At 35.5% G+C, this 253,768-nt stretch overlaps 1 protein-coding gene across 7 annotated transcripts; it reads left to right on the forward strand.

Annotated features, from left to right (window-relative positions):
* Positions 1–4,644: 4,644 nt before the first annotated feature.
* On the forward strand, positions 4,645–234,542 carry UBR3 (ubiquitin protein ligase E3 component n-recognin 3). 7 transcript variants are annotated; one of them, XR_011502861.1, is made up of 41 exons: positions 4,645–5,283; positions 43,727–43,866; positions 46,605–46,763; positions 48,983–49,126; positions 49,695–49,744; positions 61,569–61,635; positions 65,664–65,794; positions 66,988–67,216; positions 73,227–73,406; positions 74,256–74,389; positions 84,909–84,995; positions 88,374–88,439; positions 88,536–88,625; positions 89,765–89,893; positions 90,542–90,594; positions 90,696–90,829; positions 91,199–91,284; positions 92,844–92,985; positions 95,602–95,698; positions 107,876–108,017; positions 111,636–111,740; positions 112,793–112,966; positions 113,142–113,174; positions 114,786–115,246; positions 123,811–123,899; positions 137,245–137,394; positions 144,703–144,836; positions 156,296–156,406; positions 166,610–166,822; positions 168,035–168,171; positions 173,173–173,304; positions 174,613–174,698; positions 186,994–187,099; positions 197,585–197,688; positions 206,510–206,634; positions 212,787–212,894; positions 213,023–213,148; positions 225,971–226,150; positions 230,901–231,110; positions 231,686–231,825; positions 232,133–234,542. XR_011502861.1 is itself a non-coding variant. In XM_070508074.1 (40 exons), exons 1-40 carry the CDS (start codon positions 4,736–4,738, stop codon positions 232,248–232,250), a joined length of 5,718 nt encoding a protein of 1,905 aa, XP_070364175.1. In that variant the 5' UTR covers positions 4,645–4,735; the 3' UTR covers positions 232,251–234,542. The 7 variants fall into 7 exon arrangements, 6 of the variants coding, with proteins under 6 accessions (XP_070364175.1, XP_070364177.1, XP_070364179.1 ...); XM_070508074.1 differs by lacking the exon at positions 173,173–173,304; XM_070508076.1 differs by lacking the exon at positions 173,173–173,304 and having other exon boundaries at positions 166,610–166,810.
* Positions 234,543–253,768: the final 19,226 nt, after the last annotated feature.

Consider the following 253,768-nt stretch of genomic DNA (forward strand, 5'->3'; position numbering starts at 1 on the left):
CAATGTTTTCAGTAGAGTAACAGTAGTATGCTTAAATGTAATTTTATGAGGTATGAGCATTTAAGTGACTGCAGAGTTTTCAGCTGGATTTCAATCTGGCATTCCCTCATGGAAATATGATTGTTGTAGGCATTCCTCATGACACAGCACAGTGATTTGAGAGGTAATTTAGGAGAGTTTTTATATTACACTAAAGAGTTGAAAGAGAAAAATGTCAGACTTCCTGGATCCAAATGATAGAAGACCCGGACATCCTAGGAGAAGCAAAGATTTGAGAGCCTGTCATATTGATTTTGTAAGCTAAAGCAGTAAAATAGTTTCTACCTGGACAGAACTTAATTATTAATTTTAATAATATTTATATTATTAATTATAATAATATTTACAGAATAAATATGTAGAATAATACTTATAGAATAATTATAGAATTATTTCATTCAACTCAATAAGTAATATTACTGATCATTATTATTAACTGTTTTATTCAGATATGCTTTCATACCATAAATTCACCTGTTTTTAGAGTAGAATTCAATGATTTTTAGTCAATTTACATAGTTGTGCAACCATCACCACAGTCCAACTTTAGCACATTTCTATCATCCTAAAAAGACCCCTTGTGCCCGTTCACAGTCACTCCCTGTCCCTACTCTAGCTCCAGATAACCACTAATCTATGTGCTTCTATAAATTTGCCTTTTCTGGAAAGTTGATGTAAATGGAATCATACAATATGCGTTTTTTTGTGTCTGACTTCTTTCACTGACAACGTTTTTGAAGTTCACCCATGTTATAACATGTATCAGTACTTCATTTCTTTTTATTGTTAAATAGTATACCATTATATGAATGTGACAGATTTCCTTCTCCATTTACAAATTGATAGACCTTTGGACCATTTCTGGGTTTTTTAGGTTATTATGAATAATACTGCTCTGAATACTCACCTACAAGTTTTTGTGTGGAAATATGTTTTAAATTCTCTTGGGTAGCTTCCGAGGAGTGGAATTGCATGACTTTATGGTAAATTTGTGTTTAACTTTTTAAGTAACTGCCAAACTGTTTTCCCAAGAGGCTGTAACATTTTACATTCCCATCAGTGAAGTATGAGTTTCCTCATACTTTGTTACCGTCTCCACTTGTTATTGTCTGTCTTTTTGATTATTGCCCTTCTACTGGGTGTGTATAGTGGTATCTCAATTTTAATCTAATTTCCTTAATAACTAATGAAGCTGAGCACCTTTTTTGTGTCTATTGGCCATTTATGTATCTTCTCTGGTAAGACGTCTATTGACATTTTTTTGCCCATTTTTAAATTGGGTTGTTTGTACTCTTGTTATTACTGGTTATTATTAATGGTTCTCTGATTGGGACAGGTCTGATATGATCATGAGCAGAATAAGTTTCCTACCTATTCTGGAAATCTAACAAATGTCCAGATTTCTGTACATGTACTGCAATGTCTATGCAACTGAAATAGCGTGTGGCATTTTTTTTTTTTAAGATTTCATTTTTTACTTCTTCTTCCCAAAGCCCCCACGTACGTAGTTGTATATTTTTAGTTGTGGGTTCTTCTAGTTGTGGCATGTGGGATGCTGCCTCAGCATGGCTTGATGAGTGCTGCTATGTCTGCACCCAGGATCCGAACCAGTGAAACCCTCGGCTGCCAAAGTGGAGCTCATGAACTTTACCACTTGGCCACAGGGCCGCCCGCATGTGGCATTTAAACTTTTCTTTGTTGTTATTACAGAATAAAAGAGGCACTGGTGACAAGTGGTGGAATTTTGTAGAAATTTATATAAATTTAGGCGTGTATGGAGACCACTGAAGAATGCTGAACAAGGCAGCGTTTGCCAGCATGCATCATCATGGTCAAGCAGGGCAGCCGCCATTGTTATTCTCCACAGGAAAGCACTCCTGGAGAGACACCAGCACACTTTCCCAGCTGCCTTAACCCGTAAACACTGATTAGTGAATACTCACTAGTTCTACCTTAGTTTGAGATATTCCTGAATTTTATTTCGCTTATCATTTGGTGATTCATAAAAAGGATTATTGAGCAACTTTTGAATTACTTATAACTATTAAATGATGATTGTTAAATGCTTTATTAATGTAAAGGATCTGGAATGTGAAATAGTGTGTTTTGGTTATGTTCAATTCACACTGGGTTATAGATTGGAAAGACTCTTATTTTACTTCCTTGAATCGCTCCTTCTATAGTTTTTTCATTCTTGGTTGTCCTCTATCATGTGTCACTAAGTGTTTGTATACACATCCAGCTCTCAAAGGTGATCTATGGGGGCAGCCCTGTGGCGGAGTAGTTAAGTCCATGGGCTCTGCTTTGGTAGCCCAGGGTTTCACTGGTTCGGATCCTGGGCGTGGACATGGCACTGCTCATCAGGCCATGCTGAGGCGGCGTCCCATATGTCACAGCTAGAAGGACCCACAAGTGCAATATACAACTATGTACCAGGGGGCTTTGGGGAGAAAAAGCAATTAAAAAAAAAAAGAAAAAAGATTGGCAATAGTTGTTAGCTCAGGTGCCAATCTTTAAAAAAAAAAGGGAGCTACAGAAACTTAATAAATTATAAACTTTTAGTTTTGGAAGGATCATTAATCATTCAAGATTCAGATGTACTAGACAGGGAAGTATAACGTGTGGAGATTTTGATTCCTTAGGTCTGAGATGGGGCCTGGGGTCTGTTTGTATGAACAGAGTTTGAAGTGAGTCTTAGTATCAGACAAGTGTCGGAACCAGTGGTGTGGTAGACACAGCAGGTCTTTAGGTATCAGTTGGACCTGGGTTCTAGTCACATCTCATTTAATTGCTAGTTGTGTGTTTTTGGGCATATAAACCACCTTCTTAAGTCTTAGTTTTCTCTAATAAGAGTGCTTACTTCATAGAATTGAGAGGATTAAAAGAAATTACATACATAAAGAGTGGGCCCCGGGGGCCAGCCCTGTGGCATAGTGGTTGGGTTTGTGTGCTCTGCTTCAGTGGCCTGGGGTCTGCCGGTTTGGATCCTGGGCACAGACCTACACACCACTCGTCAAGCCAGGCTGTGGCGGCATCCCACATAGAAGAACTAGAAGGACTCACAACTAGGATATATAACTACATACTGGAGCTTTGGGGAGAAAAATATAAAGAGTGGCCCCATAATAAATATGCAACAAACGTTATCTATTGTAATTATGTTCCATTTAACAACAATAAGCAGACAAATATTTGAAGACTTATGGGCAATGATAAAGAAGACTTGTTCTTTGCCCTTAAGAAATTTACTGATTAGTAATGGGGTAGGGATGAGATTTTTAAAGTGAAGGCACTAAGTTATATCATCAAATAAATTAAGAGCCATTTTTTTGAAGAAAGGCAATGACATGAGCAGACATTGCTAGAATTGGGGTGTTAAGTGAATGTATGGGGTGGAGTAGGGTGTGAACCAGGAAGAATAAAAACCTAGAGGTAAGAAATGATAAAGCATCTTCAGCAAACAGTGAACAGTCTCATTGGTCTCTTTCATATGGCAAACTTGGAGTAGTATCAGGAGATAAGGAAAGAAAAATAGGTTGGGTTTTGAGAAAAGATTTAAGGAGTTTTGCTTTTGTTTCTGTTACAGCCCAAGGTGGGGGCATGGGTGGTTGTCTGCCTGCTGCAAGACATGCCAATAGTCAAGAGGCAAGGTGGTAGGAGAGAAAGGACTTTATTACAGATTGCTAGCAAGAGGGAAGATGGCTGACTACTGTCTGAAAGAACCATCTTACACAACAAAGACTACAGGCCAGACATATAGGGAGCTGGTCTCTGAGTGGGGGAGGCACCTGGTCTCCTGGTTCCGGCATTCGTCTGATTTCCGGGTACTGTCAGACATCTGCTCTTAGTTCCTGATAGTCTTTTGTTTTACTAGATGTGCATCAGAGACTGGAGTAAGGCCCTTACACCCTGCTCTTTCAGTTGTCATTGACGATGGCTATCAGTATAGACTCTGCCCAGAGTCATCACATTCCTAAGGAACTCAAAAGAACAAAGGTAGCAATTTATAGCATCTGGGAGGGGCCATAACATGTACAGAACACGTCTGCGTTACTTAATCAGAAGTCATTCAAAGCTGCAATATAATTTCTCTTCTACAACGACTTCCCTTCTGTCAACCTTGTGTTGAGCTGGTATCATTTCCACTAAAGCTTTTGAACAGGAGAATGTTAGTGAGAATATACTTCAATCTTCTAAAAAATGTACTTTATAAGATTAACCTGGTAATAGTGTGAGGGTAAGAACTGATTCAGGGGGAAAATTAGTGCCTCAATAATAACAGTATTTTAATAATAATTAAGGGTCGATAACACTGGCAATCTACATCTCAAAACGAAATGCAGATGCTTAAAGTGCATCTGAAAGAAGCCGTGTACAATTCCTACATTCCGGGTAAATGAAGAAAAAATTGTCCATATTAAAAATTTTCTAAGGCGAGTCTGTTAAATCCGTAGCTCTCAACTTTGAGGGCCAAAAGGTGGGGGTAGGGAACAGAGGAGCGCCCCAGGCAAGACAGACAAGGAACGGGCACCGCAGCCAGAGGGGGCGTGTGCAGGGGAGGGGACACGGATGGAGGTGCGCGGCAGCTCCGGGGTATCGCGAGAGTTGGGCGGGCCGAGCAATCGCAGCAGTCAATTCCCCCACCCTCCCGGGAGGAGCCGCCGGCCCTGGACTCTCCAAATTCTGAGCTCTCATCATGGCGGCGGCGGCGGCCGCCGCGGCCGTCGGGGGGTCGCAGTCGCCCCAAGCCGAGCTGCCCGCGCCCGGGCTGGCCCTGGACAAGGCGGCCACCGCCGCGCACCTGAAGGCGGCCCTCAGCCGGCCGGACAACCGGGCAGGTGCTGAGGAGCTGCAGGCGCTGCTGGAGCGGGTGCTGAGCGCCGAGCGGCCGCTGGCTGCGGCTGCGGACGGCGAGGAGGCAGCGGCGGCCGGCGGCGGGGGCGGTGCGGGGGCGGCCGAAGAGGAGGCCCTGGAGTGGTGTAAGTGCCTTCTGGCGGGCGGCGGCGGCTACGACGAGTTCTGCGCGGCGGTGCGGGCCTACGACCCCGCGGCGCTCTGCGGCCTGGTCTGGACAGCCAACTTCGTGGCCTACCGCTGCCGGACGTGCGGCATCTCCCCCTGCATGTCGCTGTGCGCCGAGTGCTTCCACCAGGGCGACCACACCGGGCACGACTTCAACATGTTCCGCAGCCAGGCCGGGGGCGCCTGTGACTGCGGGGACAGCAACGTGATGCGGGAGAGTGGGTGAGTGAAGCCCTCCCCCGGGGCGCGGTGCACCGCGGGCAGCGCAAGCCGGGGTCTGGGGAGGCTGGGGGTGGGACTGGGAGCCGACCCTGAGCTGTCAAGGGAAAGGAGTGGGGGAGGGTGCAGCCACATGGGGATGGAGGTGACTGAGCTGTCAGCGGTGGAAACGGGGTGGGGAGGAGGGGAGATCGAAGAGCATGTTTAGAGAACGGGGCTGTGAATTGCAGGGAAGCCAGGGCGAGTGAGTGATAGCGAGAGGAGTGCCAGTGCGTGGGGTAGGAGGGCAGGGGGGAGAAAAGGATACTTGAGGAATCTGGTGTCGAGCTGTCAATTGGGTACTTGTTGGGAAAGGCTGTAAAGCTGCCTGATTCTTGGGAAGAAGCTGATGATGTGATTTGGATTGTCTGGGGAGAGGATGGTACTGGGCACCGAATTGGGTCGCGGGATGGTGAGAGTCGAGGAGGTGGTCTTGCGACTGCAGGGAGGACAGCTTGGGGAAAAGGACTTCTGAGCTGTCAGTGTGTGTCAGTATGAGGGAAGGAGCTCTTGAGCTGAAAGGAGTTGAGGGAGGAGGGAAGGGGAGGGGCCTGCATGAAAAGTGACTGTTGAGCTGTCAGTGGAGTATTTGGTGTGCTGGAACGACATCTAGAATTGGGCTACTGAGCAGTCAGTTATAGAATACCCTCCATACCAGAAGAACAAACAAAACACTGAGCGAATTAGGAATCAAGTGTTAGGTCTCCAGTTAAAAGGGCACTTTATTCACGGACTTACTATGTGAACATCAGTCTAAAGGAGACACTCAACAAATGCTTTTTTGATAGGAGCGATGTACCACGGTATTGGGATTCAGGACAAAAGACATTTCAGTGGTTGGAATGAGTTATAGAGTTGGTACGTGTAGTGTCTTGGCTTCGGACATGATGTCAGTGTCTGGGGAAGTCCTGGGAAAAGAAAAATCTTACTGAAAGAGAGGAGATTTTGGCTGGGCAGTAGTTGAAAGAATGTTAGCAAATCCAGTTATTCAAGTTTTTCAACTTTAAAGTCTTATAATTAATAATAGAATATAACCCCTTTAAAAATGGTCACTATCTTCTTCTTTGGAGTACTTGCAGCTTACTCTTACTCTGGAATGTTTGTATCTACTAGGTGCAAGCAAGGCACCAAGTTCCTAGGATATTAAAAATGAACAAGACATTGACCTACCCCTTAAGCCACTTACACTAGAGTAGAAAATGATAGATTCCTTAAGTAGTCTGGAAGTTAGAGAATGCATCTGCACTGGGAGTAAGAAAAAGGCTTCAGAAAGGAGATATTTTGGGCTTGTTAATAACAACAACAACAACAACAGTAGTAATTGCAGCTAACATTTGAGATCTTAAAGTGAATGCCTGGCACTTAAAAGTACGTTTTAAAAATTAGTGTTTGAATAGGTAAAATACTGATATAGCTAAAGCAAAAAAATAAAAGATTGTTTGAAGTTTCCCTCCCATCTGCCCAGTTCCTTCCTGCCATGATTAGTTTCTCTTAGTGCAGAAAAGCAAGGATGAATATGTATTTTGACTCTTTTAGTCTCTTTTTGTGCAAAAGGTAACATATCATATGCACTGTTCTACGCATCTTGCATTTTTCACTTATCTAGGAGGTCTTTCCATGTCAGTGAATCAGTGTATTCCTTCTATTTTTTTTAAACTGCTGCATAGTGTTCCATGTCATGAATTTGCCATTCTTCATTTAATCATCACTTTTGATGGACATTTGGGTTTCTAGTATGAAATAAAAAACCTGGTATAACTGTCTTTTCACACCTGTGCAAGAATATCAGTGGGATAAATTCTCACAAGTGGTATTTCCAAATTGCCCTCCATAAGGCTTAGCACTAAGCAGAATATGAGACTGCTTGTTTTCCAACAGCCTTATCAACAGAGCATTATTAAAACTTTAGACTTCAAATATTAACTGCTTTACATGTTTTGACTTATGTAATCTTCAGTAACTCTGAGATTGTTACTGTTATTATTCCCATTGCACAGAAGAGGAGAGTAGGGCACAGAGTTTTGAAAAACTTGCTCAGGATTACACAGGTTGTAAGCTAAACATGCTGGCTCCAGAGCCTGGCTGCTCAACACTTTTCTCTCCTGAGTCTACAAATAGCATTCTTATTGGTACTTCCGTTCAGTACTGTTTTTTCTTTTTTCTTTTTCTTTTAATATGCCATTCTTACTTGGACCTTTTTTTCTTTTTACAAACTTCTTTTAAATTTAGCAGGGATTTTAGAACATAGAGGAGGTGAAACAATCCTTTACTGATACGTAGACATTTTTGTTTCTTAGCCTTTAGGAGATCCTCAAAGAACATGAAAGTAGGAAATAATATTGATTCTCTTCTGAATTTTGGAACACAGTGGTAGTTATCGGTTGATCTAGATAAGATGTAAATCTAATCTCTAACTGTGATGCTTCAGTGCAGAAGCGGATATATGTCAGTGAGTTTCTCTGAAGTTACTTGTATAGGCTTAGGGCGTCCGGGCTGTAGAAAGCCCACATCCTAATCTCCTAGCATTTGCCTTTACTGACTTCTTCTAGATACTTATTTCCACCCTCAGTCTGACAACCCTCTATGAGTTGATACATAGTACTTAAAGATTTATTATTGTCTTTTTGAAAGGTAGAGCTCTTGCCTGTGTGTGCCAGCAGTTTCCATGTCCAATTTCATAAAGGGTAAGAATGAACAATAACAATATTGTGGCCATGTGATTATTCTGAAGGTTTTACAGCTCTTTGGGTTGAATAGAATAATTCTTCTGGGCTGCACACCTAATCTACTGCCTCCAGAGACATGAGTGATGTTAGTCAGCAGTGCAGGTTAAAAGGCTGCCTCTGGAACCTTTTTAAACGAAATCATCAACAACTTAGAGCAACGTTCCTGGTGCGCAAAGCTGGACTACGCTGGCATATATATTTAACTTAAATATATTTAACTTTTCTCAGTTTTTGATATTTCTTAAAATCTTTTTAGGTTGCTAAAGATTGAAGACGTGTTGATTTTGGGGTTGTTATTCTAACTGCCTTAGAAGTTTGTAAGTCCTGTTGTTCAGTCAGTTTTAAAGGAAGGATTCCATTTTTCTCTGTATCTGTATTCTTAGTAAAAGAAGAAATCCTAATGTGCCTTAATTTTTTTCCAAGTGTCTGCCTATTGTGGGTAGGATGTTGTATGATTGGAGATGGAGAGGAATCTTGGATCCATCATGACCTGTATTACTATTTAATTTTCAAATTTGTAATCATAGAAATATGGGGAGAAGATTCAGTGATTTTTGATTAGTAGTATCAGATATAATAAATGTGGCAATATTAGCAGGTATACAAACCAAAGGAAGAAAACTGAATTCATTTGTGGGATGAAATCACAAAGGCTATGGAAACTATATATTAATAACTGTATGTATAACAGCATAGTTTTGCTACTAATGAATAAGTACAGTCGTCACAAATGGTTGATGGATGGATGAACTTAAAAAAAAAGGTAATGTGGGGCTGGCCCCGTGGCCGAGTGGTTAAGTTCGCGCGCTCCGCTGCAGGCGGCCCAGTGTTTCGTTAGTTCGAATCCTGGGCGCGGACATGGCACTGCTCATCAGACCACGCTGAGGCAGCATCCCACATGCCACAACTAGAAGAACCCACAACGAAGAATACACAACTATGTACCGGGGGGGGGGCTTTGGGGAGAAAAAGGAAAAAATAAAATCTTAAAAAAAAAAAAAAAAAAAAGGTAATGAACAATCTAAAATAATGTCTGTGTGGTTTTGGGTTCTGATGGTACTAACCAGGAATTGGAATTTTAAACATTTGGTTCTCAAATTTTCTTGGAGAGGATGACTGTTTTCATGTTCTATCCTGTATTATAGATATTTTTGCCTCCTTGCTTATTCTTTTTCATGGATTCTAAGCTCTTTAAAAAGCAGGACCTTCATCTTGCTATTTAATAAGAGGCCAGCACAGTCGCTTGTACTTAGTAGGTGCTTAGTAAATGTTGAATTAAATTGGGTAATATAATGGCTGTTATACATGAAAATTTCCCCTAAGACTATATTGCTCTAGTTATTCAGGAGGCAGCATTAATTATTAAATCCATAGCAGCTTTTTTCAGAGAGCTTCAGGGATGATTTCTTTCTTTTTCAATTTCAGAAGTAATACATTTTGGTTATAATATAAAATTAAGTAGATAAAGTAAAAAGTAAAGGTTCTTCTTCCTCTGTCCCCCTACTCAGTGAGAGATTTCCCTTACTTTTTTTTTTTTTTTTTTTGCTGAGGAAGATTGTCCCTGAGGTAATGTGTGTGCCAGTCCTCCTCTACTTTCACGTGGGGTACTGCCACAGCATGGCTTGATGAACGATGTGCAGGGCCACGCCTGGGATCTGAACCCATGAACCCTGGGCCTCTGAAGCGGAGTGCGTGGACTTGACCACAACACGGCTCCTCCTTTAACTTTCTTTTGAGCTTAGTTATACATTTAAAAGATGTTAGTTACAAATTTACCCAGACTTTCTAGATGTTTTGTTGTGGAAAGTGTTTATGTTATTTGGTCTGTGGCAATGCCAGAAATGGAAGCAGTGACTGACTGGTTGAATATTGTCATACTCTTCTGTACCTTGCTTTATTCCCCTTAACATATTTATTGAACACAGTCTCTTATTAACATAGAACTGTTTTGTTTTCTTTTTAAAAGTTAAATAATATTCCATTGCATTTTCATATTTTTGTATTTTACTGTTTTTTTATGCAGTCAGTTCCCTACTGGTAGGCATTTAAATTTTGTCTAGTCTGGGGCTATTATAAACATTGTTGCAGTCAGTATGCTTGGATACTCTTCTTTGTGTATGTGTGTGAGCATAATTGTGAGGATAAATTGCCTGAAGTTATATCTTGGTTAAAGGAAATGTACATTTTAAACTTTAATAGAGCCCTCCAAAGAAATTAATTTACACTCCTACCAACAATGTACAAAAAAGTATGTTTCCCCTCATTTTGGCTAATAGTTGTGGTGTTACCAGTATTTCTGATCTTTGTTAATTTGTTAAGTGAAAAGTGTTACTGGGGCCAGCTCCGTGGCCGAGTGGTTAAGTTCGCGCCCTCCGCTGCAGCGGCCCGGGGTTCGGATCCTGGGGGCGGACATGGCACCGCTTGTCAGGCCACTTTGAGGCGGCGTCCCACGTCCCACGTCCCACAACTAGAAGGACCTGCAACTAAGATATACAACTATGTATCGGGGGAGGGGGGGTGGGGGGTTTAGGAAATAAAGCAGAAAAAAAAAAGATTGGCAACAGTTGTTAGCTCAGGTGCCAATCTTTAAAAAAAAAAAAAAGAGGAAGATTGACACCAGTTGTCAGCCTAGGTGCCAATCTTTAAAAAAAAAAAAGTTATTTTGTTTCATCTATTACCCTCTCTCCCCAGTGCCCTTTCCTTCCAAACTGGAGTATTTTGAAGCAAATTTTAGGTATCTTATAATTTAATTTATAAATATTTGAGTACATATCTCAGTAAAGAGATGTGAACTCTTAAAAATAAAACATAACCCAATGTCCATTGACCAATGAATGGATAAAGAAAATATGGTATATACATAAGATGGAATATTATTCAGCCTTTAAAAGGAATGAAATTCAAGCACATGCTACCATATGGATGAACCTTGAAGACGTTATGCTAAGTGAAATAAGCCAGACACAAAAGGACAGATACTGTATGATATTTATATGAGGAACCTACAAAAGTCTAATTCATAGAGACAGAAAGTACAATAGTGATTGCCAGGGGCTGGGGTGGGGGTGGGGGAATGGAAGATTATTGTTTAATGAGTACAGAGTTTCAGTTTGGGAAAATAAAATTCTTGACATGGATGGTAGTGCTGGTTGCACAAGAATGTGAATATACTTAAAGCCATTGAACTGTGCACTTAATAGTGGTTAAAATGATCAGTTTTGTGTTATGTATGTTTTACTACAATTAAAAGAACAACCACAGTACCATTACCACACCTAAAATAGTCACAATGATTTCTTAATGTCTTCAAACATCCAGTGAGAGTTCAGACTTTTCTAGTTGTTTCATAAATGATTTCTGAGAGTTGATTTAGAATTAGGATCCAGGGGCCAGCCCCGTGGCCAGGTTCACGTGCTCCGCTTTGGGTGGCCCAGGGTTTCACCGGTTTGGATCTTGGGTGCGGACCTAGCACTGCTCATCAGGCCATGCTGAGGCAGCATCCCATATAGTACAACCAGCAGGACCTGCAACTACAATATACAACTATGTACTGGGGGGCTTTGGGGGAGAAGAAAAAGAAAAAAAGATGATTGGCAACTGATGTTAGCTCAGGTGTCAATCTTTAAAAAAAAACCCAAAAAACCCTTAGAATTAGGATCCAAACAAGGTTGTCATATTGTGATATTGTGTTTGGTCGTTATAGCTTTTAGGTCTCTTTTAATTTATAGTCCCCCTCCCCGTTCTTTTCTTCTCTGCAATTTATTAGTTGAAGAAATCCACATTCTGGGTTTTACTGATTGCATCTCTGTGATGTTTAACTTGTTCCTCTGCCCATTATTTCCTGTAAACCAGTACTTGGATCTAGAGTCTTGATCAAATTTTAGGTTGTGTTTTCTTTTTTTTCTTTTTTTTTGGCAAGAAAACTTTATAATGGTATTTTATACTTCCTGTTGCATCATATCAGGAGCCACAGAATGTCTCCTTGTCTCTTCTTTAGTTAATGTTAGGATTGATCAGTGAGTTCAGGTTTGTCACCCCGATCTATTTATTATAAAGATCCCTATCATGTTAAAGATTTGAGTGGCTCTTCATTTTCATTGTCCAGATCCATTATTTTATTAGGGGTTGCAAAATGGTGATCTTCTAATTGTATTATCCTTTCATATTTTAGTGAGAGTTCTCTCTAAAGTGCTCTACTCGTAAAGTTTCAAGGATCTGCCATACCCACATCTGTATCTCTAGACACGTTTTGCAGAGATCTTCTACTGAAGGGGTGCACTGTGGTCAAGTAAGCTTGAGTAAGGAAGGAAGGAAGTACTACACACTCTATCTTCTTGGCTATCTGCAATGCATAACATTTTAAAGAAATCCTATAATAAAGAAATCTGTAACTTTGAAAAATCTGAGGTTCATTGGTTAAATCCAGGAAACTGTTATTTTTGAGTCATACCAATCTGGGAAATTTTGTCCACTTGAACATCCTGCTGTTACCTTAATGTCACACGTCTAAAATTGAATCAATTATATATCTCCCCAAACTAGTCCAGGTAGATTTGATTTTCCTCTTCCTTATTTATTTACTCATTTTATTAGTATCTTTTTTTCCCCCCAGAATCAGAAATCCCAGCTATTACTGGCTTAAACCTTGAAAACATTTACTGTTTTGCAGCTCAGGATTCGTTCAGCAGCTTATTAATGTCATTGGGGATAGGCTTTTTATGACTTTTTGTTCCATCACTTGGTTTGTGTACTTTTGGTCTTTGTTGTCTCATGGTTGGTGGAAAAACAGAGGAATGAATTTGGGTTACATATCTAACAGTGTCTCCTCATGTTGTTTTTGATTCTTCCCTTTCTCTCTGCTTGCGTGTTTGGTACCAAGACCTGTTCTTTTGTTTTGTCTCAGATTTGTCATTTTCATTCTGTTATCACCTTAGCCCAAGCCTTCATCACATCGTAACCTATTCCATGATGATAATTTACTGTTTTCCTGCCTGTAATAATTTCACAGTCCAGTCTAACCTTCACTCATATAAAATTCTGCTTTACATGTGTCACTCCTTTGCTTAAAATGGCTTCCCATTGTTTATATAGGCTAAAGTCTAGAGCCCTTAGCCTGATGTCGAAGTTTATCACAACATGGCCTCTACCTACATTGCCACCCTTATCATCTCCATTGCAGTGGAATTCTCTCCATTATTTTTTAGCTCATTGTCTCATTATATATTACTGTCCTTGAAGTCTTATGTTGTACCTTGTCCTCCAAAGTCCAGTGGCAAGTATTAATTTCACTATCAAGCTCTTCTGTAAGAGTAGCACTCCTATAGCATAAGTACAGTGTGAAACCTTTGTACAGGATTGATATTCTGCATTAAGACAATATTCTTCATTTCTAGTTTATATCTGTAGAAATGACAAACTTTCAATAAAGATTTGATGACAAAGACCTGTGCCATGTCTGATTCTTTTATATATATCCTTTTCACATGTATTCAGATATTTAGTGAATTGGTTAATTGTATCATACTTTGTGTTTATTGGTTTTGTAGGGAGGGTGTTAGAGCTAATCTCTTAAAATTATGTATGTATGTAAGTATTTACATGGATTACTTGTGAAATTTACTCCCCTATGAATCTAAGACTATCTAATTCTCAAGTTACAAGTTCACATAAAGGAATACAACACTCATGATCTAAGAACTTGGAGGAAAAAGAAAAGTTGAAGAAATTTTTTGTTCCCTTTTCTGTGTTCAGTGTACTTTGTGTTATTGCTAATTTGTTAGAAATAGTGTGGACGTTCTACTTAGTGTAGAAGATTCTACTTCAGCTGGAAGTGTAATTTCTAGTCATCTTCATTGTAACAAAGTTTAACTAGAATAGAGCAATTTGGAAGTCTTGTTATGGTAATTATTTTTTCTAATCATTTTTGTGTTATAAACTCTTTAAAACTATTTTCAGGTATGAAATGTTTCAATATACAGCAAAATACAAGAATGATATAACAGATACCTTTGTACTCACCACTGAGATTAATAGATGTTAACCTTTTGCCATATTTACTTTACAGCTTTTTTGAATCACAAAACCAGAGGCCTTGCTCTTCTCCTTTCCTTTCTCTTTCCCTCCTCAGAGGTTACCATTATCCTGAAATTCCTCTGTCATATCCTGTGTCATATATGACTGCATAACTTTATATATAACTATAAATATACAATTTTTCTACTGTTAAATTTTTATGTAAATGATTTTATATTGTATGACTCCTTTTGCAGCTTAGCTTTTTCACTGGTGTTGCCAATATAGACTAATTCATTCATTTCTAACTACTGTTAAGCCTTCTATAGTATGGTTAAACCACAGTTTGCTTATCTAGTTCTTTGCTGATGGACAATTAGATGCTTTACATTTTTTCCTGTTTCCAAAAGGGCTGCAGTGAACATTTTTGCGTGTATCTCTTTGTATAGCTATACTAGAATTTCTTTAGGATAGACTGCTAGGAGAGGAATTGCTGGGTTTTAGACGGTGCTGTTCTTTAGCATTGCTAGATAGGTAAGAATCGCCTTCTGATGGTTTATCCCGGTTTACTTCCAATTATACTTCAACCAGAAATTTGAGTTCCTCTTTTTCTACTTATTAAAACTTGGTGAGATATATAGGTATAAATTTTTGCCAATCTGTTGGATATAAACATATTTTTAAAATTTGCATTTTCCTGACTACTAGTAAAGTTGAACATCTTTTCATATGTTTTTAGGTCATTTGTTTTCTTCCTTTGTGAACTGCTGGGTTATATTCTTTGCCGTTTTGTATTTGGGATTTATTTAGTCCATTTGGAATTTATTTTTACATATAATGTGAGCTTGAGATCTAATTTTATTTTTTTCGGTATGAGGATCCAGTTGTTCTAGCACTATTTATTGAAGAGTCCTCTTTTTTCTCCATTGATCGTAGTGCCACCTCTGTCACATACCAACTTCTACTTGTGTCCTAAGTTCTCTGTTGTATTGATGTCTCTTGAAACAGTATCATACTACTTAATTATTATAGCACTAGAATAAATCTTAATATGGCAGGGTTTCCCTTATTATTGCTCTTTAAAAGAATCTTGGCTATTCTTGGTCCCTGACTCTTTCATTTGAAAGAGGGTCAGCTTGTCAGGTTCTGTGGAAAATTCCTGTTAGATACTGATTGAAATCATGTTAAATTTGAGCACATTGTAGAAGGAGACATGTACAAGATATTCATTGTAATACTGTTTGAAATAGGCAAAAATTAGAAAAAAGTGAGATTAGTAAATTGTGGTTTAATCATTCAGTGGCATACTTTACAATAGAACACATATACTGTCATCTTTATAGATTAAATCTGCCTATCCATGCGAGTAGTGTAAGTTGTTTTCTCTTTCAATAAAGTAATTTACTCTGTAAATTCCATATCTTTTGTTAGATTTGTTCCTGGGTACCTTATCATTTTTGTTTCTACTATAAATGGTATCATTTTAAAAGTAACTTTTTCTAATTCCTTGTTTATTGATTTTTTCCAGTATTTTATATTATAAAAAATTTCAAATGCTATTGATTTTATGTTGATGGAGCAACCTTCTGAAGTCTCTTTTAGTAGTCTGTAGATTTTCTAATTAGTGAGTGCTTATTATATGTCAGGATTTATATATATCTCACTTAACATTCTCAAAAAGCCCTGGGAATTGATATTGTCATCTCTGTAAGTAAAATGTAGTCTCAGGGAAGCAACATGACCAAAGTTACACAGTTGTTATTCTCACCCGTTTCTGTCCACATCCAAAGCCTGTGTTCTTGACCCCTGTTGCCTCTGTTGATACTGCATACTAGTAAAGTTAAGGAAATCTTTACAAAGAATTTGTGTTGGATCTGGAAGGAGATTGGGAGTTGAAGGTAGATGTAATGGATAGAGGGAGCAGAAAACACACAGCTTCACAGGCTTGAAGGAACATGATGTAATCAAGCAAGAGTAGTTTTCACCCTCACTCTTGAATAATATTTTAACTGGGTAGAGAATTTGAATTGACATTTATTTTGCCTTGCACTTTGAAAACGCTATTCTCTTGTCTTCCAGACTCTGTTGTTGAGAAGTTGTTTGCAATTTAATTGTTGCTTTATAACTAATCTGCTTTTTATTCATTGGTTGTTCTTAAGATTTACTTTTTGGTTATCTGCAGTTCACTATGATGTGTCTAGGTGTGGCTCTTTTTGTTGGGCTGGTTCTAGATGAGGATTTGTGTCTCTCATCACTTCTGGAAACTGTCAGCCATTGTTCCTTTGAATTTTAAGTCTCTCCCATTCTTTATTTTCTGTTTTAGAACTACTATAACATAATTGTTGGATCTTTTCATTCGATCTTCTCAATAGAGCTCACTCACTTTCTATCCATTTATCTTTTCTTTTCCCTCCTGAATTGGGGATGATTTCCTCAGATCTGTCTTCTAGATAATTCCTTCTTCAGCTCTATCTAATCTGTGGTCCAGTTTGTCTATTGAGTTTTTAATTTGAGCGAATGTGTTTTTCATTTCTAGAGATATCTTTTAAAAGTGTCCTGCCGCTTAAACAAAAAAGTCTTGTTCTTTTGTTAGGATTTCAATTCCTTTTATACCTTTAGTAATTTTAAAAATAGTTTTTTTGTCTTTTCAGAATTTTTTTGTTCTATTTTTTGAAGTTTTTTGGAAATGAGCCTGTTATTGTGCCTGCTAACACTCTTGATGGATTATTTCTTTGTGTATTTTGAAATTTTGGAATGTAAGCTCTTTAGTGTTTGTATCTGAGTCCAGGGGCAGAGTGGAGTAGGAATGTTTTCTCTGTGAGAATGCCTAGTGGTTTGGGTTTGAAGTGGCCTCTTCAGAGTGATTTTTTGCCAGCAGTCACAGACATCATTGACCCAGTGCCAATTTTAAAAATTAATTTCTGTCTTGAGGAGTTCCAGTACAAGATGAGTAATGTAAATTTAAACCTTGAAGTTACATGAAACCTAGATTTGGGTTTTGACTTCGCATGGGAATTTTAACCCTTATCCATTGCTCGGGTATAGATGCCCTGCCTGTAGGTGATTTTATTGGGAGGGGTGGGGACAGTTTAATGGAACATATTCTTGAAAGTATCTCTGGAAATCTAACCTATAATAATGGGAAGAATGTTCTAGAATATGGGTTTATAAGAATATATTAGTATAGTTTTGATTTGTTAATTATGATATTTTCATCATCACAAAACTGTTAGCTTATGTCATCAATAGAAAACACCCATTTTTTTTTATTGAGTTCATAATAGTTTACAACATTGTGAAATTTCAGTTGTGCATTATTACATGTCCGTCACCATATAAGCGCTCCTTTTCACCCTGTGCCCACCTCCCAGCCCCCTTCCCCTGGTAACCACTGAACTGTTCTCTTTGTCCTTGTGTTTGTTTATATTCCACACATGAATGAAATCGTATGGTGTTTGTCGTTCTCTGTCTGGCTTATTTTGCTTAACATAATACCCTCCAGGTCCATCCATGTTGCTGCGAATAGGACGATTTTGACTTTTTTTTATGGCTGAGTAGTATTCCATTGTATGTACATATACCACATCTTCTTTATCCAGTGATCAGTCTGTGGGCACTTGGGGTTGCTTCTATGTTTTGGCTATTGTGAATAATGCTGCAATGAACATAGGGTTGCATAAGTCACTTTGAATTGTTGATTTCAAGTATTTTTGGATAGATACCCAGTAGTAGGATAGCTGGGTCATATGGTATTTCTATTTTTATTTTTTTGAGAAATCTCCATACTGTTTTCCACAGTGGCTGCACCAGTTTGCATTCCCACCGGCAGTGTATGAGGATTTTCTTTTTTCCACAACCTCTCCAACACTTTGTTATTTTTTATTTATTTTATTTTATTATTATTTTTTTATTAATGTTATGATAGATTACAATCTTGTGAGATTTCAGTTGTACATTTTTGTTAGTCATGTTGTGGGTACACCACTTCCCCCTTTGTGCCCTCCCCCCACCCCCCCCTTTTCCCTGGTAACCACCGATCAGATCTCCTTATCAATATACTAACTTCCACCTATGAGTGGAGTCATATAGAGTTTGTCTTTCTCTGACTGGCTTATTTCGCTTAACATAATACCCTCGAGGTCCATCCACGTTGCTGTGAATGGGCCAATTTTGTCTTTTTTTATGGCTGAGTAGTATTCCATTGTGTATATATACCACATCTTCTTTATCCAATCATCAGTTTCTGGGCATGTAGGTTGGTTCCACGTCTTGGCTATTGTAAATAATGCTGCGATGAACATAGGGGTGCAATGGACTCTTGAGATTTCTGATTTCAGGTTCTTAGGATAGATACCCAGTAATGGGATGGCTGGGTCATATGGTATTTCTATTTTTAACTTTTTGAGAAATCTCCATACTGTTTTCCACAGTGGCTGCACCAGTTTGCATTCCCACCGGCAGTGTATGAGGATTTTCTTTTCTCCACAACCTCTCCAACACTTTGTTATTTTTTATTTTAGTGATTATAGCCTTTTTAACAGGTGTAAGGTGCTATCTTAGTGTAGTTTTGATTTGCATTTCCCTGATGATTAGTGGTGTTGAACATCTTTTCATGCGCCTATTGGCCATCTGTATATCTTCTTTGAAGAATGTCTGTTCATATCCTCTGCCCATTTTTTGATTGGGTTGTTTCTTTTTTTGTTGTTCAGTTGTGTGAGTTCTTTGCATATTTTGGAGATTAATCCCTTGTCGGATATATGATTTGCAAATATTTTCTCCCAGTTGATGGGTTGTCTTTTTGTTTTGATCCTGGTTTCCTTTGTCTTGCAGAAGCTCTTTAGTGCAGAAGTCCCACTTGTTTATTTTTTCTTTTGTTTTCCTTGTCCGAGAAGACATGGTATTTGAAAAGATCCTTTTAAGACTGATGTCAGAGAATGTACTACCTATATTTTCTTCTAGAATTTTTATGGTTTCAGGTCTCGCTTTCGAGTCTTTGATCCATTTTGAGTTTATTTTTGTGTGTGGCCCAAGATAGTGGTCTACGTTCATTCTTTTGCATGTGGCTGTCCAGTAGAAAACACCCATTTTTCCCAAGGGACTTTTGAAATTGGTTTTGGTAATTTTCCGTTTAGACTTTGTGAGACTATATCTTCCTATAAGGCCGTGTTTTGGTGACACTTCAAACATTTGTTATCTATTTCTCCTTGGGTAAATCACTTAATTTTCCTTGGCTTTAGTTTTTCTCACATGTAAAATGGGAATGGTATTTGACTTGCCTGCTCCAATTTTTTTTAAATAAAATGAGACACCACATACAAATATAGAATCGTATTATTCCCACTTACGCGATTGATTGCCCAGGACTATGAAACACATTGGAACATCATATTAATATTCCATTATACTGATGGTCTTGTCTTATTAGAGCATTGGTTTGGAATGCTTGACTAAGGCGATTGTGTATGATTTTGAAGGCAGTTTTTGGAACCACTTTATTGAGGCATAATTGATTTAAAGTAAGTTGCACACATTTAAAGTGCAGTGTTTAATAAGTTTTTGCTTATGTTTACACCTGTAAAACTATCACCACAATCAAGGTAGTAAACATAGCAACCATCCCCCCAAAGTGTCCTTGCACTTTTTTGTAATCTCAACCTCCTTCCTTTTCCTGTGCCCCTTCCCCCAGCAACCATGGGTCTACATTCCTTTGCTATAGATTAATTTGCATTTCTACAGTTTTATATAAATGGAATTATCAAATATTTTTTAAAAATCTAGTGGCTTTCACTCAATGTAATTATTTTTGAGATTCATTCACGTTGTTGTGTGTATTAGTAGTTCATTCTTTTATTATTAAGTAGTATTCCACTGTATAGATATACCACAATTTGTTTATCCCTTCATCTGTTAACGAACATTTGAGTTGTTTCCGGTTTTTGGCTTTTACAAATACAGCTGCTATGAACATTCATATACAGGTCTTCATGTGGATATTAACAAGTTTTTGTATGGATACTTTCATTTCTGTTGGATGAGTACCTAGGTGTGTAATGAGTGAATCATATGATAGATGTATGTTTAACTTTTAAAAATTAAAATTATTTTTATTGTGTTTATGTTATAAACTTTGACATTTTAATCATTTTTAACTGTACAATTCAGTTCCGTTAATTACATAATGTTTAACTTTTTAAGAAACTTTCAAAATGTTTTCCCATGTGGGTGTTCCATTCTACATTCTTACCAGCAGCGTGTGAGAGTTTCAGTTCCTCTGCATCCTTGTCTGCATTTGCTGTGCTCAACCTTTTAATTTTAGCAGTTCTAATAGGTGTTTAGTGGTATCTCATTGTAGTATTAATGTGTATTTCCTTAATGACTAATGATGTTGAGTATCTTTTCATGTGCTTATTTGCCATCTATATTTCTTCTTTGATGAAGTATTGGTTCAAATCTTTTGCCTATTTTTTTATTGGTTTGTTTATTTCCTTTGTTTCTAATTATTAAGTTTTGATAGTTCCTTATCTATTGTGAATACGAGTTTTTCCTCAGATGTATGATTTGCAAATATTTTCTCCTGGTCTGTGGCTTATCTATTAACAATATCTTTTGGAAACCAGAGGTTGTTAATTTTGGTGGAGTCCAGTATATCAATGTATTCTCTTTTGGATGCTGCTTTTAGTGTTAGAGTTAAGATGTATTCCACATCAAGATTTTTTTCCAGAAGTTTTGTAAGTTAGGTCTTACATTTAGGTCTATGATCTATTTTTTTTTTAAAGATTTTATTTTTTCCTTTTTCTCCCCAAAGCCCCCCAGTGCATAGTTGTACATTTTTCGTTGTGGGTCCCTCCAGTTGTGGCCTGTGGGACACCGCCTCAGCGTGGTTTGATGAGCAGTGCCATGTCCGCGCCCAGGATTCGAACCAACGAAACACTGGGCCGCCTGCAGTGGAGCGCGCGAACCTAACCACTCAGCCACGGGGCCAGCCCCTCTATGATCTGTTTTGAATTAATTTTTATATATGATAGGTATGGATCGAAGTTAATTTTTTTGTATATGGGTTGTTGAAAAGACTATCCTTTCTTCATTGAGTAGCTTTGGCACCTTCATCAAAAATTAGTTGTCCATTTCTGGACTTTCTGTCTTTATACCAATGCCAAACTGTCTTGATTACTGTAGCTTTATAGTATGTTTTGAAATCAGATAGTGTTAGCCTTCCAACTGTTACTTTTATTTCAAAGTTATTGTGGATATTCTAGGTCCTTTGCATTTATATTTGAATTTTAGAATAAGCTTATCAATTTCTACAAGAAAGCCTACTGGTATTTTGACTGAGACTGAGTTGAATCTGTAGATCAATTTGGGGATAATTGACATCTTAACATTCCTGAGTCTTCCAACCTATAAACATGGTAAATCTATTAATTTATTTAAGTCTTCTTTAATTTCTCTTGGTAGTGTTTTGTAGTTTTCAATGAAGGTCTTGAACATTTTTTTAATGCCCAAGTATTTCATAGGCTATGCTATTATAAATGGTAGTTTAAAATATTTCAATTTCTGGTTGTTTGTTGCTGGTATTTAGAAGTACAATTGAGTTTTGTGTATTGATCTTGCAACCTTGCTAAACTTATTCATTCTAGTAGCTTTTTGTAGATTCCATTAGGTTTTCTATGTGTATGAGCATGTAGATTGTGAATAAAGATAGTTTTACTTCTTCCTTTCAAATTTTCTTACTGCCTTTTCTTTCTTTCTTTTCCTTTTGTGCCCGATTGCATGAGGCAGAACCTCCAGTACAGTGCTGAGTGGAAGTGGTGAATGAGGATCTCCTTGCTTGTTCTTGATGTTAAGGGAAAATAAGTCTTTTATCATTAAGTATATTAGCTATGGGTTTTTTGTAGATGCCCTTTATCAGGTTGAGGAATTTCTCTTCTATTCCTAGTTTGCTGAGAGTTTTTTTTTAGTTTAAATCAGGGATGGGTTGTTGGATTTTGTCAGATGTTTTTCTGCATCTATTAAGATAATAGTGTAATTTTTCTATTTTAATCTGTAGATATGGTGAATTACATGGAATAATTTTGAATATTGAACCAATCTTGCATTCCTGAGATAAACTCTATTTGGCTATCTTTTTTTTTTTTTTTGAGGAAGATTAGCCTTGACTAACATCCACCACCAATCCTCTTTTTTTGCTGAGGAATATTGGCCCTGATCTAATATCTGTGCCCATATTCCTCTACTTTATATGGGGGACGCCTGCCACACTTTATATGTGGGACAAGCACTGCATAGGTCCACACCCAGGATCCTAACCAGCAAACTCTGGACCTCCAAAGCAGAGCACGCGAACTTAACCACTGTGTCACCAAGCCGCCCCCAGGCCATCTTTTTCATGTGTTGCTGGATTCAAGTTGCTAGTATTTTGATATGAGAATTTTGATACCTATATTTAAGAGGGATATTGGATTGTAGTTTTCTTCTTTTGTAGTATCTTCTGATGTTGCTATCAGGGTGAAGCTACCTTCATAATTTAGGAAGGAGTCCTTCCTCTTCTGTATTCTTTAAGAGTTTATAGAATATAATTTTTTTTCCTTAAATGTTTGGTAGAGTTTGGCAGTGAAACAATCTAGGTTTGGAGTATTTATTGTTGGAAAGTTTTTAAGTACAAATTCGGTTTCTTTAATGATGTAGTGCTTATTCAGGTTAGCTTTTTTTCTTGTGTGAGCTGTGGCAGTTTTAATCTTTCAAGGAATTTGTCCATTTTATCTAAGTTGGTGAATTTATGGGCAAAACATTGTTTGGAATATTTATTGTTCTTTCATTGTCTGTACAGTATGCAGTGATATATTCATTTTCATTCCTTTATCACTGTTGTTGCTCTTTTCAAGGAACCAGCTTTTGGTTTTATTGATTTTTCTGTTATTTTTTCTCTTCCTGCTCTTAATTTCGTTGTTATATGCTTTTTGTTATTTTCTTCCTTCTTCTTGCTTTGGGTTTAATTTTGTCATCTCTTTCTGGTTTCTTAAGGCAGCATTTTAGATAATTGATTTGTGACCTTTTTCTAATGTTAAGTGTTTAATGCTATACGTTTCCCTCTAAGCACAGTTTTAGAGGCATCCCACAAATTTTGATCTATTTTCACTTTTATTCAATTCAAAATATTTTCTGTTTTCTGTGATTGCCTCTTTGGCCCATGGTTTGTTTACAAGTTTTGAGGCTTTTCCAGATTATGTATTAGTAATCTCTGGTTTAATTTTGCTATGATCGAGAATGTACTTAGATGACATCAATTCATTTAAAGTTGTTAAGGTTTCTTTTTTTCTTTTTTAAGGTTTCTTTCATAGTCCAAATATGCTCTGTCTTGGTGAATGTTCCGTGTGCACTTGAAAAAAGTATGTATTTTTCTGTTGTTGGCTGTAGTGTTCTATAAATGTCAATTTGGTCAAATTGGTTGATAGTGTTGTCAAGGTTCTCTACATTATTACTGATTTTCTGTCTACTTTGTTCTGTTCATTACTGAGAGAGGAGTGTTGAAGTCTCCAAGTATAATTGTGGATTTGTCTCTTTTTCCTTGCACTTGACAGTTTTTGGTTCTTATATTTTGAATTTCTGTTGTTAGCTGTACACTTAGGATTGTTATGTCTTCTTAGTGAATTGACTGCTTTATCATAATATACTGTCCTCTCTATCCTTGGTCATATTCCTTGTTCTGAAGTCTACTTTGTTGTTACACATATTTTTTTTGGTTAGTATCAGCATGGTATATATTTTTTAAAATCTTTTTTCTTTTAAACTGTTTATGTCTTTTTATTTAAAGCCCATTTCCTGTAGCCAGTTGATCTTGTTGGGCCTTGCTTTTTTATCCAGTCTGATAATTTCTGACAGTGGTATGTAGACCACTTACATTTGATATCGTTATTGTTATGGTTGGATTAAATTCTGTCAACTTGCTGTTTTTTTTCTGTTTATCCCATCTATCCTTTGTTTGCTTTTTTCCCTCTTTTCTGCCTTCTTTTGGTCTGAGTATTTTTCATGTTTCCATTTTATCTCCTTTGTTGTTGTTGTTTTCTGCTGAAGAAGATTGCCCTGAGCTAACATCCGTTGCCATTCCTCCTGTTATTTTGCTTGAGGAAGATTGGTCCTGAGCTAACATCTGTCCAATCTTCCTCTATTTTTTTTGTATGTGGGACACCTCCACAGCGTGGCTAGTACGTGGAGTAGGTCCACACCTGGGATCTGAACCTGCGAACCCAGGCCACGGAATCAGAGCACACAGAACTTTAACCACTTGGCCACCGGACAGGGCTCTCCTTTGTTGTTTGATTATCTTGTTATTTTACTGATTGATTTATGGTTTATGGTATGCCTTTAACTTATCACAATCTACCTTCAGTTATGTTGTACTACTTCATGTATAGTGTAAGAACCTTGTAATTGTTTATTCTCTTCCAGCTTTTATCCTGTTGTCATACATTGTATTTTTACATATTTCATAAACCCCTGAATACATTGTTGTTATTTCTATTTACACAATCAGTAATTCTAAAAGAGATTTAAAAGATTAAAAAAAAATTCTTACCCTTCTAGTTACCATTTCCAGTGTTCTTTATTCTTTTGTGTAGGTGCATGTTTTCATCTGGTATAATTTTCTTTCTGCCTGAGTGACTTCCTTTAACGCATATTGTAGTGTGGGTTTGCTAGTGATAGATTCTTTCATTTTTTTCTGTGTCTAAAAATATCTTTATTTTGCTTCTTTTTTTGCCTTTGGTTTTGAAAGATAACTTCTTGGTATAGGATTCTAGTACTTTAAAGATGTTGTTCCAGTGTCGTCTTGTCTGCATTATTTCCAAGGAGAAATCTGTCATCATTCTTTTCTTTGCCTCTCTGTACCTAACCTGTCTTTCTCTGTGGCTGCTTTTCAGATGGTCTCTTTAACCCTGTTTTTGATCAGTTTGGTTATGATGTCCATTAGTGTCATCTTTTCCTGTTTTTCGTACTTGGGTTAGTTGAGCTTCTTGGACCTATGGGTGTATAATTTTAACCAAATTTGGAAAAAATTTGAACATTGTTTCTTCAAATATTTTTCTACCTTCCTTACTTTTGGGGACTCTAATTACTTTCATATTAGGCTCCTTGAGGCATAGCTCACTGATGCTGTTTTCATTTTTTAGAGTCTTTTATTTTTGTTGTTTTATTTTTTTTTAAAGATTGGCACCTGCACTAGCATCTGTTGCCAATCTTTTTTTTTTCTTCTTCTCCCCAAAGCCCCCTGGTACATAGTTGCATATTATAGTTGTGAGTGCCTCTGATTGTGCTACATGGGACGCCACCTCAACACGGCCTGATGTGCGGTGCCATGTCTGCGCCCAGGATCCGAACTGGCGAAACCCTGGGCTGCTGAAGCAGAGCCCACGAGCTTAACCACTCGGCTACAGGGCTGGCCCCCATTTTTGTTATTTCTATTTCTATATCTTCAGGCTCACTAATTTTTTCTTCTGCATTGTCTAATCAGTTAATTCAATCCATTGTATTTTTTATGTCAGATGTTGTAGTTTAATTCCTAGAAGTTCAACTTTTTTATGTCTTCCATAGCTCTACTTAACTTTGGAACATGTGGAATACTGTTATTTATAACTTTTAATGTTCTTTTCTGCTAATTCTAACATCTGTGTTAATTCTGGATCACTTTTGATTATTATTCTCCTCAATACAGATTTTTTTTCCCTGCTTCTTTGTATTCACATATTGGATGCCTGACACTGTGACTTTTACCTTGTTGTGTGCTTGATATTTTTTCTGTTTATGAATACTTTTGAGCTTTGTTTTGGTATACAGTTAATTTTCTTGGAAACAGTTTGATTTTTTCAGGTCTTGCTTTTATGATTTATTAAGTGGATCTGGAGAAGTGTTCACTCTAGGGCTAATTATTTCCAATTACCAAAGAAAGACTCTTCTGAGTCACATGAGTAGTGTCTCATGAATTATGAGTTTTTCCAGTCTGGCTGATGGGAACAGATACCATTCTTGATCCTCTATGTGTGCATGTACTAATCCTTTCAGATGTTTTTTGCCTGGCTTTGGGTAGTTTCTTCATACTTATGTGCTGTTCTTCACTCTGGTGAATACTCTGGGGCACCCTGTGTAGATTTCTGGGATTATTTCTCTGTGCAATTCTTTTCTCTTTGGAACTCTGTCCTACCAGCTTTAGTTGCGTAGATTTTCCTGGACTCTGTGTTCTGTCTTCTCAACTCAGGAAGTTTGCCTGCCTCCATTTGATTCCCCTTCATTGTGTTTTGGCCTTGAAACTCTCTCAAGTCATTAAGCTGTGACACTTATAGGGCTCACATCACTTGCTTCCCATCTATCAGAGATCATTATCAACTTCATTGACTGATGTCCAGCATCTTGAAAACTATTGATTCAGGGCCAGCCCCAGTGGCCTAGTGGTTAAGTTTGGCACGTTCCTCTTCAGCTTCCCGGGTTTGCTTCCCTGGCGTGACCTACACTACTCGCTTGTCAATAGGCATGCTGTGGTGGCAGCTCACATAGAAAAAGAGGAAGATTGGCAGTGGATGTTAGCTCAGGGTGAATCTTCCTCAGGAAAAAAAAAAAAAAAAAAAAAGAGGGGCCAGTCCCATGGCACAGTGGTTAAGTTCGCGTGTTCTGCTTCAGCAGCCCAGGGTTTGCCGTTTCAGATCCTGGGTGCGGACCTGTGTACCGCTTGTCAAGTCATGCTGTGGCTGATGTCCCACATAAAATAGAGGAAGGTGGGCACAGATGTTAGCTCAGGGCCAGTCTTCCTCAGCAGAAAGAGGAGGATAGGTGGCAGATGTTAGCTCAGGGCTAATCTTTCTCAGAGAGAAAAAAGAAAAAAACCCTCAAAACCATTGATTCATATATTTTATCTGGTTTTTGGTTGTTTTGGATAAGGGGGTAAATCCAGTGCCTGTTACCCTATGTTGGGCTGAAGTGCAAAAGCACTCAAGTGCAAGGTTTTTTTTTAAAAGCTTTTATTTTGATACAGGTTTTAGTTAATTCACTTTTAATTAATATAGTTTTGGAGTAAAGAATAGTATCATAATAGTGTTTTTTTTCCTTCTTTAGTGTTAAGTAGTACTTTGATTATAACAGATTGAGGAGAAAGTGGTATTACACATCCTCCCTTTTTGAGAGCAAATATATTTTTCAATGAGACGCTTAACTCAGTTACTTATGCACCTATTTATAGGACAGTATTATATGCTATATTCTCATAGCTCTATTTGCCTTGGTCAGTCACCCAAATGGACTTTCTTCTGTATATGTGCTCCCCCCAAATCTGTTGCTTTTAGCTCTAATTTTGGGAGATTGCTATTTCCTTTTAGAGAAGGAGGACCACACCTGTCAGAACTCTGCTGTCATCTGCTTTCATGGGTAGTTTTTCCTGAAAATGTGTAATGTCAAGATTCTTAGTTTTCAGTTAGGCACTTTTAGTTTGTTATTTATAAGGTTGTTCAGACATTCATAAGTTAGATAGAATATGTATGGTATGTCTCTTTCCATTCTTTTACTTTTAACTTAAATATATCTTTATATCTAAAGTGCATTTTCTTAGCTAGAATTATTGTGGAGATCATTTTGTAATATATACAAATATCTATTATGTTGTATACCTGAAACTAACATAATGCTGTATGTCATTTATGTATCAATTAAAAAAATAGTGTATTTCTCATAGAGAGGATATATTTGGATTTTGCTGTTTTCCAATCCAGTCTGACAATCTGTCTTTTAATTGACATGCTTAGACTATTCACATTTATTGTCCTTCTTGGTAGGGTTTTATTAACATCCCTCATCTTGCTAGTTTCCTATTTTGCATTATGTTTTTTACCCCTCTCCCCCACACAATTTCTGAGGTAGACAGTATTTTCCTCATTTTGTGGAGGAGGAAGTTAAGGGTATGAGTGAGTCTTACTCAGTGAGTAGCAGCTGGCATAGCTGGGATCCAAGTCTTCTGAGTTGGAGTCTGTTGAATAAATATTGGTTTGAAATGTGAACCGCTCTTTTGCTGGGTGGTTAACCATCTACACCAAGACACCTTTTCACAGGTGCTTGTATTGCCTGTAATTTGCCCTATGTAGTTATTTTTTCCTGGAAATTATTTATGTAGATGACAGTGTAGTTTAATGTCTTCAGGATTTAGGCTGCCTATTTGTAAATGCGCATGTAGAATTTTAATGCTAGAATGTACCTTGGAAATTATATACTCCCAACTCTTCATTTTGTAGTTGAGATATACCTTAGATCTTTGAAGCAGTGATTCTGATTTCCGTATTTTAAGTACTTTCCTCACAATCTAAGAGCAGTGACCTCATTTGATTAATAGGTCAATGGATTAATGGATTGATTTGATTAGTAGATTAGGTAGACTTTTGTGTTTTCTATTCTATGGCTGTACATCCTTTGGATCCTTCTAGAATGTGGAGTTAGCAAACTATGCCCAGGAATTGGCTGCTTGTTTTTGTAAATAAAATTTTATTGGAACACAACATATTTATTTACATACTGTTTATGACTACTTTCACTCTACAAAGGTAGAGTTGAGTAGCACCACAGAGACCGTATGGCTCTCAAAGCCTAAAATATTTACTGTCTGGCTCATTAAGAAAAATTTTTGGCTCCTATAATAGAACTATGGATTTTTTTGGATTTAGAAATGCCCTTTCTTTCCCAACTAATTAAAATTATGAGCAAACCTGTGAATAATTATTAAATAATTTGAGATCTCATCTGAACCAAAATACCATGAAAGAATGCAAACTGTTGCTAGATGTGTTTTGGGCTTTAATATTGTCTTTTTTCTGAACATATACTGGTGTATGCATAACTAGCAATCACTTAACCATTTGAAGTCTAGTTCAAAAGGTGAGAGGGAGGAGTTACGAATGAATGCCTGAGAAAATGGTGCCACCATTAGCTGAAATTAGGAACCCAGGAGGGGGAACAGATTAGGTGAACAGAGATCATACAGAACTTGAGCAGGGTCAGAGGCAGACAATTTTTGAGCACTTTCCATTTTATTTAGCAATGACTCATTTATCTGTTGCTGATTAGGGTTTATTATAAACTATGAGCAGGATATTTTTGTGAGGTAATTACAAAGATGCGCTGGTTCTTAAAATGAAACAACTTTTTTTCCCTATAAAGGGACTTAATTTCTTTGAAATCTGCATAAATTTATGTGTTGTTTCTGTGTATATGTATATATGTGTAGACGGGAGTGATGAAAAGAAAAAATAAAAAGAGAAACCTGTTAAATAATTCTAGTCAAAACGTCCTCTGAATATATAATTTTTTTTAACAATAATATGAAAAAATCTCTAAAGTAAGTGTTCTTCATCTCTGAAATTATTGATTTAATGTGTTATAGTTTTGCTAATTATATTTCTCATCATCTACTCAATTATCCATCTTGTAATGAGATGCTCTAAAAGAAAAGAGGTTTAAGTTTTTATAAACCTGAACTTTAGCACTGGTAGTTAGGGTTAACCCTTCTCTTTGAGAAGGTGGGAAGTGAGGCCTTGCCTTAGATTTATTTGGAGTAATATTGAGTAGGGGTTTTAACTGAGGTTATGAGTTTCTGTATTAGTAAATCCTAAGTGTTTTTATGTTATCAAACTTACATACACAGGAAAGAGTATATAAAGTGTATATGTACAGTTTAAAGAATTTTAGTAAAATGGACATTCATGTACCACTACTCACTTTAGTAGATCATTAAATAGTGATAAATATTGATAGATATTTTATATTATCTTAATCCTTATATAAAATGAATTCAAGCTAATGTAAAATCTTAAGGTGATGAAGGTTTTTTTTTTTTTTAAAAGACTAAAGAAAGCTTTGGAGAATATTAAGAGATTATGTATTGACATTAGAGAGGTTTAGCTATAATGTTGGTATTAAAAATACTATGTATAATAGATTCTTAAACCCAGATAATTTTTCATTGTCATTTAGTTAGAAGGACTATGCAGCTTGGTTCCCCCCCCCCCAGCCTTTATTGAGGTCTAAGTGACAAATAAAATTGTATAACTGTAAGGTGTACAACATGATGATTTGATATATTTATATGTTATGAAATGATTACCACAAGAACGTTAGTTAACACATCCATCACCTCAGATAGTTACCTTTTTTCCCCTTGTGATAAGAACTTTTAACATCTACTTTCTTAGCAAATTTCAAGTATATAATATAATATTGTTAACTGTAGTCACCATGCTGTACATTAGATTCTAAGAATGTATTCATCTTTTAATTGAAAGTTTGTACCCTATGACTTACAACTCCCCATTTCTTCCCCCCGACTCCCCTGCCACCCCCAGCCTCTGACAACCACCATTCTACTCTATTTCTGTGAGTTTGACTTTTTAGATTCCACATATAAGTGAGGTCATATGGTATTTGTCTTTCTTTGTCTGATTTATTTCACTTGGCGTAATGCCCTCCACTCTCATCCATGTCACAAATGGCAGGATCTCCTTCCTTTTCTATGGCTGAATAATATTCCATTGCATATATATTCCACATTTTCTTTATGCATTTGTCTGTCAGCTAACACTTAGTTTCCATGTCGTGGCTATTGTGTTAATGCTGCAGTTAATATGGGGGTGGAGATATCTCTTTGAGATAGTGATTTAATTTCCTTCAGATGTATACCCAGAAGTGGGATTGCTGGATCATGTGCTAGTTCTATTTTTAATTTTTTTTTTTTTTTTTGTGGAAGATTAGCCCTGAGCTAACATCTGCTGCCAATCCTCCTCTTTTTGCTGAGGAAGACTGGCCCTGAGCTCACATCCATGCCCATCTTCCTCTACTTTATATGTGGGATGCCTGCCACAGCATGACTTGACAAGCAGTGTGTAGGTCCACACCTGGGATCTGAACCAGTGAACCCCGGGCTGCCCAAGCAGAACATGCTAACTTCACAGCTGCGCCACCAGGCTGGCCCCCTCTACTTTTAATTTTTTGAAGGCTCTCTATATTGTTTTCCATAATGCTGTACCAATTTACATTTTCACCTACAGTGAACAATAGTTCTCTTTATTCCATATCCTTGTCAACACTTACCTCTTCTCTTTTTCATAAAAGCCATTCTAACAGATATGAGGTGATACCTCATTGTGGTTTTGATTTACCTTTCTCTGATGATCAGTGGTGTTGAGCACCTTTTCAGGTGCCTGTTGGCCATTTATGTGTCATCTTTGGAAACATTTCTCTTCAGGTTTCTGCCCATTTTTTAACCAGATTATTCTTATTTTTTTGCTATTAAGTTGTGTGAGTTCTTTATATATTTTGGATATTAACCCCTTATCAGGTAAGTGGTTTGCAGATATTTTCTGCTGTGTCTTCGGTTGCCTTTTCATTTTGTTGATGGTTTCCTTTGCTGTGCAGAAACTTTTTAGTTTGATGTTGTCCCTCTTGTTTATTTTGCCTTTGTTTTGGATATGGTGTCATATCCAGAAACCACTGCCAAGACCAAGGTCAAGGAACTTTTTCCCTGTGTTTTCTTCTGGGAGTTTTATGGTTTCAGGTCTTAGATGTAAGTCTTTAATCTATTTTGAGCTAATTTTTGTGCATGGTATAAGATAGAGATCCACTTTCCTTCTTTTGACGTGAATATCCAGTTTTCTCAACACCATTTATTGAAGAAATTATCCTTTCCTTATTGTGTATTCTTGATACTCTTGTCAAATATTAATTGACCATATATGTTTGAATTTATTTCTGGGCTCTCTATTTTGTTCCATTGATCTGTGTGTTTTCATGCCAGTATCATTCTGTTTTGATTACTATGGCTTGTCGTAGTTGGAAATCAGAAGTGTGATGCCTCCAGCTTTGCTCTTCTTTCTCTAAGATTGCTTTGGCTATTCAGGGTCTTTTGTGGTTCCACATGAGTTTTAGGATTGTTTTTTCTATTTCTGTGAAAAATGCCATTGGAATTTTGTTATGGATTGCATTGAATCTGTAGATTGCTTTGGGTAGTATGGACATTTTAACAATATTATTTCTTCTTATCTGTGAACATGGGATATCTTTTCATTTATTTGTGTCTTCAGTTTCTTTTGTCAGTGTCTTATAGTTTTTAGTGCACAGACCTTTCACCTCCTTGGTTAAATTTATTCCTGCATATTTTGTTGTTTTTGATGCTATTGTAAATGAGATTGCTTTCTTAATTTCTTTTTCAGGTACTTTATTGTTAATATATAAAAATGCAACTGATTGTATGTTGATTTTATATTCTGCAACTAGTAATATTAGTTCTAACAGTTTTTTGGGGGAGTCTTTAGGGTTTTCTGTATATAAGATCATGTCATCTGTGAGCAGAGATAATTTTACTTCTTTCTTTTTGATCAGGATGCCTTTTTTTTTTTTTTTTTCCTTTTTCTTGCCTGTTTGCTCCGGCTAGAACTTCCAGTGCTGTGTTGGATAGAAGTAGTGAGAGTGGACACCCTTCTCTTGTTCCTGATCTTGGAGGAAAAGCTTTCAGCTTTTTACTGTTGAGTATGATGTTAGCAGTGGGCTTGTCATATAGTGTTTATTATGTTGAGGTACGCTCTCTCTATACCCAGTTTGTTGAAAGTTTTTATCACGAATCGATGTTGAATTTTGTCAAATACTTTTTATGCATCTGTGGAGATTATCATATGATTTTAATGCTTCATTATGTTAATATGGTGTGTCACATTGGTTGATTTGCATGTGTTGAACCATCCTTGCATCCCAGAGGTAAATCCCACTTGATCGTGGTGTATGATCTTTTAATGTGCTCTTTAATTTGGTTTGCCAGTATTTTGTTGAGAATTTTTGCATCAGTATGCATCAGGCCTATTGGTTTGTAGTTTTCTTTTCTTCTAGTATCCTTACCTCACTTTGGTATCAGGGTAATGCTGGCCTTGTAAAATGGGTTTGGGAGCATTCCCTCCTCTTCAGTATTTTGGAAGAGCTGGAGAAGGGTTGGTGTTAATTCTTCTTTAAATGTTTGGTAGAATTTACCAGTGAAGCTCCCTAGTCCTTGGCTTTTCTTGGTTGGGATGTTTTTGATTACTTATTCAATTTCCTTGCTTGCTTTTAGTCTGTTCAGATTTTCTGTTTCTTCATTGATTCAGTCTTTGTAGATTGTGTCTTTCAAGGAATTTATCCATTTCTTCTAGGTTGTCCAATTTGTTGGCATATAATTTTTCCTGGTAGTCTCTTCTGATTCTTTGTATTTCTGTGGTATCAATTCTTATTTCTACTCTTTCATTTATAATTCCATTAATTTGAATCCTCATTCTTTTTCTTTTGGTTAGTTTAGCTAAAAATTTGTTAATTTTGTTTATCTTTTGAAAAAACCAACTCAGTTTTCTTGCTGTTTTCTATTGTTTTCCCATTCTCTATATATTTCTGCTCTGTTCTTTATTTCCTTTTTTCTGGCTGAGTAGTATTCCATTGTGTATATATGCCACATCTTTGTCCATTCATCCATTAATGGGCACTTAGGTTGTATCCAAGTCTTGACTATTGTGACTTAAAATATTTTGTAGTTGTAACAACCTTTTTTAAGGTGTTAACAGCCTAAAACTCTGTAGTTTTACTCCCCCCTCACTTTTTAGGTTATTTTTCATCTTTTTTATATTCTGTATATGTTAACAAATTATTGTAGTTATAGTTACTATTAATGTGTTTGTTTTTTAACTTTTATATGAGAAGTGAAAGTGATTTACATACCATCTTTACAATATTAGAGAATCTGACTTTGACTATATGTTTACCTTTACTGGTGAGTTTTATAAATTCCTGTTTTTATGTTGTTAATTAGTGTCCTTTCGTTTCAGCTTGAAGAATTCCTTGTAGCATTAATTATAAGTCACGTCTAGGGGCTGGCCTGGTGGCACAGCAGTTAAGTGAACATGTTCTGCTTTGGTGGCCTGGGGTCTGCTGGTTCAGATCCCAGGTGCAGACATGGCACCGCTTGGCACGCCTTGCTGTGGTAGGCGTCCCACATATAAAGTAGAGGAAGATGGGCACAGATGTTAGCTCCGGGCCAGTCTTCCTCAGCAAAAAAGAGGAGGATTGGCAGATGTTAGCTCAGGGCTGATCTTCCTCGAAAAAAAAAAGAAAGTCATGTCTAGGGGTCATGAACTTCCTCAGCTTTTTTTGTTTGGGAAAATCTTTATCTCTCCTTCATTTCTGAAGGGCAGCTTTGCCAGGTATAGTATTCTTGGTTGACAGATTTTTCTTTCAATGTTTTGAATATGTCATTCCACTCTCCCCTGCTTGCATGATTTCTGCTGAGAAATCTGCTTAAAGGCTTATGGAGGGTCCCCTGTGTAATGATTTGATTTTCTCTTGCTGCTTTCAAATTTCTCTCTGTCTTTGTTAATTTAATCTTAATGTGTCTCAGTGTATCCCTTTTTGAGTTCATCCTATTTAGGGACTTTAGGATTCATGTATCTGGATGCCAATTACTTTCCCCAAATTTGGGGAAATTTCCCTGGGCCACTGAAGTGGAGCACACAAACTTAACCACTATGTCACTGGGCCAGCCCCCAGCCATTATTTCTTTAAATAGACTTTCTGTCCCCTTCTCTTGCTTCTCCTTTTGTAATTCCCATAATGCATATATGTTTCTTTGAATGGTGTCCCATAAATCCTGTAGGCTTTCTTCACTATTTCTCATTCTTTTTTCTTTTTCCTCTTCTGACTAGATAATTTCAAATGACTTGGCTTCGAGTTCACTCTTTCTTTTTTCTGCATAGTGAAGTCTGATGTTGAAGTTTTCTATTGAATTTTTTGGTGCAGTCATTGTATTCTTCAGCTCTAGGATTTCTGTTTTTTTTTTTTTTTTAATGGTTTCTTTCTTTATTGAACTGATTTTGTTCATGTATTTTTTTGTATTTTTGCTTATTGAGTGAGATGATATCTATGTTTTCTCATAGTTCACAGAGCTTCTTTAAGATGATTATTCTGAATTCTTTGTCAGTCAGTTCATAGATCTCTGTTTCTTCAGTGTCAGATACTGGAGCTTTGTTAGTTTCCTTTGATGATGTCATATTTACCTGATTCTTCGTGATCCTTCTATCCTTGGGTTAGTATATGTGTATTTGAGAAAGTGGTCTCCTCTTCCAGTCTTTGCAGGTTCATTTTGACAGAGAAAGACCTTCTTTAGACAGCCCAGCCTGCGATTCTGGATGGTCCAGCTGGTAGCATCCTCTGACAGACAGCACTTGCTGTCAGGGTATCTAGTTGGGCAAAGACTGCTTGTGCTCTGAGGTCAATATGGACCTCCTGGTTGAGTTCCATGGTTGAGTAAGTCTGCTGGCTGGGCTTTACATTCAGGTGGGGCTGGTGGCTGGGCTCCAGGGTCAGGCAGGGCCACTGACTGGGCTCTGTAGTCACCTCTGGTTGGGTGGGGTCAGAGGCTGTGCTCCCTGGCTGCGTGGTGCAGCTCGTTGGACTTTGTGATTGAGTGGGGCCACAGACTAGGTCCTTAATCATGCCCAGTCAGGTGGGTCTCTAGGCTGTCCTCCCTGGCCGGGTGCCAGGCTGTGCTTCCCACTGGGTGGGATTATTTGAATTAGCCCTGACTTTAGTATTCCTTTTGATTGTTTCTTGTACCATTGAAAACTATAGAAATTACAATATTTTATTAATTTGGCTAGGCTACATCTTCTACCTTCTCTCTTTCACCTGGACACAATATGCAGCTTCTTTCTTTGGTTTGAGAAATTGCCTTCATAGGTATAGTGGAAAAAGAGTTCTAGATTAGAAATTAGGCAATCATGATTCTAATCTCCCTTGAATTATTGGGTCAAATGGATGTGCATTTATATTTTTGATAGATTTTTGCCAAATTGTCCTCATATATGTTATGTTAGTTTACACTATCTCCATCAGTACAGTAAGACTATGAGACAGTGAGCAATGGCTTTACTACCTGGCCAGGCCAGGACAGTATATCATCAAACTTTTGGTCTTGGAAAATATGGTAGGTACAAAAAAGTCTCAATGTAGTTTTATGTCTTCTTTGGTCTGTGCATTGTTTATACATGTTTTATTTAATTTCCAAATTTGGGGAAATTTTTTATATCTGATTATTGATTTCCAATTTAATTCCTTTTGGTCTGAGAACATACTTTGTATAATGTCAATTTAAAAAAATTTTTTGAGATATATTTTGTGAACAATGGAATGAGTATCCAGCTGTTGTAGGGTGTAATGTTCTGTTATTATAAAGTAAGTCTAGTTGGTTGGTAGTGTTTTTTAGTTATTTATTGCTGTGTAACAAATCGCTCCCAAATGTAGCAGCTTAAAGCAACAAACATTTATAATCTCATAGTTTCCATGGATCAGGGATTTGGAAATGTGTAGGAGGGGGTCCTGGCATCGCATCTCCTATAAAGTTGTCGTCAAGATCTTGGCTGGGGTTACAGTCTTCTGAAGGCTTGCTGGGATTGGATGATCCAGTTTCAAAATGGTCACTTACATGACTGTTGATGGGAGGGTCAGTTTCTTGCCATGTGTACTTGTCATAGGGCTGCTTGAAAAATTTACTGTAATATTTCTTACAGTGCAGGTATGATGGCAATGAATTCTACCAGATTTTGTTTGAAAAGTTTTTATTTATCCTCAGTTTTGATGGCTGTTTTCTCTGTGATAAGAATTCTAGATTCACAGGTTGCTTATTTTCTTCTATCACTTGGCTGGTTACTCAATTATCTCAATACCTTTTCTCTGAATGAGCCACATTTTCCTCATAGGTTTGAATTCTGCCTTTGTCATAAGTTAAATTCCACACTTATTTGATTCTCTTTCTGGACTCACAATAATTAATTTGTCAATTGATCTGTCTTTTCATGTACTATTACCACATTATTTTCTTTATGCCTTTAAACATTCAATTTATAATTTATTTATTTTAATAATTTAATACATGTGTATCTCTGTTTTTACTTTCAAACCTTTTGATTTTATAGGCACTCTGTAATTGAATTTAGAACTTTTAGTTTTCATAAGTATTTAACTTTTGCTCTGCTAGTACTTTAGATACCATCAAATAATCTTAAACCTGTGTAGATGGAATTTGAAGTTTTCCTTTTATTTCTTAACTATTCATGTAATGTAACAATTTTAAACTTGAGATGAATCTACACCTTAATGCAGCCATTTATATTAGAGATGTAGAAATGTATATCTAGAGAAATGGCACCAGAACACATATTGGTGAATTTGGAACTGACTTCCCCTTTCTTTGCTCTATAGTTTATTTAATTGTATTTATCATTATTGTCTATCTCTGCCTTCTAGAATGTAAGCTCCCTAAAGGCTGGATACAACACTGTTTTGATTATTTCAACTTCAAAATTAATTTTATTTTGAGAAGGTTTTATACCTGATAAAGCAACTCCACTTTCATTATTCTTTCTTTTCAGAATTTTCATAGCTATTCTTCTTCTGTGTACACTTTGGAATCAGCTTCTTTATTCCTTATTGATATTTTTAATAAGGTCATATTAAATACGTAGGTTAGTTTAGGTAGATACCATATATCTTTATGATCTCCTTTTGTGATCTCCAGGAGTTTTTTAACAATTTTATTAGTTAGGTATGTCATTTAGTGTTTCTGAGATTTCCCTATCTGTAAAATGAAGGAAATAGATTATTTCAGAGGCTTTTAATCTGGGGTCCATGACTCTCCAGGGATCTCCAGGGATAAAATTGTAGGCAGGATGGTTAAGTGTGTAATTTGTGATAAGCTGGAAATAGGATGTACATACCAAGGGGTAATTTGTAGGGAAGCTTCTCTCACATGCTTTTCTAACTTTGGAAATATGTCGTTGAGTTATTTGAGTCGGCCTCTCCTTGTCCTCCTACCCCCCAGCAAGTCCCAGTAGTTTGCAAGTGGGACCACCAGATTCCCTGTCTGTTTTTCTTTCCTCCTCTCCTCCCCTCCTGTTTCTTCCCCGCCCTTCCCTTCTCCTTCAGAGTTCAGGAATTCTGCTTTTAGTCTTTTAAGTTCAGTATCACTAGAGTCACAAGGAGGGTTTCCTGGATACTGGTAGTGTTTTGTTTCTTAATCTGGTTGGTGGTTGCATGGGTGTGTGTACTTTATGATACTTCATTGAGCTGCACACTTATCTTTTGGGTGGTTTTCTGTCAGTTGTATTCAAAATTTTAAAAAATTGAGGTGAATAAAATTTGGAGTGGTCGTTTTATCAGCTGTTTCTATAGTTCTATTTGACCGTTCTATTATTGTCATAACATCCTGCTCTACTAAGGAATATTTAAACTCCTTAATTATTCAAAACCATTGGGTTCCTTGAAGAAAGTGTCTGTGACCTGTGAACTGCTAATGCGAATTCATTACTTCCTGCTTCATTTTTCCTTTGGAACCATACTAGTTGTCTAGTTCACTTGGTGAAAGATCTTTAGTACCTGTTTATGTGCAGTTCCATTTGTCAGGCCTCTTGACAGTGTGGTCTACCTACAGAGCTTTGCATGCCTAGCCTAGCTCCTTCATGTCATTGGGCCTGTAGCCTAAATATCACCTCTTTAGAAAGGCCTTGCCTGACAAACCGATTTAAAGGAGCCTAATGGACACTTTCTATAAATCATGTTGTCAAGTTATTTTAATAGAGCTTATTATTCATATTTATTTGTTTCTCTCTCTCTCCTTTATCTGCCCGCCCCCCGTGCCCCCCACCGCCACCCCCTTGGAAAGTTAGCTCCATGAGAGCAAGGCCCCTGTATTCCTAGGGCCTAAGTGCCAGGCATATAGTAGTTCTCCAAAAAAATATTTGAAAAGCTGGGATTATTAAGTGGGTTCCTGGTTATTCTTTAATTGGATGCCCTTGAAATAATTTTTGGTGTTCTACTATTAGATTAATTAAGTCTTTATTTCATCAAGCCTTTATTAAACACTTCTATATAAGGTGTGTTAGTTCTTATGGTATGTTTCATCTGTATTGGACAGTCCTACATTATTTAAATTGGTTCACAGAGCTTGTTCTTTCATCTTTTGGCTACGACGTTTTTCAGTCTATAGCCATCTGATACACTCCTGTAGCCCCAGTCCCTCGGTTGCTTAGACCATTCTTGCTCTTCCTTGGGTTTAATTCCAGGGTGAAATTTCACTCCTTGAAGCCACTTGAAACTCTGTTCAAATTGTTCTTCACTCTTTGCCCACTTGCTCTTTTGAATTGGTTTCTTTCCTTGACAGAAAGTAAGAGAATTTACTGTGCCCTCCTTTATCTAATCCTTTATCTCTTCTTGCTTTTCAGCTGTCACTCCTTTCATTGCATCCTTTAGTCTTTGTGCCTCAGTATGTTTTCCCATTCTTCTCTTTTGACTTTCCTTTCATCTGTTTTCTCTCCTTCACATTTATGCTTGTAGGTACTTTAATTAAATCATCTTAGATCACTGGTTCTCTAACCTGTCACACAGGCCAGACTCTGTTATCTCCAAAGGCTTTTAAAGTGGTAGCATTTTAAAAGTTGGTTTGATTTTACTTAGATTTTGTGTACCCCACCTGAAAGAAGTCCTTAAATTTGTATTTCCCTTTAAATCAAGGTTTGGACCTTAAGGTGTAATATTTCCTAACCTTTTTCATAATACAGCAGATGTGGAAAGTGACATTTGGATGGGCCACAGAGGCAACTGGGGAGGCTGCTCAGACTCTGCCCATCTGTCTGCCTTGAGGACTGAGGAAATCCAAAGCTCTATGCCGTAATCTACTGACCTAAAATTGAAACTCTGCCTTAAGGGTGGATAGACTTCAGCAGGGTGTGAACAACACTCTGTATATTTATTTTGTGTGTATGTATATATTTTTCTTAAGAAAGAGTTGTAACTTCCATTAGATCCTCAAGGGAGTCCATGGAGCAAAAAAGGTCAAGAATTAATGCTTTAAATAGTGGAAGTAAAACCAAATGAATGGCATAGCTTTCTGTTATTTGTTTGTTTTTAGTTTAAATTTTTTCCTTTTGATTACAAAGTTATACATGTTTATTATGTAAAATTCAAACATTACAGGTAGAATTAATGTAGAAAAATAAAGTATGCTGTATCTCACTCCCAGCTAATTTCCACCAGATTTGATATACATTTCTTTGAATATTTTTCTTTCTCCAAAATTTTATTTATAAAAGAGATTATAATATGTATACTACTATGGAATCTTTTCTCTCTTAATCTGTCTTAAATATGATTCTACTTCAGAACTTGTTGATCCATCTCATTCTTTTTAACAAATGCAAAATATTTTATGGAACTACCACAATTTGGTTAACTTTTATTCTGTTACTGAACACGAGTCGTTTCTAACTTTTTTTGTAGTGCCAGCTGTGGTACAGTGAACATCTTTGTAGATAATATTCTTGCAAACTTAAGAGTATTTCTATATAATACATTTCTAGAAATGGAAATGCTGAACTGTGATTATTAACATTTATAATTTTAATGGATATTGTCAAAATGTTACCAAAAACTAGACCTATTTACACTTCTGTGTGTATGGTCACAAAAATTTCTGAATGTGCTTTCCAACAATGAATTAGTAAAGTGAATCTTCCCTAATCTGCAAGATGAAAAAAATTTTTGTACTATCAAAATTTTCAAACATACACAAAAGTAAAGGCAAAGAACGTTGAACCTCCAGGTACCCATCACTAGACTCAACATTTATCAAGATTTTTACCATATTTGCTTCCTTTGCTCTTTTTTCTCATTTGCTGAAGTATTTTGAAGCAAATCCCAAACATCGTGTCACCTCACCCTGATATACTTTAGTATTCATCTTTAAAAAATATGAATATTTTTTCTTTTAAAAAATTTTTAGCTTTTCAAGTACAGAGAATTTAAAACATATAGAAAAGCAATGAGCATAATGAACCCAACTACTGTGATCTTTTATTAGGAAAAAACTCACTCAGTGACTTTTTTTATTTAAAGACTAGTTAAAAGTACATTCTTTTCACTTGGTACCTTAAAAATCTGAAAGGAGTAGTTTACTGGCTTTGATGTTGGCCCACATTCTGTTTAATGAGGAAAACATAATGAAATCTCATGTATCTATCTCCCAGTTTCAACAACTAACAACTCATAGCTGGTCTTGGTATACTGCCTTTTATCCCACCAGATGATTTTGAAGCAAGTGCCGTACATTATAGCATTTTATCTGTAAATATTTGTAAAGATATAAAAGGCAAGACTTCTCTTTTCAGTGATACCCACAATGCTACTATTGTCACACTCACACAAAATAATTCCTTAATATCATCAAATATCTATGAATATTTTCTTACATAACCAGAATGCCATTATCACACCTAATTAAATTATCTAATGAACCACTACTACCAGTTCATAATCAGACTTCCCTGATTGTCAAAAAAATGCGTTTTTATAGTTGGTTTATTAGAATCAGTGCACACCTTGCATGTCGTCATTGGGTCTCTCAAGCCTCTTTTAACCCAGAGTGGTCCTTCTACCTCCTTTTTTCCCTGCTACTGAAAGGTTGCAGAAACTGAGTTCAGTTATCCCATATAATGTTCATATTCATGCTTTGTCTATTTGTTTTTTTTGTGTGGTGTCCCTTAATTTGTTCCTTTATCCTCCTATACTTCTTGTAAATGGAAGTAAGCTCTAGAGACTTGGTGTCATTCAAGTGCAATTTGTTTGATAAGAACACTTCATAAATGGTGCTGTGTGCTTCACATGCACAGTGTCAAATTTTTTTTCACTTCTGGTGATAGTAAGATTGATAAGGATGTAACAGTCTGATCTCTAAGTGGAAAATTTCCCTTCAAGCCTTCCTCTAATGGCTCATGGCATGGGTCACTTATTTCAGTAGGTATCATAAATGGGCATTTTCTAGTTACTCATTTTTTATTTTAAGAAAATTCATTGCTTTGATTATTAGAGAACTTGAGCATCTTTCATACGTTTATTGGCTATTCACCAGCACTTTTGTGAATTGTTCATGACCTTGGCTGATTTTTCTATTGAATTGTTTTCTTTTTCTTATCCATTTTTGAGAGTTTATAGATGATAGATATTAATCTTTTATCTGTTTTACCTATTGTAAATGCTTTTTTCCAGATTGTAATTGTCTTCTGCGTAGAAGCTTCTGATTTATGTAGCCAATTTTTATCTTACTTTTTATGGCTTTTGGTTTCAAGTCCTACATAGGTTTTCTGTACCCTAAGATAATATAGAGGAAGAGTTAATTTTTTTCCTGGTAGCTGTTTTCACTTTTGATTTTTGATCTGTATGGAATATATTTTGTATGTGGTGTAAGAAAAGAATCAGATTTACTTCCTTCATTTAAATAATCAATTGTCCTAAAGCAATTTATTGAAAGTCTTTCCCCCACCACATTGAATTGAAATACCACATTATTATATTAAATTCACAAATTTATGTAGTCTGTTTCTAGACTCCATTGTGATCCATTGATATTATCACATTACCATAAATTTTTAATTATAATAGCTTTGTACTATGTTTTAGCACCTAGTTCACTAAAATTAATCATTTTTTTCAAGTTTTACTGATTTTTTTTTTTTTTTACACGTATGCTCTTCCATTTGAACTTGAGAATTGGTTTATGATGAATCCCATTGGGATTTAAATTTAATGGCATTAAGTTTGGCAGTACTAACTTTACAAAATAAAATAAAATTGGTTTTTACATTTGGGAATGTAGTTTTTCTTTATTCAGATTTTTTTTTTTTTTAAGATTTCATTTTTCGTTTTTCTCTCCAAAGCCCCCAGGTACATAGTTGTGTATTTTTAGTTGTGGGTTCTTCTAGTTGTGGCATGTGGGACGCCACCTCAGCATGGCTTGATGAGCGGTGCCGTGCCCACGCCCAGGATCCGAACTGGCAAAACCCTGGACCACTGAAGCAGAGCACGCGAACCTAACCACTCGGCTATGGGGCCGGCCCCTCTATTCAGAGTTTTTATGTTTTTCAGCTAAAATAGTTTCTGCACCCTTCCCAATAAGTTTATTTCTAGGCATTTTGTATGTTTAATATGGTTATTTTGTGTTTGGTCACAAAATATCTTATTTGTCATTGTTTGGATTGTGAATATAGAATAGTTGACTTCATTTTTGCTCAGTATGATTGATACCAATCATACTTTAAAATAAGTATAGACAAAATTAGAAGGAATGTATATACTTAAGTGTATACACTTTTCAAATAAACTTCAATTATTTATATCACTTATCCATTAATGCAATAAGTTAGAAATAGTTGAGTTAAGGAATGGAAAATGCAAATTCTGGGGAAATGATCAATTTGTACTTAATGATTTACAGAGGGTGGAAGTAATAAACTAGTACTTGAAAGCAATAAATTGTAGGTAAAAAATATAAATCCTGTAATGAAATTTTCTTTTTGTGTTCTAGTTGGAACCTAACTAGAATTGTCTTTGGTTAGGAAGAAATCTCCCTCAGCACCATTTTTGATTTAAAGACTGATTAAAGCTATATTCTTTTAACATGGTGCCTTAAAAATCATAAAAGAGTAATACACTGGCTTTGATATTGGCCTGCATTCTGTTTATGGATATTGTAAATAAAAGTAATATATTCTTGGCAGATTAGACATCACTGTTAATTTTTTTTCTTTTTCATGTTACAGGTTTTGCAAAAGGCATCAAATTAAATCAAGTTCAAATATTCCCTGTGTCCCCAAAGACTTACTGATGATGTCTGAATTTGTTCTTCCAAGATTTATTTTTTGTCTTATTCAGTACTTAAGAGAAGGCTATAATGAACCAGGTATGTTTAATCCACTCTTTGTTAGTAATCTTTTTAAGTTCCCAGTTAACAAAGTTTAGCATTAATAATGAGGTGTATTTTTTCAGATACCATTTTTTTGCTTAACATTTTTTATGCGATGACTATAAAATACAGAGAGTAAATAAAAACACACTAAGTATCACTTATATAATCTCATAGATACCTTGCAGTAGGCACAGTTTGGCACGCTCTTCCCCTCGACTCAGATGTTTTTGATCAAACTTACTTGGCCTTTTGCAGATGAGGAAATAATCATTTGATAAAGTGAAAGTGATTTTATTTGCAATTATATTATGATAGAGCAGAATTAAGAAGTCCTGGAAGTATTTACATTTAACTTAGATTTTTAGAAGATAAACTACTATTTCACCCATCTTTCTCTCCTTTTTTTTGGGTAGAGGTCTCTGTATATTTTCATTCCCTTCCATATACAATAATTTATTAGAAGGTCAGATTGCTTACTCTCATGTTACTGGTAGAATGTATGGGTGTAAGCATTTTGTTGGTATTGAAAAGAGAAAAGAAACATGCAAATTACAGATATTATTCTTACCTTTTAAGATTTAGTCACAATGTTGATTAATATAATTTTGTTTAATATTTGGATTTAGATATCTATTAAAGTTCTCAGTCTGACATTGTGAATTATAAATATCAATTAGTGGTATGAAACAAATTTATTAACTTTTTATGATGTCTTTTACTTTTCTAAGAATACTTCCATTTTTATCATATAAGGGACTGCATTTAGTATTACTTTTGGAGGTTTTAAATTATTTAATACTATAAATAATCCTAAATCCAATTTGAAACTATGACACGTTTTTATCTTTTATCTCTCATCCTTAAAGTGTGAGGAAATATTATACAGCATCTTCTTCATTTTTAAAACTTTCATATTATCTTCATTGTGAGCAATGGCGCTATACTTCCTTATTTCTACATTTCAAGCAAAATATACAATCCTTTATTAAGTACTTCTACTCTTTTCAGAGTATATGTCTTAAAATACAAAAGGAAATATTATTTTGATTTAGTCCCAAAATACTCATCACAAAATACGAAGGAAGCAGAGACCAGCTGGGTTATTGAATGTGCCTTTGGTATTATTTCTCATATAGTAGTTAACAGACTTTTTGGGAATTTACATTTTGTATTACAAGTGTCCTGTGTTAGAAAAGTGATAGGTAGAAATCATTTATTATGAGAATCTTGAAACTGACCATTAGTTTAATCAAAGAGTAATTTGCACAAAAGAGTATTTTATCCATTTTTTCCTTTGGTGACATTTAGTAACAGTTATAAAAGGTAGACGACATAGGTACATATCTTTGATAATTATCTGTTACCATTATCTGAAAACATAAAGGAATGAATGGAAACACTTTTTGTCTTAAGATAAACTTCATGAACTTTAAGTTCATGAATTTTTCCTCTCTATATTACCACTTGTGCTCAGCATTAATTTCTTCTGTCTGTGCAAAAAAAAAAAAAAAATTGCTGCATTTGTCTAGCGATCACTGTTTAAAATTAAAGAAAGAACTTGAAACCATCTAATCGGAGGTAATGGAAGCTCAGTTTGCCTTGAGTGGTTTGACAGTTGCCTTGATTTCCATTTCTCATTTCACCCTACAATCCTCAGACCCGGGTCAGAGCACTTGGAAACCAAGAACAAATATTAATTAAATACTTACTATGTTACTACGTAAGTCATTGGGGAGAATATAGAGATGAATAATATACACTGTTAGCTTTCTACTGAGAAAGTATAGTTTTTTGGTATTGGTCCCAGGACTCAGAGTTATATGGAATTTCATTCACAGATTATCTTTGAACTAGGTTGTGAGTTCCTTGTGGGTAGGAACTATGTCTGTCTTAGCTTTGTGTCTCAGTGCCAATCATGTAGTAGATGCTGAATAAATGTTGAGTGAAATTGAAGTCCTCTTTCCTGGACACACAGGCTCACTGTTAACTCCCTTATATGCATTCTTCTTTTAACCAGTATGGTTAAGCTGTAAATCTCTCTATTCACTTCTTACCTTTAGACTTCAGTTTCTCTAAAACATCTCTTTTTCTTTTCCTCTTAAATATTCTCTTTCAGTTGCTGTCCAAATTTCTTCTCTTTCCCTCCAGCTCTACTAGGCATATCTTGCCTGCTATTTTTAAATTGTTTTAGTAAAAACATTTTTGTTTATGCAAACAGTTATTTTTCATTTTAGTTGCTTTGATCTTCAGCTAACATGAGTCTGTATTTTTGGAATATAATAGAGGATGGGCTATTTGCTACACAGGGTTAAATTTAGAGCTGACTTATATTCTCACAATACTCTCAATATATTTGAGTTCTGTCTTGTTTTATTTTAGAGAATGATCTTAACTTTTTCTTAAACACTAATTTTGAAATGCTCTTATGATTATGTTTCTATATCTGGAAGGATAGGACCCTCAAACTGAATTCTCCTTACACAAATTAAATGATTCATACCTTATGAAGTCATCTCTTTGCCCCATCAGCCTTTTCTCAGCGGACTGAGTTCCTGAGCAGGTCTGCCCTAGGCTGCATGCTGGGGAGATACCTTTACTTTCTAAACAGAGTTCTTATGTTAACTTTTCTGATTATGAAATACTGTTATCTAAGTCATTATAATTTTAAAATAATAAAATATTGTTATTCTTAGCAAAATGTTTTAAAGAAAGTTAATTATATGTTTTTTTAGCAGCTGATGTACCATCAGAAAAAGACCTTAACAAAGTCCTTCAGCTTTTGGAACCTCAAATTTCCTTTTTAGAAGATCTAACTAAAATGGGAGGAGCAATGAGGTCTGTTCTTACTCAGGTTTTGACAAACCAACAAAACTACAAAGATCTGACTTCTGGTAAGTAAAATGTTAGAAAAGAAGAAAGTTAAAATTTACTTATATTACTATAATCATAAGTTGTGTATTTTAGAACTTAAAAGTCAAATGTAGATTTTTTCATAGGATGCTAAAGCTGGAAGTTATTAAGAGTACTTCTTATTTTATGGATGAGGAAACTGAGCCCAGAAAAATTAAGTGACCTGTTCAAGACCTCACTACTAACTTATTTTTGAATTGGGCCTAGAACTCACATCTCCTAACTGTTGGTGTGACTTATTCATAATTATACTTCACCTTCCCTTCTCCAAACAATAACAGCCAGCACGTCTATGTCTTCATTTTTGGTGTTCTGTATGTTTGGGCTTGTATGGCCTAGGATTTATAATAATATAAAGTTTAAGTTATAAAACTTGGAATTGTTGAGGGTTTGTTCATGATATACTGTTACATAAAATTTTAGCTTTTACACCTTTAGTTTAGCTCAAATTTATAGTATAATAAATGATTTGTGGTAATTGTCTTCTTTTATTTCTACAATTCTTTTTAATTCTTAGTTCTTGAAATTAAAAAACAAAGCAACAGGGGCCGGCCCCATGGTCGAGTGGTGAAGTTCGCGCACTCTGCTTCGGCGGCCCAGGCTTTTGCTGGTTCGAATCCTGGGCGTGGACATGGCGCTGCTCATCAAGCCATACTGAGGTGGCATGCCACATGCCACAACTAGAAGGACCCACAACTAAAAATATACAACTATGTACCAAGGGGCTTTGGAGAGAAAAAGGAAAAATAAAATCTTAAAAAAAAAAAAACAAAAAAACAAAGCAACAGAAATCCTTACCTAACTTTTAGTGATGGAAGTCACAGTAGGTTTTGATTCAAAGTTTAAAATTTGCAGTTTGTCTTCACTTCTAGTCGCTGCATGCTTACTCACTGGTTAGCTGTATTATGTTTGCAAGCTTCAGTTTCTTCAGTTATAAAAATGGTGATTATACATTCTGTTTTCTTAGGCTTGTTGTGAGGGGTTGATGAAATACATTTTGTTAATTAAAAAGTATTACAAAAATTTCATTTATTGTTATTGAGATAAATACATGGCTTTTATTATTCAGGAGACATTTAGTCATTTCTAATATAGGACCTTAGAGGTTCTTTATTTATAGACTAATTGTGGTTGTTTTTAATATTGGACTTGAATTGAAGGATGGATATATTCATATCTGTTTAATTTGTGTTGGTGTTTTTTTTTTTTATACCAGTCCAGACAGAGTTTTGACAGAGATTTAAAAAACAGAACAAAACTGTTCTATTGCAGTTATTGAGGCTAGCAAAGGGAAGAAATACAGAAAAGCTCAGCAAATACTAAAGAAACTCATTTATATATTTATAATGAGGAGATTGAGACCTTAATTAAAGGTATATAATCTGCCTAAGAGGTGGCAAATGCTGTGATAATTTGGCTTTCAGACAGAAAATAATTTTTTCTTTTAAAGGACCTCTCAGGTATCAATGTTTTTCTATTACTGTTATTCCATCCTCCATAATATATTAAAAAACAAAAACAAAAAAATTGGCAATAATTAAGCTGAATTCTAAAGTGAAAGTTCTAGGATTGTTTAATTCTGGGAATGTTTTTTGGAATAAATTAGTTTTCATTGCTACTTCTGTAGAATTAAAAGCGTAATTCCTTAATTGTGATTAAAACAAGTTTGGTAAAATAGGAATTGAGTAATCTCAGTTATAATATTTGAAAATTACACTCAGGCATTGTCTTCTCCAGGAAGTCTTTCCTAAGTATTCTGCTTTAGGTAAGTCTGGCTACACGGTGTTAACGAGAGCACAGATTGTCAAACCAAATGGTGAAGTCTGCTATGTAATTGTCATTTGCCATATTATCTGCCTTTCTCTACCACTAATTTTCAAGTTCCTTTCAGGCAGGAATCATGACTTATTAATGTTTCCACCTCCAGTGCCTTGCCTATAATCTCTGGCACATTTAAGGTGCTCAATTATTTAGTAGATTTCATTATTCGTTATAAACATGCTGTGTATTCTGGGATTGTTAATGCCAAACCTGAGCACAAAAATGTTTTCTGAAGCTATTATATATTATTCTTTTTAGGGTTCCCCCTCCATTAGAATATTCACCTATTTTATATATGTACATTTTAGTTACTGAGATGGCTGTACTTTATTTTGAATGGAATATTTTTTTCTGATTTTAAGTTTGTTTTAAACATTAGGTCTTGGAGAAAATGCTTGTGCAAAGAAAAGTCACGAAAAGTATCTGATAGCTTTGAAGAGCTCTGGACTTACATATCCTGAGGATAAACTCGTGTATGGTATACAGGAGCCATCTGCTGGCACTAGCACTCTGGCAGTTCAAGGTTTGTCTAAATATTTACTTTGAACAATGGTAACTTTTCTGACTTAAAAAAAAACCCCTCAAACCTTACACATTATTGAAGAAATGTAAATAGTGTGTCCTTATTTGTAAGGAAAGTAGTAAAAGTAGTAAAAATTGGAAGCAAGAAAGAATAGATTGGCCAAAGAAGAGAATGCATTTTTCTTAAACGGAATTTGGTTATTTTATTGAACGTTCTGGTACTCACTCAGCTCACTCAGAATAATGTCGCAGTTACTGTTTAAGAGGAGGCCAAAACTTGAGTAGCTCAGTATTTTAGTTAACCATGGTTTAAAACTAAAAAGAAAGAGATCCTTCTGAAACACCATTTGTGATTATTAAATATGATTTTCACTGGAGATTTCCTATTGAAGAATAAACTTATTAGCCCCAAATTTATTAAAGATAAATGTTGAACTCTGGCAAGATAATTGTTAGAATGAAGTGTCTTAACAAAACTTAGCTTTTTGGTATTGTTATGCCTCAAAATAATTTTTAAGTGAAGCAATATGTAACAACTGTCAAGGGCAACTTTTTTTTCCTTCCCAAAGGTTTTGCAGGTGCAACAGGAACATTGGGACAACTAGATTCTTCAGATGAGGTGAGATTTAAAATTTAAAACTTTTTTAAAAATAGAATTTTAAAAGTTTTAGAACTATACAGATTTGTGGATATTATCTAGTTTAAATTCTTTGTTTTGTAGACAAGGACACTGAAGCCCAGAATGGAATAACTTAGTTAAGATCATGCAGTTACTTAGTGACAGAACAAGGACTACAACTAGATTTTTCCTTCTTGTTTATAATTCATTTCTCCTTTCACAGTTTAGAAATGGGAGATAGAGAGAGATTTCTTCTAGGAAGATATTCCCAAATTTATCGAAATTATTGTACAAATATGTATAATGAAATTGTTTTTTAAAAATTAGCTAAGTTTAGAATAATTTATTAAAAGAATATGAAATGTAATTGCTTTTCTAATCTCATAATAAAGTTACATCTTATATGTTAAGGATTATTAAAAACAATGTACTGGTAAATAGGCTGTCAATTTGAAATGTCAATTTTTATAGTGTTTATTAATAATAAATATTTCTAATAAATCTTTTATAACATGCCTGTATTTTATTAGTATACAGTTTATAAGAAACAATTGCTTTTTTACATATATTCATTTATAATCTTGATAGTCTTATAACATTTAAATTTCATATTTTATCAAATTATGCATTTAATGATTGAAATTTTAAAAACTAAGTTGTGTTACATTTAAACATACACATTTTTTTCTTTGAAAACCCATTTTGATTTGATAATATCATATGAACTAAGCCAAATATTTTCCTTTTGAAAGCATGATTTCTGGTTATGGGAGTCTTATAAATGACTTACGCCTTATAATTTAAACTTTGTAGTACTGTTGTCTGTCCTAAACAGGCTCCCACAAAATGCAGCATTTTGTAGAGTCTCATTTTGGACAAACAGTTTTAAAAAGTTTCAACAAATTAGAGAGGCAGTTTAGTATGCTGCGTAGGAGTTTGACTCTGGAATTAGAATGTCTGCCTTTGAATCTGACTCCTGTACCAATTAGTAGTGTGACGTTGCGCAAGTGTCTTTAACTTCTCCATGCCTACATTCCCTCACCTGTAAAATGGAAGTAATAATAGTATTTATTGCCTGGGGTTATTATGAGTATTCAATGAGTTAGTATATGTAAGCACTTAGAGCAGTAGTGTCTGCTGTAGTCTGAACACTATATGTGTATTTGTTAAATAAATTAAAATAAAATCATGTAAAAAATTGGTATAAATGGTTAGCTATAATTTTTTCTTTTTTTCTTTTTAGCTTTAAAGTGTTACTAATAAGAACAATGTTGCTATAATGACAAATGGGGAAAACTTGCTGATATTTAAAATACACTTTCAAAAATATAAAAACATTATTTCAACTAAAACAGTAATAATTTCATTTTGAAGCTAGGGGAGGGGAGTGATGGGGGTGAGAATGCTAGTTCTTCATATGTTAAAGAAGGAAGTGATTAGGTAGTAGACATGTGGTTTTAAGCTGCTTATTCTGCTTTGTTTAAGGGCATTTTGTGGAGAGGTGAATGGCCTCTCAAAGGATGAGATCTGGGAATCCTGGGAGTTGAATATGAATGGATTCATGGGCACTTTCTTGGCTAAAGCCAGCCAGGCAGGAAAGGAGCCTGTGTCTATTGTCAGTAGAAGCTTTTGAAAACTATTACATACTGAAATGGTTTAGTGATGTTACAGAACACTTTATTAAAAATAACCTAAACATCCTGATGTGATCTAGAACCATAAAAGTCTATAGGTTTATGTTTGTTTGTATTTATATGGCAGATTAAAACCTTCATATTATTTTGGTGTACCTGGCGTTATACAACCAAAAGCCTTGCCAACAGTTCTACTTTATTTTGATGAATTGAATTTGATTTCTGGGCATGTAGAAAGCTGATCTTCAACATAGATACTTTCTCCTCTGTCTAGGAAAGAAGTCACAGTCATTTTTGTCTTGGCCTGAGTTCTCCAGATTAGCTTTTAAATTGTTAGTGGAAACTTTAATTATACATAACTGCATTGCAATAATGCTGTATTTTATGGTAGGCTGCTAAGAAGGAGACTCTTTTGTCTGTATGAGTGGTGAAGGGTGCTTTGAATTTGCTCTAGGAGTAATTTCTTGGGGGATAACAGAGGATTTGAAATATGGCCTTTCTTTGTTTATTACCGTTGGTTCTAGTCTGCCCTTCTTAGGTCCTCTTTGCTCTTCTTTCTGTTCATTCCTTTTGGATTCTTTGTTTTGGCAGCTTCTGTATGTAATATGTTTTGTATAATCATTTGTTCCTTAATTATGGTTATGTCCCAGTGTGAAAATCATAGTAAATACTTTTTGATGGTGACTTTAAAATACTTCGTTTCAGCCCCTATCCTCATAATACACTATTTTTGTGATAGTAGCTGAGAAGAGTTACCTCTGGAGCATGTGATGTATAATTATCTTATATGTTTAAAAGTAGCTTAATCTTAAATCATATTTTATAATTAAACTTTTAGTCTATTTAAAAGTACTTTTTATAATTTATTATTTGTCATATTGTTGAATTGGGATAAAGATGGGATCATTTGGGCATTTGAAGGCTTAAGAATTTGAGGTAGAGTTGTTTAGCTGGAAGTGAATTGACGGAATATCTACTTTAGTTTTTCTGTAAGAGAAATTTGAGCTTTAGATAGGCAGACCTAAGTTTGAATCTTGCCTCATAACATCACTATGGTTTTTCCCTGGTTAAGTTCTGAACATCAATTTCTTCATGAGAAAAGGGAGATAATTCTAATGTTAGGATTAAATGGGATAACACATAAAGTACCTATCATGGACCAGACACAAATTAGGCTCTTGATAAATGTTTTCTGTCCTAGTGCTTTATGTGTAGAAGAGATTCAACTATTTGAAATTTTGAGCTGTTGTGGGTCATATTATAGACATTTCTGCTCATCTTTCCAGAGGAAATGGTTTACTAACGTGTGCTTTAAAAGTAATGAAGTTCATCTTTAGAAATTTAATTAGAAGATTACCTAAGTAACACTTGAGTACTTTGTAGTTGTTTTGCCAGATAATTCGGATAAAATCAGTCCCCTCTCTGCCCTCCCTGATACTAGCCCCTCCTCTGGGTAACTGCAGTTAGTAGTTTGGATGTTCTTGACAGACCTTTTTCTATGTAATCTGTGTGTGTGTATGAGTAAATAAAAAATGTTATACTATTTTTTGTCCTTTTATTTACTTTGTATTGTAAATACAAATCCATCTTTCTCAGTACTCTTTTGTTATACTATTTTTTGTCCTTTTATTTACTTTGTATTGTAAATACAAATCCATCCTTCTCAGTACTCTTTTCCAAACTACAGTTTATCCAATAATTTCCTTATTTTCCAGTTTTTTATTGCAAGATGCAGTGCTTACATTTCTTCTTGTGCAGATATGCAAATAATTTTCTAAGATGTGGAATTTCTAGGTCACAGGGTATGCATATCTCAAATTTTAATGGATTATATTTCTTTCTGATTATAAGTGTGGAAAAGCACAAAGATAAGACTATTTCCCAGGGCCAGTCATAGAAGGGTTTTAGTGATAAAGTCAGGAAATTTTCTAAGTTTGTCATCATAATTTTTTATACAGAAATGTATTTATTTACATTTTATTGATTTATATATTACCAAGTCAAATCTTGAGTTAGGAAAGTCATGTAATGTAACAAAAATAAAAATAAGAATTAGGAAGAATCAATTTGAAGATTATGAAAGTTAAAAATGCTAGAGTTAAAAGAGACTTTGAAGTTCATCTTGCCTAACTTTCTTAATAAATGAGGAAGCTGAATTCCAGACTTAAGTGATTCACTCAGGCTAGTGAATTTCATCTAGTTAATGGTGGAGTTGGAAATGGATACTAGGTCTCCTCTTGGTCTAGAGTTCTTTCTGTAAAGTGGAAGCCACTGTTCTTATTACTATTGCTGTGCAGCAGATTTGTCGTAAACATTGTAGCTTCAAATTACCATTTTTTAAACTTACAATTTTATGACTCAGGAATTTGGGAAGGACAACTGGGCAGTTCTCACTGGAGTTATCTCATGCAATTCCAGTTAGTTGTTGGCTGCAACTGCAGTCATCTGAAGTCTTGGCTGAGATGGAGATATAAGATGGCTCACTGACAGGGCTGGCAGTTGATGCTGACTGTCCACAGGGAGCTCAGCTGGCTGTTGACCAGAGTGCCTACATGCGGCTTCTCCAGGGTGGTGGTCTCAAGTTGTTGGACTTCTTACATAGTTACTGGCTGTTCCCAGGATGAGCAGCCCAAGAGCAGAAGCTTTAGAGCCTTTTCTGAGTTAGCCTTGGAAGTTACATAGTGTCGCTTCCACTGTAGCCTATTGTAAGTGAATTGCTAAGATGGGCCCGGATTCAATAGGAGGGGACATAGATTCTACCTCTCAATGGGAGGAATGTCAAAGAATTTGTAAACAGGTTTTAAAACTTCCACAACCAGGATGTGACATTAGTTGTTCTTTTCCCTGGGTTCTCTTAATATCCAATAATGACTAGTACTTATTGCTAAATAAAATACCAACAATTGATGATATATTTTTCCATCTATTTCAATGGTACTTGTCTGTTGGGGAAAGCTATAACATGATAATGAGATACCACTGTAGCCAGAAATGTCTATTGTAGGGTTTTAATTAAAACTAAAATTTTCCTTAAGTATAATAGTTATTGTAAACAAAAGAATGAAAGCTTATATTTAAGATTATAAGATATTTTTTAAAAAGCTGATCTTTACCTTTGTAAAGCAAAAGAAAATACATTAAAATTTTACTAGCATTCATTGCTGCTTAAGGAACAAAATATACTTTTTTAATTTAATTAATAATGAAATTATAAAATTATTGTAACTTCTGCTAGTCTCTTCTTGGAGTTTTCTATTTTATTCTGCTTTTATTTCTTAATGGGAAATATTATTTTATTAGGACCAATGACCTACATGGAAAAAAAATTCTGTTTGGGGCTATGCATTGTAAATAAGAAGCAAGTTAACTGAGTTTTAGTGTGATTTATTTAGAGAGACAATATAAGAATTTCTACCCACTTAAAACTAACGACATTAATATTTTAAATTTGTATTGTATTTTTATTCTTATCAAAGCATTTTTTACTTATATTACTTAAAATGATTAAAAGTGCAAGAAATGGGGGCTGGCCCCATGGCAGAGTGGTTAAGTTTGTGTGCTCCGCTTCGGCGGCCCAGGGTTCCGCCAGTTCGAATCCTGGGTGCGGACGTGGCACCACTTGTCAGGCCTTGCTGAGGCGGCATCTCACCTGCTACAACTGGAAGGAGCCACCACTAAAAATACACAACTATGTACCCGGGGGCTTTGGGGAGAAAAAGGTGTAGGGGAGGAAGACTTTTCCTCTACCTAATGGGGGTTCGTCTGGCCGGAGAATGAATTAAATTCACATGAGACACAATAGCAAGAGAAAATTAAACAAAGCTTTGTGAGGACCATGGCCCGGGGCCATGGAAGTGGGGTGCACAGAGTGGTTATATACCCCCAAACAGGATATTTCACATATGATTGAAATGTCCCTCCCACAATAGTCACAAGATTGCCCTGTCGGCACAGTGCTTGATGGACACAGCAGGTAGTGGTCTGCTGTCTCGGTGGGCGCAGCAGGAGGCAAGTCTATTGTCTTGAGCTGGGCGGTCACAGGTGAGCGCAGCAATCAGTTCCTAGCCTAAGGAAAGATGCTTAATCCTTAAATGCCAACGTTGGGAGGGGGAGGGAAGTCAGTTACAGGAGGTTACCAGACAAGCACAATAAAATGCAGATTTAAGTCCTTGCCTTTGGCATTGATTAAGAGTTTCTAGAGAGAAGGTCATCTCCTTTCTTCTTCCTGGTACAGAGAGGGAGGCACCTTTTACAGATAGAGATTTACCTTACAAATGTAAATGTCTCCTAACAAAGAGCAAGCAAGTTCCACTCCTCAGAGCCTCCTTCCCTGTCCCAGTTTATCAAAAGCAATCAATCTCAAACAATCCTCATTCCAAAGAGACATATCTTGGGGTGGCCAATTCCAGTCCCCACAAAGGAAAAATAAAATATCTTTAAGAATGTGAGCAATAATTTAATAAAGGGTGCAATAGATAAAGGAGAAAGTAGATGAAGGAATAAGATAGATGGAAAGAGTATGATAGAAGAAGAGAACCCAGATACAGATGTTCTTAAGCAAATACTTATTTTATGCCATTTCAAATTTCATTAAGGCTTTTAAAGCCATATTGCATTTTTATTTTTTGCAACTGTAGTACAAATGACATATTAACTCTTAGGATTTATGTTTGAAATTTAATGGAGAGCTGTATATGGCTTAAGAATTGGAATTTCTACACCCGTACCCTACAGGCCCATAGGATTATTGAGCAAACCCTTTTTGTGATTTCATTCTTGTAATTTAACAAATCATATAAAAAGGAAGACAGGATGAGAAGAGGGCAGTGACATCTCAATTACTACTATGGAGAGGGAATTATACCAATTGAAAAAATGTTGTAAGTTAGAATTTATAATTGCAAGAGACCCTAGAGGTAATCTAATCCTACTATTTCATTTTAAAAACAAAGAAACAGATTTGAAACTATAATAGCAGCAAGGTTTCTTTCTATTTCTACGGAGTTTTGTTTGAATGAGCATACGTGTTACAGTGTAATTTTTTTCATGCAAGTGTCAGCTATTTGTCCCCACTGTCCCTAGACTAACAGAACATTAGGTACTCACCAGTGCTATTTATACACATGACATTCTTCATACTACTACTTCTTATTTTTTTTGTGTATAGCTCATATGAAATAAGAGTAGAAAATGTTGCTTGTGTTGTATGGAACCAAAAGGAGAATAGAATATGAGCACAGTTTAATTTTATGAAATATTTTTAAACTTAAATTTATATTTATTTAAAATTTTTTGTTTAAGTTTATTTATAATCATCAGATAATTCAGTTGAAAAGAAAATTATCTCTAGTCTTATATGTACACGGGTCTAATTAGAGAGTTTCTCAGAGAAAACAAGATCTTTTAGAACAAGATAACTTTTCAAGGAAAGATTGTATTCACTGTGGCCATTACTGTAAGCAGTGTCCATTTATGTGGATGCAATGACCAGATCACTAATGTCTGTGACTTTGAAGTACTTAGCTGTTAATACAAATGAAATCATTTAAAACACTTTTCCCCCTGTGAAACTATAAAAATATGAATCTCCATTATGGAAGAATTGAGACACAGAAGAAAGTGTAAAAAGGAAGACATTTACCTTCAGCTGATAACCATTATTTATTAATTTTGCTTGTTTACTTTGTCTTTTTTCCTGCATACTCTTACATACTTGAGAAGTAATCACTTAACAAAATAAGTTACTATGTAGAAATGCTCTCAGTATTCTTACCTTTATTTAAGGCAGAATCCAAATGAACGGTTAAAACTAATTTTTCAAAATTTGTAGCAAAAGCAGGGTTATTGAAATTGAAAGTCAGAATTGCTTTTCATAAATGAATAGGTAAAAGGAAAAAGTAATTTTATTTTGGAGGTATAAGGTTTACTTTTAATTTATCATAAATTACATTAGTGGTTAAGATGAGGAATTACAGAAACTTTTGGTGGGAGGGCCTTAGAAATATCTAATGTATTTCTTTCCCAGTGCAGGAATTGATTTTACAACATTGTTGACAATTGGTAAGCCTCTCCATAAACACTTTCAGTGGTAGGGAGCTTACCTAGTTTATGAGGTAACTTGTTCCTTTGCTTGATAGCTCTAATTATTAGGAAGTTCTTCTCAATACTGTGATAATATTGTAATTTTCACACATTTCTTATTTTCCCTTATAGAAAGATTTTTATTTTTACTTCCATAAGACACCCTTTTAAATATTTAGCTTTAGTTATTTAATGTTCTCTGCTGTGTGTACCTCTTTCACCTGTTCAGTCTTAAAATCTGTGCTCTGATTCAGTGCAGAGCGATGAGACATATTTTGATAAAGCGTATTGTGCCTTCGTTAAGGTCCAAGGTTTTTTGTTAGCCTTTTAGCAGCTATGCTAGACTTTTGGCAGGAGCCCCAGTGGTCAAGTGAAACGCCTAGATTCCCCCCACCCGCCCTCAGATTTACAGCTGACAAGTTAGAGCTCCGTCTCTGCTTTGTGCTTGTAGAGTTGATTTAAAGCAAACAATCTCAGATTACAGTGGCTTATATAAATCTTTGTTTCATCTTATTGTTCTAGTCTCTCAAGATTTCTTTCGGATTTTATATAACCTACTATGTTAAATATTCCTTTTGACCTCGTGTATTCTGTATTAACATTCTTTGAGTATTGTTTTAACCAGCTGTGAATTTACTTGACTTCTTTTTATGGAGCTCACATTCTTTTCATCTGTCTAGTAAGTCTATCAAAGAAAGAAAGAAAGGTTAATTCGAGTTGAGAAACCATCTGTAAATTTTACAGGCTGGGAGTTTGAATCTGTTTTTCTTGAGTCTTCGTGTCTCATTTTGGACCTGTATACATATTTTTGTGCCTGAAACACATGTAGCAGTGTTATCTCCTTCTTAGTTTCTGAGGGCTGCGCAAATGCTCTCTGGGTTGAGATTGTACTTGCTTGTCCTTTGGACCATTGGGCCATCATTTTCTCCTAGGGTTCCATACGGCTTCCTCATGGATAAATGGGGAAGAACTACAATGCCCCATTATGAGTTTGGGGTGGGGTGAGGTCTTGTGGTCATGATAACTGTATTGTTTTCATCTTCCTTAATGCCTGAAATTCTCATCACTGAAAGTTATTCCTGTTCATTAAAAGTACTATTCTTTCTCAAAATAAGTTATGGAACTTACAATAGGTAACACAGGTTACCCGCGTAATAGGTAACACAGATCTGTTATCTTGAGCAGATTGTTGAAGTTAGGATTGGAAATCAGAAGTAGTATTTAAAACATTTATTAACTTAAAGCTACAATCTATATTCATTGAATAAATAGAAAATAAATATTAACAAAAATAATAAAATTACTACTCTGTCCGTTGGAGGTGAATTACTGTAAATATCTGTATTCTAACAGATTTTATATATAGTATATTTTAATGGTTTCATGCTATATGTGCTATTCTGTAACCTGTTTTTTTCACTAATGGTTATTCTGAACATCTATAACAAGGAGTATATTTTAACAGATTTTATTTGTGTATATTATCAGTGCTTAAAATGGTTTCATACTCCATATGCTACTCTACATAGCATGCTTTTCTCACTTATAGTAGTAGTTTTTGAACATCTGTCTGGTCACAATGAATGGAGAGCTCTAGCATTGTTTTTCTGCATAGAGTACAGGTGAACTATAATTTACCTACTTAATCTTCTGCTGTGGAAGCCAAAGATTTTTTTTCTATTTTAAGTAACATTTATATTATTGATGTGATGAACAGTTATGCATATAGTCCCTTTTCACTTGTCTGATTATTTCTTTAGAATAGATTCCTAGAACTAGAATTTCTGTTTCAATGATAAATATGCTTTCAAGACTTTTGACATGTGTATTGCCAAATTACCATTCAGGAAAGTTGTACTACTATATACTCTTACCAGCGATGTCCAAGAGTACCCATTTTCCCCACAGTTTAGATGGAGATAATCTCCCATCCTAGCTGTGTTTGATATCTATCAAGAAGTCAAGCCCAACTCACTGGTCTGTGTTTCTAGACTTTGTCATTGTGCCTTTGCTCATGCTGTCTTCTCTTCTTTGCTTAGCTAATTTTACTGTCCTTTAGAATATAATCTTGGGAAATTTATAGAACTGTGTATTGCCATCACCATTGTTTGATCAAGGATACTCTTTTCATAGGAAGTTCATATTTGAAATTATGAAGTAATCCTAACATGAGATACAACATATTTTTTCCAAATTTGTCTTTCTCTCAGGGCTGAGAGAACAGTTTCATAAATGGCTATTAGTTAAAATCTCAAACTTTAGAACCGTCTGGGTCCTGTGGCATGATTTTACCTTCTTGTGTCTGTTTTTTGTCTTCTAAGCCTCTAAATTTCATTCTGGTTGAGTTTCTCCAAGGGCAAGGTGAAGGTGGCAGAGGAGGAGGAGAATGTAGGTTGACTGTCAATACTGCTGCTAGGTAGATGGCCATAGAGGCCTGGCAAAAGTGGGGATTAATGTGGAGGGCGTGTTGAAGTGCTCAGTAAATGCTGAATGACTGAGCTAAGTGGTATCTCTAGAAAATGCCAGACTGGCCTTGAGGACTGAAGCTGGACTTGGCAGAAACCTGAAGTTAAGGCTGTGGTATGTAGTCCAAGGAAGCTACATCAGTAGATGGAGCAGCTGCTTTTCTGCTTTGGGGATTTGATTGCCTCCAATTGATAGAGTATCTGGGAATTTGTACCGTGGTTCTAACCTGCCACCAATACTGTTGTTAGCATAACAGGCTGTATGTCAAAATACTACCACACGTCTTTTTTTTTTGGTGAGGAAGATTGTCACTGAGCTAACATCTGTGCCAGTCTTCCTCTATTTTGTATGTGGGACAATGCTACAGCATGGCTTGATGAGTGGTATGTAGATCCACACCAGCAAAGCATGTGAACTTAACCACTGTGCCACCCAGCTGTGCCCCCACCCCCACCCCCCACCCCCCCCCGGCACATGTCTTTTTAATACCAGTTGGCTCATATGTTTGGAAAATAGGAAATAGATAGCAGTATAACATGAAGTTTGGGATTCCTATGGAATCTTTCCTAGTTTAGGAGAGCTGGGATAATGGAGTAGAAACATATCCTTTAGCTGGAGGGGAAGAAAACCCCCTGAACTCTGCTGTGAAGGCAGCAGGAACCTTTTCAGCATCATTTAAAGAAAATTAGAACTGTGCACCTGCACCCAGGGATCCCTCCTTAAGAGCTAGACCCCTAACCTCACATTGGTTTCACTAGTGGCAGGCTGCTTCCTCTGCTCCTCTTCCCTCTGTGTTGTCTCAGCTGGCTAGCTTCCCACTCTGTTGTCTTGGTGCACTGTTAACATCTCCTGAGACAGCCTCACAGCACTCCAATATATTTGCCTGGGCATCCAGATGATCTCCCCAGGTACCGATTACTGTTTTTGTTACTTCTTTGCAAACTTGGGTAGGTTGTGAATGGTCTGACCCTCACCCTCTTTTCCCCATAAGTCTTATTATTTTTAATGTGAGGTTTTTTTTCAGGGATGAATATATCACATGTGAGCAGAAATGCCTGTATTTCCTTCTTGGATTTTTTTCCTAAGCATGTTTTAATTTGTTTTTATTATTATTTAACTGTTAATTCCAGCTTCTAAAATGCTGCACTTATTTTTCAAAACTTGGTTTCTTGAACTTGTTTCGTTTGTCTCAGACTCTTCAAAGCCTTTCCTCTATTCGTTGTTTTAGCTCTCTTGCCCTTCTCTCCTTTCTTCCTTTGCTAATTTTCTCTCCCCCTCCCCTTTAGCTTCTTTGTGCATTTGATATTCTGTTTATGAGGTTAGGAAAATTTTTAATTTTGCATTGGAGGCGGTTTAAGAGTGTTCCATTAGAAGCACAGATTAAGTTTAAGAGCTCTTATATTTTAATACTAAGGATTTTCATTACGTATTTTAATTATAATATTAATTTTAAATTAAAAATTTTAAATTAGAGCCTTTAAAATACGTTATAGCAATACATCGAAGTAAAATGTATTGATGAATAATGTGTAAGCATGCCTATATTATATATTTAACATAATTTATAAGCATATTTATATTTATGTAAAATATATAAATTCATATATAGAACTATATATAATGCTAATTTTGTTTTCCTCCAGGAGGATCAGGATGGGAGTCAAGGTCTGGGCAAGAGAAAGAGGGTCAAACTAAGCAGTAACACCAAAGGTATTTATATTTTTATTTCCTCATAGAAAAAGCTCCTAAAAAGGTTTAAGCACTAGGAACACTTGATCGGGTAGCCATATTGACATCAAGGCTCTTGGGAGTTATGTTATTAGATTTGTCTGATGATGGAGAGAGTGTTGTTAGGGGGTGATTGTGGGAGACTTCAAAAGCAAGTAAAACCCTTACTATTGGGATCTGGTTTATTGTTTTCTTCATAAAATGTGCGTTATTATCTTTGAGCCAGAAAAAAAGTCAGTCTTTTCATTGATTCTTTGATTTGGATCCATTGTTTGTGGTATAAAGTTTTAATTTGGTTTACATCTTTTTATAATGTAGGGCCTACGGTTTCTAGAGTGAAAAAGGACAAGCCAAGGAGAGAGAGTGTGTGAGAGGGAGAGATACAGAGCGAGGGAATGAGATGAATGGCGCTTAACATGTGTTAAGGTGACAACAAGGATTCAACACATGTTTTCTCAAAGGAAGCAGTAGATATGCCTATGAGAGAATAGATTAGTCATAATAACAAATAATATTTATTGAACGTTTTGTATGTGCTAGACATTGTGCTAAGTGCTTCATGTGCGTTGTTTCATTTAATTTTGAAAGTAACTGTATGAAGCAGGGTTTATCATTATTACTATTTTATAAATGAGGACATGGAGGCTTGTTAGAGATCACAGCTAATGAGAGGCAGATCCTTGATTCAAATCTCAGAGCCTAAGCTCTTAACCACTATGTTTTCTTGACCCTCACTAGAAGCTTTTCTAGAGTTCTTGTTATTAGCTGGTCTGGATTTTTGCCGTGGATTTCCAAATCTTAACATGATCTATTTTGTGGGTTAGTGTGGTCTGTTAGAGTCTCCAGAGGTTAAAATATTATTTTGATGAAAAGAAGCTTCTTACTTCTGGTTCCAAATGTATCTTGTGGAATGTTTAGGACTGCTTGGAAAGGGGGAGCAAGCAGGCAGTTTCAGTTGGGGCTCATTAGTAAGTCTGTTCTTAGTTATGCTGCTGCATTTAACTTGTGGGCTGCTAGCAAAGGGCATGAAATTTGATTTGTGGTCCAGGATGCACACATGCTCCCCTTCTTCCTGGCTCAGCAGGGAACTTGTGATGCTTGAAGGAAATTAGAAACCCATATGGCTACCTGGCCCTTTGACCTACCAGAGTTGTCTGTGTGTTTACCTGAGTCCTTAAGATACATGAGTTGGAGCAGATTGTTAGGCACACACTTGAGTTTAAGCTTTTGGGATGCCCAGAAAGTACCTGTTATGGTGTAAGAGGTTAATGTTTTCATTCAGCCCAGTCAAACTCTGGCTGAAGATACTTTTTATGCAGATTTGAAGTTTATTTTGTTTTACACCTGAACTTTTTCACATTTGAGATTAGATTGGTTGTGTTTCTTCCTTCCTTCCTTCTTTACTGGTAAGAAGTAGAACAGAGATTTACGACTTAATCAGTTATCATTTTTGGTTTAACTATGTACATGGAAGAAATGACTTCCTGAATTAGTAGAACCCCTGTTTTCAAAAAATGCTTGTTGCTTTGAAGATATATGAAGTCCAGGGAGTGGTTTAGTTTTTGTAAGAATTTGGTTCAACAGTTTGAAAGTGAGCTGAAACTGAAATATGTACTGATAGGCAAGAGGTGAGGCACTGTGCTAAACACACCACTGCCTATTCTCAAAACCTGAATTTTAAAGGTGGAGAAACTGAGGCTTTCGCTAACATGGCCAAGATTATTGAGCTTGTGAGTTGCAGAGCCTGGACTCTGCTGTCTTATTAAAACCTTTACCTTACTCATGCATTTGTACCACATACTGATTCTTTAGAAATCTCTTTTTACAATTTGGCTTAAGGTGGTTTAGGCATTGTAAAATCAAGACGATTTAATCAAAGTTTTAAAGGTAAATAGTCATACTTAACTACTGGAAGCATTGCTAACCACATTTCCATAACATTACACATAAAGCACATAAAATGTGCTTTAAATATCTTGGGAAGCTGAAATAACCTATTTTAAGAACAACAGCAATGAAGACATTGTGGGTTCTTTTTTTTTTTTTTCTGAAGATGAAAAAATTGAATTGTACATTACTGCAGCTATTTCCATTTTAGTAGATGCCACAGCTTTTCTGGTATCTCCACATTTTTTATTTATTTGAAACAAAGTTAATGTATCTTTCTTTTTAAATGCTTAACATACGTAGCTTCAGGTTTTTCATTTGGCTAATGCAGACTTGCAGAGTCATAGCTATGAATTCTAGGATTAATGCTGCTAGTTTTGTTCAGCTTTGTAAATACTTTCAGAAGCATTTATCTGTGAGGGTTTTATTTTATTTTTTGGTAGTCTGTGAAACTTTCAGTCATGTTAGTGCCAAGTGAATTGTGAGAATTAAATTGACTTCAGGAGTCTGCTGTGGATTATATTCTAATTTTTAATTATAATCCTTATAACTTGTCACCTAATGCACTTAAGCCCTAATTTTTACTACTTTTTGACTTTGAATCTGTTGGTGTGTGCCTTTGAGTATATCTTCCCTCGTTTCTTGCAAGACTGGTTTATTTCTGTTTTAAATCATTGCCATCCCCTGGGAATGATCTTTTTCAGGAGGAAGAGGTTTCTGTTTTACAAGTAGAAAATTCTGAGATTTGGAAAATAAAGAATTATTTAGTTTTCAATAAGGGGATGTATAGTGTAATTGGATTTATATTTTTACCCTTATTTCATATTGCTTGTGCTGAAGACAGCACTGAAAGGGAGTTAGGTAGGGGATTGGAAAAATTGGGTTAAAGTTATATCTTATTAAAACTGATTCAAGCTTTATTAAACTCAGAATGTTTTATAGAAGAATCGAGAGAGCGATAACATAGTGAACTTATTGTTACTCTTTTAGACCCATTGCCTGAGGAGATGTGGTATGAACACATTACTCAATAATAGAAGAACTGTGAAACTGGGGTAGGGTTAATTGAAAAAACTCTACAAGGTTACCCTGCAAGGCGAGTTGAACTGTAATGTAGTTAGGGCTGTACCTGAGTACTTTGGTGCATGTGATACTGTTTGTTCAAATTCTCTCCTCTAACTCTAGTCCCTGCTTAGCTTTGTCACTGAATCAGTCCATTCACAGTTGACACTTGCTATATCCTCTCGATGTCGTTATATAGAGCTGATGATCCAGAGCAGTAGCCCAAGATCATTTGCTGCAAGAAAGGTTACTAGTCAGAATTTTCTAGTTCATTTTTAGGGCGAAAAATTAGAGAAAGTGAGAGAAAGACATAGGCAGAGTATTAAAAATATTCAGTTCATCATACACACATTGAGACCTTTCTGTTGACTAAGTGTGGCAAGAATGCAGAGATTAGCAAGAGACAGCCTAGTCCTGAAGGAATAGCACTTGGCCGTAGAAATAGTCTCTTCAGAATACCTTTATTCGAAAGAGGCATCCATTTCCTGTTTCCTTTATGCATGAAGAGGGCATCTCGAGTCCATGCAAGTAACCCTCCGTATAGTTTTCCTCGTATATTCTTACTAGACAAAGTAAATGCTTCTGTATATTGGAGTAAGCAATGCATTAGTGATTATTTTCTCTAGTGAAGTTAGTGTTTCATTTATGAAGGATAATTTTAAAGAAATAGGTAAATTATTGAATGCTATGAAAATTTCTCCCCTTTTTTCTAAAAATGAAAAACTTAGAAAACTTTGGACTTTATGTCCTAATAGTATGTTTTCAGTAGAAATTTTAGATAAATGGCTTGTGTTTAAGAACAAGTAATTACTTATTTTTCTAGTAACTGCTTTATGTTAAAATATAAGGATTGACTATTTTGTTATTTATATACTGTGGAGACTATAGAAACCTAGCTTGATGTCAGTATTATCATTGAGTTATTGAAAGGGTATCCTTAATTTTTAGGCACATTCAGGTGTTTGAGGTTTATGGGTTATTAATTATAGTAATAGATTATAGGTTTAAATGAGATGAACAACTTATATCATTAGGTGATAAATTTTCTTTTTCTTATGCAGATCAATCTATAATGGATGTTTTGAAACATAAAAGTTTCCTAGAAGAACTATTGTTTTGGACTATCAAGTATGAATTCCCCCAGAAGATGGTAACTTTCTTACTCAACATGCTTCCAGATCAAGAGTATAAGGTATCTACATTTTTTTCCCCTTCCTTTCTGAACCTTGCTCCCCTTTCTTTGCCTTTTCATTAGTAAACCTTTTGTTATATTTCTCGGCTGTGGCTTATTGTGTTGTGGCTCTGAGGACTGATATAACACAATGAAAGAGCATTAGGTTCTTCTTTTGCCAACACAAGGTCTGCACGAAAAGCATAGTATCATAGAGGCAAAAGCAAACTGAGGCCGAGCACCATTACAGAGCAGAATTCCTTAAGTGTGTTGCCTTTCTGCATGGAACTTGGTCCAAAAGGATTGCTGTGGGACAAACAAAATCACAACTGCACAAATAAATATATAGTTACAAATTGTACTACATTCTCTAAAGGTGAGGTGCAAGGTGCTATGAGAATGTTCAATGATGGCAACTGAGTTTAGATGAGGGATTAGCCATGGGAAAAGCATGGGGTTAGTAGCTGCTGGCCATAACTGTTAGAGAGACGCAATAGTTATTGGCTCATGTACATGTGGAGATAGGTGAAGTCTCTAGTTCCTGTTACCACCATATGGTTATGGCAAAGTGACACAGCCTAGTTTATGAAAAGAAGATAAATCATGCTCTAGTTCTTCTTATAGTTTACGTAATAAGGCCTCCTTAGGAGTGACACTTCAATAATGCCGTTCTTGTGTGCCTTTATACCTGCTTAAAAAAACAATAGAGGAAATGTACATGTTACACAGAAAGAGTATTTAGTCAGATTAGTGGTCAGCTTCCAGATCCAACAGGAGAAGGTATTTCTTTCCGAGTCATTACATTGACTCACTTGTTGTTTAGTTATATTAGATCCTCTGTGATAGTTTTTAGCTGAGACTTTAGATTTTGTTGTCAAAGTAGGTAGCACGGAACAAATACACATACTTTGACATTAGTAAATGGATATATTTGTGAGCAAAGTGAAAATTTATATTTTTAAACCATTTTAAAACATTAATAATTTAAAATGCTTATTAAAATTTTTAACCATCAAAGTATTTTGCTGATGTTCCAAAAAAGCGAAAGTATGACTTAAGACAACTGTCATCATTGAAATTACTTTTTCAATTACCTTGTACATCATCACAAGCTAATAATAGCTTTAAAGTGCTAATATAATGTGTTGGAAAATGTGTTATAAAACTCAAAGTTAAACTAATTTTTTTTTCTTCTTATTTAAAAAATTTTACAGGTTGCTTTTACAAAAACTTTTGTTCAGCATTATGCTTTCATTATGAAAACACTGAAGAAAAGTCATGAATCAGACACTATGTCTAACAGAATTGTGCATATTAGTGTTCAGTTGTTCAGCAATGAGGAGCTAGCCAGACAGGTAACAGAAGAATGTCAGCTGCTGGATATTATGGTCACTGTGCTATTATACATGATGGAAAGTTGCCTTATTAAAAGTGAGCTACAAGGTAAACTCAGAATTATTTTCACTAGTTTTGTTGTTCGTATACTTTGTATAACTAGTGTTAAAAACTCCTTATATGCTTAAAGATAGCTTTAAAAAATTATAAAATAGTATGTATTTGTTACAGAAACTTTTGAAAATTTTTAGCAAAATTTAAAGAAAAACTTTAAAATCACCTATAGTTTTGTTGTTTACAAATAATTGTTATTAACATTTTGGGTTATTTCTTTTTGTGTGATATGAATATATTTATGGATAAAAATACATACTTTGAAAATACGCTACTATAGTATACATGTGAAGAACATCTTTTTTATGATTGCAGCTATTAATATCATATGGCTTTACCATAATTAATCATTTCCTTATTAGACATGTTCCTGTTTTTTAAATCATGAATTAGTTACTATCAGCCTTAGACATTTCATATGCCTAAACTTTTATAATTTAAAAGTTGGAATAAATCTTGCCTTTTATGTGTTCTCTTAGTGAGATCTTTAATTTTCTTCTTTTGTGCCCGCTATATGCTTGATGCTCCTCAAACTGCCATAATATTTCTAGGACCTCTCCCATTCTCATTTCTCTGTGGTCCTTCATCTTAGCTTTACTTCCTTGTAATAATTTTTATTATTTGAGTATTTGCTATGTACTAGGCACTGTGTTAAAACTATTTATATGTTGTCTCAGTTAAGCTTCTGAACAGCTCTCTGAGATTGGTATTATTATTATCTCCACTTTAAAGATGAGTAAATTGAGACTTAGAGAAGTTAAGTCATTTACCATGGATTATATAGCTAGTAAATGACAGAGTCAAGAAGGACTTCGTATCTCCTGATGTCAGAATCTTTGTTCTTAACCATGACACAGCCATGTCAACATTGATAAGACTGCGTCTTCACCTGTTGGCACATGGAGCTATACTTTAAATATAACAACAAGCAGTACCTCAAATTAAATCTTAAGACCTTTTGATTCTCTGTGGAGGAGTTTGTAGTTGAGACTTGCCTTGTTCCACTGTTGCCTCCATTTGTATATCAGCTCCTATTTTCTCTTTATGCTCATAGTCTGTCTATTGTCACATGTGATACCGTAGCCTGAAAATTGATATATGCTCAGTGCAGGGCATGATGACTTGAATATAATAATAGCTAGCTAATAGTTATGATAGCTACCATCTTTTGAGCACTTGCTATCTGCCATACTCTTTTCCCAGTACTTTATATGTATTGTCTCATTTAACCATTGGTAATTCTGTGGAGTAGATATTGTTTTTTCCATTTTATAGATGGGGCAGTTGTAGCTTGGAGTTGAAGTCAGTGATCTATGGTTTTATAGCTATAAGTGGTAAGGCTGGGTGTCTGACTTCAAAACCTGTAATGTTGCCCACTACATGACTCTGCCTTCCCATTGTAGGTATAGTGGGAGCATGATACATTATTTACGTTAAGCAATATACCTCTTTGCTTTTTAAAAGGAAAATTTAAAAGCTGCTTTGTATCTTCGTGTTTTCTGTCTTCATGTAAAATGACCTTTTCTTTCTTAGAGATTTAGCTACATATATTGCTTTTTATTTTCTTTTTTGAAATAGTATCTATCATCATTCAGTTGTATCAATGATAGTCTCACACAATTATATATTTAGAGAAGGACTTTTCACAAAAATAGTATTTTTAATTTATAAACTAGAAAATTTTTTAAATTTAGAAGTATCTACTCTTCTGAAAAGAATCTGAAGCCTATTTTCTTGACTCAGTGGTTTAGTTAGGCTTATTACATATGGTTTACATTTGGTCTTCAAGGAAGAATATTTGGGAAGAAGATGTATAGTCATGCGCCAGATAACGATGTTTCAGTCAACAATGGACTGCGTATATGATGGTGGCACCATAAGATTATTACCATATAGCCTAGGTGTATAGTAGGCTATATCATCTAGGTTTGTCTAAGATCACTCTATGATGTTCACACAATGACGAAATAGCCTAATGATGCATTTCTCAGAATGTGTCCCTGTTGTTAAGCGACGCATGGCTGTATTTGAATCTGCCTCCCATTTTTTATATAGCCAGCTTTTCTGAGGGAGTTTTTATATTTGTTTCCTTACCTTCCAACCACTCATTAACCCACCAATCTAGTGTCTGCTTCCATCATTCTGTTGCTGTCCCCAAAACTGTCCATGACTCCAGTGTCCACATGTTCTACTTTCCCCAGAACAGCTCCAAGTTATGCCTTTTGTTCTGACAGTTATTAATACAATCCCTTTTACTCTCAAACATGTCCCAGTTTATACGGTAAATTATATGGTCACCCTTCCTATGACCTACATGAGGAGGAAACCAGTGGCCACAATTTGGACCTTTTCTTGTGTGATTTTCAGTAGCATTTTACTCTGCTGATTCTCTGCTCTTTCTGTGGCCCAAAACTCTTTTCTACTTATCTTATCAGTGTTTGTGTTTCTTGGCACTTGGTCCTGGTGTCGCTGCTCTTCTCACTTTTCCCATTTTTTGTCAAATCATATTGCATGGTCTTAGTTGCTTTCTACATATACTTCCCTTCTAATGCAGTTAGTCTGTCCTGGAAATTCTTAACACAAATTGAATTTTCCAGAAGCTAAATAGCTATAAGTAGCATTGCTAAGATCTTTAAATAAAAATATATTTTTTCTGGCAGTGAGTTTACATTATTTCTAAGCCAAGGTCTAAGACTGTCCTTAGCTGCTATGGTGTTTTTTTGGTCTTTCAAAAGCAGCATAATATTTTATGATACATATTTACTGATTTTCTAAAAGCACCATAAGCTTTCCCCATTTTCACATGAAGATTATTGGAATGAGCTTTAAACAGATTGAATTACCCATAACTAGCTACAGATATTACAACAGGATCTCTGTACTTTCTTTTAATATTTTAACACCCTCTGTCTGACCTTTGTATAAATCGTTCATTAGACAATATTTGAAAATTTTGTCTGCACTGTTAGTAAATACAGGAGCTGATACAGTGAGAATTCGCATGGCCACAAGAGTAGCTGAAGATTAAAAGGAAAAAGCATCTAGTGGTAGATGGTCCCTACCTTACACTTTTTCTTTGTTGTATTCATTTCTACACCATGCTACTTTGTGGTTCCAAACTAATTCGTGACTTTGCATATCCCTGAAATTTTACAATTTATCTTATGAAACAGTCTGTGTAAAATGGAACTTAAAACAATGTGGTGCATAACCATAAGAATGTCTGTAGTTGCTAATAATCCTAGAGTGATCTTCTGTCTTGCATATCAAGCTGTTTATTTAACTATATTCTTTGGATGTCTATAAGCACCACAGACACATAATGTCCATGCCAAAAACTCATTATCTCTCTATCAAGTTTCCTTCTATTCTTTTATTATGTGTGTGCATCTCTGTGTGTGAATGTGCATATGAGCATACTAGTGTGTGTTTTGGTATCACTGTCTAACCATCTGCACAGCTGCCCAACCTAAACACTTAGCAGTCATTTTTGACTTCTTCTTACTCCTTGTAGGTATAGTGGACATCACCAAGACTCTCATTTAAACCTTCTAAACATCTTAAAATAGCCTCTTCTATTCATGTTTGCATCTTCATGCCACCATCATGAAGTTCAAGCCATTGTTATCTGTTGGCCTCTTACCACTGGTCATCACACTCTCCGTCAGTCACTCTCTACTACACGTCGGTTCATGTCCCCTGTCTTAAATCTTCCCACCCCCAGTGGCTTGCCATTCTCTTCACATAAACTTCAAACTCCTGAAGCTGATTTACAAGGCCCTGTAGCCTCATTTGTGTCACCTGTCCTCTGCGTTCTTTGTCCCAGTGATTCCATTCTTTTTTACACTGTTTCCTCTACCTAGAACACCATTTCCTTCCCATCCCTAGTTTATTTGGCTAATCCTAATTCCTACTTCATTTTGTAGATCTCAGTTTAAACATCACTGCCTAAGGAGAGTCTTCTAAATTGGAGACTAGTTTTATCGGTTCTTATTGGTTCTTCCTGTACTTTTCCTACTGTAACCTGTTATTTCCTATTATAGCCCTTATCACACTTTATCTTCTTAGATATTAATCTTGGTGGAGAGATAGACTATATAAATCTTGATTTATTTATCAGCGTATTCTCAGAGCTTACAGGACTACCTGACCCTTAGTCGGTGCTCAATAAATACTTGTTGAGAGTGAATATCATTTAACATTGAATCATTGCTCTTTATGTCTGTAGTGAGGAAAGTACCAGTTGGGTAAAAATAGAGATCCACATAATTCTATTTCATTAAAGATTCCAAGGTGTTTTTTGCAAGAACAGTAGTATTTAAAGCAGTGTCAGGAAAATAGTGATTTTGATTAATTATATTCTGCTTATTCATTCTCTGGTTTCAGTTAAATAGAATAGTGATTCTCAGTGTTTAAAAAACTTCTAAAATTCCAGCATTCCTAAGCACTGTCCCATCATTATCAATGGCTCACCAGCTCAGAGTGGTGGTAGTTGTCAGGGAGGGCTTTTCTGAATCTCAGGTGTTGGTAATTTGTAAAAGGCCTCTACTGCCACTCCCTCATTGAGTTATACCACTTGTATCCTATAGAGAAGCACTGAAAGAGAGCACACTTAACTTTGTGGGTCCTGTTCTTATATATTGTAAAATTTAAAAGTTGGGTAAAATAATTTCATGGACTGAAACCTAAATTTAATATATGCAAATGGAGAAGTGCTATAGAATCCCTCCTCACTGATGAGTTTGACAAGTAGGTGGTTAGTTGAAAAAGTTGGTTAAAGTGAGGAATCGTTAAAAAATGTACCTTAAACATTGCATTTTAACTTAAAACACAGAAATGCATGTTCATTCTCTAGTCTTTTAGGCGAAGCGTTTTTAAGGTATGGTTTTCTTGACTGGAGTTCTCCCTCGTCTTTCTTTTATATACCAAATATGTAAAGCATCATTTGTGATTTCTAGTTGCATTTTCTTTAGGGTTAGAACTTAAAGATCTTTGTGAAGCAATCTGAGTATAAAATCCTTCTAGGCTTTTATGATTTTTCTCCTCTAAGACTTTTTGGCTTTTTCTTAGGCCCTTTTATTCTCTCTCAAAAGCTTATGATCCAGTTTTTGTAATACCTCTCTTTATGTATTCATGTTTTATCAGTTTAAGTACTTTTAATTTAAATTTTATAATTAAAATAACAGGAATAATTAGCATAAACAAATAAAAACTGACTCTGGATAAGCATATACTTCGCCTTGTGTGCTAGGGAATAGGCTGCTAGCTTTGAGCATTCTGTGTATTATGGGTATAATTTATTTTACAGCAGAAACGGCAGGGCTCGTTTGTCCAGTGACTCAGTTAAGTTGAACTAGGTTAAGAGAGCTAATGCATATATGCTATGACTTTTAATAGTGAAGATTTTGTACAAGCCTAACTCCTCCCCCCCCCATCCTGCCAGATATATGTAAACTTTGGTTTTTTTTTAAGGCTTAAGAAGTTTATGTGTGTTTTTGTTCTTTCATTTTTGAAATACTGTGTTTGCTAAAAAATTGTATTTACATATTTGACTAGAAGAAAGCAATTAAAAATATAGATTGCTTAAATCATACAGATTTGATTGGTAGGATAGAATGAGATTAATCTAGGGATAAAAATGTTTTATTGATTGGAACTGAAAATACTCCATTATGTCATTAGAATCAAGCAATTAATAAGGTTTTATAAACATATAGCTAGCTCAATATCATGTAATATTGTTAGACGTGGTAATAATTACTATAATGTGTGCTAAGAGTTATGTGAATGTTTCATTTAATTCCCTTAAGATATGTCTTTTTCCATTTTACAGATGGGGAAATTGATTTGGAGTCTAAGTAACACACCTAAAGCCATATGGGTATTAAATGACAGGCTAGGGTTTGAATTTAGGTGTGTCTGATTCCAAAGTGTATAATCTGTATCGTTGGTAAAGTTTTCTTTTTCAGCTTACTTATTTTGGGGCTGTGTGTATTTGTTTTAGATGAAGAAAATAGTTTACATGTTGTAGTGAACTGTGGAGAAGCATTACTGAAGAATAACACTTATTGGCCTCTCGTCAGTGATTTTATTAATATCCTTTCTCATCAAAGTGTGGCTAAGAGATTTTTGGAGGACCATGGTTTGTTAGTTACGTGGATGAACTTTGTATCTTTCTTTCAAGGTAAGAATTTTACTTTTTTTTAGTTTCATTTTTAGTATTAGTTTTTTTAGTTTACAAAATGTCTAATGTTAAACTATCAAATACTAATTAAAAGATAATAGCACATCGTTCAGGTTACGTGTGACATGTCTCATTTTAATTAATTGATATTTGTACGTAGTTTTATAAAGTATTTATGAAAACATAGAGAGTTATGAAAAATGTCAAACTATTAAAAAGGCAACAGGAGTATAATTTTTTTAGCATTTTAAATCATTAATCTAGAAATTTCTAATCTATTCTCCAAGAGAGATTCATAACACTTTCATAAAAATTTCAACTAGCACCAGTTAAAATAGTTTTGACTTTCTATTTAATATATTCAATTGTGTTCTATAAGGAAGAGACAATTCACCAGGTGTTTCCAGTTTGTAAAGAATTTCGAAAGGACTAGATTGTTTTATTTTTATTTATTTATTTTTAAAAGATTGGCACCTGAGCTAACAATTGTTGCCAATCTTTTTTTTTTCATTCTTCTCCCCAAAGCCCCTCAGTACATAGTTGTAGATTCTAGTTGTGAGTGCCTCTGGTTGTGCTATGTAGGACGCTGCCTCAGCATGGCTTGATGAGCAGTGCCATGTCCGCACCCAGGATTTGAACTGGCGAACCCTGGGCTGCCAAAGTGGATGTGCGAACTTAGCCACTCGGCCATGGGGCTGGCCTCTATTTTATTTTTAATAATTTACTTATTTCTAAATGTGTCATTTTTGCCACTTGTGTGCATTACAGTGTGTTTGGGAGTATTTTATTTAACTTTTAATATGAATACTTGCATTTGACAAGGTTTATGTCTATTTTAATTTTTGCAAGGTATGAACTTAAATAAGCGAGAACTAAATGAGCATGTGGAATTTGAGTCTCAGACCTACTATGCTGCCTTTGCTGCTGAACTTGAGGCCTGTGCACAGCCAATGTGGGGGCTCTTATCACATTGCAAAGTTAGGGTATGTTAAAAATATTTTTGTTAATTTCTATATTTACCTTTAAAATAATTTAAGAAAAAGATTTGTGAAAACATTCATTTGTTTACTCACATATAGTAGTGTGCAATATTTGATTCTGAATTCAGCTCTGTGAAAGCTGACCTGAGACAGTAATTATTATTCTTAGGCAGATTGGAATTCATTTATATTATCAGATCTTTCTAGCCTTCCCTTATTATGAATAGTCTTTGGAACTTTATATGTCTCCACATTCATCTTTATTATTTCATTTTACCCATTATCGGTTAGTTGCCTAATGCTTCTTGCCTTTCAATGGATGAGGATAGTTCTGAATAAAATCTACACTTTTAACATTCCAGGCATAAAATCAGTATACATTTTATAAAACTTCCAGTTATCTATAAAAAGAATCTAAGAGTAGCATAGCAGCAACATAAATTATTATAATTGGATAATAAAATACTCACTTGTAATTGCGTGTATTTATGTCTTTCTATACAAATATATATTTTACTTTCGCATTTTTTTTTTTTTTTGAGGAAGATTAGCCCTGAGCTAACTACTGCCTGTCTTCCTCTTTATGCTGGGGAAGCCTGGCCCTGAGCTAACATTGTTAGCGTGCCCATCTTCCTCTACTTTATATGTGGGACGCCTCCCACAGCATGGAGTGCCAAGCAGTGCCATGTCCGCGCTCGGGATCTGAACCGGCGAACCCCGGGCTGCCGAGAAGCGGAACGTGCGAACTTAACCGCTGCGCCACAGGGCTGGCCCCTTACTTTTGCATTTTAAAGTATTGGTTTGATGGATCTCCGGTATCCTTGGACTGTCCAAGAAAATGGAACCGCCTGACCCCACTAAACTAAAGTCTTGACTAAGATTTTGCTGTATGGATCCCTTGCAGCCCAGCCTGCTAGCTTGTACCAATAAGCATGCTGGATAAGATTTGTAGTGGAAATATCTTGAAGCCCTGGATTCTGGTCTTGGCTCTGCCTCTTTCTACTTAGGTGACTTGGTTAACTCATTTAAAACTATTTGAACTTCTCAGTCTTTTTCCTTGTCTTTTAAAAAAGAAAAGGAAACAAAATGGAAATGGGACAGCAAAACCTGCCCTTCCTCACAGGGTCATTATGAGGCTCTCTTACAGGTACTCTTTAAATGTGTGTGTTCCTTTAAGCAGATTTATATTTTCTCTCATGACTTCAGCCTTCTCCAAGTGCAGATGACTCACAACTTTGTTACAGTCTAGTCAGGTTCAGATTTCTGACAGCTCTGGTTATTCATGCAGCTCTCCTTATAGGTACATGAATTTTATCAGATCCCTAACTGACTTTTAAAAGTTGTCTATCCATACTGTGTCCTCTATGTCATTTAATGGTATCTTAAATGACGCAATTATTCAACGTAGAAACCGTCTCGCCTTGATATACTAGCTGTGTTCAACCTGTAATCAGATACCATGAATTCCCTCCTCCATTCCAGAAATGTCTCCCTTCCACTTCTTTCCTCTATCTTAATTTATTTCTTTATATTTTAAAAATCTGGGTTGTTAAGGTAATTTCTTAACTGGTTTTCTTGCCTCTAGATTCTTCCTACTCTAAACTGTCCCAATACTTAAGTTACTTTTCTAAGCTCTGTGCATATCTCTCCTTTTCTTAAAAATCATTCAAGTTCTCATCTGTCTACAGGGTAATGTCTGTATTTCCTAACAGGCATTTAAGATCCTCCACAATTTGCCCTCAGCTTGTCTCTCAGAACTATATCCTCTCTACCTCCGTGCTTTCATTGGATTGATTACTATTTCTTAACATGCAGTGTCCTTTCTTGGTTCCTGTGCTTTTGTTCAAGCTAATCCCTTTTTTGACACATGCTCTCTCTCTGTGTTGTCCAGTGCTTCTCTTACTTGAGGATCATTTGGGAAGCTTTAAAAATATATGTGCCTAAGCCCCACTGTCAGAGATTTTGATTTGTTTGATGTGCAATAGGACCTCAGCAGTGATTCTAACCAGAGTGAAGAACCATTAGCGCTAGCTCTTCAAAAATTCTGCTCATAAGACTCAGCTGATATGTAATCTACTCATTTAAGTTCTTTCAGTCAGATTTATGATTCCAGTCTCAGTATTTTCATAGTACCTTGTTTAGTCTTCTCTGTAGTGTTTACCAAAAAACTGTCATGTAAAATGAAGTTAGTTTGTTCATTCATAGAATGCTATTCTATGCCAGACACTATCTAGATGCTTGGATTTTTGGTGTTGAAACAAATAGACGTGGTTCTTGCTCTCTTGGAGCTATCTGATAGGGTAGATAGACATTAAGTAAGTAAACACATAGATTTATTTTGTAAGCTTTTGTAAGCATTCTATAGGAAAATATCAAGTTGCTATGAGAGTAATGAGTGTGGAGACTGATTAGATTTGAGGATCAGGGAAGGTGTTTCTGAAGAAAGAATATGAGGGAGTCAGCTATGTTAAGAATAAAAGTGGGGTTAGTGCTGGTAGGGGAGATAGAATGAAATAGACTACCTCTAGTAGGAAAGTGGTTGATCCTTTTAAGGAATTTGTGGCTGGAGCCACAGAGTGGAACAAGATGGAGTTAGAGAGAGAGACAGGAATCAGATTATTAATGCAGGTCATTATAGATCATGTTAATGAGCTTTAGATTTAATTTTAAGGAGAAGGCAGTAAAGATTTTTAAGCAGGGTTTAATGTGTTCATATTTACATTTAAAAGATCATTCTGATTGCTGAAAAGACTGGATTGAGGGAAGCCTGGGGGGCATTAAGAGTAGAAGCAAAATTAAGATGCTGTGACAATAGTCTAAATAAGAAATTCAGGTGTGCAATTAAAGATGCATTCAAGGTGCGCTTTGGATATTGAAGATGTATTTTGGAAATAATCAACAGGTTTAGTGATGGATTGTGTTATTGAGAAGTGAGTGAGGACTTTTGGGTAACTATGTATGGAGGTAATATTTACAGAGGTGGAAAAGATGGATAGCAAAACATGTTTAGAGAGATCAGAGTTAGTTTTAGATATAAGTTTGATATGCCTGTGAAATATCCAAGTGGAAAGAGTGAATAGGCAATTGGATAGATGAGTCTCGTGCTCAAAAGAGAAGTCTGCACCAAGGTTATAAATTTTAGACCTTTGGGAATATAGTTGGTATTATCACCATCTATATGGCAGTGTGGTGAGGTGAAGTAGAGAGAGAAGAGAAATGGACCCTGAAGAAAGAACTAACATTTAGAGGTCAGAGAAAGAGGGAGGAGGAAAACAAGAATGTGGTATCATATAAGCCAACGGAAGACAGTGATTCAGGAGGGAGGATTGATGTGATGTTGATATGAAAAGATCAATATTTTAGGAATATTATTCTGACAAGTATGTTTAGGATGAATTTGGATTGTGAGGCTGGGCTTATGTTTATCCCTGTGACAATGAGAAATCACTGTTTCCAGGCAGTAGTTTAATTTTCAGCTTTGAAGGCTAGGGTTGCACTATGTTATGGTTCCCGTAACCATAAGAAGTGAAGAGAACCAGAGAGAAAACAAGCTCATATGGTCCTGGTGGTACCTCAGAGAGTAGTTTCTCAGTTGAAGGAACATCTGGTTCTAAGACAAGACGTTCTCTTGATGAGCACCTGCACTATGCCAAACATTGTTCTCATACTATATTCTTATCTCATCCTCATAGCATCTCTTATAAAGTAGATAGTATCATCCCTTTCTTTCAGAGGTTAAACAACTTGCTGAAGTTCACACGCCTACAAGTGGAAGCTGAGTTTGGAAACAAATCCATCTGATTTCAGAACCAGTGCTCTTTGCTACTTTGCTATCATTATCTAATAAGCAAGAATGTCTAGAGCTTTTTTAGCACCTGTGTTGTCAGTTTCAGAAATTTAAACTAGAAAAAAGGCTTATTTGAAGTAAAAACAAGCTATTTATATTTATGTTCTCTAATTATAAAATATAAAACTAAAGGGAACTTCACCTGACAGCTTGCTTTCTTTGTATGATTGCCCTGAATGCTGTTTGGTTCTGGAAAATTCTAAGGGCTAGTTAAACAAGTAATGCTAGATTGGTGATAGATTGGATAGATTTGATTAAGGGGTGGCACGTTTCTAAAATCTTGTTAATTTTTGTTTTCTGAACAGAACAGATAAGCTCTAAAATCTCCATCTAGTGGCAACTTTAGGTTACTGCAGACTTGACGAAAGTTGCGTCTGACCATGACTCTTTGGAGCACTTAACCACTTGTCAGAGTGCTAGAATATGACATGGAACATTTTACGTACTTTATTTCATTTACTTCTTCGTAACAGTACTAGGGGGTGGGTAGTATTATGCCCATTTTTACACGTGGAGAAATTGAGGCTCATAAAATTATGTAGTTTGCTCAAGGTCATAAAACTAGTAAGTATTAAGTCAGCATACATACTGAATTTTTTGGAGTGGGTGTGTTGGTGGTGGAGAGAAGGGAAAGAGATGATCTGAACATAATTAATATGCTGTATTTAGGAATGGAATTACCTGGTCAGCTTTTTAAAAACTCTGGATGCCTACTTTTCAGATGGTTCTCCAGAAAGGTTGTATCAGTTTACATTTGTGCCGAGAGGGTATAATGGTACCCCTTTACCCAAACTCTTGATAAAATGGGAGAAGATTTGGTTTTAGGTGTTTCTTTATTCATGAATTATGTGCCACTTTAGCTTGGTTCTGACACATTATTTATGGGAACTTATAAGTGCGATTAAATTTTTTTTAGTAAGAGATAGGGGACAGAATGTGCAAAATAATATTTTTGTAAAGATAACTCTCATAGGATAGATTAAAACAGGATGAGACTGTTGGCAAGGGAACTAGATAAGTAATATTTAGTTTGGATGGTAGCAGAACTAGGAGTGAACCTACATGATAACGAGAAAGAATAGGACATGGAGACTGAGCTGGGTGAAGGAGAAGTCAGCAATGAATGTGAGACCTGTAGCTTTCTTTAAAGGCGCAGAGTAATTTATATATGTAGTTGAAGAGTTTAATCTGTTGGACTTTGATGGTACCTACCCTTTTATTATACATGATGTCCCCAAATGTCTTTTTTTAAAAACTTTTTTTATTGAAATAAAATTCACATAATGTAAAATTCACCATTTTAACCATTTTAAAGTGTACAATTCAGTAGTTTATAGTATATTCACAAAGTTGTGCAACCATTACCACTAATTCCACAACATTTCCGTCACCTCCTAAAGAAACCTTATACCTCCCAATTCCAGCCTCTTCTTGTCCCCTGGAAACTGCTGATTTCCCTTCTGTCTCTATGAATTTAGCTAATCTGGACATTTCATATAAATGGAATCATAAAATACCTGGTCTTTTGTGTCTGGTTTCTTTCACTTAGCATAATGTTTTCATGGTTCAACTATGTTGCAGCATATATTAGTACTTCATTCCTTTTTATGGCTGAATAGTATTCCATTGCATAGATATTCCACATTTTACTTGTCCATTTGATTCTGTTTTTTGGCTACTATGGATAATGCTCCTGTGAACATTTGTATACAAGTTTTTGTGTGAACATATGTTTTTAATTCTATTGGGTACATGAGGATAGAATTGCTTGGTCATATGGTGACTGTATGTTTGTCTTCAAAGTGGCTGCACCGTTTTACATTTTTACCAGCAATGTGTGAGAGTTCCAATTTCTCCACATCTTTGCCAACATTTTTTATTTTACATTTTTAAAATTGTTTCCATCCTAGTAGGTGTGAAATGGTATCTCATTGTGGCTTTCATTTGCACTTTTCTAATGACTGATAGTGTTGAGCATCTTGTGCTTACTAGCCATTTGTAGATTTTCTTTGGAGAAATGTCTCTTCAAATCCTTTGCCCTGTTTTTGGGTAAAGAATTTATTTTTCCTTTTTTTCCCCAAAGCCCCCCAGTATATAGTTGTGTATTTTTAGTTCTGGGTCCGGCCTGACGAGTGGTGTCATGTCCATGCCCAGGATCCGAACTGGTGAAACCCTGGGCTGCCGAATTGGAGTGCACAAACTCAACCACTCGGCCATGGGCCGGCCCCTGCCCTTTTTTTTTTTAAAGATTGGCACCTGAGCTAACAACTGTTGCCAATCTTTTTTTTTTTCTTTTTTTTTCTGCTGCTTCTCCCCAAATCCTCCCAGTACATAGTTGTATATTTTAGTTGTGGGTCCTTCCAGCTGTGGCATGTGGGACGCCACCTCAACGCAGCCCAACGAGTGGTGCCATGTCCGTGCCCAGGATCCGAACCAGCGAAACCCTTGGCCGCTGAAGCGGAGCATGTGAACTTAACCACTTGGCCACGGGGCCGGCCCCCTGCCCATGTTTTTTTAAGAGATGCTATCATGATTTATTTTTCCATTTAACTTAATACTTGCCCGTCTATTTCTCCATAAAACATTAAAATTTTCTTTCATAATACCCTTATTTTGAGTGGCACACACTTAACCTCTCTTCTTGTAAATCCTGTTGCAAGCTAAGATATTCACAGGCTTCTTATAGTACTGATATGTTCTGCCCTCTTTTTATTTTTTATTGTGGCAAAATATCATAACATAAAATTTACCACTTCAACCATTTCTTGTTTGTTAAGGTGAACCTGTATTGCGCTGTATTTCCCTCTTAGTACTACTTTTGCTGCATCTCATATGTGTTGGTATGGTATGTTTCCATTTTCATTTGTCTCCAGATATTTTTTGATTTCTCCTTTAATTTCTTCAATGATCCATTGGTTGGTCAGTAGCATGTTGTTTAGTCTCCACCTCTTTGTCCCTTTCTTAGCTTTTTTCTTGTAATTAATTTCTAGTTTCATGGCATTATGGTCAGAAAAGATACTTATTATTATTTTCAATCTTGTTAAGTTTATTGAGGCTTGCCTTGTTTCTCAGCATATGGTCTATCCTTGAAAATGTTCCATGCACACTTGAGAAGAATGTGTATTCTGCTGTTTTTGGATAGAGTGTTCTATATCTATCTATTAAGTTCATCTGGTCTAGTTTTTCATTTAATTCCACTGTTTCCTTGTTGACTTTCTTTCTGTTTTTTTTTTTTTTTAAAGGTTGGCCCTGTGCTAACAACTGTTGCCAACCTTTTGTTTTCCTTCTTCTTCTCCCCAAAGTCCCCCAGTACATAGTTGTATATTCTAGTTGTAGATCCTTCTAGTTGTACTGTGTGGGATGCTGCCTCAGCCTGGCTTGATGAGCGGTGCTAGGTCCGCACCCAGGATCTAAACTAGTGAAACCCTGGGCTGCTGAAGCAGAGCACACAAACTTAACCACTCAGCCACCGGGCTGGACCCTCTTTATTGACTTTCTGTCTGGATGATCTATCCATTGATGTGAGTGGAGTGCTGAGGTCCCCTCCTATTATTGCCTTGTTGTTAATGTCTCCTTTAAGATTTGTTAATAGTTGCTTTATGTATTTTGGTGCTCCTATGTTGGGTGCATAGATGTTTGTAAGTGTTATGTCTTCTTGGTGGAGTGTCCCTTTGACCATTACATACTGCCCCTCTTTGTCTCTCTTTACCTGTCTTATCTTGAAGTCTACTTTGTCTGATATAAGTATTATGACATCTGCTTTCTTTTGTTTTCCATTAGCTTAGAGTATCGTCTTCCAAACCTTCACTCTGAGCCTGTGTTTGTTGTTGGAGCTGAGATGTGTTTCCTGGGGGCAGCTTATTGTTGCATCTTGTTCTTTAATGCATCTCACCACTCTTGTGTCTTTTTATTGGAGAATTCAATCCATTTACATTTAGAGTGATTATTGATATATGAGGGCTTAATGCTGCCATTTTTTCACTTGTTTTCTGGTTCTCCTACATTTCCTTTCTCTTTCATCCTGTATGTTTTGGACTACCAATTCTGTTAGGTAGTTTTTTTGTGCTGATTTTCATATTTTTCTCCTTATTTATTATTTGTGTCTCTGTTATGCTTTTTTGTTTAGTGGTTACCAAGAGGTTTGTATGCAAAATCTCATAGATGAGATAGTTCATTTTCTGATGGTCTCTTATTTCCCTGGACTAAGTTGATTCAGTCCCCTGCCTCTTCCCCTCCTGAGTTGTTTTTCTCACATCTTATTCCATCTTGTGTTTTGAGTTTGTGGTTAAAATGACAAGATTATCTTTATTTTTGGTGTTTTCCTTCCCTTTATCTTTAATGTTCTACTTGAGTATTTGCTAACTTGTTCTGATAGCTACAATTTTCTGATTTTGTCCACCTATTTATCTCCTTACTCTGGCCTTTGTAACCTCTTTATTCTTTTTTTTCAGGTATGAGGGCCTTCTTGAGGATTTCTTGTAGAGGGTGTCTTGTGGCAATGAATTCCCTTAGCTTTTGTTTATCTGGGAAAGTTTTATTTCTCCATCTTATCTGAAGTATATTTTTGCTGGATAGAATATTCTTGGCTGAAAGTTTTTGTCTTTCAAAGATTTGAATGTCATTCCAGTCTCTCCTAGCCTGTAAGATTTCTGCTGAGAAATTGCTGAAAGCCTATTGGGGTTCCTTTGTAGGTTATTTTCTTCTGCCTTGCTGCCCTTAGTATTTTTCCTTTGTCATTGACTTTTGCCAGCTTCACTACTATATGCCTTGCAGTAGGTCATTTTACATTGATATATTAGGACTCTGTTGGCTTCTTTCATATGGATTTCCATCTCCTTCTCCAGATTTGGAAAATTCTCTGCTATTATTTCTTTGAACAAGCTTTCTGCTCCATTTTCCTTCTCTTCTCCCTCTGGAATGCCTATAATCCTTATGTTGCATTTCCTAATTGAGTTGGATATTTCTCGGAGACTTCTTTATTCCTTTTTTTTATTTTTAAAAGATTGGCACCTGAGCTAACAACTGTTGCCAATCTTTTTTTTTTCTGCTTTTTTCTCCCCAAATACCCCAGTACACAGGTGTATATTTTAGTTGTGAGTCCTTCTAGTTGTGGCATGTGGGGCTTCACCTCATCATGGCCTGATGAGTGGTGCCATGTCTGCCCAAGATCTGAACCAGTGAAACCCTGGGCTGCTGAAGCAGAGTGTGTGAACTTAACTGCTCAGCCATGGAGCTGGCCCCTTTTCATTTCTTTTTAGTCTTAGTTCCCTTTCCTCTCCTCGTCCATCTGACGCATTTCTATATTTCTGTCCTCGATGTTGCTGATTCATTCCTCCATGATATCAGCTCTGTTTTTTCAGGGAATCCATGTTCTTTTTATCTTATCCATTGTGTTTTTCATTTCTGATATTTCTCATTGGTTCTTCTTTATAGTTTCAGTCTCTTTTGTGACATAGCTCCTGAATTCATTGAACTATCTGCATTCTCTTAACTCGTTGAGTTTTTTAATGATAGCTATTTTAAATTCTCTTTCATTTAGGTTATAGATTTCTGTGTCTTCAGGATTGATTTCTGGATACTTGTCATTTTCCTTCTGGTCTGGAGATTTAATATATTTTTCATTCTGCTAGACGGCGTGGGTTTGTGCTCCCAAATTGTGATGGTATTTGATCACCACTTCCACCTGTCGCCACTGGGTGGGGGTCAAGAGCTGCATATTCTGACCCTGCTGCACTCTGCGGGACAGCTCCCCCATGCTGGGCAGGGGGAGGTGCACTTTCTCTTTCCTGTGGGATCTCGGGGGCTTCTTGCTCTACCCTTGCTATCCTGGAGTATTGGCTTGATGAAGACACCCCTGCAATAGCTAGTCACCTCTGTGTGGGGCGTTCTACTGGGCTGTGAGCAACCTAGGTGAGCTATGGTGTTCCTGCAGAGGGCTCCTGCTCCCTCCCCCCTTTCCTCTCAGTATCCATGTGCTATCCCTGGGTTGCTGCCCTCTGGGGAGGAAGAGAAGCTTTCTCTTACCTTGTTCCACTTCCTCGGGGTTGGGGGGGGTGCTCCAGCACCACCACCTTCTGACGTATGGCTGTATGGGTCTCTCAGACATCTTTTGTGTTGTCTGGTTGTCCTCTGTTGGAATATGAATGTCCTTTTCATTATATCTTAGAGGGGAGAGTTTACAGAGAGAGCTCACTCTGCCATGATGCTGATGTCACTCTTCCCATTTCAACCATTTTTAGGGGTGCAATTCATGACATTAAGTTGATTCTCAGTGTTGTCCAACCATTACTGCTATCCATTTCCAGAACTTTGTCATCATCCCAAAAGAAACTGTACCCAATAGTCAGTAACATTAGGGAACTTAAATATTTTTGAGATCTCTTGAAATGGAACTCCCTTTACATCTCAAATCTATTTCAGCTTTAATTCATTTTCAGGAATATATTGAATAAATGGTAGCATATTGTGTTCTTTAATTTTCATAGTTGTCACTCTTTGTTACTATTTGTGAAGGGATGATTTTTTAAAATGGCAATATGGTTATTTTGAAAATATATATGTATTTTACCAGTATATATACAATGCATATAACTTATTTCTATGTATTAAATATAATTTGAGGTTGGAAATATACATATTTATATACTGTAAAATTTATAAAACTTATTCTTTTAGGAGACTCAAGAATATACCCGAAATGTTGTTAGATATTGCCTTGAAGCTCTTCAAGACTGGTTTGATGCTATTAACTTCGTAGATGAGGTATGTTTATTTTTGATGTATGTAAAGCATTTAAGAAAAGCATTGAAAATAATCTGTATCGTTTCATGGGATAAGGGAAAGAAGTCAGAATGAACATAATATCATTAGACTTTAAAAAGGAGAAGTGGGAGACCAATTCTTTGACATTTAGGAAATTCTACAGTGCACTTATCATATTTGTTTATTTCCTAGGGAATGGCATAATTTCTTTTTCTATTATTAAATTTATATGTGTCAGTATGTCTCAGGAGTGAAAATTAAGTTTCATCTGAAGAGGTAAAAGTGACAGTGCAAATGTGAATAGATAGAGGAGTTTAATGGAAAGACTATCATAACTTTATTAATTGGTCAATGTTCTCTTATAGGCTTGAACAAAGGTAGTTGGTAATAATAATGAGCTGAGAAGCATTGGCACCGAACATGCTCTGTATGAATTAAACAAGGGCTTGCTTTTAATTTGTCAGCCAAGTTTCCTATCTGAAGCCCCTTTTATTCATCTTATGAATTGGGGTCAAAATATTCCATATGCAGAAGGAAGAGCATGTTTCAGACAGCTGTAGGCCCCCATCTGATTTCTGAACCCTGGACAGATGGAACCTCTGCTGTCTTTTTGCGGGGAGGGGGGAGGACTTTTCTTTCTTTCTTTTTTTTAAAATTTTGATACATTCACGAACTTACTGAAAAGTTGGAAGTAGAGTGCAAAGAACTTTCTTTTCTTAAATCATTTGAGAGTTAAGCTGTTAACTTGATGCTACCTACCTCTTTCTAGATGCCCTCCTCATCCTGCCTTGGCTCTGATGCCCCATGTTGGGTCCTTTGCACATGTGGCTAATCTCCTCTTCTTGCTTAAATTTTGATTTCCTGTTCCAGGCTGGCTCCCTCTGTCATTGGCCTCTTTACCTTTGTCAGACTAACTCCTCATCCCAGGTCAGCCCCCACATGGATACCCTCCTCATCCTGATTGGCTCTGACATACTATGCTGGGCTGCCCTGCTGTGTGGATGCCATTTTGGCTCTGCTCAGATCTGACTCCCTATGCCAGGCCACACCCCCCTTTGTTAAGCCACACACCCCTTTCTGTGTAGATACTCTTTTCACCCTGAAAAACCACCGGCATTTCATACCACCCCCTGCACACTGTTGCCTTCCTCACCCTGGTCTCTGACATCCCTTTTTGGGCTTCTCACCTGTAGATGCCTATTTTGCTCTATTTCTTCCCTTACTCCGCACCTCCCCCCGCCCCCACCATGGCTTTAGCTCTGAATTGTTCATGAAGAGAGGAGCCCCCTGCTATCTTTAATTCTAATCTTTCATTCCTTAAACTAATTTATGTTCCATCCCTGATCACCTGTCCTTCAACATTTGTGTCTGCTTTAAGCCTTTAATCTGGCTATTTTGTCCATTTGGATTCTGATTCTACCTTTATCAAATCATCGTGATTCTTATCTTGTCTAAATGTTGGTCTTTAAGCTTAAACTTTGTTTATTTAAATGGTGATGAGGCAGTCTTCAGAGAAAACATTCTCCAGCCTTCCCAGAGCTCTATCCTACTTTCAACCTGCTTTCCTCCTTCTTCACCACGTCTAGGATTAGTCCCTCCTCTGCAGCTTCAGCTGGAGCTTCTCTTCGATCCAGTTCTCATTTGTATTTAAAACTTGAGGAATTGTTGTTGAAATGGTAGCATCACTAAGTTAACAGAAAGGCTGAAGTAGGGGAAAATTATTATTACACACAGAAGGTTGTGCCGTAAGTGTTTGGCATGAAATTAATCCATGGTTGAACTCAGGGGTGGAGTTAAGGACAGTTAGAATCATATATATTATACAGAGCAGCTGAACTCAAGGAAATAGTACCTTTGTTTTTCACACAGAAATATCTTAGGACGATATGGAATGTTGTAAAGAATTTAAATAGGTTTTTTAATAGAAAAGAAAATAAATATAGAACTTAAGGAATCAAGCAATATGGTATGTTTTCTATGGTGTTTAAAAGTACTTTGTTTCTTAAAGTGCTTTGACATATTTGTTCCTCAAAACAACCCTGTGAAGTAGAGAAGATGTTATTATCTCCCCTTTTTTGTAGATGTAAAATGGAGATGCAGAGATATTAAATGACTTGACTATAGTTATATAGCAGATTACTGGTAGTTCTGGGTCCCACGTCTCTCAGCTCCTTATCTGTAGCATTTCAACTACACTGCCTCTTGACAGTGGAAAGAGCTTTAGAGTCAGTCAGACCTGAGTGTAAATTGTGGCTCTTTTACGAACCAACTAGCTATATGATCTTGGACAATTTTTTTTCTAATAACCTTCACAAGGGTGCTAAGGTCCTTGACATATACTATACAGGCATATCTCACTCATTTTATTGTGGTTCGCTTTATTGCACTTTACAGATATTGTGTTTTTTACAGATTGAAGGTTTTTGGCAACCCTGTGTTGAGCAAGTCTGTTGGCGCCATTTTTCTAACAGCTTTTGTTCACTTTGTGTCTCAGTCACACTTTGGTAATTCTCAGATTACTTTAAACTTTTTCATTATTATTATATCTCTTATGGTGATGTGTGATCAGTGATCTTTGATGTTACTGTTGTAATTGTTCTGGGGTGCCACAGACTACACCCATATAGGATATCGAACTTCATCAATAAATGTTGTGTGCATTCTGACTGCTCAACCAACCAGCCATTTCCCTGTCTCTCTCCCTCTCTCTGGACCTCCCTATTCCCTGAGATGCAACACTATTGAAATTAGGCCAGTTAATAACCCTACACCTGTACTTCAGCTTAGGGCTGTAGTCAGAGCCTCTTATCACCCTGAATATAACAGTAGAGTCCAGACTAGCTCCTCAGTTCACTACTTGTCAACGTTAGAAAGTCACTTAAGTTTTCTAAGCTTGAATTTCCCTATTTATAAAAAGGAATATTAATAGTTCCTACTCTGTAGGGTTCTTGTGAGGATTAAATGAAGTAATGTGAATAAAGTGCTTAACATCGTGAGTTGCACATACTAAGTGCCCAATGAATATTAGCTGTGAGTATTGCTGTTATTACTATTCTCATGTTTGGTGTGCATGCATTTGAAGATTCCCAGTTGGCTTACTGTGAGGGGAATTCTATTCCATCCTTTGTTCTGTGCTAGATGCTTCAGAGGATTCAAAGTTGAGTGGTATACTATTTCTGTCTTCAACGAACTTGCATTTAGGTGCTTAAAATGGAATAATTTTATCTACAGTGATTTTCTTAAGTTATATCTTCTAAAATTTTAAGTTTTGATAAATATAGAAATAAATCAAGGTCAAAGTGTGGTTTTAGCGTTCTAAAACTTTCTTTGAATTTCTGTAAAATATTTTGACTTGTGGATTTTGTTTTTTCATTCCAGCCAGCACCTAACCAAGTCACTTTTCACCTGCCACTACATCGTTACTATGCTATGTTTTTGAGTAAGGTAAGACTATCACTAAACAATTCTGGGGTTTTTTTTTTTTTTTGATTATTGGGAAATAAGTATAGAATAAGTAACTTTTTTGGTCATAATTTTTAGGCTGTGAAATGTCAAGAACTAGATTTGGATTCTGTCTTACCAGATCAGGAAATGTTAATGAAGCTAATGATTCACCCACTCCAAATTCAAGTATGTATTCAGGCTTTTAAAAAATTTTGAATTGAATTCCTTGTTTGAGATGTTCTTTATTTGTATGCCTTTATTATTGTTATTATAGCCAAAATGTTTGAAAAATTGCTTATTTTTAAACTTAGTTCTTATATTTTTGCCAGATTACATTTAGGTATTTTTTGTTCTGTGAGACTTACATTTAGTTGTAACTTCCCCAGGAATTCTTTTCACTATATTTGTTTATAGGGGAGTTTTAACATACTACAGCACTGTTTTGGGAGTCAGGAGACCCATCAGATTCTAGCCTTGATGCTACCACTATTTTATTATCTGTGTTGCTTGGGGTAATTCACCTGCTTGATTCTCAGTTCTCCATCTGTGAAATGAGAGAAGAGAAGAGAGAGAAGAATTAGCCTGCACACTAACCACATTGTGGTTTTGTTCAGTTCCAAAACTGTGATTTTGTGGGCCAACCTGTTAGTGTACATTAGAGGGGCTTGCACTTCAATGTCTTTTTCCTGGTGATTTTAGATTTGTTAATCATTATTGAACTTCAACTCTGGGGATTAGGAACAAGTAAGAGATGAAGTTTTATGACTGTGCTTAGTTTTGGTTGATACAGGACATAAATACATTGAAGAATTAAATCTTAATATAGTAAGACTTATTCTACTCTGACCCTCTCTTACCTGCCAGTTATTTGGAAAATGACTAGTTTAAACTGAAGGTTCAGTTAGGGTGAATTAAAGATTTAGATTATATTCATTGCTTTGAACAAGTAGCTTTGTTTTATGCTTATTCCTGTGTTTCCTTAAGCATTATGGATGGTTTTTCTTGAGGAGGAAAGAATTAATTATGGGTCAGCGATTCCTCAAGAAAGATTTCAATGAAAATTATTATAAATATAATCGAGTCATCATGGAAAACTAACCCGTGTATAAACTCCAAAAGAAGAGACTATATAAAGCATAATCATCATTTTAAAATGTAAAATTATGTATTTGAATTGACTATCTTTAACATCGGGCAGATTGTCAGGCTTATTCTATGATTAAGTTGTAAAATATTTTGAAATGATTGTTCAGTATAACATGATTTTATGAAGATTGCATTTAGATGACTTCTTTGTCCAAGTCACTTAATTTTTATTTTACTAGGCAAGTCTTGCTGAAATCCACAGCAACATGTGGGTAAGAAACGGTCTGCAAATCAAAGGACAGGCCATGACCTATGTTCAGTCTCATTTCTGTAATTCCATGATTGATCCTGACATTTACCTGTTACAGGTGAGCCAACTTGATAATGCAGAAGTTATACTGTAGAAGTGTCTCATTTGTACCTCTGGGATTTTAATTTATAGAAGTGCCTAAATGATGACCCAGAGAGGTCAATGCTATTGAAAGAAGAATTTATTACTTATAATTCCCAAGAGAAGGGGGCATGCCATGTCACACAGGACCATAGGGGAAGCATTAGACTTTGGTAAGGAGGCAGAAGCAGGAGAGAAGGGAAAGCCTAGAGCAGGACCTTTATTGGGGTTTCCATAGGAAAGGCAAGGCAGAGCAGGGGAAATAGTTTAGGACTGGCTCCTTTGAATAATTCTGGTGGGCTTTGGGGGCATAGGAGCTGTCCCCAGCGATCTGGTACCTGGCCCTGGGTTGATTTAGGGCAGGGGGAATATTGGCTTGGTGTGTGAGAATTAGTTAAAGTAGGTGATTGACTTGTTTGTAAGAGGCTTGCACCCAAGTAAGTTGTTTATTATCCTTAGGAATTAGCTAGCTCTGAGAGGGATAGTCTCTGCCCAGGTCTGTAAGGCCCTCCGAGATGTCAAAACATTATAAGATACAGAAAATAAATAACATGATTAATACAAGAAGTAAACCTGAGTATTGAGAAGTAAAATTTGGTGTTTTTTTGGTTTGCTTTTTTTTAAGGTTTGTGCTTCTAGACTTGACCCAGATTATTTTATTTCATCTGTCTTTGAAAGGTAAGCATAATTTTATTAAGACAGGTATTAGGAAGTAATTGCCATTTAAGTTAATTTTGTTTTAACTTTAAAAAATTTGTCTCAAATATTTCTTATCATAGATTTAAGGTAGTGGATTTGTTGACAATGGCTTCACAACATCAAAACACAGTACTTGATGCAGAGCATGAGAGATCGATGTTAGAAGGCGCTCTTACATTTCTTGTGATTCTTTTGAGTCTTCGTTTACATTTAGGTAAAAAACACTAATCCTAATACTTGGGTGTTAACTATCCTCCTCCTTTTTCTCCCCTCTCCCTGTGGTAGTAACTGGCTTATGGAAAAAAGGAAAGGATGTGGATATATTTAAACATTGTTTCAAGCTCTTGATGTGTTGTACAGTTGACACTCCTTTTAGAATATCTTTAAAAAAACCCTTTACTTAAGGGAACTACAAACAGCAGGATTGTTAAACTACATTTATATTTGGGGCTTTGCATTCTTTGCTCTTTAATTTTTGAAGCATCTCATTTTTGGTAAAACAGCTGAATAAAATATGTGGTAAGTTGTTTCTTTCTAATATGTATTTATTCAGATTTATTAATTTTGTTTTGAATTATTTTAGGAATGTCCGATGATGAAATTCTCAGGGCAGAGATGGTAGCCCAGCTGTGTATGAATGACAGAACACATAGTTCATTGCTGGACCTCATATCCTTTTAAAAGTTTAATTTTCTCTTAGTTGCAGGATCTAAATAATAAGTAATTTCTGTGGAATAAAGATATATCACTTTTTTGATTAAAATTTTTTTTTCCTTAAGATTGGCACCTGAGCTAACAACTGTTGCCAATCTTTTTTTCCCCCTCTGCTTTTTCTCCCCAAATACCCCCAGTATATAGTTGTATATTTTAGTTGTGGGTCCTTCTAGTTGTGACATGTGGGACACCACCTTAACGTGGCCTGACGAGTGGTGCCATGTCCGTGCCTGGGATCTGAACCAGCGAAGCCCTGGGCTGCCGAAGTGGAGCGCAGCAACTTAACCACTCGGTCACAGGGCCGGCCCTAAAATTTTTTTCTGAAGTTTTTTTGAAGTTGTTTGTTTAAGTGTGTGTTCAGAGCTAGGGAGATGTTTTTGCCTCTAATTGTTTCCTCTCAGGGAGCTCTTGTTAGACCTCGGTTAGACTTCAAGACTGATGGCTCAGGGTACCCCAGGATCTGACTTCTAGGTCAGCATTAGTGAGAGGAAGCTTGAAACTTTGTAAAAGGCAGTGAGGTCTACTTTATCTGTGTAGCCAGGCTGGATGGAATTCATGGTTAAAATTTAGAAGTATATCTTATAATTATTATTACCAGGGTTTTAAACATTCTGAGGATTTTTTCTTAGAGTTCACTCTTGAACCAAGAGGTCTTTAAGAGCAAAGACTGTTATCTACAAACTTTGAAAACTTAGGGTCATTTGTATAGGACTGAGCATACAATGGGCACTTTATTATTTTTAAAATTATTATTAATAAAATTTTAGGCAAAGCGTGTTATTTTATGATAAAAATTTACTTTGACTAAATTTACGTTCTATGTTATGAATGTTTGGAATAACATCTATTGAAATGCCTGTTTGATAACCTTGAAGATTTTCATAAGCAACATCAATTTGATACTGTTTGATGATTTCATTCAATTGTTATACACTGTGTATCAGAGTTGTAACAGAACAGAACTATTCTCTGTAACTTTGAATTTAAAAAGAATTACATACCTTAATATGAAACCAATGGGAAAGAATCTTTGTGGTTTTCTGGTTTCCTTCTTTGCTTAAATTTGTTTAGCATCTTTTCCTTTTTTCTTTGACGATGACATTTTATGTTTTTCGAACAATAATCTTTGCTCATAAAAATCCTGGCTGATTTTTAGCTTACTCTCCTTGACTTACATTATGTGCAAAATGATGAAAATGGAGATCAGTTTAAGAAAAGTTTTTTTTTTCATTTACTGAAATTTGATTAATTTGTTTTGGGGAAAATATACTTGCGAACTACTTAAGCATACTATTTATTAGTAGGCTTCTAGATTTAAAAATATTTAAAAATGTCACAAGTAAGAAGTTATTGAACTGTTGTATTATATAGCCCTCTTGTGGCCAACTTTATATCTTACAGCCAATTACTATTTGTGTATCTTAGCAAAAGCAGTTAGAAGCTAGAGTACCTTGGTAAGGTTATAAAGCTGGCTTTTAGTCATTAATATCTTTTTTTCTTGACACACACATCATATTCCAGAAAATCCAAATCCCAAAAGTGGCATTATTCCAGGCAGTTATAGCTTTGAATCAGTTTTATCAGCTGTAGCTGATTTTAAGGCTCCTGTGTTTGAACCTGGAGGTTCTATGCAACAAGGCATGTATACTCCCAAAGGTACGTTTATATGCATAAATATATTCTTTCAAATATTGGTTTTCTGAAGGTGAGTTGTTGTGTATACTGAAAGAAGATGTTTTGCGTTTTGTTTATTCAGCTTGTTATTTTTCCCCTCAGCTTTCTTATAGATGTATGTCTTGTATGGTACACAGTGATATTACTTCCATTTATCTGCAAGTCTATGGTTTTATGTTATAATAAGCCCTCTTATATGACTCTAAATTATGAAAGGAACTTCACATATGAGCTCTAGTTCATTTTTATAAGTAAATGAACTATAAATGAACCCGAAATTATAAAACAAAATATATGCTTAAAAACATCTTGAATGTATTTGCTCTTTAAATTCGATTTTGAAATAGTTCTCACTACCCAGATTTTAACTGAAACAGTTAAAATTAAAATCTATATAATCCTGATAACACTTTCTGACACTTTGAACCTATGTAAATACATAGAAACCTTTTCCTTAAGTGGTTGGTTTTCTAAGGTTTTCCCCCTAGATTCATAGATGGTATTCTTGACGAGAGCCCGAAGTAGGTGAAGTCTTGATTCACAGTCTTTTCTTTTTCACTTTCACATTTTCACTATTCTAAGTTAAAATCTTGAAGGAAGTAGCAGTTACATGATTCTTGACTTCTTCAACACTCGTTGTTTAAATGGTAAACTGATGCCCACTTTGAAGTTATAAATAGCATATACTGTGTTTGGCAAGAAACAGCAGAATAAGCCTTATCATTTAGGATTTTTCAGGGAGTTCGCCAAGGTAGGAAGAACAATCCAGAGTTTCTGGTTGGAATGTATTCAATTAAAGGAAAAGCACAGTATTTCTTTATTGCAAAGAACACTTTGTATCTAAAATTTAGGTAAGCTTTGAAGTAGAATGGCGTTCTGGTATAGTGCAGGGCTTATTAAAGTGTGATGTGAGGATTGCTCTGTCAGACTCACTCGCAGTCCTTGTTAAAAACAAAGGTTCCAGTGCCTTAACCCCAATCTGTTCTTATCAGGATCTCTGGGGGTGGATTCTGGGAATCTGCTTTTTTATTTAACAAGATCTATAGATGATTGTCCTACACAATAAAGTTTGAGACACTGAGATGGAGCCCTGGGCATTTGAAGATCAGAGTCAAGAAATTGGGTGTCATCTTCAAATACAGTACTAAATTATATTAGCTAATTGTGTGATGTTGAAAAAAACAGTTTTTTATCTTTGGATTTGACTTCTTATTTGTAAAATGACAGACTTGGAATAGATGAGCGGCTTTCAAGATTTTTCACAGTGATTGAAATGAGCCGTTAACTTTGGGGAACTGAGCCTTAGGTGAATCTGTTATCCGAAACTGGTCGGAGCACACCTACTCTTGTTAAAGTGGGTGTGGGTAGTAGACATAGCTTCTCCTCTGTTTTGCCTTCTCCTTCATCCTGAAGTGACCCCTGTTAAATCTCTATGGAAATCCAGCCCCGTGGAACATTGTTTGAAGCCTGCCAGACTAATTAATCACTAAAGTTTTCTTCCATTGCTATGGTTTTATAATTGTAATAAAAACATTGGCATTTTAATTGTACAAATTAGTAGATTTAAAAGTGAAAGACAATAAATGACAGAAATAATAGCAAAGATCTTTGTCTTTGTGTAGGCCTATCTTAAGTCATACTTTTGATAATTTAAGATGAATAACCCTGTACGTGAAAATAGGGAGAATTGTTAATAGTTTCTTATGCCAGAAAGTTGAAATTAGAGTAGATGTGTAGGAAGAAGTATAAGCTTCTTACCATGTTTTCAAATGTTAAGATTCTGCTAGAGAGAATGAGACGGGAAAAACCTTAATCTAGGACAGAGACACTCTTAAGGCAATAGTTTCTAAAATTGTTATTCTCAGGCCATGTTGTAGATTTTTGCCACATCTAACTACCATCTCTACTATTATGCACTTAGTATACTATATTTTTTTAAATGAATTCACTTTTTTAAACTTCGCCTCATCCTAAGCATGATTATTACTTGCAATGCAGAATTTTCTGATACATATTAAAATAATTACATAATTATTAAAATAAAAAGCTTTGTGCATTTAATATTTACAATCATCTTGTATACCACAAATTGTACAAATACCACACATGGGATAGTGATTCCTAATTATGGGGAAGGTAAGGAGATCAATTACCAATTTTAGCAAAAGAGCATAAAATCTTTTATAAACAAGAAATGGTTATAAAGTGAGACTCTTCACAATCAATAGGTCATTAATTTTTGAATCTAGTTTTTGTGTTTTTCTCTTTGAATGCTATTAAAAGTGTTAATACATTTAACTTTCTAATTGGCACTTTGCCAAGACGTACAATGAACTAAACTTTTGTGATGAGGCATTATCCCATTTTAAAGCTTTTTGCTCACTAGTTCTTGCTGAACTTAAGGGAACACTCATAATGATGAAATGACTTTTAATGTAGAAAAGTAGTCACGCCATCAAACTTATTAGGGCAAATAAAGAATCAATTAAACTATCCCATCTTTTAAATTTAAAATATACTTAAATATAATTAGTCATTAGAGATTGACTTTATTCCTAAGAAGTCAGTGTTTTGTTTCTACTTTCTTTTGAATAATAGCTGAAGTCTGGGATCAGGAGTTTGACCCCGTCATGGTCATTCTTCGAACAGTTTACCGTAGAGACGTGCAGTCTGCAATGGACAGATATACAGCGTTGTAAGTCTGTTATATTGATTAGTATAATAATGGATATTTTGTATTTATATAGAAAAATTCCAGTTATAACACAGATGTGATATGCTCTGATTAAAGTGTACTCTCAATCTTTAGAGGAGGAAATAATATTTTAAGATTAAAAAAAAATCTGGCTGAGATTTATGTTCTTAAGATCTTGATCCAAAATCTGATGTTAGTCTGATAAAAATAAATTTTATAAAACATGATCACAAATAAACATGTCAAAAAATGAACTTATTTAGTTGCTATTGACCAATGGAATTCAAAGCTTGGTTTTGTGGTGTTCTACTTTTAAACCAGTAGAGGAGGCACAAGTTAAGAGAATAAAATTGACTGACATCAGAGATGATGAGTATCTACAAAAAATGTGGTAATATTTCTATGTTCTTGACACCTGGGGAAATAGCCAAAGCAAAATGAATTTTATTTGTAACTATTTAACAAAGTAGTTTAAAATGTTGATGATTGCAGAAAATAAAAGTTTTGAAGGATATCTTTTTAATGAAGAATTCAATTTTCTGTTATTGTTGTTGCAGACTATTTTTTAATGTTATTATTTCCAGCTATTTTTAAACCTTAATAGTTAATATTATATTGCTGAACATCATAAGATATTTTATTTGTGCTTTTCTAAAGCTTAAACATTTTAAAAAACAAGTTTAAAATGATTCAGATGTCTTTGATCTTGAGAAAATTTTTGTCTAAATAACTATCAAAGTATAAACATAGATGGAAACTTCTCTTTTGCCAAGACTTTGCAGTAATAGACTTATGTTGAGTTTAAGATCCATCACAGACGTATCTGAAGAGTTTGTGGTATAGAATTGTAGCATTACCCACTGCTCCTCCTGCCGCGGCACCGCCCTCCTCACCCCCGTGCCCTGCCCCAAGAGAAAAACCAAAAACCAAAACCAAAACCTAGTACAGCCATCAGCATCTCTCTCTACCTTTCTCTAAAACCCTTGGGGAAATAGTCTGAGGTTTTCTTTTCCCTTTCTTAGCAGTCTCTTTTTGTTACGTTCATGTGCTTTTGTAACTATTTGTTTGCTTGTAGGCTTTTACTAGACTTTTAGCTCCTTGAGGGAAGATGTTTTTGTCTCTATATCTCTTTTACATCTTCAGTTTACATCAGTGCTGGCAAATAGTAGGCATTCAGAATATATTTGTTGAATAAATAAATTTCAGTAGTTCAAGTTGAAAAATGAAAAGATGGGTGGGAGGAAGCATTTGCATGGAAAACCTAATGTGGCCTTTATAAACACTGTTATCTTAAATGGCTCTGCCTTTTTTCAGGGAGTTTTGGTGGTGGTTAGTCATTTGAATATGTAAGAATTAAATATATAGTAAATTTTATTATTCTCTTTTACTTTGTAATTAATAGAAATTTGGATTGGAATTGGGCTGAAACTTTCAAACCTTTGAAGGAGTCATTAAATACCCAATGTAATCAGTTTTAAAGGGAAAATTTTATTTAATAATACACATTTATTGAGTGCTTGTTATATGCCAGGCGTTCTGTAAGGCAAACCGAATTGTTCTCCTTTATTTTTTACTTAGCTGACTTTTAGTTGAGCTCCAAGCAGTTTATTTCCTTTGTTTAGACCAGTGGTTTCCACGCAGGGGTGATTTTTGTCCTTCAGGGGACATTTGGCATTGTCTGAAGACTGGGAGTGTTGCTACTGACGTCAAGTAGAGGCTAGGTCTGCCCCCTACAACAAAGAATTATCTGGCCCCCAATGTCATTAGTGTCAAGGTTGAGAAACCTGGTTTAGACCTATATTGACATACAGGTAATATTTTCTGTTTGCAGGTATATTGTGTTTTCTAATCAATTCTGTGTTATTAGTTGTTTAGATCTATATCGTATTTTGACTTATAACTACTTCATGTAGTCAGAGAAAACCATTTCCCCAGAGCTATTTTTTATTAGTTTTTCTTCTTTCCTGTTTTGCTCTCCATTTTTCCTAATTCTCTCATTCCCTCCATTTGCTTTTGAGTTGCTGTACAATTTCTTTGTAGTTTCTTAAAAATATTTCTGAAGTGCTGTGATGTTTCTTGGCAGTTTGAAAACTATATTTTAAAAGAAATGTGTATTTAAATAAAGTAATAATGACATGACAAATAAATATACTCTTTAGTTCCAGACTAAAACTTTTTTTTTAAAGATTTTATTTTTTTTTCCTTTTTCTCCCCAAAGCCCCCCGGTACATAGTTGTGTATTCTTCGTTGTGGGTTCTTTCTAGTTGTGGCATGTGGGACGCTGCCTCAGCGTGGTCTGATGAGCAGTGCCGTGTCCGCACCCAGAATTCGAACTAACGAAACACTGGGCCACCTGCAGCGGAGCGCGCGAACTTAACCACTCGGCCACGGGGCCAGCCCCCAGACTAAAACTTTTTAATCATTTTCTTTAATCTTTGAAATTTTATGTGCAAACTATTACATTCATCTAATAACATTTTATGTACTTAAAATAAATATCATACCTATGAAGAAATGTGTTTGTTCTTTGTGAGACTTAATTTTTTTGAAATTTATTTTGTATGTGAAATGTAGCATCTGCTTCCTTTATGTGTTATCTTCTATTTGCTGTATATTTGACCATAATTGACTGTTTCTGTCCTTATAAGATTACGACCGGAAAGAAAACCCTAAACTGTAGGACTTACTGGCTTTGGTCATTTTCATTTTCTTTTAGTTTTAAGGGACAAAAAGTAGCTTAACTGAGCCAGCCCTAATGGCCTAGTCATTAAGTTCGGCCTTCACGGCCTCGGCGGCCTGGGTTCGCTTCCCAGTCGTGGAACCACACCACCTGTTTGTCAGTTGCCGTGCTGTGGCGGCAGCTCACATAGAAGAACTAGAAGGACTTACAACTAGGACATACAACCATGCACTGGGGCTTGGAGGAGGGAAAAACCCCGAGGAAGATGGGCAGCAAATGTTAGCTCAGGGCAAATCTTTCCCTGAAAGAACAAAGTGGCTTAACTAGTTTTAGTGAGTATGATCCATTTCTATTTGCAAGAAGGCAATAGAAAGGCCCTTTGAATAACAGTAGTGAAAAATGGTTGGATAAATTAAAACTGTTGTGTCCTCAGAGTCTAGCTTGGTGCTAGGCACTTTGTAGGCAATCAGTAATAGCTAAAGGAATGAAAAGTAAGTTTCTTTAAATTTTTGAGCTGTGAGTTTAAGTGAAAATAAAACACTTGCTTTTTGTGATGTTTAGATGTTTAGAATCTTTGGATCTTATTGCTGGAAAAGGCCTTCAAGCTCTCCTATCCAGGTTCTATAAAAGTGTCTCAGGGGCCACCACTGGAAGAAGGGGCTGGGCAACAGCAAGAGGCCTGACAGAGTGGAGGGGGCTCATCCTGCTTCCCTCTCCCTCTCACGTACCTCTTAATGAGCAGTTCAGCTTTTAAAAAGAAAACAGAAACAAGACAGCAACAAAAAAGCAAACTAACAGTCAGAAAGCCATTTATTCAATTCAGTGTTGTGTTTTACATTGAGGACATTGTAGCCCAGAGAAGCTCAGTGAAATATGTGTGTTAATGGCAGTGTTGGAACTATAGTCTAGGCCATTTCCAAAAGACTAGTGTGATTTTATACAGTGGCTGTTTTAAATTCAATAGGAAAGCAAATTTTCTTATACTATAATTTCTGGTATTTTTTGTTTCCCATCCCCCACCTTGAAGGTTAATGGCTGCTGCCCCGTGTTTGAAAGTATGATATATGAGTTTATGTATATCATTTTTGTCTCAAACTAGTCAATAATTAGGTGTCGGTTTGAGTCACATAAAAAATTTTTCTGTCATGTGGCTTTTCATTTGCATTATTCCATTAATGCTTTTGAAAAGAGCAATCAGAAATGATGTATTACCTGCTATCTTGAACAAATATGTAACCTTTATTTTGGAATACTTTATTAATCTAGGTGCTGCATATTTAGGGGCTAGTGCTTAAAGCAAAGAAACAAAATAAAAACTAAAAATTACTTTTCTATGCTAAATGAATTAGAATAGCTGAAATATTTTTTCATGAGCTATTGGGATTGTTTTGAAAATTATGCTTCTATGTAACCACTGTAGTATTATATAGAAACCAATTTTTTTTTAATGCAAACTTTATTTTATGGCATCTTCTTCTTGAATCATAGATGCACCTCATTTCTCTGGTATATCAAGGGTAATTTTTTTTATTTTTAGGATTTGTTTTCCCCTACCTACATAATATGTTTCCTCTAAGTTCAGTTTTCTATTGTTCAGTCTCTAGCTTCCGTGTTAGAGGTGTTCTTTGAATGTCTGATAATTCTGGCTGCTTGTGATTAAGAACTCTTAGTGTGTTGGTGGAGCTTGTAGAGTCTGAGCTTTAATGTAGGGTGATGTGGGCAGGCAGATTTGTTGAGAAGTCCTTATTTTAGTCTCTTTAAAACTCTTCTTTTTGGTCTGATCGGATTCCTCGGAGAAGTATCTTCAAATATTGCCTAGAAAGTAATGGTCTGGCTGCCATTATTCTGTCAATTGAATGGGAGACAAGGCCTAGGGGCTCTGAATCAAAAATGCGTACGACGACTTTAGTCCTCCATCCTTCTCCCCTTACCTATGCTTGTGTTTCACGTTCTCCAGAGATGAATTCTCCAGCCAGAATTCTGTTGGAATGGGGATGAAGTTTTCATCCTGTCTTCGTTTTAGCTTTCTGCCTCCTCACCTCCAGTTATTGAGGTACCAGGTGCTGCCAGTTTCTGAATCTTTTGAGGATTCTGCAGCATAATTTGGATTGTTTTTCAGCTTTCCCCATTACCTTCTTATGATTTGGCTTTCTTAGGTCTACTAGATGAGTTGCTGCAAGTCCATTTGCTTTCCAACTGGCAAAATTTTGGGTTTTTTCCCCCTTCTTTTCTGATTTTCCCCATTCTTGTGGTTTTTATCCTTTTAAAAATACCATTACTGTAGTTTTATTGGAGTTTTGGATGAAAGTAAAATTAAATACTTATGTTCATTCTGTCATTTGAACTTCCAGTGCTAAATGTATAACTCCTTTTAATTTCCATTTTCTGGATTACTAGGTGAGATTGAGCCTGTAAAAAAATCTATTAGTTTCTCTTCATGTTTCTTACTGTGAGAACTATGTATGGATTATTCCTTGTTGATTTTTCTATTAGATTGCTTAAAGTTTATTAGTTCTGAAGTTTTACTTTTTATATTTAGATCTTTAACCTACCTGGAGTTGATTTATTTGTTTTCTCCCTATTGAAAACCCGTTGTTCCAGGACCATTTATTGAACAATCCATCGTATCTCACTGATGTGTAATGCTCATTCTGTCATATATAGTCAATCCTCATTATTTGCAAATTCTTTTATTTATTTATTTATTTATTTATTGCAGTACCATTGGATTATAACATTATATAGCTTTCAGATGTACATCATAATGTATTTCGAATTCTGTGTAGGTTACATCATATTCACCACCCAAAAACTAATTGTAGTCCATCCCCTCACATGTGAGCCTAATCACCCCTTTTGCCCTCCCCCCACTTCTGCCATGGTAACCACCAATCCGTTCTCTGTTGCTATGTGTTTGTTTGTCATTGTTTTTATCTCCTACTTATGAGTGAGATCATGCAGTATTTGACTTTCTCCCTCTGACTTATTTCACTCAGCATAATGCCCTCAAGGTCCATCCATGTTGTCACAAATGGCCGGATTTCATAATTTCTTATGGCTGAGTAGTAGTCCATCATGTATAAATCCCACATTTTCTTTATCCATTTGTCCCTTGATGGGCACTTAGGTTGCTTCCAAGTCTTGGCTATGGTGTGTAATGCTGTAATGAACATAGGGGTGCAAGTATCTATGCCTTTGTGTTTTCAAGTTCTTTGGATAAATACCCAGCAGTGGGATAGATGGATCATATGGTAGATCTATCCTTAATTTTCTGAGGATACTCCATACTGCTTTCCATAGTGGCTGCACCAGTTTGCACTCCTACCAGCAGTGTACAAGGGTTCCCATCTCTCCACATCCTCTCCAACATTTGTTGTTTCCTGTCTTGTTAATTATAGCCATTCTGACTGGAGTGAAGTGATACCTCATTGTAGTTTTGATTTGCATTTCCCTGATAGCTAATGATGTTGAGCATCTTTTCATATGCCTGTTGGCCATTCATATATCTTCTTTGGAGAAATCTCTGTTCAGATCTTTTGCCCATTTTTTAATTGGGTTGTTGGTTTTGTTGTTGTTGAGCTGTATGAGTTCTTTGTATATTTTGGATAGTAACCCCTTATCTGATACATAGTTTGCAAATATCTTCTCCCAATATTTGCAAATTCTTTATTGGCAAATTTGGCTACTCACTAAAATTTATTTTTAAATCTCAAATCAGTACTCTCCTGGTTATTCAAAATTATGTGTGCACATGCATGGGGTGCATCCAGCTGAGGCTGAACAAAGCAGTGTTCTGCCCTCTTGTTGCAGCTTTCATACTGTAAACAAGTGTTTTTTTCGTGGTCTATTTAGTGCCACATTTTAAAAAATAGTGCAAATGAGTAAAAAATGTTGAGCTTTAGAATGAGATCAAACTTGTTGTTATCAATTTAAAATAGACATTTAGAGATACAAGTTGTTATATGTGAGTTCATGGTGTTTTTGTCCTTTTTGTTGGAGATTTCGCTGTTTAAAATGGCCCCCAAATGTGGTGCTGAGGTGCTCTCTAGTATTCCTAAGGGCAAGAAGGCTCTGATGTGCCTTACAGAGAAAATTTGTTGTTAGATAAAGCTGTGTTCAGGCATGAGTTTCAGTGCTGTTGACTGTGAGTTCAGTGGTGGTGAATCAATAATATGATACCTGCAGAAACAGATAGAGAAAATTCACTGATCTGTTCTTGAGGCCACTCCAAAAAGTGCTGAAGTAACATCTATAATGTGTGATGAAGTTATGGAAAAGGTGAAAAGCTAAGTTTGTGGACTCGTGAGATTACGATTGATAAAAAAGAACAGCATTGTTTTGAGGCTGAAAGTTGAAGAAATTTACTGTTGCGTTACCCAGGGTCAGGAAAACGTTAAACCCTTCTTGGCTAGCGCTGGCTGGCTTGCATGTTTCGAAAAGTAATAAGGTGTGAAAAATGTTCAACTTGCAGGCAAGGCAGGTTCTGCAGATTAGGAGGCTGCAGAAGAATTTAAAAAACACTTGCTAAGTGTTGTACTGGAAAAGGGTTATGTGGAAGAGCAAGTTTTCAATGCTGTTGGGACTGGCTTGTCCTAACAAGGCTTTCAAAAAAGATTTTCTATGTGGAAAGTTAAATTATCTAGGAATAATGATGGTTTTGTTTTTTTTCTTCATGTATGCACACACATTCTTGTCCATCTTTGCCGGTAGGGTCTCTAGTATAGTATTGAAAACGAACCTGTATAATTTTAATGCAAATGGCATTTTGATTCACAAAAATGTTGTGACCCTAGACTTGCAGGAACTTAGCCCTGTATTTCCCCAGGAGCAATAACTCAGCATTTCTGGCGACTTTATAGAACATAACTACTGTGAGTAAAGACAATTGACTGTATCAAGTGTCTGTATGTGTATAGGTCTATTTCTCTTCTGTTCATTCTGTAGACTAGTACCATGCTGTCATGAATACGGTGTCCTTTTTCTCCTCTTCTCCTTCTCCCTTCTCCTACTCCTTCTCTGTCTTCTCTCTTTTGTTTATGAGTTATTTATTATTGGCTCTTTGTCTAGAATTTTATGATGACCATATCAGATTTAACAATAAAACGTGGGATTTTGATTGAAATTGTATTGAATTAATAATTTGGTAGAAATGCCATCAGTAATGTGTTTTCCCATCCATGAACATGGTATATCTCTCCATTTATTTAGCTCATCTTTAATTTCTTGCAATAAAATTAAAAAAAATTTAATAAAGATTTTAGATATCTTTGTTAGATTTATTCAAAATTATTTTATAATATTTATAGATATTATATGTAGTATATTTCCTAAAATTGTAGTTTCTTTTGTTTTAGTGAACAGAAATGTAGTTGATTTTTGTTGTTGATCTTATGTTCAGCTGGACTGTTATTAGTTGTAGCAATTTGTGGGTTTTTGAAAAGATTTCTTATGTGGAAAGTTAAATTATCTAGGAATAATGATGGTTTTGGTTTTTTTCTTCATGTATACACACACACATTCTTGTCTGTCTTTGCTGGTAGGGTCTCTAGTATAGTATTGAATAATAGCAGTGATGAGAAGCATTCTTGTCTTGTTCCTAATGCTTTCCCACCACTAGATATAATATTTGCTTTAGTGTTTTTGTAGTTACTCTGTCAGGTCTAGGAAGTTCTTTTCTGTTGCATGCTTACCATAGAATTTTTATTATGAATAAGTTTTTGATTTTCTCAAGTGCTCTTCCTTCATTTGTGTGGACGATGGTATACAATCCCAACGTCCTTGCATTATCGGGGAAAACTCAATCTGATCATGATATACTCTTTTTAAAAAAACTATAAGTATTGCTTGATATGGCTTACTAATTTGTTTTAAGAATTTTTTTCCATTATATGCCTGAAAGTGATAGTCGTGTAAATTTTTAAAATCATTCTATCTGTGTATTGGTAACAAGGTTATATTAGCATTATGGAATTATCTGTGTATCTTTTCTCCTTTTGCTGCGCTCTAAAATTATATGTCAGGAGATGGAGATTATCTGTTTCTTGAAGTTTTTTTTTTAACAGTTTTATTGAGAGATAATTCACATACAGTACACTTCACCTATTTAAAGTGTACTATTGAATGGTTTTTAGTGTATTCACAGAGTTGTGCCACTATCACCACAATCAATTGTAGAACATTTTCATCATTCTAAAAAGAAACCCTGTATTTGTTAACAGCCGTTACCCATTTCCGCTCAATACCGCAGCCCTAGACAACCACTAATCTACTTTCTGCTTCTATAGATTTGCCTGTTTTGGACATTTCATATAAATGGAATCAAACGTGGTCTTTTGTGACTGACTTCTGTCACTTAGCTTAATGTTTTCAAGGTTCATCTATGTTGTACCATGTGTCAGTATTTTACTTCTTTTCATTGCCAGGTAATATTCTGTTGTAGGAGTATCTCACTTTTATTTATCCATTCACCAACTTGTTCTTTCTACTTTAGGGCTATTATGAATAATGCTACTATGAACATTTGTATATAAGTTTTTGTGTGGACGTATGTGTGCATTTCTCTTGTGTATGTCTATAGATGAGTGGAACTGCTGGATCATTATGGTAACTCCATGTTTAATTGTTTGAGGGACTGCCAGTCTGTTTACTAAAATGGCTTCACCATTTTATATATATATATTTTTTTTTGTCTTTTTTTTTTTTTTTTGAGGAAGATTAGCCCTGAGCTAACATTCACTGCCAATCCTCCTCTTTTTCCTGAGGAAGACTGGCCCTGAGCTAACATCTGTGCCCATCTTCCTCAACTTTATATATGGGATGCCTGCCACAGCATGGCTTAATAAGTGGTGCATAGGTCTGCACTTGGGATCCGAACTGGCGAACCCCGTGCTGCTGAAGTGGAGCATGCAAACTTAACCACTACGCCACCAGGCCAGCTCCAGTTTTTATATTTTTATCAACAGTGTATGAGGGTTCTGATTTTGCCACATCCTCACAAACACTTGTTATCTGTCTTCTGATCATAGCCATTCTTATAGGTATGAAGTGACATCTTATTGTAGTTCTGATTTGCATTTCCCTGATGGCTAATGATGTTAAATATCTTTTCATGTCCTTATTTGCCTTTTATATATCTTCTTTGGAGAACTATCTAGATCCTTTGCTCACTTTTTAATTGGGTTTTCTTTTAATTATTGCATTTTAAGAGCTGTTTGTTTTGAATACTAGAGTTATCAGGTATATGATTTGCAAATATTTTCTACCATTCTGTGGGTTATCTTTGCACTTTCTTGAGAGTGTCCTTTGAAGCACAAAAGTTTTTAATTTTGATGAAGTCCAATTTATCTGTTTCTTTCTTTTGTTGCTTATGCTTTTGGTGTCATATCTGTTGCATAATCCAAGGTCACAAAGACTTACACCTTTGTTTTCCTCTAAAAGATTTATAATTTTAGCTCTTACATTTAAGTCTTTGATCAATTTTCGATTACTTTTTGTATATCATGTAAGGTAGAAGAACTTTATTCTTTTTTCATGTAGATGCTTCTTGAAGTTTTGGTAGAATCTGCCTATTCAACCACCTGGGCCTCATGTATTTTTTTGTGTGTGAGTAATTTAAAACTACTGATGCCATTCTTTAAAGGTTATAGTCTTGCTTAGGATTTTTATTTCTTCTTGAGAGGGATTGCCAAGTTATATTTTTCTAAGAAATCTTCTATTTTGTCTTAAGTTATATGCTTAATGATTTAAAAAATCCCATCTTGGGGCCAACCCAGTGGCATAGTGGTTAAGTTCACATGCTCTGCTTCAGCGGCCCAGGGTTCGCAGGTTTGGATCCCAGGGCTGGACCTAGCACCACTCGTCAAGCCACACTGTGGTGGCATTCCATCGAATGTCAGAGGAAGAGGAAAATTGGCATAGATGTTAGCTCAGTGACAATCTTTCTCAAAGAAAAAGAGGAAGATTGGCAATAGATGTTCTCACAGGGCTGATCTTCTCTCACACATACACACACAAAATCCCATCTTCCTTTTTATTCCTATTATTTATTTGTTTTTACTATTTCTTATTCTTGATTAGTCTTATCAGGGGATTGCCAGTTTTACTATTTTTTTTAAGAACCAACTTTTGATTTTGTTTCTTTTTCTTTTTCTTGTTTTCTATTTCATTCTTTTTTCCCTTTATTATTTGTTATTATCTTCTTTCAACTTAGTTTGGATTTTCTCCCTTTTCTTCGGTGCTTAGTTTTTGATTTTTTAAAAAGCATATGCACTTAAGGCTATGAATTTTCTTCCAAGTACTGCTTTCGTTGTATCCCCAAATTTTTTCTACTTGGTTTAAGTTCTAAATGTTTAAAAGTTTCTATTAAGATTATAATGACCTCTGAATTTCTGAGAGCACAGTGTTTAAAAATATCTACATGTCTGGAGTTTGGGTTATCTTCTTAGTTGATTTCTAGTTTTATTTGCTTTGTGGTAAGTGGTTGTGGTCTGTATATCAGTTCTTTTGGTATTTGTTAAGATTTACTTTGCATTGTAATATTTCATCACGTTTTATATATGTTCTGAGTGCACTTTAAATTATGTGTATTCTCCAATTACTGAATGTTCTTTGTTTTTGATTCAAGCTTGTTAATTGTGTTGTTAAAGATCTTCAAAATTCTTATCAATTTTTTTTTTTTGGGCTTTCTGTTATACAGAAGTATGTTAATATTCTCTGTTAGGGTTGTGGATTTGTCTGTTTGTCTGTGTAATTCTCTCATATTTTTCCTTTTGTGTTTTGAGTTTGCTGTTATTTACACACAAGTTCATAATTAATATCTTCTTGAGGAGCCTTTTGTTCTTCCATTGTTGAAGAGACAGACAAGCTTTCTTATTTCTCCTTGTTGAGTTATCCGTTCATTGAGGGTAAAGCCTTTCAAAGGTGTCAGTTTTATGTGAGATCTCAGTTCCGTCTCTGAGCCTTGTTTGAGCCCAACACCGTGAGATCTGCCTGCTCCAGGACTTTAACACCATTGGCAAACACAGTTTAGTGCTTGATGTTAATTCCTTCTTTTTTTCTGGTACCTGGGAGAACTCCACTTTGTTTTTGTGTGAGTTCAAATATGCATTCAAAAAATATTTTATCTAGCTTTTCCAGGTGTTGGTAGTGGGAGCATTTTTAGGTTATCTATTTTGTTCAGTTGTTACAACTGGAAATTTCTTTGTTTAGCACTTTATTTTGTATTCTTTTTGTTTATTTCCCTTTGTTAACATCTTCCTATTCATGTTTCTTTCTAGTTTTCAGCTTAGCTCTTTCTATTCATTTTTGTTGAATGGGAAGGGAAATAGTAATGTTTATTTTGGAGAGAATAGATATCCATTTGGCATTTTTGAGCAATTTGATTGAAAATAGTACTGCATAGAAAAATGTGACAAAAATTGATAGCTATAAATCACTATTTAAACCACAGTTTAATTTTGAGTCTATAATCTAATTTTAGTTTTGTTTTATTTTTGCAGTTTAAAACAAAGCGGAAAATTCCCTGGAAATCCCTGGCCCCCCTATAAGAAAAGAACGCCACTCCATCCCAGCTATAAAGGTCTCATGAGACTTTTGCACTGTAAAACTTTACACATTGTGCTATTCACTCTGCTTTACAAGGTACAGTAGCAATTTGAGTAGAAAGACTCAGATTAGAATTTATTTTCATAATTTTCAAATGAAAGTTATAAAGGATAATATTTACATAAAAGTACCACTTATAAAGCAAAGTGTATTTATACATTTAAGATGTGTGAGGATATGTCATAATCACATATATGTAAAGTCTAAGTTGAAAATAATGGAATAGCTACATCATTCTTTATGGGAAGCTAGTCATCCTATTCAGTTTCAGATAGGAATATTTATTTATGGTTTCTGTAGATCAAGAACTGAAATGTTGTAGAACCACAGGAGGAATAGAATGAACAACAGAGACCAAACAACCACCAGAATCCATTAAAATGACGAAACTAAGATGGCAGCCATAGGGGCCAGTGACCCTTGGATTAGGGTTGTTCTCTTGGCTTTTTCCCTCTGATCAGGCATGTGACATGGATGGATTCAAATGGGTTCCTATGTAGCAGCATGAAGAATTTGCTTTTGATAAACACCCTAGAAACTCAAAAGAAGATGTTTCTGTTTTCTTGTTACCTATAATTTGTTTTATTCTTGTGTCATCTCACACAGAACTGACTTATTTGGCTAACATAAATTGTGTACTCAAAAGTTGTGTACATAATATTGTGGAATCTGTGTGTGTATATATATATATATATATAACAAGCATATTTATGATTTAATCTGGATAAGAGGTCAAAGATAAAAGAACTATACTGATAGATAAAATAACTATAGATATCTATAAAATAACTATAGACATGATATTATAAAATTAGATACAAAGAAAATCTGTTGTTTCTTCCTCTTCCTAATTAGAATTTTAAAAATTAAAAAGTAAATGAAAAGAAAAGCCAGTGTATTTGTTATGCAAATTTCCAATACTGCGTACAAATTTTTAAAAATTACTTAACCTATATATTAAATTTTGTTAAGTAGATGTTTTAGTTTTTTTCTTAATGTTTGCTATGTAATGAAATAATGCTTTTAGATTTCTCTGCCCCCCAATCCTTTTCAACTCTATTCCATGACCAGTTTTTCATTTTACTTGTAAAAGTTACTCCTGTTAAAATTTTAGACATTTGCCTCAAAAAAATCTTGAATGGTTTATTTTCATTAATTTCCAAGAGGGTTACTCAGTCAAGTGATTTAAAATGTTCTTTTTCTTCATTAAAAATAGAATTTTTTCTTACTAAAAAGATATTTGTATTTATTTTACAAATAACAGACATTTTTCAATGTTTACTTAATGCCTGATTTTGTTTCAAATGCTTTACATACACTTATATACAATACTTTAATTCTAGCAAAAATCCTCACGAGTGAAAGTTGTGTTATTTTCATTTTCCAGCTATGATTATTGAGTTTTAGAGGTTAAATAACTAGATCAGGTGGTGAAGCTGAGTACTGTTATAATAGTAAGTAATAAGTGAATCATAATCTAAAAATTAAAGAAGGCTTACTGCAAATGATTTGTGTTCTTTTTTTTGAGGAAGATTAGCCCTGAGCTAACATCTGCTGCCAATCCTCCATTTTTTTTGCTGAGGAAGACTGGCCCTGAGCTAACATCCATGCCCATCTTCCTCTACTTTATATGTGGGATGCCTACCACAGCATGGCTTGCCAAGCGGCGCGTATCTGCACCCGGGATCCGAACTGGTGAACCCTGGGCAGCTGAAGTGGAATGTGCACACTTAACCGCTGCGCCACTGGGCCAGCCCGTGATTTGTGTTCTTTATATTTTTTCCACCTTTTCCTTTGCTTAATGTAAAAATAGTGTTTTATCAAAAGTAGAAAGACAATGTTTTAGTTGTTAAAGGTTATTATGGACAAATTTTCTAAAATTTCGACTTTATAATAGCTTTTCTGACTTTAATAACAGGAAAAACTTCTCTAATTGACATTGCATTGGCAAGTCAACTTTCTAAAAATCAATTGCAGTAAACCACTTCATCTCTTGCCATGTTTAATGTTAAAAAACATTAATATAGAACATGTTAACAAAACTCTCCAGAAAAATCATTTTTAGTTCTTTTTTGAAGCACCTAATTAGGTGACTTTTTTTCTTTAGTTTTTAAAGTAAGTTGTCTAAAGCTATAAGCTGTAACATCACAGGATTTCAAGCCAGAATTTACTTGAATTTAGCTTGTAATGTATTTATCAAGAGAAGGCAGTGTGTATTGAGGATAGGCAGTCACTGGGAGTGTGAACCCTGTGTTCTAGTATTGCTTATGCTAGCTGGGTGTGTGGCTGAGCCTTGGTTTCCTCTCTGTAAAGTAGTGGATTAGAAAGGATGACCTCTCTTGCCTCCCAGCCTGCAGCCCCCTCCGACTGCTGCTCCTGCTCCTCACACCATCCATACCACCTACCTACTATTTATTGAACACCAATTGCTAGCAAATTACTGATATTAACTCATAGAACCCTCACAACAATTTCGGACCATTAATTCCACTTTTAAAGATGACAAAACTAAGGCCAGAGTCTGTTGCTGAAGATCAAATATCTAGGTATAGACAGAATTTGTATTAAAAAACCAGGTTTTTAAAAGATTTTGAAAGTCTATGCTCCTCATCACTGTGCCACACAAAAGATGAATGGAAAAGGCCTTTCAGTGGTCAAAGTAAACATTAGAAGATCAGGGAATTGAAGTCCATTCTTTGGTCACAATAGATTGCAGATTTTAAGTGACAAGGTCCTCCTTCCAAACCCCCTCAGCCATTGGGGCAGTTGCTGTGAGGCTCAGCCTAGCCTGTCCTGTTTTCCACGTTCTGCAATGTCATCCACAAAGCCTCTCCCCTCTTAACCTTTTCATCATTTGGCCAGATGGCTTTTTGTAATGAGGACAACATGATAGCTGCCAGGCCCTTTTTTCCTTATGGTATTTTAGGTATCTTCTGCTTAGTAGTTTGTTGCATTGTATTGAGTGAGTGAGGGTGTAGATAGCCCCGAAATCCTATGTTTGATGTGTAAGGCTTGCATTGTATAATCCATGTATAAGGTCAGAGTTATCAGTTTGCTCAGAGAAGCCTGTCTCCTAACCACTTGCATCTTTTTTTTCCTTTCTCACTCATATAAACCACACATTTACACAACTGCAAATACTGAGGCTCAGAACTTTAATTTTAGAGACAGATTTTAAAACATTAATGTTCCGTAAACATTGTTGTGTTCCTGGTATGCCAGGTGCTGTGCTAAACACATTTGCATGAATTATCCTATTTGACAAACTTATTTATCTGATATCCTTGTCATCAGGAGAAGAGTGTCAGCAAATTAGGATGTAAAATATTATTTTATTAGATACTAGTATATTTATATTAATAATTTTAGTGGACTGTTTAATGTGTTAACCTTTTGAAGATCCACAAACTAGTATTTCTAGATATTCCCTAAAATACTATGTGATCTTGAGAGGGAGCTTCTTTTTTTGGTTTTAGTTTGTCTCTTCAGCAAGATGTAGCTTTACTTACATATCTGATCATACTATAAATGTTTATATTTATATATACATGATCGTGTTATTTTCATCTGTAACTTCAAAATGTTTTTGGATATTTAAATGAAATATATTTTGTGGAAAAAAGTAATTATGAGGCATTTCTTCCCTTTTTAAAGATTTTGATGGATCATCAAAATCTGTCAGAACATGTACTCTGCATGGTTTTATATCTGATTGAATTAGGACTTGAAAATTCAGCTGAAGAGGAATCAGATGAAGAGGTAAGTAGTTTCTTATATTTTTAAATGTTAAAGTTATGAAATGCCTTAATAAAGGTAGTGTGTCATTTTGAAATTATTTATGGATTCATCATACTCATATAAGATCTTCTTAAGAACAACTGGAAAGAACCCTTTTTGATCTTCAAATACGTATGTTCTTTTAGAGGTTTCACTAATAGATAAAGCTCTATTTCTGGAATTATTGAATTGGAAATCTGTAGTTCATAACATATCGATCTAAGAAAAGTGGTTAATGCATTTTTGGTGTTATGCTGATAACACCAGTTACTGGTAAATAATCGTTGTTATGACTTCAACCTGGAAATTCTAATAATTTGGAGTTTATTTTTGAGTAGCAAATTCTTTCTGTAAAGATTTGAAGTTAATGGAGTACATTTGGTTATATGGGAGAATGTTTAAAGTACTTAAGAATACAAATTGTTAGTATGTTTCAGGGCTTTAGAAGTATCATTTCTGTAAAGCAATTGTTACTACAAATTCCTTCTACAAACGTGAGATTCTCTTCATCCCTTTCTCCAAAAAGACAAAAAACAACATACTATAATAGCAGCAAAAAACAAAGAAGTAAAAATACTAGGCAGTACTTTGTAGTCTAAGTTGAATCAACATATATTCTTTCATATGTATTAAAAGATCATTAAGATTCATCTAATAGTAGGTCATACTTTTGGATAATTTTCAGATTCTCTTCCACAGTTAGTTCAAACTAGCATTGTTTGACTATATTATGTGTTATTACTAATGAGTGATGGAAAAGACTCTGAACTGCTAAATATTTCCCGGTTGAAAAATCTATTTTTCAGGAGACATTTAGCTGATTTCCATTGGACTTACCCATATTAGTTTTGAGAAATTTATTCCTATATTTTGTGTTTGAATTTGGTTTTATTAGTACTTTATGATTTGTAGATGAGCCTATAAGGGCTTCAGGAATATGACAGGTAATAGATGATTATTTGAGCTTGTTACATCTTCATTGTACCTGAGACCTGACTTGGCAAGGTTTGATATTCATTATGTTTATGTTTTAGGCATCAGTGTGTGGACCAGAACGTTGTCATGACAGTTGGTTTCCTGGAAGTAACTTAGTATCGAACATGCGGCACTTTATAAACTATGTTAGAGTGAGAGTTCCAGAGACTGCTCCGGAAGTGAAGAGAGACTCACCAGCAAGTACCAGCTCTGATAGCTTGGGTTCTTTACAAGTAAGTGTAAAAGAGAGAGAAAAAAAATGGAAGAACTTGGTTATTGTTTAGATCATCGTATGATATCCAAAAGAAAAATAAATGTGGTTGTAGATAACTTTAAGTTGTCTTTTATTTTCTGTGATATATCTAAGGCAGAAGTTGCCTCACCAGTCTTTTTCCTTTAATCTGCCAGAGTTCACGACGGCCTAAAGTTCTTCAAAGAGAGGTAGATGTGTATGATAATTTGCATTAACTAGCAACGTGGCTTTAACTGGAAATGGGGAAAAACCCTGACGTATTTGTGTGAGAATGTGTGTGTTTAATTAATATGGTTAAAATAAAAAAAGTGTTTATGTGTGTTTTTTGATATAGTGATTTAGGCTTAATTAAAAAAAAATTCATATTGTTGAAGTTAATACTGAGTACTTTAATGGTGGGTTTTTGTTATTAGTGTTGGAAGTATTTTGGACCAATTATAAATGACCCATTTGGATCTGTTTACATTTAGCATTGTTACTAACATCTTAAAAATGAATGACTGTTTCCTAAATCTAAATAAATTTAACTTTTAATAGCTGGCAGCATGCTCATTTACAGATTTTTTTTTTTTGCTTCTATGGCAATTATTAACTTTGATAAAATAAGCCCTCAAAAATCTTAAAACTCCATATATTGTGTATTTGGACTAGTTCTGAAAATCAGCTCTCTTATTGCATGTAGCTTAATTAACTAATTTTTAGAAAGCAGAAATGAAAAATCTTGAAATGACGTGCCAAGTAACTAAACTTAAGCACCTCTAATGCCTACAATCTAGATTTTTGTGAGTAGAGAACATTGAATCAGATAGTTCTCATAGTAGAGTCCAGTTGTAGGAGCTTTCTTTGCCTTTGACAATATGTTTTTCCTGGGAACACCATAAAAAATTTTGATTAAAACTTTGAAATTTTTGTAAGAGGCAACTTTTGCCTCTATTGCTGGTAGAGAGTACTTTGGGAAACAGCTTGGATGTTAAAAAATAGTGTATACTATAATGTAGTTCATAAAAACTCAACTGATCTTAGAGCATCCTTTCTATGCTTGCTTAAAGAAATTAATGAAATACATTAAACCTACTTGTATCTTAATTAAAAGATGATTTCTAAGAGCCCTAATGCAGTTTGACTGCTTAGCAAAAAGGCTATTTAGAAGATAAATTATTGAGAAAAATACTTAGTTAAAAAAACTCTGTTCAAATAGCAAATCTCAGTGATATTCATATATGAAACATGTCAATCGGATTTTTCATCTTTATATTTCATGTAGGTAACTAAGTATTTATGATAGTAATTTTGAAACTTTTGAAGTTCCTTAAAAATGAAATTCATTAGCAGTTCAGATGTATTAATTTAGAAAAGAATTTATAAATTTCTCAACTGGAAAAGGTAGCAGTCTTCCAGAAGTTAATAAAGAGTAATAGTATTCTTGATGCATGTTGAATAGAACAGCTTTTCTTCCTTTAAATTGTTGAGGAACTTACTTTATGATTCCTCTTTAATATGGCTAGAGACACTCCTCAGACTTTGTCTATTTTCCCTGGTGGATAGGCCCAGGAGGTTGCAGAAGAGGTATTATTGTGGATAATCTCCTTTCTCCTCATTGTTTCCAGATTGAATGAGACTAAGTATATTTGAGAAAGAGAGGTGAAGGGACAGATTTACTTAAAGAGCAAATCTATTGAATAAATCTTTGGATGAAATTTTTTAACATTCCCTTTGGAAAATGTAGTACTAATATGTTTTTAAAGTTGATACTGAATAACTTCTCTTGATTTTTCTTTCTTTCTCTTTTTTAATGGTAGAATTCGGGTACAGCTCAAGTTTTCAGCTTAGTAGCAGAGCGTAGAAAGAAGTTTCAGGAGATCATCAATCGTAGTAGCAGTGAAGCAAATCAGGTGGTTCGTCCCAAAACTTCAAATAAATGGTCTGCTCCTGGTTCAGCTCCACAGTTAACCACAGCCATTTTGGAAATTAAAGAAAGCATATTGTCTTTGCTAATTAAACTTCACCACAAACTCTCAGGAAAACAGAACTCCTACTATCCTCCTTGGCTTGATGACATAGAAATTTTAATCCAACCAGAAATTCCTAAATATAGTCATGGAGATGGTATAACTGCAGTAGAAAGAATTTTACTGAAGGCTGCATTGCAAAGCAGAATGAACAAACGCATCATTGAAGAGATCTGTAGAAAAGTGACCCCTCCTGTACCACCCAAAAAAGTCACTGCAGCAGAGAAGAAAACATTGGACAAAGAAGAAAGGTAATTTTTATTTTTAATGTTTTAAACATGTATGGTACAGTTGAAGATTTGATATTTCCCCCTGTTTTGGCCATCTGAGGCTAGTGACCTGGATGTTTAGCAGCTATAAATTGTAGCTGATTAGTTTGTAAGATGAATGGAACCAAACATAGTCAATGCTTGTGTGTGTATTAGGCTTGAGTTAGCTGGGGGTGAGAAGACAAGAGTTTCTGACCCAAACATTAAGTTGCTACCCTAAATTTATAGATACCTTTAGAAAAATAGCTACTTCTGTTATTTCTGTAGAGATCTAATAATTCTCTTGCCATTTTAAAAACTTTTATCAATTTAACTTTAAATGAGACTAGAAAATTTTAAAAAATATTTTAAATATTTGTCAAAATAAAAATTTGACTGTTTTAGTTCCTCTTGGTCTTTTCCAATCTTTCCAACATATGATTACTAATTATTAAACAAGTTATCTTCTTAAACATACTCTAACTTATGGCCCTAGCTTTTGGAACTTTAGGTTGCTTTTAACTTGTTAAATCATAATATTTATAAATTCAAGAAATTTTTTTGACTTTCTTTCTTGGGATGATATTTTTTATAAATAAGATTTGTGAGTCAAGGGCTATGAACATGGTATGGTTTTAGTACACATTGCTTGTCAGAAGAATTATATTACTGTGCTTTGTCACCAGCTGTTTCCCAACAGTCTTGTCAGCATTGCCTATCTTGCTATCACGGATGAGACAAGATGAATCTTGGGAGATTGAAACTCAGCATAGGTGTCAAACCCTTGGAAAGGGTTCAGTGTTTATTTAAAGAAGAGCATACCTTCTAATGAATGTACATAAGGCTGAAAGACTCAGGACATTGAAAAAATAAAATTATTTCAGATAAAATTCAAGATAGTCATTGTTCAGTTCTCTGAGGTTATAAATAATGTTCATTGGTTTGATTTCTTTAACATTTAAAAAAAATTTATCTACTAAAGCAACAATTATGTGATAAGGGTATGCACTTCCAAAGGCATCGTCTCAATATTGTCATAAATTAAGAACCTTGGACTTTATCGTCTCATTCTTTTCCATGTAGGTAACTCATTGTTGTCTGGACTGCTCTTATAAGCAGTATGAGTAGTGCATCATTTAATAGTTAGCTCTGAAGTATACTTTAGAGATATTTTCTGGAGTGACTTCATCTTCTTAGTTACTTTTAAAATTATGTATAGACAGGCTTATGGATTAAATGATCAGTAGAAGCAAGCCTAAGATGGATCCCACTCTGTTTTATTTATCCAGTCCCCATCCATTGGGCACCAATCACGCAGTTCTCTAGACAGAGATTACAAAGAGCTTTTTTTTTAAAGAGAACAAAAATTTAATAAAAAAATAAAAATGGTCAGCAGCAAAATAGTATTCAGATACATAAACTATAGTATCTAGTTTATTTCAAATATTATGTGAACCAACCAATAATAAATATATAACTTTGACCTATTATTCTGTGTGACTGATGTGTTTAAATAAGGAAGAATATAACTTCATTAAATTAATGGTCATTAAATGTATCTAATAGGTGTCAGTGTTGTGGCCAGGAACATATAATCTTTGCTTCAACAATAGACCTAAGCATAGAGAAATGTTTTCTTTCAATCAGATTATTTCCAGTTATTAGGGGAAAACAAAAATTTACATTTCTAAAAGTCAGAATTTTTTCTGAGTTACTTAGAGAAAAAACCCAACTGTGCTAACACCTAAAATAATAACAAAAAAAATGATGAATTCTCTTTAAAATAATTATAGTTTGCTGTGTATTTTCCCATCTAATATAAAATTTGATCTTCAGAACAATGCTCTGAAGTAAGTCGGCCAGTTTTATTATCACCAGTCCCCCCCCAACTTTATTGACATATAATTGACAAATAAAATTGTAAGATATTTAAAGTGTACAATGTGATGATTTGGTATACATTGTGAAAGGATTCCCCTCATTGAGTTAATTGACACATCCATCACCTCACATATTTACCCCCTTTTCTTTTTTTGGTGAGAGCATTTAAGTTCTACTCTCAGAAAACTTCAATTCTGTAATACGATCCTATCAGCTATAGCCACAATGTTATACATTATATCCTCAGACCTTCTTCATCTTATAGATGAAAGTTTGTACCCTTTTAACCAACTTCTCCCTATTTCCCCACCCCCCCAGCCACTGGCAACCACTTTTCTACTCTCTGTTTCTGCAAGTTTGACTTTTTTTTTTTTTTTTTTTAAAGATTTTACATATAAGTGATAACATGCAGTATTTGTCTTTCTCTGCCTGGCTCATTTTGCTTAGCATAATGCCCTCCAGGTTTATCCATGCTGTCACAAGTGACAAGATTTCCTCCTTTTTTAAGGCTGAATAGTATTCTATTGTTTATATATACACCACGTTTTCTTAATCCGTCATCAGTTGGTGGACACTTGGGTTGTTTCTACACTTTGGCATAGAACTTTGTCTAACGCTGGACTCCCTGATCTTGAGGAATTGATACTATAGAGGGGATACAGGCTATTAAACACATAGTTGTTAGTGTAATAAATACTATGTTAGGTGCACAGGGTGTTATTGGGAGTAGCAGTAGATAAGGCTAAGATGGTAATCAAATATCATTAACTAGTACTTAGCATATGATGGCTGTAGGGAAGCCACTGAAAGATTTTAGTTGGGGGAATAATATGCAGCGTAATCATATATAGATGGATTAGAGTAGAGTAAGAAATTGGGAGACTGGGCTAATCAGGAATCAAGGTGGGGGCAGATGTGGTGAGAGTGTAAGTTAAGACAGTGATAATAAAGAGATGAGGAGATGTATATGAGATATTTAGCAGGTACAAAGTATCACGACCTGGTGAGCAATTTGATGTGGGGGGTGAAGGAGAAGTCCTGAATGGTTTCTAGTTTTCGGATTTGGATGATGTTCCTGTTTACCAAGATAAAGGAGTATAGGAGGAAGCTCAGGCTTAGCGGTAGAATTGATCTGCTCAGTTTTGTACATTACTGAGTTTAAGGAGGACATCCAGATGAAGGTGTCCAGCCAGGTACTGGGTTGGAGACTTAGGGGAGAATTCTGAGTTAGAGCTACCGATTTGGGCAAATAGAGAATAATTAAAGACTTGTATGTGGAAAAGTGTTTACAATGAGAAGATGAGAAGTTTGAACATAGAACTCAAGAAAAAAACACTAAAGGGAATGACTGAGGAACGAGTACCTACAAGGGTCACTGAAAAGAGGTGGCTAGAGTAGAATAGGAGGAAAACTGCAAAGAGTGGGGTTAGAGAAGGCATAAGGGCAGGAGGTTCAGAAAGGAATCTTCTCAAGGTTGTTAATACTACAAGAGTTCAGATGGGGTTGGCAGCCACATTTGATTTGCTGGTTAGGAGGTCGTCTTTTGGTCGCTGCGTCGGGAGCAATTTTAGTCACATCTGCAGGTGTACTTCATTTCTGATGTGATTAAGTTTGTTACAGACAGTTTATATTAAAAGTATACACAAAAGTCTTTAGCGTATTAAGAATTTAGGACAGTTCTTATTTCTCATAATACTTTATAAATAGTTATCAATGACATATAATTAGGATGACAGTTCAATAATTTCGAATTAGTAACTGCTGAGAATTTAATACATCTACTGATAAAATTAGAAGGTTGAAAATGAGGTAAAATTTTTATTTTTGTTAACTTCTAAATTGGTGATCTTTCCTTGTGGTTATAGAATGATTTTTTTTTAAGGAAGATAAAATTCAGTGAATCAAAGTTTATTTTATTTGGTTAAAGGTATTTTGTAATTATTACTAATAGTAGACGTGATACTGGAGGACGTAGTTCAGATGCTATTTTTACAAAGACTCTAATGCTGTTGTAATAAATAATATTCCAAAAATTTTTAGAGTCTTTGTGTTGAGCTTTGTTTCCTTTGAGCAGTGATGATATTGACAAGGGTTTGAAACTAATTCTCTTTCAGATAGCTGTGAATTAAGATGTATTTATTTGAATCCCATTGTGCTTCTCACATTGTCTTTTCTCAGTTTATTTTGGATTTTGGATTAAATTTCATGATAAAGGCAGAACAGTTCATAAACGCGTAATAATGATTATTTCCAAGTACTTCACCTATAGGCAAACTTGGCATCACTTTCATAACAGATTAACTCCATAGAAACAAGAAATAGTGGCATCACTTTCATAATAGATTAACTTCCATAGAAAACAAGATACAAACCGGAAACCTTAGATGGTTGTAACAATATGCAACCTCAATGTGTTCACCTCTCTGGTAGTAATGAAAAATTCCGGAGTTGTACTGAATCTGCCAGAACTTGTTTGTCTTTTTGTTAATGGTCTTTATTCACATTTATGCCTAGTTTTAGAAAGGAATAACCTAAATTGAGAATTAATTCATAAGGGAAAAATAACAGTGACAGTCCTTTTCTGGAAATCATAGAAAGCTAGTATAGAAATGCATTTTTTTTTCTTTTTAGCAGCTTAAAACAACACCCATTTATTTACTCACCATTTCTGTATGTTGAAGTCTGTGCAAGGTGTGACTGGGTTCTCTGCTCAGAGTCTCTCAAGGCTAAAATCAAGGTGACAACCATAATTATCTGGAGTCTTCCAGGCTCATGTGGTTGTGGTAGAATAGAAATGTATTTTGATACTTGCCAATCAGTTACTTTTGAGGGTTTTTTTTTTTAAAGATTTCATTTTTTCCTTTTTCTCCCCAAAGCCCCCCAGTACATAGTTGTATATTCTTCATTGTGGGTCCTTCTAGTTGTGGCATGTGGGACGCTGCCTCAGCGTGGTTTGATGAGCAGTGCCATGTCCACGCCCAGGATTCGATCCAACGAAACACTGGGCCACCTGCAGTGGAGCGCGTGAACTTAACCACTCCAGGCCATGGGGCCAGCCCCATTTGAGGTTTTTTTATGTTTGACATATGGATTTGTTATTGGAAATATTCCCTTATGAACATATTTATTCTAAATGTAAAAGTAGATGTACATGTTTAAAGGTGTGCTGTAGAGTGGCATAACTGATTGTTTTAATTAAAGGAACATACCAAAGCTTATAAATTTACAAAGTAGTGATATTGGAGACCAAACATGTATTCCATCAATGCTATTATTGTTTATAGCAGTTTTGGAGGTCTCCTAGAATGCTTTGAGCGTCTGTAACACATTTTTGTTTCTTTTCATTTCTTCCATAGTAGCAAATTTTTGTCCTTTGAGGATGGATTTAATTTTTAAAAATTTTTATTTTGAAGAAATCTCTAACTTATAGAAATGTTTCAAGGACAGGACAAAGAACTTCCTGAACCATGTCAGAGTAAGTTGCCTTACCCTGGAATACTTTAGTGTGTATGTCCTAGAAGTAAGGGCATTTTCTTACATAATCACAATACAGCTTTCAAAATAAGGATATTAACATTGTATTTGAATGTGATGAAATCCTTAGATCCCAAGTTTTGACAGTTGTCCCCATAATGTTTCTCACAACAAGAAGATCCAGTTCAGAGTCACTCATTGCATTTAGTTGTCATATCTCTTTGGTCTCCTTCAATATGGAATCGTTTCCTCAGTCTTGCCTTTATTTTCTTGACCTTGGCACTTTTGAAGATTACAGGGCAGTAACACTGTAGGATCTCCCTTAATTTGGGTTTGTCTCCTGTCCCTTTGTGTTTACATTCAGGTTATGCATTGTTGGTAGGAATATCAAGGAAGTGTTGCGGTCTTCTTTTGATTGCATTCTATCAGGTGTCACATGATTTCAGTTTGTTTCATTACTGGTGATGAACTTCAATCACTTGATTAAGAACGTGTCTGCCAGACTTCTTCACTATCTAGTTATCCTTTTTTTCCCGTTTGTAATTAATGCATAATTTGTGGAGAGATACTTTTGAGATGCCTGCAATGTCTTGTTCTGCATCAACTTTCAGTTTATTCATTTATTTATTAGTGTCAGTATGGACTCATGGATTCCTATTTCATTTTATGGGTTATAATCTTATATGCTGAGAGTCTCAAAAGGATCTGTGAGACTCTGAGAGAGAGTCTAATTATTCATTTTGATGGTCAGATTGTTCTAGATTTCACCAGTGGAAATCCCTTCAAGCTGGTTTCTGTGTTCTTTTGATTTGTCCCCATGATGCTTTGAGCATTTTCTTATTTTCTGGGCAAGATTATATTCCAGGTTCACCTTGTACTTGGAATTACCCATTTCTCCAAGGAGTCCTGGTTACTTATAGTAGAGTATGGTATTTATAAACCACAATCCATGAGCTCCTTCTAATGAAGTGTATTCTCAGGCTCTCTTAGTGTACAGAGCTAGGGAAAATTTTGTGGATGTGTTTGTGTGTGTCAGCGGGCCAGTAAGGGGAGGAGGAGGGAGGTATTAAAAACTATGAGTTTTTTAAACTCATCAAAAAACTATGAGTTCACCCTGATAATTCCAATTCCAATCCAACACCATAAGAGTCACTCATGTTTTCTTTCTTTCTGTGTTTGTAACTCTCTACTTCCACAGTGAGAAACCTGGCACCCATAATTCTCAATCTGTATTACTTTTTTGGTCAGTTGCCTTGCATGTAACTAACTTTTGTAACCTTGCCCCACTCCTGTGCCAGGCTATTAAGTCTTGACAGTCTGTGCTAGGCCACTGTTGCCACCCCATGTGCATGTTCAGGAAAGGAAGAAAGGGGAAGGGTGGATTTAATTTTTTTGAAATGGCCAATGTAATTGAGAGTTAAATTTGATGAGTAAGGTGAGTGATCAATCTGGATAATAATATTTTGGCTCAAAAACAATATAAAAAATGAGTTGGAGTTTTTTTTGTTTTTGTTGTTTTGGTGAGAAAGATTCACCCTGAGCTAACATCCGTTGGCAATCTTCCTCTTTTTTTTTTTCTTGAGGAAGATTAGCCCTGAGCTAATGTCTGTGCCAATCCTTCTCTGTTTCTTGTGTGTGGGATGCCTCCACAGGATGGCTGATGAGTGGAATAGGTCCACGCCCAGGATCCGAACCTGCAAACCCTGGGCTGCTGAAGTGGAGCACATGGAACTTTAACCACTCAGCCATGGGGCCAGCCCCTTAAGTTGCAGGTTTAAAATAATAAAGCGAGTATTCTTAATTGAATCCCAAATTATATTTAATGTTATAAAAGTAGTATTGAAAATCTTTTGAACATTATTGGCAAAACTACGTAACTTCTGGTAAGGTGGATCATAGTACTTGACTTAATAGATGTTCATGATTATCTCCACTAATTGGATGGGAACAGATGTGTGAATAATCTAAAAATTATATTAGTGTTCCGTTCTTCTAAATTCTATATTCTTGAATCATTTCAGACTAATAGAAAAATAGTTTTAGGTTTCCCAAAGAAATGACTTCATAGAATCTCAGTTTAAGAAAATGCTTTGACTTTTATAGTGTGTAAATATAAATGGTCATTAAAAGAAACTGCTGTCTTTAAATAAATAAATAAAATAAATTTATTTAAATAAATATCCCCTTCTGTTGCTGGGGGTAAAATTTTATGGTCACTAGCCTATCTCCTTTCTTTATTAGTTTACTTTTTTTCTTTTTTTTGATGAGGAAGATTCTCTCTGAGCTAACATCTGTGTCAGACTTCCTCTATTTTATATGTGAATCACCACCACAGTGTGGCTTGACAAGTGGTGTAGGTCCAGGCCCAGGATCTGAACCCGCAAACCCAGGCTGCCGAAGAGGAGTACACTGGGCTTAACCACTACGCCATGGGACTGGCCCCTTTATTAGTTTTCTTTTCTTTTTCTTATGTTATTGTCCTGATGTATTTGTTTTCTTTTTAATTGGCAATCAGCCTAAAGTTAAAATACTCTTTGGAAGTAGATAAGGGATAAATAATAAATAGAATATAGTGAATTAATCCAAAGGAATATTTATGCTTAGATTTGGAATATAGTTTTATTCTTTTTGTTGCATTTGAGACTTTTTCACATTCTTTTACTTTATGCAAAATAAACCAAACTTGGAATATCTGTTCATAGAAACAGGGAAACTTCCTGGCTTCTGCTTAGGAAAGATCTATTTTTAAGATAACAGTAAATCTGCCTATTTTTATCTTTTAGATTCTGTTCTTATCTAAGCATCATAACTTCTTCTAGCAACCAATTTGCTATTATTTGTGCATGGGGGTAAATTTTGAGTTCCTTGCTAAAAAGACTTTCTTTTTGCTCTTGCTACCAACTGACGTATACTTAGGAAATTGTGTTGTTGGAAATCCAAATTTTCTATCTAGTTTAATTATTTTTTCACATTTTAAAGTAAATCTTGGCTTTTATTTTTACCTATTTAAGCAAATGATTTTCAAACTTTTTTAAAGCAATGGAATCCTTTTAAGGACAGTCAAATCTTACACTGAATTTAATGCATAGTATAGAAAATAGGTTGTTCTCATCTGTGTGCCAGGGGCTTTTCATACATTATGTATTCCTGAAAGACAGTGGGTAAATCTTAAGCATGTCTGGTACTTATCGCTTTATTTCTGTTTAATGTAGGCGACAAAAGGCTAGAGAGAGGCAGCAGAAATTGCTTGCAGAGTTTGCTTCACGACAGAAAAGCTTCATGGAAACCGCAATGGATGTTGGTAAGTCAAACTTTATTAGTTTAGAACTCTCATAATTACAGTTATTACCTTAGGGGTTAGCTAGTCCAATCTCCCACCAGTTTTAAACATTTCAGACAGATGGCTTTATTCTTTATTTAAACAGAAAAGTGATGGAAGATCAGACCTTTATTATAAGCAATCCATTCTGTTGTTGAGTAGCTTCAGTTGTTAGAAAGTTCTTCCTGATGGTAGCAATACAATGCCCTCCCTCTGTTCTCTTCTGTTAAACTGTCTTTCAGATTGGTGAGGTCCACCAACATGCATTTACTTATTCTGATCTTTTCCTGTGAATTGTCCTAAGATCCTTAAAATAGTTTTCAAATACTTTTAGTACCTCCTTCTTCTGCCACTTCCTTCAGTATTTATTAAAATCAGGTGCACTTCTCACTTCCATTAGGATTTGTACAATGAGAGGGGATACCATTTTCGTGTATGATGGTAGATTGTTAAGAGTAATCTTTTACAAACATTGGAGAAATAGATTAAATCTCAGTCTCAGTCTTCAGTTAGCCAGGATACTCCCTTCCCTGACTGCTTCCTGCATTCCAGTGAAATTTTTTTGCTTTATTTTTTTGACTTGCCTTTTATCAGTTGTTTACTTTTAAATTGTTAAGGTTGCTAACATTTTATTTTGCACTTGTAATCAAGTTTTCCATCCAAAAGTGACTCTAACAGTTGAAAAGCAATTAATATGACTTTCTGAATGCTGTTGAGTAGAGGGCTAAGTAGTGTGCTGAGATTCATTTACTGTTTTTGAGTCTTGTAGCCTGACTCTTAGACCACCTTAACATGACCATGTTTAGTATGTAGCCTTTTTTCTTATAGTCTCTCAGTTGCTGAGAACCATACCACCCTTTATTCATTTCTGTTTGGGCCATGACTTTCTTATATTGTCTTTTGTTTTTCCTGAAGTTTCCAACTGCCTTTTTTCTTAATTATTGTGCCTTTGTGCTACCCAGTCATACATACCCAGTACTCAATCATACTGTCCTTTGCATGGAATTTTGTTCCATTCTGGTCCATTTGCTCTGTGGGTGTGCTGTGCAGTCATTACCTTGGGATTTTCCTCTTGTTCATTGGTCTGGGGTTTCCTGCGTCTTACCTCATCTGGTTTTTTGGTTTTGTTTTGTTCCAATGCAGTCTCAAGTATATTCCTAACATGCTTATGTGGAGGCTAAACTTTCTGATTCTTTATGTTTCTGGATGGGACTCTAGTCTCCTCTCATGCTTGATTGTACGATTGTACATTTGGATGAATGCAGAATTCCAGATTGATGCACATTTTCTGTCACAACTGTGAAGGCAATACTCCCTTGTCTTTTAGCATTCATCTGATGAGAAGTCTAGTTGTAGTCTGATTCTTATTTCTTTGTAGGTGAGCACTTTTTCCCTTTCCTATGACACTTTTATAATTGTCTGATCCTTAGAGATCTGAAATTTTATGATTTATACCTAGGTGGATCTTTTTTCATTCTCCTTAGTACTTAATGGGCCTTTTCTGTCTGAAGATTCCTATATCTGAAGCTCTGAGAATTTTTTTCCTGATTTCCTTGATAACTAGTGTAGTCATTCTCCACTGTGACCCTCAATGATCCATGCCTTCTGGTATTTATGCCCTGTGTAGCCTCCTCCTATATTGCATTGTAATTGGTGTGTATGAGCACTGGAATATGGCAGAAGTGATGATATGTCATTTCTGCGATTAGGTAATGAAAGGCACTGTGGCTCCTGTCTTGCTTGTTTTCTCTCTCTCTTGGATTACTCATTCCAGGGAAAGCCAGCTGCCATGTTGTGAGCAGCCCTATGGAGAGGCCTATGTGGTAAGGGACTTAAGCTACTGAGTGAGCTTAAATGTGAAACTTCCAGCCTCAGTCAAGCCTTTAGATGGCTGCAGCCCAGCTGTTAGTTTGAAAGTAATCTCATAAGAGATTCTGAGCCAGAACCATACAGCTAAAGTGCTCCCAGATTCCCGTCTCTCAGAAACTGTGTGAGATAATAAATGTTGGTTTAAGCCACTGAGTTTTGGGGTAATTTGTTATACAGCAGTAGAGAACCGTTACAAAACTTTTCTCCTTATATTTTCTTCATTCTCTTTTTGTGAGACTTTTACTAGTTGGATGTGGGATCTCCTGGACTGATCTTCTAGTCTTTTGTCTTTATCTTTTATATCATGTGTTTTTTTGCTTTACATGCTTAGAAATTTCCTCGTTAGTATTTTATTTTATTTTATTTTTTGATGAGGAAGATTGTCCCTGAGCTAACATCTGTGCCAGTCTTCCTCTGTTTTATATGTGGGGTGCTGCCACAGCATGGCTTGATGAGTGATGTGTAGGTCCGTTCCTGGCATCTGAACCCATGAACCCTGGGCTACTGAAGCAGAGCGCACAAACTTAACCACTATGCCCCCAGGCTGGCCCCTTATTCTTACCTTCCTTATAGTATTTTTTCTCAAGTCTTTCTGAATGTGTTAGAGGTCTGTCTGTCTCTAAATTATCCTTTACCCTTCTGAATTACTTTTTAAATTTATGTTGGTCTTTCATGTTTTTAGTTTTCCTCATTTGCGTGATGATCCTTGATTGTCTTGGAAAGATGGTCTGGGTAGCTACTTTTGGTTTACTCTACTGGGGTGTAAATAGGTTTAATCCTAGTAATTCTCTCCAGTCTGTGTATGCGGGTGAGACGTGTCAACTGTCAGACTTAGGTTAGAGTGGGAGGACAGCAGACTGCTCTGTTTGGGCCCCAAGATGTTAACGTTCATACTAGAAACCCAAGTGTTCTTCAAGCGACTTGTTCAGTTTCTTTGGAGAAGAATAGACTTTTATTTTCTCCCCCTGAGATAAATGCCAAGCCATCTGAGTACTCTGTTCAGTCAAGGTTGGGAGGGTATTGGGGTGCTGAGTAGTGAAGTTCTGCATATAGTCCTTCAATCAACTGTTCTGTTTTCAGAGCCACTTCATACAACTTCTGTCCTTTACCTCACTGGCTGATTCTGAGCCCAGAATTGACATTCTAATGGACAGATCAATTCTTCCTTTTCTGTAACTTTCTCATAATACATAAGTGGTTGCAGCTTTTGTAGCTTTCTTTCATCTGTCAGCGTGTCTCCATCTCCTCCAATCTTTCAGAATTTTTTTTTTTTCCTGAGGAAGATTTTCCCTGAGCTAACATCTGTGCCAATCCTTCTCTGTTTTGTATGTGGGTCACCACCAATGCCTGGCTGCCAAGGAGTGGTGTAGGTCCACGCCCAGGAACTGAACCCAGGCCTCTGAAGTGGAGCACACCAAATTTAGCCACTAGGCCGTGGGACTGGCCCCCAATCTTTCAGAAATTTTACTGACATTTCTTACTTGTTGGTTGGTGAAATTTTCTTCCACAATCTGTCCTTTTTCTATAATTTTTTTTGAAATATTTCTTCATGTATTCTTTTCACTTGTATTTCAGTGGTTTTTTAGAAGGAATGAGAGACAAAATGTGTGTTCAGTCTACAATCTTGAGGTAGATACTTATTAATAATTTATTATTATAACATATCAAGTTAAAATTTCTGTTATTACCAAAGCATTAAATTTTTATTATAGAAACTGAGAAAACACATATAATCAAAAATAAGAAAATAATCTTTTATTTTTACTACCAGATTTCCTAATCTAGGCTGTATCCTTACAAATCTTTTTCTAAGTATATATGTATATAAATATATTTCTTACCAAAATGAGGTAATTTTGCACATGCTGTTTTTTCTTATGAAAAATTTCAAACATAAAGAACAACTAAAGGAATAGTATTATCAATTCCTGTATCTCAATATAACCTTCACCTGGTTAACATTTTTCTTTGTTCTCTTGCTCTCTCTCATAAATGAAGTAAGTTACAGACATCTTGGTGTTTACTACTAAATATTTCAGTATGCATGTCTTAGGATTGAGAATATTCTCCTGCTCAACCATAATATCTCATATGTAAGAAAATTACTTTTTCCTACAGAATAAAGAAAATAGCTTCAAAATACCAAACTTGATATTATGTTAAACAATGCAATTACTGAGTTAAAAAATTTAAAATTATTTACAGATCGTTTTCTCCTTCAGTATATGTCACTAAGGTTATATAGTCAGAGTTCTGTGTTCTAAAGTCACTTCAGAACAGTCCTTTTTTTGGGAGGTAGCGTAACCAGTTTGATGTACAGTTCAGTTTGTTTCAGTTTGTTTGCAACTTTAGGAACTAGGAAAAAAAGCTAGAAATACTTCTAGAAATTGTTTTTATCTGCTGCCTCCAGCTCCCAAGTGAGATTAGACAGAAGCAGTTTTCTGAGGAATTGATCAGGCAAAGAACCCAGAGGAGGTTAGGTGGTATTGTCTTGACTAGGAGAATGGTCACGTCATCTTCAGAGGAGAGTGGAGGAAAGGAGGAAAGAGTGGATGGAGATAGAGGTAGGTTCCACTGGGGGTAAGGGAAATAGGAAGTTAAGAAAATCACTCAGTTTTCGGGGTTCAGTAAAAGGTGAGTTCTGCTGAGTGAAAAGAATGCCACCTGAGGCTTGGCATAGTTGCTGAGCAGAGTGGGAGATGTTGCTTACCGAGTAAGGATAAAGATTGATAAGCAATGCTTAGGGACCAGTTATATTCAAGATCACAAATTTGAATGTTACTAGTCTGCAAAGTTATTGGCTCCCTCTTCTAAATCTTACTACTTTTTGGAAGGTTTGACCTTTTTTGGCAGTAGCCGGGGCACAGGAAGAACAATTGAGGGATCAGGCAGACATGATTGCCAGCAAGCAGGCAGTTCACAGAAGCCATCAGGATAATGAGCTCCACTCTCTCAGTCTTGGTTCTTGCATGCTGCAGTGGTGACAGATGAGGTAATATAGATTCATGAGTACTTGGTTTACTTACGTTGGTCATGGCCATGCCTGTAGGATTCTGGACCATTCAGATTTGTATATTCCTTTTGTTTATAACTCGAGTAGTCCCTTCCCAAAGATTCAACCCTGAAAATCCGTTAGAGACCCTATTTTCATCCATTGCCCAAGATAAAAATTGCAAAATCACCTGTCGATCTGCCTCCAATTACTATTTGCTTCATTTGCATATGACATTATGTGTTATAAAATTCGCACACAAGGCAGGGCCACACCAGAGGTACCACCTGGCAGTAGTACAGATACAATTTAATGTTAGTCCAGTCCTCTGCTTCATTTGTCAGATACCTTTTGTCTTCTTGCTTTATTTCCCAGCTATGCTGTAAGAATGTAAACAATCTGTAGTTCTGTCTTTCTTATTTTGCCTTTATCTTTGTGTATGAGAGATATTCTCCTGAGATGTCTAGTCTAGTATCATAACATAAAGAATATTTCAGATTTATAACATACAGTACTTTACAAATCCTCTAATCAAATATAGTGCATTACTAGGTAGAAATTAAGAACAAAAGCTTTCTCTTCGAATGTACCAGATCTCTGTGATTAGTACTCTTACTTATCTGTTGTTTAATGCCTTTCTGTAGTATCGGGTTCCTATATGAGGAGACTCACCTCTGCGTTTCCTTCCATCCTTCTTTCCTGATCATTATACCCCATTGTTTATTTTTATTAGCCATCTAGGTGTAGGAGTCAAGATGTTAGATTATAACCTTGAACCGTTAAGGTTTATCAGATAGATATGGCTGAAATGCAGCAGAATTGAGTTCCAAGTGAGAATTCCGATGCTTAATATAGAGTAAGAATTTATTTTGGAAATTATTTTATGATCTTAAACATACTACAGCGCCGGCTCCGTGGCTGAGTGGTTAAGTTTGCATGCTCCGCTGTGGTGGCCCAGGGTTCTGATCCTGGGTGCAGACATGGCACCGCTCGTCAGGCCATGTTGAGGTGGTGTCCCACATCCCACAGCTAGAAGGACCTGCAACTAAGATATACAACTGTGTACAGGGGGGGTTTGGGGAGATAAAGCAGGAAAAAAAAAAAAAGATTGGCAACAGTTGTTAGCTCAGGTGCCAGTCTTTAAAAAAAAAAAATACTACATTTTTTCATTGAGTTATAATTGACTTTATAACATTATATTAGCTTCAAGTGTACAAGATATGATTGGACATTTGTATATATTGCAAAATGATCACCACAATAAATCTAGTTAACATCCATTACTACACATAGTTGCAAATTGTTTTTCTTGTGATGAGAATTTTTAAGATTTACTCTCTTAACAACTTTCAAATATATAATACACTATTAACCGTAGTCACCAGGCTGTTCTTTACATCCCTAAGACTTATTTACTTTATAACTGGAAGTTTGTACCTTTTGACCACCTTCACCCATTTCGCCCAATCCCTGCCTCCTACCCCTGGCAACCTCCAGTCTGTTCTCTGTATCTGAGTGTGTTTTTTAATGAAAGATTCTACATATAAGTTAGATCATACAGTATTTGTCCTCATGGTCCATCCATCCAAGGTTGTCACAAATGGCAAGATTTCCTTCTTTTTTATGGCTGAACAATATTCTATTATATATGTGTACACCACATTTTCTTTATCTATTCATCCATTGATGGACACTTAGGTTGCTTCTGTGTCTTGGCTATTGTAAATAATGCTGCAGTGAATATGGGGGTGCCACATCTTTTGAGTTAGTAAATACCCAGAAGTAGAATTGCTGGGTCACATGGTAGTTCTCTTTTTAATTTTTTGAGGAACCTCCATACCATTTTCCATAGTGGCCACACCATTTTCTATTCCTACCAACAGTACGGAAGGGTTCCCTTTTCTCCACGACCTAGCCAAAACTTGTTATTTTCTGTATTTTCTGACTTTTTGATAATAGCCATCCTAACAGATGTGAGGTGGTATCTCATTGTGGTTTTGATTTGCATTTCCCTGATGATTAGTGAGACTGAGCAACTTTTCATGTATGTCTGTATGTCTTCTTTGAAAAAAATGTCTATTCAGATCCTCTGCCCACTTTTTAATGAGATTGTTTGGATTTTTAAGCTATTGAATTGCGTGAGATCTTTGCAGATATATGATTTGCAAATATTTTCTCCCATTCAGTAGGTTGCCTTTTCATTTTATTGATGGTTTCCTTTGCTGAGCAGAAGCTTTTTAGTTTGATATAGTTCTAGCTGTTTACTTTTGCCTTTGTTGCCTTTGCTTTTGGTGTCAAACTTATTCCTTTTTAATCATAGAAATTGTATGGTACGGAAAAGCATAAAGAAGGACCAATTTTATCTCTAATTCCACCATCTAAAAGGCACGTTCATTACTGATGATACTGTATAGTACAGTTTTGTATCATACCTTTTAATATTTTAGCATAAAAATATCCCTATATTATTACTAAAACTCCTGGTATTTTTAAAGGTTGTACTTCATTGGAGAGGTAGCATAGTGTAGTGGTTGAGCAGGGACTCTGGAGCCTGACTGCCTGAGTTTATATCTGAGCCGCACCATTGCCTGAAGTAATTTAATTAACCTCTCTCTGAATTGGTTTGCCCATAGTTAAAAAGGGATTATTATACGTACGACCTACTTCATAGGCTTGTTGTTAGTATGGAATGTATTAGTACATTTAAAACAGAGTACTTGGCAAATAATAGGTATTTATAAGCATTGGCTGTTACTGTTATTATTTTTTTTCTATAATTTACTTAGTAATTGGATTTCATAATTGGATTTCACTTTTTTTCTAATTTTAATTATTATAAAGGTTGTGTACACAAAACGTTTTCTGTATTTTGGGTCTAGGTGTAAGAGTATGAATTTCAGGGGATGATGATGATGATGATGATATATATTTTTGTATGTTAACTGTGTACCCAGCACTATGCTAAACACGTTCTGTATATTGGCTTATTTGTCCTGACATACGCATGCGATAAGTGGTATTCTCCCAGATGAAGATGCCTAGACTTAGATTAAGTAATTTCTTTGAGGTTATACAGTAAATGGTAGTGCCTGGGCTATAACTCAACAAAGTTTGTCTGCTCCTTACTATTTCTTCATATTTGAAGCAAATTAAGGGGAGTTAAGTCACCACCTCCCCACCAAGTTGGTAGCCTGGAGATATGAAGGGACAGACATGAGAATAGTTGTGAAGTAAGAATTAATAGACCTGATGATTGATTGATTCAGACAGAAAGCACAAGAAAGAAGGGATATTCAACGTGTTTGGAATGTTTTATTTATTTTTTAGAAAACCAGAATGAAGCACAACCAGAGGCACTCACAACTAGAATATACAACTATGCACTGGGGGGCTTTGGGGAGAAAAAGAAAAAATTAAAAAAATTTTTAAATTAAAAAATTAAAATTAAAAAATTAAAATTAAAAAATTTTTAATTTTAAAAAATTAAAAAAAAGAAAGATTGGCAACAGTTGTTAGCTCAGGTGCCAATCTTTAAAAAAAGAAAACCAGAATGAAAAGAATTTTCTAATAGCTGAAGCAAAAATTCTTGATGTGCCTCTCTTAGTTAGCTCCCCACAAAGCACGTGAATTAAAAGCAAATGGTGAGGGAGGGGATCATCCTAAACAAAAACTGAGGCCTGTTGTTAGCAGAAGGAGCAAGAGATACTAGGAGAAATGGGATCTGTCCACAGTACCCATCCTGTAAGATTTCTTTTGAAAAGTGGGATAGTCCAAGCAAGAGCTGGCATAGATCAGGATTTGGTTGACTTTTATTGTTAGTTGTGGAGGCAGCTGTTTATTTTGTTATTTAATTGTACAGTTCAACTTGAGGTTTATCCCTTTATTTTTTAACAACATGAACAAATATGCATATATTTACTTATCTGTGCTACCATTTATGTAAGAAGGGGGATTGGGGATATAAATATGTTTATATATTTTATACCGAGATATGAAAATATTTATATTTCCAGTGTCCCCTTCTTAGGTAATTGATAACATTATGTACTCTTTTTCTACCTTGCTCTTTTTTACTTAACATTATATCCTGGAGATCCCACCGTGCAGTGTATAGAGATATTCTTCGTCCCTTTTTCTAGCTGTATAGTCTTGCATTTTGTAGATTTTCCATAGTTTATTCAGATGAGATTGGGCACGTTCAGGGTGGTATGGCCGAGTCTTCCATAGTTTATTCAAATGGTCTTCTATTGCTGGACAATTGGGTTATTTTCAGTCTTTTGCTATATCAATAGTACTGCAGCAAATATCTTTGTGCATATATCTTTCTTTTTTTGGATAATGTATCTGTATGATAGGTTTTTGGAAGTGGGATTGCTGGGTCAAAGAGTAAATGCTTTTCTAATTTTGCTAGATATAGCCAAATTCCCTTCATAGCATTTGTACCACTTTACATTCTCACTGAGTATGTCAGAGTATCAATTTCCCTGTATCCTTGTCATTAGAATATTTTATCAAATTTTGTATTTTTGTTAATCTTGTAGGTAAAAAGAAAAGGTATTGTGGTCTAGTAGGTTACTAGTAAGTACTTCTCAGTTGTAGGTAAAAATTAAAGTGGCTTAGTGTTCTTAAAACCAAATAAAACACTTATAATTTTGGATCAATTTATTCAATAAAGAACATTCTCGGTGCTTACACTGGGCTGCAGACCGCACCTTACCCTGTGATATTTGTGTTTTGCAGTTGACTGTTCCCCAGGGGAGGCCTAATGTTTTCAAACAAAAATATATTTCATATGGTTTTGAGAGCATTAAATATATCATCCCTGTCATTATCTATTCTTTCCTCTGTTCATCCACAAAATGCCATAAACACAAAAGCGAAACATGCAGCAAGAAGATATTTGATTGTTTTCCAAATACTTGCTTTAGTTTAAATTAATCCAGTGAATTCATAAGTGTAAAAGTTAAAAGTAAAGGCAGATGCTAGTTTGTAATTAACGATTAATTTTATGTGAAAAATAGACTTTAAGCAATTTTAACCAATATTAGAATAAGAAATTTTATGTAATAATGTAAACTCGTGAAGTAGAATTGTAATATTTATGAATGCTGAAGCTTTTCCTTCTGATGATAATTAAAATGCTATTGTTGGAAAATGACTTTTTCCCTTAAACTAAAAATATTCTGAATGGAAACACCTTTATCACTTTGAATGTTAGCTTTCAAGACTCACATAGTAAGGCAGAGTTCTGCAGTTCTTTTGGAAGATTACATATTGTAATTAACATACAGTCGAAACATTTTTAGTTAGCAATTGCTATGTGACAAATCACCCCAAAATTTAGTGATATAAAACAATAATCATTTGTTATCTCATAAGTCAGTGGATTGACTGGTAGTTCTGCTGATTTGGACCAAACTTTTCTGCAAAGGGCTTAGCTGATCTCATCTGGGCTTACTCATGGATCTGTGGTCTGCTGGTTGGTTAACTGAGGGCTGGCCTGAGCTGGGGGAGACGATTTGGCTCTGTTCCATGTGGGCTCTCTTTCTCCAGGAGGCTAGTCCAGACTTACTCTCCTGTAGGTGGCAGAGTTGAGAGAGAGAGGGAGAGAAAGAAAGAGAGAAAGCATGCAAGACCACTTGAGGCCTAGTCTTAGAAAGGCATACTGTTATTTCTGCCACATTCTCTTGACTAAAGCAGTGAAGGCCAGCCCATATACAAAGAGCAGGGAAAAGAAATTGTACCTCTTGATGGGAGGAGTTGTGAAGTCACATTGCAAAGATCATGGTTACAGAAAGAAGTGGAGAATTGGAGCTATTTTGTAGTCATTCTAACACAGTGATTGTAAACAGAACTTTGGCAGATTGAAATAGCTTTCAAAAGAATCACCTGCTTAATTCAGATAGATTCTTTTCTGTTCATGTAAAACTAAATAGATGAGTTAACTATTGCTTTATTCATCTTTTTTGCCTATTGTGTAATAATATTAATTATGATGATTAAAAATAGGCACTTCTGTTTTAAAAGGGCAAGTGTCAATTTTACACAGAGACACATTAAATTTTAATTGTTTTGAAAGACAAAGTAGGATTTAAGAAATGAAGGGTTATTTATAACAGTGTTTTCGTTATTAGTATGGTTTCTGGTAGCACTTGAATTTCCCATCTTTGACTATTACTCTCTCAGTTTTGCATCTGTCTTCATTTAGTTTACCTAGAGAAAATCATTGTAGTCTCTTCATTGCATCAATTTGCAGGACATAACGCTTTTAGATTTTTTTGGTGTGGAAAATGTGTACAGATGTTGATGTGTGCATACAGTTGGCAGAATTAAGTATCTTATAATACTGCAGAAAATATCTAGTTGAACTGTTCATTTAATATGCATTAACATTTTTTAATTGAAATATACACAAAGAAAAGTACATTTATCATGATTGTAGAGCTGTTTGAGTTTTTAAAAACTGGCTATCACTGTGTAACCAGCTTCCAGATTGAGAAACAAAACATTACCAGCATCCCATAAATCCCCTTCATGTTCTCTGTCACTGCCTCTTCCCGAAGTAACCAGTATCCTTACTTCTAATAGGATATATTAATTTTGCCTGTTTTTGTTCTTTATGTAACCATTTACATACAATATGTACTCTTTGAGCCTGGCTTCTTTTAGAACAGAGTGTTGTTAATTAATATTTTCCCATATCTTTATGTATAGCTGAGAAACAATAATAGCATTTAAATATAAGCATTTAATTTGGTCATAGGTCCTTTTTAAGTCTTAACTAAAATTTCAAAATTGAGTACCAGAATGACAGAATCAATCATAAGTTGCCAATAATATATTTTAATTCATTATAGAATATACAGAAGCAGTGATTTTCCTCATCTTTAAAGAATTAAACCATGATCTTTTTAGTTTCTTGAAGAAAAACAAGGAAGGGACATTAGTGTCTGTAATTATTAAAGTCAGAATTCAAATAAAAATCACTTTGCATGAAAAAGAGGTCATCTATTTTATTTTTGTGCCTTAACCACTGTATCACCATAGAAAATTGTCAAGCCTTTCTTTCCAAAACTCTGGAAAAGGTGACTTAGCAGCCTCTTTGATAATGCGTTTTGGTATTAGGATTTCCTTGGAGTGTTCAAGTTGATTCTACCAAGACCTAAGAAAAGGAAAATGATCTTTGTGTGTGAGATAGAGTTAATGAATTCTAGTTCTTTGGTACTTAAGATGAGACTGTATTATTTTATGACACTTTGTCAGGTGATTTCCGTATTCTCATTTGAACTTGAGAGTAATCAGACACACTCCCTCTTTTCTCTACTAAAGTTTTCTCCCTAAAAAGCAAAGTAATCATATGTCAGATCTTAATGACCTCTGGTACTTTCTTTCTTTTGAAATGTTCTTTTCAGTTTGACCCATTAATCTTATTTTCATAGACATTGAGCTTTCTCGTTCGGATTCCATTCATGTATTGTTTTTTTCTCTGATTTCTTTATTGGCTTCTTTTTTATTTCCATTAATACTGGGCATTATCCAAAGTTTTATTTTAGGTCTCTGCCCCTTTTCCTGTCACTTCTCTTAATAAATATTAAATATATGTTTATCTTTATGAATTATTAAAATATATCTAAACTGTATATCTTTCTTTCCCTATTTCTATCATGTACTTATATATTTCTTTAGGTATGCCTCTATCTTTCAAGCATGTCATTAATCACTTCTCCTTCCCTGGTCTTACCAATCCCCTCTACTCGTTTCTTTGCCACTATGAACAACATCACAGCTTCATGAATTTAAAAGTCTATAGGAAAATCATTATTGACTCAATATTTTATTTCTTGCTGTTAATGACATTATATTGCCAGAAGATTACTGTTACTTTCTGTAGTAGTTCTGTTTTATTAATATATATGGTCATATCTAAATGATTTCCTTACATAAATAAATATGTATTGATTATTATTGCTAAGATAAATCACTAGAATTGAAAGTAAAGGAGAAGTAGTTTGTTCCTCTTTTATCTCCTAAGAAATACTGCCATTTCTTTCCAAGGGCTGCCATGTTATTATAAATTTCCCCTATGAGGTACCTCAAAGAAAACTAGAACAAATAATCTCCCCTGTTTCCTTGAATTATAGTATTTTAAAGTTTCCTGTTTTGATACAAATATGTTTGTCTCTGTATTTTTGGTTTCAATTTTATATGTGAATAATACAACAACATCAGAAGTATGTTTGACCATATATTATTTAAAATCTTTCATTATATCAACTATTTGCATTTTTGTGTCTCTTTCTTAGTAAACATTTTACTTTAGAAAGGTAATTTTTCCATAGTTTTTTTTACTGCATAACTTTATTATTATTGAAGCTCAAAATTATTTGTACTTGTTTTTTTTTTCACATTTTCATTGAAGAGAGATTTTCCTCCTTAGGAATTAAGTGCTGTAACTTTTTTCCTCAGATTCTCCTGAGAATGATATTCCCATGGAGATAACCGCAGCAGAACCACAAATTTCTGAGGCAGTATATGATTGTGTTATTTGTGGACAGAGTGGCCCCTCCTCTGAAGACCGACCTACGGGATTGGTTGTATTGTTGCAAGCATCCTCAGGTAAAATCAAAGTAATTTTTCATTGGGAACATTTTAGAGCCAAAGTATGTACAACAGATTAATAAATATCTGTATTAAATGAAAGTTATATCTTTGTCTAGATATAATTATCAATCTATACAAGCATACTTCATTTTATTGCACTTTGCAGATATTGAGTTTTTTACAAATTGAAGATTTGTGGCAAGCCAGTGTTGAGCTAGTCTATTAGCACCATTTTTCAAATAACATTTGCTCAGGTTGTGTCTGTATGTCACGTTTTGGTAATTCTTGCAGTATTTCAAACTTTTTATTATATTTCTTATGGTGATCTGTGATGAGTGATCATTGATGTTGCCGTTGTAATTGTTTTGGGGCACCATGAAGCTCGCCCATATGACAGTGAACTTAATCGATAAATGTTGTGTGTGTTCTGACTGCTCCACCGACATCCCCCGCCATGCCCTTATTTCTTGAACTATTAGAAGCAATTATTCTTGAAACAGGCTGTTGATTGATATGTTTACCAATCCATAGTTAAAAAATATTTTTTAAAGTTGAAGGATTTGTCTGAATGCTCTCCATCCTCTCTCATACTGAAGTATTTTGAGGTTCTGATAACTCTTACACACTCTAGTCTCTATGAATTCAATCTTTTTCAACAGAAGTATGTATGAAGCAAAGAGAAAATAAAATTCTTACGTATTTCTTCAGAGCACTTTTTTCCCAGGGTGTTTACTCCCTAATTTAGTATGGTAAATGGAAAGAGATATAAAAGACTCCCTGAGTTCAAATATAGGTATTGCTTGACATAATCTGGCCAAGTTGGTTGCCTTCTTTTAAACATAGAGATAATATTGCCTTCAGAGGATTATGTTGGTTAAGTAATGTGATATAGGCAAAAAGATCTAATATGGTGCCTGGGAAATTAGTGTCTCCTCCTGTTACTCTTCTTGTTTGAAAATGAAATTGATCTGGGAAACCCCAGTGGAGTAGGACATTGGAGTAGAGCTGCCAAGACCAGAAATGCCTACTAAAAAGGAAATGTGTGGGAGTATTGACTACTTTTGCAGCTACTTCTCTGTTTTACTACTGTGACAAAACCAGCTTATTAGATTATTGCTGCTTGACTATCCATAACTTCTTCACCAAATACTTTATAATCATCAACTTAATGTTTTATTTATTCATTCATTCCACAAATATTTATTGAGCACCTAGATGCCAGATACTATTCTAATAAGAAACAAAACAAAATCCCTGCCCTAATGAAGCATATGTTCTTATTGTTTTAAACTTTTATTTGTTCATTATTTTATAGTTTTTAAGTTGCTTTGACTTGTTACTTCATTTAATCCCTTTTTAATAATTTTGTACACTATAAAACTAATTAGTATTGATAATTCCACTCTACTGTAGCTCTTTTATTTTTTAAAGATAGAAGGAAAGGAATAAGAAACTAACATTAAAAAGCATTAAATCTCGAGTGATTTTTATTTTATTTTTTTGAGGAAGATTAGCCCTGAGCTAACATCTGCCACCAATCCTCCTCTTTTTTGCTGAGGAAGGTTGGCTCTGAGCTAACATTCACGCCCATCTTCCTCTACTTTATGTGTGGGGTGCCTGCCACTGCATGGCTTGATAAGCAGTGTGTAGGTCCATGCCCAGGATCCAGACGGGTGAACTCTGGGCTGCTGAAGCAGAGCGTGCAAACTTAACTGCTATGCCACTGGCCCAGCCCCTCGAGTGATTTTAATTGGGAACTTTGGGTGTTTCCTTACTTTCTTTCTGAGCCTCAGTCGGTCACTGATATCCTCCCGCCTTTTACCACTCTTTACTCTTTCCTTACTTCTGACTTCTTTATTTAGATCTCTTCTCTTTTTCTTTTTACGTTTGAATATGGAAAATTTTAATTATATGCTAAAGTAAAGAGACTAATAAAATGAACTTCCACGTCCCCATCAGTCTTGACGGTGATTAACTTGTGGTTAATCTTACGTATTCCCTCTCTCTAGAATTATTTTGAAACAGATTCTAGACATCGTGTAATGTCATCTGTAAATACTTCACTGTTTCTGTTAAAAAGACAGGACTTGTTTTTAAACATAACCACAGTCACTCCTAAGTGATTACTTCCTCAGAACCATCAAACACCTGGTCAGTGTTCAAAATTCCCCAATCATTTCTAATTTACTTTGTTTAATTAATTTATTTATAATTGTAGGGTCCCCGTGTACTCTTTTAATTAATAGATTCCCTTTTTATCTCCCTTGTCGTCGCCCCCCCCCCCCCAATGCATGTTACTTTTTGAAGAAGTTGGGTCATTGAAGAGCATTTTTGGATGTTGCTGAACGTATCCACTGATGTTTAACATGTTCCTCTCTGTCCACCCTGTTTTCTCTCTGAGATATTAGCCATGCACGATGATTAGTGCCTAGATTCACCAGTTCATCAAGGATCACAAAATCTCTTTCATGTTTCTTTATTAGCTGAAATGCTTCTATAAAAGAAATTTCACCTCATCAACTATTTGGTTACTCTGAGGTATAGATTGTACATGAAAGGCAGAATACAGAGTGTATTCTTTCCCGTTATTTACTAGTCCTCAAAATATTGAGGTAGTGGTCCTTTAGCACTTTCCAAAAATAATTAATTAGTACTTTTTGTATCATTAAGAACTCTGTTGCAATTAATTCTTGTTCAGCTCACGTTCTTCCATCTTTGTTCAGTGAGAGCCTCTTCAAGTTATCTCCTGAGTCCTTTTGACATAAACCTTGTAGACTTGAGATTTTACATTTTCTGGTATGGCATGTTATACCATATTTGTCTGATACATTTCCTGCCCTGAAATCAGCCATTTCTCTAAGAGTCTTATTTTTTTTTTTTAGTAGAAAATGGTATTTAGAGACCACAGTCTGGGTGCGAGGTGTGATTGTTGCTCTAGATCCTTTTTGTATCCACGGATTCTTTGTTGGCTTGTTCTTGAAACCATGTAGCAAGGAAAAGTCCCATGCTTTCTCCCCTTAGTCTAACATTTGACTTGTGCTGAGTTACAGACCTTAGATTAGGAACCCTTCAGAACAGTGCTTAAATCAAGAGCCTTTATAGCAGTTGTGATAAGGTCTAAAGGTGTTGATTTATATGCCGTCTCACTATTGTGCAGAATGCCTGTTGTAAATATTCCTCATTTTGGGAGCTTCAGTTCTCCATAGGAGAAGAATACAATATTAGGTAATCTTTCCATTCTATTAATCCTCATAATCTTTGCAAAATTTAAAGTCCAAAGTTAAAGTCAGTGTTTTTATCTTCATAGTTCTATAAAAAATAGATGTAGGGGCTGGCCCCGTGGCTGAGTGGTTGGGTCCACGCGCTCTGCTGGAGGTGGCCCAGTGTTTCGTTGGTTTGAATCCTGGGTGCAGACATGGCACTGCTCATCAAGCCACGCTGAGGCAGCGTCCCACATGCCACAACTAGAAGGACCCACAACGAAGAATATACAACTATGTACCAGGGGGCTTTGGAAAGAAAAAGGAAAAAAATAAAATCTTAAAAAAAAAAAATATATATATATATATATATATATATATATATGTAGTAAGAAGGAACTAAATCTGAAAGAACTGCAGATTGAGATTTTTAAATCAAGTACCAATGTTCTCATCTGTAGAAAAATGCAGTCACTCAGATAAAAACATAAAGGGTGGAGAGGGGAGGGGAGGTGTAGCTATAAAGGAGCAGAGATTTTTGTATACTATTGAAACTAACTTGATGTTAATTCAAACTTGATTGTTAGAAAGTGAAGGTGTTAATTGTAATCCCCAAGGTAACCACTTAAGAAAAAATTAAAAAAGAAAAGAAAATGAAAAGAAAAAGAGACAAGCAAGGAATCAAAATGGTATGCTAGAAAATTCAATTAATCACAAAAGAAGGCAGTAATGGACAAATTGAGGAACATATAGAAAATAAATAGCAAAATGACAGAAATAAGGCCTTGTAAATTAGTAATTACTTGAAATATAAATTCATTAAACTCTCCAATTAAAAGGCAGAGATTGACAGAATGGATAAGGAATACTTGAATAGACTCTCTGTAGGAGACATTTTAGGTCCAAAAACACAAATAGGTTGAAAGTGAAAGGATGAGAAAAGATATTCCATGCAAATAGTAACAAAAGAAAGCTGGAGTGGCTATACTAATAGCAGACACAGTAGATTTTAAGTCAAAAATTTTTACAAGAGACAAGAAGGATATTAGTTTATGTTGATAAATGTGTCAATCCTTCAAGAAAATATGACAATTAGAGACATACACACCAGACAGCAGAGACCCAAAATATATGAAGCAAAAATTGACAGAATTGAAGGGAGAAATTGATAGTTTTATAATAATAGGTCAAGACTTCAGTGCCCTACTTTTATTATTAGATAGAAAACTAGACAGAAAGAAGATCAAAAAAAGAAATAAAACACTTGAGCAATACTGTAAATCAATTAGATCTAACAAACTTTTATAGACCACTCTATCCAACAATAGTAGAGTACATATTTTTCTCAATTGTGCATGGAACATTCTCCAAGATAGCCCATATATTAGGCCACAAAACAAGTCTCCATACATTTAAAGAGATTAAAATCATCTCAGATATCTTCTTCAACCACAATAGAATGAAACTAGAAATCAATAACAGAAGGAAGACTGGAAAGTTCACAAAGATGTGGAAATTAAGGAACACATTCTTAAACAACCAATGAGTCAAAGAAGAAATTACAAGTGAAATTAGAAAATACTTTGAGATAAATGAAAATGAAAACACAACATACCAAAACCTATGGCATGCAGTGATGACAGTGTGCAGAGGGAAATTTATAGCTGTAAATGCTTACATCATAAAAGAAGTCCAGGCCAGCCCGGTGGTGTAGTGATTAAGTTTGCATACTCTGCTTGGCAGCCTGGGGTTCATGGGTTCACATCCTGGGCTTAGACCTACACACTGCTTGTCAAGCCATGCTGTGGTGGCATCCCACATACAAAATAGAGGAAGACTGGCACAGATGTTAGCTCAGGGTCAGTCTTCCTCAAGCTGAAAGAGGAAGATTAGTGAGAGATGTTAGCTTAGGGCCAGTTTTCCTCATCAAAAAGAGAAGATCCCAAATCAATAACCCAACTTTACACTTGAAGGAACTGGAAAAGAAAGAGCAAGCTGAACCCAAAGCTAGCAGAAGGAAAGAAATAATAAAGATTAAAGCAGAGGTAAATGAAATAGAAAACAGGAAAACAATAGAGAGAATCAGCTAAACCAAAAGTTGACTCCTTGAAAATATCAACAAAATTGACCAATTTTTTAGCTAGACTGACTAAGAAAGAAAGAGACCACACAAATAACTAAAATCAGAAATGACAGTGGGGACATTACTACAGACCTTAACAAATAAAAAAGACTAAGAGAATGTTACAATTTTGCACCAGCAACTTTGATGTCCTAGGTGAAATGGATAAGTTCCTAGAAACACACAGACTACCAAAAATTACTCACAAAGAAATAGAAAATTTGAACAGACTTTAAGTAAGTAAAGAGATTGAATCAGTAATCAAGAACTTCTCAACAAATAAAAGCCCATTACTAGGTAGCTTCATTGGTGATGCTACCAAACATTTAAAGAATTAACTCCAGTCCTTCTCAAACTTGTTAGGAAGTATTCCCTCTCTTTTTTTTTTTTTTTCTAATTCATACTGTGAGGCCAGCATTATCGTTATACCAAAGCCAGGTAAAGACATCATGAGAAAAGAAAATGAATGACCAATATCCCTTATGAATACAGATGTAAAAATCTTCAAGAAAATCCTGGCAAACCAAATCCAGCAGCATATTAAAAGGATTATACATCATAACTAATTATATTTTAGTTGCTAGCATCTACCTGCTTCTGTCTCTTCTTTCTGCTGCTGCTGCTATAAGTCTCTTCAAAAGTTGGGGCCCCCAGTGATCCACCGGATAGTCCCTTCCCTAAGAATGGCTTTTCCCATGCATATTGAGTCTTATAGTAATGTGTGGCACTGTATGTTTATATCCCCACTCCCTTTTTTGTGCTTTGATATTTTACAGTTATAAAATCTTAGGTTTTTATCCCCTTTTGCTGTATACCTTTCCCCCTAGCTTTTCGTTTTGAAAAGTTTTATATATACAGAAAAGTTGAATGCTCTTCACCTACACTCACTTATTGTTAATGAATTGCCCTGTTTGTTTTTCTCTCTCTCATCTACACACACACACACACACACACACACACACTTTTCAGAAGAAAATTGTAGACAGCATGACATTTTGTCCCTAAATACTTCAGAATGTATCTCCTAAGAACAAGGATATTCTTTTATATTGCCACAGTAAATTATCATACCCAAGAAATTTAATATTAAAAGCATCTAATGTTCTATGTTCAAATTCTCCCAATTGTCCCAGTATTTTTTAAAGCAGGTGTTTTCTTTTCTTGATCTAAGAAGCAACCAAAGATCACGTATTGCATTTAGTCATTTCTTGTTGGTCTCCTTTAATCTAGAACAGTTTCTCCAGCTGCTTTTTAAAATTTTGAAGAGTCCAGCTCAGTTTTTCTGTAGAATGTCTCATTTTCTGGATTTGTGTGATTATTTCCTTATTATTAGATTCAAGTTAAACATTTTTGTCAATGGCATTATACAGATGATGTTCCTTTGCATTGCATCACATCAGGAGGCTCATAGAGACAGCTTGTCCCATTATTGGTGATGCCAGCCAAGTTTGATCGCTTGGTTGAGGTGGTAGGTAACCTTTGGGATGATACATTGAGACTCTAACAATTTACTCTTTTACGTGATGTTCATTGCTTGAATGAATGTGTTATCTGGAACTCCTTTAGGTCCTTATGACCTGCTTCCTCAGTGTTTGAATACCTCCTTGCTCTTTATTACACACAGTTCCAGGCTCACCGTGCACTTTTTCCAACCCTGGACTCAGCTTTTTATCCAAGTATCTGTTTCCTTTAAGTAAAAAATAATATATTTAGAAATAAAGTTTATTGATACTGGAGAGTCATACCTTCTAGGCTTTTTTAGTGGACAGATTTTGGAAATCATTCGACATCCATCCATGAGTTTATAGTCATATTTTAGTGTTTTTTAAAAAAATAAATATTGGCGTATTTGAAGCTTTATCTATTCTGTAGGAGAAAACTGGAATACCGTTTTAGTTTTTAGGTCTTTAAAAATATTCTAATAGTGGAAAACTTAATGTAGCTTTGCGAATCGGATATATATGTTGGTTTAATGAGCCCTTCTCTCTGTTGTGAATGTAGTTTTGGGGCAGTGCCGTGACAACATTGAACCAAAAAAGTTGCCTATCACTGAAGAAGAGCAGATTTACCCTTGGGATACATGTGCAGCAGTTCATGACGTGAGGCTTTCATTATTGCAGCGTTATTTTAAGGACGTAAGTACTCTTTATTGAGTAGTATTTTTGTCTGCAAAACTGAGGATTATTTCCCTTTGGAGTGTTACTTTATGTATTTTTTTTCCTGCCAGATATCATTCTGATTTGGAATCTGCAAGTCTATTAGGAAAAAATTAATATGTAGATAGTAAATAAATGGAAATCTGTTAATAAATACAAATTTCAGGTTATAAATGTAATACCTTTGTTTTAAATGGTGAATATCGTGAGGTATACAAATTCAATTCAATGGAATAATAAGTATTAACGCTATAAAAACTTTTAGATGTGGCATGAATATTTTATGAAGATTTTTGCCTCCTTTTTTAACGTCTTTAAAGATATACAATAAAATCTCATGATGCTTTTTAAGTGTAAATTAAGGGCAGATTTAATTTATGACTTCCGTGGTTTCTTGTGAACTTGATAGATTTTTTTTTCCAGCTCTTTGCATCTAGGAGCTCTAGCACTCTAGTGTTAAAAGTGTTGGGAAGATCAACTTTATTTATTTAGTAGCAGCAGCATTAGCTTGTTTGTATAATTTCTGTACCGCTTTTAATGTTTCCTGAGTGGATTATCAAATGGGATCTGTTGGGTTTGGATCTACTGTATCTTGAATTAAGTAAACATATGTTAATAACTTAAAATTCTCAAAAAATAAATAAAGCATTATTTTTAGTTAGCTATATGAGATGATTTTCTTGACAGATTCCCAAATGTAATTCTTGCTTGCCCACAATGCACTGGTTTAAATGGAAGAAACTAGTGGGATAGGTGGAAGACAGAATATTTAATTAGAATAAACAGTAACTGACCTAGTAATAAGAGTCAGAGTAGAGTGTAGTTCAATGGTCTGGACTGAGGATTCTGGAGGAGCTGATGGCTCTAGTTAGGGGGGTGTTGTGTGGAGTAGGAAGAATCCCAGAACAGAAAAACTGGGGTTTGGTCCTGATTCTGCCATTTCTTAGCAATATGAGCTTGGCCAAATAAATAAGCTAAGACTCAATTTCCTCAACTGGAAAATAGGGCTTGTAATGGTCTTTCATGCAATAACCCACCAGGCTAGAAATTTCTTTAGATCTCTTTGTAAATAATAAAGGTCAGTGTAAATGTAAATTGGTGTTTTTAATATTTAAACTAGCCCATTTAGGAGGGCTCAGGTTAGGCCTTATTAGCCAATTTGGGTTAGATGATGAGAACTATGCTTCCATATATTTTCAGAGGCTTTACAATGAAATTATAATTATTTGGAGAAAGAAGCCTGTGTGTGTGTGTGTGTACGTGTACATATGTATGCACATATACACTTTCACACTTTTTTCTTTATTCTTTATTGTTCAAATTTTTTGCAGCATATATATATATTACTTTATTAATTACGTACCAATAAGTATTTTCATTTTGAAGAAAATCATTAAATTATGTGCTAAGTTCTGCTTTTGCAGAAACTCGCTATTTTACTTAGAATTTTTTCTTGCCATAATCCTTTTAATTTTATCATTTTGAATCACTTTAGAGTAAATGATTGATCAAAAAGATGAATCTCAAAGCCAAATAGAAAAGAAAAATAACTTAATCAAAATATAACTCAGACTTAAGAGCAAAATAATTTTGAGGGAAGGTGAGATCTAATAAAGGAGAGAAACAGTGAGGTATCTCTTTCTTGCAGTCAGAATAATATTTCATTTCTAGAAAAAAAATCTTCTTTGTAAAAAGGCTCTAAACTGGACTGAATCTCTGTTGTGTTTTTGTTAGTGATTGTGAGATTTTATTTCTACATTAATACTTTTGTGTACAGTCATGTGTCACTTGATGAGGATATATTCTGAGAAATGCAACATAAAGTGAACATCATAGAGTGTACTGAAGAGGAACAATATTTGCCACCTAAAATGTATCTCTTTAACATGAGGACATTTCAGGCTGATTATTTTTAAGAAACAAAAGACTCAAAGTTTTTCTTGTTACCTCCTGTTTAATTGGCTAAAAGAATTTAGATTAAAAAAAACCTTGTCTCTGTAAGCAAGCTATCACCTTGGCATAACACGAAGTAGGTGGTAGACAGGAAGGAACTAGAAAAATCTGTTTGTTGGGCTCCCCTCTGTGTTCTTCTGTTTCTGTGTCTCCAAAAAACCACTTGTTTTCCAAACATTTGCTCCTTTTCACCTACCTGTGAATTGCCTTCCTTCCCTTTGAAGTCCCTGACTCTCCCCACCCCCAACATCTTTTGTCTTTAGCTGAGGATGGTATTTAAGATGAGGGCTTTGCCCATTTTGATGAGTTACTCGGTTTTCCTGGGTTTCTCCTCTGTATACATGTTATTAAACTTTTGTTTTTCTTCTTGTTAGTCTGTTTCATGTCAATTTAATTCTTAGACCTGCCAGAAGAACCTAGAAGGGTAGAGGAAAATTTCTTCCTCCCCTGCACTACTTATACAAACCTAGATGGCATAGCCTACACACCTAGGCTATGTGGGACTAATCTTATGGGAGCACTGTCATGTATGCGGACCATTGTGGACCAAAACATCATGTAGCACATGACTGTACTTTCATAATGGTTTTTTTTTGTTTTTTTTTTATTAATGTTATGATAGATTACAACCTTGTGAGATTTCAGTTGTACATTTTTGTTAGTCATGTTGTGGGTACACTACACCACTTCCCCCTCCGTACCCTCCCCCCACCCCCCCTTTTCCCTGGTAACCACCGATCAGATCTCCTTCTCAATATACTAATTTCCACCTATGAGTGGAGTCATATAGAGTTCGTCTTTCTCTGACTGACTTATTTCGCTTAACATAATGCCCTCGAGGTCCATCCACGTTGTTGTGAATGGGCCAATTTCGTCTTTTTTTATGGCTGAGTAGTATTCCATTGTGTATATATACCACATCTTCTTTATCTAATCATCAGTTTCTGGGCATGTAGGCTGGTTCCACGTCTTGGCTATTGTAAATAATGCTGTGATGAACATAGGGGTGCAACGGACTCTTGAGATATCTGATATCAGGTTCTTAGGATAGATACCCAGTAATGGGATGGCTGGGTCATAGGGTATTTCTATTTTTAACTTTTTGAGAAATCTCCATACTGTTTTCCATAGTGGCTGTACCAGTTTGCATTCCCACCAACAGTGTATGAGGGTTCCTCTTTCTCCACAACCTCTCCAACATTTGTCGTTCTTGGTTTTGGATGTTTTTGCCAATCTAACGGGGGTAAGGTGATATCTTAGTGTAGTTTTGATTTGTATTTCCCTGATGATTAGCGATGATGAACATCTTTTCATGTGTCTATTGGCCATATTCATATCTTCTTTTGAGAAATGTCTGTTCATGTCCTCTGCCCATTTTTTGATCGGGTTGTTTGTTTTTTTGTTGTTAAGCAGTGTGAGTTCTTTGTATATTATGGAGATTAACCCTTTGTCGGATAAGTGGCTTGTAAATATTTTTTCCCAATTAGTGAGCTGTTTTTTTGTTTCAATCCTGTTTTCCCTTGCCTTGAAGAAGCTCTTTAGTCTGATGAAGTCCCATTTGTTTATTCTTTCTATTGTTTCCCTCAACTGAGGAGTTACAGTGTCCGAAAAGATTCTTTTGAAACTGATGTCAAAGAGTGTACTGCCTATATTCTCTTCCAAAAGACTTAATGTCTCAGGCCTAATCTTTAGGTCTTTGATCCATTTTGAGTTTATTTTGGTGTGTGGTGAAAAAGAATGGTCGATTTTCAATCTTTTGCATGTGGCTGTCCAGTTTTCCCAGCACCATTTGTTGAAGAGACTTTCTTTTCTCCATTGTAGGCCCTCTGCTCCTTTGTCGAAGATTAGCTGTCCATAGATGTGTGGTTTTATCTCTGGGCTTTCAATTCTGTTCCATTGATCTGTGGACCTGTTTTTGTACCAGTACCATGCTGTTTTGATCACTGTAGCTTTGTAGTATGTTTTGAAATCGGGGATTGTGATTCCGCCGGCTTTGTTTTTCTTGCTCAGGATTGCTTTAGCAATTCGCGGTCTTTTGTTCCCCCATATGAATTTTAGGATTGTTTGTTCAATTTCTGTGAAGAATGTTCTTGGGATTCTGATTGGGATAGCATTGAATCTGTATATTGCTTTAGGTAGTATGGACATTTTAACTATGTTTATTCTTCCAATCCATGTGCAAGGAATGTTTTTCCATCTCTTTATGTCATCGCCTATTTCTTTCCAGAAAGTCTTGTAGTTTTCATTGTATAGATCCTTCACTTCCTTGGTTAAGTTTATCCCAAGGTATTTTATTCTTTTCGTTGCGATTGTGAATGGGATAGAGTTCTTGAGTTCTTTTTCTGTTAGTTTATTGTTAGTGTATAGAAATGCTACTGATTTATGCACGTTAATTTTATACCCTGCTACTTTGCTGTAGTTGTTGATTATTTCTAATAGTTTTTCTGTGGATTCTTTGGGGTTTTCTATGTATAAGATCATGTCGTCTGCAAACAACGAGAGTTTTACTTCTTCGTTACGTATTTGGATTCCTTTTATTTCTTTTTCCTGCCGAATTGCTCTGGCCAGCACCTCCAGTACTATGTTGAATAGGAGTGGTGAAAGTGGGCACCCTTGTCTTGTTCCTGTCCTCAGAGGGATGGCTTTCAGCTTTTGTCCATTGAGTATGATGTTGGCTGTGGGTCTATCATATATGGCCTTTATTATGCTGAGGTACTTTCCTTCTATACCCATTTTACTGAGGGTTTTTATCATAAATGGGTGTTGGATCTTGTCGAATGCTTTCTCTGCATCTATTGAGATGATCATGTGGTTTTTGTTTTTCATTTTGTTGATGTAGTGTATCACGTTGATTGACCTGCGGATGTTGAACCATCCCTGTGTCCCTGGTATAAATCCCACTTGATCATGGTGTATAATCTTTTTGATGTATTGCTGTAATCGGTTTGCCAAAATTTTGTTGAGGATTTTTGCATCTATGTTCATCAGTGATATCGGCCTGTAGTTCTCCTTCTTTGTGTTGTCCTTGTCAGGTTTGGGGATGAGAGTGATGTTGGCTTCATAGAATGTGTTAGGGAGTTCTCCATCTTTCTCAATTTTCTGGAACAGTTTGAGGAGAATAAGCATTAAGTCTTCTTTGAATGTTTGGTAGAATTCTCCAGAGAAGCCGTCTGGTCCTGGACTCTTGTTTTTGGGGAGGTTTTTGATTACCGTTTCTATTTCCTTACTTGTGATTGGTCTATTCAGATTCTCCATTTCTTCCTGATTCAGTTTGGGGAGATTGTAGGAGTCTAGGAATTTGTCCATTTCTTCCAGGTTGTTCAATTTGTTGGCATATAGTTTTTCATAGTATTCTCTTATGATCTCTTGTATTTCATTGGTATCTGTTGTGATTTCTCCTCTGTCATTCCTGATTTTATTAATTTGCGATTTCTCTCTTCTTTTCTTGGTGAGTGTGGCTAAAGGTTTGTCAATTTTGTTAATTCTTTCGAAGAACCAACTCTTTGTTTCATTGATCCTTTCTATTGTCTTTTTTGTTTCAATATCGTTTATTTCTGCTCTTATTTTTATTATTTCCCTCCTTCTACTGACTCTGGGCTTTGTTTGTTCTTCTTTTTCTAGTTCTGTTAGGTGTCGTTTGAGGTTGCTTACGTGAGCTTTTTCTTGTTTAGTGAGGTGAGCCTGTATTGCGATGAATTTCCCTCTTAGGACTGCTTTTGCTGCATCCCAAATGATTTGATATGTCGTGTTCTCATTTTCATTGGTCTCCAGATAATATTTGATTTCTTCTTTAATTTCTTCAATGATCCATTGTTTGTTGAGAAGCGTGTTGTTTAGTCTCCACATTTTTGCACCTTTCTCTGCTTTTTTCTTGTAGTTGATTTCTAGTTTAATAGGGTTATGATCAGAAAAGATGCTTGATATTATTTCAACTCTCTTGTATTTATTGATGTTTGCTTTGGTTCCCAAAATATGGTCAATCCTTGAGAATGTCCCATGTGCACTTGAGAAGAATGTGTAACCTGCTGTTTTTGGATGAAGTGTTCTATATATATCTATTAAGTCCATCTGGTCTAACTTTTCATTTAATTCTATTATTTCCTTGTTGATTTTCTGTCTGGATGTTCTGTCCATTGGTGTTAATGGTGTGTTGAGGTCCCCTACTATTATTGTATTGTTGTTGATGTCTTCTTTTAGTTCCATTAAGAGTTGCTTTACAAATTTTGGTGCTCCTGTGTTGGGTGCGTATATATTTATAAGTGTTATGTCTTCTTGGTGGAGAGTCCCTTTTATCATTATATAGTGTCCCTCTTTGTCTTTCTTTATCTGTTTTGCTTTGAAATCTACCTTGTCTGATATTAGTATAGCGACACCTGCTTTCTTTTGTTCATTATTAGCTTGGAGTATTGTTCTCCATCCCTTCACTCTGAGTCTGTGTTTGTCTTTGGGGCTGAGGTGTGTTTCCTGGAGGCAGCATATTGTTGGATCTTGTTCTTTGATCCATCCTGCCACTCTGTGTCTTTTGATTGGGGAGTTCAATCCATTTACATTTAGAGTGATTATTGAGACGTGGGGGCCTACCACTCCCATTTTGTGTCTTGTTTTCCAGTTTTCTTCAGTTTCCTTTGTTTCTCGTCCCATGGTTTAATCTGTTCTGATGTAGAGCTGCTACTCTCTGTTGTTGTCCTTCTACTTATCTCCTCTGCTCTTGGTTTTGTAGCCCCTTTCCTTTTTTGGATTTTTCAGGAATGAGGGTTTTCCTGAGGATTTCCTGAAGAGGAGGTTTTGTGGCAATGAACTCCCTTAATTTTTGTTTATCTGGGAAAGTTTTTATTTCTCCATCGTATTTGAAGGATATTTTCGCTGGGTAGAGTATTCTCGGCTGTAGATTTTTGTCCTTCAGATTTTTGAATATATCATTCCACTCTCTTCTAGCCTGTAAAGTTTCTGCTGAGAAATCTGATAGCCTGATGGGGGTTCCTTTGTAGGTTAGTTTCTTTTGCCTGGCTGTCCTTAATATTTTCTCCTTGTCATTGACTTTTGCTAGCTTCACTACTATATGCCGTGGAGTTGGTCTTCTTGCATTGATAAAGTTTGGAGATCTATTGGCTTCTGTCACCTGAAGATCCATCTCCCTCACCAGATTTGGGAAGTTCTCAGCCATTATTTCTTTGAATAGGTTTTCTGCCCCTTTCTCCTTCTCTTCTCCCTCTGGTATACCTATAATCCTTACGCTGCATCTCCTAATTGTGTCTGATAATTCTCGGAGAGTTTCTTCATTTCTTTTAAGTCTTGCTTCTCTCTCCTCCTCTGCCTGCAACAATTCTATATTGCCATCTTCCAAATTGCTAATTCTTTCCTCCATATTATCGGCCCTACTGTTCAGAGCATCTAGATTTTTCTTAATCTCCTCTATTGTGTTCTTCATTTCCAATATTTCTGTTTGGTTCTTCTTTATCGTATCAAACTCTTTTGTGACATAGCTCCTGAACTCGTTGAGTCATCGGTCAGAATTCTCTCTTAACTCATTGAGAATCTTAATGATGGCTGTTTTGAAGTCATCATCATTTAGGTTATATATCTCATTTTCTTTGGGATTGTTTTCTGTGTATTTGTTACTTTCTTTCTGTTCTGGAGATTTAATGTATTTGTTCATATTGCTTGATGTTGTTGATTTGTGCCTCCGCATGGAGATAGAGTTTAGTTGCTCCTTTCACTTGTTTCAGCTGCTGCGGTGGGGGGAGCAGCTGTTTATACTTCACCAACCAGGAACCCTGTCCGTAGTTGCTAACTGGTCCTGGGCCCCTCTTCGTAGCCACAGTGGCCCTTTGGATTCCCTCCTCTGCCGTGGGGGCCGTCACAGGGGGGCTTCAGGCTGCAGGTGCCTACTGTTGCAGCCCACCTAGATGTGCTCTCTCCTTGGGGTCTGCAACGGTGTTATGGGCTTTTCCAGCGGCCAGGGGTGGGATCACTTATATTTGTCGCTCCGTTGCTGTCAGCACCCACCGAATATCACTTGTCCTCTATGGGTCGCAGGAGAGCTATTGGCATCTTCTACAGTCTGTGGTTAGTACACCTAGCTATGCTGCTTTTGCCCTGGGGTCTTCCAGCCTTGTGGCTGGCGGCTGGTGCCTTCTACTGGTGCTGTGCAGAGGCTTTCCCTAAGGCTGCTGTGAGCCTGTAGGGTTTCCCCCTAGGCTACTAAGCTGGGTCACTGGAACTCTCTCCAGCCCCAGTCCTCTCCGAGATCTCCGGCAATCCCTAGTCTCACGGGGCGGGCAACGGCAGCTGGGGGTCGCCCCGCCCTCTGGGCTTCTCTCCGGGCCTCTCCCGGGAGCCCTGAATGCTGGGCGTGGCCCCTCTGCTAACGGCAGACAGAGAGTTTTGTCTGCTGCCCAGGCGGAGCTCCGGCGCTTCCCCTCCGGGTCGCAGAACTGGCCTTTGAAAGTTCCACCCGCCCCGGTCCTCTCCGAGATCTCCGGCAATCCCTAGACCCACGGGGCGGGCAATGGCAGCTGGGAGACCTCCGTACCCTCCATGACTCTCTCTGGGACCCTCCGGGCGCCTTGAGCACCAGGCTGGGTCTCCCCGCCAATGGCGGTGAGAGCCTCTCCCCGCGGGCTCAGGTGTGCAACCTCAAAGTTTCCCTCTGCGTTTAGGACTAATTGCGGGGGGTTTAGGTAGGGTTCTGGTCACCTGTTTCCACCGTTGCTCCTCTGTTGTGTTCTCGCTCCTGCCCTAGATGTGTGTGGATCCTCTGGGGGCGTCCGTTGGAAGAAAGCCGCTTGCGGGTATTAGGCTGCCCGTCGGGGTCGGAGAGTTTTCACCTATTTCCACATCCTCCCGGAGGAAAGTCCGTCCGCCTTCCGATGTATAGTCGCGTGGGTGTCTCAGACGTCCTGAGATGCTGTCTGGATATCCTTTGTCAACCAATAAGTGTCCAAATAATTGTAGACTCGAAGGGCGAGAGACAAAGAGGACTACTCACGGCGCCATCTTGGATCTTTCTCCTCATAATGGTTGTTTTATGTATATGTGGTATGCTCCCTGGAGTGTATGCCTCTGGAGGTCTAGGGTTGTTTCTTACACTTGTTTTACAATCTCCTCAGGGACTACTACATGCTATGTGTGTTGTAGATGCTTACTGGATTTCTTACTGAATTACTCTAGCATAAAGTACCAGAGTTTTGTAGCCATGTAGACTGTATAGGCAGAAGAGTTACTATCAGTGGGCACTGATACTGATTATAGAATTAGTCTGTGTAGATTCTGCTCTTTTCAGATCAAATGAATGCATTTTACAGAGTTGACATACAGAATTTAGTCATGGAAGACAGTACGTTTACTATTGAAACTGGAAGTGCTATGTATGAGAAAGATGACACAGTAGGGAGGGAACCAGAGCTTTGCAGTCAGATAGACTTAGGTTTGAACTTGGACTGTACCGCTTATAACTGAGTGATCTTGGTAGACTTTCCATTCCTTTTATGTAAAAAGGGCTAGCACCACTTACTGTAAGGGGTTTTAATAAATATTGAGGTTGCGAAGATTCAATGTTAACCACTTAGCACAGTGGTGGTACATCTTTGAAGTCTTCCTAAAATAATAGTGTCATACTGGGGAATGTTTTCCTGCTTTTTTTGAATCTAGCAGATTCAAATAAGACATCTAACAGTTATATAGACAAATGACTTACTATTTTCAGTTTTAAGAGCTAACTGCTTTTATTAGAAAGAAAGATTAATTACATTTTTATAATACATTGCCAAAGAGAGCAGCTTGTTTTTTAACAGACTACCAACCATTCTAAAATGATCTAACACCAAAATCAGCTTCTGCTTCAAGCAGCTCCAAAATGTAAAACAGAGATGAGCAGGCCTCCTGTTGTTTTTCTGATTTGCAGCAGTAAAAGCCAGCTTGCCTGCTGTGAGTATTTGATCTGTGCTGCTGCACATCTTTAAATCGCCTGGCAAGTGTGCTGTGTATTATTTTCACATGCTTTCAAATGCTCATGAAGAGTCTTGATTTAATATTGGAACTTTGTTTACTATTGTTTAAAGATGATTTGGTCATCTTACATTATAATGTATAAATTTCTTTCCAATTAAAAATAAAATTTAAAGATTTACTCAGTTTTGATGGCTCTCAAGTCTTTCGTTATATGCTGTCACTCATGTTAGACCTGGTGCCTGATACTGCTCTGGCTTGGCCATCTGTTTACTGCAGACTCTACAAGATGAACTCAAGTTCAGACCAGTTGCTGTTTGACAGAGGCCAAGTGAAAATTGAAGGAAAATTATTTTAGGAGGAAAAATCTAAGCCTGTTTGTAGGTTGAAAGGAAGGAATTAGCAGAGAAGCTAGAGATTTAAGAGAAAGAAGAAATGAAAATAATTCACTTATAAAACAAATTTGAAAAGGATATGTAGTTTGCTTATATAATCTAGGTCCCTTCTTTATTGTATATTATATTAAAACCTTATAAATGTTAAGACAATTTTTTGGTTATTCTTATGACCGAATTTGTACTTTAGAAAGACATTTGGAGGATGCATCATGAAGAGAAGAAACTGGAGTCAAGGAGACCAGTTAAGAAACTTTAAGAACCCCCACAGCAAATGATACAGACTTGAATGTTATAGTGGGAATGAAGAGGAGAGGCCAAAATCATGGGTTAATTAGGAGATAGAATCCATATGGTTTGGGAACTAAGACTGTGGTGTGAAGAAAATGGTATGATGTAGAGTAACTGTTAATTTTCTTATTTGGGGACTAAATAGATTTTGGAGTTTTTAAACCAAGGGGAAAAGAAAGATTCATGGAGAAAATGACAAGTATTTGATACATTGATTTTATGTTATCTGAGGGACATCAAACTGGAGATTTCTGGTTGGCGGCTCAGTGTTTGTATCTTGCACTCAGGCAAGAGATCTGGGCTTGGAAGGTAGTTGAAAATTGCTGATTAAATCACTCAGGAGGATACTATTAATGAGAAGGGAGTAGCACTAAGAACAGAACCTTGAGGGATATAAACCTTGAAGGGGCAGGCAAAGAAGAAGAGTCTTAGAAGGAGGCCAACACCAAATGGAAGCCGGAGGGAAGTAGTCACTTTACGAAGGAAGTTCTTCATGTCAGATGTCACAGAGAGATTAAGTACCACAAAGGACAGGTAAAACAATAGCAGTATAGTTCACACTGAATTACAGTATGATTTCGAGAGCTTATATTTAATGGCTCAGAGAGGTTAATTCATGATTATTCTCTGTCATTATGAGCATAGATGTTTGGAAACTAAAAATTCATGGTGTTCCAAGTTTAAAGATAGTGCCTTAGAGCTGTCTAGTTAGGTGTTACTTTATATCACAAAAATACGAACTCCACATTAGTATAACAATTTGAGATCATGTAGAACTTTATGTGAATATATTTAAATTTGTTTATACGTCTTTAAAATTAATTGTATTTTGTCTTTTTTTTTTTTTTTAAGAGTTCTTGTCTCTTGGCAGTATCAATTGGCTGGGAAGGAGGTGTTTATGTGCAGACCTGTGGCCACACATTACATATAGATTGTCATAAATCTTACATGGAATCATTACGGGTAAGTTGACTGAAACATTTTCATGAAAGTGTATGTATCTTTCCAGGTAGTAAATGTTTTTACAGTGTATACATGCCAGTTCATCTTGGGTGACTTTGATTGCCATTTGAGCTATCGAGCCTCATAATTCCTTGGCCTCTTCAACTTCAAGGATTTAATTTCTTTTTAAACTTATTTTATTGCAGTAACATTGAATTATAACATTATATAACTTTCAGATGTACATTGTAATATATTTCAAATTCTGTGTAGATTACATCATGTTCACCACCCAAAGACTAATTAAAATCCATCACCACACCAGTGTGCTTAATCACCCTTTCACCCTCCCCCCTCCCCTCTGGTAACCATCAATCCAGTCTCTGTTGCTATGTGTTTGTTTGTCGTTGTTTTTATCTTCTACTTATGAGTGAGATCATATGGTATTTGACTTTCTCTCTCTGACTTACTTCACTTAGCATAATACCCTCAACGTCCATCTGTGTTTTCATAAATGGCGGGACTTCATCATTTCTTATGACTGAGTAGTAGTCCATTATGTATATACCACATCTTCTTTATCCATTCGTCCCTTGGTGGGCACCTAGGTTGCTTCCAAGTCTTGGCTATTGTGTATAATGCTGCAGTGAACATAGGGGTGCATGTATCTTTATGCATTAGTGTTTTCTAGTTCTTTGAATAAATATCCAGCAGTGGAATAGCTGGATCGTATGGTAGATCTATTCTTAATTTTCTGAGGAAACTCCATACTGTTTTTCATAGTGGCTGCACCAGTTTACACTCCCACCAGCAGTTTACAAGGGTTCCCTTCTCTCCACATCCTCTCCAACACTTATTTCCTGTCTTGTTAATTATAGCTATTCTGACCAGAGTGAGGTGATATCTCATTGTAGTTTTGATTTGCATTTCCCTGATAGTTAATGATGTTGAACATGTTTTCATGCGCCTATTGGCCATCTGTATATCTTCTTTGGAGAAATCTCTGTTCAGATTGTTTGCCCATTTGTTAATTGGGTTGATAGTTTTTTTGTTGTTGAGATGTATGTGTTCTTTATGTATTTTGGATATTAACCCCTTATCTGATATATGGTTTGCAAATATCTTCTTCCAATTGTTAGGCTGTCTTTTTCATTTTGTTGATGGTTTCCTTTGCTGTGCAGAAGCTTTTTAGTTTGACGTAGTGCCATTTGTTTCTTTTTTCTTGTTTCCCTTGCCCAGTCACACATGGTACTTGAAAATATGCTTCTAAGACTGATGTCAAAGAACGTACTGCCTATGTTTTCTTCTAGAAGTTTCATGGTTTCAGGTCTTACATTCAAGTCTTTAATCCATTTTGAGTTGATTTTTGTGGATGGTGTAAGGTAATGGTCTACTTTCATTCGTTTACATGTGGCTGTCCACTTTTCCCAACACCATTTATTAAGAGACTCTCCTTTCTCCATTGTATGCTCTTGGCTCTCTTGCCGAAAATTAGCTGTCCATATATGTGTGGGTTTATTTCTGGGCTCTCAATTCTGTCCCATTGATCTGTGTGTCTGTTTTTGTGCCAGTACCGTACTGTTTTGGTTACTATGGATTTGTAGTATATTTTGAAATCAGGGAGTATGACACCTCCAGCTTTGTTCTTTTTCCTCAGGATTCCTTTGGCTATTTGGAATCTTTTCTTGTTCCATATAAATTTTAGGATTCTTTGTTGTATTTCTGTGAAAAATGTTGTTGGGACTTCGATCGGGATTGCATTGAATCTATAGATTTCTTTAGGAAGTATGGACATTTTAACTATGTTAATTCTTCCAATCCAAGAGCACAGAATATCTTTCCATTTCTTTCTGTCTTCTTCAACTTCTTTAAACAATGTTTTATAGTTTTTGGTGTACAGATCTTTCACCTCTTTGGTTAAGTTTATCCCCAGGCATTTTATTCTTTTTATTGCAGTTGTAAATGGGATTGTATTCTTAATTTCTCTTTCTGCTACTTTGTTGTTAGTATGTAGAAACACAGCTGATTTTTATATGTTGATTTTGTATCCTGTGACTTGACTGTATTCATTTATTATTTCTAAAAGTTTTTTAGCGTCTTCTTTAGGGTTTTCTATACATAAAATCATGTTGTCTGCACATAGTGACAGTTTCACTTCTTCTTTTCCAATTTATATCCCTCTTATTTCTTTTTCTTGCCTGATTGCACTGGCTAGGACTTCCAATATTATGTTAAATAAGAGTGGTGAAAGTGGGCATCCTTGTCTGGTTCCTGTTCTTAGAGGGATAGCTTTCAGTTTTTGTCCACTGAGAATGATGTTAGCTGTGGGTTTGTCATATATAGCCTTTCTTATGTTGAGGTATTTTCCTTCTATACCCATTTTATTTAGAGTTTTTATCATAAATGGTTGCTGTATCTTGTCAGATGCTTTCTCTGTATCTATTGAGATGATCATGTGATTTTTATTCTTCATTTTGTTAATGTGGTGTATCATGTTGATTGATTTGTGGATGTTGAACCATCCCTGCATCCCTGGAATAAAACCCACTTGATCATCATGTATGATCTTTTTAATGTGTTGTTGTATTCTATTTGCTAGTATTTTGTTGAGGATTTTTGCATCATTGTTCATCAGTGATACTGACCTGTTATTTTCTTTTTTTGTGTTGCCCTTGTCTGGTTTGGGTATCAGGATAATGTTGGCTTTGTAGAAGGAGTTAGGAAGCTTCCCTTCCTCTTCAGTTTTTTGGAAGAATTTGAGAAGGATAGGTATTAACTCTTCTTTGAATGTTTGGTAGAATTCACCAGGGAAGCCATCTGGTCCTGGACTTTTATTTTTTGGGAGGTTTTTGATTACTGTTTCGATCTCTTTACTGGTGATTGGTCTATTCAAATTCTCTACATCTTCTTGATCCAGTTTTGGAAGGTTGTCTGGTTCTAAGTATTTATCCATTTTTTCTAGATTATCAAATTTGTTGGCATATAGCTTTTCATAGTATTCTCTTTAATCTTTTGTATTTCTGAGGTATCCATTCTTATTTCCCCTCTTTCATTCTGATTTTATTTGTTTGAGCCTTCTCTCTTTTTTTCTTGGTGAGTCTAGCCAAAGGTTTGCCAATTTTCTTTATGTTTTCAAAGAACCAGTGTTTGGTTTCATTAATTTTTCTTTTTTTTTTTTTAGTGTCTATTTTGTTTATTTCTGCTCTGATTTTTATTATTTCTTTCCTTCTGCTGATTTGGGGCTTTGTTTGTTCTTTTTTTTTTTCCAGTTCCTTTAGGTGCATTAAAGTCCCCTATTATTATTGTGTTACTATTTCTCCTTTTACGTCTGTTAATAATTGCTTTATATATTTAGGTGCTCCTATTTTGGGTGCATAGATACTTATAAGTGTTATATCCTCTTGTTGGATCGTTCCCTTTATCATTCTGTAGTGCCCTTTTTTGTCTCTTGTTACAGTTTTTGTTTTAAAGTCTATTTTGTCTGATACAAGTATTGTAACCCCTGCTTTCTGTTCTTTGCCATTTGCATGGAGTATCTTTTTCCATCCTTTCACTTTCAGTTTGTGAGTGTCTTTAGGTCTGAAGTGTGTCTCTTGTATGCAGCATATATATGGGTCTTATTTTTTTTATCCAATTGGCCACCCTATGCCTTTTGATTGGAGTGTTTAGTCCACTGACATTTAAAGTAGCCATTGACAAAAATGTATTTATTGCCATTTTGTTACTTTTTTTGCATGTTTTAGTAGTTCTTCTCTGAACCTTTATTCTTCTCTTGCTCTCTTCCTTTGTGGTTTGATGGCTTTCTTTAGTAATATGTTTGATTTCTTTCCTCTTACTCATTAGTTTACTTATCATAGGTTTCTGGTTTGTGGTTACCGTGAGGTTCCTATATAATATTCTATATATCTAGCAACCTATATTGAGTTGATAGTCTCTTTAGCTTGACCTCTTTCTAAAAGCTCTACTGTTTTACTACCCTCTTCCCACATTTTATTTTATTTTTCAAAGATTGGCACCTGAGCTAACATCTGTTGCCAATTTTCTTTTTTTTTTTTCTTTTTCCCCAAAGCTCCCCAGTACATAGTTGTATATTCTACTTGTAGGTCCTTCTGGTTGTGCTATGTGGGATGCTGCCTCAATGTGACCTGATGAATGGTGCCATGTCTGTGCCCAGGATCCGAACCAGCAAAACCCTGGGGCTGGCTCCACATTGTATCTTTTTGAAATCATATCTGATCTCTTGTTTTGTGTGTGTCTATCCATTACCCTTTTATCATTGAAACAGGTAGTTTTAGTACTTTTGTCTTTTAACCTTCATATTATCTTCATAGGTGGTTGATCTGCTACCTTTACTGTATTTTTGCCTTTACCAGGGATTTTATTGCTTGTTTTTTTTAGGTAATTTTCTTATTCCTATTTGTGGTCTTCTCTTTCCCACTTAAATAAGTCCCTTTAGCATTTCTTGTATAACTGGTTTCTTGGTGATAAACTTTAATTTTTGCTTCTCTGGGAAGCTCTTTATCTCTCCTTCCATTTTGAATGATAACCTTGCTGGATAAAGTATTCTTGGCTGTAGGTTTTTTCCTTTTGGCACTTTAAATATGTTGTGCCACTCTCTTCTAGCCTGTCGGGTTTTGGCTGAGAAGTCCACCGATAGCCTTATGTGCTTTCCTTTGTATGTCACTTGTTGCCTTTCTCTTGCCGCTCTTAGGATTCTCTCTTTATCTTTAATTTTGGATGTTTCAATTATAATGTGTCTCTGTGTGGGCATTTTGGTGTTCATCTTGTTTGGTGCTCTCTGTGCTTCCTCTACTTGGATGTCTGTTTCCTTCCTTAGGTTAGGAAAGTTTTCAGCTATTATTTCTTCAAATGGATTCTCTGTCTTTTGTCTCTCTCTTCTCCTTCTGGGACGCCTATAATACGAATGTTAGTGCACTTGATATTGTCCCAGATTTCCCTTAGACTGTTCTCATTCTGTCTAATTCTTTTTTCTTTTATCTGTTCACCTTGGGTGATTTCCTCTAGCCTTTCTTTCAGCTCACTGATCCATTCTTCTGTATCATCTACTCTCCTATTGAGTCCCTCTAGTGAATTTTTCATTTCCAATATTGTATTATTCATTTCTCATTGGTTCTTTTTTATATTTTCCAATTCTTTGTTCTCACTGTGTTCATCCAGTCTTCTCCCAATATCAGTGAGTATCCTTATGAGTTTTTGTTTGAACTCTTTGTCAGGTAAGTCACTTATTTCTATTTCATGTAGTTCTTTTTCTGGGGTTTTGTCCTGTTCCCTTGCTTGAAATGTATCCCTTTGCCTCCTCATTATGCCTCTTTCTCTTTGCTTATATCTGTCTATTAGGTGAGTTAGCCATGTCTCCTGATCTTGGAGAAGTGACCTTATGTAAGAGATGCCTTTTGAGGCCCAGCGGTGTGCTTCCCTCTTGTCACCAGTTCAGATGATCCACGAGTGACCCCTGTGTGGGCTACTTGTGTCCTTCTGCTGTGGCAGGGTTGCTCTTACTGCAGGTACCCAGGAAGTCTAGTCTTTCCCTCCCTGGCCAGCTGTTTGTATATTGGGTTTGGGGAACCCCAGCACCATTGGCTACAAGGTCTAACAGCCCACTCCTGTGGCAGTTTTCCTGATAATTGAATAGGTACCCAGTGTTGCTCGTTGCTAGGCTCAGGGGTTTACAATTGCTGTAGGCCTCAGGCCTGCAAGGCTGTTGTCAGCTCTCTTAGGATTGCAGCTGACTGAGGCTGGCCCTAGGCATGGGAGCACCCAGTTGTTTCAGGCTTTGGAAGGTGGTGCCCTGATCCTCTTTGTGGCTATTTATGAAGCACAGGTCTTCTACTACTGATAAGTCCCACCCCCACAGGTCCACACACACTGTCAACACAGCCCTGGTCTATTCACGCTTCCCAACCCCCTGGAGTATACCCAGTTGCCCCACTGCAGAGGCCCCCACCTCTCCACCAATGCCCCACACAGTTCACCTAGTCCTCACACAGGCCCTGCCCCACAGAGGCAGACACACTCGCCTGGCTGCAAAACATCAATGCACCCAGTCTTGGCAGGCCAACAAGTAGCCTGAGGGCTTGCTGTTTGGTGTGGCTGGTCCCTAGGGCGCTGGCTACCCTGGCTAAACTGGATTAAATCTTCACTCTAGTGGGTGTGGAGACCCCTGGGCTCTCAGGCTAGGGGAAGAACTTCAATTGTGTCTGCCAGTACTAGGTCACAACAATGGCCGCCACCAGTGTCTCAGTCTCTGAAGAGGTCTCACCTCTCACTGAGATGCACCCAGAACCTACCAGGTGAGTCTCTTTTCACCAGAGGAAAAGAACCTTCTTTCTGGTGATTTTAGGTTGCTCTCTGAGATGGGTGAATTTGTGCATGGGCCCTTTAGGAGCTGGGTATTTTCAACTTTCGTCTGATAGCTTTTCTGGGGTTATCCCTGTTGCAGTTAATAGCCAGGGAAGCCAAATATTAGGACACTCATCTCAGTTGTGCTGAGTCTGAAGGATGCTTATAGTGGTAATGTCCCCCTCCTAAGGTCCCCAGTTCTCCAGGGAGGGCTGCATACCTTAGGGTGGCTCCTGCCTGGCCAGCTGTGAAGGTCCGCAGCTCGCGAAGGTGGCTTCTTTCTCTCCAGAAGGAATTTCTCCCTCTTCCACCTCAGTCAGGACTGTTCCTTATTGTGGGGCTTCTTTTTATCCAGTTTTCAGTTTTCAGTCTGCTTATACCACCATCTGAACGAGATCTCCAGGGATTTAATTTCTTTACTTCGCATCAGCAACTGACTTCTGTGGCTGTAATTTTAGACATTGCTCCTCTAACTCTGAAATAGTAGCTTTAATATCCTATCATATCATCTCTTTTATATGATTATTCTTCATATTCTCTTATTTTCATTCTCATTAGTGTGTTTTGCTTCTGATGTTAAGATCGCTAATCCTTTAACCCCTTAGCATTTTTCCTTGTGCATTAGCACTTCCTAGCCGCACCTTCTTGTACTATGCCCATTCTACTTTTAATACCAGTCTTTCTTTTTGGTGAGGAAGATTCACCCTTGGCCTAATATCCATTGCCGATCTTTCTCTTTTTTTGCTTGAGGAAGATTAGCCCTGAGCTAATATCTGTGTTAGTCTTCCTCTGTATTGTATGTGGGTCGCTGTCTCAGCATGACTGACGAGTGGTGTAGGTTCTCACCTGGGATCCGAACCCGTGAACCTGGGCTGCCAAAGCAGAGCACACCAAACTCACCTGCTGTGCCACAGGGCCGGCCCCAATACCAGTCATTTAATTTTAGACCCAGACAGCTGACCTTGCTAGAAAAATCATACAACTAAGTGAACTGGTAGTCCCACAGATTTTTGGTTTCCTATAATAGTGGTTTAGACTAGGGTTGTGGACTGTAGATATTACTTATCAATTCTTACAACTGTCTTTGATCATTTTCTAGTTTTTGAGGGAGTATTCCTCTTGTTTAGAAATAATTTTTGCAGCTGTACTCTAGTATTCTTTTTCTCCCATCACCTCAGGGGCCTTGATCTGTCAGTAAATAACCTCTTTTTCTTCTGTATCTTCAGTTTTTCTGCCTGTTCTGTTCCTTCTTTTCAGTTCTTAAAGATGCTCAAGTATCTGCCATTCAAAATTCCTTCCCTTGACCTTGCATTCCCCTGTAGCTGCAGTCTTTCCCTTTCTCTCGGCTCAACATGAAAGCATCGTCTACTCTCTATTCCCAAATTCCTAACTCAGAAGTGGCGGATCTCTCTCTCTTCCTTTTCCTTACTCTCACATCCAGTCACTTCCTAAATTCTGTTGAGTCCGTCTCCTAAATCTCACTTTAATATGTTCTGCCTTTATTATTCTCACTTCTACTTCTTTCTGTATGCCTTCATCTCTCATCTTGACTACTGCAGTTTCTTTCTTATCAATTTCCTTACTCCAAGTCTAGTTTATTTACTATATCGATCCTTCTAAAATGTAAATCTGATCACATATATTATTGGCTTAAAAATCCTTTACTGACTTTTTCCTGGTGGGGTAAAGTTCATTCTTTTCAGAATGGTATTCAAGGCATTCCATGATCTGGGCTCACCTGTTGCTTTAGCTTTATCTTCCATCAATTCAGCGTTAATAGGCTAATTAATAGTTCCTTAAACACATTATACAATTTTTATACTTGTGTATTTGGTCATTCTTTCAACAAATATATTTTCAGTGCTACAGTGTTCCAGATACTGTGATAGACGTTGAGGACACAACAGTGAATAAGGCACGGTTCCTTTCCTCAAGGAGTTTATTGTGCATTGCGTGAGATGGAGAAATAAATAAACAGTTGCAGTAAATGTGCTAAGTGTTATGAGGTATATGCAGGGTCTTATTGGAGCATCTGCCAAATGCCAGAACATTTGATGAAGTAAGGTGCTTGAATGATCAGAGATAAGACTGGAGAAGTAATTAGGGGTCATATCATAAAGGGCCTTATGGGGAATTTGGACTTGAGACAGATTAGTCCATTAAAACCATTAAAGAGTCTTAAGCAAAGATGTGTGACATGTTCAGAAAGGTCATTGTGGCAGTTGTGTAGATTTTAAGGGATTGTTGTGGGATTGCAAGAAAGTAAGAAAGAATGGGATGATGTTATTTAGGAGGTAAGAGATGATAGTGGCTTGGGCTTAGTGATGGCAGTGGAGATGGAGAAGAAGTTAGAGATCTGAAATAGATTCAGAAGAAGGGTCTTCTGGACTTGTGAGAGATTGCGTGTGGAGCATGGTGGGGAGGAAGGAATCAAGGTGGGGGATGATGGTGATCTCTGAAAGATTTTGATTGGGAGTAAGAGTATTACATTAGGTAGCAACAGTTTAGTTGGGAGACTAGTTAGGAGATATTAGCAAAGTGGTAGAAGGAAGAAAGTGGATGGAAGGACTGATGGGACTTCTTAATTAGATATTTTGGATGGGAGAAGGCAGGAAGCTGAAGGAGCTGCCATGACTGTCTTTTTTTCTGAGCCAGGAGGTGTAACTTTATGTTCCTAGAGTAAAGGAGGCAGGGCTGGGGTAGGTGAAGGGACTTGACAGCTGGGGAGGTGGTTTGGAAAAACCACTTTGGAATTGGGTGAGAGAGTGTTTCATAAGATGTTGGAGAAAGATTGCCAGGCAGTATCGAGGGCTCAGTTGAGATTGGAAACAGTCTGTAGCAAGAAGTTATTTTAGTTTTCTTGAACAGCACTCAGTTTGAGTGCAGAATTGGAGAAGTCATGCGTTAGATTAATTTAGTATGAAGTTTTTGTTAGGTGTGTATGATGGAAGGACATATGGAGGGGAATGAGAAGTATTTGAGAGTTTTTGAACTGGTAAATCATGATGTGTAGTCAGGATAGGAAAGGCGTGATAAACTGGGAGAAAAAGAAGGGAGTAAAGGAGATGGGAGTTTGTAGTCACTATGTAAGATGTTTGACAGTTTTCAGATATGTACAATTTTGGGTCATTACACAAGGATGTAGTCATGGTTACAGATGCTGGAGTAGAGTGGAGGTCAAAGCCATGGGAGCTGATGAGGTCAAGGAGCTGTGGGACTAAGATATAACATTGGTTGTCCACATACATACTGAAGTTACATAGGAGGATGGCAGGACTTGGAGCAATGAGGAAAGCTGATCTAGGTACCAGAATCTTCAGTGACTCTAACTAAATCTTTCCCCTATCCATTAAACCTAAACAAACCCAATGCATAAACTCCAATCAGTTGTGTTCAGCAGTTAGACACCTTAAAAGACACAGCACATTTTTTAGGCTTAATTTACTCTCAAAAAGCTATCTTTCGGACATTAAAGAACATGGACCCTGGGAGAATCTTTCCAGTAGTCACTCACAGATTATGAAAAGAGGAGCATGGGGTAAGAGGAAGGTGATCCATTGTAACGTGGCCTGCTTTTTGAGTTATGCTTTGTCTTAAATCCACATTTCAGATTGGTTACATCATTTGAATGTTTCACTTAAGCAATTCATTGGTGATGGCAAGTGTTGCATGATTGCCATGACATAAGAAGTGATTTGATAAGCTTCAACAGTTAAATTAGAGATTTTCTTTATGCTTTTATGACGTTTATTAGAGATGTCTTTTTTTATATGGCTCATTTATTTACTATAAAATGCACTGGTGTAAATTTTTTCTTCTGTAAAGATGTGCATCATACATCTGTATGTTTATTTCATCTTTTAGAATGACCAGGTTCTTCAGGGCTTCTCAGTGGACAAAGGAGAATTCACGTGTCCTCTCTGTAGGCAGTTTGCTAACAGTGTTCTTCCTTGTTATCCTGGAAGCAATGTGGAAAATAACCTTTGGCAACGTCCTAGTAACAAAAACATACAAGATCTCATAAAGGAAGTGGAGGAGCTACAGGGACGACCGGGAGCTTTCCCAGTAAGCATCAGTGTAAGGCAGAAATATCCTGGCTAACTCAGCTCTGCTTTTCAGCTTTCATTTTTGTTCTGTTTCTAAATTACTCTGGACCTTTATACATTTAGTAGAAATTGCTTTTGGAGGTTTTTCTCTTCTGTTTGTGGTTATTAAAAACAAAAATGAGAGTAATAGAACAAATTATGCCGAAGGCTATACTTTTCCTTAGTCTAAATTGTCATAGTTTTAATATATATCTTCCAGATCATGAAATCTTGTAAAGTTAGATAGGATTAGACTCTTTTAAGATGTTAAATATTTAAAAACAAAGCCAAACAAACAAACAAATTATATATATGTCTCTTGCAACATAAATCCCAATCTAATCATTAAAAAATATGCCCATCAGGTATATTAGAATTAAGAAGATATATTTACACATACACACACAAATGTGTGTGTAAATATTTAATTACACACACATAAAATGTGTATTAGAGAAAGAAAATATTGTATACTTGATTGAACCATTCATCAGTAAGTCAGTCTGTTTTACTGTGGGATTTTAGTGTCAGTGAACCCATCTTTTATCCTATCCAGTAGAATTTATTTGATTTAAATTCTTAAATATTTCACCTTCATTGTAGATTTAATGATGTGGTCCCAAAGGGAAGTGACAGCTGTGCCTAGTTTATGTAGTAAATTTATGATGAATATGAATATTTGACTTTTGAAACAGAAATTCATAGTTTAAACCTGCTCAGAAAGATTTTCTCAGTTGAAGACTAATTTTAGAATCTATGTGTTTTTTTCTTTGTAAATTCAAATTTTTATGTGTTTAAAATTTGCTGAAAGTAAGGGACATCAATATTAGTCTTTGAAAAAAATGAACTTAAATGAAGGTCAGGTTTTTAGTAAACATGGAAAGTGTTCTAAAATATTATTTTAATGATATCCAGTCATTTGTTTAGAATATAGTTTGTGTGGTTAATTCATGGTTGGATTATAGTATTACCAATCACAATATAGAATTAGAATAAAAGATCCCTAAAATAAGAGAAAATATTTTTTGATCTGTTTTATCTTTGTGCACTAAGTATATTTATAGTGGATAGCTAATGTACATCTGTTTTGACTTTGTAACTTTAATTTCCCAGTGTGTTCATATGATAAACATTGTAGTGTTAGACTATTATTAGAGGAAATGAATATAAATAAACTTTATAGGTATGTTTGCATTTTTTACAGTCAGAAACCAACTTAAGTAAAGAAATGGAATCTGTAATGAAAGATATAAAAAATACCACTCAGAAGAAATATAGAGACTATAGCAAGACTCCGGGCTCACCAGACAATGATTTTCTCTTTATGTATTCTGTTGCTAGGTAGGTATATATGATATATAGTTTTATATTTACTTATCATTAATGGTTCTATTTTATTTATTGTCATTTGTATTTATTTGAACTAAGGCTGCATATTTTTGATGTTGATTGAAATTATAGCTAGTCTTAGAACCTCCTAGAAGGCTATAAATGTGTAGTTTTTCTTTGTTTTCTGTAGAGTTTTCTTTTTAATGAAATATTTGGATAACTGTCACTAAGCATTATAGGATATGTGGGGAAAGTATATTATTAACATTTTGGGACAGATACGTACCTCAAAGCATGTATTATATATGAGGGTTCTTAAGAAATCACTGTTCAAGTTCTGTCAAAAAGTGATAATACCGAGAACTAAAACATTGTAATACGTTAAACACTTTTAATTTATAGAAAAAAACAGTAAAAGAATTTGTTTTGTGAAAGATCTAGTAATATCCTATAAGAATACAGAAGGTTTAGAAAATCAGATAAGAGAGAGGAAGCAAGAGATCAGGCGTGCTCTAAGTCTCTGTTACTAGCTAGCAGGGGGCTCAAGAAAACAGTTACAGGTAAATATCTCTCATCTTACACATTAGCTGGGGTTAGTCTAATTGACTGAGTAGGTGTCCAATACCTAAGGAATAGTTCCAAATAGGAACTTCAGAAAACTTAATTGAATGAAAATGGAGAACCATAAAACAAGTAACTAGAGGAGAAGCAGGCACAATTAGAAACTTCTCAGCACATTCTGGCCAGCCCTGGTGGTCTAGTGGTTAAGACTCAGCACTCTCACTGCTGCTGCCCTGGTTGTTTCCTGGTCAGGGAACCACACCACCTGTCTGTCGGTTGTCGTACTATAGTAGCTGCCTGTTGCTGTGATGCTGAAAGCTAGGCTGCCAGTATTTCAAATACCAACAAATGTCACCCATGGTGGACGGGTTTCAGCAGAGCTTCCAAACTAAGGCAAACTAGGAAGAAGGACCTGATCACCCACTTCTGAAAAAATTGGCTATGAAAACCCTGTGAATAGCAGCAGAGCATTGTCTGCCATAGTGCCAGAAGGTGCGAAGATGGAAAAAAAAGACCAGGCAGGGTTCTGCTCTGCTGTGCATAGGGTCGCTAGGAGTTCGAATTGACTCCATAGCAGCAACAACAAAAACACATTCTACCAGAACTAGTACTGTAGACCCCTGGATATTTCTAGAAGCATGCTTAGTATTTTATCCAAATAGTATTGTAATAGATAAGATTTTGAGACATAATGTGACTTGAAGACATGCACATTAGTGGCAGAGTAGGGCTAGAACTCAGACCTCTTGAGTCAAGTTCTAGTGTTCTTTCAATTACTAGTCTCCTTTTCCTTTCCTATGTTCAACTTTCATAGGTATATGTATATGTACATGCATGCAGTTCATTATGGCCATTCTCTGCCCTGTTCCTGGAGCAGAGCATAGCAAAAGAGTAAATGAATTATATGTAGTGTTTAGAACAGAAAAAGAGCCAGATAGAAAGTTGCAGCGAGCATGTTAGAGCTTAAGATAAGGAAACATTAGTCTTTGGTCTGAGACTGCAATTGCTGGACCTGGATTGATGTAAAAGAACCTAATGGATTGGGAAGTAACTTTCTAGTCTGTACCTTCCTAGACTATTTCTGTTATTTATCCAGAATGCTTTGGGGGAAAGATATAACAGTTAATTTAAAATTTTGTTTCTGGAGAGTTGCCAGTTGTTCCATATTTGCAGTAGAATATACTTTATGTGAAAACTAAATTGAATATAATTTAATTTTGCCAAAGTTTCAAGTTTTACAAAACTTCTGTACAATATCGTGATAGTAATGTTGTAGAAGATTGTAGAAGGGATGAACTTAGACCAATTCAGTTATACACATGCACACACATGCGTATATTTATGTTGCTTATATATTTATGTCTTTGATTTTATTAGGGTTGACTTTATAAGAGAATCCTGGTTGAATGGGGATGATTTATACATAGAATTTTGCTGTACTCTGATAAATCAAATAATTTGACTTAAATTTAGTGGAAGTTTTAGATTTCTGTTTACTGGTTTAAATATATAAATAACTTATAGAATAAATAAGTGAGATGGGATACTCCTATGAAAATGGAAAACTTTTTGGATAAACGTAATTTGGTTTTTCTTTTTGTAAAGAAGAGACAGATGTCAAATGTTATTTACTAAGAGCATACATAGAGAAACAGAAAATATGCTCTGCCCTCCTCCCATCCTTCTCTAATCCCTAATGATAAACTCTGAAGCAGCAAGATAATGTTGATGAAAGTGAAAGTATATAACCCTTAAAAACCACATTATCCTTTGGTTAAAAGTACCTGGGCCATTGCAAAATTCTCAGAGTGAGATTGCATGCTTTCTGTAAGTTTTACTTAGTCATTAAAAAGAAAACAAACTGACTCAAAAATTAATAAAAACATGAAGGAAAAAAGTATGTTGTTTCCTATTTAAATAGGATGTAGTTTTCTCAAGGTAGGAAGCTAGGACCTTACAATTATCTTATGCCCAGTATATAACCTTATTTCATAAATACTTATTATTACAGAGTATGATTTTTATGCCTAAAAGGTAGTCATTAAAATATATGGCAATATTTAAAGTGCTTAAATATTTAAGTAAAATATATAGAAATAAACTTAATTTGAATTATTTAACTTTTGAATTCAATGTTGTGATTCTTAAATGTATAATTCATTAGAATGTGCAAATTTATTTGTATTTGACATTAGTAATTTGAATGGAATACAATCCTAGTTTCCCAGAGCTGAATTTCTCCCAGCTGAAGGAAGTAATTATGTTTGCTCTTTGGGGGAGCTTAAAGGTTTTGCTTAGAAACAAAATATTTCTAGTGGGTAACTAGCCTATAAAGCTGTTTCCTTTAATAATTGTTTTAGAGCTTTTTTTTTTTTTTGTAGGACAATGTGTATCACTTTGTTTTTCATTTTATTTGCGTGGTGAAGCCTTGGAGGATTTTCTGAGGGCAGCAGAGGAGAAATTGTTGGAATGATATCTTTTTGTTGCATTAAAATTAAGCAAAATCACTATATTCAAGTTTTAATGTATTTCCCAAAAAAATTCTGTTGCAAATATCAGTCATTCAGATGGATTATGGAAAGTTAATTTAGGGGAAGAAGTCTTTCTTCACTTAATACCAATTCATCATTTCATTATTGAAACAAGGAGTGACACTAATTTTAGTAACTTTTTCCAAGGATTTTGGACCCAGGTTACATACAACCTAGAGGTATTGGTGAGTAGTACTTGGTTTATAGTGAGAAACGTGGAAATGGAAAGAAGGTGAAGCATGAGTAACTGAGATGCAGTTGGAGGGACATCTCTAAATCACAAGTGGGTACACTACTCAGTAGAGTCGATGAACCTTCCTCTATACGTTAGTTGCTTTATAAGTTTAAACTTTATAAGCTAATTATGTTTGAAGCAAAAGGAATGTTTGCTAAAATACCAAATTATGAATATTTTTAAACTAAAAAATTATTTTATAAAGCAAATAATCTCCCTCCACCTCCCTGTTTTTGAGTTCACTGCTGGGTTTAAGGGAATAGAAGGAAGGATCAGCAAAAGAAAGGGAATAAACTGCAGGAACTGAAGAGAATCTCATCATTGTTACATATCAAAACAAAAAGATTGTCAGTTCCTAAAAATTTTTGAGCGCTTTGCTAGGTGCCATGAAGGATTTAGAAGCTGTATCTGAAATGGGCCCTGCTCTCCAAGAATTTACAATTTAGTTGTAGAGACAAAACTAATATATACATCAATCTGTATAAAACAGAATATAGTTTGTTTAAAAAAATCACATTGAGAAAGTTCTGAAGAACTTTAAAAGGGAAGATGAGAAAATTGAAATTTAAAGTATGTGGAAGTTCTTCTTTCCTGCCAAGGAAAAGGGAGTTCATTCTCCCTGACTCCTGCGGGAATCAGAGCTTGAGCTCAGTCTTGTATAATATAGGCTGTGGTATGGATGAAGATGTTTTTTTCTCTGAGAAGTTGAGTAGCTTGCTCAACAAGTAAAGGTGGTAGGCTCAGGCACTGAACCCGCACTCTACCAGTGTGTGTTTATTTCCTTGTGTGTGTGCGTGTGTGTATACATATTTGCTTTTCAAATTATAGCTCTAAAAATAGTAGTGCCAAAATGGGTATAGAAGGGAAAGTAGACTTTGGTCATGTAAAAAGAAGCTGTAGCATAGTTGAAAGAGCTGTTATATGGGTATAATCTAGGTGGCCACCATGATAGGGTTTAAGAAATCTTTTCTCATTCTTTCAAATGTAGAAATTTTCTCTTTTTTTTCCTTCTACTTTGAATGTATTTGTCTTAGAAAATATAGAAGGCAGAGTCTGCTTTTCTCTGAGAACAAAAAGGCTCAGAAAACTGCTCCCAGCACATCTTTATATTTACATCATCCATTCAGAAAGGCAGAAGACTACTATGATTTTCAACAGTGAGGGAAGATCAGACATGGGGAACATGATGCATTTGTGTGTTCTTTTCTCTAGCAAGACTCAAATTAAAGGGCCGATTTTGATGCAAATGAAACAAGGAAAAGCTGATAGTTAGGGCCTCTGACATATTGATCTTTGAAGTCCTAGATATTATTACTTGATACTAACCCTTTGGATGGGTTGTTTTTGTTTTTTTAACTCAGAAGGAATGTTGTGCAGGAGATGTTCTAACCAAGATCTGAAATAATTTATTACATTTAGTAGTTTTCTTTCAAGTATTTTTAAAAATCACATTCCTGGTAACAGGTTTGTCATCCTTTAAAGAATCTTATTTGATGATTGAATAAAAAGAATTGTTGTTATATTTTGATGAATATTTTTGAAAATTATGCTGAAATAGAAGTCGACGTTCTGGTTCTGACATTCATTTGTAAGAACTGATTGTGTGTCTGGTTAGCTCATTTAAAAATACTATCTAGGAAATCTTAGTTTTTATAAGAGAATATAGCCATTAATTTTTTTCTACAGATTAGGCAACAGAAGATTTGTGAAAACAAAATGTATTGATCTCATTTATATTCCCTTGATGAAGGAACACATGCTGGTCTCCGCTCGCTTTCTGTCCACTAATATGAAATCCTTGTCCCTGCTTCCTTGCTGGTAGGTTTTTAGAAGTTCAGTGAGCAATGCAAATCGCCGGAATGGTGGAAAATTCCCTTGTCACACAGATGCCCTTATCAGCAACAACCAGATGGAGCTCTGAGCAGGAACATTATCAATGTTAAATTGCTTTTTTTCTCCCCCCTGAGTAGAGAGGATTAAAGCATTCCTTTAGAAATGGGTGGCAAATGTACAGACTTAGGAATATTAATATTTTTAACAGTTTGCATTTATAAGTGAATATATGAAAATAACTTTCAAAGCATTCTGTCTTCAAAGTACAACCCAAACCAGTTCAAAATGCTTTGTTTTAAATAAAATAGGACATTTTTCTTTCTGGAATTCACCCACAAAGGGTAAGCTTGAAACTTGGCCTTTTTATTTAAGACAGGGATATCTCACCATTAGTGTCAGATGCATAATTTGGATATAAATTACTTTATTCAGTTTTAGTTGTGGCAAATAAAGCTGTGTGTAAGTTTATTACTACTGTTGAAGTAAAAAATACACACAATTTAAATTATCACTCAGAATTTTCATTTTTTATTTTGGCAAAATTGGCTATTTTACTGTTACTGTTTTTGAGTAAATCTTTAGATTCTGCATCAATTTGATTTTTGAAATGTCAATTTACTAATTATCGTTATTCTGTAAGCTAATAATTGCTACATATATTATAATTTCAGATCTGTATGAACAATACTGATGTTTTGCAATGTCAGTAGTTACACAATGTGTTTTAATAAACTTTAGAAGTGTGTAAAAGAGGTTGCTGTTAATTATATGTGTTGCTCATAACCACTTTGATGTTAGTGATTTTGTTTCTTAATATTGATTTCTAGATGCCATCTAAGCTCCAATGAGTGATAACCATTTCTCTGATAGAAAAATTGGTATGCCCTTGTGTTTTCTATGACAGTAACCACCTACTTAGTGGCTAATGGTTTCAGTGCAAATTCTTTTGTCAGATTCGTATGCAGGTTTATGAAATATGTTACAGTTTTTTTCCTTAAGGCCTAGTTTTTAGTATTTGCCAACAATTGGGACTTTGCAACACTTACACCGTGATATGTGCACTGTTTTGCAGGTATAAATATGAACATATAAGTAAAGATAGATAAACTCTTCCACTTTTTATTTCTAAATATCAGATAAAATATAATTATTACTGAATTGCATAAACTATACTTTTGCAATAATAAAGTTGAAGCACTTTATTATTTAGATTGATTCAGACATATCAATAAAACTTTAAAGAGTATTGCTTCAGTCTAATGACTGAAATATGTTTTAATGCTTTACTTACAGAACCAATTTGGAACTTGAATTAATTCATCGAGGAGGCAATTTGTGTTCAGGTGGTGCAAGCACAGCTGGCAAAAGGTCTTGTTTAAGTAAGTATTAAACAATGATGAATTTTTAAACATTTCTAATTATGTAATTTTTGAAAGCATTTACAGGTGAAGTGATCTTTTGGTGTATTTTCAAATTCTTTTCATGTTACATATAAATAGTTGTAATACTGATTATATGCTTTAAATGGTTAATCTTGTACTTAGAAGAATCGTATGAATATTTAGCTTTTTCTCTACTATGATTACTCAGTAAATAAATGTCATACATTCGTCAGTTTATCAGTTTGTCATAAATTGATCCGATTTACATTGGTTTAAAATTAAAGCAATTATTGTTCTCAGCTATAAAAAATTGTTCTCAAACTTAAATTCTTTTAAAGAATTTTTACATTGTCTATATTTAAGAAAAATCTCTTTGTAAAGACTATTTGTATTGCCTACAGATTTCTATATATAGCTGCTATTAATCAGTGAAAGTATTTGTACTATACTTTGATGTGCACATTAAAAAGTATTAAAATTGTAGATATTTGCTTTTATTTATGAATATACTTTATATTGTAAAATGAACATGATTCTTCAGTACTTTTTGTAAGGGTATATTTAGGTTGATTGATAAAGATATAGTTGAGAGAAGTGTAATTTGGAACTTAGAGAAGATTGTTCATGAGCGTGATTTTGATGCTATCACTATTTAATCATTGTTTAGATAATTAACATGAATACTAGGATTGATATTATTTAATATCATGTACAGCTAATTATTGGTCCCAAATCACTGGAGTCAAGATATTACCTAATGTGATTGGTATGGGAAATAAAAATTGTTTAAAACGCATAGTGTATTCTTTTGAAAAATGAAAGTATTTTCTTAAATGCTAAAAATATTAGTAATTATTAAAAATTGTCAATAAATTCTGGCTTTTCAAAAATGTATGTATATTATTTTTAAAAGTATATATGTAATTTTGGATTGCTTTCAAATCAAAGGAATGATCAAAAACACCTTGCAATTTCTAACATAAAGATACAAACTTATGTGAAATTTCAACTGAGTTACTTTTAAAATTCTTACTAGTTGTGTTAGATTTTGATATTTTAGGTTCTCACTTCCTAGAAGTTTAAGGTTTTGGAATTTATTTTTTACTGGGTATTTATTGTCCCCTTGATGTATGTATGTATTTCAACCCTATTTATACCCAGTGATTTAGTATTATGTTCTGAAGGGGAAGTTGTTGATATATAGGAGTTTTAGCTTCTAGTCTATTTGAATTAGCAGATACTATAATTTCACTTATATAAATTATACTTTCTTGTTAATTTATTCTTAATTGATGTTTGGCATTGGCTGATAATATTCCAGAAACTGTTATATTAGAAAACATTTTCTAATAAAGGAATTTCTAATTAGTAGGGAATTTGTTTTATGTTAAAAAACTACTTCATTTTTTTCTCTCTGAGGTACTTAAATTTATCCAGAGGCTTGTAAATGATGAGTTTATCCAGATTCTAAAAATAGTAGTAAGAGTCTACCAGTAGCCACTTCAATTATCCACCTCAATTTTAATTTAAATTATTAGATAGCTACTTTCATTTCTTTTATTTCCCCCTTAAGTGAGTAAGAGATTACAATATGCCAGTGTAGAAAAGGTCATGATGAAGTTCATCCTAAATATAAGTTAATACTGTTTTTAGTTTTCTTTTTTCCTTGTCAATTGTGTTCTTTTTTTCCCAGCTTTATTGAGCTTTGATTGATAAGTAAACATTGTATATATTTAGGTTGTACAATGCGATGTTTTTTGATTTTAGTTTTCATATGATTTATTATTTAATTGCTTTTGCATTATTTATTCTAATACTTATAAAAGCGACTGTATAAGACTTAAATGTAGAATATATTGTATGTTGTATAAAGTCCCAATTTTTGCTAGTGTATAAACTTAATGTCTGTTATTTGCTCAAGCTTAACTCAAATCTAATTTAAGTTGAACATCAGAACTTAAATTGATGGTGTTTTATAAGATCTTAGATCAAATATTTATTTTTTTCATCTTCTAGTAGAACTTTTATGGTATTATAAACAAAAATTGTATCTTTTGTCTAGGGACTCCTCATAAGTCAGTATTTTCCTTTTCCCGTTCATTGCTCTCCCTTACCTCTTAAATATCTCATTTTGAAAGTGTCCCCTTTTTCGTTCATAGTATTTTACAGAAAGAGTGAGAAAATACTAATTAAACAAATGATGGAGAACTTTCATTTTTATCATTCTAAAAATACCACACTTTTGGATTAATATTCTCACAACTTCTTGGTGAAAGTGAAGGTTAGTTTAGTCAGGAAAAGATTTATAAATTTTGTCTAGATCAAGTTGAATAATGCATAACAGATAATTACGGGGACACACACACACACACACAGAAACACACACACATGCAGAGTTGGGGGAGGGGGAGAAGATTATTCTTTCCACAACAATGAAAGCAGAAAATATTACTGGCCAAATTTATACTGAGAAATCAAATAAAACTGTAGTGGAACAATGCCATTCAACACTTACATATTCAAACAAATTTTTAAAGTATTGAGGTGAAATGACCAGTGTCCGATCAAAATAAAAGTTATGTCTGGATATTTTCCACAGTGAAAAATGAGCAAAATTAATTCACATAGCAACATTCTATGGTATTTTAATAATACCTTACATTTGTAGTTTTAAAGTTGGTAAAATACATTCACATAAATTATTTAATCTTTAGAATGACCATGTGAAATAGATGTTATCCCTTTTTCATAGAAAAGGAAACTGAAGTTCAGAGTGATTACCTTGCCAAGTCATTCAGCTGGAAAATGTCAGAGCTTGCACTTGAACCCAGCTCTTCTGACTCTAAATTCAGTTGTGTAAGACATGTCTCTTGCCCTCAAGGGTCTCAAAGGATGCAGAACCTTTAAAAACTTTCACCCATAGGCTTAGTCAAGGACATCCTCCTGCACACTGTGGCATTGAGATCTTTCCAGGCTCTGCCATGCAAACCCTGCTGTTATCTTGTATGTTTTCTTTTGCCAACCTTTCACTGTGAATCTTAATTTTGTTTTGGGCCATCTCTTTAGATATTTTCTCAAGTCCTGATTCCTTCTTCCTTCGATACCAGTTGGTTCTCCTTTATTTTTCACCAGTTTGCTGGCTGGCTCCCCTTTGCTCCTGGTGTGAGCCGTCAGCATCAGCTCCCACACACAGTTCTGTCCTGATTCCTGGGTCAGAGCTATAGACTTCCTATTTATCCACTGGAATGTCAGGCATTAAGGACCTTGTATTCAGCAGATAAGACCAGTTTGAGATAATTTATTGTAAGATAGAAAGTCTTAAGTTCTGAAAGGGGTATGGATAAAATTCTAGGAAATTTGGGGGTTTGGGATCACATCTAGCTGATAGAATCAGTGAAACTTTTGGTGGACATGGCATTCGAGCAAGACTTTGAAACATAGGTGAATTTAGAGTTTTTTGTTACAAATTGTTATATACACTGATAAGTATCACCAACTTGATTAACAACAGTATAGGACAAAGCAGATGTAAAAATTAGAGGCATAACTTTTTATAAGAATAATATTTTATTAAGATTACTCAATTTCTTCATTCAAGTGATTTGAAAGTATATATGAAACTCCATAGATTTCAGTGAAGTTAATAGGCTTTCAACACTTTTTTGCCTTGATATTCTTAGTGCATTTCTCAATTAGAAATTATTGAGACCAGCGGCAGGGGCATGTTGGAGAAGAGGTGTCGTTTGATAAATTATTAGTTTTGGAGCATACATTTTTTAAAATATTTATATTTAGGGAGAACAGCATCTTTCCATATCTTTGAGTTTGAGACTTTCTACTTATTACTGTAATTTGAGAAGCCACAGCTCGTATCACAAATGGATTTCATGATTTTATAGAGAGACTAATTAAAAATTAAACTTTCTTCAGAGAAGTTAAGGCAAACCCTTGCTTTGACATTTTCATTTAGGGAGCCTTAACTTAATTGTGATGTGATTTATGCTCTTATCAGGAAATGATATATACGGTGAATAACTGCCCCTTTTGTTTGTTATTTATAGAAAGTAATCCAGCTTAGATGTGTGTAGGCAACTTAAAATAGTTTTATTTGCTCAAAGAATGGATTTTGGTAAATTCAAAGTTACAGAAAATTATTTTGATGTTAATTTCATCCTGCAGCAAGGCTGCATAAAGGTATTGTTGAATAAGACCACAAAATTGCTCTTAAGTAGACTGACCTCATTTTTAACAGTGGTAAAATTCTGTATCTATGGCTTACTGAAGCCTTTTTTCAGATTTAAAAATTATGAATTCTACAAATAGATTGAATCACAACTTTTATTCTATTCTCTTTATTATCATATAAAAAGAGGAAAATTTGGCTATGAAATTATTATAACTTCAAAGTACATAAATAAATGTAAAAATGTGGAAATTGCCCCTTGACTCCATTTTTTATGAGTAGGCAGATGGTTTAGGGGCAAGCCTTTTAACCTCTGTACCTCATAATATGCAACCAGAGGATTGTTGTAATAATTCAATTTTACAATATATGTTCAAGTTTTCATAGATTGTAAATCTTGACATTACTATTTCTACTACCTCAACACGACCATTGTCCAGTTGGGGATGTGTGAGTAAGGAGACCAGAAACAAGATTAAAGTTCATTTTTAGCTCTTTTTTTTTTTAAAGCACTTAACACACATTCTATTGACCTGTTAAGAGATGAGGTTAGAAGGACAGAATGAGATTTATTTCTAAAGACTGATACAGCTTATTATCTATTGGGAACAAGGCACATTGTTAATTTGGGAAGGTCTGAGTTAGAGGGGTAAGGATGTGGCATGAAAATTTGAGCTAAGAGTAGTGGCTTTAACTATTCTTCAAAGTCTGGTATGAAAGTCCTGTGCTTTGTGGCCCAGTAGCCAGGCCTTTTTGCATTTAAGATTTGCGTATTTCAGGAACTAAGTACCACAGATAATAATTTCCACTATTAGGGCATAGGGTCCTGAGATTTTTCTTGGCTTAGGGCAGGGCAGCTAGCTCCTTTCTTCTATAGTGGGGTTAGGCCCCCTCCCCTGCCCCTCAGTTTTAAATGAGGTGCTCAAATTAGGCCTACATTCATGGAGTGTCCCCTCTTGGTAAGGAGGAAAGTAGGAGTTTTAAGAACTGAACTTTTTCTTTACCCTTCCTGAGACTACCTAAATGAAGAAGCAAAACTGTGCCCCTCTCTACCCCATATTATTGTCTCATGCTATGTTGTAAAGGTGAAAGGAAAGGCTGCTAGTCATTTAACCCTTACAATAGAAGGAGAGTAATTCCATGAAATTAATACTAATACTATAATATATGAGGTAACCAGAGAACAGTGGCATAGTGTGCCCGGGAGTGGAGGCATAGAAACTCCAGGAGGCAAGAGAGGAACACAGTATGGAAAGTAGGAAAGTACTAAAGACAGCCTTTTCCTTCAGCATTTTTCCATTCTCAGATGGGGGAATAAAACCTCTCCTAAGTAAGCAAAGCTCTGCCACTTTACCCCCGAACTTATAGGTCCTTTATTGACTAGCAGCATAGAATACAGGCATACCTTGTTTTATTGTGCTTTGCTTTATTGCACTTCGCAGATACTGCGTTTTTTACAAATTGAAGCTTTGTGGCAACCCTGTTGAGCAAGTCTATTGGCGCCATTTTTCCAACAGCATTTGTTAAGAAATGTGTTTCATAAGGCTATAGCTGCCATAGATAGTGATTCCTTTGATGGATCTGGGCAAAGTAAATTGAAAACCTTCTGGAAAGGATTCACCATTCTAGATGCCATTGAGAACAGTTGTGATTCATAGGGAGAGGCGAAAATATTAACATTAGCAGGAATTTGAAAGAAGTTGATTCTAGCCCTCATGGATGACTTTGAGGGATTTAAGACTTCAGTGGAGGAAGTAACTGCAGATGTGGTAGAAATACCAGGAGAACTAGAATCAGAAGTGGAGCCTGAAGATGTGACTGGATTGCTGCCATCTCATGATAAAACTTGAATGGATGAGGAATTGTTTCTTATGGATGAGCAAAGAAAGTGGTTTCCTGAGATAGAATTGACTCCTCGTGAAAATGTGAAGATTGTTGAAATGACAACAAAGGATTTAGAATATTACATAAACTTAGTTGATAAAGCAGTGGCTGGGTTTGAGCGGAGTGGCTCTGGTTTAGAAAAAAGTACTGTTGTGGGTAAAATGCTACCAAACAGCATCACATGCTACAGAGAAATCGTTTATGAAAGAAAGAGTTAATCGATGTGGCAAACTTCATTGTTGTCTTATTTTAAGACATTGCCACAGCCACCCCAACCTTTAGCACCCACCACTGTGATCAGTGAACATCAACATTGAGGCAAGACTCTCCACCAGCAAAAAGATTATGACTTGCTGAAGGCTCAGATGATGGTTAGCATTTTTTAGCAACAAAATGTTCTTAAATTAAGGCATGTACACTATTCTTTTAGACATAGTGCTATTGCATACTTAATAGACTACAGTACAGTGTAAACATAACTTTTATGTGCACTGAGAAACCAAAAAAATTCATGTGACTTGCTTTATTGCAATGTTTGCTTTATTATGGTGGTCTAGAACCAAACCTGCAATGTCTCCTAGGTTTGCCTGTACATACCTGGAAGGAGCACTGGGTTGGAGTTAGAATATCTCAATACTGTTGGTGCCGACTACCTAACATATCTATCATGTTTAATGTAAGAATCAGATGGTATTAGACATATGAACTAAAGTATTTTATATGTTATTGTTAGTAAGTTCTTTCTTAACCCTTTAAAATTCCTACCATGACTGCCACTTTATTCCCTGCCCTGTCTTGCCTGGCGTAGTGAGGAATGGGATAGGGAAAGATAAGTCAGCTCCTGTCACACTATGGCTAGTTGAGGTTTTTTTCATTGACAGTTTTTAACCAGTGATAACTAGACTGATAGGACTAAAATCTTGAATGATCTGGAAATACAGGCCCAGTTAAGTTTACCTTAGGTAAATTTTAACAGTGATGCAACTTAAGATGGAACCAATTTATAATATTTTTAGGATAACTCTTCTCTTATATATATATGTATGTATGTCTTAATGTCTAGTATGAGTTATCCTAAGAAAATAAGGTACCAGTTTTAGATTTCTTATATGTTTAGAAATAACTGACAGAGACACCGAATTTCTACTCTGGTGCTGAGCTCAAAGAACATCTGTTGCAAAAGCATTTTTGACAGATTTTAACATATGACAACATTGGGTTCAGTTTCCTTAAGTGGATATTCCTGAAGTCATAAAAATTGGCACAATAGCGTTTCATGTGTGTGTATGGTATTTATAGTCATACATGTAAAACTCTTGATTTTACGATAAAGTTGGAGTTATGTTTTTATTTTATGGATTCTTTTTTTGAAAATAGTCTTACTGATATTGATAAAGATAAAAGGGATTGTTAAATCTTACGTTTGTTCCACCTGAGGGTTCTTATAATTAAACCTTACGCTTTTTTGAGGACAAACCAGTCGATGTTTTCTGTTTTAGTGATATGTCTGTCTTGTGATTAAGCACATTATAATACCTTAGACTTGTCACAGTTGTAAAGAATTTGATTAGGTATTGTAGAAAATACAATTCTTTGTCCCAGGTGAGTTGTCACAGCAACCAGCATGGGGAAGAAGATAGTGGGAGCAAGCAGGTCAAGCTATACTTTAATAGTTAGAGTTAAGAGGTCAGTCTCTTTTGAGGCAGTGAAATTAGGGCTGATTAATTGACCTACTTCTTAGTACTGAGCCAGTATGTGATTATGACAGAAAAGGAAGAGTGTAAATCTATGATGAAGTTTATGCAGAGATTTATGATTTTTTTTACAAGATTGTTGATTTATTCATATTATATTCAGCCTACTTAAAAAAAATCCTATTATATATCAAGCATTATGCTAGCCTAGGAAGTACAAAGAGGAAAAGACAATTGTCTCCTTCAGGGAGCTCTCACCATCTGATAGGAGAGGAAAGCATATGAAAAATAATTACAAGACTGTTTAAGAAGTGCTAAAATAGAATTAACTTGAGGTATAGAGAATGCTTAAAGCCAAAGATGATCAGATCTGTCTCAGGTATGATATTAGAGAAAACGTCATAGAGGAGCACGTGAACTGGCTCTTGAAAGATCAGTCACGTTTGCCTGGAGAACAAGAAGGCACTGTTCTAGGCTGAGAGAACAGCTTGCAAAGACAGATAAGACACCGTGACACATTGGGAAATACTTGGGAAGGGAAGGGAAGAAAGAAGATGAAGAAATAAACCTGAAAAAGAAATACTGGTTAGCTCATGAAGGGCTTTCTATGCCTGTTTCTTCAGTGGTTCACCAACCAATTATGAGATAATGTGAATAGATTTATTGTTTATTGGGGCTGGAAGGGGGTGGAACAAAAGACAGAAAGCTGAATGAGCACTCTGTTGAGTAATCCAGTTGAGAAATGATGTAGCAATGGAGTGGAGCCTAAGAGGATGGATCATAGGAGGCAGAACCAATAGAGTTTGTAATCAATTGGCTATGGAGGGCAAGGACGTGGGAGATGACGCCCAAATTTTTCCTTGGGTGTTTGCGTGGGCAGTAGTGTCATTCACTCAAATAGGGATTATAAGAGGAAATGAACATTGGGGCTATGCTGGGCTGTATCATCAGTTTAGTTTTGGATATATTGATTTTTTGATGCCTCTGGAACATGTGAAGTGCTAGAGAAATTTGTGGATTGTAAACTTATGGGGAGGAGTGAAAGTTGAGCTTAGGTGAAGTAGTGTGTGAGGGAAAGAGGCCTAAGAAGGGATCTCTTTTCCTTTCTTATGGAGAATGTCTTTTTTTAGGGTTCAGTAGAGGAAGAAGAGCATGTAAACGTAACTGAGAAGAACTGGGGGAGAACCAGGGAAGAATGGTACCAAAAGTTCAGGGGAGGAGAGAGAAGAGAGTTAAAAAATGTATGTCAATATTTTTTGCAGTGGTAGTTTTATGTGGAGACCTGATGTTTCTAATGTAATCATAATCTCTAATTTTAGTCATAAAATCTCAAGTTTGTAAATATTAAATTTAGTGTTTAGAATTTACTTTTAGAAACCATGTATGTATATACATCTATGTAAGCACACCTATCTGCACACTACAGATGTATGCTATTACTCTAACTACCATCACTATATAACAGCCTGGTAAGGTAGTATTATCCCTGTTTTACAGATGATAGACTAATTTGTCCAAGGAACATGGACAGTACAGAGCTTGGATTCAACTCCAGGACTTCCTGGCTCCTACTAGACAGTGGTGCCTCCTCTACATATGTTGAAATCACAGCACACCTATAAGTTAATTTAATAATGCTTCTCATTTCCAAACCCTTTTATAACTGTAGACCTAACTTTAGAACTTTAAAATGTGTCATTCCAGAAAAGGAGTTATCTGTTCTTTTTGCTGTTGTTTTTCAGAACTTTAGTAATATGCTTTCTTGACATAGCTGTATTTCAGCTTTTTAAATACCATGCACACAGTTAGTGTTTAATAAATTTTTCCATTATTTTTTAGTTTTTACCTTTTGGTTATGATCATAGGTTCTCCTTACCCTACATCTACTACTGTCAACAGTTGTTTAGTATAAGAGATATTTTTGCTGCTAAATGAATATTAGAGTTTATTGTTACTGATAGGTCTGAGACCAAATTGTGAAAACACACAGTGAATTGTGTAAACATAGTAAAAGGGGGCTGGCCCCGTGGCCGAGTGGTTAAGTTCGCGCGCTCCGCTGCAGGCGGCCCAGTGTTTCATCGGTTCGAATCCCAGTGTTTCGTCGGTTCGAATCCTGGGAGCGGACATGGCACTGCTCATCAAACCACGCTGAGGCAGCATCCCACATGCCACAACTAGAAGGACCCACAACTAAGAATATACAACTATGTACTGGGGGGCTTTGGGGAGAAAAAGGAAAAAAATAAAATCTTAAAAAAAAAATAGTAAAAGGTATTGATTGTTTTTTGAGCAATTCTCTGTTTCCTACTGAAGTTATCTGCAAGGATTGTTTTTGAAAGGTAGATATACCTCATTAGATATATTATTCTTAAGTTCTAGTAAAGCCAATATCAAAGACTCTTGTTATATATTTTATTAATAGCTTTAGAAAATGCCTCAGGGTTATAATCTCAATTTTTCATAGGAATGAAAAGTCGAGAGAGTGAGTGAGTGTGTGTGTGTGTGTGTGTGTGTGTGGAGTGACCTGGCAAGGTGTACATCCTTTCTCTGGGCCTGTTTCTTCATCTACAGAATGAGGAAATAAAGGAAGATGAAAAAGATTCCTTCTAACGTTTGTATTTCTTGAATTATGGCAGAGGCTAGGAAAATAGGCAAATTGCAACATTATTTCTCTCCTGGCCTGGTTAGGTTATTAAAAGCTCAACTTCTGTGCCTTTGATTAAATCAGATAAACTTTAAGAGAATTGACTTTCATCTTGAAAGGAATTATTGAAAAGAGCTGTTTGATTCACTTAACACATGTAAAAAGAATTCGAAACTCTCCACCTTGCAATTTGAGTTAATCTTAATATTTTTCTGCTGGGAGAATTTAGTTTTTTAACATTTTTATGGTTTTAGGCACTTTTAAAAAATTGCAAATTATGTACTTGGAAAAAACAATCTCTTATGTGTAGTTGAGTTGAAATGAAATGAAAATGACTGATATATCTTTCATCACATTATTTCTTTGCTCAAAATGTCCTGTGCTCTCAGTGTTATTAATGGAACTAGGTTACTGGAAAAACTGGAAATTCAGGAAACTTAGTTGTCTCAAAACTTGGGATAATAATATTTCCTACCTGGTAGAATTTTTGTGAAAATTGAGATAATCTATGTAAAGTGATTATTAACATAGTGCTTGACATGTAATAAATACTCAGCTAGCGTTAGCTACTAATAGGATGAAGAAATTTTAAGAGAGGATTTAGACTATACATTGACTTATAAACAGGAGGTGAGGCAGGGTAAGATATTTAGATTTTTCTGTTTGTTATAGAGAGATCAGACTGCAACTTGACAGAAATGGATGTGCAGAGCATTGGGATTCAGCTCCCCTGCCCACCTCCATTTCCTCTACCCTGCCCCACAGAGTGGAGCAGTTATCTTGTTCATCTTATAACTCTCATGTCTGAGACTAGCTTCCCAAAACAACTGCAACTACTGCTAATACACAAACACACACACACAAGATAATGATGGATCTTAAGTTAATCTAAAATATAGTTGATTGCTAAGTCAGTTCCTCAGAGACAAAATCTTGTTTAGTTTTGATTAATTTAGAGAATAAATGACAACATATGTTTGTGTCATTTGGCTAACTTATCTTTCTGGTTTTAAGGATTAATTTCCACTTTGTAGTGTATAATATGTTAAATTATAATGTTGTACACCTGAAACTTATGTAATAATAAAAGGAATTTCAATCGTATGTCAAGAAGTGTTATCTGACTTTCCAGAAAGTAAGTTTTGAGTCACAACTATTTTTGAGTATTTGTGACAGAATAATTTAATCCAGTCCTTGTCGTTCATACCAAAAAAAGGACTTGTGATATGAAAGCAAAAGTTAAGATTGTTTTCTGAATAATTTTAAACAAAAATTTTTCTTTTAAATGTCATGAGCAGAATTTTGTTGAAAGCTAAGATTGGTAGATTATTGTTATGGTTTATATAGAGGAAATGAAAACAGCTAGAATAGTCCTTCTAAATAATACTCTGATTTCATTGGTTTTTTCGCATGTTGATTCAAAAGACAGTGATGTCACAACTCAATCTAAAGAGGCTTTAGAGGAAAATATTAGGCGAAGAGAGAATTTCACTTAACAGTGATTTTATATGGATGTTATCATCCATATTACCCAGGGTCAGATATAGTCAATTTTGGTAGGAGACCACGATAGTGAAAAGTACAGGTTGGCAAAGCTGAAGCATAAAGCTGAGGAAAAGTACATCTGTGACAGGAGATGAAGAAAACGAGCCATTCCTGTATTAAGATTGAGCATAATGACAGTCCAAAATCTGTTAGAAATTATTTGGATTTATGTTTCCGAGTTTACTTTAAAAGACAGCATGAAGTAGATGGTACTTAAACTTGGTGAATTATAATGATAAGGATAGGAAACATTTCCTTATGAATTAACTAGAAATTTTGTCTGAATTTTGTTCTGGAAGAATTGTGTGAACTTTCTAATTACCTTTTCTTCCATTTGTTTAGATCAGCTGTTCCATGTGTTAGCCTTGCACATGCGGCTTTATAGCATTGATTCTGAGTATAATCCCTGGAGAAAGCTCACACAGTTAGTAGAAGAGGTGAATTCACAGTAAGTATTATTGAAAGATTAAAGTCAATTAAAACTGTTTTTGAAAAATAGTTGAGTAAAAAGTAGGATTGGAATTCTTTATGAATATGGGAATTTTCCTTATGAAATGCAGAAAAAAGATAAAAACTGAAAACAGTTTACCATCATACTCTTTGTAAAAATTGAATAAAAGTTCCAACCAAGTCAGAAAATCTTTTAAAGAATCCCTTTGGTTTTTATGCAGATAAAACATTCAAATAGAGGCACGTAATGCCTGGTTGTCCCTCTTGTTATGTCAGGAGTAATCAGTGGGTTCCGGTGGCCTTAATTTGATCCCTCCCTTGTGAAGTTCACCATCGGCCTTTCACCTGATGGTGTTAGCAACCCTTGATGTTTCTAACTGATATCCTAGTAACTTCCAGGTGACCAATAAGTTGTGGTTGTTTATTTGTTGTATAGTCTCATGGATTTTTATATATTTGATGTATTTCACTCCATTTCAGCCACTCTTCCTTTCAATGCAAATTGCTCCCTTGTAGGTCAGTGAGAATCTGTTTTTAGGTTGGCTGTTGTACTTTGATATGATCCAAGTAGTCTTTGATAGTATCCTTAGTTTCTGGCACAATTAGTTGACCCAGGTTTATTTTGTGTATTTTGTACTCTATACCTGGAATTAGCCATTTCTCCATGTAGTTCCTTTTAATGGGAAATGGTATTTAGAGATCACAATCTGGATACTTATGGATATACAAAGCTACTACTGGGTTATCGTTGCTCCTAAGCCATTCCAGTGGACAGAGTTAGGAAATGAAAAAGATCTTGAGTACTTACTGGTATTTGTATTCAAACATAAGATTGCAAGATTATGTTTTATTTCTTAGTTTTTATATTATTTGCATCTTTTTTCTCTTATTCTGAAAACCTTGGTTTCTAATGATATTAACATCATTACTATTTGCATAACCTACAGTATAACTACAATTATTTTTAAAAAAACAATATTACTACTAACCATAAATTCTTTTTGTCCTTAGAATATATGCCACTAGAGTTATACTGTCAAAATACTATGTTTTTAAGTCATTCGAAGTAACTTTTTCCTTGTGTGGTTATGCTATTGCTTGATTTATGGTTAGGCTCATTTGTTTGAGTTCTATTATTTTTTCCATATTTAAAGACTGCCATTTTTCCCTTGATTTATTTACTTTTATTATATAAAACATATTTTCCCAAAGTAAAAACTATGTAATGAAATAAATTCAGAGACATCTATCTTCCAATCCTGCGCATTTGCGTTTGTATTTGTGAACTCTAATTTGTTGCCCGTTTCTAAAAATTGGGTTGTTGGTCTTTTTTCTCTTCATTTTAAAGATGTGTTCATAGATTATAGATATTAGCCCTTTGTGTTATAAGTTGCAAATATGTTTCACCAAATTGTCAAATGTCTTTTTACTTTATGATATTTTTTGCCATGTAATAGTTTTTTTTTAATGTAGTTATTTATTAATCTTTTCATTTAGTAATTCTGGATTTTGACTCAGGCCTTTTCCTGCTCCCTGGTTATCAAAAAGTTCACCCAGATTTTCTTCTAATTATTTCTTTATTTTTTTAAATTGAGATATAATTGACATATTAGTTTCAGGTGTACAGTATAATGATTGGACATTTGTATATATTGTGGAATGATTACCACAGTAAGTCTAAGTTAACATCCATCACCACATGCAGTCATAAATTTTTTTTCTTGTGATGAGAACTTTTAAGACCTACTACTCTCTTAACAACTTTCAAATATCAATACTATATTATTAACTGTAGTCACCATGCTGTACGTTACATCCTCAGGACTAATTTGTTTTATGACTGGAAATTTGGAGCTTTTGACCACCTTCACCCGTTTTGCCCGTGCCCCACCCCCTGCCTCTGGCAACCACCAATCTGTTCTTTGTATCTCTGAGTTCCTTTCTCTTTTTGAAGATTCACATATAAGTGAGATCATATGGTATTTATCTTTCTCTGTCTATTTCACTTAGGATAAATGCTCTCAAGCTCCATCCATCTTGTCACAAATGGCAAGATTTCCTCCTTTTTAATGAATATATATATATACATATTCTCACAGTATATATGTATCTCTCTTACATTTTCTTTATTCATTCATCCATTGATGGACACTTAGGTTGGTTCCATGTCTTGGCAACTATTGTAAATAATGCTACAATGAACATGAGGGTGCATATATCTTTTCAAGTTAATGTTTTTGTTTTCTTCGTATAAATATCCAGAAGTCCAAACACTTGTTGTTTCTTTTCTTTTTGATAATAGCTGTTCTGACAGGTGTGAGGTGATACCTCGTGGTTTTGATTTGCATTTCCCTGATGATAGTGATGTTGAGCACCTTTTTTTCATGTACCTCTTGGCCATCTGTGTGTCTTTTTTGGAAAAATGTCTTTTTGGATCCTCTGCCCATTTTTTTAATTGAATTATTTCGGGTTTTTTTTTTAAGATTTTTTTTTCCTTTTTCTCCCCCAAAGCTCCCCGGTACATAGTTGTATGTTCTTAGTTGTGGGTCCTTCTAGTTGTGGCATGTGGGATACTGCCTCAGCATGGCTTGACGAGCGGTGTCATGTCCACGCCTGGGATTCAAATCGGTGAAACCCTGGGCCGCCGCAGCGGAGCACGCAAACTTAACCACTCAGCCATGGGGCCGACCCCTGGATTATTTGTTTTTTTGCTGTTGAGTCGTATGGGTTCTTTATATACCCCTTATTAGATATATGATTCTTCTAATATTTCTCTTGCTTCAGTTTTTATATTTAGATCTCTATTTGGAATTTATCATATGTGGTGTAAAAATGGGTCCAATTTTATTCTTTTCATATAGCTGTCAAATGTCCTACTGCTTTGCCTTCCCTACAATAGTAAATTAAAACAGACCTACAAAAACAAAAGAAAGGTGAGAAAGCACTCTGTTTACTGATATGGGAATATCTCCACCAAGATACAATGTTAAGAGAAAAATAAATCCGGGAGTAGAAAACATGTACTTTATGCCACCACTTGTGTAGTCAAGGCAGAGGGATGAGAAAATAAATTTGTATTTGCTTGTTAAAACAAAACAAACCAGACCCACACATATCTGGACATTGTATTTATAGCACAGATGGCACTTAGGAGCAGTGGGGGAAGCATAGTCTTTATAATAAATGGTGCTGGGTTAACTGGATATTTATATGAGAAATAATTAATATTGACCCCTACCTCATGCAGAATCTATTCAGATTTTGCCAGTTCTTTTAGTAATATCCTGGGAAATGCAAATGCAATGCAAAGACAACTCAAGATCTTGATTGCATTTTGTTATAATTTCTCTTTTTTTCCTGTAATCTGAAATTGTTCCTGACTTGTTTTCTTTTTTGTATTTCATGACATTAACGTTTTGTTTTGAAGAACTCTGGCCAATTATTTTGTAGAATCCCTCAGTTTATTTTTGTCTGATATTTCCTTGTTGTTAGATTCAAGTTACACTTTTGGCAGATATACCACAGAAATGATATTGTGTTCTTTTTAGTGCATCATATCAAGAGGCTCGCGCTCTTCATTTGTCTCATTACTGATGATAATAACTCTGATCATTTGGCTATAGTAGTATCTGTCAGGTTTTTCCACTGCAAAGTTACTATTTTACCTTTTGTAATTAGTAAGTATCTTGTGGGAAGATACTTTGAGGTTATGAATATATTCTGCTACTTCTCAAACCCCCCCCCCAAAAAAACAGAATAAAACTGTATTTGTGGGATTTTTGTGTTTATAAACAAAATTAACAAGGTCTGAGTATTTTGCATGTTTATATTAAGGAAAATCAGTTTTCGTGATATTAGCTAGTAATTTTCTTTCCTACCTAGACTTGCATATTCAAAGACAAGAATGGTATGCAAATAAGGTATTAAAATGCTTAACTCTCTAATTTTAAAGATGTTTCTTAAGTGTAGTATTGGTGAATTAAGTTTAGAGAACAGACATAGGTACTATGCTTTCCATGATACTGATTGCTGAGTTGTATTCTTTTCACGCCCTAAGATTTAATACCCATTAGGATAGGAGTAAATGCTGTGACACTTATCCAGTGCTTACTTGATGCTAGGCATTTTTGTGCTTTGCATATATAATCTCACTTAATCATCACTATAGCTGTATGCACTAGATACCATTGTTATCCCAATTTTTACATATGAGGAACTTGAGGCTTAGGAAAATTAATTAACATGTTCTTTTTAAAATATAATTATTTTTATTGTGGTAACATTGGTTTCTAACATAAGATAAACTTTGGGTGTACATCATATGTCGATTTCTGTGTAGATTACATTGACATGTTCTTTTTTTTTTTTTTTTTTTTTGGTGAGGAAAATTGGCCCTGAACTAACATCTGTTGCCAATCTCCCTCTTTTTGCTTGAGGAAGATTATCCCTGAGCTAACATCTGTGCCAGCCTTCCTCTCTTTTTTGTATTTGGGATGCCACCACAGCCTGTCTTGATAGGCAGTGTATAAGTCCACACCCAGGATCGGAACCTGTGAACCCCAGACCACCGAAGTAGAGCATGTGCCTAACCACTATGCCACTGGGCCAGCCCCCAACATTGACATGTTCTTTAAGGGCACAAAGCTGTTATGGAATAGAGCTGGCATTTGAACCCAAATCTTTCTGGTTCCAGAGGCTAAGTTCTTAAATATTACTCTATGCTTCTTTTCCTAGTACTGAGAGCTCTGAGGAATTTCTGGAAAATCTGATTGATTTCCCTCCCCAGTATTTGCTCTCGTTTTTATGATTCATTAGTTCACTAACTTATAATATTAGAGTTGATTATAGTATGTCATCTTTGTTTCATGTCTGTATATTAGATTTTTTTTTTTTTTTGCGTGGAAGATTAGCCCTGAGCTAACATCTGCTGCCAATCCTCCTCTTTTTGCTGAGGCAGACTGGCCCTGAGCTAACATGCGTGCCCATCTTCCTCTACTTTATATTTGGGACACCTACCACAGCATGGCTTGCCAAGCGGTGCCATGTCCGCACTGGGATCTGAACGGACGAACCCTAGACCACCCAAGCGGAACATGCAAACTTAACCGCTGCACCACCGGGCCGGCCCTAGATTTTTTTTAATTAAAGTAGTTTTTCTGTTTTCTCACTTTAATACTTTTCCAACATAAAATTTTATGTCTAATGGTATAGGTTTCTCATAGTATACTTTTTTCTATAAGCGTCATGAAAATTACTTCCTTATTTCCTTTTAGTTTCATTGTTTTGACGATTACTTTGCTTTAAAAAAAAGGGGAGGGGAAATTAGGCCTGTGAACTCTAACCCACCCATTTCCTCTTATCCACAGAGTAATAGTAGTGTATGGGTTTTATAATCTGGATTTTAGAGATTATCTAAAAACTTTAGGCGATAGAAACAATTACATATTTAAAAATATTAAGCATTTAAAGGATCGTTATCAAAATAATGGTATTAAACCCCACAGTCAAAATCTGTGGTTCTCTTTTCTACAGTGGGGTGCATCCTTTCATTCCTTTATTCATTCTGATTATGTGCCTACTGTGTACCAGGAAAGATCCATTTCTATGTCCTCAGAATGGTTGTTTTTATCTTGGTAGCTAACAAGCTCCAGATTATTGTTTTTGTAAATTTTTTTCTGCTTATAAAAATTTTATTTATTGTGCAATGTTTGAATGTACCAAAATATTGAGGAAGAAAATGAAATAATCTAAAATCTTATAATCTATGTGTTATATATAGTTTTTACAATTTAATGAACTAATGAGCCATAAAAGGGAGAGCAAATATGGGGAGAAAAATCAATCATATTTTCCGGAAATTCCTCTAATGCTGTTAACATTTTGAGATGTTTCTTTCCAGTCTCTTTTTTTTCTGTATATATATCATGAACTTTTAAGTATTATTTGAATCAGTTTTAGAATCTGCTTTTTAATGTTAACACATAACCAAATTCTGACATCATTAAAAATTCTTTACGTGCCTAATTTATTTATTCATTCCTGTTGTTAATCATTTAAGTGGTTTCTCCTTTCCCACCATATCAGATGATGCATTAAGCAGTTCTTGACATGTCAGATATAATCCTAGAACTATAGAATAACATGAAAGCATATAAATAGTTTACATTTTCAGTCATTTATTTGATAAATATTCACTGAATCTCAGGCACTGTGTTACATAGTGCAACGTGGCTTTTCGGAAAGATTGTACCTATATAAACTTTCACTGGCAGTGTAAGAATGTCCCCATTTCTGTCAGTCTTAAGTATTATCACTTAAAAACATTTTGGGGGGGCTGATTTGATAGATTAAAAAATGGGGGCTGGCCGAGTGGTTAAGTTCGCGCGTTCCCCTTCGACGACCCAGGGTTTCGCTGGTTCACATCCTGGGGGTGGACATGGCACCGCTCCTCAGGCCATGATGAGGTGGCGTCCCACGTGCCACAACTATAAGGACCCACAACTAAAATATACTACTATATACTGGGAGGATTTGGGGAGAAAAAGCAGAAGGAAAAAAAAAGATTGGCAACAATTGTTAGCTCAGGTGCCAATCTTAAGGAAAAAAAAAAAAATGGGATCTCAAAGTAATAGAAATGTATTAAATTATAGGTGAAGTTAACTTCATATAAATATTTCATATTTATTAGCTATTTCTTCAGACTCTGTGAATTATATATTCAAGACATCTGTCCATTTTTCTATTGGCCTCTTATTTTTAAAAAATTATCTGAACAGTTCTTTATGACTTAAAATATTTAACCTTATTTTGTCATAGATGTTGAAACTTTTTTTCCAAAATATGTTTGCCTTTTAATTTTATAATTACTTTTCTTGACATATTAAAGTTTTAAATTTTCACGTAGCCAAACCAGTCAGACCTTATATTTCTTATTTTTTTCAATTACTTTCATACTTAAAGTGCCTGCCTCTCCCATCCAAGATCTCATGTTTACCTTTATAACCAGTAATACAATGTGTTTCCTGTCTTAGGATTTGCAGTATCTACGTGTATATTCTTCATAGGGTTTTCTTATGGGATAATTTTTTAAAAATATACAGTCTATTGGAATTTATTTTTATCAGTAATATTGGGTGAAGATTTAAAATTTATTTTCAAATAACTAATTTTTTTGCCCATTTTACATCCCATTTATTATATACTAAGTGTTTGTATATTGTGGTCCTGATTAGGAACTTCCCCTTTGTTCTATTGACCTTGAAGCCTATTTCTGTGACAATACCATCCAGTTTACTTACTGTGGAGGTATGTGTATATCTGGTTGGATTAAGTTCCTCTCATTTCTCCCTTCGCCTCCCAGTTTTTCTTTACTGTTCTCACCTATTTATTCTTCCAGATGAACTTTAGAACCATTTTCTAAACCCTTCCCTTCATTTGTGATTTGATTGGAATTATTTTAAACTCATAAATTAACCTGGGAAAAATAGTTATCTTTATAATAGACAGTTTCCTCAACTAGGAACATTCTCTATTCTTTTAATTCATTTTTGTATCGTTCTAATTTTGAAATGTTTATTAAGTATACATTCTTAATTGTGTTTAATATAAAAGTTGCTAAGTTTTTAACAAGGTATATATGAATAATCATAATAGAGGGTATAATCTTCTTAGGTAGAGAGTTTTCCATGCATGTGGAAATTTAGACTGATTTTAAACAATATTTGAAGGTCACTGATAATAATAAGCAAAAAAATAATTCACCTCTAATTTTGAGAAAGGTTGCTTTTATTACAAAAACATTTGTTGACATAATGTAATAAAATAAATGAGAATCTAAAATTCTGTTAGCCCTTTAAGTTTTTAAGTTGCAATATCCTTCTTTTAACAAACTATATTTAAGTTACTCATTTGGGAATGCTTTTTCTTTTCTATACCTAAAAGTTCTGTAATTTGTTGGTCTTTATATTATGCTGCAAGAAGTTCTTAAGCCCACTGATTTTTGTGCAGTAAAGTGGTTCTTTGTGTAGAGGTGAGATTGGGAGAGTTTAAATGGATCCATGAAGTTCCCTCTAATTCTGAGTGTTTTAATCAGCTGTTAGATTTAATGCAGCATTTTGATAATCCAAAGTCATTTTTATTCTGAGTAGTTTTTAAAGGACCTGTTTCTTACCACTTTCTTTTTTATTAATAGGTCAGCAAGGATTTTTCAGTGTTACTTTCCTTTTGCTCTTTGTTCCCTTTTGTTTGGGTCTGGTTTCACCCTTTTTCCGTACTTCCTTTTTGCGTCATTTAATTCATTTCATTAAAGGACTGTGATAAAACCACAGACATACAAAAATATATAGGACCTTTTGGCCCTAATGTCAATCAGTTTGTAATTTACTCTGTTTCATTTTATCTGTCTCTTTATGCTCTGCAGCCTTCGCTGTCTAGTCTTTGTCTCTTTTGCCACCTGTTTCTTCATCCATCCATTCATTTTTCATTTATTTGTTTACTCAGCTAGTTTTTATTAACTATTTTAATCCAGAAATTGGGGAAATAATGGTAAACAAGATACAGTTCCCGTGGAAGCCTCTTTTCAGGGCACTAACAGTGTAGAGGATGAATTACAGGGACGTAAACGTAGAGGAGATTGAATAGTTAGAAGACAGTGACCATAGGGATGGCAAAGAGGGAATAAAGGTAGAGTTGTTAGGACTTACTGCCAATTAAATGTGGGGTCAGTAAGAATATAGGGTTTGGGATGCTTATTTATTCAGTATTCTTTCATCATGTGTGTATTATGTTTTGGGTATTTTGCTAAATGTTAGAGGATATAATAAACCACATCAAGTCTAAGACTATTGAAGAGAGAGCAGATTGGTCATGACTAGCATGGGAGTGTGTGTGTGTGGAGTAGAGTGGAATGATCATGAGTTGAGTTTCAGGCATGTTGAAGTTGAGCTTCCTGTCAATATGCAAGTGGAGATGGTGGATGTTCGGATAGAGGGTTCAAGCGAGTCATGGCTAGAAATGCAGGCTTGGGAGTCATCAATATATAGCTGGCAATTGAAGTCATGGGTTAGGGGGTTTTCAAAAAGAGTCATTAATATGAAAAGAGAGCGAGAATTGGAGGCTTTGGGTCAGCACTATTTCTAGGTGGTTAGAGGAAGAAGTACCTGTCAAGAAGACTAAAGTGGAGTAATCAGAGAGATAAAAGGGAACCTGAAAGAGTGTTTCACAAAAGCCAAGAGAATTTTCCAGACAAGACTGTTGAACTGTATCCAAAGTTGAGGGTCAGTAAGATAAGGATTGAAAAATGCCCACTAAATTTTGTAATTAGGAAATCATTGTTGACCATATGGGAAACCTTTATTGTGGGGATTTGAATAATAGGTGAGGAAATGGTAGCCTGCCTCTGATTTTCTTTTTCTTTTTGCAATTAACTTTGGGCTTGTAAAGAAGAGACGCTAGAGAGACAAGAAATAGTAGGATTCATAGCATTATTGGAGAATTAGTTTTGGAGAGGAGGACAAGGATATTTGTGGAGAATGGAGACGTTCAAAGAGCAGTCTTCCCCTGGCAGTTACAAACTTCACAGCAGCAGGGATTGGCTTACTCCCTGGTGTGTCCAGTGCCTGGCATATGGTATAGAAATAAGTAAATGTTGGTTGAGTGATGGAGCCTAATAAAAGAGAGGAGCAGTTTTTGTTCATCTCAAGTCTAGTCTGAAGTGTAGCTTCAGAATTTGTCCAATTCTGGAAACTTAAGATTTACATTTGTTCTCTGACCTTAAAAATTAAACCTATGGTAAAAAATTTAACCTTCTAAAGAAGTTTTAAAAATTCTTTAAGAATAAGATCTGCTTTATAATATAGTCTGTGTTTTTCATAGTACTGTACATTCCTAAGATTTATTACTTTGTCTTTTATAGTGTATTTTAAGTTCTGCTTTGGTTATTGTTATCTTTTTTTGAGACTAAAATGTTGAAGAGTTTATCTGAATTTTGTTAGTCATAAAGTTGAAACAAATTTTTGACAAGAGATATTAATCATGCCTTTTCAATGTAGTTTGTTTGAGTTGTACCTGTTCTTTCTTTATAATGTGAACATTTACTTTTTAGTGCTAAGTTTGTGATTCCTATTTGCCACCTCATTTGTAGTGAAACTTATTGTTTTAACTTCCATTTAATGCTTCATTTGATTTCCGTAATCTAAGACATCAAAAGACTCATAACCGAGTTAATGTATCCCAATTATTTACTTTAGTAAGATCTAATAAATTTTCTATGTAATTTTTTTCATCTTAGGCAGAGTCATGGAAATATATGAGTCTAAAAGATTATATTTTTAGACCAAATATGGTCTCTAAGTTTTTCTTTTGAGATTTCTCAGTTGCTTATGAAAGTTTGATTTCTGTTCCATAGACACATATGTGAAGTATAAAATGAACTAGAAAGAAGAGATTACATTAGTGTCTAAAGTGATTATGCATTTTCTTTCAGGCTGGGAAATGAAGAACAGCAGCCTGAGGTTCCGATTCTTTATCATGATGTTACATCCCTTTTGCTCATCCAGATCTTAATGATGCCACAACCCTTACGCAAAGGTGTGTCTTTATAATTCAGATTCTTAGATTATATAGTTTATATAATGAACATTCTCAAAACTGTGCAGACAAATACAGCATTCAGCGTGATGGAACTCTTTTGAGGTAAATAACAATTTTTCTATTATTAGATAGTAATCATATATATCTAAAGAAGATGACAGTGAAATAAAGGGTTTCTTTTTCTTTCTTGTGAGTCTATTCTTTTCAGCTTTTTACTCAATAATAAGGTAAAGACATGGGAAATCATTCGTAAAACCATTGTTTTTTAAAAAAGTGATAATACAAAAATGTGAAAAATAGATCAAACTGTCAGCTTTAATGCCTCCACTCTATCTACTTGCATATATATTTTGATATAGTAGTATCACGAAGTTATTAAAATGTGATGTCTCATCATTTTAAATTAGTGTTAATATCATACTACTATGATATTAATAGCATTAATATTATATTAGCAACATTTTAATTATTGCTTCGTAGTCTGTAGTTTTCATTTGAAGATATATAAAATATTCTATCAAATAACCATTCTCCTTTGGTGGAAAGCTAGATTTCTCTTTTGTTTTGTTTTGATTTTGTATTATTAGTTATAATGGAAAGAACACCTGTGGCTGTCTAGAAAGGCCCCATCTCACTTGTGAAGATATTCCTTGTGTGTACTTCCACTTGATCTTTTGATAAAACCTTTTACCTAAGGGTCTTTTAAATATAGTCAGATTGATATTTCATGCAAATTTGGATACTTTATAAAGAGTTAAATAATGTCATTAATAAACAAGCACAATATTTTATTTATACTAGCACTGTGAATTTTGGATTAATGTTTTTAATTATAAAATTCTTGTAACATAAAATTTGCCATTTTAACAATTTTAAAGTGTACAATTCAGTACATTCACTATGTTGTGCAACTATCACCATTATCTAGCTCCAGAATATTTTCGTCAGCCCAAAAAGAAACTTTGTATCCATTAAGCAATCACTCTTCATTCCTTTCTTACCCCAACCCCTGGAAACCACTAATCTGCTTTCTGTCTCTATGGATTTGCCTATACTAGATATTTCATATTAATGAAATTATGCAATATATGATTTTTTTGTGTCTGGCTTTTTTCACTTAGCATAACGTTTTCAAGGTTCATTCATGTGTACTGTGTGTTGTACTTCACTCCTCTTTATGTATTGATATACAATATTTTGTTAATTTGTTCATCAGTTGATGGACATTTGGCTTGTTTCTACCTTTTTGCTATTGTGAATGGTGCTGCTATGACATTTGTGTACAAGTTTTTGTTTGAACATCTATTTTCAGTTCTTTTGGGTACATAACTGAGAGTGGAATTACTGGGTCATGGTAATTGTATGTTTAACTTCTTGAGGAACTGCCATACTTCAGATATTTTTGAATATTACTTTTTTGGGCTTTGGTTACATGTATGAATTTCGTCCTTCATTTTGCAGACTGTAAAATATAAACCTGTGAAATGGCCTTACTGAAGCTGATCTCTTTGCGAAACTGGTTACAAATTGTTAGTTTTTTTTGTGTTATTTGGTTAGTTTTCCTTGGTTTAGGGAGACAGTTGCTTTGGAGTTATGCTGGTTTACCCCAACTGTACTCTCCTAATTATGCTAGTAGTATTACACTTTGAAATAAAACCATATTACTTTGTTTTATAATGTCTTCAAAATAGTTAAACATTTTATTTAAATATACATTTTACTTATAAGCATAATTATTCCATAAACCTGAAAAGCTAAAAGTGAAGGAAACCTGATATATAGAAATAGTTTTATCTCTATAACCAATATCTATCTAAAGAGAAAAGTATTTCAGTCAATAGTAAAGGACCTATTACATCAGTGTCTTGAGAGCTATAGCTGGTGCATCTTCCTCCTCCTCATCAGATGATAAGTGTTGGCACTAGCTTTAAGCAGAAGGGAAGTTAATGCCAAAGAGGATGTAGTACATTGAATTAATTTAAACCTAGTAAATTTAATTCAGTAGAAACGTATCCTAAAATTGTTTATTAAAATCTGAGAGAGATAAGAAAGTTGATTGGCTTACTTTAATAATAGTTAAGTGAATAGGATAGATTCAGGAAAACATCTATATAAAAATTTATAATACTGTTAGTAACTATACCTCAAAGTAGTATCATTTGAGTGTTGTTTGGTGGACACATTTAATCAAGAAATGTTTATTTAGTACTCAGTTGTAAGAAACATTGCCTGATTGAGTTCAAGAAATACTTAGTGTGTACCTGCTATGTGCCAGGTTGCTATGCTTCTTTGCCAAATGCTGGAGATACAAAGATGAATAAAACATGGACTTTGCCCTTGGGGAACCAGAGAGCTAAGTATTTAGCAGTCATTAACTTTAGTTAGAATTACTTTTAAAAACCTGTGATTTATACTATTTCTTAAAACTTCATAGTAATTCAAGATTGGATTATCTGTATTGTTTTTATAGAGCAGCTTCAAACACATTGTCTAATATATTGCTCGCTGTCATTGTAATAATGAGTTCCTCTTAGAATTTAGGGCCAGAAAAAAATTGCCATGTTTCGTTAAATTTTTTTAGTCCGTTACACATTGAGAACTGAATAGAGACCTTTATTTGAACTTTATATTTAATTACTGAGAAAGGCAGAGCTTAATTATGTTACTTTAATTTTCCTTAGACAGCTTTTTTTGGAAGATGGAAGGTTGTAGATTAGGGGAGGTAGAATTGTTAATATAAGTTTTCCTTTTCTACCCCTGTTGACATAAGGGTTAACGATTGGTGGTCTTTATTGTATCTATCTTTTTAATGTAAACTGTTTTTAGTGTAAGAATATGTATTTGTGTACCTATTTGGTTATTGATTGTTATTAGAAGAGGAAAGGAAAGTGAAGGAAATATTACTGTTTGTATGCGCCAGAATGTTAAATGCTTCCCATGGTTTTATCTGAAGGTACCTTCAAAAAACCTACTATAAGCTTTTTAATGTTCAGCACTGTTTTTAGCTTAAAAGACCTTTGTTATACCAATTCTCTCATCAGAAGCTTGAATTAATATATTAAAAGACAAGTGTTTATTTTTCTTTGATCTCTTTTCATGTCCTTGTATCCTATCTATTATAATACCCATCACTGGTCTCCAAAGAATAAGCTTGAAAGGAACTTCTGATACATCACTGTTTTCAGGTATTCATGTTTGGTTCTTTTATAACTTAGGATCATGTTTGGCTGTATATAACAGAGAAGAAATCCCAAATAACACAGTAAGGCAGAAGTTTATTTTTTTTTCATGTAGAAAGAAGTCTGAAGGTAGGCAGGTCAGGTCCTCCTATTTCACAGCACCATGTTAATATCCTTCTGGTGTGGTTCTCATCTTCATGTTCCAAAGTAGTTCCTAGACTTCCAGCCATCATAGTCTTGTTTAAGGCAGCAGGCTGGAGACTTGAGGGAGGAACTTCACTCTCTTCCAAGAAACCCTGTTGGAAGTTCCGCACAAAACTTACACTTATATTTCTTTGGCTAAAATTCTTCCTTCTTTTTGAACATCCAAGATTTAAAACATAAGATCATCATGTTTTTTAGGAAGAGTCAATTACTCAGGTTTGGATCACTATTGCTGTTCCTTCCCACCTCTCTGTCGTTGAGGAGCATCACAATTCTGTTCAGTCATGCTGTATAGGATAGAAATTCCAGGAGTCTCTGGACCATCGGGTACTCGTGATTTTAGACCGTTTTCTGCTGTCAGGATCCTATAAGTAGGACCCATGAAAGAGAGAGAGAATGGTGCTTATTATTTCTCATTCACTTTAAAAAAGGAAATATCTCAATTTTGCTTTATTACAAACCAAGACTTTAAAAAGAAATCGTTTAGTTTAGAATATCTCAAATATATATAACAGTAAGGAGCAGAGTTTAACGCACCCCCATGTACCCACCACTTATCGACTCATGGTCAGTCTTGTTTTGCTTGTACCCTCACCTGTTCCACCCTGCCTCCCACCTTGGTTTACTTTGAAGCAAATCCCAGACATTAAGTCATTTTATCCGTATAGTCTTTAGTATGTATCTAAAAGTTAAAGATTCTTTGAATAAACATAACCACAATACTATTAATTCATTTCAACATGGACAGTTTTGCCCTAATATTCTTAACTAGCCAGCCAGGTTTCAGATTCCTGTAGTTGCTTTTTGCAAATGATTTGTTACAATTCGATGTTTGACTTAGGATCCAAACAAGATCCACACGTTGGATTTCGTTATTTCTCTTTTAAATCTATGGGTTCAATCCGTCCACCTCTCCCTGCCCCCTTACATTTTATTTGTTGAAGAATCTGGGACTTCTGTCTGTATTTTGCTAATTGTATTCTCACTGTATCGTTTAATAACGTGTTCTTCTTTTCTCGTGTGTTTCCTATAGATAGATCTAGACACCTGGATTCAATTTCTTATTTCTTTTTGCAAAAATTATTCATGGATGGTGTTACATACTTTCATCAGGATCCAATTTTCAGTTGTCTCTTTTTGTGACATTAGAGGCTGTTGACGATTGCCTAGATTTATTCTTTAGTGATTTCTTTTTTTTTTTTGAGGAAGGTTAGCCCTGAGCTAACTACTGCCAATCCTCCTCTTTTTGCTGAGGAAGCCTGGCTCTGAGCTAACATCCATGCCCATCTTCCTCTACTTTATACATAGGACACCTATCACAGCATGGCTTTTGCCAAGCGGTGCTGTGTCCGCACCCAGGATCCGAACTGGAGAACCCTGGGCTGCCGAGAAGCGGAACGTGCAAACTTAACTGCTGTTTTGTGTTTGTTTAATTTGCGTAACTGGTATTGTGCTATAAATCTTGTATGTTTCTTACTTTTTTTCTACTAAATAGTATGCCATTTAGACCTAATCATGTATCTCTAAATGATGATTCATTCTTATTGCTGCATAGCAGTATTCCAGTATAAGTATATTCCACATTTTACTTACTCTTCATTGATGAACATCTAGGCTGCCTCCAAATTTTTGCTACCATGGGAAAAATAAACTGCTGTGAAAACCTAAAGTCTTACATACTTTAAACTTTCTCTGGGTTCTATACCTAGTTATGGGATTGCTGGATCCGTAGGACACCTTCTGCCTCTTTGCTTTCTAAATGGCTGCTCACGGTTCACATTCCCATTTGCAGTGCGTGAGGGTTCTTGTTTTCCACCCTACACTTGCAGCACTTCTTTCTCTCCAGTGTTCTAATATTTGCCAGAGGGTTGCAAAGTATATGCTTTTGATTAATTTAATTTGCGTTTCTCTAATTATAAATGCAACTGATCATTTGTTCATATACTTATTAGACATTTCAATTTTTCTCTGTATATTTCCTATTCCTATACTTTGACTATTTTTAAAAATTGGACTTTCTGTTGTTATCTTCCTGCTGCTTTGTCACTTTTACTCATCACAGATATCTTTTGACAGACTTTTGTTTGACTGTATTGCCCTTTGTGGAACAGAAATATTTAATTTTAATGTTGTAGACCTATCACTTTTTTCATCATGACTTATGTTTTGGAATCTTATTTTAAAAATCCTTCTCCAATTTGAGATTATAAAGTTATTTTATCCTTTCTTCTTTTATTTTCATAGTTTTATCTTTACATTTGTGATTCTAAGGAAAAATTCACTTAAGAGCCCCAGGCTAACATTTCTACCTTACCAAACTCTCGTATCTTGTGTGATCAGTAGGAGCAAGCTTTTATTATTGAGCAGCCTTGAAAGTACCGTGTCTCTCCACCTCCCTTTTTCCTATCACGCAATAGCACTATAAAACTTAAAATCTGTGCCATTGTTTAGAGTCTGTTTGTTTCTAAGATATTCCAAATAAGTATTGATCTTCCTTTGTTCACTCTCAGGTGTTTTGATAGTGGATTTTTGTGTTTTTTTTTTAAAAAAAAAAACGCATTGACTCATAGTAGATGTCCAATCCTGTTTCTCCTTTTTAAATTTTGATAATTGTGTTTGAAGGGCTTTGCTCTCTTTTCAACCTTGGAAGATAGCAACCTGTTGACTTAACATACACCTCATATGAGTGACTCCTTGTTTTTTTCTAAGTCCCAAAAAGACATTGATTTCACACATGGTAAGCATTCAGTAAATAAATATTTGTTAAATGAATAAATGAACGTGAAAACTTAAGCATAAGCTGTGACTTTAAACTCCCAGTTTAAATGTTTAAAAAATGATGATAATCAAGACAGACCACACAGAAATTAGTACTTTGCTACAACACAAAGCTAAAATTATGCTTACAGTAGCTGTCATTTTCTCCTTAGAAGCAGCAGTGAATATTTTAAAATGCAAATCTAATGTCATCACTACCCTGCTGAAAATGCTTCAGCGGCTTCTCATTGCCTAGTCTAGGTGCTATAAACCAAATGTATACAGATATCAAGCAAGTGACGTAAATAGTAATATTAATAACAATAGATATTTACTGATTGTCACTGCCAATCACTGGTTTAAGGATTTAAGTGTTTAAAGCTTATTTCACTTAATTCTTTTAAGGTAGGTGATATTATTGTTCCTATTTAAAAGATGAAGAAATAAAAGCACAAAGTGTTTAACTAACTTGCCTAAGATTGGAAGAGTCAGAATTTAAATCTAGAGAATTTGGCTTCATAGCCTAAATTTATTCTTAACAGTAGTGTTATATACTGACTCCTTGTGAAATAGTCTTTGGTTTGATGTAATTGGGAGTAGGGAACTGTGACACACTGGAGAATATATGCTTGGCCAAAGAGGATAATTACTACTCAGCACCGGATAATTGTTGACATGTAAGAATTTGGGCCCAGTATTGTCAGATCTTCCTGTTTTTCAAGATTAAATGGAATTCTGGACTTTTGCAAGAAATATCCTATTTTTAGATGTCAGTAACTAAAAACAACACAGGGTAAAGGCAAACCAAACATCCCTGCAGGCTGCATTCAGACGGGTAGTCTATAGTTTGCAACCTTTGATCTTCAGCATAAAGATTACTTTTCTAGCTTCATCTCTGAAAAATCACTACCCGTAGTCTAGTTACACTGGACAATTTACAGTTCTTGTAAGTTTTAGGCTCTTTTTGTGATCCTTTGCAAATGGCTTCCTCTGTCTGGAATCCCCATTCCCTTACCTCGTCCCATTCCTGCCTTCCTTATTATGGCTTATTTCTCTTCATCATTCAAGACTAACTCTTCTGATTTGGGCAGGAGGTTTTATTTTTTCCTTGCCTTGTCCATAGTCTACATTAGTTCCTCCTTCTATTTGCCTCCATTACACCCTGGACTTGCTTGTAGCTATCTGTCTCTTAATGAGCTTCCCTGGTATATATTTCACACATGCTGTCACAACTCTTTGCTGGGGAAATTAACATGCCCTGTGTGACTTTACTGGGAGAGGACTTTGAAAGTTTCCTCTGGACTCACCCAATCTGCCTTTTCCCTTTGCTGATTTCTACTTATATCCTTCTGCTATAATAAATCATAGGACTGTATGCTGAGTCTTGTGAGTCCTCCTAGTGAGTCATCAAACCTGGAAGAGGTGTTGGTGAGCCCCAACATGTCTACTTAGGCTGGGATTACAGACCTGTGCAAGAAAAGATGGAAGCCTGGTCCAGGGTGTTGGAACTGACTTGAGAAATTTTTAAAAAGTAGAATTGACAGAATTTGGTGATTGTTTTAATGTGGGGAGAAAGAGACAGGAAAATATCAAGGATGTCTACAAGTTTCTGAATTTAGCAACTGATTAAATGATAGTACTCATTTACTAGGGAGGCAAAATAATATAATGGAAGGAATACTGAATCTGAATGATCTGCATGGATTCAAGTTCAGACCTGGGTGCTTATTAGCTTTATTATCACAGGCACATCCTTTTGAGCTCCATTGTCCAATCGAGACTGTTATGAGGATTGGTGAGATATTTGAAGACATTTTCTAAGTTATTAGGTGTATATATAAATGTTTATTGTTCAGCTACCATTATTAAGTACCTAATATGTGCCAGAAGTTACCAGGCAGTTTACATATTGTTACTGTTGTTTTGCATTGTTATAGTTTTCATTGAGTTTTAAAACTCAAGTAGAGTACCTAAAATACTGGAATGTCTTTTTATTTTTTACTTTAGAAGTTCTATATTGTATTATATTATTCTTTAGAAGATCTGTATCATATTAGAAGTATATGAACTGTTGGGTTTTTTGTTTTCTGGGGGTTTTTTTGGTGAGGAGGATTGTCCCTGAGCTAACATCTGTGCCGATATTCCTCTATTTTGTACATGGGATGCCACCACAGCATACCTTGATGATACACACATAGCGGTGTATAGGTCTGCACCCAGGATCTGAGACTGCAAACCATGGGCTGCCAAAGCAGAGCACGTGCACTTACCAATCATGCCACCATGCCGACCCCTGAACTGTTGGTTTTAAACAGACACCCAGATGTTGTTATTAAACACCTGATGTCCAGTAAGGGGGTCTGCCAAGGTTACATAGCTATTCCAAGGTTGAGTGGTGTTAGCACTCCTGTCTTCTAACAATAGAGCATACTTTCTGCTATGCTAAATACCTCTCATTTACATATTCTGTAGATGAATAAAGAAACTTTGCTTTCATAATTTTCAGATCTGTTGGGTAGGAAATATAATATCACATTATAATCTCATTTTATTAACTACTTAAGTGTTGAACAAAAACCAGTTAACTGTGCAAGGAAAGGCAAATATTTGTGAAATTATCTTTAGTACAGAATGTTTAGATTCCAAAGAAATAATGATGTTTTCTCTCTCTCTCATAGACCACTTCACCTGCATTGTAAAGGTGCTTTTTACCCTACTGTACACACAAGCTCTTGTGGCACTTTCAGTTAAATGCAGTGAGGAAGATAGGTCAGCCTGGAAACACACAGGCGCTCTCAAAAAGGTTAGTATCTTGTCTGAATTTGTCATTTAGTAGTTTGATAAACTCATTAAAGTTGGGGATATGAGTGAATGAGATTAGGTGTTTGAAAGGCAAAATGAGTTATTAACAGTATTCTAATTGGAAATGGAATGCCTTCAGGCTAAAAAAGTTAAAGTTTTTCTTGCACAATGAGGTCTTCTGTATCTGTGTCTAAACTTTGACCTTTATCTCTTTATATTTGGGCAGTTTTGTTTTGCTTTTGCTGCAAGCTTTAAACTTAGAAAAGTTATAAAAAACTGTGTTAATACAGTGAGTAAGTAATAAAATGTCTGCAGACTTACCAATTTTACTTATCTGCCATCTTTTCTTCTTCTTGTCACTATCCCCCAATCACAATCCAAAGATGGCTTTTGACTAACCCCTGCTAAATTTAAAATTCTAGCCTTTTCTTAATTATGCCTCTTTAAATGCTACTTTTCCCCCACATTAGAATATATGTAAGTTCTCAGCAAATTTAAAGGAGTTCTCTTTAAGTTAAAATTATATAAGCAATTTAGAAAAATTGTGCAAATTTAGTTAAATGTAAGTATTTTCGATGGCTTGAGAACAAATGGGATACTGTAGAACCAAAGAACTGACTGAGTGGTTTGGCTTAGAGATAGGTAAACTAAGAAAATTACTTCAGTGTATTTTGGGAAATTTGATAGGAAAAATAATAGGTGTAGTGTAAATTAAACCTTTTGATTGGCTTATAGACTCTTGAGATTATAAACCTCACTAGAAAGTTTCTGTTAAAATCATGGCTACTTGTATCAAAGAAGAGAAAACCAGTATAAATACATGAAATATATTCACATAACCTTCACTTTTATCACTAGTTTACTCTCAAATCGTGATTACATGTACAAAAGTTTAGTATAGTATCATCACAAAATTTGTTATGTCTTCGTTAGGGATGTTGCTTGATTGGCAATTGAACCTGAGTACTAGGGTTAGCTCCTGCCACTACATGGAGATATAACTATTTTGATCAAGACATAGAAACCCTCTGAACCTCAGCTTCTCAATGGTAAATGAGAGGTTTGGAACATATGATTTATAATGGCCCCTCTCTTTTTAAAATTCTGTTATTCTAAGTTGTCAGAATGGATTTTTGTCTTTTCTTTGAATGATTTTTCCTCCTTGTTCCTGGTTGATTCTTGGATAATTTTGCCTTCTGCATTTATCTTTCTTTTTTCTAAATTTTCTTTCAGTTTATCTGAGTGTACTCTAATGTAATATTTGGATGTTTAGTATTCAAATCAAGTGTATTAGATTTCTATGCTGTGTCATTGTTTAGATGTTTCCTTAGTAAGCTAATCATGAAAAATTACACATTTAAAACATTTTCTGAGATAATTTGGGTCTAAATCTATTCATCTGACAGTTTGCTACAGTGAGTTGTTAATGACAGAAAATTAGACAATCTATAAATTGTAAATTGTAAATCTATAATGGAAGGACCATGAACCAATTTAGGTAACTATTCTGTCAATGTTCTTTCTCAATTTGCTAATTTTTAGCTATTTTTTAAAATACCTAATAAAACATTTAATATGAGGCAGATTCTTATCATAGCATAAATTAGAAGTTTATAACCATATAAATTGCTTCAGTGAATGAAAACAAAAATTATGATATTCTGTAGGTTAGTTTGCCACGTTTTTAGCTTTTCTACAATAGATCTAAACATTTAGATATATAGCAGGTTATAATTAATAGCAACAGCTGTATTTATGAATAATGAAATGTATCTTGACTTCCGTAACTGCTTAGATTTCTGCATCATTCATTTCTCCTTCTTGTTTTCATTTGCTTTTTCCTTTACTTCTTCCCTCCTTCTCTCACTCCTTTCCTTCTTTTCTTTCTTCACTGAGTCTTATTCCATCCCTATAATTCCTTATCCTTAGGTATGATAATTACATTGAAAACAGATTTTTGCCTAGGCCAGTCTGGCCTAGGGCAATACAAATATAGGTATTATGTATTTTTGGAAGGAATATTAGAGTTAATTTGATAATGAGGTTTATTTGTGCTGGAAAAATGATCATTACAGTTAGCATAAATTTTTTCCTTTTGGTTCTTTGGAATATTAAAAAGATTAAAAAGAATGTCAAAAGATTCTATTTATTTAATTGAGGTAATGTTGGTTCATAACATTATATAGATTTCAGGTGTACATCATTATAATTTGACTTCTGTATACATTATTTCAGGATTTCTTAATCTGGGGTACTTTCCCTTTATTTGTCTTGTTTTGTTTTGCTGGGGAGTAGGACCATAGCATTAAGCATATACTCAAAGGGCCTGTCACCCCAAAAAGTTGAAGAAGAGCTATAATTTAGACAGAGCATCTACCCAACACAGCATCTGTTGCATCTCTCAACCTTTGATCCTTTTTTTTTATTTAACCCACGTACCTTTTACTACCTCTCCTATAGGATTCTTTTGATTTTGATTCTAAGTCTTTCATCCATAGTCTCAGATAAGTTTTATAAGCCTACTCTTTGCCTACTATAAAATATGCTTTCCTAAGACTACTTATGTAGGAAGTTAAATTATTTTCTTACTTAATACTCTTGATGAAGAGAGTTCTTCACACAAAGCAGTGAATATTACATTATATTTGACTTTTTCATCTGATATAGTACCTGCTGTGTGTAAAAGAAATGCTTAAAATATATTTGATAATAATGATTTAAAAGATAATTATCACTCAATAACTTTCTTGGTTAAAGTTACAAGATTGTCTTTGTTTTTGGTGTTTTCCTTCCCTTTAGCCTAATGCTATAGTTGGATATTTGCTATCCTATTCTGATTCTGTCTACCTGCTTATCTCCTTACACTGTGTTTTGTGACCCCTTTCTCCCTGTTTTTCTTTTTTCAGGTATGAGGGCCTTCTTGAGGATTTCTTGGGGGTGGGGGTGGGGTCTTGTGGCTACGAAGTCCCTCAGCTTTTCTTTGTCTGGGAAAGATTTAATTTCTCCCTCATAGCTGAAGGATATTTTTGCTGGATAGAGTATTCTTGGCTGAAGATTCTTGTCTTTTAAAGATTTAAATATGTCGTTCCATTCTGTCCTAGCTTGTAAGATTTCTGCAGAGAAATCTGCTGAAAGCCTGGTAGGGGTTCCTTTGTAGGTTATTTTCTTCTGCTTTGCTGCCCTTAGTATTCTTTCTTTGTCATTCATTTTTGCCAGTTTTACTACTATATGCCTTGCAGTAGGTCTTTTTACATTGACAAATCTAGGAGATCTGGAAGCCTCTTCAACCTGTATTTCCCTCTGTTTCCCTAGATTTGGGAAGTCCTCTGCTGTTATTTCTTTGAACACGCTTTCTGCTCCATTCTCCTTCTCTTCTCCTTCTTGAATACCTATAATTCTTATGTTGCATTCCCTCATTGAATCAGATAATTCTCCGAGGCTTTCTTCATTTCTTTTTAGTCTTAGCTCTCCCTCCTCCTCTGTCTGGAGCATTTCAGCATGTCTATCTTCGATTATGCTAATAAGCTCCTCTATGAGGTCCACTCGAGCGTTCAGGGAATCCGTATTTTGTTTCGTCTCTAATATTTCCGATTGATTCTTCTTTATAGTTTCAGTCTCTTTTGTGAAGTAGCTCCTGAACTCGTTGAATTGTTTCTCTACATTCTCTTTTACCTCGTTGAGTTTTTTGATGATAGCTATTTTTAATTCATTGTCATTTAGCTTACATATTTCTGTGTCCTCAGGACTGAGTTCTAGGCCCTTGTTGCTTTCTCTCTGGTTTGGAGATTTAATATAGTGTCTGATGTTGGAAGGTTGGGTCTTTCTCTGTCTGATATTATTTGATTGTAGTTACAACCTATTGCCACTGGGTGGGGGTCGAGAGCCATGTATTCTGAGCCCTCCGCCTGCAGCTGAGATGGCATGGGGTGAGTGGGGGGAGGGGCACTTTCTCCTGCGTGCACTCCAGACTTTCTCAATCAGCTCTCCCTATGTGATCTCTTGGGGTGTTGGCTTGATGAGGTCACCCCCCACCCCACCCCCCACCCCTCAAAAGCTTTCACCCCATTAGAGAGCTTCCCTCTAGGCTGCAGGGGCCCTAGGGAGTCCTTGGCGATCCTGCTAACCAGTGTCACCTCCACCGCTCCTTCCCTCATGGATCCTCCCACGGTGGTGATCACAAGAGGAGGGAGGGAAGATCTCTCTTACCCCGGTCCAGCTCCTGGGAGGGGGGGCTCCAGCCTCTCCGCTCTCCATCATGTGGCTGCATGTCTCTCTAAGGTTTTTGTATTATGTTAGGGTGTCCTCTGTTGGAATATGGCTGTCCCTTTTTGTTGTATGTTGGAGGAGAGAGAGTCATGGGCAAGTTCACCCGCTGTGATACTGACATCACTCCTCAGTAACTTTCTTGGGTGATCTGAACATCATTTATTTTTATTGGAGGGTATTTTTCCCATAAGTCAGAAAGTAGTATTCTTTGAAGTACTTTTCTGTTGTTATACTCTGAAGAATATATTGAAGAATATACTCAGAAGAATATATTGAATTCAGAAAGCTTTTAGACTGAATTGTATATCTTCAGAACCTTATATATGTCATATTGATTATTAAGTAGAAAATCCGTGGTAATAGTTTTTTTTGAGTTTTCTATATTTGAGTTTAAATGAACTCTGCCTATTTAAGAACTACTCTGATTTATTCAATTTTATAACATGTTGCTGTTTTGATATTCTGTGGAATACTTACAAATTATATGTAACCTATAGGTCAACATATTTGGCAAGTGATCATCCTGTTGATTAAGTAGGCAAGAGTGAGGTGGATAAGGAGAGCAGTTGCAGAGTCAGATGTTTAAAATCAGGACACGATCACACTGCATGATTGAGTGAATATGGCAGAAAGGAGAGGAGTGATTTAAAGATATTGCAAAGAATCGATTATCAGGCAGGTTCCAAGATCAAAAACTTCAGTATTACTGATATAAATTTCATCACTTAGCCAGCTGGTGTTTATTGCTTAGATTTTTGTTATGCAAAGGGATACATGCAAAATACAGACACAGTTCCTGACACTCTGGAATTTGCAGTGTAGTTGAAGAGAGCACAATAACATGTGTAAACAATGAGGGCATATAGAAAAACTGAGTGTCATTAAATAGCAAACTCTGTTGTCCAGACTATCAATGCCTTAAAAATTCTGGGTAGTTATATTCCTCAGTGTTTACTTGATTCTTATATTTTGCTATTTAAAAAGTATAGTTAATTAGAGTAAATGGCATCAAAGCAAAGTTATTACTTTATCCCATTTTACACTTGGCTATACTTTGCAGCAACCTCTAGTATCTTATGAATATAAAAAGAGTTGCATTTCTTTATGTATAAAGATCTTATTGAAATAAATTTGAATTTATAAATAGCCATTATTTTTCCTTTCTTTTAAAAAGTCTAGAGTCATTAAGCTTAATTAATTTTAGACTGTTATTTAATATAATTATCTGTACATTCTGTGATAAATATTTGTCCAATTTTATTTTATATTAAATTATTTCAATAAATCCTATTCAAGGAATTTAAGGGAAATTGTAAGAGAAAAAATTTGTGGTCTATATTTTCTTCTATTTCATGCATACATGATTTGTATATAATGAGTGTACACAGACTTCTGTTGGCTTTTTTTCACATTTTAATGTTTTCATACCACTCAAATTTGTCATATTCACTGCCTATAAAATATTCTGTTGAGTTGACATGTCATAATTTAGGTAACTACCTCGCTTTTGGTGCTCATTTTAATTTTTCACTACTCTGCAATGAATGTCTTCAGCATATAGTTTTTTTTTTTTTTTTTTGGATTATTTCTTTAGGAAGAATTCCCAAGAGTGGGAATTACTGGGTCAAAAGATATGATGTACATATATTCATGTACACATATGTTATGTAATTTATATGCTGTCTTTTAAAGAAGTATTTAATCATCTACTCAATTTTACTGTGCATCCAGAAGTGCACTGTTGTACACAGGTTTTGAGGAATTGGAGTTTACATGCTTGAAAAATAATGTAATCACAACTATAATCTTTAAAAAGTGTTTTTCTTCCAATGTAAATTTTTCATAATTTTCAATTGAAAATGAAACTAATATTTAAATTTTTTCCAGAATACATGTGATGCAGAAAAGTCTCATGAAGTGTTATTGAGCTTTGTGATAAGTGAACTGTCTAAAGGAAAGTTATACCATGAAGAAGGAACTCAGGAGTGTGCAATGGTATGCTCTCTCTAAGACCAGATGTAGTGGTTATTTAGTTAAAAATTTAGATTTTGTTGCCATTCTGAAATTTTTTAAGCTGTATCTATTATAGAATGAATTGTTCAGATCTTCTTTTTTAACTTCAGGTTAGCCCTATTGCTTGGTCTCCCGAATCCATGGAAAAGTACTTACAGGACTTCTGCTTGCCTTTCCTCAGAATCACCAGCCTTCTTCAGCACCACCTTTTTGGGGAAGATTTACCTAGCTGCCAGGTATAATCTGGGGTAGAGAGTAGGGAGCCTTGTTTTTATAATTAGCTAATTTTTAAAAATATACTCATGTATAGTATAATACTTATATCTATATACAGAGCTGTCATACAAGTATATGTTAGTCTAACTCAAAGGAATAAATATTCAGAGTATTTGCTATTATTATTTTTTTATTTGTTAGCATCCACCCATTTTTATGATAGTATTACTAATATTTGATATTTGAGCAGTTTTGGATTAGATCAGTGATAATAATGCTCAGTATTTGAACAGAATCATATTATTCATATTAACATTTATCAGTATTTTTATCATATTGATATATTTCTCACTGTCCCCATTGATATATTATCACTTTTCATCTGCTTTTAATATCCTTTTAAAAGTTATGTTGGTCATAAAGCTGGTTGTTTGAAGATGTGATGGCATGTATGTAATTTTAGAACAGCAAAATGTTTGATTTGTAGCCAATTATATTAAAACTTGGATGAATGAATTAAATCACTGGGTTAATCTATATCACAAAACTGTGGGCCAGTGTGACTAGGCAAGAAAGTGACAGGGTGAGAAACCGGAAGGTGAGTCAACCAAACTGCTTCTAGGATTATGAGCCTGACATCTGCCATTCATTTCCAGGGAATTTGATGTGGGAATTAATACATTTATCATGTTTATGGTCTTTGAAGCATATCAGAATTAAGCAGTAGATTATTCCTTCTCTCTTAAGTAATTGACCATTGCATTAAATTGTTTGGGTTCTTTGGTTTTTATCAAATGATTTGAGATAAACTCTGCACATTTGTTCCCAAAACGTTTTATTTAGTTATAAGATATTGAACAAATTAAAAGTATTCATCAATGAGATATTTTATTTCATGGTTGTTCATTTTAAATTTTAACTTAAAAGAAAAGTGTGTTTCCTTCTGGCATATGACATCTGTAAGCATGGAGATTAACCAAACAAAATCTGCTTCATCCTTCATCAACTTTGCTTTGTTCACATTTAAAGGCCATAGGCTGTGGTTCTTTATGTTCTTGTTACCTTATGGTTTGTTTTGTCACCTGTTTTTATTGGAGAGTATTTTTCTCCCATAAGTTGGAAAGTACCTGGAGGCAGAAGCTCTTGAACTGGGCATTGAAAGTTGGTCTGGGGTTTGGGTCTACAGTGATTCCTGTGGTAAAGCATCAGGCGTGTACTTAGACCAAGGAAGAAATGCGTTGATTAGGATGCATGAAAAGAAATAGTGCAATGTAGTGTCAGAAAGATAGATCAAGGTGAAGTTGTAGTGGATCTTGAATTTCACATGAGGGAATTTGGACCATTGAAAGATTTTGGACAAAAATGTGACATGATTCAAATTTTATTTCAAGATAAAGCCTTATTCTAATATAAGATTCTGGGGTGTGAGGAATGGGGGGACCGGGAATAGAAAAGCCAGTTGGTGAAGGACGTATTAGAAATAAAAGAGGGAAGGGAGTGATTAGAGATTTCATAGATGGACTAGTCGGGATTTGACACTTGAACACATGGGAGTAAAGGGAGAAGAAGAAAGAGTCATACTGTACTTAGGTTTTAAGCCTGGGAAACTTGAATCTTTATAGTACAGTTAATAGAAGGAAGAAGTGTTTCTGTTTCAGCAGGTTTGTGGGGGCCCAAATGAAAATATTTTGCATATATTCAAACTGAAGGGTCATTTAGACCATTTAGTAAATATATTCAACTGAAGTGAGAGAAGTAGGATTAGAACTTTAGATAGTTTGCTCTCTCTTGTTTAGACTTCTGTTATCTGTGTTATCTTTTTTTTGCTTTTACACATGTATATAATATATAAATATATATGTAATATGTAAATATATATAGATATTTGCTTGTTCGTACACTTTGTTCTCTGGCCTTTTGTTTCATTTAGTCATGGTATGGTATAGAAGGGTTAATGTTACGCATACTTTAACTTTTGTGGATTTGGCTTTTTTTTCTTTGTGTTGCTTTCTTTCATTTAGAGGATTTTGTTTCACCCATTCATATCTCATGCTTTTATCCAAAAGACATTTTATTAAATTTTGTTCTTTTGTTTCTTTGATTCTAATTGCAAATCTATTCATTCAGCAGTTTTCACTTAATGTTTTCTGTTGTATTTCTCAAAGTTAACTGGAGTCATTCATTTATAGCCCTTTGTTTCATTTAGAAGGGAAAGGACTAAATATTTATCTGTTCATAGGTATTTACAAAGCAGGTTATAATGACTAGCTCTTTATGAACCAGTTTATAAAATAGGTTCTCATTTTACAATGAAGAAATTGAAGATGAAAACATATATAAGCTAATAAATCAGTTAGCAGGAGAGTTTACCTCATTCATGTGATAGTATTTATGTTGGTCCCCTTGTTCATTTCTTTACCTTTTATCTTTTCATTTTTGAGAGGAAGGATGGAGGTGCAGATACATGGAATTCAGTTGATCACACTCCCCAGCTCATGGCATACCATGATATTGCCTCATTATTCCTCCTTTGTTTCCCACATGATACCTCATCCATTACTTGTCTATGTCATACGTCAATGTCAACATAAACTGCAAATAGTGTTGTTTTGTGTTTGTTTAATTTGCATAACTGGTATTGTGCTATAAACCTTGTATCTTTCTTACTTTTTTCCTACTAAATATTATACCATTTAGACCTAATCATGTATCTCTAAATGATGATTCATTCTTATTGCTGCATAGCAGTATTCCAGTATAAGTATATTCCACATTTTACTTACTCTTCATTGATGAACATCTAGGCTGCCTCCAAATTTTTGCTACCATGGGAAAAATAAACTGCTGTGAAAACCTAAAGTCTTACGTATTTTAAACTTTCTCTGGGTTCTATACCTAGTTATGGGATTGCTGGATCCGTAGGACACCTTCTGCCTCTTTGCTTTCTAAATGGCTGCTCACGGTTCACATTCCCATTTGCAGTGCGTGAGGGTTCTTGTTTTCCACCCTACACTTGCAGCACTTCTTTCTCTCCAGTGTTCTAATATTTGCCAGAGGGTTGCAAAGTATATGCTTTTGATTAATTTAATTTGCGTTTCTCTAATTATAAATGCAACTGATCATTTGTTCATATACTTATTAGACATTTCAATTTTTCTCTGTATATTTCCTATTCCTATACTTTGACTATTTTTAAAAATTGGACTTTCTGTTGTTATCTTCCTGCTGCTTTGTCACTTTTACTCATCACAGATATCTTTTGACAGACTTTTGTTTGACTGTATTGCCCTTTGTGGAACAGAAATATTTAATTTTAATGTTGTAGACCTATCACTTTTTTCATCATGACTTATGTTTTGGAATCTTATTTTAAAAATCCTTCTCCAATTTGAGATTATAAAGTTATTTTATCCTTTCTTCTATTTTCATAGTTTTATCTTTACATTTAGATTTCATTCAATCTGGAATTTATTTTGTAGTAAAGTATGAAGTAAAGATCTAATTTTTTTCTCCATCTGATCAGACAGTCTTCCTGACACTATTTACAGTATAACCTCTTTATAAAATAACCTTTTCCTTACTGACTTTTGATGGTAACAAGTTTCTGTGTTTCTGGTTTTGTATTGTGTACTATTGAGCTATTTGTTCCTGTACTAGTAGCAGACTGTTCTAATTACTCTGGTTTTATTGTAGACGTTGTATCTGGTAGGACAAGTGTCCCTTCCTTTTTTTCTTGTAACTTCTTTTTACTAAATTCTTTTTTTCTGATTTTCTTTTCTTGTTAGCTTTATATAGACCTTTATTCTTGTATATAATTTTATAATCAATTTCTAATTTTTTTCCTAAAATCCTATAAGATGTTAGATAAGAATTGCTTTAAATTTATAGTTTTAAGACATTGAACATAGTTTATATTTCCATTTATTCAGGTCTTCTTTTAATACTTTTCATAGAATTTTTAAATTGTCATCTTAAAGTCTGAAGAATTATCTATAAAGCTAATTCTAGAGGATTTATGGTTTTAGTTTCTATTTAAATGATATCTTATTTTCTGTAACATTCTTTGATTACTTCTTGCTGATACAGAATAATGCTGTTAATTTTTATATGTTCTTGTGACTGGCCACTTGCTGAACTCTTTTTCTAAGAGTTTTCCTGCTGGTTCTTTTAGGTTTTCTGTGTAATTCTGATCATATCATCTGAAAATAATGACAATGTCCCTTCCCTTCAAACCTTTATTACTTTTGTTATCTTAATACATGTCCAGTACTATTTTGAGCAATGGAAGTAATAGTCAGCATCCTTTTTTTGTGCCCTACCCCAAAGAGAATGCTTCTAAAGTTTTCTGTGCATGTCTTTTTGTTTGTTGTTTTTACTGTAAATGGAATTGTTTAAAATTTTATGTTTTCTAATATATTGCTGAAATGTGGAAATCCAATTGAAATTTTTTTTTCCTTCTCCCCAAAGCCCCAGTACCTGGTTGTATATCCTAGTTGTAAGTCCTTCTACTTCTTCTATGTGAGCCACCACCACAGCATGGCAACTGACAGACGCGTGTTGTGGTTCCACAACTGGGAAATGAACCTGGGCTGCCGAAAGAGTGAGACTACCAAACTTTAACCATTAGACCTTCAGGATTGGCCCCTAATTGGAATTTTTGAACATTAATCTTCTACAGTTAGCCACTTTGCTAATAAATTCAGTGATTATTTCTAATCCAGGAGGCTCTTGAGTTTAACAGTACTTTTTTTTTGCTGAGGAAGATTCACCCTGAGCTAACATCCATTGCCAGTCTTCTTATTTTTTTGCCTGAGGAAGATTAGCCCTGAGCTCACATCTGTGCCAGTCTTCCTCTGTTTGTATGTGGGTTGCCACCACAGCATGGCTTGATGAGAGGAGACACTGCACCTGGTACCAAACCTGTGAACTCAGGCTGCCAAAGCAGAGCACACCAAACTTAACCACTACGCCATGGGGCCAGCCCCTAACAATACATTTCTTAGTCATACATTTTGTTAAGTGTGGCAAATCAAGAAGAGTAACCGAGTACATGCTCTGCCACAGGAAACCTGCTCTCCACAGTAATCTATTAGCCTTCCTGATTTAGTTAAACGTCTTAGTCTAACACCGTTTCCACTACCATTTTAGAGATGTTTATAGTAACCTATATGATTCTCTTATCTTTTCTCCTGCTTAAATACATCTGCTCTTATTTATCCTTTACCTCTGGAATTCTAAACAGGGGGACTTCAGGTAATTTTTGAATTCCACAGCATTGTTTGTAGAATGTTTGTGTATGTGTATTTTTCTTGGAAGAAAATAGTTATCAGATTCTTATAGGGGACGATGATTATCCACCTGCCCTCCAAAGTTGAAAACCACTGCTCTAATATATCTCCTTTAATTCTTTTTTTCTTTCATCTATCTGTCAAAAATAATTTCCCTACAACTAATAATAATGATAGCCAGCATTTATTGTACACTGACTACATGCTAAGTGCATTGCATTTAAATTCATTTAAGCTTCACAACAACTATGAGGTAGCTGTTATAATATTTACTTTACAGACAAGGAAACAGGCACAGAGAGGTGACTAACATGCTCAAGACTCACAGTTAGTAAGTAAAGCAGCCAGGATTTGAACACATTTAGTCTACAAGCCAAACTTGCGCTATTAACGTCTGAGCTATGCTGCTGCTTGCTACACAAAATGTTTTTTGAGGATTACAGGTAATTTTCTTTTAGTATTAAGTCTGTAAAAACCATTATAATATTGCATATTGTACTCTCTGATCTCAATATTACTATAAATACTCCACCTATAGACATTTCTTGTAGTATAATTAATATGGTGATTGATTTATTGATAGCTGAATAGACATATAGCAAAAAATTGAAAATATCTCAAGTATCCATCAATGGGAAACTGGTTAAATAAATTGTGGTTTATTCATACAGTGGAATACTGTGCAGAAAAGACTAGAAAGTTTTCTATGTGCTAATATGGAAAAATCTTAAAAAATATGTTCAGTAACCAAAGGCAAGGTGTGCTTATATAAATGCAGATGAGAGAGAAATAATAGTATTCATATTTGCTTGTGTGTGTGTGTATATATATTATACACACACATACTCTGGAAAAATACGTTAAAAATTACAGTGAGTTCTTACCTAGGAGTTGGGATACTGAGTTGTTGATTTGGCTAGAATGAGAACAAGGATGATGGAGAGACTTTTTTAAAAAATGATATCTTTTCATACTTTCTAGTTTTTAAATAGTGTAAATATATTACTGCAATAATTAAGTTTACAGAAGAGAAAAAATGTATGTACTTTTTAAATAGGTAGTATATTTACATTTTTCAAAATTCAAATGTGCAGAAAGATATTCTATGAAAAAAAATCTGTTTAACCCCTTTCCCTAGCCACTCAGTTGCTATCAAGTGCTGTCAGTTTCCTCTGTATTATTCCAGACATATTTTATGCATATACAGAAAATATATGTATATCGGAGTGTTTTTTTTTTTTTTACTTTAGCCCCTTTTTACACATTGTTGTACAGCTTGCATTTTTTCACTTTAGAGTTTCCTTGTCATTTTATGTTCAACACATTTGTGTTCAACACATGAAGATCTTTCTCATTTTGTTTTATAGGTTCAGAATATTTTGTTATGTGATCTACCAGGACATATTTAATCAGTCCTCTGTTAATAAACATTTGGGTTATTTCTAGTCCTTTCCTGTTTGTAAATGATACCACAATAAATAATAGTCTATGCAAGTTATTTGCAAGCTTTCAATTGTATTTCTAGGGTGAATTTTTAGAGGGGATTGACTGTGTCAGCACTTACATACATTTGTAGTTTTGATGGTTGTTACCAAACTGCTCTTCACTGAAGTTATACCAAGTACGTGAATACCAGTAATGTGTCAGAGTTTCCTTATACTATGTCTGCTTAGTGTGTCATCAAACTATTTGATCCTTGCCTCTAGGTCTTTTGTCTAGGTAAAATTTACCTCAGTGTAGTTTTAGGTTGCATTTATCCTAAAGTTAAGCATTTTCCATATTTAAGAGCCATTTTGTTTTCTTTACTATGACCTACTTGTTACATAATGATTCTTTTGAAAATAATTAGAACATGAAAACAATTAGAAAAACAATTTACTATCCCTTAAAAAAAAACTCGTGAATTTTTCTTTGTTTAGAATTACCTTGTCTATTTTGTCGAAGTCAAATGGTAGGTAGGAATGAGAAACATTTCTTTCATTTTTCAATTCTTTCATATGAATGTTTTCCTCAGATTCTTCATTTTAGTGACCCACATTTGGACTCACATCTGCTTCATAAGAGAGGCCAAATAATCTTGAAATAGCCTATGAATCCAGGGAAAAAATACATTTATGTAGATCTTTGTTAATATTTATCCATTATTGGATTTCTTATCATGAAAATGAATAAATATTACTGTTTTTCTGCCATAGTAGTTCCTATCTTTTCGTTGTGTTTGTGCCTTACATTAATAAAGCAGGAAAATATAACAGTTGTAAATATATATGTGCAAAACAACAAAACCCCAAATTACGTAGAGCGGAAATTGACAGAATTGAAAGAAGAAATAGAGAAATCCACAATTATAGCTGGAGACTTCAGTGTTGTTTCTTAGTAGTAGTTAAGGACAAGTAGACAGAAAATCAGCTAGGATAAATGGGACCTGAACAGTACCATCAATCAACTTGATATAATTGACATTTACAGAGTACTTCATCAAACAATAGCAGAATGCATATTTTTTACAAGTATGCATGGAACATTCACTAGAATATACCATATGCCAAGCCATAAAACAAGTATCAATAAATTCAAAAGAATTGAAATCATACATATTTTCCGACAACATGGAATTAAATTAGAAATCAGTAACAGAAAGAAATATAGAAACCCCTAGAGGTGTGGGAATTAACCAACACACTTCTAAGTAACTTGTGTGTCAAAGCAGAAATCACAAAGAAATTAGAAAATATTTAAACTGAGTGAAACTGAAAACGCTAAGTAGCAAAATTGCAGGATGCAGCTAAAGTAGTTCTTGGAGAATATCTTCAAATGCTTATATTTAAATAGAAGCAGGTCTAAAATCATTTGTTTAAATTTCTGCTTTTTGAAGCTAAAAATAGAATAATTTGGACTCAAAGCAAGTAAAAGAAAGGAAATTATAAAAAACAGAGCAGAAATCAATGAAGTATTAATGGAGAAACAGTAGAGAAACCAGTGAGTCCAAAATCTGGTTCTTCGCAAAGATCAATAAACTGGAAAAAGCTAAATGTCAGGAGCTCAGCTGAGCTGGAAGAGAGAACTGAGCTGAAAGATGTTGGAGTAACTGATTAAAGCAACAAAACAAAAATGAAGGAGTTAAACGTTTAATCACTTACTGACGATAGTATAAGCTAGAGGCTAAGACCAGAGAAAACACCAGTTCCCCCTGTTCCATTTATACTCATGGAATGAAATGGCATACTTGTCAAGGATCAAGTGAATCAGTATAGATGTGGCGGTCTATTGAGGGAGCCCCGAACAAAAAACTCTGGCAGTTTTATGGACTCTGAGGTAGAGAATGGGTGAGGGAGGAGAGATAGGAGTGGAAAAGTACTGACTAGTGAGTCAGAATGGGGAAAAATGTCTTCAGGTTTTCCCCTTCTTTCTTCCATAATGTGGCCTTGGCAGAGGCACTGAAGAGACCCCTGCCCAAGGCCTTAGATAAAGAGGCATAGGAATAAAGGCATCAAGGCTAGGAATGTAAATATGTAAAAGAGCATGACTGGCCAGGGGGACCTGAGACCTTGACTGCAAATACCTTCAGAGACTGGAATGCATTGGTTGTGCACCCAGTCTGGTGTAGGAAGGCAATTTTCATCCCTGAGGCCTGCAAAGTAAAACCTTTGCCATTGCCTATAGTTAAGCCTGAAAAGTCACACATCACACACACATTTACCCCAGTAGTTTTACCCCAATACCCAAACTATGCATCACAAGAAAAGAAAAATACAAACCCATATCTCTCATGAATTAGAAGCAAAAACCTTAACAAAATATTAACGATAGAAAGGATAATATACCATGACCAAATGGGTTTATCCTAGGAATGAACAATTTGTTCAACAGTGAGAAACCAGTTAATTTAATTCACCATATTAGTAGAACAGATTTTTCCAAAGCATGTGACCATTTCAGTAGTCAAAGAAAAAGTGTTTGAAAAAATCCAGCACCCTTTCATGGTAAAAACACTAAGCAAAACAAGGAATAGAAGAGAATTTCTTCAGCCTGATAAAGGGCACCTATGAAAAACCCGTAGCTAATGTCCTACTTAATAGTGAAAGATAGAAAGCCTGCCGCCTTAGATCAGGAGCAAGACAAGGATGTCTGCCCTCATCACTTCTTTTCAGCATTGTATTGGAGGTTCTAGAAAGACTAGTTAGGTAAGAAGAAGAAATAAAAGGCATCTAGATTGGAAAGGAAGAGGTTAAATAATCTGTTTGCAGATCTGATGATCTTGTATTTGGAAAATCATATGGAATCTCCAAAAGAACTATTAGAGCTAATAAATGAGTTCATCAAAATTATAAGATACATGAGAAATGTACAAAAAAATTAATGGTATTTTTGTGCACTAGCAATGAACAATCTGAAAATGAAATTAAGAAAGAAATCCCATTTACAATAGAGTGATGAAAATATTCTGGAGTTAGATAGTAGTGACAGTTGCACAATTTTGTGAATATACTAAAACTAAATTGTATACTTTAAAAGGGTGAATTTTATGGTGTACAAATGATATCTTGATTTAAGAAAATATATTGAGAAAGGACTTGTATAAAGAACATATCAAGAACTCTTATAGCTTAGTAATAAGAAAACAAAAATACTAACAAGGTGGGCAAAAGATTTGAAAAAATACTTTGCATGAGAATATATATGATTGAACAAGTACATGAAAAAAGGTTCCACATCATTGTGATTAGAGGAGTACAAATTAACGTCAGAAGTGTTGGTGAAGATTTGGAGTACCTGGAATTCTCATTCATTGCTGGTGGGAAAACAAAACAGTATAGTCAAATTCGGAACAAGTTCCTTTAAAAAGTTAAACATCAACTTACTGTACAGTACAAGAGTTCTACTCCTAGGTATGTACCGAAAGAAATGAAAGCATATGTCCATATAAAGACTTTTAAATGAATATTCATAACAGCCTAATTTATAGTAGTCAAAAACTGGAGGGCCGGCCGGCCCGGTGGCGCAGCGGTTAAGTGTGCGTGTTCCGCTTCAGCAGCCCGGGGTTCGCCAGTTCGGATCCTGAGTGCACACATGGCACCGCTTGGCAAGTCATGCTGTGGTAGGCATCCCACGTATAAAGTAGAGGAAGCTGGGCATGGATGTTAGCTCAGGGCCAGTCTTCCTCAGCAAAAAGAGGAAGATTGGCAGCAGATGTTAGCTTAGGGCTGATCTTCCTCAAAAAAAAACAACAAAAAAAACTGGAAACAACCCAGAAGTCTATCAACAAGTGAATGCATGAACAAATGTGGTATATCCATACAGCGGAATACTACTCAACAATAAAAAGGAATGGACTACTGATATACACAATAATATGAATGAATTTCAAAATATCATGCTAAGGAAAAGAGGCCAGGCTCAAAAGACTGTATGATTCTATTCATATGAAATTTTTTACAAATCCAAAACTATAAGGGCAGAAAGCAGATCAGTGGCTCCTTGGGGCCAGGAGAAGGGGCTGGAATTGATTGCATGGGGGCACAAGGGAATTTTTTAGTGGGGTGAATGGAATTGTTCTAAAATTTTATTGTAGCAATGATTGCATGACTATACATGTACCAAAATTCATCAAGCCACATGTAAAGTGGGTGAATTTTATACCTCAATAAAATTGCTTTTAAAAATACCTTCTTTGGGGGCTGGCCCCGTGGCCGAGTGGTTAAGTTCGTGCGCTCCGCTGCAGGCGGCCCAGTGTTTCGTTAGTTCGAATCCTGGGCGCGGACATGGCACTGCTCATCAAACCACGCTGAGGCAGCGTCCCACATGCCACAACTAGAAGAACCCACAACGAAGAATACACAACTATGTACCGGGGGGCTTTGGGGAGAAAAAGGAAAAAATAAAATCTTAAAAAAAAAAAAAAAAATACCTTCTTTGGGGGCCAGCCCTGTGGCTGAGTGGTTAAGTTTGCATGCTCCACTTTGGCGGCCCAGGGTTTCGACAGTTCAGATCCTGGGTGCGGGCATGGCACCGCTTGTCAGGCCATGTTGAGGCAGCGTCCCACATGCCACGACTAGAAGGACCCACAGCTAGAATATACCACTATGTAATGGGGGGATTTGGGGAGAAAAAGAAGAAGAAGAAGATTGGTAACAGTTGTTAGCTCAGGTGCCAATCTTTAAAAAAAATACTCTCTTTATAAATGGGGGATTTGTGGCCCCTCATTTCTACAGATTTTTAAATTATCATCTTTTTCAGCCTGTATATCACTATATTTTTTCATCTTTATTTCTTCTTTGAGGCAAATCTCAGAATTTTGTACTTAATCTACATAATTCAGTTTTGGAAACAGATGTTTGTTGTGTATCTACTATGTGCCAAGCACTGGGAGGACAGAGCTCCTACTCCCAAGGACTACTCCCACAGTCTTATAGGCAAAAGGCTAATTTATTTTTAAAGTAGTTAACGAAAAATATAAATGCAGGAACAGAAGTATGTATAAGCTATGGAAGGATTAATTTTATCTGAGTGGAGCAAGATAGTCTAAGGTCTCATTAAGTGGGGTCAGGGAAGGCTTCCCTGGGCAGCTGGAATTTGAAGGATAGAGTTGATTCAGTGGACGGGGAAAGTAGACATACTAGTCTCCTAAATGATTTTTTCAGTTAAATCAAGTGGGATTGGGGAGTATTTTTTGGTGTTTATAAGACTAACAGCTCCTTTAAAAATCAACTTTCAGGATGAGTCCTTGGATCACTGATTTCCCTGGTTCTGTTATTATTGAATAGAGCTTCAGGTTGCCTGGCACTTAGATGGCTCAAGTTTTTAAAAACTCTACCCTCTTTTTAAAACTGACTTTGTTTCAAACTCTTTCATGGTCTGGGCAAGTTATTTAGCACTGTCTCTTGTGAAGTCCATGTTTTTACTATTGTTCTTCGTCCACACTGGCAGCCTGCGTCTTTTTAACCAAAGTTTTCCCTCTGCCCCAAATTAACATCTGCTTTCATAGAGTATCTAGGTTTAGTAGATTGTATTCATCAGATATATAACAACACTATTTAAAAAGTAAATGTATAGAGCCAGCCTTGAGGGCCTGGAGGTTAAAGTTTGGCACCCCCTGCTTCAGCGACTCCAATTTGGTTACTGGGTGTAGAACCACCCACCACTTGTCTGTCAGTAGCCATGCTGTGGCGGTGGCTCACATAAAACTGAAAGGACTACAACTGAAAATATACAACTGTGTACTGGCGCTTTGGGGAGAAAACTTAAAGACAGGAAGATTGGCAACAGAGGTTAGCTCAGAGCAAATCTTTAAAAAAAAAAAGTGTATAAAAGAGGCAGATGCTGTGGCACTTAGGAGTTAAATTTCAAGGAGAAATATTATGGGGATACTTGGATATAACAGCTAAGAACCTTTTTCACTCTCATTTGGTCCTCTTACTTTTCTTTAGTTAACTTAGTTAAGGAAGTTTTCTTACTGTCCGGGAGTAATTGATGAGAATTACACTTAAAATATCTATAAAATGGGAAATGTTCTTGATGAAATATCTTGAGAATTTTCTATTTCATGTCTAAAAGGAAGAAGAAGAATTTTCAGTTCTTTCCAGCTGCCTGGGACTTCTGCCAACATTTTACCAAACAGAACATCCATTCATCAGTGCCTCCTGTCTGGATTGGCCAGTTCCAGCATTTGATATTATATCTCAGTGGTGTTTCGAGATAAATGGATTTACTGAAAGACATGCAGAACAAGGAAAGGTATGCAGAAGAGCAGTACTTACCTGCCCTGGTGGTGATATGCTAATAGATGACAGAATAATGAAGAATTTAAAATTTCAGGCCATCTGTTCTTGGCAGCATTTATTAAAGTAATTATATTGAAAAAATGGTTTAACATATTCATTTGTGAGTATAAAAGCAGAACTATTTCAGTTAACAAAGCGAAGGTATCAGTATGTTACTTTTAGTTTGTTTTAGGTCATCAGGTTTTTATTGAATACCTTAAATAATTGTAATACTAAATTTGAAAGATACAAAGGAGTTTTGAGATAGACAAGAAACTGCAAGCTTATTGGAAAGAGAAGTGTCACATAAAAATCAAAGATTTGGACTAGGAGATCTATAAGGTCATGTCTCCTAACTTTAAAATTTGCTGGGCCTACGCTGCCAACTCAGCTGGTAAATGCTTTGTGTTGGAGATGAGGGAATTGGAAAGGTTGAGTGTGGGCAGTGGTGGGTAGCTGTGAATGCCGTGGTTTGGTGCTCAGACTTTCTTCTATAGCTAGAACTACAGTTTCTGAGAAGTGGAATAATATGATGCAAGTAGTGTTTTAGTAGGTTCTGATAGTAGAAATTCGACAGAATGTAACCAATGCAAGAGATATTTGGGAAAAATATATAGAACTTGGTGACCCAGATGTACATGACTTAAGATCTTGAACTCAAATCATTAGAAGAGTAGTAACTAGAGTACATCGTTCTGATAGGAACCTGCTTCTCCTTAAACCCCATCGATGATGCCCCATTGCCTACAGAGGAAGATAGGGACTCCTTGCATGGCATTCAAGGATTTTCACCATCTTGCTTGCCTTTCTAACCACTTTCTATACCACTCCCCTGCCACCAGCTTGCTCAAAACGCAAAAGAATGTTTCTTAAATGTGCTTTATATTTTCAAACATCTGTGCTATGCCTATTGCTGTTACTTTTATCTAAAGCAACCCTCCTACCTTTCTCCTGTTGAATTAATCACCTGTCAAGGCTTTGCTAAGATAAACGTTAACTCCTCTATGAAGCTTTGTCTGATAGTCTGTCTTCCTATAACCCCTCCCTCTGTTGTGCTGAATGACAGTACTTTTGCTATTGTCTAACAGTTGCCGTATTTATCACTTTTGTTTATTTAATATGTCTGAATGGGGGCTCCACAAAGCAAAAATTGTTTCTGATTTATCCTGAAATCCCTAGTTCCTAGGAAGTGCCTGATATAGTCTAGTCACTTAATAAATATTTGTGGAATAATTAAGTGGTAGGATGTCGTCATTGGCAGAAGTAGATGAAAGGGGAGCCAAGTTTCGGGGAAAATGAGAATTTTATTATTAGCATCAAAAGGATAGTAAAAAATTAGTATTTCAGATGGAGATGTCAGACTAGACCTTATTTTTAAAACATTGAAGTGAATAATAAAGGCAAGGTAAGCATAGATGAGAAATGTCTCTGCTTTTGTTCATTTCCATTTTTTGTTGAAATCCTTAAAGAGGTATCTCATTTTATACCCTTTTTTTTAAAGGAAAAGGAAATTCAAGATTTGAACCTTATATATCATGTATAAAAATCTTTTTCCTGTCTAATAATGTCTTTATTCACAGAATATAGCTAGAATCTGAAGTTCTGTTTTGATCTCTGAAAACCTATGAGGAATGACTTGAAGTAAGAGATGTGTATTATTGTAGAACCAGGACAGGAGAAAAAGCGATGAACACAGTTAAAGTGTTTTGTTTTCATATGAGCCATGGGTTAAGCAATAGATAAAAATCAACTCATTTGATAGTATGAGAGCAAGCCTGTGTTTTAGATGAATGGTTATTGGTGTGGACATTAATGGAAAATAAGAATTTATCATTTAAAAATATTTCATCTTTTTGTAAAATTGAGCCATAGTTATTTGTTTTTGTGTCAGAATAGTAGACATTTATTTCTACTTATGCAGAATTTTTACCAGTTATTTGAATGCACCCCCCATCTGACCTACATCCCCTGTCTGTGCTCTCCACTCTGTTCTATATCTAACCCTGACTCAGACCCAAGATCAATCAGATTTTCTTTACCAGGAATTTTAAATTTGAATAGAGAGACTAAGCAAAATAAACAGTGACTGGAGCTGAATAGTCCAGCAGTAGTACCTTTTAAAGATGTCTTGACTTACTGCTCCTAATTTTTTGTATCAGCTAATTCTTTGGTTGCAAACAAAGAGCTTAGTTGCAACTCTCTGGTCTGTTTTCTCTGAACTGCTACCACTGGATGAGTTAGGTCTCAAGCACTTTCCTTCCTTCCATCTGTGTGCTCAAGATTCAGATTCCTGGGAGAGGGAATTTGCTTAGCCTAATTTGCATCGGATATACACCCCTGTGATGGGCAGAACCTTGTGATGGGGCAACCCCATCAGACTATATGAAGCAGGAAAAGAAGTTATTTTCCAAAAGAACTTGTAATGCTGTTAGTATAAGAAGGTAGATAAGGATGCTAGACCAATTGAAAAAAGCAAACAGTGGTGGCCCACTGCCTTCACATCTTACCTTCCTGACATATAGGCATCCTTCTTCTCTTTCATAGAGTTTTACTTCTTGTTCTGTTCAGAATGATGTGACCATCCCACTTAAAACCGCAGGTGCAGCCACCTCTTTCCCAAATACACAACCTGAAGTCATATCCAATAGTTATATCATCGAGCCTCCCTGAATCCAGAAGCTCTGGGAGATGTCCATTCCTTTTGTGACTTGTCCTCACACCCCAATGGCCTGGAATTAGCACCTACTCACCCGAAATTCAATGAAAGGAAAGGAAAGAGAATGAACAATGTTGTAAAAATATATGCCACGGCAAGCAAGAAAACTTGCAATTAGTCATAAAGCTGAAGCTAATATACAATCAAATATAAGACTTCTTCTTTTACCTTTTTTGAATAGCACCTCGACTGTTTGGAATTGTTTGACCAAGGATGTGACCCAAATTTTATTCTGAGAGGTCTGAGTTTTTGGTGGTTAGTGCCATCTTGCTTATATAAAGCTATAATAGTTTTGTGTTAAATTTTTACCTTTCAAGCTTGGGACGTGGTGGGGGTATGAGAATGGAGGAATCTCCAAGTTCCAAACAGACTGCTACCAATTGTGTAGCAATAATTCTATTCCTCTTGATAGTCAGGATCAGTCCCTCCAAATAACACTGTAAGCCATTCCCTTTCTTTTCCTAGTGGTGTAGGGAACCTAGAATGGTCAGATGACATTTAGTTTCTAACTCAGCAGAACTCTTATTATACTCCCTGATGGAGGATAGTGCACACTTCCCTAGGATGGTACTAAAATCACAGAAGAATCCAGAATAGCAAGGAAACGGAAATTAAACACTGAATTCTCGGTGTAATCATGAGAGAGGCCACAACCACTTTCCACCCCCTGGTTCCCAAACCTGTGCATTGCAGCTGAGAGAACGATTACCCATATATACTTGTTGCTTGTTTAGACCATATACCTCATTCTTTAGTAGCATATACTTCATTCTATAGGTGTTTTCTTCCGGCTAGTGCCATCTAAAAGTTCATCAGCAAAGTAGTTCATCATTTAAAAAACCAGTAATTTTTTTCAGATCCTTGAGTATGTGTTAAGATCACTTAATTCCATAGACATCCATCTATTGCTTTATATCTCTTTTTATTAATAAAATTCTTTGATTAGAGGCTACTAGATAATTTACAACTTAATCTAGATAAGTGCGAAGTTCAGTGAGGACAAATTGCTCTTCCTTCCACTGATGGAAGGGTTCCAATATAATCAACCCATTACAGAATATGCAATCTTTGGAGCCCAGGGTTGGACACTGAGTACTGGCGAATAGCATATTGTAGCCCAAATGTTGTCCTTATCCTTGTTTCCATGGCCACTTTATCCGTCAATTTATTGATAAACACCAAGCTAGCTACTTAAGCACTGATTTAGTTGGATTATGGCTGTAGGTAATTTGAGATGATTGCCATAGGAATTGCCTGCCATCTATATGATTTCTTAAAATAATAGATTCATACTACATTTTATCTATTTTAAATGTTAGTGAATAGCATCTAGAAAAAAATTAGTGCTATTACCAGTATTTTTATACAACTGCAAATAATGGATAAAATATACCCTTCAGGGAAATTGAACTAATTTGGTATTTTTTTCTTACTTACCACAGAAAATTTATGAAAAGAGTTGTAGCCCCAACACTTATGGATACAAAAGGTTTTAGCTTGAGGTACAAGAAGATTTTATGTCTTCTAGGAAGGAGACTCTAAAGTATTGAAATAGAAATAATGAGTTATAATTATGACCTTTCCTAAAGAAAAAGCCAATGAATTGTTTATCTGAGGAAGATCAAAACTTGGTTTGTAAAAATATGTAACCATTTAAAATTTGATGTTAAACATATTTTAAAACATATTTTAAAAGGACATCTAGATATATTTTTCTTGCATGCTTAGTTATATTTAATATTTTTCTTTTAAAGTAATAACTTAAATGTTTTGGGATGCTTAATCTAAAAACTAACATCATATTGTGATTGGAAGCTACGTTAAAATAGAGAATAGAAATTGTTGAAATACTATTTTAGTCATTTGCAGAATGGAAATGAGAAGAGTGTTAATAAAGAAAATAAGCCACATTCTTGGAGACAGATAAAAAGACCATTTAAAAAATAAGTATTTTGTGTTAGTCACTTAAATACATAGGACTAATGAATATTTTTGGATAATGTTTTAGGCCTTGCTTATCCAAGAGTCAAGATGGAAATTACCACACCTACTACAGTTACCTGAGAATTATAACACCATTTTTCAGTACTACCATAGAAAAACCTGTAGTGTCTGCACCAAAGTTCCTAAAGATCCTGCCGTTTGCCTTGTTTGTGGTACTTTCGTATGCCTGAAAGGACTTTGCTGCAAGCAACAAAGTTACTGTGAATGTGTATTGGTAAGCAATAGTATATAATATAAGATTTATGAAAACTCAAATTTCATATCACATGGAAATGTGGTATATATGGTCAAGCCAGCTCTTCAAATTTAACTGCTCTTTGAATTAAATACACAATACATGTAAGAATTTTATTCGTGGTTTTTGTTGTTGTTGTTAATCCAAAAGAAGGGAAAAAGAAAAAAACACCTGAGACTTTCAGTGAGTTAACCTTTCTTAATTACAATTCCAGTTCCTCTGCCTACTGTCACTGCCATTTGATGGTACATACTTTCAGTTAAATGTTGTGCTGTGAAACCACAGTCATGTATGCTGTTGTGGATGCTAGCCTCTGAATTAGGTTTAGGTTGGCTCTTCATTGCTTTCTTAGATAATCCTTACCCAAATTCCTCCTAATGTATTATTAATAAAGTGTTGGGAATGAGATTATGAGTTTAACTTAGGTGTAATCTTATTACACATTAAAAATATATTTCTGTGTTATTTAGAAGACATTTAACTAAGGCATCCTTGATTTCCTTATAAAGTCTATTTGATTATGAAAGTCATTGATATATTTTTAATTTTTTTAGCATTCTCAGAACTGTGGTGCTGGAACAGGGATTTTCCTCTTGATCAATGCTTCAGTGATTATCATCATTCGAGGCCACCGCTTCTGTCTCTGGGGTTCTGTCTATTTGGATGCTCATGGAGAGGAAGACCGGGATCTTAGGTTAGATATGCATGGTTATATCTGGTTGTTTCATTAAAGTTTGGTCAGTAAGAACAATATGCCATTCCTAGCTTTGTACTTGTAAGCATTATTATTTTTTATATTAAGAAACTCTGACGGTCATTAATTTAGAGCTATTTCTAGTTTTTGAGATATCTTCCCCATCAACATGCTAAGGGAACATGAAATAAACCAAATTACTATGTGAGCTTTTTGCCATAAACAATCCATTAAAAAAAAAATGTGTGTGTGAAATCTTCATTGCATTGTAGTCCGTTTAATGCTTTTTTTTTCCTTTTTATTCCAGGCGAGGCAAGCCTCTCTACATTTGTAAGGAAAGATACAAAGTTCTTGAACAACAGTGGATTTCTCATACTTTTGATCACATCAATAAAAGATGGGGTCCACATTACAATGGGCTGTGACTCACCACCTCAGCATTGCATTATATCATCATTTCATTAAGAATTTATCAAGAATAAGCTTTAACTTAATTTGAGTATTAACGCTTTTGCTGAGGGAAAAAGAGAAAACGTACATTATAAAGCCTTTCCAAAATTAGGTGCTTGGTAATCACATTAATGGTATAATAATTTTTTTAAAAAGTATCTGGAGAACATAACAAGTTAAATCATTCTTTAGTGGTCATTTTTTTTAAGTTCACAATTAATAAGAAGCACAACTTGTTGACAAAATCCTTTAAAAATTATTCTCCCAGCAACGCATATCGGCTATTCATTGATACTTAGAGTGGGTGTGATTTATTTAAAATTTTACTGCTTCTTTATGTTTGTGTGTTTTAATTTGCATCTGCTAAACACAGTGCATCTTTTCCCTCTGCCATTCTTGTGTTGATTTGAGATTTTTGCTGTATGTAATTAGAAAAAAATGTAAAACATGATTTATGTGAAATATTGTATAGTAAAAGTTGGTCTAATTGTAGAACTTTAAAATTTTTTCTTATTATGAGGAATCTGTTAAAAGTTTAAGGCTTTGCTGAAAGCTTAATTCATTCTCAGGAATTTCATAAATATTCTCCCCAGGTAAATAATTGAAATAGTTGTAAAATAAATAGATAGCTGCTGTTGATATAATACAGTACATTTTGGAGGACATATGTGTGGTTGGGAGGGAGTCCTTAAAAATCAAAATTTGCCATTTCAGTTGGATGAATTAATAGAGGTAGCAACAAATAGATTTTACTATAAAATCAGAAGTTTTAAGAGCATACATGTGGCGGATTCTGATTCTGTGCATGCCCCCTTTGATTACGAGCTAAGTTTTTGTTTAAATGATTGGATTGAAAATGCTCAGACTTCCCCAAAATGAAGCATAGTTTTGGAACTTTCTTATCAGCTCAAGAGGTTCATCTATATTGTATTTGTGCAGTGTAATCACTGCTATTTCTGCTTGATTTCCTCAAAGAAGAAAAAAGGGCTCAGTGGTGATGACCCTTATGAATGAGCCGTGCATCTGCATTCTTTTTAGAAGCTGCTGAGAAAAGTAGCTTATGTTCATAAGGTTTTTAAATCAGTAAGAATGGGAATGATTGAGCTAAAACCCACTCTATAAGTAGGAAGATTACAGAAAAGCATGTTGTATATTGCTACCAAGATTTTTCTTCAAATGACTCAGTAATTTGGTGATTATTTCATATAGAGTGCTATCAAGCAATTCCTGGTACTTTGGACTTCCATGGCTTGTTATTATAAAATTACATTTTTACATGTAAAAATAAACTAAAAAACATCTAATGATAAAATATAAAAATAAAGTCAGATATATGTTCTAAAAATTATTGAATGACATGACATTACAGAATATGAAAATGGACATTAAATGATGGCCTTGCATTAAAATAGAACAGAACAGTACGTATTCAAATGTGTTCAAAAGTTAAAAAAATTACCTATAGCTCTACAATAAAATACATGGAAATAGCTTGCTATTTTTCTATACATTTCCAAAATATTAGGATAACTTTCTGAAAGACTAGAATGATTCAGTTTAACTAAATAGCTGTCCTTTCCAACACATGGCTACTTTTTTAAATACTGTATCATAAGTTCAGCCTGTTATATTTTTTGCATTGGTCATTATGAATACCAGACCATTTGTAAGTGTGGTTGAAGAGCAAAATGCTAATTTACGTCTCTAGTAAGTACCGTTACAGGATTCATGAACTTGAATAATTCTACAGTTTGAAACTCTGATGCTATATATACATGGTATAATGTATTCAGACTTTGATTACTACATATTTAAAATGGAATGTTTTATGGTTGTGCATATGGATGTGAAGTGAAAATATTAGCCTTAAAATTAAAATTTGGGTATTTGATAGTGTTTATTTTGATATTGGTGAATTAGTCACCAGTAAATTTTTAAAAAGCACTTGGTTGAAAATTGTACTTGAATACATACATGCATGCTGCTAAACTAGAACTTTAATTTTTCCCCCCATAACTTTTATAAGTCCCATTTATAAACCCACTTTTAAAAATAACAGGTCCAAGTTAGAGTGATGTGTGTATATTATTCAAAAAAATGTACTGGTGTGATATCTTGTATGAATGATCATTTAAATACAGTACATTACTGTAGAAGCTAAATCAATCTTTATAATTAAGCAGAAATTACAAAACTAGGAATAATCAACATTGTAAGATATGTTAATAAAAACCTGCTGTCATTTGGTTTGTGAAAGGTCCTTAAAATGTTTAATGCTCACATTTTTCCTTTTTTTCAAAGATGTTGACAGTAATATATGTAAGTGAGCATAGCTGAAAAGATGAAAGCGTAACGTAACTAATAGTTGCTTTAAGGTGGAGTTGAGTATGAAGAGTTTGCTTTTTCTTTTACCTTTTATATGCAGAGCTAGTTCCTATTTCTTCTATCCTTGTCTCAGAATTAATGCAAAGCCTAAATGCTAAGTCTGCGTGCTTTTGGAAGTGGGGGAAAAGGAAACGGGTGTGCAGTTCTGAGGAACACTGCCGTGGTCCTTGTTGCTTTCTGAAAATTTCCAGGTAAACTTTGGAAATCTAAAGTGCATTAAGATAATGTTTATGTTGGTGGTCTGCAGTTTGTTTGAGTTGACAGTCCTTGCCCCCACCCCTCCATCCTCTTGCTCACCAGCCAGTTAGCAGCTAGGAATCCATTTGTGTTCACAAACCTTTCTTTCTGTTTTATGTGTTTTAATATTTATTGATTTCTGTAACTGAGAAAAGATGCTGACTAAAAGCACTGAAGGCTTGGAGGTAACAACAGTATGACAGGAGATATGGCCCAAGAATCTCTGTACCATCTCCAGGGTTGTAATTGCTATCTCTGAATTTCCTGTTGTTGACTTACATTTGAGGTCATGTTGAACGACAACAACAGAAAAACAAAACAAAACAACATGATTTTAACCACTAGAATCAAATCACCAAGACAAGATACATTCACTGGTGGTTATGCCTGACACTTGATGGTTAGTGGGAAAGCGAACAAGTTATGACTGTCTCAGTCCCCTCACGTAGCTCTTTCCTTTAACTTTATGATCTGGCTGGGTGATATCAAGCACTGCTTAATTCATCAGGGATACACTGGATTAGGCAGAAGGATGGCAACCTCTGCCATCCTCTCTATTTATGACCCTTCAAGCTCCCTTGATAATGAAGCACATCAAGTATGGAAGAGCTATTACCTACCATCCCAGTGTACAGTAATCAACTAGCAGTGCAATGAATGTGACTCCAGCTTATGCAAAACAATGAAAAGGCATAATGGGGTTATGTAGAGCTGTCTTTGTGTACGTTAAATTAATGTAACGTGGCGATACCAAAATTGATGTGGCGGAGCCCAAGAGCAGGCCAGAGGAATAGGGTCAAGAGCACAAATAAAGGCTTTAGCTTGGGGGGAAGGAAAAGGGACAAAAGAAAAGAAAGAAAGTCTGGAGCAAAGTAAGAGGATTCATATCTGATTCCCTCTTGATGACAGGATCAAGAGCATCTGTTGAGAGTGAGCAGGCATGGTATATCTGGCGGCTTGAGGTAAGCGGTAAAAGTTTAGATATATGATAGGAGAGAATAGGCCAGAAATAAGGAGAAACATTGCAGAAGTCATATTGAGAGCCCAATAGGGTTAGAAGCCATAGCATTTTAATGGAGTCAATTAGAAAGGTTCCATGACTTTATGGAGCCCCTGAGATCAGCAGTCTAGGACCTGAGGATAGATATTAAGATGCTAAGTTAATTCATGATTTGGGGATTAGAGAAGTGGATACAGTGTAAGATGGTAAGAGAGTTACGGGTGCTGGTTGAAATGAATTGGGGGTCCATGCTGGGTAAATTGAGGGATATGGGATTGGAAGTTACAGTAAGATTTAATGAGCATATTTAATGCAAGCTTTCAAAGTTTTCTTGTGACATTATGAAATAGTGCCTTAGTGTTGAAGCACTTGAATTCATTTATTCAGCAAGTATTTGTTGAGCTCCTCCTATGCACCACCCACTGAGCTAAATACTGGAAATACAATGGAAAAGAAGCCAGATAGTCCCTTCTCTCACATAGTTTTTTGCGTGATTAATGCTACAAATGGTGTGTTGGGGGTGAGGTGGGGGAATGGAGTGTAAGGTACTGTAGAAGGGACATCTAAGTTAGACTTGGGAGGTATGAGGAGGCTTCTGGGGGTAGAGATGTCTAAGATGACCCCCCGAATACTGTCTAGGAGATATCTGGGTGAAAGAAGAGATGTGAGTAGTGTTTCAGGCAGGTGAAGGGAATACCATTTGCACAGATTGAGAGTTGAAAGAGAACTTGTAGTTACAGGCTCTCAAAAGAGAATCATTCTGACTTTAACATAGGTGCTTTTGAGAAGTAAGTAAAATCTAAATTACAAAGGGTTTTGTAAATCTTCTAAGGGTTCTAGACTTTGTTCAGAGAGCAGTGGGAAGCCACAATTTTAGGGCTTTAGACAGTAGAGTGACATAATCAGATTTGCATCTTTAAAAAGTCAATCTAGCTGCACTGTGGAGGAAAATTCAGAGTGGGAAGACCTGCTAGGTGTCTACTGAAAGAGTCCAAACACAGCATGATAGTTGGCTCAAGTAGGCAAGTTGTAGTGGAGACACACAGAAGTTGCCAGTATTAGAAGAGATTGGACAGAATTCAGTAGGGTGACGGAGAACAAGGCATATTTATTAACTTCCTCTTAAGTGCCAGATACTAAGTTAAATGCTGAGGATACCACACTGACCAAGACAGCAAGAATTAGTGTCTGCCTAGAGTCTGGTGGAAAACAACACTATGTAACTACAAGTAAATGGATCTTATCAGCAAGTTAGACAGAGGGCCATGGGAACCAATGGACTCATTTAGTTGGAGGAGTTCATGCAAGGCTACATGGAGGAGGTGATGTTTTAAGCTGAGACTTGAAAAAAGGGTAGAAGCAAGTTAAATGAAGGAGGGAATAGGGGGAGGGCATTCTAAAGGGTATAGCACCTAGGCCCTGAAATAAGCGTGAGCAGGGTACACTCAAGAAACTGAAAGAAGTCCAGTACAGTTGAAGCATTGCAACCAGAAAGGAGTTGGGTGTGTGACAAGAAATGATGCAGAAAAGATAAGCATGAATCAGATCATGGCCTCTTGAGTCCTCGTGTTACGGATTTTGGTCTTTATCTGAAGGGCAATAGGAAGTCATTGTAAGAGATTAAGTTGGGCAGTAAATGATCAGATTACAATGTTTAATAGATCAGTAAAGCCTCAGTTTAGAGCAGAAGTCAGTAAACATTTTCTATAAGGGGCCAGATGGTTTCTGTCACAACTATTCAACTCTCCATTGTAATGCAAAAGCATCCATAGATAGGTGAATGGGCAGGCTGTGTTCCAGTAAAGCTTAGGCTTACAGAAACAGGCTGTGGGCCATAGTTTGCCAACCCTTGCTGTAGAGAATGAGAGGAGAGGAACAGGAAGATTTGAAAAAAACAAACAAAAATCATTCGGGAAGGTAATTCAGCAGCCAGAGGAGAAATGAAGATGGCTTGTACTAGGAGAATTACAGAAGCCGCTTACGTTCTGGCCTGATGGTTGGTAGTGTTATTTCATGAGTTAGGAAATGGTGGAGGAGGATCAGGTATAAAGTTAAGTGTGATGTGTACAGATTTTGACATGTTGAGTGTGAGGCTTCTATAGCTCATCCAGATGGGTTGTCTTAATTCACAGTTGGATTTGAAGGCTGAGCTCTCAGGATAAAGTTCTGGAATGAAGATCTAGATTGAGGAGTCATCACCTGCAAATTGTAATTGAAGCTATGGGAATGAATATCATCCAGAGAGAAGAGGGTCTGTGACAATACCCTAAAGAGCATCTTCATTTAGAGGACAGGCAGAAGATGCCGAGCCTAAGGACAAGATTGAGAAGGAGAAGAGTGGCTGATAGGGAGGAAGAAAAAAGAAGGATATTTTGAGGAAAAGTAGTAAACAAAAATCAAGTGCTGCGGTGAGGTTAAGTAAGGTAAGAGCTAAAAAGGTATTCATTGGATTTTGTGACAAAGGAAGTGATATCCTTGATGAGGATAGTTTTGGTGAAGTGGTAGATGTAGAAGCCAGAGTATAGCCTCTGGAGGTGAGAAAGTAGAAAACTGACAATGAAGTGAAGGGGTAGAACACAATTTTATAACTCTCCCTAGCATGGCTGGGACTTAGCCCTGTCTGCAGGACACCTGGACATGTTTTCATTGAATCCTACATCCAGTTAGTTTTTGCTTTTATTCAGATGGTATGTTTACCATCTGAGTCTAGGGTATGAAGTCAGCAGACCTGGGTTTGAATTACCTCTCTTCACCTCAGTATGTTAGTTAGGAGTGTGCTCTGTTTCAAACATCAAAAAAACTGACTATGTAATAGCTTGAAGAAGTGTAGGGTTTATTAGTTTCAAGCAAAAGGAAGTCTGAAAGTAGGCAGACTAGGAAGGGGCAGCTGTGCAAGGAAATCATTATGGATCTACACTCCTGTTTTCCTTTTCTATACTGTTAGATTATAGCTTTCATCCTCGTGGCTGCAAGATGGCTGCCAAGAGGATGAAAGTGAGATGGCTGCAAACCTTATTTTCTAGGCAGGAAAATAAAACAGAAGCTTCTTCCTAAGGCTTTGTCCTTTCTTCAGCAGGAGAAGCTCTTTCTCAGCACACTTTTACATACATCTGATTAGTCAGTACTGTCAGGTGACCACTACTAAATACAAAGAAGCCTGGGAAGGTAAGTGTTTAACTTTTGATCCTCTATACTAGAGGAACACAAAGGGAAAAAAGGATTGTGAGTAGCTTTTAGATAGCTAGTTCGATATCTACCACATTTTGGTTTCTCACCTGTGCAGTGGAGATAAAAGCTAGAGTGATGGTTAAATGAACATAGACACATCTGGCTTCTAGTGATGGCAGATTAAGTGATTCAGACTATATTAGTTACCTAGTACTGTGTAATGAATTATCCTAAAGTTAATGCAGTGAAACAATATTCATTACATCACCATTTCTGTGGATCAGGAACCCAGGAGTAGTTTAGCTGGGTAGTTCCGGCTCAGAGTCTCTTACAAGGCTATAATTGTGTTAGCCAGGGTAGCCCTCATCTGAGGCTTGACTCGGGTTGGAGAATCTGCTCCCAAATTCATTCAGGTGGCGATTAGCTAGAGACTTTAGTTTCTTGCCACGTGGGCCTCTCCTAGGGCTGCTAACAACACAGCAGCTGACTTCCCCCAGAACAAGTGATGCAAGAAAGGGAGAGGGAGAGACCGAGAACACAAAAAAGCATGCCCAAGATAAAAGCCCCAATGTCTTTTATAACCTAGTCTTGGAAGTGGCATATAATCACTTCTGTGACACATACCAACCCTGGTACAATGTGGGAGAGACTTACACAAAAGTTTCAGTCCCAGGAGATGGAGATCTTTAGGGACCCATCTTACTGAAGAAAACTTAAAAAGCAAAATGAGTGGCAAAAGTTGAAACAGTATTTTCATAGTTTCAAAGAATGTCCCCCAAGACATTTATTAACTACAAAGGGAAAGATCATAACTTTACAGTAGAGAAACCTGGTAGACACCACTTTAAAGTTAATATCATGAGTAATAAAGTGTATTGACTTCATGAATTCCTTAATATGACTTACTGAGAAATATATGACATCATTTCTGTAATAAAAATGCAAAAAGTACTTAACTTCATTCCAGTTGTGAAAATATCAGGTAAACCTAACTGAAGGACATTCTACAAAATAACTCATCAATACTGTTCAGAAGTATCAAGGTGAAAGATGAGGAAAAGCTGAAGAATTGTTACAGACTGGAGGAGCCTAAGGAGAAATAACTAAATGCAATGTGGAATCTTGGACAAGATCTTGGCACCAAAAGTGAACATTAGTGAGAAAATTGGTAAAAGTCACATGAAGTCTAGAGTTTAGTTAACGGTATTAAATGAATGTTAATTTCTGATTTTGATAATTTTGCTCTGGTTATATGAGTTGTTAATGTTGGAAGAAGCACAGTGAGGAAAACATAGGAACTGTCTGCACTATTCATGTAGCTCTTCTGTAAACCTAAAATTTTTTCAAAATGAAAAGTTTAAAAAAAAGACATAGTCTAAGAAAACCCACAGAGTACAAGAAAAATTTACCCTCAACAATCAACTCCAAGACATACCCTACAAACACTATTAAACTCTAGAGACAAAAGTTCTCAGGGACTACAGACAAAAAGGATGAAATAACTGAAAAGAGCAAAAGAATTAGATTAATGTCAGACTTCACAAACAACATGCAAAGCAAGACAACATGCAAAGCAGAACTCTGGAAAACCTCAAGGAAAGAAAGTGTAACCCAATGATTTTGCTTAAGGTCAAGCTGTCCTTTCGAGTATCAAAACCATAGAAAAACAGTTTGAAGCATGCAAATGTGAACCTTTCTTGAAAAAAAAATCTACTGAAAGATTGACTTTATCCAACCACAAGTTGACTGGGGAAACTTCAACAAAAAGTTGGAGAGTGGAGGTATTAATTGTACTCCAGCTCTAGAAAAAAACTCAAATCTTGGTCATGGACTGCTAGTACTTTCCAGTGCCTGCAGAAAGGAAGAAAAGCATCTTTTCTGGAGGATGATCATGCAATTTCTCAAAATATCTCTGAAAGTATTTCAAATAAATTGAAGGAACCTAACGAGATAATACACATAAGCCAGAATCAATAGAAAAATAATAGAAACAGACCACAGGGATTCCAGATATTAAAAATTGTGAATTTTTTTATTTGAAAAAGAACCAATTAGAAATTCTAGTACTGAAAAAATAATCCAAATTAAGAACTCAAAATGGAGCTATTTAATAGCAGATGAGATACAGCTAAATAAAGACTTGGTAAACTGGATTATAAGTCAGAAGAGACTGAAAAATGGAGAATGAGTAAGAGAGGCAAAAGATATAGAGGACATTGTGAGAATGTCAAACACACTTACAATTGGAGTTCGAGAAAGTGGCGGAAACAATATTGAAAGAGAGAATAGCTGAGAATTTTCCATAAGTGATAAAAGACATTGAGTCATAGATTCAAGGTCTTCAGTAGATCTCAAGTAGGATAAATAGAAAGGAATTCATACGCAGACACATCATGGTGAAACTGCAAAAAATTTTTAAAATTAAAAAAATAAAAATCTTAAAAGCTGCTCAGTGGAAGAATGAATTACCCTCAAAAGACTTTTGTTTTCTCAATAATAACATTGGAAACAAGAATACAATAGAAAAGTATCTTCAAAGTGTTGCAAGAAAATCCTCAACCAAGGATTCCCTACACAACAGAAATATTCTTCAAGAATGAAGGCAAAATAAAAACAAAATAAAAATTGGGAGAATTTAATATCAGTAGATCCTCACTAAGGAAAGAAAATCCAAAAAAAGTTCTTCGGGCAGAAGGAAAATAAGCCCTAATGGAAGATTGAATTTCAGTAAGAGATGAAAACAAAAATTGTGGTAAATGTGTAAGTATAGCTAAATGAACATTTACTGCATAAAATGATTATCATAATTCATTATATGGGATTTCAAAATATATGTATGTGAGTATTTGACAAAAATAGAATTTAAGCTACAGGGATAAGTGAAATATTCCAGAGTTCTTGCATTGTCTCAGAAGAGGGTAAAGGTAATATTTTCTTAGACGAAAATATAATTATAAATGGTTGTGACCTCGGATTAGGCAATAGTTTCTTAGATATGACACCCAAAGCACAAGCAACCCTCTGCCCCTCAAAAAAAAAGAAAAATTGGACTGCATCAAAATTGAAAACTTCTCCTTCAAGGGACACTGTCAAGAAAGTGAAAAGACAACTCACAGAATGGAAGAAAATATTTGTAGGGGCCGGCCCTGTGGCCGAGTGGTTAAGTTCCTGCACTCCGCTTCAGCGCCCAGGGTTTCACCAGTTCAGATCCTGGGTGTGGACATGGCACTGCTCGTCAGACCATGCTGAGGCGGCATCCCACATGCCACAACTAGAAGGACCACAACTAAAATATACAACTATGTACTGGGGGGATTGGGGGAGAAAAAGCAGGTTAAAATAAAAAAGATTGGCAACAGTTGTTAGCTCAGGTGCCAATCTTTAAGAAAAAATAATTCGTAAATCATATCTACGATAAGGCTTAATCTGCAGAATATATTAAAAACTCCTACAATTAAACAACAAAAAGGCAACCCAATTAAAAAATGGACCAGGGACTTGAATAAATTTCTCCAAAGCTACAATAAGGACAAATAAGCACTTAAAAAGATGCTCAACATCATTAGTCATTAGGGAAATGCAAATCAAAACCACAGTGTGGTATATGCCCACTAAGATGGCTATAATAAAAAAGATTAACAATAACAAGTGTTGATGATGTGGAGAGATTGGAACCCTCATACTTTGCTGGTGGGAATGTAAAATGGATGACATTGTTGTGTTTCACAGTTCCTTGTAAAATAAAACATACAGTTAGCACATGACCCAGCACTTACACTCCTAGGTGTATACCTAAGAGAACACAAAAAATTGTACACAAATGTTTACAGCAGCATTATCCAAATAGCCAAATACGTCCATCAACCAATGAATGGATAAACAAAAAGTGGTATAGCCATACAATGGAATATTATTCAACCATAAAAGAAGTGAAGTACTGATACATGTTACAATATGGATGAATCTTGAAAACATTATGCTAAGTGAAAGAAGCCAGAAACAAAACCTATACAAAAAGGCCAAGATATCCAGGATAGGAAAACCCATAGAGACAGAGAGTAGATTAGTGGTTGCCAAGGTCCTGGAGAGGGAGAAATGGGGAGTGACTGCTAATAGAGACAAGGTTTCTTTTGGGGGAGATGAAAATATTCTGGAATTAGGTAGTGGCGATGGTTGTACAACCTTGTAAATATAATAAAAACCACTGAATTGTACACTTTAAAAAGATAAATTTTATGGTATGTGAATTACATATCAAAAAAAGTCGTGACAGTCATGTACTCTTATTAAAGTATTAATATACATTAAAATTTCTCTAGCCTACATTTTGGCAAGTCCTGTCATGTAACATGGTGGAAAAAAATATAAGCATTAGAGAAAAGCAGGTATGGGTTCGAATCTACCCCACCACTTACTAGCCATGTGATCCTGGGAAAATCACTTAATCTCACTGAAGTCGGTTTCCTCATCTGTACACTGGAGATAATACTTCACTTTAAGGTTGTTGTGAGGATAAGTGTAATGTGTAGAAAGATACTTGTAAAGATCCAGAGTGGCTGGATCCTCTGAAATGATGAATCAAAACCAAAAAATCAACATGTGAAAAAGATTGATATAATGGCCTGCTTGCTGACAATCTCTACAAAAAGCTTATAAAATATTTAGTTCTTTTTATAAACACATTATATTTTCATAATGAAAAAAAGTAGTAATCTGAACTTGGGAGACCTAGAGATTCTTCAAAAGAAAAATAAAGGGATTGGTTTGGACTAAACTTCCTCAAGGACCAAAGACTGTGTGACTCATCTTCTTATCTCTGTTGCTTTTTACTTCACCTGAAATATGGAGATACTCAATACATGTTTGGTAAATGAAAATAGATTAATGTAATACTTTGGAAAGTAAATTTCTAGGGTAAGTTTAAAAAACTTTTCAAATAGAATAAAAAGAGGGTAAAACTTCCAAACCAATGTGGGAGTGGAGAATGGAATAATAAAAACCAAGCCAAAATAAGATAAGAAAGGAATGAAAAAGAAATGTAGCCAGTAGAGAGAAAATTACATTAAAAAGTGGTAATTTAAATCCATACTCACAGTAATGGCATTAAAGGCAAATGTTCTAAAGTATTTAAGACAAAGGTGGTCAGACTAAATTAAACAGAAAACCAACATTTGCTGTTTACAAGAGACACATCTAAAACAATTATGGCCATATGTTGAAAAAGAGTTCTAGAGAGACACACTGAAGCATATATGGAAATAATGATATCTGGGCTTTGCTGTAAAGTAATCTGGAGTAAGGGTGGGAAATGGGAATATAGAGAAAAGAAAGTTAATCATATACTGTTAATTATGGAAGTTGGAAGATGGGTACATAGGAGTGTTTATATTATTCTCTCAACTTTTACAAGTATTTGAAAATTTCCGTAAAAAATTATGACCAAGTTGGGCTTATCTCTCAAATAATGGAAATATTGTTTAACACTAAAGTATCAGTCAATGTAATTTGCCACATTAACATATAAAGGAGCAAAATGTTAGGGTCATTCAATATATGCAAAAAAATGCATGTGACAAAAATTTAGCATGCATTTACAGTTAAAATTGTTAAGAAATTAGAAATAGAAGATAATTTCCTTAATCTGATAAAGGTTAGCTACCCAAAAAAAGCTATAGTGAGGATTGTATTTAATGCTGAAACATTGAAAGCTTTCTTTTCAAGATTGGGAACAAAGCAAGATGTCCTGTACTACTGCTCTGTTCAGCATTGTACTAGATGTCCTAATCAGTTCGATAAGGCAAGCTAAAGAAATAAAAACTATAATGATTGAAGAGGAAGAAATAAAGATGTCATTATTCAGCAATGATATGATTGTGTACACAGAAAATCCAAAAGAATCTACAGATAAATTGTTCCAATTAGAGTTTAGATAGGTTACTGGAAATAAGGTCAATATACAATTGTGCATCGCTTAACAACAGGGATACATTCTGAAAAATATGTCGTTAGATGATTTCATCGTTGTGCAAACACTGTAGGGTGTACTTACACAAACCTAGATGGTACAGTACAGCCTACTACACACCTAGGCTGTATGGTACTAATCTTATGGGACCACCATTGTATATGTGGTCCATCGTAGGCAGAAACATCTTTATGTGGTGCAAGACTGTATAAAAATCAATTGTTCTATTTACCAAAAAGTGAAATTTAAAAAGTACCATTTACAAAGGCATACAAGTGTCAAATACCTATGAGCTAATCTAATAAAAGGTTTGCAAGACTTCTTTAGATAAAACAAGATATTAATGAGAAGAATGAAATATACTAATAAGAATCTAAACAAATTTACATGTTATAAATTGGTAGATTCATTATTTGTAAAGATGTTGTTTTTCCTTAAATTGTCAATGCAATCAAAATTCAAAGATAAGCTGATTTTAAATTTTATGTGGAAATGCAGAGGTCCAAGTTAAGTGAGGACATTCTTAGAGAAGAACAAGGTGGGAAGACTCATTTTATCTGTTATCAATATTTATAATAATTCAATAGCAATTAAGATAATGTGCACTTGGTGTAAGGATAGATAAATAGACCAAAGGAACAGAGTAGAGAGCTCAGACATATAACAGAGCCATGCATATGTGAACACTTGATTTATAACGAGAGTACCACTGCATAGCAGTGGGAAGAGAATGGACTGTTCAATAAATGATGCTGGTAGCCATATTGGATCCCATCACACCATGCAAAAATCCATTCCGAGTAGATACTAGCCCTAAATGTGAAGAACAAAGCAACAATGATATTGGAGGATGTGGTAATCATTAATGCTGTCCACCAAATATTTCTTGTTCCCTTTCAGGTTCATGTTAGGATTATAATTCCCTACACCCTTGAACTAGGTACAGCCATATCACTTGCTTTAGTCAATGTAATGTGACTAGAAGTGATGTGTGCTTCTTTGTGGAATCTTTAAGTCAGTGAATGATTCACCCTGTTCTTTTTCCCACTGTCATGGCAACTAGTGATGCTTCAGGTGGTGGCTAGTCTGTCTCAGAGTACTACTGAGTCCCAGTTTGAGGACAAGCCTACCCTGTGCCAGATAAGCAAAACAAACATGAGCAAAAATAAGCCGTGTTTTAATTCAATGAGATTCTTGTAGTTGTTTATTATTGTAATATATCCTAGATTATCATTACTGATAGAGAAATTACTATGATGAGTGGGATGTTTTGTAACAAAAAATGATAAAATATGTGTCAATGGTTTAAGAGTTAATGGTAGACGGTAAGAAAGCTGATATTGAAGGATAAAAGGGAAATTGATGTTATCTAGGGGCAAAATATTTGTTAAGCTGTGGTCTGTGATAATTTGTAAGATGAGTAACACACTAAGGAATTTGTAGGTATGGGGGAAGGGTTGGAAAACAGAACATGTTGCCTGCTGTTGGCTGCTTTGTAGATAGTATTACAAGAAAGAGATGAGCTCAGAAAAGAACTGGCCATTTTGTAGCAGGAATAAAAAAGAATACAGTCTAGAAATTGGGGAATTGAAGAGTTGGAAAACACAACTGCTCTCAACCACAACCGCTAGAAGATAAAGGTGACAGAGCTTTGAGTAACAAAGAGTAAACAACCTTGTGGCAAAGATTAAATGAGATTATGGTCTTGACACCATTGTTAAAACCTCTGAAAAGCCTTTGTGAAAGTACTTTTCTCAGAGTAAAGATCAAACTAAGGGTGTAGTGTGCAATACATCCTTTCAATTGGACAAAATAGTTTAGAGAAAAGAGACTAAAAATATGGCTCTCCCACTGAAGTCTGAGAAGCTCAATTTACCTTCAAATAAGTGGAAAGAGAGCCATGGAAGCTGGAAAGCAATGAATAAAGCAAGTCTAAGAAGGATGTCTAGAAAAGAACTGTTGGGAGAGCTTTTGGAACATGGAACTTGACTGGACGCCAATAGATTAAAAAGCCAACCATGTTTTTAAGAGAGTTGTATTGTTAAGGAAACCATGAATCTGGATATTAAAAGTCTGTGACTCTTTAGGACCTAAAATGACTTTGTACTGCCAACCATATGTGGAAAAGTAGACTGTGAGAGGGCTGGGCAACTCCCAAGGATGCATATTCTCAAATGCCCGCTTCAGATGTGGACAAGTAGTATAATGGAAAGGGAACATATGCCCAGAGCATGAAGCCACAGGCCACAAAGAATAGTGGACAAAGGAGCTCCTCCTAAGGAGCAGATCTGAACCTAATCGAAAAATATTACACACACAAGCTGGAGAGTCTTCAGAATATCTTCCCAGCTAGATTTCAAAATTGCTGTGAAGTCAGTGACTGCTGTATTTCTTTATTTTTTCCATTTTCTAAATGAAAGCGTTTATTGTAGTTATTTAGTTTCTTTTCCCTTATTATATATTCACATTTTGTGTTTTTCTATGTAATTAGGCATTTTCATTAAAATTAACATTTTTCTCTGTAACAGATTTTTAAGAAATATGAATTCTTGAAATGTATATGCACTTTTTATTTCTGTTTTTAAAGTGTTCTAAGGAAAACTACTCATTAAAATAAAATCCCCAGAGATTACAGACTTTAGATGGAAAGGAGAAAATGTCAAAGCTAAGTAGAATATTTTGTCTAAAAGGTTGTGACAGTTGTAAGTAAAATATATATAAACAAGTAATAAAGATCAATGAGAAAATTTGGATGAAATGAAATTAAATGCTTTTGGCCTAAAATATTTGAGAATTTCTATCTGAGGTCAAATAGTTTATTTTAATGTTATTTTGTTGTTTATATTGGTCATTATATTGGTCCATGTACTCCAGCTTGTTTCCTTTAAAAAATAATTATATTTCTTTTGCCATCCACTTGCTAGTACATTTTCTAAGTTGTCCAAACTGGTTGTATCATGTGGATGCTTTAAAAGAATCGTAATTATATAGATTTATCTCCTCACTTCCCTTTTCTTGTATGACATTTGGGTTTTTTAAGCTTATGTTTTTTTCAGTAATCTTTGTGTTTCTTCAGATCAATGCCCTTCGCTTTAGTTTTTTCAAAGGGGATATCCATGATGAATGATTATGTAGAGATGATTCCATCACCTTGGAGACCCAGATCTACACAGATTGTTTGCTTGCCTGAAATGAACATTATAGTCAAGCAATTTCTCCTAAATATTCTTTGTGTTTTGTTTTTTTTTTTTTTTTGAGGAAGATTAGCCCTCAGCTAACTACTGCCAGTCCTCCTCTTTTTGCTGAGGAAGCCTGGCTCTGAGCTAACATCTGTGCCCATCTTCCTCTAGTTTATATGTGGGACGCCTACCACAGCATGGCTGCCAAGCAGTGCCATAGTCCGCACCCGGGATCCGAACCAGCGAACCCTGGGCTGCCGAGAAGCGGAATGTGCGAACTTAACCGCTGCGCCACCGGGCCGGCCCCTCTCCTAAATATTCTTGATTATTTAAAGGAGAACTTTTATTACTTAAAAGTTTATTTAAATAATAATACTTTTAATAATAATACTTTAATAATAAAACTTTCATTTTACCAACTCCACTAGAGAGTTCAGTAAAGAGAGAGTGCAAGATCAAGACCCTAAGTTGCTGGAGGAGGAAGGCTAAGCCTTTGAACTAATTATCCCTGTGACTGAGAAAAGCATTTGTGAAAGTACCTGTTCTCATTGTAAGTAATCTGAAATGGATGAATAAAGAGAATTGAGTGGAACGTCCCACTGCTCAGCATTTTGGCCTAGATAGATGAGAGAACATTTGAGCATATGGACACAATTTGAACAGATGCTTCAAAGGTGAAGTTGACTGTTATTACTATGGGTGTTCACTAGGAAGTTAAATAAAGACACCCACACATAATATCCTCCTCTCCGCCAGGAATCCCTGTTTATCAGTCTACTTCCTAAAGCTCATCCTTTTTCTCTCTCTCTTTAAAATTTTTTCCTCCTGATCTCGTCCCAGTTTTTGGTCAATTTGTGGCTTAGGCTCTCTTGATACAATCTTCTCCCATAAATATTATCAATTTTATCAAAGAAACAGTTTTTCACAGCCTGCTGTTCATAAAGCCTTGCCTATGTCACACAATAAAGGAGTTGGAATTCAAACTCTAGTTTAACTCTGAAACCATTGTGTTTCTTCAATATTTTGTTGTTATCAGCCACGAAGGCGGCTGTAATGTTAGAAATGTACATGCACCATATTTCAAGGCAGACTTAAATGATTGTTAGAATGAAGTGCCGTGGGAGTGCCAAGAAGGATTAATTCTATCTGGTGATCAGAGGAGGCTCAACAAAGAAGATGGCTTTGAAAGTGTCCTTGAAGGATGCTTAGGATTTCATTAAACAGGTGAAAGGGGTAGGGGTCTTATGGGCTGATGAAAGAGCAGCAGAAGCAAAGGCAGCTTGGCTCTAGGGCACAGTCTGTATCTGGGGAATAGGAATGTTTAGATGCCAAAAGAAAGAATTTCGACTATATAAGCAGTGAGCCATCCCAGGTGTTGGAGCAGGGGAGTGGTGTTCTCCATTCTGAGTTTTGAGGGAAAGAATGCTGTGGCACTGTGAAGGAGGGATTAAATTACTACTTTAGTGGTCCACTTGAGAAATAATCAGGATCTGAGAGATGGAGAAAAAACTAGGGAACTGCAAAAAGATGTTCAGAAGCCCAATCTACTAGATACTGTAGGTGAGGGATATGGGGGAATCAAGAGTTACTGAGGCTTCTAAACTGGGTGACTGAGCGAGTAATGATTCTAGTCACTACAAAGGGAGCACAGTGGGGGAAAACTTTTGTTAGAATATAGAGTTTGGGAAGGTTCTGGGGTGCTAATGACATACATGCGGAGTACCTCACAGTAAATTGTCTAGAGCTGGAGATGCAAGCCTGGGATGTTTCCCATGAGGCCATGGGGAAAAGACACAATGAGAAGAGGGCAGAGGACAGAGTCTGGGGAATACCTCCTTTTATGAGTAAATATGAAATAGGGTTACCATGGAGTAGATGGTGGCACTGGTTAGATTAGGCTGGTCAATGTCGCTGATTAAAGAACTTGAGGATGGGGTGCAATTTGTCTCTTAGTGAATAAGAGGCCAGAGAATGAGTGAATGGGCCAGGTTGGGAGAGACTCAGGGCAAGAGATGAGGCAGGTTGTGCAGAAGAACTGGGGGCAATGTAGCAGGAATCATTTTAATTTCTTTCTGCTTAAAGAGTATTGCCTCTCAAAGGAGCCACCAGAACGGTGGGAGGTCCCCACCAAGATTCCCTACACACTGCAAAGTCTGGCTTAGTGACAGTTAAGGGACAGTTTTCTCTTTCCATTTACTTTCTCCATACCCACCAAGCCTGAATGTGCTCCCAGGCTGGGCTATTAATTCGCCCTCTATTTACTGTACTCTTCCTGTAAAGCAAATTCTGGACTATAAAGGGTAGCAAGAGGGAGAGCATTGTGGTGATGAGATAGTCCTGTATTTGATTTCAGTAGTGGTTTCACAAGTCCTCATGTGATGAAAAGACAGAACCACACACACACATTTTACCAATGCTAGTTTCCTAGTTTTGATATTGTACTGTAATCAGGTAAGATGTAAACATTGGAGGAAACTGGGTGAAGGACATAGGGCCATCTCTGTACTATCTTTGCAACTTCCTGTAAATCTATAGTTATTTCAAAATAAAAAGTTTTTAAAAAGTCAGGTAATTCTGTGGAGTCCATCTCTCTTTCATATCTTTGTTTTTGATGTGTTTACTGACAACAAATTTGGAGCCTTTCTCAATACCTTTTAATTGTGTTTAACCATCAACCTTGATGTTTTTTCTTCCTTGGTTCCAGTTCTGCTTACTTCTAGATCTGACTGACTTGCTTCCAATTCCAATAATACTCTGCTCCCACCATTATACTTACCTCACCATTTTGAAAAAGATAGAAACATATACGATAGAAAAGATATACCTACATATGTCCACATGTATAGATTTATAGGACAGAGATTCATCAGTTAAGTGTTTAACGATGACCATATGTGCTTTTATTATTTTTTACTCACCCATCCACCATGTTTACGTAGGCTCTATGTTCTTGTTATTCTTTGCAAAAGACTCTAAAGCATACAATCTTACACATTTTACCAATAAGAAAACTAAAACAGTAACAGAAATAACTGCTCTAAATGATTCAACCAGTGAATGATCAGGCTGAAGGTAGAACTAAATCTTTCCACTGTTACCATTTACAAAATTAGCCACTTGAAAAAAAAAAAGAGCCTTACTAATACTACGACAAGGACCAAATGGAAACCAGGAAGTGTGCCTAAAAGAAATATCAAAAATTTCTTCTATTATCTGTGGAAATTGATGAGAGGAAGTAGAATAGAAGCATGTGGAAGTGTTCTATGTATTTATGTATTTGAAAGCAACATGTATATATTCAGGGCCTTAAGTTCAAGACCCTACGTTGGTTGTTCCCGGGAATACGAGGAAGTAAAATGTCCATGTTCTCAAGGGGCTTTTGTTATAGTTTGTGAAACATTAATTTACCTATAAAAAGGAATTAGTAATACAATTATGGTGTGAAGCACAAATGACTGATATAGTAAAAAAACACACACAGAAAACTATAAACTTAGTATAGTGTTCTCAGTCTGCTAGAAGGAAACAAAAGGTAGTTGTTAAAGAATAGGCTTTTCTTCTGCTTACTTTGGGCTTAATTTGTTCTTCCTTTTTTAGTTTCCTAAGGTGGCAACTTTGATTATTAATTTTGGATCTTTCTTCTTTTCCAATAGTTGCATTCAATGCTGTAAATTTCCCTCTAAGCACTACTTTTGCTGCATCTCACGGATTTTGATAAGTTGTGTTTTCATTTTCATTTAGTTCAAAATATATTTAAATTTCTCTTGAGATTTCTTTGACCCACGTGTTATTTTGAAGTGTGTTGTTTAATCTGCGTGTATTTTGGGATTTTCCAGTGATCTTTCTGTTATTGATTTCTAGTTTAATTCCCTGTGGTCTGAGAGAAAACACTGTATGATTTCTGTTCTTTTAAATTTGTTAATGGGTGCTTTGTGGCCCAGAATGTGGTCTATCTTGGTGAATGTTCCATGTGAGTTTGAGAAAAATGTATATTCTGCTGTGCTTGGATGAAGTAGTCTACAGATGTTAGTAATATCCAGTTGATTGATGGTGTTCTTGAGTTCAACTATGTCCTTACTGATTTTCTGCCTGCTAGATCTGTTGATTCCTGAGAGGGGGTAGTAATGTCTTCAACTATGATAGTGGATCCATCTATTTCTAGGTTGGTGGGTTTGTTTGTTTGTTTGTTTTTGACACTTTAAATATTTTACTCCACTCTCTCCTTGCTTGAATGATTTCTGAAGAGAAGTCAGATGTAATTCTTATCTTTGTTCCTCTATAAGTCAGGGTCTTTTCCCCTCTGGCTTCTCTTGGGAATTTTTCTTTATCTTTGATTTTCTGTAGTTTGAAGATGATATGCCTAGTTGTAGATTTTTTTTGGCATTTATCCTGCTTGGTGTTCTTGAGCCTCCTGGCTCTGTGTTTTGGTGTTTGATGTTAATTTGGGGAAATTCTCAGTTATTATTGTTTCAGATATTTCCTCCATTCCTTTCTCTCTTTCTTCTCCTTCTTGTATTCCCATTGACCTCATCAAGCTTCTGGAGGTAAATCTTACAATATTGTGGGGCCTGCCTATGACCAGTTCCCCCTGGAGTTTTAAACTCTCGGAATTGTTGTTTGCACTGAATCTTGAGCAACTCATCAATCGCAGTTCAGGTTTTCCTACCACACACACTCATTCCCACAGCTGTGTCACACATGAGTCTCTGCTTCAGTGTCAGTAAGCTGCAGCTCCCCATATTCACCTGTCTCTCCAGTCTTCGGGGTAGTGGTTTTCCCTGTGTTTTCCCCTCTATTATGGATCCAAGAAGAGTTGTTGATTTTTCAGTCTGTTCAGCTTTTTACTTGTTAGGACGAAAAGGCAACTTCCAAGCTCCTTATTTATGGAAACAGAAACCAGAAGTCCCAGAGCATATATTTTTAAATCAGATAATCTTCGAATGAGCTTTTTGGTCACGGGTAAGTTATTTAGCCTCTCTGGCCTCAGTTTTCTCATCTGGAAAATGGGAGTAATAAGGGTACTGACTTCTGGGGCCACTGGGAGGATTAAATAAGGTAGAATGGAGACTCCCTTGATGTTTCAGATCCTGCAGATGTCTTCCCTCATTTGGTTGTCTGTTTACTTTGATTTTTGCCTATAGTGGTACTCATAGAAGAGAAATGCTTAATTTTGATGTCAAATTCATCAATTCTTACATTGTAGTTTGTGCTTTTGGGAGGACTTGTTTAAATCAATAAAAAGTACTTAGAAGCCTAGTAGAAAAACGGGCAAAGGATACGAATAGGCAATTCACAGAACCAGAAATCTAAATGATTCATATGTCTGTGAAAGAAAGGCTCAACCTCACTGACAATCAGGGATTACAAATAAAAGCATAATGAGATACTATTCTAGAGAGCAGTATTCTGGCAGTACCTAGCAAAGATAAATAGACATACTTTATGACCCAGCTATCCCAACCCTGGATGTATACTCCAGAGAAAGTTTTTGCACAGGGGATAGGCAGGAGGTTTGCAGGGTTTTTGTTATTCACCACAGAAGAAAAAGACAAAGTAGTA

This window comes from Equus asinus, chromosome 4, assembly GCF_041296235.1.
Source record: "Equus asinus isolate D_3611 breed Donkey chromosome 4, EquAss-T2T_v2, whole genome shotgun sequence".
NCBI lineage: Eukaryota > Metazoa > Chordata > Mammalia > Perissodactyla > Equidae > Equus > Equus asinus.

Bases quoted from the DNA above. Each gene is read 5' to 3' on its own strand.
- UBR3 (XM_070508074.1), top strand. From the start codon at position 4,736: ATGGCGGCGGCGGCGGCCGCCGCGGCCGTCGGGGGGTCGCAGTCGCCC. The intron at 65,795-66,987 runs GTATCTACATTT...AAAATTTTACAG, and splicing joins TTCCAGATCAAGAGTATAAG to GTTGCTTTTACAAAAACTTT. The intron at 90,830-91,198 runs GTAAAAAACACT...GAATTATTTTAG, and splicing joins GAGTCTTCGTTTACATTTAG to GAATGTCCGATGATGAAATT.